This window comes from Sciurus vulgaris (assembly GCF_902686455.1).
Source record: "Sciurus vulgaris genome assembly, chromosome: 8".
In the NCBI taxonomy this organism is placed as follows: Eukaryota; Metazoa; Chordata; class Mammalia; order Rodentia; family Sciuridae; genus Sciurus; species Sciurus vulgaris.
The window spans coordinates 90,730,186-91,018,543 of record NC_136468.1 but is presented as its reverse complement, the minus strand read 5'-3'; the positions used below and the strand labels follow the sequence as shown (position 1 = coordinate 91,018,543).

The 288,358-nt window shown below is 40.5% G+C and overlaps 4 protein-coding genes and 1 pseudogene across 12 annotated transcripts; 2 read left to right on the top strand and 3 right to left on the bottom strand.

Moving 5' to 3' along the window:
* Positions 1-17,043: 17,043 nt before the first annotated feature.
* On the bottom strand, positions 17,044-85,024 carry PLEKHA8 (pleckstrin homology domain containing A8). Of its 3 annotated transcripts, none has more exons than XM_079152119.1 (15): positions 84,588-85,024; positions 68,454-68,570; positions 66,512-66,667; positions 64,835-64,959; positions 61,891-62,049; positions 60,882-60,922; positions 59,236-59,393; positions 57,054-57,204; positions 56,588-56,673; positions 52,982-53,040; positions 51,878-52,008; positions 51,155-51,225; positions 40,221-40,282; positions 28,872-29,036; positions 17,044-17,100 (listed from the first exon to the last, which is right to left on the bottom strand). In XM_079152119.1, exons 1-15 carry the CDS (start codon positions 84,625-84,627, stop codon positions 17,059-17,061), a joined length of 1,563 nt encoding a protein of 520 aa, XP_079008245.1. In that variant the 5' UTR covers positions 84,628-85,024; the 3' UTR covers positions 17,044-17,058. The 3 variants fall into 3 exon arrangements, with proteins under 3 accessions (XP_079008245.1, XP_079008247.1, XP_079008246.1); XM_079152120.1 differs by having other exon boundaries at positions 17,054-17,156; XM_079152121.1 differs by lacking the exons at positions 68,454-68,570; positions 84,588-85,024 and adding an exon at positions 65,877-65,939 and having other exon boundaries at positions 66,512-66,643.
* Positions 85,025-86,701: 1,677 nt separating this feature from the next.
* On the top strand, positions 86,702-100,158 carry FKBP14 (FKBP prolyl isomerase 14). 2 transcript variants are annotated; one of them, XM_079151831.1, is made up of 4 exons: positions 86,702-87,083; positions 91,372-91,523; positions 94,394-94,521; positions 99,828-100,158. In XM_079151831.1, the coding sequence occupies exons 1-4, from the start codon at positions 86,887-86,889 to the stop codon at positions 99,984-99,986; spliced, it is 636 nt and encodes a 211-aa protein (XP_079007957.1). In that variant the 5' UTR covers positions 86,702-86,886; the 3' UTR covers positions 99,987-100,158. The 2 variants fall into 2 exon arrangements, with proteins under 2 accessions (XP_079007957.1, XP_079007958.1); XM_079151832.1 differs by lacking the exon at positions 99,828-100,158 and adding an exon at positions 94,847-97,627.
* Positions 100,159-114,212: 14,054 nt separating this feature from the next.
* SCRN1 (secernin 1) lies at positions 114,213-179,283 on the top strand. 3 transcript variants are annotated; one of them, XM_079152125.1, is made up of 8 exons: positions 114,213-115,415; positions 135,096-135,255; positions 148,623-148,804; positions 157,835-158,037; positions 161,412-161,606; positions 165,091-165,256; positions 174,073-174,253; positions 176,171-179,283. In XM_079152125.1, the coding sequence occupies exons 2-8, from the start codon at positions 135,097-135,099 to the stop codon at positions 176,327-176,329; spliced, it is 1,245 nt and encodes a 414-aa protein (XP_079008251.1). In that variant the 5' UTR covers positions 114,213-115,415; position 135,096; the 3' UTR covers positions 176,330-179,283. The 3 variants fall into 3 exon arrangements, with proteins under 3 accessions (XP_079008251.1, XP_079008252.1, XP_079008253.1); XM_079152126.1 differs by lacking the exon at positions 114,213-115,415 and adding an exon at positions 128,261-128,282; XM_079152127.1 differs by lacking the exon at positions 114,213-115,415 and adding an exon at positions 131,909-131,929.
* Positions 165,281-273,779, bottom strand: WIPF3 (WAS/WASL interacting protein family member 3). Of its 3 annotated transcripts, none has more exons than XM_079152123.1 (9): positions 273,426-273,778; positions 245,981-246,144; positions 209,006-209,138; positions 206,846-206,977; positions 203,509-204,261; positions 200,130-200,279; positions 199,219-199,320; positions 189,768-189,844; positions 165,281-165,405 (listed from the first exon to the last, which is right to left on the bottom strand). In XM_079152123.1, exons 2-9 carry the CDS (start codon positions 246,089-246,091, stop codon positions 165,370-165,372), a joined length of 1,494 nt encoding a protein of 497 aa, XP_079008249.1. In that variant the 5' UTR covers positions 246,092-246,144; positions 273,426-273,778; the 3' UTR covers positions 165,281-165,369. The 3 variants fall into 3 exon arrangements, with proteins under 3 accessions (XP_079008249.1, XP_079008250.1, XP_079008248.1); XM_079152124.1 differs by lacking the exon at positions 165,281-165,405 and adding an exon at positions 183,082-185,512 and having other exon boundaries at positions 273,426-273,777; XM_079152122.1 differs by lacking the exon at positions 165,281-165,405 and having other exon boundaries at positions 188,021-189,844; positions 273,426-273,779.
* Positions 273,780-286,234: 12,455 nt separating this feature from the next.
* On the bottom strand, positions 286,235-288,021 carry LOC306668451 (elongation factor 1-alpha 1-like; annotated as a pseudogene). The gene has a single exon. The product of its transcript is annotated as an elongation factor 1-alpha 1-like (transcript).
* Between the last annotated feature and the right edge of the window lie 337 nt (positions 288,022-288,358).

Genomic DNA, 288,358 nt, shown 5'->3' with positions numbered 1-288,358 from the left:
GTCTTTCTAAAGATGGGCTCACAAACCTAAAAGATGACCCAGTAAGTAGCACTGGAAGCTTCCCCCAAATTTCACATTCTGGAATAATAATTTGAAAGACAATGTAAAATAATCATGTTTTAAATTATTAAAATTCTAGAAGATATAACTAAACACCAGGGAAGTACAAACCCCATGAAAGCACTCTGGAATGATAGTTATAAGCACGGTCACTGGAGCTAAAGTGCTGGGTTCAAATGTTAGCACCACCACCTACGACCTGGGTGACCTTGGGTGAGTCACTTAGTATTTCTGTGCCTCAGGTTTCTTATCTGTAAAGTGGGGCTACTAATGGAACCCACATTGGTGGGTTGTCAGGATTAAATGTACTAATATATGTAAAGTGCCTAGAAGATGGCATATGTATTTGAAATTAGCTATTGTGGTAGTTTGGATGTTGAAGACTCCCAAAGGTCCCCAGGGTGGTGCTATTGGAAGGTAGTGGAAACTTTAAGAGGTAGGGCCTAGTGAAAGGTATTTATATCACTGGGGTCAGATTCATGAAAGGGATTGTGGGTCCCTAAACCCTTATTCTTTTTTTTCCCCAAGTCAAACTGTATCCAGCTTTATTAAAGATACTTTTCCTAAATAATCCTGGTATTTCAGGCAGAACATGGGCAGATACAATCATTAACAGTATATAACAAATTTCAAACTCCCTTTTTGAATGGACTCCAAAATCAGAAAGCCACTGTAAAACCCAATGAAGCTGGTCTGGAGTTGTGGCTCAGTGGTAGAGTGTTTGCTTAGCATGTGTGAGGCACTGGGTTCAATTCTCAGCACTGTATATAAATAAATGGATAAAATAAAGGTCCATCAACAACTAAAACAAGTTTTTTTTTAAACCCAATGAAATCTTCATTCGATGATCTGAATAGGGAAAGTTTAGAGTGAGGGTTGATATTTCACTTTTAGCAGGTCAATAAACAACTTCCTATGAGCTGACCCTGACTTTCAGGAAATAAAATGCAAATGGGAGAATTATTAACCTGAAGATCCACAGTCTAGAAAAGGAGCTGCTACTCTTTTCAGGGCTCTGTATCAATGATGTTGCTGGAAAGTTCACCTTGCCCAAGCACACTGGTAAAACCAATTGTTAGGAGTCAGGTCTCAAGAGTTCTCTGGGTTTAGGGGAGTTAAGTCTATGCCCAAGGCAGAGAAGATGGTGATATAAAGATGAGTCTGAGTGCTTCCACACTACAAGGCGTTTGTGCCAAGGTGGCCTGTGTGCCAACATCAGAGAATCCCTCTTCCTAGGAGCCAAGAGGAAGTCTCTCAAAACCAGCAGGAAAAGCTGTTTCCCAGAGCAGTCCATCTTTGGAGACATTCTATCAGTGATGTCTGCTCTTCCCTCCCCAAACAATGAAGTGTTTTGTGTGCTAAAAACATAGCTTTAAAAAAAAGTAAAACAAAATTTTGCATTTTTATAAATTTGATAAAAAATAGTATTTCAAACTGTACTGTCACCAGAAGTTCATGGTTATCAACAGTGCATACACTTCACTTGGCATCTCTAGCACCTCAGTTTTCTGTACCTGGTCTGTTTTGGCATCTCCATTTTCTGCAGGGTTATTTGTCAGTGTCAGCTTTTGTAAACCTTTCCTCTTTTTCTCTAATTGTTTTTTTAATCTTTCATGGACTAGAACCTCCACAACTGTGAGCCAAAATAAACCACTTATCTTTATAAGTTAATTATCTCAGATATTTTGTTGTAGTGACAGAGGAGTAACACAGTTATTGTTATAACAACACAAAAAGAGATTTTGAAAAGAAAGAACAGAATGTCTAAATTTGACAAGTTAGAGTCATTGACATTATTTATTTACTTGTTTATTTTGTGGTGCTGGGGATTAAACCCAGCAGGTCAAACACATGCTAGCAAAGTGCTCTACCAGTGAGCTACAACCCCATCCCTAATTGGTGAAATACAAAAGTTAGTGAGTTGATGAAAAGGAAGCTGAAAGTTAGTGAGTTCTTGAAAAGGAAGAGAATTAATAAGTGAGAAATAGGAGGAAATTATGCAAAATACAGCAAAAGGAAAAAACTGGAAAAGGTGAAAGGAGGTTAAGAGACACAAAGAATGAGAGCCCAATATGTATCTAGGAATTCTAGAAATATCAATAGGGAGAATGATGGAGAGACAGTGTTCAAAGAGATAATAGTTCAGACTCTTCCAGAAGAGAAGAATCCTCCAAATAAAGGCACACACTGAGTCCTTGCATAAGAAGTGAATAAATCTTGGGCTGGGATTGTAGCTCAGTGCTAGAGTACTTGCCTAGCACAGGTGAGGCACTGGGTTCCATCCTCAGCACCACATAAAAATAAATAAATAAAATAAAGGTGTTGTGTTGATCTACAACTACAAAATCATTAAAAAAAAAAGAGAGAAATGAGTAAATCTACCCTGAACACCACATACAAAAGCACAGAACACAAAACAAAGAGGTCCTAAATATAACCAGACAAGAAAGACAAACTAGGAAACAAGATTAGGTTGACAACGAATCACTTGATAGTCACAGCAGAGGCCCAAGGACAACAGAAACATATCCTCAAAATGTAGAGGGAAAATAATTGACAACCTAGAATTTTTCTAACCTCCTTGCTAATCTATTGATATATTCTCTCTCTCTCTCTCTCTCTCTCTCTCTCTCTCTCTCTCTCTCTCTCTCTCTCTCTCTCTCTCTCTCTCTCTCTCTCTCTCTCCCCTCCCTCCCTCCCTCCCTCTGTTTTTGGTACTAAGGATTGAACCCAGGGGTGTTTAACCCCTTACCCACATTCCTAGCCCTTTTTTATATTTTATTTAGAATCAGGGTCCTGCTGAGCTGCTCAGTACCTTGCCAAGTTGCTGAGACTGGCTTTGAACTTGCAATCCTTCTGTTTCAAACTCCCAAGCTGCTGGGATTACAGGTGTGTGCCATCTGTGCCTGGCCTGTATTTCAAAAGCATGATAGAAAACAAGAATTTTTTTTAAGGCAAAGATTGAGGGAATTTACCACTCAGACCCTCACAGAGATTGTATTATGGGTGTGTTTCAGAAAGAAGGAAATCAAAACCAGAAGAAATAGAATGCAAAAATAGCAATCTCCAAAGAAACACCAAACGTGGGTAAACCTGATCAGCCACTGAATTCTACAACTGCTGTGGTTACTAGGAGTGATGATGACTAATTTGAGATGCAGAAAAGCAAGGAGGGTCACAGACACCAGAGCATAAGAACATGTAAGACAAGGCAGGGGCTAGTGCTGAGGTGCTGTGAAGTCGCGCATTCTTTTTTTTTTTTTTTTTTGCGGTACTGGGGATCGAACTCAGGGCCTTGTGCTTGCAAGGCAAGGACTCTACCAGCTGAGCTATCTCCCCATCCTGAAGTTGTTTATTCTTTTGAGAGAAAGGTAGAGATATTGGTAAACTTTAGACTTGTTAAGCATATATGCTAAAATTTTAAGGGAAATTACTACAGGAATAGAAATATGCCATATAACTTCTAAGTCAAAAAGAAAGGGAAGATTTTTGGATCTATTCACTAGAGATAGAGAAGGAAAGGGAAAAAAGAAGAAAAAGCACAAGCACGATAAACAGAAAGCTTAGAGTTGAGTTATAGCTCAGTGGTACAGTGCTTGTCCAGCATATCCATGGTCCTGGGTTCCATCCTCAGTACTATAAAAGAAAACAAAAAGCTTAAGAAGGTGGTATAGATGAATTAAACTGAATCAGTAAGTAACACATACATATATGTGTATACACACACACATGTATACACACACATATACATCTATTACATATGTATTCTAAATTCATGACTTTTTAAACAGGCTTTCAGATACTAGACACTAAATCGCAACCATATGCCACTCACAATAGACACACTTAAAAACCCAGTGATCTAGAAAGACCGGAAATAATGGAATGGCAAAATAATTGTACAAGGTAAATAATTCATAACACATGATTTAATAGCTGCAACAGAGGGCAGAAGACAGTGTAATTGTGTCGATATTAAAGAGATTTTAATTTTTTTTTTTTTTTTTGTGCTGGGGATTGTACCCAGGGCCTTGTGCATGCAAGGCAAGCACTCTACCGACTGAGCTATCCCCCCAGCCCTAATTATTTTTAGGAATTAAAGTTTGTGTCAAAAAAGGAATCTTAAGGGAAATAAGTACACACTTGGCACTTAAAAGCAATGGAAATGCCATGTCATAAAGCCCAAGGGGCACAATAAAGCAGAGCTTGTTATTTGTGGCCTTAATTGAATATATTAGAAAAGAAGAAAGTCTGGAAAATAATAAGACTAATGTAGCTCTTGTAATTATAAAACAAATATACAACCTCAAGAATCTAGAAGCTGGGAAATAATAAAAATAAAAGCAGAAATTAATGAAACATAAAACTGAGAAACAATAAATAAAAATTACAAACATAAAGTTGTTAAATAAAAGCAGTTAAATGAGATGACAAAGAATAGTCAAAACAATCTAGCAAAAGAGCAAAAGGTGGAGGACTTAAACTTTCTGATTTCTGTAACAAAATCAAGCTAGCATGGTATTATTAAATGGTTACATTAATGACCAACTCGTTTTTTACAAATGTTCTAAGACTTTCAATGTGGGAAGGAATAGCCTTTTCTTAAAAATGGTACCTGGGACAACTAGGTATCTACATGCAAAACCTTACATCATATGCAAAAATTAACTCAAAATAGATGGGAGATCTAAAACTATAGAAGAAAACATAGGAGTGAATCTTCCTGATCTTGGATATGACAATGACTTCTTAGATATAAAGCAAAAGCACAAGCAATAAAACAAAAAATTGATGAACTAGACTTCGTCCAAATTAAAAACCTTTGTCCTTCAAATGACATTATCAAAAAGTGAAAAGACCAATCACAGACTGTGAGAATATATTTGAAAATTATATATCTGGGAGGGAACTTGCACCCAGAATGTATTATGCACTCTTACAACTCAAAAATAAAACAATTCAATTAGAAGTTGGGCAAAGGATTTGAACAGACATTTCTCTAAGGAAGATACACAAGGGCTAATAAGCACATGAAGATGCCGAACACCATTAGTCATGAGGGATATGCAAATCAAAACCACTGAGATACCATTTTACAGCCACTAGAATAACTATATAATTGAAAACAAAACAAAACAAAAACCAGATAACAAGTGTCGATGAAGATGTAGAGAAAATGCAACCTTGATATATCGCTGCTGGATTGTAAAATGGTGCAACTACTTTAGTAATCGTTTGACAACTCCTCAAAATGTTTAATATGGCCAGGAATGGTGGTGCACACCTGTAATTCCAAGTGCCTTGGGAGGCTGAGGCAGGAGCATTGCAAGTTTGAGGCCAGTCTTGGCAACTTAGTGAGAACTTCAGTACCTTAGGGAGAACCTGCCTCAAACCAAAAACAAAAAAAGACCTAGGGATATATATCTCAGTGGCAAAGCATCCCTGAGTTCAATTCTCAGTAACACCCCACACTAACAAAAGTGAAATATGGAGTTACCACATGCCCATACTCTGATCCTAAGTAAATAAATATCCAACAGAAAAAGGAACATAGATCTACACAAAAACCAGTATGTAAATATTCCTGGCAGCATTATTGTCAGTAACCAAAAATTGAAAGTAATCTAACTTATCAACTGAGAATGGGATGCAAAATGTGGAATACTCATATGCTATGATTTGGATCTGGAATGTCCCTGAAATCTCGTATGTTGAAGTCCTGGTCCCCGGTGTAGCCATGTTCAGAGATGGGGCTGATGGGAGGGATTGAATCATGAGGGCACTAACTCCATCAATGGATTCATCTATGGATGGATTCATAGCTGAATGAGCCACTGGGAGGTGACAGAAACTGTACGGAGGTGGGGTCCAGTTGAAGGGTGTGGTCCTTGGGGTCATGCCCTTGTGGACTGTCTTTTCCCCTGTCCTAGTCTCCCCAGTCCTGCTTGCCAACTGCATGTGGTGAGTAGCTTTGCTTCACTGCCACACTCTGCCTCACCATAGGCCCATAGCAACAGAGCCAGCCTACAGTGAACTGAAACTGAGTCAAAATAAATCTTTTCTCCATTAAGTTCATTTTCTCAGATATTCTGTCACAGTGATAAAAAGCTAACATACCATACAATGCAATACTATGCAGCAATGAAAAGGAATAAAGTCCTGATATATACTACAATACCAATGAACCTCGAAAAATGCCAAGTCATCACACACCACGTACTGTATGATTCCATTTATATGAAAGGTCCAGAGTAGGAAAATCTATACATATAGAAAGCAGATAAGAGGTTCTAGGACTGAGAGAGGGAGTGACTGCTTAATGGGGACAGAGTTCCTTTATTGGGCAATGAAGATATTCTAAAATTATATTTTAATGAGAACTGCATGACTTTGTAAGTATAGTAAGAACCATTGAATTGTATACTTTAATTGGGAAAATTTTATGGCATATAATTTTTTCTCAATACAATTGTGTTCTGAAAGATTAAAAAAGATGGTGTTAAATGCAATGTGGTATTCTGTATTGGATCCTGGAACAGAAAAGGAACATGAGTGAAAAGTTTCTTTTATTAAGAATATATAGTTATGTGAGATTAGAAAAACCGAATGCAGGGTAGACAAGAATTTTATACTATGTGCCTTTTCTATAAATCTAAAATTATTCCAAACTAAAAGTAAAACATAACCATAACAAACCTTTAGTGCACTTGATTAAGAGGGAGAGTTGAGCGAGAAAGAGAGAGATCACACAATTAGGCATGACAACTGTGAACTGCAAAATTGTGGAGATCTGTGGAAAAATGACACTAAGAACAATTATGTTCAAGTGATGTGCAAGGTAGATTCCTTCACTGTCACCACCCGTCAGGTTTCTGGGCTTGGGGTGAATCCCAAAATGTTACCCAATGAGGATAAGACACAAGCTGTGTTGGGGGAACATATGACATCAGCGTGTGTGGGCAGACGTGGTCCTCTTCATGGAAAGCCAGGGCCAGCGCAGGAGCAGGATGACGCACAAGACCATAGTGGGCTTGCATCTCATGGAGAACCATTGCCCCTGGCTCCTCTGTCTCCTTACACTGCAAGAACAGGACTTCATCTTTTCTGTGGGAGGCAAATGGCCTGCTTGGCATGAGGGATATGGACCGAGTGCCTAGCACTGGTGGGTGTATCGGGGGAGGGTGTTGTGGGAACCTGAAGGCCCTTCTGATGGAAGGAAGCTACTGGTCCTGTGGGAAGCTGAGCTTTCGGGCAGTCTCTGACTCCAGGAGAAGGCGGGCTAATCCTAGCTGCCTTCTTGTGCAGAGTTAGTTCTCAGGGCCCTTATGCACAATTCTTCCTAACACCAATAATCAGGAAATTGAAAACATAGACCAAATGCACAATGTCTTTGAAAAACATAACCTAACAATTATTCAAGAGGAAAAACAATTTATGGTAAGATTTATAATTTGAATCAAGAGTTTCTAAATCTATCCTCTCTGCACTCAAAAAGGAAGCAACAAATAAAAAAGAAGATGAAACAAAGCAATTCATCGAGCCCAGAAACTAACTGTCAGAACCAAACTTCAAAGAACAGATTATCTTACACAAACCGTTCCAGTGTATATAAAATTGAGGAACACTGCAGACCTTATTCTATGAAGTACATTAATTCTGATGCAAATCAGATAAAGACAGTATGAGACAGGAAAATTAAAGGCTAATCTTACTTCTAATTATAAATGCAAAAATCCTAAATGAAACATTAGGCAACTGAATCTAGAAATGCCTATTAAAAATACTGCCAAATTGGATTCATCCTAGGAATGCAAGGATGGTTATAATTTAAAAATTTCCTAATGAGATTTACCACATTAATTGGTTTAAGGAGAAACATTGTGGTCATTTCAATAAACATAGAAAACCTTTCTGTATTCAACTTGGTTTCATGATCTCCCTATTAAACTAGAGAGAAAAAGCAGCTTCTTTAGCCTGGTAAGTAGTTGCCATCAAAAAACCCATAGGATGGATTATGTATAGTAGTAAAATATTGAAAGCATTCTCTTTCAGATCCGGAAGAATGAGAATATCTTCTGTCATCACTTCTATTTATCATTGTACTAGAGATTTATGTTAATGCAATAGAAAAAGAAAAAGAAATAAAAGTTATGAAGCTAAGAAAGGGAAAAACCCACAAAATACAAAGAAACTATCAACTACCAGAAATAAGAGTTTATAATGGTTGTTGAATGCAAAGCAAATATATAAAATCAATAACAAAGCTATTAATCAGCAATCAATATTAGAAAATGTGATTTTTCAAACAATATTTTCAATGGCAGCAATAAAATTAAAAAGTAAATCTAAAACAAAAGAATAAAAATTTTATTAATAAAATTAAAAAACTTTATTGGAGAATACAGTAATAGGTGGAATGACAAACCATATTCTAGCCTGAGCAACACAGCAAGACCCTGTTTCTTAATTTTAAAAAAGAAGAGTCATATTCATTGATCAGAGGTGCAATTTCTCTGTGTTAGTTAGCTTTCTATCACTACAACAAAATACCTGAGATAACTGACTTACAAAGAGAAAAAGATCATTTTGGCTCATGGTTTTAGAGTTCCAGAACACGTTTGGGCAGATCCACTGCTTTTAGGCCTTTGATAGGGGTACCAGATGGCAATGGTGGGAGCTTGTTGGGGAGCAAAGTGCTTTGGCCAGGAAGCAAAGGAACAACAGGAAAGCTCTGGGGTTCCACTAATCCCCTTCAAGGACACTCTCCAGTGACCTAAGTACCTCCTACAGACCCCATCTCTTAAAGAGTGCACCACCTTCCAATAGTGTTGGTACCCTGGAAACCAAGCCTTTAAACATGGGTCTTCAGGGGACATTTAACATCCAAACTATAGTACTGCCAAAGTCAATAGGATGGCAATAAAAATTCTAACGAGATGTTTTTTTCAGAACTTAAAGCTGTGATCCTTAAATTCATATAGAAGATTAAGGAGACAAGAATGGCCAAAGCAATTTAAAGAGGAAAAATAATATATGTTCAGGGGAGGGATCTAATCCCAGAAGGTACTGAGATCTTTTAATAGTGTGCATTGGCCCAGAGAGAGACAAACAGACAAATAAATAGAACTGAGGACCTAGACTTTAACTGATGTATATGTGAGAGTGGGTGACAAAGTACAGGAAAGGATAGTTCTGATGGTATGGACACAAGTGTCTATCCATGAAAAAGAGAATCAATCCAAATTACATTCCACACACAAGTAATTTCCAGGTGTTCTAAAAGACCTAAAGATGAGAAAGTTATACAATTATTAGGAAAAATATCACTTGATATTTTAGTGATATTTGAATGGGGCATTATTTTCTAAACCAAACCCAACAAGTATTAACCATAAAAGAATAAATGGATTGCATTTGATTATATTAAAATTAGACTTGCTTATAACAAATGACATAGCATACGAAGTAAAAAGACAAGTCACCATATATGAGAAGATGATCACTACCTATGTAACAAACATAAACCAAAAAAGACGAACAAGGGAAGAAAAAAGAGGAAAGCTATGAACTTCCTCACTTATGAATTATCTAGTCAGATCCTTTCCATGATTTTCAAAATTGTGTTTTGTGTATTTTCAAACTGATTGGTGGGAATTCTTGAAATTTTAAATTTGCTGTTTGGGTCTGGCTGTTTGGACTGGTTTGCAATGTCTACCCTGTAGCTTTAACCCTGTTATTCCTGAGAACATGTTTTTTATTTAACTTTCAAAATCAAATTCAACTTACTTACAGGGAAATGAGCAGATTGTAAGTGGGCTGTTCGATGAGTTTTGACAGAGGTCCACACCCACGTGACCCACAACACTGGCCAGACAAAGACAGTCCCCATCACCCCAGGAAAGGGTGTTGTATGAGTCCTTACCACTCAATGCCCATCTTCATAATCCAGGCACCCAGTTTTCTGATGTTTTCATCATAGATTAATCTTTCTGGAATTTCATATAAATGGAAAAGGGTAATACGCGCTGCTGTGTGTATCTGGCTGTTTTGCTCACCATGTTTCTGAGGGTCCTTCATGATGTTGGGGGATCAGCAGTTGGGGGTATTCAGTTTCCGGATGTCACTGAATAGTTTTCCATTGTTTGCATATGCCAAAATTTGCTTATCTTAACAAAATGTTAAGAAGGTGAATAGATAAATCAGCCTAGGTGAAGATGGATAATTTTGGAATATTAGGGGAAAAAGCCCTTGTCTTTACAAGAGTCATAGGGTAGGAGCATGTTTAAACGAAATTATTAGATCAACCATTTTATATTCCAATTGGCAATGTCTGAGAAACAGCAAAAACATCTATTGTTTTTGTTCTTAATGTAGCCACACTAGTGGATAGGTAGTGGAATCTCATTTTAGTTTTAATTTGCATACTCCTGGTGACAAATGATATTGAGTTCATTTCATTTTACTGGTGTGTATGTAATCATTTGTAAAATATCTGTTTACGTCATTGCGCATTTTAAATTATTTCTTTCAGTTCTTCTCCTCTTCCTCCTCCTTTCCTCCTCCTCCTCTCCTCTTCTTCCTCCTCCTTCTTCTTTTCTTCTTCTTTTTCCCTGTACTGGGGATTGAACCCAGGAACTCACGCATGCTGCCCAAGTATTTTACCACTAGCTACCTCCCTAGGTATAGTACTGTCTTTTTACTATTGAGTTGTTAGAGTCCTTTGTATATTATGAGCACAAATCTTTTCCCAGAAATATGTATTATGAATATTGTCTCCCATCTATGTCTTGCCTATTGGCGTACTTTTTATGAGCATAAATTTTTAGTTTTGATGAAATCCAACTTATCTGTTTTTTTATTGTGTGTATGTCATGGAGGTGGGGGGTGAGGATTGAACCCAGTGCACTGTACTCCTGAGCTACATGCCTAGCTCTTTTAATTACTTTTATGTTTTTATTAGAGCTTTGTGGTTTTACATAATTGTGGGGTTCATTTTGACATATTCATAAAAGCATATAACACAATTTGCTCCATTTCAATTCCCAGGATGACCTTCTCCCCCCCCCCCCGCCATGATCCTGTCCCTCTATCCTATTGGTCTTCCTTCTATTCCTTTTTATTTTTTATTTTGAGACAGAGTCTCACTAAATTGCTGAGGCTAGTCTCAAAATTGCAATCCTCCTGCCTCAGTTTCCCAAGACGTTGGGATTACTGGTGTGCACCCACCACATGCCCCCCATAGTTAGTCTTTTATGTTTCTTGAAATATCTTGCCTCCCTCAAGTTCACAAGGATGTTGCTCTGGGCTTCTTTGTGGAAGCTTTATTTTGAGTTTTCACTTTGTCATTCAGATAAATGACCTGAACATACTTGGTATGTGTGATATAAAATGGGTTTGGGTTCATTTTTTTTTTTTTTCAAGTTTTGAATCTCATGCTTGCTCCTCTGAGCAGTGTGTTGGAATCTCCTGCATCTCAATCCATCCTGCCTGGGACATGAATCACCACTTTGTCCTGTATGTCCACGCCGTGAACACTGCTCACCTGTTAGTCACTGAGGAGTCAGCTCAGGATCTGGATCTACTGTTGTGGTGTCTCAGTCCTTGTGTCCCTGTTACCCTTATTTTGCTGAATGATGACCCCAAAGTGTGAGAGGAGTGATGCTGGCCATTGGGATGTGCTAAAGGGAAGCTGTGAAGCGCTTCCTTGAAGTAGCAGGAAGAAAAAGGGTAAGTACAGCACAATAAGATATTTTAGAGAGAGAACATTCATATAACTTTTATCACAACATAGTTATAACTATTCTATTTTTATGTTATCATTATTAATCTCTTACTGTGCCTAATTTATAAATTATACTTTAATATAGATATGCAGGTACAGGAAAAAACCCATAATATACATATAGGGTTCAGTACCATCTGCAGTTTCCGGCATCCACTGGGGGTGTTGGAATGTACACATCTCATATAAAGGGGGACCACTGTATCTCATTATTAATCTTCTAAATTATAAAATATGCAAGACATAAAATTTGCCATTTGAATCATTTTTTAAGTGAACAGTGTAATGAAATTAAGTACATTCGCAGTGCTGGGGGAACATCATCAATCTCTACTTCTGGAATACTTCCATTATTCCCAACACAAACTCTGTCACTATCACACAGCACCGCCGACTCCTCTGGCTGGCCCCTGTAACCTGTCACTGACTTGCTGCACTTGCCCCCCAGATAGTCCGTGAAAGAGGAATCCTTTCATCGCAATGCCCTTTCGTGCCAGGCTTACTCATCTTCCCAAGGCTCATCCACACTGCAGTATATGTCAGAACTTCATTCTTTGTCTGTGGTCACATAATATTCCATTGTCTAAACCACATTGTAGTTATCCTTTCATTTCTTGATAGACACTTGCATGATTTACACCTTTTGGCTACTGTGAATATGGTGCCTATGGATATTGGCCTGCAAGTATTTGTGCAAGTCCCTACTCCTACACTGAGGAGTAGGATTGCTAGGTGAGACAGTATTCCCGTTTGCTGTCTTTCTTTTTTGTGTTGCTAGGGGTGGAACCCAGAGTCTCACACATGCCACGTACCTGCTCAACTGCTGGGCTCCACCCGCAGCCTTCACTTTCTGCGGAGCTGTTGAACCGCTCCACCTCAATGGCTCCATCTCACACTCCCACCTGCAATGGACAAGGGTTCCAATTTCTGCAGAGTCTCATCGATATTTGCATTTCTCCTTTAAAAATCACGAGTATGGCCATTGCAGTAGGTGTGAAGTGGAATCTGATCATTGTTTTAATTTGCATTTCCCCTAATGATGAATGATGTGGAGCATCTTTTCATGTGCCCATTGCCCATTTGTATGTTTTCTTTGGAAAAATGTCTATTCAAATCCTTTGGCATTTTAAAATGGTTGTTTGTCTTTTTGTTGTTGAGTTACAAGAGTTCTTTGCATTATGGACACAAGTCCCTTATGAAATGTTGAGTCGCAAATATTTCTCCATTCTGTGAATTGTTTTTCCATTTTCCTGACAATGTCCTTTGATGAACAAAAGTTTTTCATTTTGATGAGGTCCAACTTATTTGTTCAGTTGTTGCCTTTTTGGTGTGGTATGTACCCACTGGTGTTTCCATTGGGATTGCACTGAATCTTTAGATCGATTGGTGAAGAACAGACAGGCGTTATCAGTTTGGATCTTCTAACCCATGAGTGTGGTGTACCTTCTAAATTTTTTTTACATCTTCTCTACTTGTCTAAGAAATGTTTCATAGCTTTCGGCACAGTGGTTTTATATATAATTTATTAAATTTTCCCTGATCGTTCTATGGATTTTTGTCATAGTCTGAATGTCTGCTTTCTCCCAAATGCATATGTTGAAATGCTAACCTACAACATGATGGTATTAAGAGCTGGACCTTTGGGATCCGATTGGATCAGAGCAGTCTTGAATGGGAGTATTGCCTTACGAAAGGGACCCAAGGGAGCTTGCTGGTTCCTTCCTCTGTGTGAGGACACAGAGACGACAGCCATCCCATGAGCTGGAACCAGGCCTTCACCAGAACCCAACATGCTGCCACCCTGATCTCAGACTTCCCAGATTCCAAAACGTGAGCAATAAATTTCTGCTCTTGAAAAGCCACCCAGTCTATTCTCTTTTGTTATGAAAGCCCAAACATTTAGAAGGATTTTATGCTATTTAATATTATGTTTCCCCCAAATTTCATTTTTAATTGTTTTTTTCCCCCTAGTATATAGAAATGCAATTTTCTTTCTTTTCTCTCTCTTTCTGTATCAAGATTGAGTTCAGGGTCTCACACATGCTAGGCAAGTGCTCTATTAATGAGTTACGTCCTCAGCCCTTTTTATTTTATTTTTGCTAAATTTTGCTAAATTTCCCAGATTGATCTAAACTTGAACATGCTATCCTTCTGCCTCAGCCTCCTGAGTGCCTACAATTATAGGCATGCATGGACATGCCTGGCTCCTACAATTTATTGTCTACATTCATCTTATATCCTGCAAACATTCTATATTCAGCTATTAGCTCTAGTAGTTTTTGTATACTCTTCAGGCCTTTATTTATACATAATTTGCAAATTAAAGGTTTTATTTCTTTCTTTTCAATCTGTGTATCTTCTCTTCTCTTTTCTTTTCTTTTCTTTTCTTACTTTACTGAACTGGCTAGGACCTGAACTTCAATAATGAATAGAAATGGTGTGCTAGGGGCAGATATCTTTACCTCGTTCCTGATTTGGGGAGAAAAACTTTTATTATATTGCTGGGTTTAATGACATCTGAGTGTTGTGGATTAGGTTGTCTTTCCAAAAGATATATTTAAACCCTAATCTCTGGTACTTGTGAATGTGTCCTTATTTGGAAATATAAAAATTTCTTTTTTGATCTTAACTTCCATCAAATTAAGATGAGGTCATACTGAATTGTGGGGGTGTGGCTAAATCAAATCCTGATTTCCTATGAAGAGAGATTTGGAGACCCAGGGAGAAGATGGTCACGTAAAGATGGACACAGAGATGGGAGCGATGTTGCCACAAGCCAAGGGATGCTAAGGAGAGCCAAGGCACACTGGAAGATAAAAAGAGGTAAGGAAGGATTCTTCTCTGGGGCCTTCAGAGATGGATGGGCCTGCCCAACACCTCAATTTCAGACATCTAGCCTCCAGACTGTGAGAGGATACATTTCTTTTGTATTCAGTCACCTAGTGTGTGGCAGTTTGATATTGCCTTAGGAAATAAATATCCGATGTGTAGTAAAAGTTGTTCATGAATTTTTGGTTTTGTTATCCGGTTATTCCATCTCCTTCAGAATCACTCTGCAGCCACTGTCCTCTTTCCAGAATTCTTCTTCAGAGCAGTATTTCAAACTCTAAGGCCCAGCATATAGTTTAATTTGGTGAGTGTTCCACGTGTAGTTGAAAAGAATGTGTACAGCGGCTTGGGATGTTGAGGCAGGAGGAGCTCAAGTTCAAAGTCAGCCTCAGCAACTTAGTGAGGCCCTATCTCAAAATATAAAATAGAAAGGGCTGGGGATGGGGCTCAGTGGTTGAGCACTCCTAGGTTCAATCCCCGCTTTGAAAAAAAAAAAAAAAAAGCATATTCTGCAAATGGATGTAGTGTTGTGTTCTACCATCAACCATGAAGTTGAATCAATTAATAGTGTTGCTCAGGTGTTCTGTCACTTGCAGCTGAAAGTCTAACTGGCACACCATTCTGAATGCACAAGAAGCATTTGTTCTATGCTTCTCAACTAAAAGGTCATACTCACTGTTCTGGATTCCCAAAGCTTTTACTTCTAAGTCTGCATCATATCCTATTATAGCACAGTCATTAAAAAACATGTGTATGTCCATCATTAGCCTGCAAATTCCTGGAGTGTGAGGTGTTTCTAATGCATTCCTGTGTCTGCAAGCCACCTGACGTGGGGACTCACAGACCGGAGGTATTCATTTTTTCACAGTGTCATTTCTTGCCTGGGGTGAAGATACCTTTGTGGACAGAAGTGTCTTAAAATGCAGGGAACTGACAAGGGTCTATTTCAGAAAGAAAATTCTCTGCTTTGGTATGTGATTAAATATTTTATTCTAAAATTTGAGATAATTAAGTAATTTTTAAAAATAGAAACTTACTCTCCTACCAATCCTGAATATTTGGCAGATGAAGTCAAATGACTAAACGGAACTCAGAAAAGTCATAAGTGTAATAAAGGGATGACATCCATGACGAATCCAAAGATGTCTCTCCTGCGAGTGTCATTTCCTGTGTGTGTAGGTGCAGATGGGGTGTTCTGAGAAACATGCAGGAGCCCTCCCTCACCACCCCCCATCACAACTTAACTACTACTTCCCCTGTCCCATGCACAGAATCATGGGTTAATGACCCAGGTTGTAATGACAAGGGAAAGACCGAAATCCAGTTCTGAACATTCCACGGTCAGTGCAGTTTCTACCCTCACAACCACAAAGGGCCTGTGTACAGCTCAGCACCCACTGCATGGGGGTCCACGATGAAATCACCATGCTTTTGCCTGTCTGGGTGAGAAAGGCAACAGACCCAGGAATTCACATACATGGCCTCATTTAGGCCTTGCAAAAGTCCTTATGAGGTCAGGTGGAGAATCTTCTGCTTGGGGTGTCATGTCAGCTCTCAAAATTTTCCAGATTTTAAAGTATTTTAAATTCCAGGTTTGTAGCTTAGGGATGCTCAGCTTGTATCTCAGTTACAGTGAAGCTCAGAGAAGTTTGCTAATATACTCAAAGCCCCACAGTGAGGATGTGGCAGGGCTGGGATTTGACCCCAAGTCTGTCTGATTCCAAAGTCTCTGCACTATCCTATATCCTACAACACAGCTGTAAAGACAGTCTCTAGAGCCAACCCTCTGCCTCCCACCATGGTCTGTTCTACCTCATGAGCTGTGGCATTCACCTTGGGCAAAACAAGCACCTTGCTAAGTCCTTTTGTACTTACAAATGCAGTTAATAATAGTATTCCCTTCACACTGAGGGTTAAATGAAATAATCTTACAAAGGCGTTCACATGCTTGATAGTATCTAAGTATTCAGGAATAATATAATTGTTATTTAGAAAGAAGGCAAACACCAACAGAACCCCAAAACTTAGCCCAGTCTGCTGATACTCCAGCAGAACCAAATAGTTGTTACTTAAATCAGATCCCCAGCTGGCACTAATTTTCTTCTATTAATTCCACCATAAAAAAAATGGCCATATATTAAATGGAGGTAGAAAGATGGAGAAAGAATTTGTTAACCTGGCCGAAAGCAAATGCCTTGGATTAACAGGAAAAAATTTCAGACTTCTTCTGGTTACAACTGAAAAAACCTCATTACAATGAGATTTAATGAAGTGGGATTTGAGGACTTACGCAACTCCGAAGGAGGCATGCAGCTGGCCCCAGGCAGGATTTGCTCCACATCCACATGCTCCCTTGCTCGAGGTTGTTGTTCCTCTGGGCTGCGATCTCAGCTCTTCATGTTGTCTTTATTTCCTCCTCCTGCAGCTCTCTGTGGAGCAGAGCAGGCAGGCTATAGATGGGTTGTGCCACTCCGGTTTAGTAGCCCTAGAAGAAGGGACACCCTCTCCTGGTCTCCAGACATGCGGTCCCCGGGAACACCCAGGACAGGCCTGTTCTGGATTACATGCCCACTGCTGCTAGAGACCTGGGGACTGTGACTGGTAGGCCAATCTGAACTCAAGGAGTGGGGAAGGGACGAACTCAAAGAAAGGAGTGTGTTCCAGGATGAGAGGGGAGGAGAGGACACAAAATACATCAGATGTCCTCTGGAACGCAGAGAGCAGAGTCCTGAGGAAAGTGTCAGGCCTACTCATCCCTAGTTAGCTATTTTTCTGGACTCTTCAACTGGGATACGGCTGTCAGGCATCACAGCTGGCTCTGGGGAGGAGAAGGAGGTGTGGTGTTCACATAGGAATTAATTAGGTGAGGTTGTCCTTGGAGGTGGCATGACGTGTAGTGCAGAGTGGAGAGTCTAAGGACAGTGGTGCTCTGTAAGAGAGGGACAAGAGACCCAAATAAGAAAAGACTTATTCAGCCAGGAAAACCCCAGGCATGATGGATGATGGAGCCGTACTTCCTTTGTATATAATAGTAGAATAGTAATTATTTTTACTACCACTATGGTTTTCTGTTTTTTTTTTTTTTTTTTTTTTTTTCTTTTTGCGGTACTGGGGATTGAACCCAGGGTCTCGTGCTCGCAAGGAATGCACTCTACCAACTGAGCTATCTCCCCAGCCCACCACCATGGTTTTCTGAGGTTTTATTTTTTTATTTTTTATTTTTTTAAAGACAGGGTCTCATTATGTTGCCCAGGTTGGTCTCCAACTCTTGAGCTCAAGAGATCCTCCTGCCTCAGCCTCCACATAGCTTGGACCGCAGGCACAGGCCACTGGGGCCAGCACCATTTCCAGAGCTCTCACCCTGTGCTCAGCACTGTGCTACCATGTCACGCTCAACTCCCAGTCTGATGCGTACTGCAGCCTCATGATAGCTGTGAGTCCCGCTGTGGAGGAGGAAGTCTGCCAGTCCCACATTCTGTCTTTCCATACCCATGACAAGATGAGGATTTAGGATTTTCCAAAGTGAGAATTGGGGGTTTTCTAAAACTTTGTGGGACACAGAGAAAGAGAGGGTCTTGAGCTGCTCTTACACATGCTACAAGAGAACATAGGGCTTCCTTTGTTTTTCACAAACACAATGCCAAATGGTCTTGGAACAAATGCTCACTGAACAGAGCTCACAGCTCCATTCTCTCATCAGTCATGGCCGGCTGGCTGGGTTTGATCAGCATAAGCGGATCCTGAGCTACAGCTCTATTGCCTGGCAATTTCACTTGGGCAGGGAAAGGGCTGACATTTCATTTCCAAACTCACAGCAGCACAAAGAAAGAAACCTTTCAGCTCCTCCGATGGACTGCAGCCAATTCATGTGCAGAATTCCCATGTTGCTAAGAGTCTTTCTGGCTTCTTCTAAGAGGGCTGTCAGCCACTCCAAATGGCTCCCCCGTCCCCACTTTTCATTTGTTTCAGAGCACTCAGCAAGTCTCTAGGTATCATATGGGTGTTCAATTTTTTTCCTTAGGCCCCCAAAGAATGTTACAACACTACTGAGTTATATAAAATGGGATGTTTAGATGAGTAATATCTTTGTGTGGGTAAAGGAATGGCAGCTTATAAAAGAAATTATCAGTGAAAAAAATGTGGTGAGATAAAATTAAAAGTAACTTGACAGGAGTTTTAAAGCACGTTAGCTTTCTGTTGCTGTGACAAAGTGCCTGAGATAAACAACTTAAAAGGAGAAAGGACTTCTTTTGGCTCAGGGTTTCAGTCCATTGTTGCTTGGCTCTGTTGGACTGGGCCTGTGGCAAGGCAGCTCATCAAGGCAGGAGTGTGTGGTGGAGCAGAGGCAGGAAGCAGTCACAAACCAGGGGACAGAGAAGAGGCAGAGCCGAGGTCCCACAATCCCCTTCAAGGGCCCACCTTCAATGACCTAAAAACCTCCCACTGGGCTCTACCTCTTAAAGATTCTACCAGCTCCCAAAAGCTTTTAACATGTGGGCCTTTGGGAGACATTCAAGATCCAAACCACAGCAAAAGGCTTTTGCCATAGGGACTGGACTCTGCCATGTTCTAATACTCTCATTAAATCTTGCATCAGAGTGAATGCCGAATGGAGAGGAAGCATACCGACTACATAACGTGGGAGAGACCCTTGGATGAAGGTTTTCTCTTGATTCAGGAATGAGCTACTTCTTGCTCCTTGTTTGACCCATCTGTTCTTGGTAAAGTCTTCCCACCTACCTTGAAAACACCCTCCCCCCACCTCGAACCTGCTCCACAATAAGTCCTTTCTAGAGGAAGGAAGAGATAAGGATTCCCATCCGTCCCCAACTCATCAATCAACTTCGAGAACCTGAGATTGTAATGAAGATTCTGGATTTTACCAATTCCCCAGTGGGGGATGGGAGTAAGTTGTTCTTCCTTGCTAGAAAATTGGGTCTTTCTCTTCGGCTATTATCTGTTGAAGAGATTTAAGGCACAAGGACGAGGTTGGATTTCTTCCATTGCTTAATTGCTGGTGAATTTATTAAAATTGGCTTTTACTTTAAATTTTTATTTATTTTGGTTATTTTGTTAGGCTTCAGGGGTGGGGATTCTGTGATCTGACCTTATTTACCTGAAAAGATCCCAGGGTACAATTTTAAAGGACTAAACTAGCCCTGGGGGTCTCACTCTGGGCTGCACTTTAGAATCACTGGGGAAATTTTAACAAAATTAGGGACAGGCCACATTTCTGAGACTGATTCAACCTGGAGAGGTCCAGACATCACCGTATTTTAATTTGCTGGTTTTAAAAGTTCTAGTAATTCTAACTGTATACAGCTAAGAACTATGACGTGGACCTGATCTTCTAAGTTTTTATAGTTTGATACCTATAAGCATCACTTATACAAACACGTTATATGTGCAACAACTAAGTATTTTTGAAAACATAAATTATTAATACTCTGAGTATTCTGTCACTTTAAGCATTTCTTGACCAAGTAAGTAGGAGGGAACAGAAGAGATGTGCCTGGTTTTGTTTCAGGATATCTTTATGTAGTTGGATAACCAATATATCTGACAGAACCAGGGAACACCGACTGGGGAACCCCAACTTCTGAAACAGCCCTGGAATCCAACCATGAACAAGGAAGGCACTGCCAGATGCTGGGTTCACTGACTTGAAGGTGAAGTTCACAATTTAATGGGAGAGGTAGCTATGCCAATGACTAGAACATAACATAAAAGAATTAGTCCAATCACCTGGGAGTCTTTCCTGCCCCTAAGTTCTAATTTACAGGTATCATTTAGAATGAAGTGGTGTTTAGAGGTTAAGTTGATGGCTGAGATTTTGTGTGTCTAGGGAGTTTTTGAAGTGCTTCCAGGAATGGGAAAGGGGAAAGCTTATAGGGCCTTCCAAATTTGTAAAAGGACTTGAATCATGGCACGGAGTCACAAGGGGGCAACCTCAGAGTCAGGTTGGAAAAGCAGAGAATTCAAAGATCAAGGTTGTAGCCATCGCACTGAGAGTATGGAGGCTGAGGCCGGCTCTGAAGACAAAGTGGGTACAGAGAGAAGGAAGAAAGAAAGGATTGTGGAGCATCTGAATTTTTGCCTTAGAGTCTAGAATAATGGTGATGCCATTGGCTTGGAAGCTGGTGTTTTGGTGAAGGACATCTAAGGAAAGATGATCAGGAGGCAGGTGGCCTGCACCTCAAGTGTAACTTCAGGGTAGTCTGCAGGGAGCCTGGTATCTGAAGACATGTGGTCACAGAGTTAGCAAGTTTGCGGAGAGCCAGGTCTAAATCAAGTGCTAGGTGTAGGTCATCACATATTCCCCTGGGGAACAGATTTGGTCAGTGAAGCACGATGATCAGGAAAAAGAGAAGGCTTAGAGTTCACCAACTAAGGTGATCTCATAAAGGATTTGAGGCATTTAAAATACCTAAACATCATTTCAACAAATTAGAATCTCAAGCCTAAACAAAAGGCCCTACAACTGCCCAAGCACAAGTGCCAGCAAAGATATGACAACTCTGTTCTTAAGGAAAGAGGTATGTTCATACAGCAAACCACCTGAAATGTGATCTATCAGTGCTTTTGTCAAATCACCAATATTCATCAATTCTCCATTAACCTGAACCATGCTGCTCCAGAGGCACCAACTCCATTTTGTGCCTCTGGAGAGAACAACCTTGACAGTGCTGGGATGTGTAATGTGTGCCCAGAAAGAAAGGGTCACCGGCAGCTCTTCTGATCTGCTTATATGAATGTAAGGACATCAGCTCTAGGATAGTTCCATTTGTCTTACTCTTTGAGTTTCTCCATCACTGTCATAGAGCACAAATTTTCCTGGTGTGTCCAAGTTCTTGTAGAATGATGATAGACAGGAAATGCATCAGTATTAGCAGATTCTAGAGTAATAGAAAGTGACAAATACAGCCATAATTTTCTTAGTTGGTCCCTCATTACCCCTCCCTACTGGAAGGCAGGACAGAAATTCAACGTGTTCTTTCTGAAATCAGCTCTATCCACCCTCCTGAAAACCTGTCTTTGCATGGTTCTCAAGATGGTACCTACCTGAACACTCAACTGCACCCAGGTATGGAGAAGCAGGAGGTATGACCAGTTCTCACGCAGCTTGTGCTGACAGTATTGATAGTAACATTAACATCATTGGAAAAAAAAGATGGTGGGATTCAGTGTGTGTTGGGAGGCTGCCCATAACTTAGAATAAGCAAAATCAATATACACTGACTTCAGGTACAGCACTTCCATTTTATAGTGAGGAGGATGGTGGTGATTCCTCGATGTACCCCATCTTAATTTTTCTTTAAGTTCTGCCCATACTCCATGTGGAACAATGATAAGTTTGTTATAGTCATTGTTTCAAGGGGCAGAAGACCACTAAAATCAGAACAAGTAAAAAGGTCAGAGCAGCATATTGTAAGGTACACACTTCTCAATAAAAGAATTCTGGGGCAGGGGCCATGGCTTCCTGAAGGCTGGAACCAGGAAGGGAAATGGCTCCCTGCGACTACAGGTTCCTTCTCTTTGCTTCGTGCTTGCTGCAGCATCCTCTATTTGCTTTCTCTTTTCTTGGGCACATGGCCACCCAAGCCCCAAACTTAATATGCCCCTTTTTCTCAAGTACCTAATTCCGCCTGATTCCTCAGTTTCCCTCTCTTTAATCCCTCCCATCTCTAATTCTTAAAGAGGTGTCTAAAGAGGACCCAAGTGGACAATGGTAGGAAGATTCTCTGAGAATCTACTCAGAGAACGGGTTCCACTAACTACTTTGGCATTCAAATGATTCAGGCAGAAAAAAAAAAATTGTCTGCTATTGAATGTAAACTAAACACACAATCACTCAGACACTATGCTTAGCAATTTCATCTATTATTTGTTTTGCATTTGTGGTTTCTCTGAAAACAGAATTAAATCAGGCCAAAGGACAGAGCTACCTTGAAAGGAGCTAATCTTACCAGAATGCTTAGAATACCCAAGGCAATGTCATTACGGTGGTTGTTTGATGCTTTGAAATTATCTTTTGTTGAGGTTTTAAGCAGTTTTATGAAGATTTTGAAGCTGGGCAGCCTGGATTTGTAGCCTGGATCCAGGATGCATGGGATGTAGGTCTTAGGCAAGGAGTTTCCCAATTTGTGCCTCTTTTCTCACCTGTAACTTGAGGATAAAAACAGTACTTGCCCTACAGAGTTAGGAGGAAGAGCAACTGTGATACATTTTTCAAGGTTTTAGGATGATGCCCCCAAGGCATGTGTATTCCATGAATGATACTTATTGGCAGACTCAAGTAAGCAAAAAACCACACAAAAATATTTGAGAAACCCTTAATAAAATACTTTAAAAATAAGTTTATTATAACTAACCAATATAAAATCTGACACAGTTTCAAACATTTTTCAAAAAAGGAAAGCCCTCCCTGGTTTCCCCTCCCCATGAAATACAGAATAACTTGACAGAGAGGCAACACGAACCTAAACATGAAATTCTCATTCATCAGTTGGTCCTAAAAAGGCTCCAACACATTATAGTCTAAGTCAAGATCCATTAAATTAAAAGGTCAACAATCCATTGGACACTTTTGTAGTTTATCTTGCTTTCTACTGACAATATGATGCTCATTCAAAATGCTGAAAAGACAAGTACGGTAACATAAGACTGCATGTGACAGATATTCAAAGTGCACGGATCTATGAAACCACAAACATTCATACAAATACTAGGTGTAGAATTAAATACTGACTTAAAAATTAATCCAAGGAAATCTATGTACATTTTTAGCCTTTGGCATCTGGTCTAACCTGTTTTTTCTTTATATAGACATCATTTTGTTCAATCTATTAACCAGAATAAATTTATTTGAACACATTTCTCATCTAACACAGATTGTCCACAGCCGATTTCACATGAGGTAGTTGGGCTGTTTAATGACACAAGGGAGTTATACATTAAACATGCCATGAAACTGGCTCATCAGCCTTGTAGATCACCCTTCTTATCATAACTGACTCCATGTACACCTGTGAATAGACACACAGGTGTCTGTGTGGATGAGATTAGCTATGCAAGGGGCAGTGACCACCACAGGGTGGTCTGTTTGTAAGGTACAGGGAGAAAATACTGACCATACTTTAAAATATACAAAACATTTAAAACAAGCAGGATTTTGTTCTTATGTTCTCACACAGCTTAGATGAAAACATTTTTAAATCTGAAAGAGAAATGATTCATAATAGTATCCAAAGAAATTTGAAAAATTTTGTATTGCAGATTAGTGGTATGTTTTTCCTTTTAATTAAAAGCTATATAAAAACAGTGGAGGAAAGAGAGCAATGCATGCGTCAACTGTACCAGAGAGGCACCATCAATGACTGTTTCATCATGCCCTGGAATGCCTGAATGTAGCAATGCAACAAGAAATCATGCAAATGGTCACTGCCGTAGGACTACTGACTGAGACAGAATGGGAACTGGGAACATTTACAAGGAAGGCCTAGTGAACAGTATGTTTATAGAATTGCTGAAAGGACCCATAGTGATCTTGTACTATAAACAGTCTTAAAAATACCATTAGATAGCTAGTGAATATATTTTGTCACTACTATGAAACCCCTGAGTAAGCAACTGCAGATTACAAAGGGTCATACAGAAGAAGAATGTATTTCTAAATAAAGCATTCTATATGCAGTTCACAGGGATAGAGGTTGTGCTGTACACACCGAATAGTGTGCACAGACTGTAAAATATCACAAAGCATCTAAAGTCAGGCCCTCTAAGACCAAACACATTAGCTCACCTAACTGAACAATGGCTTAAAATTTGCTTTACTTACTTATAAATTCTACATCTAAAAACTTTAACATTTAAAAAAGGTTGGTATTTAAAAGAAATGAAATGTGAGGGTAAGGAAGCTGAACAGTTGTAAAACCTATGACTAAAATCAGAAGCAACTGATTTTAATCAATAATTCAGAAATGCACCATTATATAACCAAGTTCCAATAGGACATGGTAATCTAAGAGGGGGAAAAAATTAAAGGAAAAAAGTTCCTTCAGAAAGTTTCCAAAATGCCTCACATCAGTGTGTCATGACCCTCTGACTCTATTGCTTTATCTGACATTTCTTTATAGATGATTTTCATCAGATTGTTTCCTTTATTTAAATTTTTTTTTTTTCTTTCAGTAATAGAGATTGAACCCAAGGCCTCCCACATGCTAGGCAAGTGCTCTTCTACCAGAGCTAAATTCCCAGCCCTTTATATTTTGAGACAGGGTCTTGCTCAGTTGCCCAGGCTGGATTTGAACTTGTCAGCCTCCTGCCTCAGTCTCCTGAGTAGCTGGGATTACAGGCATACATATGCTTGGCTTATAAAAACTTCTTACTTCAGCTCTTTTCCTCAAAGTTAACGAAGTGTACTTTATTTACTGGTCCCAAGCACATATTTTCTTAATTAAAAACACTTCTAAAAATATGAAGCATTAACTTTCTGGTGATGTATTTGGAATAATCAAAAGACAAAAACTTCCCCAGTGGCACCACCCGATACCAGCTGGCCTCTCAGGTATTACACACTGCGGCATTAGCTGCCCTACAGTTATAAATGGAAAGGGGGGTTCTGCCCAAAGTTCATGCAGCCTGGCTAGATTAGTGCCAAATGCCTCCCTAGGCTAGAAACTGTTACTGGTCCAACAACTAGAAGTGGGGATAGATTTGGTATATTAATGGGAGCACTGCTGAGGATTTTCAGTATTAAAGGAGAGAGAAAAGCCACAAGGTTGAACTGTGGAATTCAGATGTCTCCATCAGGAATAATGGGGGAAGCTTTCATTTTCAGAATGGTACACAAATAATAATGAGAAGGCAACTCAAGCCACTACTTACATATCCTAATGAATGTGTGAATTCCCAAATGTGTAGTGGATGTGTAAATTCCTAAAGTCCATTCCATGGGGGGCTCAGTATTCTCAGAGTCCCCTTCTGGAACTTCCTTCAGAGCTGGATCAAGAGCTCACCAAAAAATCACCTCCTTCTTACAGATAAAGTTGGTTTAGACCCCAAAAGGTACCCCTTCAATTTACCATTTTTCACCAGTATTAGCTGTAATGAATCAGACTTGCTTTCAAAGGATAAGACTTGCCATCCTTGAAAAGCTTTTATTCAACACTACACACACACACACTGATCCCTGGTGAGGGCAAAGGTTGGCTTCCACGAGTGAGGATTGATGAAATCGAGTGTGTGAACTGTTCACAACAGGTCAGTAATGCTGCTTATTTGCTTCTGCTAATATCTAGTAAGACACCTCCTTTTTCTTTAGGTTCTCTCTAAAGGTTATACTAGAATAGTAATTCTAAAAGTGTTCTGAGCAGTAAAAGAAGGACTACTCTTTCAACAAATATACCAGAGTTTGCATCTCTCACTGTCAGGGTGAAAAAAAGCTTAGGTGTTCCAGAACTCTTGTAGTACTATGGGAAAAAGCTTTAAGTATCTTTTCTCATTGTCTCCTTCTTAGAAAATAATTGCAAATCAGTATAAATTATATCTTTAACTAAAATGAAGAAACAAATACCACAGATCCAGGAGGAAGTTCCAATTTTGCTAAGGTTCAGGCCAAGCTTCATTTGTTGTTTACTATGAGGTTTACCAAAAAATAAAATACTGTTTTATTTAAGTTTTGCACATCTTAGGCAAACTTAATGCTCCAGTGAGGAACAGGGCTGGAAAACGGGTGTTTGGAAGCTGGAACTTATTCAAGTTATACAAGCTATTCTGTCTGATCTGGGTTCCCAATGGCCCGAGATAATATTAAACTCCTCTTCCTCCAAAACCTGAGTCATAAACACCTATACAGTACCTATAAAAATGTGAAACAGCAGCTTTCCTTTGTGTGCACTCAGAGCCTTGACAACAACCTGAGGTTATTTTCAAAGAGCTCAACTCCTTTCCAAGAGACCACAAGAGTTCACCTGAGATGATGAGGAGCACTAGCAGTTGCTTAGAACAGTCGTACTTCACAACATCAACTGGCATGGTGCCTAAAGCATCTTTTCTCAGAGTACAAGCAAAGACTGCTTTTTCTTTTCCCTTTTAGGAAGTTATTTCAATCACAGGAGGTCTAAATTGTCCCCTAATCTCACCCTCTTATTCATCCCAGTCAGAGAATGAGATTCATACAAAGTACTCACAGAAGTGGAGGAAAATAATGTACACACCTTAGCAGTTGCTGACAGTGAATGTTAAAATACAATACAATCAATATCATTTTATCGCCCTTTTTATCCCTGGTCTTAAAACATATGAAGCTGCTTTTCTAAATTTAAGTATTTTCCAGAAGTTCTTATGTAGATGAAATACCTGCTTCATTTAAAAAAAAAATCTGATTTAACTTTTCTTCTGGGATGGTGGGGTCTCGCTATGTTGCTCAAGTTGGCCTTCAACTCCTGGGCTCAAGCTATCCTCCTCCTACCTCAGTCTATCAAAGAACCCTACTTGCTTCATTAATTTCAATTAATTAAATGAACACACGAAATCAGTACCCCTTCGTATATGAATCTCTCTGCTAAGGAGATGATCTTCCTGTACTAGGGGTCTATAGCAAGAACAGCATCATCCACAGCTGCTCCATTCACTTATGTCCCTCAAAGGACCTCACCATGGGAACTACCTTGTGCTGGAACTTCCCTTTCTGTTACCAGAAGGAAGTAGCCTCTGATGGAGAAGGCACTCATGGCTTCTCTCCTATGCACAATCCAAGCAGACTGGCCTACCACTGGGAGATGAGGGCCCCTGTTTGGGGATCACACTTTGTAGAACAATGCCCACCCAAGGTTGTTTTATGAAATTCTCAAGTCCCATCTGTAAATTCTGACATCATCCAAAGCTTTTAAGATTAATAAGCAGCTGCATTTAGTTTGTTCCATACTCTTGGTCATTAAGCTGAGCTCAATGAGGGAGGAGATTCTAGAGTCATAGCCACTGAATGTTAGGCCAAGATTCGGTGCTAATGCTAGCTCAGTTAAGAATGTTGTTGAGTAAACCTGCTCTCCATTTAACTTATTTACTATCACTACTTAAATGATGAGCCTTTTTCTCTTTTACAAAGGATAAATGTAGTTTGAAAAAGACTGGGAATTATGAAAACTCAAATTTAATTGAATGGTTCTTCAACTTTGTGTGCATAAGAATCACTTGGGAAGTTTATCCAAATGCAGATTCCTCAGTCCCAACCCCAGATTTGGGTTCTTCAGGTATCCTGGGAATGTTCTTGAATAAGTACTCCACATCTGACTCTAATACAGAGGCGGCGGTCCACTTTGAAATCATCTGGCTCCTCTACTTAAGAGACAACCATAAACAGATCCTTTTACCTCTAAATTTTACTTTTGAAGTGGGAAAAAAATTCCCTGATGTGTCAACTTTTTGTTGTAATGTCCAATTGAGATAACGCATAGGAAACAGGCTGGCAAAGAGGGGGGCACTAGGTAGGTGTCATTTTGAATGACCTGGCCCACCACTACCACTGTCATCCAGAGTAGGCATAGGGCACACCACTCAGCTCATGGAGCCACAGTCTTCTACCTATCAATGGGGATGGCAGTCCTTGTTTGTGTCTTCCAACAATCTCCTGGTCACAGCAATGACTGAACCTTTTCACTTGAGAAGAGAATTCATTGAAAACATCTACAGAAAGCAAATTCTACATTGTAATTGCTTCAACAAAGAGGCTTACACTCCAAGTGCTCATTCTAATTCTAAGGAATTTAAACATTTACTGACTTATCCTTGGTACAGAATTTGCTCATTTATAGCTTAGGTTTGGGTGTACCTTAAAAACTAAAACAAAACAATACAAAACAATGCCAACAAACTAATTTGTCAAATCTGCTCTTATTACTTGCTGTTCAGGTCTGTAACAGCTATGATTTGGTTTCCAGTAGGTCCGTTGAACTGAAATATATAGCACCTCGATTTTTAAACACACAAAACACATATATATTTTTTAAAAATTATATATAAAAGCACTGGGTTTTGCCTCCTCTTCTCTATTCCCCCAAGGAAAGGGGTTGGAGAGGATTGAAGCTGTTGCTGGAAATTAAGTAGGGCAACACAATTCTTTAGCAAACTTTATTCCCTGAAGTTAGGAGGCGCTGTCCTGCAGTCGTCACACCACCTCATCAGACTCCAGTCCATGTACCTCGTATAAAGTGTCCAGTATGGCCAGCTGCTTTTCCATGGCAGGGAGGTAAAGGCTGAGGTCCCTCTGCATTCCGATACTGAAAGCTTCTTTCTGGTGGTCACCTTCCTTTATGGTTAAAGCAGCTACAAAATCTTCATAGGATGGCGCTGCCCTCAGAGCTAACTGAAAAAGAATCACCTGTGAGAATCTGCATCAGGACTATCTCTCATATATTTATGCACATTCACATGCATGCATACACACATGTACAAAGAGCTGAGGAGAGAAAGGGTAAAGAAATATGAACATCCTTCAAATTCATGAGTTCTCTAAAACTATGTCTTACATTACAAATCATATAACTTTAAGGCTAGAAGAGGCAAATAGGTACTTGTGCAGTCTTAATGATGAATAATACCAAGAAAGTGAATGTCAAGAGACAAGAAGTTTGAGAAAAGTTCCCTTCTAGTTCACAGTGTGATCCAGACCATTCATCTCAAATCCTCAAAACTGACCCGCATGTATGTAGTTGTATGTTTCTGGTCCCATGTTCAGTTTTCCAGGGCCCCTCACTCTCCTGCTTGTATCTCATATCCATATGCATTTCTTTGTACATTTCCTATTTCCCCCCACATGGAAAATGTTTTCTCTGCCACCTTGAATATTTTCTAAAAAGGAGGGAGGATAAGTTTATTTATGTACTGATGCTTTAACATATTTTATTCCAGTTAATCTCTGTAAGAACTCTACATGGTTTATATCCTCATTCTACAGATGCACACCAAATGGTTAATGAGTACCTGGTCCAGGATCTGACCTTAGGATCACTTCTGTGCTCTGTGCCACACACCACCACACCATGCCACTTCCTAATGAGATATTTCCCAGGCTCCTTATTCTCCTCTCCCTCCCTTAGGAGTTCATTTCCGAAGCTTGCTAAAATTTGCTTTCTGATATCCACTAGGTTGGCTCTCCTGAGATGAATAGAGATTCACAACTATTGTTCTATAATTACTCTCCTGATCTTCCTTACACTTTGGAAGACTTTGACAATGGATCCTCCCCATGTCTGCAGGAAGAGAATGACTGGCATAATCATGAAGTGGTTAAGCACAGGCCTAGTTGAGGTAGCCTGAACCTGAATCTAAAAACTTTTACATATTTGCTTGAGGAATTAAAGAAAAATGCTTAACTCCTAGAACTTCACTTTTCTCACCTGTAGAAGAAGGTTAATATCACTTTCCTTATATTAAGGATCAGTGGGATATATAAAAAGTGTTTGGTCAATGGCTTGGAACATAATAAATACTTGAATAACGGTATGAGTACAAGAAAAAGAACAGAAAATAAAGAGAAGACAGATCTCCAAAAACACAATGTGAAAAAATCTTCCAGAACTGAAGGACAGGAGTCTTCCAATTTAAAAATCCTAAGTTTGGAGCATGATGAATGATAAAGAAAAAAAGTTTATCATGAGATTTTAAGGTGTGAGGACAAAGAAAAGATTTTGAAACCATTCTGAAGGGGACAAAGAACAGTTTCTATATAATGGAATAGGAATGACATCAAATTTTCTAAAAGTGACACTGGAAGCTGGAGGGTAATAGAATAATGCTTTCCAAGTTCTTAGAGAGAATGATTATTAACCAAGACTTCTATACCCAGACAAAACAACACTCTAGAAAGGAAAGACAGAGTTAATGCTGGAATTCACTTTTCTTGTCTGGCTGGAGAGGAAACCGAAAAGATCAAATGATGGCTGGTTAGTGAACAAGTTGGAGGCAGAGCTTGGTTTGGCATTAGTTTAGGAGACTAATTGCTTGAAAATAAAAGTTCATTATTAGGCTGGTTAATGAGTCAAATTCCTTGAATGGAAAAGAGGTTTCCCTGAACAACTGAGATGAGTTAGGATTAACTCAGTGATGCTAATTAGCATGTTATAAAGTTCAATAAGCCTTCAAAGTAGGGATGATATGGGGAATAATAGTAGGCTGAAAGGGTGGGCAATCAAGCTACAGATTTAACTCCTCTATTGATAAGGCTGTTTCCAAATGCTCCATATAATCTATTTTCTTACAAACCAACAACTTTAAAACCCTTTGAAATATTCTTACTCTATAACTGTGTGCATATTATCTCACCTCTGTGTCTCTGGATTCTCTATCTATAGCAGGGAAAATAAGAAACTTGATCTCAGACTTAGGAGATTAATAACCTTATGTCTGCTAAGTACTTAAAACAGCATTGAGTGTATGGCAAATGCTCAAAACCCTAAGTTGTGGATGCAGTTTTTGGTATTAAACAGAAACTCTTTGACAGACCTACTTTAAGGAAACAAGGGTTTTAGCCAAAATTTTATGTGAACAGATGCTTTGTTTCTAAGAAGAAACTCAGAAGAAGCTTAAGTTTCTAACATAGAGCACTGGGCAAATAAACTATTATACTTATAGTGACTTCACAGTCACTAAGAATAGTTAGTGCCTTTCTCAGACTTTTATGGCATTTAAAAATAGTCATGACAAGCTACTAAGTGGGGAGAAAGGATACAAAGTTACACAAGCTAAATGTAGAAAAAATATATATACATATACATAGTACATAAATTATTACATATATGATATATACAGGTAGATATATAAACACCTATAAATAGAAATATATTATCTAAGTAAATGCATAGATTAAATAGATTAAAAGAATACATAAATTAAAACATAAGAAAATAAAAGCTAAGTAGGTAAAAACCTAAACATCTTAAAAATGGAAAATAGGACATTTAAAATTTTCTCTTTCTATTTTTCCATGATTTCTAAAACTTTTTGAGTGTAAATTTGAAAAAAATAAGTTAAAAAGAACTTTTTTGAAAGACTCATGCTTATGATAAATTTTCTAACTACAGATATCATCTTATTGTCAACATCTCTTGAATCATCAATATTTCAGGATTAAACTTTGTCTTTTATGCTGAAACAAAACAAAACAAATAAAAACCACACCAAACACCCAAATTTGTTTCTTATAAAAATTTAATCATCTCACTAAGAGAACTCAGGAGTCAGGACTGTGCAGTTTCTCAATTATTTGATCTTCCCTGCAGAGGGCTGTGATGGGAATAAGTACTAACCTTGGAGATAGCAGACTTAGGTTTAGACATAGGCTTTCCCACAGTTCACTTTGGGACTAGAATAAATTGTTCTGAATTTACAAAATAGTGGGAGTTAATCCTCAGGATTAACAAAGATAATGAACATGAAAGAGAAAGTAATTGGCACATTGCCTGTAGACAACAGGCATCCAATAGCTATAGGATAGTTATTATTATGATTATTAAACATGCACTGAAGGTAAGTGTGGGCAGTTTGTAGCTGCAAATGGTTCAGCACCTATTTCAGTGAGGGGCAGGAAATGGAACTAGGCACCTCCATGCTTTCAAAAAAGATCTTATTTCCATTAATACTTAATTTCTTGCACTGTACATTCTTTCTACTTTCTTTGCTAAAGAAAGGGGAAGGAATAAATTATGACAAACTTCTTATCTTAGGCAAATGATGTATGCTTTAAATGTGTAAAAGAGGGGATTCAAGATGGCGGACTAGAGGGTGGCTGCGTTTCGTGTTGCTCCAGGACTCAGGACCCAAGAAGAGGAGATATACAGAGCCTTGGGACCAACTCAAAGCAGCCGGGCGAGAGTCCCCCACTGGGCAGGCGTCCTGGACGGGGCAGGAGTCCTGGACGGGGCGGTAGCCCCAAAAGCAGGGATCTTTGCAAAGTAGAACGGCCGGCGAGGCGCCCCTCCCCCCGCCGGAGCAGTGATCGCAGACAGCTGGGAGCATTGAAGAGGGGGCTGCCCAGAGGAGAAGGAGAAATACGGGCTCGGCACGTCGCTTGGAATTAGATCAGCTGCGCCAGGGCTCCGGGCGGCTATCCGGAGGAGCAGCGTGGACTCAGGACTCAAGAAAAGGAGATATTGAGAGACTTGGGACCAACTCAAAGCAGCTGGGTGAATGTTTCCCACTGGGCACGCATCCCAGACGGGGCGGTAGCCCCTGGACAGGGCGGTAGCCCCGAAAGCAGGGATCTTTGCAAAGTAGAACTGCCGGCGAGGCGCCCCTCCCCCCCGCAGGAGCAGTGATCGCAGACAGCTGGGAGCATTGGAGAGGTGGCTGTTCACCACAGCGCTTGGACTCGGCGCAACCCACCCGCGCTCTGGGAGGCTGCCCAAAGAAGGTGCTTGGTGAGCTGTTTGGACTGAACGTGACCACCCCTGAACACAGGGGGCTGCCCAGAGGAGAAGGAGAAATACGGGCTCGGCACGTCGCTTGGAATTGGAGCAGCTGCGCCAGGGCTCTGGGCGGCTATCCGGTGGAACAGCGTGGTGAGTGGTTTGGTCCCAGAGCATCCGCTCCTGAACATAGGGGGGTTGTCTGGAGAAGGAGGAGGAGCGCGGCGGGGTGCTTGGGCTCGAAGTGACTGCACCAGGGCTACGGGAGGCAGTCGGGACAAGAAGGTGCACAGTGAGTTCTTGGGACTCGTGACGCACCAGATCTCTGGGTGACTGCCTGGTGGAGAAAGTGGTGCGTGGTGGGTCACTTGGTCTTAGAGTGACCGCACAGAACAACAGGTGGCTGCCGGAGGAAAAGGCGTGTGGCGGGTCACTGGGACTCGGAGCGATTGTAAGGGCCTCCAGGTGGCTGCTCAGAGGAGGGGCCGCATAGCCAGGCGAAAAGCGCAGAGCAGGGTCCTAGACGGCTTCTTGGTGGAAGGGCCCCACAGACAAACTGAGGGGCGGAGTGAAGGCTCCAGGACTGCAGGCAGCTTCTCTGAGGAGAGGCAGCCGAAGGAGATTCGTTTGCGAAGGGTGAGGCTTCCAGGCCCAGGAGGTAGGTCCGGGTCCCTGGGAACATTGCAGAAGAAGGCTGCCCAGCCCAGGCGGTAGTTGTGAATTGAACGGAACCTCTGGGAGGAAAACCGACCAGCGAGACCTCCCCACCGGGTGACTCCTCCCTGTTGGGTGAGGTTCTCCCAAAAGGACCGTAAAATCAGAGACACAGGCCCAAACTGGTCTTGCATCAGCCCACAACCTACTTCCCTTCTGGATGACCATTCATCAGCAAGTGAAGGTACCTCTGCCCACTAGCAGGGAATATACCCCACCAGAAGGCCACCACCCCTAGGGAGTCAGCTCCCTTGTGGAGCACTGCATTATCAACTTCCTCCAAGATTTCAGGCTACTGAAGACTAAGAGGGGATATAATAGAAATCTTCAGGGATATTATAAGACAATAGAGGAAATCTGCAATATCACAGCGGTCAACTGATACCTGAACAATATGAGAAAACAAGGAAAGAAAATGCTGCAAACAAATCTAGATGTTATATCAATGAAACCCAACGACAGCATGGCAGAAGAAATGACAGAAAGGGAGTTCAGAATGTACATAATTAAAATGCTCAGGGAAGCAAATGACGAGATGCAAGAGCAAATGCAGGCACTGAATGATCGCACCAATCGACAGTTAAAAGAGCAAATACAGGAAGCAAAAGATCACTTCAATAAAGAGTTAGAGATATTGAAAAAAAACCAAACAGAAATCCTTGAAATGAAGGAAACAATAAACCAAATTAAGAACTCCATAGAAAGCATAACCAATAGAATAGAACACCTGGAAGACAGAACATCAGACATTGAAGATAAAATATTTAACCTTGAAAACAAAGTTGAACAAACAGAGAAGATGGTAAGAAATCATGAACAGAATCTCCAAGAACTATGGGATATCATGAAGAGGCCAAATTTGAGAATTATTGGAATTGAGGAAGGCTTAGAGAAACAGACCAAAGGAATGAACAATCTATTCAATGAAATACTATCAGAAAATTTCCCAAATCTGAAGAATGAAATGGAAGATCAAGTACAAGAGGCTTATAGGACTCCAAATATACAAAATTACAATAGACCCACACCAAGGCACATTATAATGAAAATGCCCAACATACAAAATAAAGACAGAATTTTAAAGGCCACAAGAGAGAGGAATCAAATTACATTCAGGGGGAAACCAATACGGATATCAGCAGATTTTTCAATCCAGACCCTAAAAGCTAGAAGGGCCTGGAACAACATTTTTCAAGCCCTGAAAGAAAATGGATGCCAACCAAGAATCTTATACCCAGCAAAACTTACCTTCAAATTTGATGATGAAATAAAATCCTTCCATGATAAACAAAAGCTAAAAGAATTTACAAAAAGAAAGCCAGCATTACAGAACATTCTCAGCAAAATATTCCATGAGGAAGAGATGAAAAACAAAGAAACAAATCAGCAATGGGAGGAACCATCCTAAAGGAATTGTCAAATAAAGGAAGAACCAAGTCGTCTCAAAATAAATAAATAAATAAATAAATAAATAAATAAATGAATGAATGAATAAATAAATAAATAAAATGAACCAAATGACCGGGAATACTAATCATATCTCAATAATAACCCTGAATATTAATGGCCTGAACTCATCAATCAAAAGACATAGACTGGCAGATTGGATCAAAAAGAAAGATCCAACAATATGTTGCCTGCAAGAGACTCACCTTGTAGAAAGAGATACACATAGACTAAAGGTGAAAGGATGGGGGAAAACATATCATGCACATGGACTCAGCAAAAAAGCTGGGGTATCCGTCCTCATTTCAGATAAGGTGGACTTCAAGTCAAAACTAGTCAAAAGGGATAAAGAAGGACATTACATACTGCTTAAGGGAACCATAAATCAGCAAGACATAACAATCATAAACATCTATGCCCCAAACAGTGGCTCATCCATGTATGTCAAACAAATCCTTCTCAATTTCAGAAACCAAATAGACCATAACACAATAATACTAGGTGATTTTAACACGCCTCTCTCACCACTGGACAGATCTTCCAAACAAAAATTGAACAAAGAAACCATAGATCTCAATAACACAATCAATAATTTAGACTTAACGGACATTTATAGAATATACCATCCAACCAAGAGCGAATACACTTTCTTCTCAGCAGCACATGGATCCTTCTCTAAAATAGACCATATATTATGCCACAAAGCTAATGTAAGCAAATACAAGAAGATAGAGACACTACCTTGTATTCTATCAGATCATAATGGTTTGAAGTTAGAAATAAATGAAAGAGTAAAAAACAGAAGCTACTCCAACACCTGGAGATTAAACAATATGCTATTACATGATGAATGGATAACAGAAGATATTAGGAAGGAAATGAAAAAATTCCTAGAGGTAAATGAGAACAAAGAAACATCATATCAAAATCTTTGGGACACTATGAAAGCAGTACTTAGAGGAAAATTTATTTCATGGAGCGCATTCAATAAAAGAAGTAAAAATCAACAAATAAACAACCTAACACTTCAGCTCAAAGCCCCAGAAAAAGAAGAACAGACCAACACCAAAAGTAGTAGAAGACAGGAAATAGTTAAACTCAGAGCTGAAATCAACGAAATTGAAACAAAAGAAACTATACAAAAAATTGACAAAATAAATAGTTGGTTCTTTGAAAAAATAAACAAAATTGATAAACCCTTAGCCACTCTAACAAAGAGAAGACGAGAGAAAACCCAAATCACCAAAATTCGGAATGAACAAGGAAATATCACAACAGACACGATTGAAATACAAAACATAATTAGAAGCTATTTTGAAAATCTATATTCTAACCAAATAGAAAATTTCGAAGACATCAACAGGTTTCTAGAGACATATGAATTGCCTAAATTGAACGAGGAGGACATACAAAATTTAAATAGATCAATTTCAAGTAATGAAGTAGAAGAGGTCATCAAAAGCCTACCAACAAAGAAAAGTCCAGGACCAGATGGGTTCTCAGCCGAGTTCTACAAAATCTTTAAAGAAGAGCTCATTCCAATACTTCTCAAAGTATTCCATGAAATAGAAGAGGAGGGTACCCTCCCAAACTCATTCTATGAAACCAATATTACCCTGATACCCAAGCCAGACAGAGATAAATGGAGGAAAGAAAATTTCAGACCGATATCATTAATGAACATTGACGCAAAAATTCTCAATAAAATTTTAGCAAATTGCATACAAAAATATATTAAAAAGATAGTGCACCACGATCAAGTGGGTTTTATCCCAGGGATGCAAGGTTGGTTCAACATCTGGAAATCAATAAATGTAATTCACCATATCAATAGACTTAAAGTCAAGAACCACATGATTATTTCAATAGATGCAGAAAAAGCATTTGATAAAATACAACACCCCTTCATGCTCAAAACACTAGAAAAAATAGGGATAGTGGGAACATTCCTTAACATTGTAAAGGCCATCTATGCTAAGCCCATGGCTAATATCATTCTAAACGGTGAAAAACTGAAAGCATTCCCCCTAAAAACTGGAACAAGACAGGGATGCCCTCTTTCACCACTCCTATTCAATATCGTTCTTGAGACTCTAGCCAGAGCAATTAGACAGACCAAGGAAATTAAAGGAATACGAATAGGAAAAGAAGAACTCAAACTATCCCTATTTGCAGATGATATGATTATATACTTAGAGGAACCAGGAAATTCCACCAGAAAACTGTTAGAACTCATAAGTGAATTCAGTAAAGTGGCAGGTTACAAGATCAATGCTCATAAATCCAATGCATTTTTATACATAAGTGAGGAATCCTCAGAAAGAGAAATTATGAAAACTACCCCATTCACCATAGCATCGAAAAAAATAAAATACTTGGGAATCAATCTCACAAAAGAGGTAAAAGACCTCTACAATGAGAACTACAGAACACTAAAGAAAGAAATAGAAGAAAATCTTAGAAGATGGAACGATCTCCCATGTTCTTGGATAGGCCGAATTAATATTGTCAAAATGGCCATACTACCAAAAGTGCTATACAGATTCAATGCAATCCCAATTAAAATCCCAATGACGTACCTTACAGAAATAGAGCAAGCAATCATGAAATTCATCTGGAAGAATAAGAAACCCAGAATAGCTAAAGCAATCCTTCGCAGGAAAAATGAAGCAGGGGGTATCGCAATACCCGAACTTCAGCTTTATTACAAAGCAATAGTAACAAAGACGGCATGGTACTGGTACCAAAATAGACAGGTAGATCAATGGTACAGAATAGAGGACACGGACACAAACCCAAATAAATACAACTTTCTAATACTAGACAAAGGCGCCAAAAATATGCAATGGAGAAAAGATAGCCTCTTCAACAAATGGTGCTGGGAGAATTGGAAATCCATATGCAACAGAATGAAACTAAACCCATATCTCTCACCCTGCACAAAACTCAACTCAAAATGGATTAAGGACCTTGGAATCAGACCAGAGACTCTGCAGATTATAGAAGAAAAAGTAGGTCCTGATCTTCAACATGTCGGCCTAGGACCAGACTTCCTCAACAGGACTCCCATAGCACAAGAAATAAAAGCAAGAATCAATAACTGGGATAGATTCAAACTAAAAAGCTTTCTCTCAGCAAAGGAAACTATCAGTAATGTGAAGAAAGAGCCTACAGAGTGGGAGAATATCTTTGCCAATCATACTTCAGATAGAGCACTAATCTCCAGAATCTATAAAGAACTCAAAAAACTCTACACCAAGAATATAAATAATCCAATCGACAAATGGGCTAAGGAAATGAACAGACACTTCACAGAAGAAGATGTACAAGCAATCAATAAACATATGAAAAAATGTTCAACATCTCTAGTAATAAGAGAAATGCAAATCAAAACCACCCTAAGATTCCATCTCACCCCAATTAGAATGGCGATTATCAAAAATACAAGCAACAGGTGTTGGAGAGGATGTGGGGAGAAAGGTACACTCATACATTGCTGGTGGGGCTGCAAATTAGTGCAGCCACTCTGGAAAGCAGTGTGGAGATTCCTTAGAAAACTTGGAATGGACCCTCCATTTGACCCAGCTATCCCACTCCTTGGCCTATACCCAAAGGATCTAAAATCAGCATACTACAGAGATACAGCCACATCAATGTTCATAGCTGCTCAATTCACAATAGCCAGACTATGGAACCAACCTAGATGCCCTTCAATTGACGAGTGGATAAAGAAACTGTGGTATATATACACAATGGAATATTACTCAGCCATAAAGAATGACAAAATTATGGCATTTGCAGGCAAATGGATGAAATTGGAGAATATCATGCTAAGTGAGATAAGCCAATCTCAAAAAGCCAAAGGACGAATGATATCGCTAATAAGTGGAGGATGACACATAATGGGGGGGAGGGAAGGGTTAGTGTTAGGGTTAGAGTTAGGGTTAGGGAGGGGGGCAAGTATGGAGGAAGAAAGTACTGTATAGAGGGTAAAGAGGGGTGAGAGGGGTGGGAGGGGTGGGGGAAGGGGAAAAAATAACAGAATGAATCAAACAACATTACTGTATGTGGATTTATGATTACACAAATGGTATGCCTTTGCGCCATGTACAAACAGAGAGGCAACATGTATCCCATTTGTTTACAATAAAATAAAAATAAAAAAAAATAAATAAATGTGTAAAAGACATCATCTGCAAGGTTATTTCATTCACCCAACATTCCACAGAATACTCACAATCTACTAAATTTCCTAATGTTCAAACACACGACTGCCTTTTCATGACTACATTTGACTAAGATCGACCCTTCTCCATGTAGGAAGAATGAGCATTATCACTGACATAAAGGGACTACCTACTCCTGCTAAGTGATTTATTTGTCCAGGGTACTATGAGTCTCAGGTTTGTGTTCTTTCTAGTTTAAAAAGCTGGGAAGGAAGACAGTGGGCAACAGGAGCCAAAACACATGAATAATAATATCTTCACAATAAATAACTATGCAAAAGATGTGTCTAGCCCAACCTGCTGCATTCACACCCAATGAAGTTAAAATTCAAAAATAAAATTTTTTGGGAAAAAAGACAACTAAGATCTGAGAATTAATAGGATTGAATACACTGAGCAGCAGAGGGAGCTATTAGCTTGAATTCGTCATCTTGAATGCGTCATTTGCTGTGTTCCTCTCTCTGCATGAACACTGGAGCTTTTTACTAGCTTACCAGAAAGCCAACCGCTTTGGAGACAAATCTCCACAAGGTCACTGGAACTGGACTGGGCAAAACATACTCTTTTATTTATATTTTTAATAGTCTTTGGTATTCTAGACACTTTTTATTGCTGACATTTCTGCAAACCAAAGGTCTATAAACATAAATAAGCAAAATTTATTATTCTCAAAAATAAAGCAAACAGAAACACCAACACACAAAACACAATATCTCACTTCTGACCACATGATCATTAGGGGGTAGAGAGACCACTTACCGCAAAAACCCCTCGAACTACCCAGCCGTGGTGCTGCCGTAATGTTTTACCATATGCGTTATCTTGAAAAGAAAAACAACTCAGTAAGGAAAGTCTGTATTGGAATTTGATGTGATATTTGTATAATGTGCTTTTTAATGCATGCTGTATCATGATCCTATTGGTATTAAGAACTGATGAAAAAAATCTAATCATACAATTTTGTATCCCAAAAGTTTTATACATAGGCTAAAACCCAGTGGATTTATTTTTTTAATTTTCCACATTATTTTATTGATGCATTATAGTTGTACATAACAGTAGGATGTTGTTACATATTCATACATGCACACAACATAACAATATAATTTGGCCAGTCGTCCCCTCCTCTCTCTTCCTGGTGGTCCCTTTCCTCTATTCTACTGATCTCCCTTTGATTATCATGAGATTCACTCCACCCTCCACATTTCTTTTCCTTTTTCCTCTTTAGATTCACATGATTTTTTTTTTTTTAAGAAAAATAGATACTCCCATTCTTATCCTGGATCAACATATCTTAACTTTTAGTTCATTATCATAGTGGGAAAGTTCAATACATACAAATAAATAAGGAGGGAAGAAAGGATATTGAAAAATTGAAACTAAATACAGTTCAATCTCTTAGCTGCCCTTTTAACCATCTGTTTCCCCTTTTACAAAATGATTTCTAAGGTTCTTTTTAATTCTAATATGCTATTTTGGGATGCCAAATGTTTGCCCCTAAAACCCTGGATATACAGGACTAAAGGTAGAAACCTTTTAAAATGTCATGGAAAAGCTAGGTGTGATAGTGTGCCCCTAGTCCGAGCTACCTAAGGTTCACTTGAGCCCAGAGGTCTGAAGACAACCTAAGCAGCACAGTGAGATCCTGTCTCACCACCACTAACAACAACAACAAAAATCAAGCAAACAAAAATGTTATGGGAAGAATGGATTGAAGTTATTAAGTTAGTTATGAAGTAACTGGTGAGACCTATTAATAAAAGTCATTAATATTTCATACTTTAAAGATAACAAAAAAAAACAAAAAAAAGATAACAACCTATTATTTTTGTCTCAAATGAGACTTAAAAACTGGTATGTAATAATTTTAATTAAAAAAAGAGAGGGAGAATCCTAGGAACAAGATGACTGCATTTTAAACAAGGGATGTGTTCCTGAAGATTTGAATAATTTGATGTGTGCAAAATTCAAAATTTATTTCCCCGCAGGAATGAATTCATTCTCAGGAGGCATCTATTTTTATTTTAATGTTCCATCTTACTTCTGAGTATCCTCTCCAACAGTTTATGGAATGCTCATTTCTAAATTATTAGTACAGTATATCATGGGGGGCTGTCTGACCCTCTTGTTCTTCATGTTTTACCCTACTACAACTAAATTCTCTATTCTAAACTTATTTATTTTCATGTGTTAGTTTTAGCATCAGCACAAGTACTACCATGAATTAATGAGTGCCCAGGTGAGACTGTAATAAGCTAAAAAGTATTTTCAATTATAACAAGAGTAGATGTTAAAATCATAGAAAAGCAAACACTATAACCACAGGTACAAGTTTCTAAGCAGTGAAAAGTAATGTAGTTCACAGGACACTGCTAAAGAAGTCAGATATTTGTGTTCTGGCTAAAATGGTACTTACTGCCTTGTGGTCACAGCTTACATACTTTTTTTTTGGGGGGGGGGTGCTGGGGATCGAACCCAGGGCCTTGTGCTTAGAACAGCTTACATACTTTACAGTTTACTCAAGCTATACAGGTTTGAAATTATGTAATTCCAATCAACTTTTACTTTAAAAATTTGGATAAGGCTTTATTAATACTTTAGGTATATCCTATTTCAATTTAACATAATTTGAATTTTCATAAAACACAATTACATTTTATGTAAAAGAATCTCTATTTAAAACATGCTGCAATGTATTTTATATGAAGAGTGTATATTTGAACTAAAACAACAGATTTCCCATGCCATCTAAGGTATTAGAAACAGGCTGAAATGCCAGCATTCACTGTGGTAAAGCTCAAGTAGAAGTGATAAAGAATTAAATTCAAGTGTGGAAAAGACTTTTAGAAACAGCTCAAAGGAGAAACAAAGATTAGATTTATTTATTTTTCTTTAGGAAAGCAGTGTGAGTAGACCAGGGCATGGTTGAAAACGTCCATCTTCAATGTAAGCTGCTCATCTAGCTGATTCTATGAGATATATGGTATCAGGACCTTAGTGAAGAAAACTTGAGAAAAGGATTTCTGAGAAAAGGATTTCTGTATTACACAAGTGTGTAATACAGATAGAGAATATCAAACACAGCCACTGAGAAACACCAGCAAGACAACCAAATTCCCAACCATTTCAAGCATCTGAGAAGCCAACTGGGCTGGCGAGAGAGCATAAAAGTCAAAAGAAAACATCCTAAGGTAAGATAGTGGGACTCCTTGCTTTCTTGTGTTCCTAACCCAGGCAGGACATTAAATGCCATTATAAATACACTAAAATCTGCTACATTATCTATGACAAACAGCTGCTTCATTTAACAAAAATTTAGTGTGAGCCTACTACCCTCTGCATACTGTACAAAGCGATAGGATCCTCAGCAGCTTTAAACCTAGTCAATCTCTTAAATTCAAGAAATTGATGGATTTATAAGGGAGCTGGCCATTAACAAATCATTATTATATAAAGTTTTAATTGCTACAGTACAGATTTGTACATATGTTGCAGGAACAGATTCTAACAGAGTCTAAAGGCATGTGGACAGAGATTCTTGAGTCTTGAAGGCTGGGTAGGGTAGAGAAGGCAGTAGATGGCTGCAGACAGAGGAAGCATCATGGAGTTGGGACAGTTCATGGCATGCTGGGCATTGGGGCTGGGGAAGTAGGCTGGGGCCAAACCGTGAGGACCTTTACCTACCATGTTAACAATTTTGAACTTTAACCTAAAGCATAGTGGTAGTTTTGAAAAATATAATTTTTAAAAAATATTTCACAAGTAATGTATGTTCATTGTAGAAAATATGCAAAGTGCAAAAATAGGAGGGAACTAAAGAAGCCTATAATCACTTCTCTCAGACTTAACCACAGTGGGCATTCTGGAGAAATATTTTTTTATAGGAAAATTTTTTCCTATAGAGAGTATTATTTTCCTCTGTTAACAAAGTCACTATCATTCTGATTTGGAACTGTAGTAAGGAAGTCAAAAGATGAGACGCACTTCTTTACAGTATGTAGCAGAAATGGCTGTCTAGTCTCTGAGACTTTAACTACAAAGCTACCTGACTAACAAACTGCCTGTGAAAAAGGGTCTTGACTCAGTGCTACTTCAACCTCAGAGACTTTACACCTTTGCTACACTTTTCCATTCAAGTCAACCATTCAAAGGCCTGGGGCCCCTTCTCCATGCCCTGCTTGAAAATGACAGGAAGATGACAAGGGTATCATGATTCAGTGTGGAAAGCCTGGCCTAAGGATGAGGGAGTGTGTGTGTGTACAGAGTACCACCTGTGCCCTTCCAACTGGCCATACCAGAGGAAGCAGCTGTTCCTTATGTCTGCATCTTGACACAGGAAAGTCCCACATGAAAGATCTGAGCGAGATGGCCTAACAGAAGACGGAGTCGTAGGATTTGGTCTGAGTCTTAATTCAGATCCAAGAAGGCCACTACTGAAATTTAAAAATCAACAAATGAACTAAAACTCATTTTTTTAAAATGCCAAAAGTACTTAGCTGGTTTCTAGGGCTGCAAATATCCCTGTCACATGAGGTTGCATTAAAATAAGATGAAGTCTAAGCCTGACCTATTTTGGTTATCTTCAGAAGATTAGATAATGAAATACATTAATCTTCACTGTAATACCCATTCATTATCATAATGCATGTTCTATAATTTGAGATTATTTTTGGCTTCTGAAAGACATAAATGATACCTTCCTTCCAATTCTTAGAGATGTCAGTTCCCCAAAGACTGAATCAAAATTTCTGAGGAGGAAGACTTGACAATCACCTTGTCCAATTCTGTTTCTTTCACAAATGAAAAAACAGAAGACCAAGAAAGGCAGTGACTTGCCAAGATCACAAAGCTAAAAGCAATGAGAACTTGGGGCATTTGTGTAAACCAAACCAGTCTCCCAAAAAACTAATGTTTATTCTCTGTGAAAAGAAATAATGAAAATTACATAGAAGGTTTTCCCTAGATATTTCCAGAAAGAACGCCTTATTCTGGTCATGGAAACAGCAGAGACTTGATTTCTTTACTATTAACTCAGAAACATCTTACAAGGTATTTATGAACTATGCCAAAACTTTTTACAGTATTCTAAGTGAGAACATTCTTTCATTACTTACTCTGAGTAGACAATTACTTTGTCTAAGAATTGTATACAGGAGAGTACTTGTCTATTGTAAACCTGTAACTGGTAAAGTTACATAGAGTTGTAGGGAGGTCAAAGGAGAAATACAAATCTAATCTTAAGGAATCTGAAAGAAGAAAACCAAAGCCAGGAAGGGTAGAGTTATTCTCTGAGCTCAGGAAATAACAATCATCTCAGCTCTGCAAATGTGCTAAACTAGACTGTCCATTGGCAAAAATCAGGAAGTAGGAGAGGTCTGAAAGCAGGCAGACAAGCATGCCAGGAGGCTTGATGGGAACAGATGGGCCCTGGGGAAATGAATCTGCCCCGAGGTCCTAAAACTACTACACAGATGAGTCCAGTTGCTCAATTAAAACAGTATGAATGGGCTGGGGACATAGCTCAGTTCATACAATGCTTGCCAGTCAAGCACAAGGACCTGGGTTCAATCTCCAGCATCGCAAAAAAAAAAAAAAAAAAAAAAAAAAAAAAAAAACATAAAAAATAGTATGAACATTTGCCCTGTGAGAATTCTTCTTACAAAATACAAGGATGAAAAATAATGGGTCAGAATACAGAGTCTAGAACAGATCTACATGTATGACAGGGCTGGTATTATATACTAATGGGGAAAGGAGGGGTGATCTAATAAAATGATGGATGCCAAGACAAGTGATATTCTGATGGGGAATTATCAAATTATAGATCTACCTTACATAATTCTCAAAACAAATTCCAGAGATGAAAAGCAAACCTGCAAAACTTCTGAGTATTGGAGAACATCTTTGGGACCTTAAGGAAGGAAGGCAATTTCTTACCCAAGATATAAAAATAAAAACCATAAATGAAATGAATTACATGTTTGGTTACATAAAATCCAAAACCTCTGTATAACAAAATACATTCTAAATGAAGAGAAAAGAAATGCCATAGATGGACATAAGACATAACTCATAGCTGAAAAAGACCAATATTGAGAAAATATAACAAATTTCCATAGGGAAAAGAAAACAACAGAAAAATGGTCAAAGTATATGAATAGACAATCCACTGAGGAGGAAATCAAATTTCCAGTGAAAATATAAAGGCTGCTCAACCTTATTAGTAATCTAAGAACAGTTTGACCCCAGACTATTTCCTAGCCCTATTTTTGGTGACATCCATAATTTTATAACCATAACCATCAGGCACAAATTAAAAAGTCTGACAATGACAAGTGTTAGCAAGAACATGGGAACCCTGACTACTCTGCTGGTAGTAATGACCGACTTTGGAGATTAATTTGACAGTATCTAGCAATGTGGTTCGCCCATTTCAATTCTATTATATACTAGAGCAGCAGCTCTCAGAGTGTGGTTCCCACACCAGCAGCCTCAGCACCACTGGGAATTTGTTAGAAATGCAGTCTTAGACCTCAATCCAAACCTATAGAGCAATTTGTACTTTTTTATTTTTAGTACTGGGAATTGAACCCCAGTCTTCACATGCTCTAGTCAAGTGCTCTACCCCTGAGCTACATCCCCAGACTTTAAAAAAATTTTTTTTGCAGACAGTCTCACTAGTTGCCCAGGCTGGCCTTGAACTTGCAATTCTCCTGCATCAGTCATTCAAGTAGCTAGGATTATAGGTGTGTGACACCATGCCTGGCAGCACTCTATGTTTTAAAGAGCCTTTCACAATGCCAATATACTGCCAAGTTTGGGAACAACTACTCTAGCAGCACAGTTTCTCTGTCAGTAAAGACCAATGAATTACGGGTCTGCAGAAAGTCAGATCTCCCCACCCCTTGCCGTTGAACACCCTTAGGAATAAGCATACTCCACTATGCTGGGCAGATATTACTTGCTATATGACCAAGAACACATATACAAGGAATATGTATACTGCAGCACTGTTTGCAATCATGAAAACTTAAATGTCATGAAAAATCATGAAAAATGAAATCATGAAAATTTAAGTGTCCATCTGCAGTATATTAGTTTTTTTAAACTGTGATGTATTCATACAATGGAAAGTCAGACAGCAGAAAAAATGAATGAGTCAGGACTATAAGCACAGAGTGGATGAATCTAAAAAACAGCACCAAGTGATAAAGGAAGAATGGGTACAACATGACACCATATATATGAGCTTAAAACACAGAGCCCAATTCTAGACACGTTTGTGAACACATAAATATATAATAAAAACATAAAAAATAAGTATTATATAATGAGAAACACCAAATATAAGATGATCTTCTCTTGAAAACAAGGAAAGTAGTGGGTTTAAAGGGTGGCACATGAATAATATATTAGGTGAAGTGGTACAGATTTGTTAAATGTCTGGAATGTTTGTAATTTAAAAAAAACCAATGTGCTAAGAAAGTACCCTATGAATTCCTTAGTGACTAAGCTTCTGGTGAAATGGGTTGTATGAAGAAACAACTCAATAATCAGTGGAGAGATGTAAAACAAGTGTCCAAAGATGTCTTTTTGCTAATTTCAGGCACTGTCAAGACCAAAACTTGTGCACTAAGTCAATCTAACCAGGTCAGGCACATACTGTGAGTGGTTCTGGACATAACTTGATTCACATTCCTCAGTATTTTTGGAATAATTAGTCAAGTTATGTTCTAATGTTAAATATCTGATTGAGTTCTTTCTCTCATTTAGCTCTCCTTGTCTGTGAAATCTTTTCACATTAAATACATGACTGAGCATCCTTTAAAATTTTTTTCCTGTTCTATGCTAGAGATCTTGGTTGGGTTAATTTTTTACTTGACATTTATGGAATCATTCTGAGGTGAGAGACATGGCAATATGCTATCCTGCTGAATGAACAGTGCAGAGCACATAACATTTAATACAATGGTGCATGAAATGCCAGAGCAACTTTTGCTCCTTCCACTTACAAGGATGCTTTTCAAAGCCTCTTTTTGATGTGGCATCTGCAGATGAAGAGGCTCAGTCATAGGGCAGACGATTAAACATATCTGTCCTGTGGACTGAATTCCTTCCTTAAAAAGACTTCCAGTGAATGGCATGGGGTGTTAAGGATACAGAGCAACTACCCAAAGGTTCTGCTCTGATCACCATAATGGGGATTCAAGTGTGGCTCAAGTGTACAAAGGAGCTGTGTAAAGCCTAAGGCGTCCTTTCGGGTGCTGGGAACTGTTCCAGGTCATAGCACTGCAGCAATACAGTAAGAACGGATGCCTTTTCCAGAAAGGTAACAGAAATTAAGGTTTCCATTGTGTCATTGAGAACTTTGACATATCATCTCCCATCTCTAAAACCACTAAGACTACAAGTTTTATGAGCATTTACCTCAAAACCTATCCTAAGCAGTCTTTTATTGGAAAGCTATCTAATTATGATGGAAAGGAGGCAAAATTGACTGATGCTGTGACTAACTTTAGCACTTTAAGTACTGCTTATTAATAATCTCTCAGATGCAGCCAAAAAAAAAATTTTTTTTTTTCCCCCAAATAATCAAGATGTAGCCAAATGGCAGTGAACTTCAATAGCCTGCCTAGATGAGTAGGTTTCTAACTTTGGCATGGATTAGAATCACCCTGGATGACTTGTTAACACATGGCTACTAGGTCCCACCTTGGGGTTTCTGACTCAGCAGGTGGGGGTGGAGACTGATGGTCTGTACTTCTAGTAAGTTTCAAAGTAATGAAAATACTACTGTTCTTGGACCAGCTTGAGAACCACTGATCTAGATTTAGAAACCGTAAGGAAGGTACTTCTCTTTTCAAAAACCTCAGTTTATTCAATATAAAGGGAGAGTTATTTGGAAGATTAAATGAAATGTTTACCAAGAACTTAGTGTAGTAGTTATAATGGTAGTCTTCAACAGTAGTATTACCACAATAATCAATTACAGAATTTAAAAAAGCAGGATAATCTGCCTATATGTGGCATAAAAATTGCACATGTACTCTCTTTTACCTATATACCAACACTCTGTCATTTTAGAAAAAATATCAGTTCCACTTGTAAAGACTTTGACTTTAAAATGAGAAAAGTCATTATCCTGGAAAAAAATATGTGCAAGGAGCCTATGGGGTGTGAACAGCTATTATATAAACAATTTTCATAAAAACCATGTATGCACAGAGCTTATGTGCCTGAATCTGGAGGGGTTGGAAGATGGTAAGTTAGGGGCCCTTTATCTCCACACACTGACTAGCTGCAAAAAATTTGGGATACTAAAATCAAAGACACAATTTTAAGAAAGAAAATCTTCTTTAATGTAAGCCTGAACATCAGGATGAAAATGTCAATTTCACAGTCCCCTTTTCCTTTCCATTGAAAACACTGCTGAAGGGGAAGAAAGGGAAGAAAGAGCAGAGATTAGCTATGATTATTTCAAGCACAAAGCAACATTTGCCCTTCAAAGTCTTCCCTCTTTTCATAGTCAACATCTCATGGAATTAGTCTCCAAATCAAGTAAAAGGTAGGAACTAGAAAAGAAAAAGGTACCAAACTGGGATAGGGGCAGGGGTAGAGCAAACAAGGTATATCCTCAATTTCCTTTCCACCTCAAGAGTCAAAGACCTTCTTTACATTACTAGCGTCCCGGGGGTAGCTGGGTCCTAGTTTACCCAAGCTCCAACATGGGCCACCTGAGATTAGCAATGCCCTCCTCCTCTCAGCCCTACCAAAGCAAGAAGCACACAGTACTGAATACCAAACCTCCTGCATTTCCTACCAGTGGAGAAGTCATCTCTCCAATGTTTCCATACTACGAAATTGTTCTGAAAAGAACTTTCTAGTGTGGTATCTGAGTTTTATAAACTCATTTGGGACAAATAAGCCCAATTTCCTGGTAGATTATCAACTTATGTGATGACAAGGATGATAAAAATGTAAACAGTAATAGAAGTTAACCATACTGAGTGCCTACTATGTGCCCAACACTGTCCTAAGTTTTTCATATGCATGAACCTATTTAATTCTTTACAACAATCTTATTAGATAATAGCATGATGGTTCCAATTTTATAATGAGGAAACTAAGGCACAGATAGATTAAGTAACTTGTCTAGGGGTGCACTACTAATAAGCAGTGGAATCCAGAGTCACTCCAAAACCAATGATCCTAGTAGTTCCACATGCCATCAAGTTCTATAGATGCTGGCTAGGTGGTATGCATAGATATGGTGAATAACTTTTATTAGTTAAAATCATGATGCACAGGGGAGAAAATAATTGAGGCTATTTTAGAAATTCAGGGATATGTGGGGAACTCAAATATGCAGGTAGTACAGGGATGGTAAAGACCCGTTGTAGGAGAAACCTTCCAGCCTTTTGAGGCAAGGATCCCAAAGTGACCTGGCAACCTGAAGCAAGAATTTTAATTATTAATAATTCTGGTTCCCTATTATGCAAAAACAGATTTATGTGAGGATTAAGTTATCTTCTACAGAGATGTCAACACTGACTGTTTTATGGTACACCAGCATTTCCAGATGGTATGGCCTGGGGAAATCAAAACAGGTCAGAATCCTGGGATTCACGGCCCAGAGGAGGATTAACAGAGGGAGGCAGAAGAAATCCATAAAACAGAAATGTCAGAGAACACTGACTCCCCTTCCCCTCCAAGCATCAGTTGATTCATTTCACTGTTTATAATCATAGCTATTTAGCACTTGGCCGTGTACATCTCTACATTATAATAATAGGGGTTTCAAAATAATATGGAATCTCATTTTCTCCCTCAAGGCCCATGCTGGAAGAATCTCCTATAAGCCAAGGTGAGAGTTCAGCATTCCATCAGGATCTTTTTTTTTTTTTAATTAATTAATTAATTTATTTATTTTTATTATTTAAACAAGTGGGATACATGTTGTTTCTCTATTTGTACATGGAGTCAAGGCATACTATTTGTGTAATCATAAATTTACATAGGGCAATGTTGTTTGATTCATTCTGTTATTTTTTTTCCCTTCCCCCCCACCCCTCCCACTCCTCTTTTCCCTCTATACAGTCCTTCCTTCCTCCATTCTTACCACCCTCCTTATCCCTAACCCTAAACCTAACCCTAACCCTAATGCTAACCCCTCCTACCCACCTCCATTAAGATCTTAATAAGGACGCTTCCAAATCTTAACCTTTTCCAAAACTGGCCTGGTAGATGTATCCATCTACCCACCCTTCTATCCAATGTTTATTAAACAACTTATTGCAGTCACTGCAACCAAGTCTCCTTCCTCTCAGTCTCAGTTCTACCATGACAAAACAGGACACATAGAATGCCTGAGGAGTACAGGAGGTAACCAGTCCTTAATCTCACACCAGAGCAAATCCGGTGATTCCCATTAAGACTACAGAATGGCTTTCCATCAATTCAGTGCTTCCTTAAAACACTGATTTTTAGTAAATCAGAACTAGATTATTAAATTACCAATATTACTAGATTACTAAGTCTCATGGGTCCTTTTTAAATAACACATATAGGAAGTAAACAATGAATAATAATGAAATAAGAAAAGAGAAGTCAAATCCTGAAAAGCAGAAATTCTCCCTGTTCCCCATCTCTTCTTCCAGGGGTCTCAATTCCAAAGCCTATTCAATATCACTTACTCAGGGCTGTCTGAATATCCTTTTCTCCATTTTTCACTTCTGTCAAAAACCCCTTTAAAAATTTGAGACCTCTAAAATAAAAAAAGAGGAAGAATTATTATTTTTGAAGTTCACTTACATTGAATGAGTATAAAGAAATGGCAGACACCAGCTTCTACTTCAGTAATATCTCGGGCATAGCAGTAATAGGTAAAATCATATGGTGACCCTTTCTGAGTTTCTCCCCTGACATTTCTCTTCAGGATGCTCTGGATCCCTTACCCCATCTGATAAAACTAAGGCAGTGGTCTTCAAAATGTGTGGTCACAGGATGGTGGCTTTAGCATCATTCGGAAATCTATTAGAAATCCAAATTCTGGGGTCCCACCTCAGACTTAGGGAATCAAAAACTCTGGTTCTGAGTCCAGTACTTTTTAACAAACCCTCCAGGAGATTCTAATGTCACTAAAGTTGGAAAGCCAACAACTGCAAGATAGATCAGCTGGCTTTCCTGTCCTGTAAGATTCCTATCTTATATATACTATTAATATTATAATACTTATTACCATCAAGAGGGATGCACACAAAAACCCCTGGTGTTCTATTCATTAGCCCTTCTAAAAAAGCCTACAAAATTTGATTTGAGTCTTTATTCTGAAGTAGTATCCTTTGTATGACAATTTTCTTGCTGGTAACATTTTAACAAAGCTGGATTTATTTGCTGCCCCACCGCAATTGCCTCACCTCTTCAGCCACAAGAGGGCTTCAGTAGCTGAGTTCCTAACCTGAGCTACATCCGCCTCTACTTCATGCAGCACTATCTTCTGGAGGGTAGTAAATTCTTCCTTGTTGGTTATATACTTCTGATTTACTTTCTGAAGGAAAAATGGAAACAACCCAAGTTAAAAATGTTAAAGTTGTCAAGCAAATCAGTATAGTTATTAAGAATTACGCATTTGTCAAGAAGGCTCTAAGAAATGAAAATAAGACCCCCTTTCCTTATGTTTTCAAAGCAATGTAGGTTTTTTGTTTGTTTTTCTGTTTGAGATTTCTATAAGGCTTATGCTGGAATTAAAACAACCCCAAGGTTTTGAAGTATTATTCCTGAAGTAATTTTTTTCCTGCCTCAGAACCTCCCTTACAGCTGTGTTTGGTTAAAATTTTCATCTTGAGTATAAAACTAAATAATCATTTGTTTGAATGAGATTTCAAGCAACTAGTCCCTCCAAATGACAGTAAGGAAATGTTTAACTACAGAAATTCCTTACACTGCTTCCTCAAAGAGCAGTATCTTAGTGAGTGATGAAAACCACAGATTTTTATTGGGTATTGTATTCTCAGAAGGTAATATTCAATCTATATTAAAAAAAAAGGATTTGAACTTTAAAAATTGGAAGTCATATATACCACTCCCTCAATTTACTGGGAAGGAGGCTCAAAAAGAATCAGTGAGTTGCTGATGCTTCCACAGTTGAACCTGGAAGTTGGGCCTATTGAGAACCAGACCATTAATAGATGTTTTCAGTAATCAACTTTTGAAAAAAATATGTAACTATCTTGTTTAAATCTAAAATGCACAGAATAAATGTTGATATAAGAGTATTTCTCCACTAATCCTTGCTACAGGTATGGAAAGGAAATCCTAGTTCCACCTGTAAAACCCTGCTTTTCATATACAATAAAGGTTTACTTTTCATTCCCTTACTAAGCATTCCAACTGGGAATAGACAGATACTTGCTCTGTTAAAGAGCTAGATTACCTTTTAAAACTTTTTGATTTATTCTTAGCAAACACAAAAGTATTTAAAATGTTTGCAAGTTTTCTCAGAGATCAGCCAGTATACTCACTTTAATATTTCCGACAAGATCCATTTTAACAGGAGCAAACACTGTCGGACCAAGTTTGTCTGGAAGAAAGAATATAAAAACATGTTTGAAAAAGTAATTTTTCAAGTGAAAAGTATCTTTTTAAATTTTTTCATAGGAAATATTTTATGGTAACCATAAATTTAGGTCTTTTCTCCAAGAACTTTAATTTTGGTTCTAAATCATTTTCTAAATATAAACTTCAAAAGCTTGACACTTATCATCTTTTTCTAGTTCACTGCTATGAGGTGAATACCTATAACAAGGTCCTAAGTGGCAGGTGAGATGAAGATAATCTTATAAATTTAGAATACATATTTGAAAGCCTTAGTGCTGCACTGCCTAATATTGTAACTACAAGATATGTGAATATTTAGCACTTACAATGCAGCTTAGTCTATATTGAAATATACTATAATATAAAACACATACCAGATTTTGAAGGCCCAGTACCGAAGAAAGTATGCAACATATCTCATTAATGATTATTTTATACTGATCATATGTTGACATGATATTTTGGATACACCATATTTAGAATTTGTTATTAAGATTAACTTTTACTTTACTATTCTAATATACCTTGTAGAAAACTTAAAATTACATATGTGGTTTGAATACTTATTTCTGTTAAATGAAAATATTTTTAATAAATTTAACTCTGCTAAGTATAATTTACTAATTTTAACTATTTAACAAATATAAATTTTTACTATAAAGGGGTATAGTTAAAAAGTCAGAAAAGAATGGAGTTCCAAAAAAAGACAGGTAGCTAAGAAAACCCATGGAGGAAATAAAATAGTATACTAAAAGAAAAAAAAAAAAAAAAAAAAAACCAAAAACGATTTGCTGGCTAAAAATTAGGAAAAGTACAAAAGGAACAAAGAGTGGATAGGAGAACAAAATAAATAGCAAGATAATAGAAACAGCAATAGAATTAAAAGAATCTAATAAGGTAATTCATCCCAGTAATAAATTACAAGAAAAATACACAATGATTACAATTAACTAGAGAAAAGTATTTGATAAAATTAGCTCATTCATGATTATAACTCTAAAGCATACAAAAATCTATTTACACGCTATCAATGAATAATCAGAAAATGAAAGAAAACATTTTTATAATAACATCAAAACCATAAAATTCTAACATTTATTCCTAATAAAAAATAGAACTTTACAAAACATTTTTAGAGAAAATAAAGATGACTTAAGTTAATGGAGATGTGAGTGTGTGTGTGTGTGTGTGTGTGCACGCGCACGCGTACAGTAACAATAAATTTAAAAGATTTTCCCCAACAACTTTAATTTTTGCTTCTAAATAATTTTATGAAAATAAACTTCATAATCTTGACATTGTATATATATAAATATATATAAATATATATAAATATATATATATATATATATATATATATATGGCATGCCCAAGGACTAGAAGACTCAGTGCTGTTCAAGGTATCAATTTTCCCTTAAATGGTTTACAAATATAATGTAATCCTAAATCAAAACCCAGAAGGGCTTTTTAATACAAGTTTAAAAGCTAAAATTTATACAGACGTGTAAAGGACCTAGAATTGCCATAACAATCTTGAAAAAAAAAAGCAAAATTGGAAGACTAACATCCTCTGATTTTAAGCCTTATGGTAATTAAGACACTGTAGAACTGGCATAACGAAATACAAAATAGATCACTGGAACAGAAAAAAAATCAAGAAAAAGATTTTTATAAGGCAAACTAGTTTTCAACAAAGGTGCCAGAGCAATGTAAAAGGGAAAATAATAGGTTTTGATGAATGATTTTTGAACAGCCAGATTATCATGAAAAAAACAAAAATGAAACTCAATTCCCTACCTCATACAAAAAGTAATTCCAAGATGGATTAGGAATATAAATGTAAAAATTAAAGAGTCCAGAAGAATACATAAGAGAATATCATTATGACCTTTGGTTGTAGTAAGTAAAGGTTTCTTAGGACACTGAAAACATTCACTAAGAAGAATAGGTTGGACTCGGTCAAAACTAAAAACTTCTGCTTTTCAAAGATATCATAAAAAAGAAAAAGGCAAGCCATAGCCTGAGGGAAAATATTCAAAAAGTATAGGTCTACAATGAAATTTTATTCAGAATATATAAGGCAACTCCATAAGAAAAGAAAAATAGCTAACTGTTTAAAATGGGTTGAAGATGCAAAAAGAAACTTCACAGAAGATACAGCAATTGCAAATAATTACATGAAAAAGTATTCAACATCATTAGCCATCAGGGAAATGCAAATTAAAGTCACAATGACATAGTATTAAACACAAGAATGGCTAAAACCAAAAATACTGACATCACCCAAAGCAATAAAGATGTACAGAAACTAGAATGTTCATATGCTGCTGTTGGAAGTGTACAATTGTGCAACTGTATAAACTGGCAGATTATAATAAAGTTAAACTTAGTAACCAGCAATTCTGGTCCAAGATATTTACTCGAAGAAATTAAAACGTATGCCCAGACACAAAAATGTTCAGAGCAACTTTACTTATAACGCAAACTACCCAAATGTCCATCAATAGGAGAAGGAATTTAAAACATTGTGTATTCATTTAAAGGAGTCCTACTTAGCAATGAAATGCAAAGAACAACTGATAAATCCAACAAAGATGAATCTCAAAAACTACACAAAAACAAGGAAAGCCAGATGCAAAAAAGTACTTTTATATAAAGTTTTAGAATAGGCAAAACTAACATGGCAATGGAAATCAATAAAACAATCACCTTGGGCTGAGTAGTGCACAGAGGACAAACTGGCACAAAGAATGTCCTGAAGTGATGAAAATGTTCTTTATTTTGATAGGGATGTGGATTTTTCATAGATTAGGTGCACTCTGAAAACTGACTGAATCATAGCTTTTATGTTCTATGGAAGATACACCGCAATTTAAAAATGTACATAGTTAAGTAGGTCATACAGCAAAGTTCAACACATTAGTGATCCCTGGTATTACCAATTTTATATTAAGCAAATTTGAGCTTAAGCAAATTTATATATGTAATATTTTTTTAATCTTTGAAAGAATGTTTTTACTGGTAAAATATTTTTTTCATAATACCAATGAATTTGAAGGCCAGTTCCTCAATTACTTTCTCTTTTAGGTGTACTTTCCAAAAAGCAGAATTCTTATTATTACACTATTCTAGGTTCACTATTTGATCATAATTACAAATGAAATTGAAATGAGAGTATGCAATAATGCTTAAGGCCATACATGTTTTATTTTACATACAGTCCAGGATATTTCTACTGCAAAATAACTGCGATTCTCATATTATAAAAAAAAAAAATCCTTATTTAGTGCCATGTTTTTTGCATGTTAAGGTATTTTTTTGTTGATTTTGCTGTTTAAAGGGCCCCCAAATACAGTGCTGTTAATGTACATAAGCATAAGAAGACTGTTATGTGGCTTATGAACAAAATATGTATTTCAGATACATTTCATTCAGGTATGACTTAATAGTACTGTTGGTTGTCAGTTCAATGTTAAGTAGAGACAAATTCTAGAAGCTAATGAATAAGGTAACTGCAACAATCTTCTTACCTAATACTGGAACCACAGCATAACATGATGCCAAGAATGCTTCTGTGGGAATGCCACTGTCTTCCAGAAGTTCAATGTCACTAAAGCTAAACAATTTGGTGATATGGAGATTGAAAATACAACATCAGTACTCTGCAGTTCAGAGACAGTTTTAGAAACAGTTGCTTTCTACAAGGCAAACCACATGGTCTGATTTCATAGAAATGCCAGTGAATTTTTGTAATTATAAAGTGGTTCATTAAAATAATTTTCCAAAGATACTCCACCAAAGCAAGCTAAAATTTGTTAAGATTAGACACAATCCAATTCCTTCTCATTCACTTTTAAGGTAAATAGTAAAGCAGATACCTAATATACCATACTCTGTTCTCTTAGAACACACCATCACCCAAAAGGACCACTATGACCGATTTTACAGAAGAGAAACTGGTGTTCAAGTGTCAGAGATTTTAGAGAGAGGTAGTACCTGGTGTTCATGGTACTAAAGAAAGTTGGGATAACTTCTTTGCCTTCTTCCCAGAGGGATTCTGGAGAGCAACTTGAGGAATCTGATCCAGACTGTGCTAAATCATTGTCATTTCCCAGGTTTTTCTCTCCATTTTCCTTCATTATTTCACCTTGGAATGCAAAGTAGAGGATACCTATTACTAACTCATTATACACTTATTATAAAAATACAAAGACATTGGTGTAAAAATTTCTGGTACATTGGAAAAATGTAGAGAAATAAAAATTAGTGAAATATTTATTACAAACAAAAAATTGGGCTTAAAGAATTGACTGGTATCCTGCTTGTTTTCAATGAAGTGTTTTATGAACATTTCATTATTTAATATTCTTCAAAAACTTGATTTTTATGACCACGTAACTCTGCATTATGACCATGTGAAGGACATTTTGGTAGTTCCTAAAATTTTACTATTATATATGTAGACAATCCTCAGATGATCCACATATTCTATTTGTGAATTTACCTACTTATAAAAACCACATGTAATCCCCAAATCAATATTTGTAGCACTTTTTCAGTCATTTGTGGTTATATGCAGAGTGGTGAAAAACTTGTCACCTAATATGCACATTCCTGGCTGAGATGGAACAAGGTGATGTTCTGCCTTGTTTCAGTTCTCATGCTATAAACAAATATCTTTATTTAGTGCCATGCTGTTTGCATGTTAGGGTATTTTTTGTTGATTCTGCTGTTTAAAAGGCCCCCCAAATACAACACAGTCTAGTGTTGTACATAAGCTGTGATGCAGTTTATGGGCAAAATATATGTTTAAATAAGCTTCATTCAGGCATGACTCAGTGCTATTGGTTATGAGTTCAATGTTAATAAATCAACAATTACATATTTAAAAAGTGTCTTTAAACAGAAATACACATAAAACATGGTTATGTATTGATGAGTTGATATAAATGTGACTAGAGGCCTGCAGAAAACTAGCTCTGTATTTCTCTTATGAAAAATAGAACTATTTGCAAACTCAGTGTTTGCCTTACTTTATAAAACAAATAAGAATTGACTGCAATGTCATAATGAACATTATACATCTTTGATAATTTCTTAAAGACAAATTCCTAGAAGTAAAATTATTGGATACAAAATATGACAATGTTCTGATAAACTGATAATTTCTTAAAGACAAATTCCTAGAAGTAAAATTATTGGATACAAAATATGACAATGTTCTGATAAACTTTTGTTCTGTCTTTATCATTTACTTAAGAGATAAGACTTCAATGTTGTATGCATTACTTTTCTTAAATTAACAACTAAGAATTTTTAGGATTTGGAGCTGGGAGTGTAGTTCAGTGGTAGAGCACTTGCCTAGCACATGTGAAGCACTGGGTTTAATCCTTAGCACCATACAAAAATAAATAAATTAATTAATTAATTAAATAAAGGTATTGTGTCCATTTACAACACCAAAAAACTTTTTTTTTTTTTTAAAAAAAGACATTCTAGGATTAACATATTTTTCTTTTCTCCCAACAACCTGAAAAAAATTGGTCTCTTATTTCAGGACAGATTTGGGAAGAAATGTTTTTTAAATTGTATTTTTGAATTATTAACAAGCACTTAAAACAGTTAAAACCTTTAATATGGTTTATCTCTGCTCTGAAGAGTGAGTTTTAGTGATTAATGCCAATGAAATTAGCTAATTTAAAAGCAATGTCAGTGCCTTGAATTGGGCCTTAAGAAGAAAGAAAGGACTGGTGCTTGGTGAATTCTGACACCTTCAGACCCACCAGAAACCAGGAGAATGAAAACCTGAACTTCCCTAATTTCATACACTTTTAAGCCTGACATTATAGTCTAAGTTCAAAAGACTTTCAGACATACTATGAAGGGTCAATGAAATACTCATACCATCTAAAACTGCTCACTGAAGCCAATGAACATCCCAGCTAAGAACACTAGGCAGGAAACTTCCTCTTTGTTTTCTCATCAACACTGCTCAAATGGGATGGCAGAATGTTGTTCAGTCAGGTGACCTGTCTTACTGAGCGAATATGTTCTTTAAGAAATACCCAGCACACTGCCTTGAGGCTAATCCCTATCAAGTGTCACATCACGGCTATAAATCAAAACCCCAAATCTTCTATTGTTCAGTGTTTGTTTCAAATTTTACTTTTGTTTTTACCTGTTATATTATCCTCTGTATTTTCTTCACTTGATATGCTGCAGTCTATCTCTGAAGATTTTGAATATAAGGAGCTCTTATTTTTCTTTAGGATATCTTCATCACCATTTATTTCCATATTTAAAGATCCATTTTCACAAGTGTTCAGTTCCATTTGCCTAAAATTTTTTTATAAAGAAAAAAACCAAAAAGTCCAGTGATTTGGTCATAGGTTGCCCAGGCCATAGGTTAATTCTGAGGGATGGGGGAAGGGTTCACAATCACCAAATCCTTTCAACATTGATTAAAAGAACTGTTAAACAAAACTTAGCCTCCCACAGACATCAAGGCAAGTATCTGTGGTAGAAATCAAAGAGTCACTAATGGTTCTTCCTGTACCCTGAAGTGTACCAATCTTTCTGTCCCTACCAGCATCAGGAAATAGTCATTGACAGCTCTCTGGTTTCCAATCAGTTTTCTCCAGGTGCCACATTTAACACTTTTCGACCTTCTTCAACTTCCTGCTGGGAGGCTTTTTCTCAACACCACTAACCACTTCCAAATGTTTGCTTAGCGGTTATTGTCTAGAAGCCACATGCTGGGGTCAGCAGAGAGTATTCCTTAACCTACATCTCAAGGAGGACCCAAACACATCTTGAGGGATCTGTCACATTTTAGGGTAACAGAATAAGTTATTCAACATTCAAATGAAATAACTATTTCTCTCTGTTAATATCTTATTATAGGGAATTATACTTAGCCAAATTAGAAATCAGAACAAAAATATAAAAATAACAGGAAAGGATTCAAGCTACAGTAACTCTAGGAAAAGCATTTGTTATTTTCTAAAAACCACTATTTCAATCTAGCAATTAAAAATATGGGAGTATGCAGAGGCAATACCTAAAAAATAAAATTAAAAAAAAATCTACAGAGAGGTTTCTAGTAGAAAAATTTAGAAAACTAGAAACAACCAAATTGGGAATAATTCTTGTAACAAAGAAGTAAAAAACAGTATATAAACATGCACTATTAAGTAATAATTTGAAAGGACAAATATCTGGATTATATCAATACATGGGAATGCTATATAACATAAATAAAGACCCGTGACTATGTAAAATGTGTACCTTTTTTTGTGGTGCTGAGGATGAACCCAAGGCCTCACACATGCTAGACAAGTTAAGTGCTCTACTGCTAAGCTACATCTCCAGCCCAGAGTGTACTTTTTTTTAAAACTTTTTTTTTTTAATTGAAAGAGAATTTGGAAGAATAGAAGTAGATTAGATTTTGATATTAAGTGAAGTTTTCAACCTATAAAATCACTTAAGGTTTTTTATTTCTAAACAAAACAGAATAACATGTTTCTGGATAAAAGCAAATATTAAGTCAATATTTAATTCCTCTAAAAAAGAAGATCTAACCTTCATTAACTCCAGAAAGATTAAAAAGTTACTGAATATTATCTATATCCTAGAGCAAATACCAACACTTTCCCATTAGTGCTAAAGGTCTGCATTGCTTCAGGCTCACCCAAAAGAAGAAAGTCTGGTACACCTCAAATCACAAGAAAAACCAACATAAGATCAAAAAATCATTCCCTTTTTTTAAACAAAGAATAACAATAACTATTTTTTTTTTTTGAAAGAAGAAAAAATGTTACATACCTTTCCAATGAATTGTGAATTGGTACAACTGGATGTTTCATCTTTAAAAGAAGCAAAGAAATAAAGTTTATTTCCAATGGAGCATCATTTAGAATTCTATAACACACAAAAGTGGTAAATATGACCATAACATAATACCACCCCACCTATCAGTAGTCATTTTAGGTCTTCCTAAAATGGAGTTGATACCAACTAGCCCATCTTATTAAATCAAACACAGGTACCCGAATTTTTAAGGAAAAGAAAGGTGGCCTTTTTCAAAGTCCTAATTATCAGAGCCAAAGTCCTGGTGAGGAGGTTTCTTTGAAATTTCAGTTATGCTAATTAAATGTTAATACACAGCAAACTATGGCAAAGTATTGTTACAACATATGAAGTAGGAAGGTAAACACCAGGCAATCCCTTCCCTTAAGGTAGCTTCAACAGAGAACAGAGCTAAAATAGGGAGATATGAGAAAGGAGGAACCCTTAAGACAACCTAGGAATTTTGGGAAGATGAATAGGAGCTGTCCTGGGAAAAAGTGAGATGGGCATTCTCAGAAATGTGAAACAACATAAAGGAGTGGGGATGATGACAGGCAATACACTCATGCCAGGAAATGTTAGGAAAAGAGGCTGATGATGTGAGAAGGGGCTAAAAAGTTTTGTCTTAAACCTAAAGGCAATGAAGGAGTCACTGAAAAGTTTAGGTAAAGCAGGCCAATTTATACTGCATTAATAGAAATATTGTCAGCTGACTGGAAGAGTCAGGTTGAAGGTAGTAAGAAGGCCACCACAATTCTAGGCAAGACTCATTTACAGGGGGGTTGGAGAGAAAGGGCTAAATTAGAGATATATGTGCACATGTGGTCAAACTGCCAAAAATAACTTACTAGATATGGGGGACTGAGGACATAAAAAAATTAGAAATAAAATAGTCCTCTAAAAAGTCTTCATCAGTCACTAAAGGATATTACTTTTCAATTTTTCGTTATACGTTGATGCAGCCAAACTGAACTAGACTTTTTACCTTGCTGGACTTGAGCATGGCCAGTTGCGGTGATCCTGGGGGAGTACGATAAAGCAGCTCAGAGGTGAAGGCTGCATTTGCAATCTGCATGCATTCTTCCAAGGTCTTCAGAAAAGTATTGCAGGTCGATTTCAGCAGAGTTCCCACATCAATTTCCTCCTACAAAATTACCAAAGTGGAAGACTCTTTTTTTTTTTAAATTAATTATTTTACAGACTGCATTTTGATTCATTGCACACAAGTGGGGTACAATTTTTCGTTTCTATGGTTGAACATGATGTAAATTCACACCATCTGTATAAATCATACATGTACATAGGACAATGATGTCTGTCTCATTCCACCATCTTTCATACCCTCGCCCCTTTCCCCCTCTTATTTCCCTCTACATAATCAAGTTCCTCCATTCTTCTCTTACCCCCCACCCCCATTATGTATCATCATCATCCACTTATCAGAGAAAACATTTAGCCTTTGGTTTTTTGGAATCGGCTTATTTCACTTAGCATGATATTCTCCAATTCCATTCATTTACCTGTAAATGCCATAATTTTATTCTTTATGGCTAATATATACTGCATTGTGTATATATACCACAGTTTACTTTATCCATTCATCTGTTGAAGGGAATCTAGGTTGGTTCCACAATCTAGCCATTGTGAATTGAGCTGCTATAAACATTGACGTGACTGTGTTACTGTAGTATGCTGATTTTAAGTCCTTTGATATAAACTGAAGAGTGGGATAACTGGGCCAAAAGGTGGGTCCATTCCAGTTTTCTGAGGACTCTCCATATTGGCTTTCCAGAGTAGCTGCACCAATTTGCAACTCCATCAGCAATGTGCAAGTGTGCCTCTTTCCCCACATCCACGCCATACCTATTATAGCTTGTGTTCTTAATAATAACCATTCTAATTGGAATAAGATGAAATCTCTAATTACTAGAGATGTTTTGTCTTGCCAAAAAAGACAAAGTCCAACTGTGTTATGCCTTTATAGATTTTTATCCACAAAATAATAATAATGTACCCACTTATTTTGCTGAACAAACATGTGTGTCAATTATTTAAAAATAATTCTGAGCTAGCCCAATTTATCTATTTACCATGCACAGGCCTCATGTTCTATTTTACCCTTCACACTCAACCACTGCTCCATATAAAGGCAAGAACTTCTTTCTGCTCAATAACATTATAAGAGCACTGTGCCAGGTGCTGGGCACAGAAGTACTGTGGAGCTTCCAGTAAAACAGATCATCTGCTTTCAGTATGGAAGAATCCACAAGGTTTCAACAATTAGAATTCCTTTAAAAACCTAATTGATTTTTTTCCTGTGAGAGTTTATTTCTTCAGTGTAAAGTTTATTTATTCAGGGTATTTTTCTTCTGGATATTGGTATTAGTAAGTTGTTCTGGAAAATGAGGCCACACACTATCTGGAGAATCAGGAGACATCTTAGTGGTCTCTCTATTTTTCTCGCCTTTGTATGTCTAATAAGCTCCCAGGTGATGATGTTGGTTGTGGACAATACTGTTCATAAACAAGTTCCCACAGCACTTCTATGAGCACTTTCTTTCTTGAATTAAAGACTGCTACATTCACATTTTCCCTTCTCTATAAACCAAGGCTTCTCTACTCAGCACCAATGATATTTTGGGCTGCCTAATTTGGGGGGCCTGTGTGTACAAGGGCAGGGCACATTTAAAGATGTTAAGCAGCATCCTGGCTTCTACCCATTAGATGCCAGTGGTACTCTTTCAATCATGTTCTAGACATTACCAAATGTTTCCTGGTGGGCACAGCTGCTCTGAGTTGACAATCACTGCTCTAAACTACAAACTTTGTAGGAATAGGACTAAAGTGGTTTTTGGTCCTCCCTTCCCACCCCCTGCCAGCAAAGCATCTATACATAATAGGCAGCTGATGAATAAACGAGAGAGCCCAAAAGGAAAGTGAATGAAAGTAAGTTAAATGGCCTTTTTTTTTTTAGAAAGACCTCAAAGCATGTATTACTAGTAGCATGGTGTTCTATTACCTAAAAAAATGAATTAAAACCACTAAATAATCTGCAGATTCTTCACATTGTAGATATCAGTTGTCAGATTACAACTTGAAAGCAGAGCAGAGATGCTCTCTGGTTTATGTAGGTCATTCAATAGCTTAACACAAGAGAGATCACTTATGTTTCAAGGTAAGTGAATGACAATTTTATTAGTAAATGTTAAAAAATGCAATTCTTGCTAATGATAGAGAGAAACCAAACTGTGTCTTCATCTCTGAAAGTACTGGTCTATTCCAAAAGACAATATTTACTATTGATATGTAAATTCCTGTCACTCTCATCAGAGATGACACACTGCTGACAGACACTATGCTGACATCTTAGTAGACACAACTACAAAATGGTTCTGCAAGACAGGTAAGATTCCATTTTTATAAAGGATGTAAAGTGGGGCAAGACATGGTGGCACATGCTGGTAATCCTAGCCACATGGGAGGTTGAGGCAGGAGAACTGCCAAGTTCAAGGCCAGTCTGGGCAACTTAGCAAGACCCTGTCTCAAAATAATAAAAAGGGCTGAGGGTGTGGTTCAGTGGTAGAGCACCCCTGAGTGCAATACCCAGTACCAAACCAAACCAAACAAAACAAAACAACAACAACAAAGTCATGTAAACTGGGGAGAAACATACTTTAGTATGTCAGTACTACAGGTAAAAGTTCCAAATGTTATCAATTAATTAATCCTGAAGAAATTCCAGTAAGAAAAACTATATGATCCCACATGCTATAATGCATACATTTCTGTGTTGAGTTGTGGTACTTTTTCTCCTAAAATAGTAAATACCAAAATAGTCAGGGATTACATGAAAATAAGCATCACCTGTAAGCAATCTGGTGCTATTTTTCATGTATACTAGCAATAATATTACTAAGATAATATTTTACCTCAGAATTAGAAACACCAGTTGTGGTCACTTCTTTTGTTTTATCTACTTGCTGAACAAGGAGGTCACAGTAGAGTCTTAGTTCCGACATTTTGGTTTTCAAGTTTTCAGTATTCTCAGCAAATTCTAAATAATGAAATGATGATAATGTAGTTACCAGAATGAATAACCAATTTCCTAGTTAGTATTCTGTATAGAAGTGGAATATATAACCTGTGCCCTAAATCAGAGGTTTAAGTATGAATTACAGATCTGATAGGCAAAGATTTAGAAGCAAGAAAATCAGAGAAGGGACATATCCAGTTTTTTAGTAACATGCATTATTTCTTCAGACACATTAAACAATCACTAGTACAAAAAGAGGGTACAACGTTTTGTCTGAGCCACTCCTATCACTACTGGGAGCATAGTTAGGGTTCAGAGTTTTAGTCTCCGTTCTGTAAAACAGTGTTCTCCCTCTGCTTAAGATGGGGTCAGAGCAATCTACCTGCTATGGCACTGCTCTGCTATTAACTGGGAAACAAAGATCTGTAATGTCCAATTACCACCAAGAACACTGCTTATTATTCTCTCTGAGGACTGGTTCACCATGCTACCTGTCAACACTAATTGTACTCAGCCATTATCAGCAAGGCCATATCTAGCCACCCTGGCACTGAGGGTTCAGATAAAATTACTACCACCTCTCTTCCCTCTCCATGAAAATGTTGCATATTACCACCTGCTCTGAGTCAAAGCTGACAGCCCCTAGAATTTAGCATTAAAATAACCAATAAAGGGGCTGGGATGGTAGCTCAGTGGTACAGTGATTGCCTCACACATGCAAGGCACTGGGTTCGGTCCTCAGCACCACATAAAAATAAATAAAAATGCTGTGTCCGTCTACCACTAAAAAATAAAAAATAAAAAAAAAAAAACAAGAGAAAATTTTACTAGGTCTACATGAAAAATGAGACATATCTGCTACAACTGTCATCAGAAACACTGCCTGATATACTTCTTTTCATCCTCTTCTCCCAGTCACTCTCTTCAGTTATGCATACACAGCTACAAGGCTGGAACAACAGCACCCAGGACTTAGGTAGTAAGCCCTGATACTCCTGCCCCTGTAGAAAAAGAAAGCTGCACCACGGTTCTCAGGAGGCCTAATCATGTCAAGTTAATGAGTATCAGTTAACAGCAATCTCATGATTAAGCATCCATCCCACCTTAGGCAGAGGTAAGAGACAGCAGGGTATTACTATTAGAAAACACCCTGAACCAACCAAAGTATCTCTGGCTCAGTAATTCTTCCCCAAGGTCAACTTTGTACGTGGTAGGACCCTACACCATTTCATATCACTAATCCTCACATATTAAGGTAGATAGGACCTCTTTTTAAACAATAAGGCAATTGAGGCTCAGAAAGGCTAAGTGATCATGCCAAGTTACACAGTCAATAAACTATGAAGACATCATTTGAATATAGTTGTGTCTAACCTGAAAGCCTGCACTCTTTCCACATGCCAAGAAAAAAGCGTTAGGTATGGACCCTGATTTAAGCTCTACTGAGAAACACAGCATTTAAGTGATACAAAAAGTTGCCCAGGTGATCAGGGCAAGATAACAAATAACAGGAACCCAGAGATGCCAGTAGGTTATTCTAAGGTTCCCAGATTAAAGTTCAATCCATACTTGCCTTTCTCCTTCTGGGTCCTGCTGTCTGTCAGGCAAGCCTTGGCTGACCCCAGGGCCACCAGCCATCGCTGTCTCTCAGCTACACTTCTGGCCTTCAAGTAGAAATACTGTTCCCCAGGGATTATCAGGTCCATGCGCGTATTATCTACAGAATGAACTGGGAGCAAGGCAGAAGGAAGTCAGAGACCAGTCTAGGTAGCCTCCACCCTATCTTTTTTTTTTTTTTTTTTTTTTTTTTTTTTTGAGTCATGTATTTTAACTTTTGGGTTAAATTGATCATTTATCAGAATTGAGAGGGAATCTTTCTTTTTAGTTGTATGTGTGTAAAGTATATTACTTTAGGGCCCAAAAGACTTGCATGTTATAGTTTAGATGTGGTTTGTCTCCAAAAGGTACATTTGTTGGAACCTGGGTCCCCAGTATGGTGATATTAAGAGACAGTAGAACCAGTGAAAAGTGGAACTTAATTTAAGTCACTGGGAGAACTACCCTCAGAAGGCATTAATGTAGTTCTCATGATACCCTGGCCAGTAATTGCAAGACGGCTGTTATAAGAGAACAAAACCAGCCCATTCCCAGTCTCTCTGGCTTCCCATTTCACCATGTGATCTCTTCCTCTTGTACAAGATCCTACCATGATGTGATGCAGTTAAGGGGGCCCTTGCCAATACCAGCATGACACTCTTTGGACTTCCAGCCCCCAAAACTATTAGCTAAATAAATCTCTTTTCTTTATATATTCCTAGTCTCAGGCATTTTGTTAAAGTCACATAAAACAAATTTAAAAACATGCCAGGCACGAGGTGCATGCCTGTAATCCCAGTGGCTAGGGAGGCTGAGGCAGGAGGATTTCAATTTCAAAGCTAGATTCAGCAAAAGCGAGGCACTAAGCAACTCAGTGAGACCCTGCCTCTAAATAAAATACAAAGTAGGACTGGATATATGGCTCAATGGTTGAGTGCCCCTGAATTCAATCCCCAGTAACCTCCCCTGCCACCAGAAAAAAAAAACAAAAAACATGCCAATGAGCAAGGGTATGTTCTTTATATTCCTGGTTTTATTGGGAAGCAATCAAGAACACAATAATTTTTTTGTCTTCTACTTCTCTTGACAAGTCAGACCAAAAGTGTAAGAATTCCCCCACAGGCAGGTTATGGTGGTATTTCATATAACTTCAGCTACTTGGGAGGCTGAGGTAGGAAGATATCAATTTCAAAGCCAGTCTGGGCAACTTAGTGAGTCCTGTCTCAAAATAAAAAATAAAAAAGGCTGGGGATGTAGCTCTATGGCAGAGCACCCCTGGGTTTAATCCTCAATACTACACATCACATACACACATACGCATGCACACACGCATGCACACATGCACGCGCGCACACACACACAATTCTCGCAGAACCTTTTAGAAGAAGAAATACAAACCACATTTTAACCACATTCTCCATCCTTCCTCCCCAATTCTCATCTGTTTTTCTTTTTAGTCACATATGATCATCATTTTTCAAGATTCCAAAACCAAGACATAAAGATGTATGCCAGTCTGTTAGACTTTTGCTTATTTTGAGTGCTAAGCACAGACCGGGCATGGGTATGAATGCATGCATATGTGTGTGTATATTCATCTTGTTAAACACAGAAATGTTTGATGCTGCAGTAAAAAGACTTAAATAAGTTCTGCAAATAGCCACTGGCCTGAAGTGGGCAGGTGACTAAAGAATGAGGGCTAGCTGATACCTTTGTTCTCATTTATTGTGACCACCTCTTAACCAATCTCCTTGCAAGAGTTGGCTGCAATTTTAAGTTGTATATGCAAGCCTTTCCTTTGGGACATAACACTACATAGCTTGGTCTCTACTGCAGGAGCACAGAGAAAAGCAGGTAGAAGTTAGTGCTTTATTTTTTTCTGGAAGACAGAGAAAACTAGCAAGCTGCTTATTTCTCACCTTGAATTTCACAGACTGCCATTTGGATGCTCCCTTTGCAACCTTTCCAGGCATCTTCAGGAGAATCATAATAGGATAATATTCCCCCACAGAGAAGGAACCATCGAGGCTGCCAACCTGAAAGCAGAAGCAAGAGCACCACAGTAATTAATGCCTGCATGTGAAGTGCCTACCTTGACACAGAAAGTAGGGCCTAACATAAAATACCAGGTCTCAGTGGAAAAGAGCCTTTTATTACAAGGGGAATTCTAAGAGATGTAGATTTTAAAAGACTTGTATGTTTGCTTTATTTTTGTAAAATTAAAAACAGAGGACTCCCCGACCCATTCCAGGCATATTTTTAGTCACATGAGGCACAGAAGTCTGGAAAGATCAGTAAAAGGTATAGTGATGATTTTCTCGGTAACAGGATTCACAGATGAGTTTTATTCTCTTTGTTTCCCTAATATAATACAAGTAATGTGACTTTTTTCCCCCAGTGCTGGGGATTGAAAGCAAGGACTTGTGCATGCTAGGCAAGTGCTCTACCAACAGAGGAACACCACTAACCCCTTAGTATATGACTTTTAACGTTTCTAAAGCAAATATTATTGTGCCCTGAACATTATTGTTATCACCTCTCTTGATTAAGAGAAAACATCCACAACTTAAAAATGAGACAACAAAGATAAGAATGCCCTCTCAACAAAGATCATACAGTATGTGGACCCGTAGCCTGCCTTGAGTCTTAACAACCCTTTGCAAAAAGTAACTTCATTGAACTTAACTATTTAGTATTTAATCCATCAAAACACACCGATCTTAAATTATTCAAGGTTTAACACCAATCATGTCAATTTTACAGAATTTAGGGACAAAGCACATACAGTAAAAACAAACATCTAATCCTCTTTCACACGTTATATCCAAACAAATAAAATTTGTGTATTCTGAAATGGTTCTTCATAAAATGTCATTTCTAACTATCTCTGCATAAGCCTTTTAGGTCTTTGTTCAGGCATAGATTTTTTTTTTCCCTCTCTCTGAAATGCCATAATAGCCCTTTAGGGATATACTTCTCTCATGGGATTGTACTGTGGCTCATGCAGCTGGAGAGAAAGTCAGTGAGGCTATAAGCAGAGCCCCAGGTCCTGCGCAGGTACAGACATCTGATGGACCCTTGGGAACAGCACCACACAACAGTGGGTAAGATACCAGCTGAGGTCCAATTGAAATCTGTTTATTATATTATATACAGGGGATTACTGTATGTTCTGGAGCATCCCTGGGCTACGATTATGATTTGGGGGACCTACAATTGTGATCAGAAGGCAGATTGGTCAGTACTAAACCAAGTGAGTCAGATGGGCAGGCAAGATGTTCCATTTACCACCTTCCTTCATCAGAATCTGCTTTTCTAGGAACCCAGAATACTGAGGCCTGCCCTCACTGTCGCTCACTTCCTTAAACAAAACTGAATAAACACTAATTTTCAACATCTACTCTCCCATAATATTTGGACTGAAATATCCTACCCCATAACCCTTTCTCACAAAAGAAAAGTAATCTTTTCTAAAGCTTATGGCCCTCTTGTCACATTTTATATCGAGGACTTTCTTCTTAGGGAATCTAGATCCTTTATTGGATGTCAAAAGCCCTACGGCCTTAAAATTTCCACACTGATCTAAGTCGGTCCTTATCTTGCAAACCTTTTGGGATGAACCTGTAAATTTTTACTTCAGAAAATGCTGCTTCTTCAACATGGCTTCAAATTCAACAGAAACTCAATCTTGAAGGCCACCATTTTTGGCACAAACATTGCAACCTAGAAAACCCAATCCATCATCAGATTATGTTCTTTTTTTTTTTTTTTATTGTAAACAAATGGGATACATGTTGTTTCTCTGTACATGGCGTAAAGGCATACCATTTGTGTAATCATAAATTTACATAGAGTAATGTTGTTTGATTCATTCTGTTATTTTTTCCCTTCCCCCCACCCCTCCCACCCCTCTTTACCCTCTATACAGTACTTCCTTCCTCCATACTTGCCCCCCTCCCTAACCCTAACTCTAACCCTAACACTAACCCTTCCCTCCCCCCCATTATGTGTCATCCTCCACTTATTAGCGATATCATCCGTCCTTTGGCTTTTTGAGATTGGCTTATCTCACTTAGCATGATATTCTCCAATTTCATCCATTTGCCTGCAAATGCCATAATTTTATCATTCTTTATGGCTGAGTAATATTCCATTGTATATATATATACCACAGTTTCTTTATCCACTCATCAATTGAAGGGCATCTAGGTTGGTTCCACAGTCTGGCTATTGTGAATTGAGCAGCTATGAACATTGATGTGGCTGTATCAGATTATGTTCTTATGTAGAGTCAGTTGCCCTGGAATCAGATATTATTGATGTTTTAGCCTTGTGCAAGAGAGTCTGATTATTTATACATTATAAGGTATAAATACACTATAAGGTATAACTACTCTGCCCTCACTGAAAAAAACAAACAAACAAACAAAAAAAAAAAAACCTGCTTTCCCTGGTAAGAACCTGGTAAGTGGAAGAGATCTTCAAAAACCCTTAGTCCAACCAGTGCATTCATAGATAAAGAAATCTAACCCAGCACACTCAGTATTTTATATTGCAGTGCTAAGAAGAAAACTGTCTACTCTGCCCCTTCTGGCACAAAAGCTCCCATACCTTGGCTCCTCGTTTCCAGAAAGCTACCCTGGTATAGAACCAAAGCATCTTTATAGTATCTTTTCCCTCACAATTCAACTCCCATGACTTTGGCTGGTGTGAATGCTCTCCAAATCTACCACACCTTTTGTAGAAGACATTCAGAGCATCCTCAATTACTGTTTTGTTTTGTTTTGAGTTCTGGGGGTTGAACCCACACCCACTTGCATGCTAGGCAAGTACTTTACCAGTGAACTATACTTTCAGCCCCTCAATTACTGTATTTTATCAAATTTTATTTGTATTAGCATTTTCCAGAGAAAAAGAACCAACAGGATGAACGTTCATATACATATAAACAGATTTATTATGAAACACTGGCTCATATACAACTTTAGGTTAAGCCCCAAAATCTAAGTCAGCAAGCTACAGACCCAAAAGAGCCAATATTTTAGTTTACAATGAAGTCTAAGGTCCCAGTTCTAGGCAGTTGGGCACGAGTTTCCTTTTATTATTTGTTCTAGTCTGCAACTGACTGGTTGAGGCCCATCAACACTTGAAGGGCAATCTATTTTACTTGGTCTATTAAATCAAACGTTCATCTCATCCAGAAACACAGATCCATTCAGCATAATGTTTAGTCAAATGTATGGGCACCTGTGGTCCAGTCAAACAGACACATAAATTTAACAATCATATCATCAATTTTAAGACATACCATTATTTTATGTAATAAGAAAGAAAAAAGCCCTGCCAATTAAACAACATGGTACTGATCACAAGATACATTAGTATTTCAATGTTGACACGTAGGGAGAAAGTGTCTTAAAAATGAAAAAAATGTATTAAACTCAGAAAACTGAAAAATGCTAAATGGCCTTCCCTCCACGACAAAACACAGCCACAGGAAGTTTTTAAAGTAGTTAGTAAACTATAATAGTAACTGAAACAATACCTTCCTTATAACAGGTTCTATATTTATCTAGGTGAAGTTATAATGGTACAAGGGGAAGTTCAATACATCACTATTTTATTCTGTAGGTTGGAACTATAGAAACTGTGATCAAGAAAACACTTTTCTGCAAAAAGTTCCTAGAGTTTCCAAAGCACATAAAGAGACCATAGAATTCTCATTCTCATTAGACAAGATTTAAATGAGAGTGATAGAGAGTCCAGATTAGTACTGAGATAGCTCTTTTGTAATGTGTTATACTGGGCAAACTGGAATACAGTCCAGCAATGAAAAAAGCAAAGAAAAAAGGGCATGGATGATAAAGAGGCCATTCATCTACTTCTTGTTTTTAATTTATCTGCAGTTACCTTGGAAATGATAAAATATTAAAGGTAACAAAAGGGCACATGAAAACTGTGAATCAGTACCAGTCCCTGCTCCCTTAGATTACCACTGGACTAAGAAAGCTTCCTATTCAATCCCCACCCTCTTTATTGCTATCCTCTATTAAAAGATGGAATGTGACTGGGCATGCATGGTAGCATACCTATAAATCCCCAGGAGGCTGAAGCAGGAGAATCTCAAATTCGAAGTCAACCTCAGCAACTTAGTGAGGCTCTAAGCAATTTAGTGAGACCCTGACTCTAAATGAAATATAAAAGAGGGCTGGGGATATGGCTCAGTGGTTAAGCACCCCTGGCTTCAGTACCAAAAAAAAAAAAAAAAAAGATGGTATGTGATATCAAACTTCCTGCTTGAAAGGATTAGACAGGAAATAATAATAAGCAGAAAGAATTTTAGATCATATCAACTACCACTGCCAGGTATGGCATAAAGGAAAACTAAAAACATATAAATGATTTCATACACTTTTTATTATCCTGGATTATTTCACTATAGAAAGTATACATGACATTTATTTATGGCAATTCACCATCCACCCAGCATACTTCTATTGCTGAAAACCCCTTCTCCACACTTCATCCATGTAGTTTGGGGTGGGGTTGAGCAGCTCCAGCCTGGCCTCAATGACACTCCCAGAATGGGCAACCAGAGAAAATGCTGAGACATTTACTTGGACTGGGGAAAGACAGAAAGAACTAGAGACAGTCTCTTTTTTTCTTTGGTCTTAAGGATGTTTGCCTGGAGCTGCTGGCAGTGATTGTGCCATCATATGAGACCTAAACATGATTTGCACATAAAAAGAAAAAGGAATTGGGGGGTTTGGGGGGCAGAGGGAGAAAAGGGCAAAACTGAATGACAGTGATTGAGTCCCTCAATCACACTGTTATGCCTGAAAGTAAGATATCCTTTGGTACTTTTCAATTAAGTAAGCCAATAAATGCCCCTCTTTATTTTAAGACTGTGTGACCTGGGTGTTTTCTTTAAGCAAAAGAATTCTAAATTATCATATAATCATCTCACTACATATACCAAAAAAAAAAAAAAAAACAAAAAAAAAACAAAAAACACTTGACAAAAGGTAACCTCTTTTCATAATAAAAAACACCCAACACTAGGGAGAGAAAGGACTCAACCTTAACATCTACAAAAAACCCACAGCTAACACATATGATGGTGAAAAGAGAGGATCTTACCTCCTAAGATTAGAAACAAGACAAGAATGTTTGCTCTCACCACTTCTATTAAACACTGACTAGAGGTTGTAGCCAGGGCAAGTAGGCAAGAAAGATGAAATAAAAGACATTAATCCAAATTGGAAAGGACAGAGCAAATCTAGTTCTATTCACAGACATTCTTCTATATATTTTAAACAAAAACAAACTCATGCCATCTACTAAAAACAAAACAATTAGAAACAAGTTCAGCAAGACATTATATATAAATATCAATTTTATTTCTACATAGTTGCAATAAACAATCTGAAAATGAAATTTAAGAAAACAAATCCAGGCGCTGGGGTTGTAATTCAGTGGTAGAGTGCTTGCCTAGCATGTGTGAGGCACTGAGTTCGATTCTCAGCACTGCAAATAAATAAATTTTGAAAATAAAGGTTCACTGACAACTAAAAAAATATTTAAAAAAAAGAAATCCAAAATAATAATAATCCAAAAATAATATACTATTCAGTAAAAAATTAACAAAAGAAGTGAAAAATATAAATACTCTGAAAGAGACAAAACATCCTCAAACATTATTAATGAAATTTAGAAATATCTGAAGATCATTATTTCAAAACTGTTACAAGCTTGTTCTTTTCTCACATAGTGCAAATATCTTTCTACAATACCATGAGCAACCACTTGCAAAATTTACTAGAGACAGAGTCATATTATGTTGCCCAGGCTGGTCTTCTACTTCTGAACTCAAGTGATCCACTTGCCTGAGCATCCCCAGCAACTGGGTAACTGTGACTACAGGCACCTGTCACTAAACCAGAAATGATTTTAAATTCAAATAGTGTTAAACAATATGTATTTTTTTCAATGAGCATAATTTTCTTCAAATTATGCACTTATATTTGGATCTAAATTGGTATTGCTCACGTTCATTTTGTACTAAAATTTCTTTGTTATTCCCAACAAAAACTACTATTTTAAAATCAAAATTTCTAAATAGAAATGTTCTTATTTCCTAAAGAAAATGTGACTTATGAGTCACACCACTTATGACTAAAAAATACTGTAGCTTTGCTTCTTTTTTTCCCTCCCAGCAGCCTTGTGACAAGTAGTTCTTCCAAACACATCACTATAAAGGGGGACATATGGACTCCATTACATAGATATGGAGAGCAGGCTGTGCCCTGTTCAGTTGCTCCGATGTGTAGAACAGCAGTTTTCAGGCTGTGCTTAACCCTGAGTTACTCTACTTTATGAAGCAGTAGTTTGCTGTGAATTATTTCATTCTGGATACATGCCAAGGTAGAATGACTGTATCCCTTGTTTATACAAGTAAACAACCATCAGCTGCACAGTATAATCTTAAGGCACAATCTGACAAATTAATTGTGCTATTAAAAAATGAGCACCTGTAAACGTTTCAAATTAAATCAGAAACACTTGAATACATGGGTATATCAAACCCATATCAGAGAAACCAGGCCTATGAGCTTATCGAACACACCAAACAACCAACTGATGCTATCCCCTCACTTGAGACCCATAAAAAGAGAAACACCCCAGGACTGGATGGATACCAGTGGCACACCAACCAATCTTCAGATCATCAAGTGAATGCTTTGGAGATTGACAAACAAGGAACTTCCAACTCTGTCCTCAGGTAGGGGTGAGGCTCAGCTCATCTCCATCTCATTGCTTGACATGGCCCACCTTGAAAATGCTTGCTGTCCAGATGCTGGTCTAAAATAAATTCCACACCCTGACAGCTCTGTGCCCTGAACAAGTTCTGATCGGTTCATAATCTTCTCTGCCCACCTGCAGTGACATTTTTTGCATTTCTCTCCTTTGCCTTTACTCATTATGTCCTCCTGAAACTCTGTGACCACTATTAACCCTTTCTTAGCATTTCTGTAACCTATATATCATTATGTAAATTGTTTTTTACAGAAACTAATAATACTGGAATAAAAGAATATGCTATTGATTCTATTGCCCAGCTCATAGCTACCAAGTGACCTATGAGTACTCAATACTTGGTAAACTACAACCAATGAGTGATATAGCTTGTGAATTTATTGTTATTCAACAAATTCTGACATTGTGGAAAGACACAAACATTTCCAGTCCATGTTAATGGCACAGCAGCTTGCTCATGACAACAGATACTTAAAATATTTTAAAATTTACATAAAATAAAATTCATTCTTTGGCAAACCATTCCAAGTTTCAATAAATGCATAGTACTCTAGTAAGTACCACAATAATCAAGACACAGAAAAATTCCATTACCTACTACTCCCCAAATTCCCTTGTGCTATTCCTTTGCTGAAATACTCCCAATGTTTTTTAAATGCTTTCATTAGTGTATTACAGTTACACATAATAGTTGGGTTCATTTGGACAATCATACACACATAGAATTTAATTTGCTCCATTTCAGTCTCCAGTGCCTCCTCTTTCCTACCCTTCCTCCCCAGGGTGTATTCTGAGACAGGATCTTACTAAATTGTTGGGGCTGGCCTCCAACTTGCAATCCTCCTGCCTCAGCCTCCCAATTAGCTGAGATTATAAGCATGTACCACTGAACCCAGCAAAACCTACCACTTCAAATTGCAGAAAAGCACAGTTATCGATCTACTGTGACCCCTGACTTCCATCACTGCACTGGTTTCCAAAGTCCAACCTTGGAGTTCAGTCACACCTCATGGCATCAGAACCTCCCTCCATCTCAGCTTCCCTAGTGGAGCTGGACAAGGCAGTGGATAGCAAAGACTTGGATTCCTTTGCCAGGTCAGTCAATAACATTTTTACTATAGCTAGGGAAGAGGGAAGAAAGAAGAAACACCCCTCATCGTAACATGTAGTAACCAAGCATTAGCTAAATTACAGACTTCTAACTTACATTAATTAATACACATAGCATTTTCTGAGCAGTTATAATTCGCTAGGCTGGGAGAATAGAGAAAAGAGGATTCTAGCCCTCAAGAATTGGCAGTCTAGTGGGAAGTCATGTTTACAGATGGTGAGGAGACTATAATTATGATTATAGGAAATTCTCTTTAGAACCTTCTGTTAGAGAGTGCTGTAAAATCACTTCTATGTACTCTGGACAACTAAACTGGGTATTTTTTTCTGGAACGTGTTTCTTGTATGTCCCACCAGCATCTTACTTAGAGTCAGGAAAACTTTGGTTCAAGTTTAGACTTATAACATCCACATGTGCCATCATGAGCAAGTCACTTAATTCCTTTGGGCATTATTTGCCAATTTATAAACAGAGAGATGAATGCTTACACTGGCCTCAGATGTTGAAGGACTTAAGTCCGTCCAAGTCAAATATACAGGCCAATATACAGGGATAAAAGCAAAAGGACATCTCCAATGTTGAGGTGGATGACTAAAGACTTTTAACATTAGAGCCTGTCAGAATGTGCCCCAAATTTGCCTTTAAAATTCCAGTAAAGGCAAGAGAAGGTCAAAGTCGACACCTAACCTCCTCTAGGGACCAGTTATATGCAATGTACTCCCTCTAAGCCATTGCCAAGTCAAAATCACAAAATTTAACTGGAAGTGCATTTCATTCTTTGGAAGAATTTCCACTAGATTACAATCTCCTTTAGCTCAAAGATCACATTCTACTCCAAGCAGAATCTCCAACATGCATCCAGGGTCTGACAAGTGGTGCTCAATATTTCTTGAATGAATGAATAAAAGAAAAGGGATACTAGTCAGTGTTGAAAGTAGATTGGTAAAACCATTTCTCTGGCATTTAAAAATCAACACAGAGCAATTTTGTCTTGGATTATACAGGAACAATTCTATCTAAAGGACATGGAGTGGATTCTCAAGCAAATATTTTGCATTCTTTGATGTGACTTAATACTGAGAAAGGTCAGTCCTCTCTCGTGAGTACTCTCTATGTATTTTCCATTATCTCTATCTTTTCTGGTGCTGCCGTACAACTCACAGGCAAACTTGAAATTGAATCCAAGAAGAGAAACACCCAAGCATCACACTATTTTTTTGGACATGCCCTCCCTGTTGTTTCATTCAACTATTTTGTGTACAACAATAGCTCCAAAGTTTGATTTTCTGACTGTCTCAAATCTATTCCTAATGGAAAGTAATGATAACAGGAAGTGGTAAGGATAAAACACTGAGGGTGCAGCCTAAGAACAAAGATCCCCAGTCTTCACCACTGCAACGAGCATAAAGGAATCTATGGATCATTCCCAGCATCTGACCATATCACACATCAGATCAGAGGGAAAACTAGTGCCACTTTTGATGGGGTGACAATGAGACCATGGTATCACATCTCTTAAGTTCCTTGAATTATTAATTTTTTCTGAAGGCAGAAGCACAAACCAGTGGAATGTGAAATTACATGATCTATAATTATGAGTCGTCCAAAGAGAATCATATGATTGTCACATAACTGTAGAGTCAATTCCAAATTTTTGATGGCTTATTTGGATCTTTTCCTTTAAAATTTATAAAGCTCTGATTTCCAAAGGGAATATTTAAGGAATTCAGGATATATATAGTCTCAGAAGTCATGAGCCACAGTTTCCACAGAGAAAGCTGAATACACAGACTGAATTTTCCAGGCATCTTTAATCAAAACAATTATTTAATTAACCTATCCTTAGTGAACTATGTACCAGGCAGGTTCACATATCGATATTCATATCGATTTCATCTTCTTAACAAACCTAGGTATGCTTATTATTATTGCTGTCATTTTAAAACTGAAATTCAGGCAGATTAAGTAACTTGGTGAGGGTGGCAGCACTAGAAAATAGTAAAGCAAAGGTCTGAACTCAGGGCTGAGTTCAACCTTTTGCACGTAAACACTTCACTATTCTGGCCTGTAACTCTGTGTTATTAGTTTGCTTCTTTAATGATCCCAAATGTTCACGTAACAAAGGCTTGGACCCCAAGGGGGCATGTGAAAACCCGCAGGCATTACATTGAAGGAGACTGCGGAACCCTGGTTCCCTCTTGTTTTGCTTACTGGTCATGAAGTAAGCAGTTTTGATCTGCCACATGGTCCTACTATGACATGCTGCCTTACCACAGGCCTAAAGCAATAGGGACAATCAATCATGGATAGGAACCGCCAATACTAAAATAAACCTTTTCTCTTTATATGTTGATTTCTCAGGCATTTCATCATAGTATTGGATAGCTAACTAACTTACTGTCACTAAAACCAGGAATTCCATGGGTAAAAGTTAACCACCAGATAGCTACACCTGAAAGAATGAACTCATGCCAGGCACAGTGGCCCATGCCTATAATTCCAGTGGCTCAGGAGGCTGAAGCAGGAGGATCTCAAGTTCAAAGCCAGGCTCAGGAACTTACAGAGGCCCTAAGCAACTCAGTGAGCCCCTGCCTCTAAATAAAATACAAAAAAGAGCAAGGATGTGGCTCAGTGGTTAAGCAACCTTGGGTTCAATCCCCAGTACCAAAAAATAAAAAATAAAATAAAAATGAACTTGTACTCCAACCTCACATCACACATCATACACAAAAATTAATTCAAAATGGATCTAAGATCTAAAGGCAAAAGCTAAAACTATAAAAGAAAGAACACAGGACTAAAACTTCATGACCTCAGATGAGGCAATGGTTCCCTAATATATGATACTGAAAGCATAAGCAATAAAAGGAAAAATTTTATAAATTGGCCTACTTCAATATTTAAAATTTCTGTGCTGTAAATGATACTATCAAGAAAATGAAAAAAAAAACCTACAGAATAAAATACCTGCAAATCATGTACTGTATCACAATCGTATATTATATAAAAAACTTATATTTAGAATAAAGAGTTCTTGCAATTCCACAATGAAAAAATAACTCAATTAACAAATTGGCAAAGGATGTGAATAAACATTTCACCAAAGAAAATACACAAATGGCTTAAAAGCAAATGAAAAGATGATCAATATCATTAGGAAAATATAAATCAAAACCACAAACCATTTCATACACACTGATAAGCTATAACAAAAAAAATCAATAATAAGTATCATCAAGGATGTGAAGAAACTGAATCTTTGCTAAAATGGTTTAACAATAAACCATTATTTGGAAAATAATTAGGCAGTTCCTCAAATTGTTAAACAAAGAGTTACCATATGACTCAAAAATTCTATTCCTAGATACATAGCCAAAGAGACATGAAAACATAAAAACTTATACATATTCACTGAAACGCTGTTCTTAATAGCCCCCCAAAGAGAATAACGTAAATGTCCATAAACTGAAGGATGGATAAGCAAATGTGGTATACATATATACAACAGAATATTATTTGGCAATAAAAAGGAATGAAGTAATGCTCCAACATAGGTAAACCAAAAAAAAAATCATGCCAAGGAAAAGAAACTAAAGACCACATGTATGTTTTATAATTACATTTATACTAAAATAGGCAAATGGATGCAAACAGATTAGAGACTGCTCAGAGAAAAGGGCAGGGTATGTGAGTGATTTCTAATGGGGTTTCTTTTTAGAATAATGAAAATGCTCTAAAACTGTGGTAATGGTTTGTACTCTGCATATATAAAATGGTCAATTTTATGGTACCTGTATTATTAAGAATGGTCAATTTTATGATACCTGTATTATTAACTCAGTAAAAATGCTAAAACTACAACAAAAAACATTGACCAGTAGTTGTATCCTGTTCTGAATCATGCATATTCTAGATGTCTTCCTGGCACTGTTTACACAGCACAAACATATAGGCCAAGTGACACCTTTCTCCAGCTGCAGGGGGGCGGGTAGCAAAATTATAGCACCTTCTCAATGACAAACACCTGGTCAGCATGATTGAAGTTTTTGTTATGTTTGAAATGCAGTGCTACAATGTACGTGTGCTCTAATCTGCTAGATACACTCAGGAAGTCTGCAATTGGCTGGAGCGCTTAACAGCAGCCCTCCTGTCTGCAGGAAAGGGACTTAAAACTGCAAAGTGAAAAACCCAACTCAAAAAATCTCCTTGTGGCAAAGCATAGGCACAATATTGGGCATTCGAAGTCTTCCTCACTCCTGAACTCCTCTCTACCTCCTATCCCCAACTAGCCTTATATTCTAGGTCAAACATACTTCAAATATAGGTACATTATGCATCAACAAGAATTATATAATGATCTAGCAGCAAGGACCATTAAAAGTATTATGTAATGGAGCACTGACTCTGGAGTCACTTATGTGTGAGCCTGGGCTCATTCTACTGCTGTCACTCAATATGTCTTCATTTGGAAAATAGGGATAATAAAGACAACTGATTCTGAAAACTGCTACAAAAATCAAATTAACTAATATATGTAAAATGTTTAGAATAGTGGCTGGCAAGTGCTAATAATTATGAACTGGTAAATTTATTATTTTTCTGTAGGAAAACACTACAGCTCAAAATGATAAAGTGAGAGCAGTCAGCAGTGATGGAGATGGTATTCAATTTCAGGTCTCTGACTCCTGGGCCAGCATTCTACAGCATTAATGTATAGCCTTGCACATATAATATTCCTTGACTAAATTTTAGGTCTTGAAATTTTAAAAAAAATAAGCATATAGTAGCTACAGTAGCATATTGTGTATGTCACAAAATATGGGTGTCTGTAAAATGTTTAATTTATTTCCTTTGCATCTTAGACTGATAGATCTAACATCTGAAAAGACATTCAAACTAAATCTAGAATGTCCACTATTCTGCCTTTCAAAAGACAGATGGCTAAGAAGTTGCTTTTTGTTTCTTCTTTTCCATTTTTCATTGAAGGAGCACAGGGTATACATAAATATGTCTGGCAACTGAGTGAAAAGGAGGCTACTTTTTATCTGTTTCTGCACTTTAAAGGTATATTCATGCAAACTATTTAGATGCCATTCTTAGGGTTTAATGTTTCTAACTTTCAGTAATCAATACCTATAAGTTTAATTCAAAAGACTCACAAAAGAACTATAATGTTTGGTAAAACATAATAAATGCAGGAGAAATACAAAGAAGGGACCACAAAACTTTGTACACTGCAAAAAGAGTAAACTTGTTTAAATTTCACCACTCTTCTCTCACACATGTACACAATATTTATACACAATCAAACCACAATGTTTTAATCAGCCAATGAGGTCCCATAATATTGGGCCTCCCACACACCCCAGCATCTGTGTAGTTTTTGTGCTCTTCTCAATTCTCCAGTCAGATGGGTCTGCTTTTCTTTCCTCAAATCTACTGATCTCTGTCCTGATTTGGGGGCTTGACACTGGCATTCCTTATGCCTGGAAGGTTCTTCGTTAAAGCCTGGGTTCGATCCCCAGCACCACAAAAAAGGGGAGGCGGGGGGCTGGGGAGAAAGCTCAGTCGGTAGAGTGCTTGCCTTGTAAGCACAAGGCTCTGGGTTCGATCTCCAGCACACCCACCCCCCCCAAAAAAAGGGGGGGCTAACATTCTCCAAGGATTTAAGGATCAAGTGATAAACTGATTTAATTTCTCTGCTCCAATTTGACACAAAGTATTCCATATTAAGCTATCCACATGACAGAAACATATAAGCTATTTTAAAAGAGGCATAGGTTATAATCTTTTGGAGGAAAAAAATCCAGAATGGACATAATCTTGGACTTGGATTATATACATTTTAAAGTTACTGTGTGCAAAATCACAAGAAAAAAATTAATTTAAAAAATAAGCTTCAGAAGAAGAAAAAGTAGTGATATTGCCATCAAAGTTTGTCACTGACAAACATGCTCTTTTTGGGAGACCCACTAGCAAAGGAGAGTGGAATAAACAAGAATTCATATGATCCTCCTAGGCTATTACCAATCTTCTCCAAAGTAAATTTATCTCCTAATGAAAGAGAATGTGCTGAACCATAATTCTAAGTACATCCAGAAAAGTATCCAATGGTGTGATGGACTTGTATGAATAGCATGCCCACAAGAAGTGGGCATGTTAAGTCAAAGGAACATGCAGCATAATGTAAAGACAGCTGCCTCTGAGCTGGGCTCAGTGGCAGATGCCTGTAATCCCACTTACTCCAGAAGATGAGCCGAAAAATCAGAGGCCAACCTAGAAAACTTAGCAAAACTCTGACTCTAAAATAAAAAGGACTAGGGATGTAGCTCAGTAATAGAGCACTTGTCTAGCACTAGATTCCTGCAATCCCCCAAAATACAGCAAACCATCAGCTACCTCTGGCAATGGCTCCAGAGCCCCTTTAAAGTTTCCACCCTGGCACCTGATAACATGAACTCTTTTCCAATAGAACAGATGATATGCGCATTGTGTGACAAAGATTCCAAAAGATTCTTTTAGAGAAATCTTGCTTTAATGAGGGCTATACAAGGACAATCTGGAAAACAATGTAAAAGGCATTTCACTGTCAGGATATAGGTATTGTACTAAGGGACATAACTTTTCATAGAGAAAGGAAGAGGGGGAAAAAAAAGGAAGAAAAGCTTTTAAAAGGAAAGGGAGGTGGAAGAAAAGTATGAAGAAAGGATGAATGCTGAGAATGAAAGAAAAAAGATAAAAAGATAAAAAAAACCTGTGTGAGAGAAAGGGGTCAAGGACCAGCAACTTGATTTGATTCAAGGACATAATATCCACACTTCTCAGAGCTTAGGGAGACTTCAAAGGGAAAACTGCGTGGCCAAGCCTCCTCCTCTTAGATTAACACAGTGCTAAACAGCTGCTGGTGTTCACCAAACTGAAGCCCAGCTTTGAGTTATCCACATCTCATCTAATCTAAATGCTGACATGAGGGGAGGTCCTTGAAGAAGAGGCCATAAACATCTTCACTCTAGTGATCTCTCTAGTAATGATACAGGAAGAATAAACACAACTCACTACTAACTACATATTATGCAAAGGGAAAAGATTCTGGGTACACCCAACAGGTGGACTTTTGTCTGTGCTGTGTGCTGTGACCTCCTCAAAGTTTACATGCCAATCGATCCCCTCAGGCACACTCATCTTTCTTAAAACACCCAGAGCATCAACACACCACAACCTTTAAACAACTGTCCTAAGAAAAGGTGGGGAAATCTCCCCTATTCTACCAGATACTGTGAACATATCTGGTTTCAAACACATTGGCATTAAAATTGCCCATTTTCCAAAACAAAACGTTTAACTGCAAAGAAGAGTCTAACAGTTTCCAGCATATTTAATTTTTAAGTTAAATACTGGTTACTCAAATAATAAAAGTGCTCATTTTCAATCATCATCCACAGCTAAACAGTAGTTCCAACCTTTTTGAGACATGAATAAAGTATTTCCAGAAACTGGAAAGAGTGTACCATTTCTTAAGCCATTCCGCTCAGCAGGGTAAGGAAACACCTGCTCATATTTGCATTCATTTTAGGGTAGTTTCTGAGTCTGTAAAAACAAAGGAAATGCTCAGTGAGAAAATAAAAAACCTCAGGAATACTGTTGAATTGCAATCGGGTAATCGCAGATGACTCCAACGGTGACGAAGTCAAAGTGCATGCACTGGAGACTTATGTGAGACCTTTCACCCCTGGAATTCCAGGTGACTGCTGGCATTTGTGTGAAATCTGGCTGGGAGCCGGGCGATTCCTGCTCCCTGGCTACAATGCGGGAGACTCCCAGAGGATCCCAGAACCGCTGTCAGCGCCTTCTTCCCGGTGGCATCGTGCCATTCAAGGCACCTCAAAGCCTGGTCTTCTGTAGCTTTCCATGAAGCTCTCACCCAACCCCGGAGAGGGTCGTACCCGAACCGCAGGGGGTCACGGTCCTATGAGAGACCTGCTCTGGGAGAGACGCCGGGTCCGTGCCACCCTCGGCGGTGTCCGGAGGGGCGGCGACTGCGACCCCACAAGGCGCGTCAGCCCGTCGCCCCCGGCCGCTCAGACAAAGGACCGGCCCCTGGCGCGCCCCCGGCCGGGCCACTCACCGCTCAGATAGTTGGTCCACTTGTACAGCACGCCCTCCATGGCGCCCGCGCCGCGACGGGGCCGCTCGCCCACGCCCGCCGGCCGCCTCACTGGCCCCGGGCCCAGGAGGCGAGGAGAACCGGCAGCAGGGCCATTGCCCGGCGAGGCCCAGACGCCCACTGCCGGCGCCCGGGCCTGGTGCGGGGACGCCCGGCCCGCCTCACATCCTCGGCCCGGGGGCGGGGTCACTGCGACGGCCTGGGTGCCAGAGGTAGCGGCCGGCCGGTGGCTCCAGGTGGTGGGGCCGGAACGCTGTCCACAAGGGGGCCAAGACGTCGGGCAGGCTCGAGCGGCGGCCAAAGCCTCCAAAGTGCGGCGAGTACGACCCCGGTCGCGGCTATAGCCGGCAGTCACCGCGCGCTACCTGAGCCCGCGACCCACCCGGCCCGATCGCGCTTGCGCATGCCCAGTGCGCCGCTCGTGCGCACGATCCCAAAATCCACTCCGGGATTTCGCCGCGGCAGTGGCGTCGGGTTGACGTTGAGAGGCTCGCAGGGAAATTGAGTGCGGGAGGGCTGGCTTGCGAGCCGGCGATGGATGAGGAGAGAGGTCTCTGAGACCAGTGTGAGACAAAGTTGACTTTAAATGCATTATACATGGGTAGGGTGCAGCTTGCCGTGTTTGAGGCTATCCCCTGACTTCTACTCCCCAAGGGTCCTATTCTTAACTTCAAGGTTGTCTGACTGATTCCGCACACACTTGAGGTGCCCAACAATAGGGCGAAGTGACCCAGTTCCTGGGCCGAGGATATGGGAACTTCAAGATAGAATGCTGTTAGGTCAGTGTAAAATAGGTGCGGAAGTGTGGTCCTTGTACTCTTGACTTGACACCACCTAGGAGCTTGTTAGAAATGCAGAATGTTGCACCTAACCCAGACCTTCGGAAACAAAATATCTGCATGTCAACAAGATCTCCCTGGGGGAATTCTTAGTACATAAAAGTGTGAAAATGCACTATTCTAAGAATATTTGACCAGGAAAAATGTTAATCATAGACCAAGTGGAACGAGAAAATGTGTACAATATTATCCATATATTGCTTTAATTATAATGTCACAGAAGCATGCACCAAAATGTTAAAATGATTAATTGTGGATGATTCTTTTCCCTTAGCCTGAGGTTGCCAGATTTAGTAAAAATACATAACAATTATTGGTTACTTATCTGAAATTCAAATATTCGTCTCCTGTATTTTATCTTAAAACCTACTTTGGTACTTTCCAGTTTCTTCTAAATTGACTACAATGAACATGCATTGCATTTGAATCAGGCGAATTATGTAGAACTAGATTATTTAAACTAAGAGGAGGGTGTGTAATTCCTAACCGTGATTACTATTTCTTCTTTAAAATGGAAGTCTGCACGTCCTTATCCATTATTTACTGTCTACACCAAGATCACTTACATGATAAATTGTTAGCAACTATAACTTTATGCGGTATTGTGGAAGGAATCAGATACAGTTTAAAGACGGAGCTCAAATGCTCTGGGATCTAGTGACTTTTAAGCATCACAGATAACCTCTCCTAGCCTAAATTTATTTCCTAGGTAGGGAAAAAAGAATTTGTCTTACTGGTTGTAGTAAGAGTCATGCACCGGGAATGCGCTTTACATAGCCTAAATTAGCACCTTGTAAGTCTTAACAATTTATACGGAAAATGAATAAGCAATAGCGGGAGACTTAGATTTTTGGAATCTTGCGGGGGCAGCTTTCCAACCGCGAGAGTAAACGAGTCTTTCCTGAAACCCCTACGGTGTCACCTGGCCCCAGACGCTTCCTACCTCGCTCAGCAGGGCTACTTTACAGAGGTAAATATTACCTCCTCTGGTTAGCTCCGCGCCGCACCCCTCTCCCAAAGTCAGGGATAATGGAATTCTTGGATTCTCCAGGTTCTAGTACCACTCGGGAAGGTTCGCCGCCTGGTGGTTGCCAGGCTCAACCAAACGGTAAATTACACAGTGGCCTCGTCATTGGCTTGAGAGGCGACTGAGCGACAGTACGGTTAGCCAATGGGAGACCGCTCTCTCCAAAAGGACACATTGTAAGAACCATTCAGGTCCCGCTAAGGGTTTAACTCTTTAAAGGTAAGCTCACAGTGCGTGGGAAAGTTGTTGGTAGTAAAGTGCCACGTCTTCGAAGAAGGGGGAGTCCTGAACTTGCCAGAGGTCCTTGGCCCTAATCCTTCAGCTGCATTTTAACTCCATGAAGTCAGGGGCCCTTTCTCTGTTTTCGTAGGGACTTCTTTCCAGCTCCAACAACATGAGGTTTTTCTTGAGGAATGCGGTCTTGACACTGTTGGTCACCTCTTTGAGTGGAGCTCTGATCCCTGAGCCAGAAGTGAAAATTGAAATTCTCCAGAAGCCGTTCATCTGCCATCGCAAAACGAAAGGAGGGGATTTGATGTTGGTCCACTATGAGGGCTACTTAGAAAAGGACGGCTCCTTATTTCACTCCACGTAAGTAATTATGCCTAGCAGGTAAAATAATAAAGAACCCACCGACCTACTCCAGCTCTCCTGTAGGAAAGGTTGGGTGTAGTTGGTTCTACCTCTCTTTTCAAAAAACTGAAATGTCTGTTTCCCTTCTTTGGAGAACGAAAATTGTCTAAAGCCAATTCTATATAATGAGGCCTTTGAAGGACTTATTGGGAACATGTGGTCTGGATAAAACTGTTTACTTTCTATTACAAAAATTATAACTAGAATCTGAAATTTTGCGAAAATGTCCAGGGGTGTATTTGAGCTTAAAAGAATTTTCATGTCTCAAAATGTGTTCCTTAGGGAAAATGGATCAATTCCATTTTTAATTTGGTTTGGGTGATAGTTGCTTAAAACTTCATTGCAGCTTCAAGAGTCAAATACACAATCATTTATTTGCCTGTTTATAAAACATACTAATGCTATTTCATTGACCTATTTAACTTTTGTTTTCGCTGATGACATTTTAGTCAAGGACCATGATTTCAGTAGTCATTTGCTTCTGAAAATCAGACTTTAGTAATGAGGCAGGTGTAATTATAAAAGTCTTACATGAAGGATTTTCAGTTGGTTATACTGTCTTGTCTGTTCCATAAACAAATTGCAACATGGAACAGGTTTCCAAGTGTAACGATTTCCAATTAGGCATTGCTTCCATTTGTTTCATTCCAGAAGTGCTAAGTGGCCATTTCCTTCATGTCAGGCCCTGTGCTACAGACTAAGAAAATTCAAAAATTTTGACCTCTAATCATCCTAACCCATTCATTCATTTATCCATCTGTCAAACTCATTGAATGGCTATAAGTAGGGTCCTGGAGATGCAGAGATTACTAGAAGCAGGTTTTTGCCCTCTACTAGTATACCATATACAAAGGAGAGGAAGACAAATGACTCAGTGAGAGAGAGTATGAAACATTCAGAGTGCTAACAAGTATAGGAGAGCCTGAAATTAGTTATGCTCTAGGAGAAGGGCGGAGAGAGAGACTTCCCAGAGACCATAATTGAGATGGGCCTTGAAAAATGGATGTTTACCAGAAGAAGGAAAAGAGAAGGACATTGCAGGCAGAAGGAATAACATGAACTACAACAGCGAAGCTAAAAGGCCCATCCTAGACCTGGTTTTGGATATGGTTTTGGATATCCTGCTTTTACTGGGCCTTCAGATGTGCTTTTGTGCAGGAAATTGAATGACACTCCTCTGTCCTCTGTGAATCCTGTAAACTCAGATAAAAAGTTCTAAAAAGATGGCTTGGCATAGAATTCTCAACTGTTCTTTCTTCTCAACAAGGCCAGTGCCACAGTGAATATTAAACAACATTGTAATATAGCATTTTAAATTTTAAGTTACTTTTTTTTTTTTAGTTTTCGTAACTTTTTATTATGAAAATGTTCCAACATATTCAAAGTACAGAAAACAGGATAATAAACCCAATATTCCAATTTCCAATTTCAAACATTATTATCATATTGCCCATTCATTCTCTCCACTCCACCAAAATTGGATTATTTAAAAAACAAACCTCAGACATCATGGTTTCATCTGAAAATGTTTCAGTGTCTTTCTCTGATAGACTCTGTATTTCTCAGAACAATGTCATTATTCAGCTTAAAATCAATTAATAGAATACTTTAGTATCAAATATCCTATCAGTATTTGAATTCCCTTATGTCTCCATCTTTTTGTTCTTGCTGTTCCATTTTGTTCTTGCAGTGCTGAGGATCAAACCCAGGGCCTAGGACATGTCAGACAAGGGCTCTATCACTGAGCTACATCTCCAGCCCTCAATTTTCTTTTTAATACTAACACATTTTGATGAGAAAAGGGAGGCTCATAGCATTAATAACCTTCTAGCCCACATCTGTGTACATCAAGATATCAACTTGATATCTTGACTCCCCATTCCAGTCAGCATGACTGCCTTTTCAAAATTTAGAAAAGTCCACATTTTTTGCTTTTATTATCTTTATAAAAGTGACTTTTCTTTTTTTGAGTAATTTCAATTCAATAACTTAAATATGCTGACTTGAAGGAGACTTTTATTATATTAATCATTCACTGCCCACCACCAAGTAAGTAGAAGTCTAAGAAACCAAGAAAACGAGCTTGTGAGGTATCTGGTATGTCATTCCTGCTGAGGCTGCCTCACAGGACTCCATGGCTTCAAATATCTTGTTCTGAGCTCAGCTGGATCTGCTCCCTTGGTTAAAGCCACTTGGTCCCAGCTTCATCTTACATCCTCTTTATCCTGGCTCTCTCATGTACTCAAGACGGATTTTGCTATGTCTTGTTGGATTTTAGTAAAAGGCGGAAGATTTATACGATCTGAAGAGAAACCAGAGTATCTCTTATTGGATTTTAAATGTATGTCTGAATGAGGTATATAAGCCATCAGAAATCCTTGGTGGCCACCATGCTTTTACCCCAGTGCGGTGCCAATGGCTGTTGGCCCTTCTCACAGACTCACTCACACTGGGACCCCTATGGCTCACTTCCCATCCCTGAGGTGGTGGAGGCAGCCTTAAGTTACATCTTATTTCTAGCCTAATTTTTTTTTAGACCTGGTCTAATTTATTTCAGGTCATAGGACCAAAAACTGGGGCTGATTTTGGTGGTAGCCATGAGACATTATTTAACAGTTTACTATTAATGTTCTAGTACCTAATGAGAGGATTGTTGTCTTACAGCCTACACATAAGTAGTCAGAAGATGCTAACTCTGTTATGAAATGATCAGCCTGTAAAGCATGTTTGCCGTTTCTAGAACCATAGTGTATACGGTAAATAGCTTAGCCTTATGAAGAAATGTGTCCAAATGAAGTTAAGAGTTGCATGGTAGATTGTTTCCTTCTTTTTTATTCTTTTCCTAGCCTTTCCAAATTTTCTAAAGTTGATATTAAGTTTCTTTGACCAGAAAAGAGGAAGAAATGGCATTTGCCAAGATTTTGTAACCATGGTACCCACAAACCTAGTAGAATGACTTATTATTCCCACCTATGGGATTATCTTTGAATAGAGCAGTTTGCTTATTGTATTAAAAGGGAGTATTTGGGACTCAGACATACTCAGCCCTTGAGGTTCTCCTGAGCTCAGAAGGTTGGTTATCTTAGGCTGACCTGTCTGGTGACTCATGTAGCAAACATCTTTACTATTTTCTTCCTCTCCAGAGCTTGAGGAGTCACCATTCCTGGTTCCTCTCAAAGCCCCATGTGGACCCTTGGGGAAATAATTAGGCTTGGGTGTGAGTGAGGTCTCAGGGTTGAAGAGCATCTTTTCCCACCTATCAGAACCATGAGAGGCTGCATATCTTCCAGATTTGAAGGCAGGAAATAAAATGCTGTGCTCCTGTCTCTCTCTGTGTCCATATGCACATGGACCCACATGTGTTGGTGGCAAATTCTCCTTAGGCTCTTATCCTCCTTCCCCATTGCAGCCATTTTCCACTGCAACCCAGTGGCCTTCCTGGAAAGTATAACTTTGTGGCTAAGACCTTAATCTTTGGAGTTAGGAATATTGAAGATCAAATATTGGCACACTTAGCCTCCATTTCCTTCTTTATACAAGGGAGTTATAATGGTACAGTTGGCCCTGTCTGCAGGTTCTGTATCCCCAGATTAAACCAATCATGGATCAAAAATATATGAAAAAGAGTAGGTCTGTATGAACATGTACAGAATTTTTTCTTGTCATTATTCCCTAAACAATACAATATAACAACTATTTACCTAGCATTATGTTTCTATTAGGTATTATGGTAATCTAGAGATGATTTAAAGTATACAGTAGGTTATATGCAAAAACTACAGACCTGAGCATCTTTTGGCATCAGGGGGAAGGTAGAGGTAGAGGGATGGGTCCTGGAAGCAATCCCCCAAAGATAACCTACCAATTATGGGATCATTGTTAGAATTAAAAGAGGCAAATTTAGAATAAAACCTTGTATACAGTAAATGTACAAACAGTTGTTCATTATTATTATTATTCCCTCTGCCCTTCTCAAGATGAGTCAACTGTATGAAATTTGCATCAAGAAAGATGGGTAGTAGATTGAATTACTATGAAGTTAGGGATGTGTGTAGGCAAATAAAGAATAGCTGTTTTTATTAATTTCTGATGCTTAGTAGGAATAAGTGAATCATACAATTTTTTTTTAAAAGGAGTTACTAACCAGTTCTAATATGTAGAGTTTTTGCCTAGTTTGCATGAGGTCCTGAGTTCAGTCCCCAGAACTGGGAGAAAAAAAAAATCTAATGTTTTCTTTCTCTCATAGTCATAAACATAACAATGGTCAACCCATTTGGTTTACCTTGGGCATCCTGGAGGCTCTCAAAGGCTGGGACCAGGGCTTGAAGGGAATGTGTGTAGGAGAGAAGAGAAAGCTCATCATTCCTCCTGCCCTAGGATATGGAAAAGAAGGAAAAGGTAATAACGTTTTGACTTTTCTTACTATAGCACTAGAGTTCTTCTCTGCATTCGGAGGCAGAAGTTAGAGTAACTACTATGTGTTTTTCTTTTCCCTAGAAATAGAGGGCTATCTATATTCCTTTAGGAAATATGATTATATCTTGAAAGTCATTTGAAATGACCAATTAAGGTCATAACATCAAAATGGACAACTGAACTAACGATGAAATGAGGTTCTGGAACCTTGAACTCTATTAATACTAATAGGAAACCACCAATATGGTAGTTTTTTAAAATTGTGGTAAAATATATACAATTTACGATTTGAAACATTTTAAATTACAAAGTTCAGTGGCATTAACATCATTGTGCAAATATCATTGCTATGTATCTCCTGAACTTTTTCATCCTCCCAAACTGAAACTCACCAATTTGTTTGACATTGAAAAAAGAAATATTAAACATAAGTGTTTTGATGAGTCCAACATTTGAAATATAGATTATGAAGGCATTGATTATAATTTTACATATGGATTGCATGTGGCTTACAACCATGAAGTCTCCACAGCATAGCAATTATTAGGGGTTCTTTTTATTCTCATTTGAAAATGTATTTATAAAAGTTTTAGTAACTTATTTAAAAATAAAGGTATAACTTGAAGTGAATCAATTCTCTCTCTGTCACAAAGCAGAAGCAAAGTCAACTGACTGGTCCAAAGAACCTTCTTACCAGTTTGTTCCAGGGCAGATACATGAACGTGGTGTTCCTAAAGGGCCACTTGGTGATTTGTACCAAGCTGCCTTTAGATGTTTGTATGTGTTAGTTCTACAATTCTTGTGTTAGGATGTGATCTGAGGGTATAATCAGGTATTAAAAGAAAGATTTGTAAAGACAGATCCATCACTGCTGTTTCTAGTGCCAAAAAATTAGAACCAAGCTAAGTATGTAATGATAAGAGTTTAACAAAATTAAATATACTCCAGTTCCTAAAAAATGGCATTTTCCAAGATTTTTTAAAAAATTATATCAACATGTATGCAATATGAAAGAAAATCTATAGTATATATACTACAATAATAATAATAATAATTATAGGAAAAACTATACACACAAAGAAAGAATTATAAGGAAATAAAAATGTTAACAATGGACTGTGATACTGGGAGTTATATTTACTTCTGGTTCTCTCTTCCTATTTCTCTACAATGAGCAAGTATTAGCTATATAATAAAGAAAATATTTAGTAGCTCTCAGAACCAAATAGGGAACCACACTGGTATGATGTAGATTTCAAAGCATCCTTAGGTCTAAGCTTAACTATTAAAGTGGGGATCAGGGTTCCTATCCTCAGTGTCATGAGAAGGAAACTAGGTGCTTGATCTGAATTATGACATGTTCTAAAATGGAAGTTATACTCATAGGATAGGATTTACTAGCCAAACTCAGTTTTTATTTTAATTATAGCCCTCTTCAGAGAAGAAAATTCAGTATCTAGAAAATGTTTCTCTAATGCTTAAAAATATTCTTTCACTATCCTGTGTCTTTATTGACTCAACTTTAATATTTATAAATGTAGAATTAGTCTATTACTCTTTCTCCATACTGTATTTAACTCAACTTTGCTTCATAACATGTAGAGATCTACATTTAAGTCATCTCCTTCAAACTGAGTGCCATGAAACTAATTCACCTAATATGTATTTAACACTAATTTTTAGTCTTTTAGTACATGCTTGCATGCCTCCTTGGAAAGATACCAGTTTTCTCACCGATCTAGTAGTGCATGTCCCTTCTCTGTCTCCAGCTGGAAAGGTAAGCTGGAATGATAACAATGTAAATGTTGTCTCTTTAAAACTTGCAAATGCTCTTTTATGGAAATATAAGAGTTGGGGGAGCAACTAAGAAACTCTTAACAAGTTGACCCAAACCTTTATTTTAAATATAGTTAAAAGTTAGTAAGTTTCAAAAATCAATTGTCCCTGCTTCCCAACAGGGTTTGATATTGCTCTTCAGTACCCTGGGACTTTAACAAAGCTCTTTTCACTTTTATCTTTTCACTGTTATCTCCCTTCTCAAAAGTTCATTTTAATTTCTTCAACATGTCTGCAACTTATGTATGATGTTCTATATCAGAGGGGGTGCTTCCTAATTTTTTAAAAATGTTGAACCTTCCTGCATTCCTTTTAAAGGCTGTTAGAAAATTATATCTCAGTAACATGCATTGAGAATTTACTATTTATCAAGCATAATGTTGAGTATTTTATTTTATTGTATGTATTTTCTCCCTTCATCCTCCCAACAGACTTCTAAGGTAGATGATATAATCATCTGTATTTTACAGATGCAGGAACTGAGACTTAGAGATGAACTAATGTAAACTTCAATTTTAGACAGTCTGACACCAGAGCTCACTCAATTATAAACTGTCTTCCTATAGTAAAAATGATAGACTATAGTAGGAACTTGTATGTCAGGACTTTCTTACCTAGAAGTTAGTAAATCACTTGTAAAATAATTAACTTGAATTATTCAAGGCCCTTTAAGTTATTCTTGACATATAATACATAATATCTTAGTTATGTTTTAAATTTAGTGTCCAGGCTATTGGGTACATGTGCATATATGTACATATATATGCTTTTTTCCTTTTAAATGTTAAGCCAAAAATAGGATGCTTTGGCTATAGTTTTGATTATTCCTTCCTTACTCTATTCTATTTGAGTGAAATCGAACTAGAGTACAAGTAATCTTCATTATATGTGACAATCTTAGGTAGGTTTTTCATTTAATTCAGTTAAAAAATATTTTGTACAGTACCATAAATTTTCTGTGATTAAAAATTTTATATATTTTAAATAAAATCTTCCTATCTCTTTCCTAATGTTAGGTAAAATTCCCCCAGAGAGTACATTAATATTCAACATCGATCTCTTAGAAATTCGAAATGGACCAAGATCGCATGAATCATTCCAAGAAATGGATCTCAATGATGACTGGAAACTCTCTAAACATGAGGTGACCCTTCCTTCTGCCTATACATCTACTTTTTGTTTATTTGTTTTGTTTTGGTGGTTCAATTTTTTGTAAATATATTTTTAAGGAAAATTTATTTTTATTTAGGTAAAATTTTATTTATAAGTCATCTAAAATACTCATGCTGTGAAAGTTGACTTTTTCATGGAAAATTGTTGTTTTAGAAGAAATATATTGAGACTTAAAAAGCACCATTCAGGACTGGGAATGTAGCTCAGGGGTAGAAGCTAGATGGCCCAGATTCTATCCCCACTCCTGCCAAAAGAAAAATAAACATTCAATCTTTTGCTTTTTTCTTTTTCCCTAGTGCTTGGAATTCAGTGTCTTGTTCTCACCTTGAGTCTTCGAAAGTTGCTAACTCAGTTCCAATCTGGAGTTACTGCATAGGAGACAGATGTTTTGAAAAGTATCTCATGTGGACCGTTTCTGTTTAAAACTGCAGACTGACTGTTAAATGCATTTTGTAGTAATTTCCTTGAGATTAGCAGCAAGCAATTTGTATGTCTAGTTTTGTTCAGCTTTGCACCTGGAGAAAGGAGCTAGGTTTTCCCACGCATAGGACTTTCCTCAGCTACCCCAAGTCCCTGTATTTGAGTGGGAGGAAGGGGATTCCCTCTGTACCTCTGTTTTTGCAGTCATCACTGCACATACCTGTCTTAACCTGGCTGCCACAGAAGAAGTAGAGGTAGATATTTGTCCCTATGTTATTTTTTGTTGTTGTTTTCTACCTACTTACACCCTCCATGCTGGCCCAGCTGGTCAGATATCAAGTCTTTTTTTATACTTTGGTCAATTTTATTCTAATGGCCAGGAAATGATTAAGTCTCAAATAAGTCAAATTTTTATGAACCCTGGAGTCATGATTGGCAGCCACTAAATTTATCACACACATAGTGTTATCATTCATATGCCCTTTTTTTTCTATCCAAGATAAATTATAATTCCTTTTCATTAAAATTTTTGAATATACGACGCATTCACATGGTTCAAAAATAAACCCAATGTAAATATTTAATCAGAGATCTCTCCCTACCCATGTCTTCCTTTTCCCTGTGATTCCCCACAGCATCTAGTTTCGTTGGTTTCTAGTGCATCTTTCCAATGTTCTTTTATGCAAATGCATATTCTTATTTTCCTCTTTTTAACATCAGAGGTAGCACATTATACATACTGTTTAACAATTTGTTTTATTCATATAATGTGCCCTGGAGATAGAGTCTACATTAATCCATCAAGTCTCATCATCCTTTTTCCTTTTTTGTAAACCGTTTTAAGTCACTTAAACATGCAACATATATTTGCATGTTGGGGGTCAGCGAGAAGGAGTTGAAACTGATGGTCTACATAGGCAGAGTATGTATTATTAAAAATAATACAGGTTGAATTGCATTATTGTGAATCTAGTGAGGCCCGGGGAGCAGTGTTTTGTTTATATTTTTAAACATCTTAATGAAAATGAAAAATTATACCCTAGGCACTGATTGAACTTTGCTCTAATTTTTGACACTGGAATATCATGATTAGGCTCAGTCAGTACTGCATGATCAGTCAGGCCCACAGTTCCTTCTATTCTCAGACACTTACTTATTCAAGTGAAAAAGAGTCACATTTAATGTGCTTTTAGGAGGAGTCTGAACTTCTGACTCTTAATAGAAAAGAAGATCTAGTTAATTCAGTGGATCGAAAGACAGCTGTCTTCCAAATGCTCAGCTTTATTTAGATTCAGATTAAGAACAGGCACTATGGATTTGTCACCAAGCCAAGCTGGTAGAGGAGAAGCGTTACTGGACAGGCTGGGTCTATGGTCACTCTGCAGGCCACTCCTTGGCAGGTGCCTTTTAGCAGAGCTCCTGTTTATGCAGTGGATTTTGGATAAACACCATCTGTTGAAGGAATACAAAAAGATCTTTAAGTTTCAGAGGAATATTGGAAATTGTAAATATATTTTACATGTGTTATGCAAGCATTAGGGGAACATCTTAAATTAAGAAAAAAAGTTATTGCCACTATACAATGTTTTATTTCAAGAGGTTTTCTGTGCCAGATATTCTCTAAAAATTGTAGATCCTGTGTTAAACGCTCCTACATGTGTGTTTTTGGCACTGAAAGTAATGTGGAGTATTCTTACACACAAGATTGATTTTTGCTGCTACTTCTGTATTCAAAATCATATTTTCATATGCCTTTCCAAAGAAATCTCTTTATAGAATGAATCATACATTAGAATGTAAATTCTGTCTTTTAGAACCAATGCATTATTCTTTTTGTTTTGTATTGGAGATTGAACTGAGGGGTACTCAACCGTGGAGCTATATTCCCAGCCTTTTTTTTTTTTTTTTTTCTCGAGACATGGTCTCACTAAATTTCTTAGGCTGGCTTTGAACTTGCAACCTTCACCTCAGCCTCCTGAGCTACTGGGATTACAGGCCCAATGGATTATTCTTGATAGTGTATCAACCTTAGAGACCTTTGCTCCAGTATGCAGAACATGGGCCAAGAAGACATATTGCCCCCTTTGCATGGAAGATAGTGAGCAATGCTTACCGAGTGAATCCTTGCCTACTGGGCCTTCTTTCATCATAGCTTTAGCTTACATACATGTAGCCAGGGTTGTACAGCAGAAGGATACCAGACCGTGGTTTGCTGAGCTTTCTGTGGATGTGGACAAGATTCTGGAAATAGTAGGCTTTTTTTTTTTTTTTTTTTTTTTTTTTTTTTTTTTGGGTGGTACTGGGAAATAAAACCCAGGGTGCTCTACCTCTGAGCTTCCTTGCAGCCCCTTTTATTTTGAAACACGTTCTTATTAAATTACCCAAACTGACCTTGAACTTGTGAACCTCCTGCCTTAGCCTCCAGAATTGCTGGGATTATGGGCATGTGCCACTACACCTGGCTAATCAGGATTATTTTAAAACCATATGAGCAGTAGAAGAATTTGATGAGAGAAAAGACCTGGCAACGAGACAACTATTCTTAGTAAGATGCTGATACCAAAACTACTTCCAAACAGTAAAGGAGAGCGGGGTCCAAACAGACATCATAACTCTAACCATAACCAATTTTAAAACATTTTGAGATCCAAAGGTGATGGTATGCATTTGTAATCTTAGCTATTCGGGAGGATGAGGCGGACGGATCTTGAATTTGAGATAGGAGGATCTCAAACTTAAGGCTAGCCTGGGAAATTTAGTAAGACCCTGTCTGAAATAAAATATTAAAAAGGACTGGGAATGTAATTCAGTGGGAGAAAACTTGTCTAGCATTGTGCAAGGTCCTGGGTTCAATCCCACACACACCAAAAAAAAAAAAAAGAAAGAAAGAAAAAAAAAAAAATCTGGAGTTCAGGCAGAGCTCAGGGGCAGAACCTATGTTTAGCATACAAAAGGCCCTGGCTTCAATTCCTAGCACCAAAACAAACAAAAAAATACACAAATAAGAATAGAAAACAAACACACCTCCCAACCATTCCAAAGAATTCCATGGTTGACCACATAGGAAAAAATAAATTGGACAAATTTCAATAGTGTCTTCAGGGGAACACAAATGAAAATGAATAGCTTGTTTTTGTCAAACATATTGGAAAGCCGTTTAATTTAATTAATTAATTTTTATTTTTATTTTTTATTTTGCAGTGCTGGGCATCAAATCCAGAGCCTCATGCATACTAGGCAAGTGCTCTACCACTGAGTTACACTCCCAGTCCTATTTTTGCAAAATAAGTTTTTCCTTATTTAATTTGATTCTTGTACATAGGTAATTAAAATCTCTTGTTCATAAAAATTTGGAAAGATTCTGAGAGGACCTACCAACAGACATATATGGATACTTCAGAATAAATAACTTGATTTCTATAATATTTCTTAGTTTGGATAATGGAAAGTGTAGCTTTTTATTAAGTCAGGAAACATGTAGCATAATTTGTTTAAAATTTTCTTTGGTTATTGAGGGACCAAAAGAAGACACAAGAAGTTATTATATGAGCACATTTTTTTCCTCTTCATAAGTTAAACTATAAAACTACAGTTTTGTGAACTAGAACTATAGTTATGGAATCAAATCTTAAAAATTCCTAGAAGAAAGTTGGGGAATTTACTCAGTGGTAGAGCACTTGCATATGTGTGTGTGCCCCTGGGTTTAATCTCCGGAACTAAAAATAAACAAATGAAAAAATCCTGGAAGATTTTGGTAGTGATGTAGAGAAATTCAGGGAAATTAATCAAGTACCTGTTGAGTTAAAAGTATATTTTATTCAACAGTTTTGGTGTTTTTCCATTAGCCAAGTCAAGCAAAAAATGAAAACTCCATAGCATACTTTGACATTTTAAAAGTTATAGTAATTTCATAATCATTTTTAAATGCTAGTCAAACTTAAAAAAATACTAACCTGTTATTCTTACCAATTAATTCAGATATTTTGAAACCTTAGTTGAATAAAATATTATAAAGCTGAAATTTAGTAAAAAATTTTTTTCATTTGTGGAGCTGGGCCTTAATTAAAAAAAGAGAATGAAGAAAAGAGAGAGGGGAACGGGAATAGGAAAGACAATAGAATGAATGAGACGTAACTTTCCTTTGCTTATATATGAATCCACAACCCCGTGAAACTCCACATTATGTACAACCACAAGAATGGTATCCTAATTGGAATGGTTTGTACTCCATGTATGTATAATATGTCAAAATGCACTCTACTGCAAGGCATATCTAAAAACAACAAATAAAAATGTTTATAAATTAGTTGCTAACTATGGATTAAGAAATTAAATGTTGGGTTGGGGATATAGCTCAGTTGGTAGAGTGCTTGCCTCACATGTTTAAGACCCTGGGTTCAATCCCCAGCACCACAAAAACAAAAAAAAAAAAAAAAAAAAAGAAAAGAAAAGAAAAGAAAAAGAAAAAAAAAACCCAAGAAATTAAATGTCAACTTTCTAGCTTAAAATTATAGGAATAAAAGTTCTCCAGCTTGATACAAGCAAACAAAAAAGCGGGTAATATGTGTTCATGGTGTATGTTTCAGATAATAAAAACCTTACATTTGATGTAAGGTTGGTATGTATAAACTTTATCTTTGCCTCTGAGCAATATTTTGTGTCTGTGCTATTGTAGTGTAACAACAGTTTTTAAAGGGGAAAAATTCTTAAAATTCTTTCACTAGTGCAATAAAGCATAAATTGTTTGTCACTTTTTATACATATTTAAATGAACTACCAGTCAATGTTTATGATATTGATTAGCACAGTGTGGTATCTTCTGAATCAAAGTTGCTTATGGGATCTGTTATTTTGTAGGTTAAAGTGTATTTAAAGAAGGAGTTTGAAAAGCATGGTGCAGTGGTGAATGAAAGTCATCATGATGTTTTGGTGGAAGATATTTTTGATAAAGAAGATGAAGACAAAGATGGATTTATATCTGCCAGAGAATTTACATATAAACATGACGAGTTGTAGAGATGTGTCTGCCAATGTTGTATAACATCCATCTTTAAAGAGAAGGCTGTTGGGACTGGGGCTGTAGCTCAGTGGTAGAGCGCTTGCCTCTCACATGTGAGGCACCAGGTTCAATCCTCAGCACCACAAAAAAATAAAATAAAGGTATTGTGTCCACCTACAACTAAAATTTTTTTTTAAAAAAAGAGAGAAGGCTATTGTCCTGAAAGGTTCATTTTTTAACAATATTCTGTTCTCTTTTTTTATTTTTATATTATTTTTCTGACTGATGTAAAGAACTCCTTAGGGTTTCTAAGTACCCATTTTTTGGGGGTCAGTTATTGGGAAGGAATAACTAATTTGTCTTCTATTTGAATAGAAGACTTCTGGGCCATTTTGCACTTTCACATAGGAAGCTGCCTTTTACTTGCTTAATTGCAATTTTAAAAATATCGCAACTGGGAATATGGCACAGCATGAGACCAGGCTATAGTACAAACCAGCACCCTTTATTTTTGCTTCCCTCTATTTTCTCAAAGTTAGACACTGACATTTTTGCAAAGCCTTTTGCAATAACCCAAGGCTTGCTATTTATAGGTTATAATGAAGTTGTTTGTCTTTAACAGCTTCTGAGTCTCTGCTTGAGGACAGAACGAAAATGGTGGACTTTTGTTAACAGCTACTGTTTTACTAAGGAGGTGTGCTATGCTGAAGTGAGTAAGAGTTAATTACTTAGGAATAGGTGCACATTGAAATATTCTGTCCAGGGCCCAGGCTTCATAAAGTCAGGCTCCTAGTGATTAATGGCCTATTAAGATAAATGGACAAATCATGTATATGTTTGTTTATTTGTAATAAAATATATCAAAATACTGTAGTTGTGGTAAAAAGTTTGTATTATATCCAAAGTTTACTTTTTAAAGCTGGCAGATTCCTCTCCTGGTTCTTTAATGAATACAGTGTACAGCTATTTTATTATACTGTAATAATATTGTATTATGAGAGAAATTAATAAGCCAACCAAATTTTTCCCATTTCTGCCTCACCAAAAAATGAGGCCGACCTATAGCAGCTACTATTGAATAGACACCTGTCCTGGGTTTAAAAAGTGATGATTTTATAATATTATCTCAAATTGGCCTTTATCCTTAATATTTAAGAAAGAAGCCCCCAGATCTCTGTTTACTAGGAATAATCCTTCATAGTTTACAGAATCATCAAGTGCATTATTATTATTAGTTTGTGTGTGTGGTGCTGGTTGTAGAACCCAGGATGTCCACATGCGAGGCAGGCTCTCTGCCACTGAGCTTTACTCCCCTTTCCTCAAGTGCATTATGTTGTCTTTGATTCTTGTTGCTCTGAAGTCTGTGAAAAAGACTGGTGGATCTTACAGTTTCTACTTTAGAAATGAGAAAATTGTCATTCGAAGACATTGCTTATTATGTCCAAGGTCAACAGTTAATCTGTAGAACCATTTTTCAGTCTCCTAGTTCAGTGTCTTTCTACTGCCCTCTACTAATGAAAAAGTGGTAAGTCTATTTGAATCCATTGCATCTAATTCTCCTAAGTTTGTCTGTTGTTTGTCTTTAGGTCCTTATCCTTTGAAACTGGTTCCCTGGTTGTTTTGGGAACATTAGAATATTCCCCACGATTCAGGAATGACTCTGACTTCACAGAATAATCATGGTGTTAACTCTGAATTGCCTCAGACACCCCAAACAATGAGAGGTTCCAGGTGTATATTGCCTTAGTTCTTTTATTCCTATTTACTTCCACTTTTTAAAAGAATTATGAACAATTACACCATATATCCACTGCTTTCACTGATTATATATTGATATTTTTCTCAATAACACATGGAATTCTTAGAAGAATATAAACTACAACACCTTTCTCTTAATAAATCACTTCTGTTTTTAGTACCTGGTATTGAACTCAGGGGCACTCGACCACTGAGCCATGTCCCCAGCCCTATTTTATATTTTATTTAGAGACAGAGTCTCACTGAGTTGCTAAGCACCTCATTTTTGCTGAGGCTGGCTTTGAACTTGCGATCCTCCTGCCTCAACCTCCCCAGCTGCTGGGATTATAGGTGTGGGCAATTGCGCCCGGCTCTGAATAAATCACTTCTATCTTGAAAATTATTAAGTCATTACTCTGTTTTTCTGCACCTGGAGAGGTTGTGAGTCAAGACACAGAAAGCATTCTGTTGTATCACAAAGGAAGGAAAGTAGCTTGTCCCATGGCACTACTTTGTATAGACATTACTAATGCCATCTATGTGAGAGCAAGAAAAGTAAGATGAATTTAGATTATTTGGGAAGCATATTTCTTGATCTTGTGTGATTCATCTCAATTCTCATCTAAACATTTGGACACAAGACTGGTTGTGTTTAAGTTGTCTGCATTTTGGGTTTAGCTATACCTTTGTACCCTTCCATTAAGTGGGAATGATCAGACATGAACTGTGACTTCACATGTATATAATTTGACTCACTGATACTGTTCTGTGTGTCATATTTAAATTTATATGACTATGTTATAGTATTTTTTCAAAATAAAGTTTATTTGGGAAATAATTGACTTGGGAAAATTCTTGGATTTTGTTTTATGTTTCTTTCTTTCTCTTTGCAGTACTGGGCCTTGTGCATGCTAGGCAAATGCTCTACCACTGAGCTACATCCATAGCTGTTTCTTTTGTAATTTTATTTTGAGACAGAGTCTCACTGAGTTGCTCAGGCTAGCTTCAAACTTATGATTTTTCCCGTTTAAGTTGCTGGGATTACAGGGATAGGCCACCATGTCGGGCATGAAAAATTCTTAAAGGACCAATCTCTTCAGCAACTTTATTAATCCTCTTTTTCCTGTATTTATTTATTTATTTATTTATTTATTTATTTATTTTGGTGGTGGGATCGAACCCAGGGCCTTGCAAAAAATGCCAAGCAGGGCTGGGGTTGTGGCTCAGTGGTAGAGCACACGCCTAGCATGCGTGAGGCCCTGAGTTTGATCCTCAGCACCTCGTACAAAAATAAGATAAAGGTATTGTGTCCACCTACAGCTAAAAAAAAAATAAAAAAAAATGCCAGGCACATTCTATATCACTGAGCTACACCTCCATTCCCTCTTAGTTGTCATTCTGCGGTTTATGTCAAGTAAGTGAGGAAAGATGGATAGGTAGTAGGAAGAAAGAGGTACAGTGACCGAGTGTGCTTTTGATTATCTACTTTGCTTAGGTATTTTGTCAGCCATGGTTTAAGTTGTTTTGAAATTAGCATTAAACCTTGGGCATTAAGGGTGTTAATTGAGTGAATTTTTAGCATGGGTTAGTTTTTGGGGAGAGGAGAAGATGGTGCTTATTTTGGCTTGAGATTTTATTGTATGTATAGCATGTGGGCATTATGATGATTTATGCCTAGTGAATAAATTAGTGCTATAAAATGTCTTATGTGATTAATTGAAATGCTGGGTTGTCATAAAACCAATAAAAAAATCTGATGTCTGGTTCAGATGAAGCAATCAGCCATGTGGATCTTTTCATGTGTAAATGAATTTGTACTTTGCTTCTTACTCATGATGCAGGATATTGCTTACATCTATAATGCTATTTAAATATCCACATGCTGTCCTCCCCTCTGAATTGAGTGTGGGTGACTTCTTAGTGCTTGGAAATTGCAAGAGGAGAAGAAATTTGATGTCTTGCTCTGGGGGAAAAAATACTCTCACCTTTATATTAAAAAAGCAAGTTAGCATTGTCATAATAACCTAGTAAAAAATAAAGAACTACTTTTTTTCTCAGAGATGCAGAGCACTTGAACATGAGTTTTTAATTATGTTTTGTTTTTCTTTCTTGCCCACTTCAATTTGAATCAAAATCTAAAATTTCAAACATGATTATAAATTCATATGCCCATTTGAAAACATTAGTATTATAGTTCTTTTGTCACTTAATTTCCGTAGTATTCTAATTTTTATATTCGTTTTAGTACTAAAATCCACATATTCTTTTTTTAAATGTTTTTATTTGTTCTTGTTAGTTATCTATGACAGTAGAATGTATTTTGACAGATTATACATACATGGAGTATAATTTCCCATTCTTGTGGCGTTACATGATAATTCACACATTCTTACCCATGAATGCAGAGTCTCATTTGAAGGGAAATTCTTTTCTCTCTGCTTTTGGGATGTAGTTTAGTGATGGAATGCTTGCCCTTTGATCCCCCACAATGCAAATAACATAAAATACTCTTTTGGTTTTTATCATCATTGCCTCTGCCCCCTCCATTTCCTTACTTCAGGGTGACTGTGGAAAGATACCTTAGCAAACATTGGTTTCATAGCTCAGTCCTCAAATTCAAGGAAACGTATGCCTTGGTTCCCAAGGTGGCAGAAATGTAGCAGTGATTCTCAGTTTAGGATATACTAGAATCATACAGGACGTGTGAAAAAATACAGATTGCTAAACCTTCTCCCCAGAGATTCTGATTAATTCTTGGATCTGGCCCATGAATTTGCATTTTAAACCACTTACTAGTTGAAGCTGATGCAGATAATCCGAAAACCTTCATTTGAAAGATAACTTTAGTAGTTTCCTGCCCTTGAATATAGTATTCTTTATTTTTCTCTTCTATGAATATTCTTTCATTCAAAAAGCTTTATGCAATGAATTATACCTAAAAATGGATATACAGTGAAAAAGATTAATTTTGTGGAGATACTATTTTCCCAGAGTAATAAATTTTCTATGACTAAATTCATAGAGCAAAAAGTTAAATGGTCGGTAAGTTTGTTTTTGTGGACATATTCCCTACCAGGAGAGAGAAAAGAACACCAAATTTTCCCCCAACTTACTCTTCAATATTTTTCAGAATTATCTGTAATGCAGTCATTTGTACAGTCAGATTTAAGAGAAAAATAAGCTGTTCTGAGAGAGAATGTGTTAACGTGATGTTCAAAAAGTTTAGGATTTTGTAGCATTTGGACCTGTGATTTTTAGATTAGTATTGCTTAACCAGTAAAATCTATACAAATATTCTACCATTTAAAAAAAAAAAAAAAAACAAAAAAAACAAAAAACAAACAAAAAAAAAAACTGTGAGATCTGAAATACTTTTGGTCCTAAGCATTTTGGATAAGGCATGTCCAACCTGCAGCATATCCTGTGTATATACTATGTATTTGTAGTTTTGTACCAAAGATAATTGAAATACTTTCTCTGTCCATGATTCCCCCTCTCTGAAAATGTATCTTTACTATGCAATTAAAATTCCTTGTGTCCATTTGGAGCCTGTTATTCTTAGCTCACATTTCTGTTTCACTCCTAAGTAGAATTCCTAGTACAGGTAATTATTCATATAAAACCAACAATACCCATGTCCCCGCCTTAGCTTGGGTTTTACTGAAGAAATTAAATGGCTCATTTTGGTATCATTAGATTATTGCTAAGGAAAGAGATAAAAACAGTTGAAGTCTGGCAGACCAGCAGCACATACACCTGGATTCATTTGTTGACCTGTGTGTGTGTGTGTGTTCCTGAACTGCTAATAAGACTCTAGAATAAAAAGGATGACTCTCATGAGTATGAGTCAGCCTGTAATCTATAAATCCAATCTAAGTGCCTGCAAGTTGGACTAACATCAATTTTGTTTTCTGAGATCTTAAAACAAGTGACATGAGATATTTGCTGAGGGTTTTCTCTAAAATTCCTGAATAAAGTGAATGGTGTCCCTTTGGTCTCTAGTAGCAGCTAAATTATATCCCACATGGGGATTTCTGGACATTTACAAGTCATTTCATTAATTAAAAATTCCACCCTGCAGTAAAATAATTTCTTCTCTAGTAAACAGTTGCAGTAAAACTAGATGCATACACAATATAAATTGAGGTACTGAGGGATAGTTTCCATTATTATAAAGAATGAAGTAAGGGTCAGGAGAACGTTTGGGGCTTAGTTCCAATTTCATGACCGCATTTTCTCATTTATTTATTGGTCTTACTGTCAGAGTGCATGTTATGTTAATTTAACTCAACCTCTCTTTTAATTCTGGTTAGGAGAGTAGGACATTACAATGTCTAACCACATATTGGTGATTCTTTCCCATTATGATTGTATCCCTTAGAATTGTTGCACCACTATTTTTCTTCTGTTTAAGACATTTCTGATTTTAAAGTGGTTCTTTAGTAGCTAAATTTAATTGACTCAGTAACCAAATGTATGTAGAGTAACCAAGAGAAACAGTAGTACAAATACAGGGAGATTTGCTTTTAAATAAGAGGCACCATTTTACTTACAGGAAAATAAAACAAAAACAAAAACAAACAAAAAAAAAAAACTTTAAAAAGATGTTGCAAAGAAATTTGCAATTGAAATTGCCAATTTTCTCCAGAGAATAATTTTCTCTCCTGCTGTCTTCATCTCAAGAATTTGAGAATATTTACTTAAGTTTTTTTTTTTTTTTTTGATTACATTTTATAAGGTATGTACTCCCTCATGGGTTGTCATGAACTTTTACCCCCCTTGTCACATAGTGGTAGCAAAGTCTAGTAGTAGCTAAGGTTTTCTGTTTTGTGTCATAATCTGTAAATAAAATTAAGCAGCCTACTCAAGTTAATTGAGACTGAGCAGAAAATCAACTCTACTCCTTGGATTTTTTTTCTAATACTTTGTTACTATAGCACTAATACCTTCAAGACTGTTAATTCTGTCACTCAACAATTTCCTCTGAGCTGGGCGTGTTCAATGGTTTTCTAATTTTTCTTTTTTGGGGGAGTGAATTTATTTCATTTTTATAAAGTTAATATGTATTACAGTGATGTTTATAGTTCAATAAATTATAATGTATCAACACAATTATAACACACTTTCATCACCCAAGGCTAGGTTTATGATTAAAGGTAGAAAGTCAATGAAAATAAAAGTAAGGAAAAATAAGAAACTTCAAAACTAAAATATTTCTATATATCTATGTTACAATACTCAGTCAGATAATTCAAACAAAATAATATCAGTTGTTTGGTGATTTATGAAAAATAAATGAGTGCTCAATATAAAATACTCTTTCTCTAGAGTCAGAAAAATTTCATAATTCTCCAAATAGGTGGGTGCATTGTTTAATCAAACACTCAAAGCATGAAAGAAGTTTTCCTTTTACTGAACCCCAAATTCCTACACCAATTTAGACAGAACTTCAGTTTAGTTCTCTGAAGAACTTGAAAATAACTAATAGTGACCACCATACAATCTAAAGTGAGCAGTGATATTAAAATAGCCTATAAAAGAGGTTCAACTTGTACAATTCTTAATAAACTTTCATTTGCTAAAAATGACAGCCAGACATTGTGACTGGCACATATCTGTAATCCCCTAGCAACTTGGGGGGCTAAGGCAGATCACAAGGTCAAGGCCAGACTTGGCAACTTAGCCAGACCTTGTCTCAAAATAAAAAATAAGAAAGACTAGGGATGTAGCTCAGTGGTAAAGTGCCCCTGTGTTCGATCCTGAGTACCAAAAATAAATACAATGAAATAAATAAAAAAACAGCAGCCTCAAATGTAACTATAATTTTTAAATTTTCAAAAATTTTAAATTAAAAAAAATTTTTTACAACTGTATATACATTAGGTAGACCTTTTTGACATGTGTACATATTTTTAAAAAAATCAGGATTGGGGATGCAGTACTGGCCCAGCAAGAGTGATGCCAAGAAGGGTTAGGTTGAAACTCCGAAGTCTGACCATTTAGTCTGCTTTTTGATGATCACAAGATCAAGTCTCCGCAATTCCCTTTAAAACCATCTGCCCAATTATTTAAAGCCATGAATGACTCCTAAAAGTGCACCAATGACTATGAAGCATAATAATAAATATACTTTTTTAAAAACTAGGTCCAGAGCATTCAAGAACTCTATCTTATTTAAAATGAATTAGGAGTCATTTATTGAAATGACATATTTTAATAATTGAACTTCTAAAACCATCATCTAATAATAATGGATAGGATTTTAAAATTCCTCTTGCCAAAATGCAATTCATGGTTGTCTAAATTATATATCCAAAAGTTTGATGGATCATTTAAATGATATGATAATTTAAAAATAGATTTTAACAACTTAATCTCTTTGTGTAGCCTATACTCAACATGGGCAGTAATTCTGTAAATTGACTTGAGAGCATTTTAAAGGTCTGTTACTATGGTAACCAAATTCAGAAAAAAAAAAAAAAAAAAAGAACCTCCTAAACATGATTGTCAAAGGATGGAGACAGGTGGCTGACTAATCTTGACGAGTGCTTTTTTTCCTCATCTTTCCCTGGCTTTACTGTCAGTTCCTTCTTTCGATTCTCATAAGATTACTCGCAAGGCAATTAGAAAGCTTTCTTACCCATACCTTAAGTGTCTCCTTCGCATAACATTGTCTAGTTCATCCCCAGGAGATTTGCTCAATGACAGATCTTTTTTTCTTCCTCCTACTATTATATGCTAAAAGAAGCAGTAAGTGGAAAAAACACCTCTGTATGCAATATGCTAAAGGCATTTCTCAATTACACGTATGTATTTCAAGCTCCTCAAAATCAATGCATTAGGGTTCTTTAGCCGATCATTAATGCTCACTAGAAGAAAAGGTAAAATTATCGTTAATAACTTTTTAAATGGTCTGGGTTTGGGCGACCTCATTTACAACCTCCTTTTAAACATGTTTACATTTCCCAATATGCTAGATCAATGTCTTTATCTTTGTATAACTCTTTGTGTTACTCTGACAGCAATATATAATAAATATATGCATACAGAGTTGGTCCTCTGCATCCTTGGATTCAATATCTTTGGATTCAACCAACTGAAGATGGAAATTATTTTTAGAACTCGGTACTGAGGATATACAGATCTTTTCTTGCCATTATTCTTTCAACAATAGAGTATAACAACTATTTACATAGCATTTATGTTGTATTAAATATTATGGTCTAGATGTAATTTAAAATATAGAGGAAAATGTGTATAGCAAACTCTATGTCATTTTATTTTTTAAACCTCTCCTACTAACAAACCATTCATAAACCCTGTCACCTTGAAGTGAGAAAAGGATCACAAGAAGAGGAAAATGACAGAAAAAGGAGACATGAAGACAAGAAGGAAAGATAATAACCTGCTTTGAACAAACACAAGAGTGAGGTGTGGTGCACCATTCCTGGAGGTACTGAAATACCAGGTCAATGCATGGAACATGCGGAGAAAGCTCCTATTCCATCTCCTTACTCCAAAAATCCATTTAATATATTGTCCTCAGGTAGAAGTTGTATCAGTTATTAAACTGATAAGAACAGACACGATATTTGATGTTAGCCAAAAAGCCAAGAAGCAATAATATGCCATTTTAAATAAGGGATTTGAGAATTTGTAGATTTTGACATCTGTGGGGTGTCCTGGAACTAATTGCCCATGGATACTGAGGGATGGTCATACTACCTCTACTCTTAATTAATTTCCTGGCTTATCTTTGACTTACTGAGAGGAAGGGTTATGGTATGCTTTTTTATTCTGGTGGTACTGGGAATTGAACCCAGGCCTTGTGCCTGTGAGGCAAGCACTCTACCAACCGAGCTATATCCCCAGCCCACTGGTATTCTTTTTTAAAATCCTTGTAGCAATAGTGCAATTCCTGGTCTAAGTGTTGGCTAAACATTTCTTATTAAGTTGAAGTGTTGAGAAGTTCCATAAGTAGACTGAATTTGTAATCTTAAAATAATGGATCTGAGTCTATATCAGAATATTTGCTTCCATTTAAGGCATTAAGATTAGTGTTCCTAAATAGTGGAATGAAACTGACCAAACTATGCTATCTATATACATATATGAATATACCACAGTGAATTTAACCTTTATGTCTATCTGTAATGCACTAATTTTTAAAAATATATGAATAAATAGAAGAAAGATCGGTAGAATACAGGAAAGGGAATAGGGAGAGGGAGGAAGGGAGGAAAAGGGAAAGTACTAGGGACTGAATTGGAGCAAATTAAATTCCATGCTTGTATAATTATGCCAAAATGAACTCCAATATTATGCATAGCTATAATGCACTAAATAAAAAAATTTTTTTTAAAAATTTATATTTCTTTACTTTCACATCTGGCTGTGAAGGAAAAGTAGTCATGGGACTAGCTATTATGAACAACTAGAGAGTCAGCCAAATATGTGAAACTACTGTTGTCAGATGCTGGACAACAGGCAAAGAGGGATTGTGATTCCAATGAGAAAAGACACATGAGTTAAAGCCAGCAATCGCCCCAGTTGGGGGCAAGGGAAACAAATCAGGTGTGGTGGTGCACAACTGTAGTCCCAGCTACTCAGGAGACTGAGGCAGAAGGATACCTTGAGCCCAAGAATCTGAGACCAGCCTGGGCAATAGTCAGACCTAGTCGCAAAACCCACAAATGCCAAAACAAAACACCTGAAATGGACAAATAAAAGGGAAACTAAACAGAGCCCTGTTGTCTGGATGAGTTGAAGAAATGGATAAGGGTTTAGGGAAGTCAGGGCAACTAGAATTTGTGGGCAGCAGCCAGGAGAGGAGAAGATTAAACAGAGAAAGAACTTGGGAAATTTTCTTAAGGGTTTTGGGGAGTCACTGACAAACTAGCAACCTGCATATAGTGAAACTCTACAGGCTGGTCAAAGAACAACTTCTGAGTAAAGAATAATTATTAGGAGCTATAAATCAAATAATTCCTTGAGCGCACACAAAACTGGGAAATGTTCAAATTTCTGCCAACCAGAATCAACTTATCATGTGGTACATTCATAAGAGACCCTAAGTGAGTTGAACTTTAGTAGGACTAAAGCTACCCTACAGCTGCCCTAAACAGTTTATAAGCAAGCTTCAAATGGATCCAGCTGATTCTTAAGTAATAGACAATTAGAAAAAGCCCAACACCTTTCAAAATAAATTTTTTTTACTTTTAAAGATTGCACTTTGATTCATTGTACATAAATGGGGTACAACTTTCTGTTTCCACGGTTGTACACAATGTAGATTCACACCATCCGTGTAATCATACATGTACATAGGGTAATGAATAGGTCTCATTCCACCATTTTTCATACCTCTGCCCTCTCCCCCTCTCATTTCCCTCTATGTTAATCCAAATTTCCTCCATTTTTCTCTTACCCCCGACCCCTTTACCCCCATTATGTACCATCCTTCACTTATCAGGGAAAAAATTCAGCCTTTTTGAGATTAGCTTATTTCATTTAGCATGATATTCTCCAATTCCATTTGTTTACCTGCAAATGCCATAATTTTATTCTTCTTTATGGCTGAATAATATTCCATGTGTACATATACTACAGTTTCTTTATCCATTCATCTGTTGAAGGGCACGTAGGTTGGTTCCACAATCTAGCTATTGTGAATTGAGCTGCGATAAACATTGATGTGGTTGCATCACTGTAGTATGTTGATTTTAAGTCCTGTGGGTATAAACCGAGGAGTGGGATAACTGGGTCAAAAGGTAGGTCCATTCCAAGTTTTCTGAGGAATCTCGTACTGCTTTCCAGAGTGACTGCACCAATTTGCAACTCCACCAGCAAAGTGCAAGTGTACCTTTTCCCCCACATCCACACCAACACCACTTTAAAAAAGTCTTATCATTTACAACACAAAATTCCCTTAGTCTGGCATCTAAATTACAAGATGAGTGAGGGAATAAAAACAGGTTAAAATTGATAGAAGTTATAAAATTAGCATATAAGGACTTTTTAAAAATTCTTTGTAGTTGTAGATGGACAGAATGCCTTTATTTTATTTTATTTATTTATTTATTTTTATGTGGTGCTAAGGATCAAAACCAGAGCCTCACACATGCTAGTCAAGTGCTTTGCCACTGAGTTTCAGCCCTGGCCTGCATATAAGGACTTTAAAACAGCTATTAAAATAGTATAACTATGATCAGGTATTTAAAGGAAAGCACATATAATGTGAGAAGAATGGGTGACATAAAAAGAACCAAATAGAACCCCAGGAGATGAAAAATAAACTACTACTATAAAAACTTCATTGGTGATATTTATAGCAGATAAGATACTATAGAAGAAAAGTAACTAAACTTGAATAAATACCAAGAGAAATTATTCAAAAGAAAGGAGAGAAAAAAAGAAACTGAAAAAAAAAAAAAAAAAAAAAAAAAGGCAGAACAGAACCTCAGTGACCTGTGAGAAAATATCAAATATATGTGTCACTGGAATCCCTGAATTTGGTAGGAGATGCTGCAATGCCAGAAATAGTTGAAGAACCAATGGCCAATTGATGAAAATTATAAGCCTGCAGATCCAAGAACCTCAATGAACCCTAAGAGTGATAAACATACGGAAAAAAATCCAAACACATCTCTCAGCAAAGTAGGAAAAGAAGTTCCTCAACATGATAAATGGCATTTATGAAAAACTTTCTTTTAGCATAGACAGTTTCCATTAGTGTCAATGCCTTTGCTTTCATTTTTCTACATTTTTTTTCTTTTTGTTTTTGGTATTGGGGATTAAACCCAGGGGTGCTTTACCACTGAGCTATATCCCCAGTCTTTATTGTTTTTAAATTTGAGACAGGGTCTCAATAAGCTGCTTAGGGTCTTACCAAGTTGCTGAGGCTGGCCTCGGACTTGCAATCCTCCAGCCTCAGGCTCCAGAGTCGCCTCACAGGTGTGCACTTGGCTATATAAGTTCTTAAGTCATCCAAAATGGGAAGAGGGAGGACATAGGAAGACATAGTTCTGATACTTTTCAAACCTGACAGGATGAAATATTTTGGGTTTTCCCAGTAATCTTATTTTCACCATACTGTTTGTAAATAATCCAAACAGTTTTCCCCAGAAGGAGATTCTATGAATATCCCTAACTGTGCTTGAAATCACCATCCTATCCCTAAAAAAGAGAGATACCTACTTGTGTGGGGGGAAAAAAAATAAAAGAAAATGTGGTGTAATTTTATTTGTTAGCACTTAAGTCTTTGAACATGGCTAGATGGAATATTAATGACTGTGTAACAACTGCATGTTCTTGAATACAATTTTTTCCTTGCAATCTAGGTCACAAAACCTTGTAATCTACCTGTAGATAAGCCCACATAATGGATAGAGGCCCTCACTAATATTTCTTGATGTTCTTTGTAGGTTTGGGATTGTTCTGTTCTCTTATCTCTCATTTGTGTGGCTTCAATGACAGTAGGGTCTGTGTCTCCTATTCTAAGACATGAGAAGCTACTGCTGCTACTTAATAAATGTTAATAATACCATGCAATAGGCTTCCCGGTGCTGAGCCTGGGGACTGCCTCTCTGTCTTCTCTTCTCCTGGCCTTAGCCTCTATAGACACATGGGGACACAGCAACAGGTGTTAGAGATTTCAGGGAAGGAGGTAGGTTAGCCAGCCTCACTGTGTGTGTCCTGAGGTCATGGCTGCCATCAAAGGACAGCATGGTGTGCAGGTGCTGTCCTTTTCATGAGAAGTAACACCCAATGAACACAGAAAGGCATAGATTGCATTTGCTTTTATAGTGATGGTGACTTATAGCATGCTTTTAAACTGGACACTTAAAACAGTGACTCTGGGACTTTAATGAGTAAGAGAAACAACTGAAGAACTCAAAAAAAAAAAAAAAAAAAAAAAAAAAGAAAAAATGCAAATTCGCTGGCTCCAGCCCTAGAGACTCTGAATTCAGGACATCTGGGCCAGATCCTAGGAACAAGCCCTTTTGTAGTTTTAATGCTGATTATTTAAAGTTAATGGGTTCAATTTTCTTGGTTGGAGTAAAGAACAACTAAGACACCTTTGTGCTCTAAGAGTGCTTTGCCTGTAGTATTTACACTCATTTCCTCAGTCCTCTCCCATTGTCTGTTTACTTGTGGGCCAGTCTCAAATAAGGCACAATATTGAAAGCACATGGGAAAAAGTCTCCCTCCTTCCTTAGCAACCTCTCACCCAACTCCCTCCTCCTCCCATCTACTCTTACAGTTTCTTATGTATCCTTCCAAAGAGATTCTACCATTTGAAAACACAGGAGTCAGTCTCTGATTTTGAATATAAAAGTACAGGGATAAGATTTTTTTCTTCTAACATATGTTAAGACACACAATGTTCAATGTTCTGCACCATTTTTGTTTTTTTAAAAAAAAGACCCTTTCGCTTAGTATAGGTTGAAAAAAAAATTTTTTTAAATCAGTACAGAGATCATCCTTAAAGGAAAAAAAAAAAAAAAAAAAAACATTGTAAAAGCAGGATAGCCTTCCATGGTATTGATGAGCAGTAATTTATTTGAACGGCCTTCTTTTCATGGGCGTGGGTTTCCAATCTTTGCTAGCAAAGTACTGTTGCAATGGATGACCTTGCACTCATTTCATACCTATGCCAGTACATCGCGAGGATAATTTCCAGAAGTGGAATAATTGGGTCAAAGACTATACATGCATTTGTTATTTTGAGAGATATTGCCAAATTGCCCTCGATGGTATAAAACTTTCATTTTTGCTAATCTGACAGGTAGAAAATCCTAGTTTTTATATTTGGTTTGCAGGTATATGAGCTCAATTATCTTCTCATGCTACTGGGTCGTATCACATTCATTTTCCTGTGAATTCTTTTCATATCCTTTGACGTGTTTTTTTCTTACTAACTTAAAAAACGTAGAGTCTTGTTTTGGCAACAGATGGATTATCATGTCTTGACCACGACCTTGACCGCACCCCCCACCCCCGTACAAATTTATTAACCCCAGCATGGAACTCTGGCTTTCCTACTTGCTATGTTACCTTGAAAGAGTTACTTTAAACTCTTTGGGCCACAGTGTCCAAGTGGCAGGCTTCATGAAGTCTGCCGTTATCAATGATTCCTTAAAACCAGGGAGTCGACTTGGTGAAGTCAAGCGGTTGCAGAACACATTCCTCCGCTGGGAACTCTTGCTTAGGTGCAGAGGCCGGGATGTTGCAACCAAACCGCGGGGTCAGGGAGAAGGGGCCGGGAGGAAGCTGTCTTCTTAAAGCTCGAGTTCTTCCTTTCGGAAGAGTCGTGATCAAGAAATAAAAATCAAGCAGAGGGAGCCACTTTCTGCGGCGTTATTTGACCCCTCAGTCGTTCCGCCCGCTCCCGGGCCCCCCACCTCCCAGGTGGAGCTCAGCGCTGCGGCCCCCGCAGCAAGACGTGGCGGGTGCGGCGGGGCCCCAGGGCCCAAAGCGCTGAGACGCGGAGGGTGGGCCCCAACGGTCACGTGATCCCGGCCAGCTGTTAGCAGGGGCGGCGGGGCTGAGAGCCGGGAGTCTAAGAAGGGGGAAGCGCCCGGCGGCCGCCTCCGACACTGCAGCTGCAGCCCCCGATGTCGCCGCAGTAATCCAGCCGCTGCGCACTCGCACCCTCCGCGGTCACAGCGTCGCACCGCAGGGCCGAGCCGGATCCCGCCGCCCCGCAGGTGAGAGCTGCGGCGGGCCACGACTGGGAGCTCAGGGCCTTTGCAGCGCCGCTTCCCCGGGCGGGTTTCACTCCCATCCGCCATCGCAGTCCCCAGCGTCGGGTCGCCTGCCGCTGCCCCTTCGAGCCTGCTGGTAGTGTACCCGGGGCCTTTTGCCCTCCAGTGTTGGCTCAGGCTAGGGAATCTCGGGGATCGGAAGAGAGGTGGCCTCGGCTAAGGGTCGAGGTGACTTCGGCCTGGGGAATGCGGGGGCGAAGGAGAGGGACACCCCACCCCGGGGTGCAGGCACAGCAGCCTGTTTGGAACCGGCCCCCCACCCCGCCCTCCGCACCCCAACCCTGTCCTTCCCTCCGCCTGCCTTTAACTCATAACATCTCTCGGCTGCTTTTCCCGTTTTCTTTCCTGGCAACCAAGTTGCAACCCCCTGCATATGTGACTGTGCCCCCCCCCCCCCCTTTCTCCACCCTTGGGGCCCCTCGCGGGATTCGGGGATTCGGGGTTCCGGGCTCGCTCCGGGCGCAGCGTGGGTGGAGGAGCGAGCCTGGCATCTTCTCCGGGCTAACGCACCTGCCGCGCCGGCAGCCTGGCTGCGAACACGACTGCGTGGCGGGGCGGCTGCCCTTGGCCCAGCTCTGCCCCCTGCGTCCACCCTGTCTGCTACAGCCGAATGGTGTCGGGGTCTGTCCTCCCTTTAAGGGCCTGCGAGCGCTGTCGCTCTTGTCTAGTCTGGCGGTGCGCAGCACTTGACTCAACTTCCCCCGAGCCGCACCCGAGCGTTCCTGGGTGGGAGAGGAGTCAGGGCAGGTTAACGTGCTGGTTCCAGGGCCTCTACGGGTAAAGGGCACTGGTGTGTTTCTGAGATGATTGTCCACCTCAGTTTATCTTTGCCTCTTTTGTGTGGGCACATCACTTTTTTTTGCTTTTCTGTCTGGGCATATCACTCACTCGCGAGGTCTGCAAAGCACGGGAGACGATTGAATTTTAGAGAATTAATGAGAACTTGTATTTAGGGATAAAAATGCCCATTACCCCCATTTGCATCTAAGGAAACTGTTATTTTCTGTGACACAAAACTGACTCGGTAGGGTTCTGTTAAATGATATGGCTTTTGTGTTTAGTATTAGTTTGCAGGTGTCTTGAATTAGGCTTGTGTCCAGTTTCGTGGTGGTGGCGGCGGTGGTGGGTGTCTACTGTGATCCAGGCCTGACTTGAAGACGCATTACTTGCAGATGAAACCTATGTTAATTCAAAATGGCAGCATGAAAAATCAGGCCAGGCGAGGAAGCAGCACAGACCACAGCCAACAGCAGCTGCCCCGTGACTTAAGCCTTGGTGAGGGAATCAACGAGAGGGAAGGCTCTCTTGGGTATCAGGTAGTAAGTGATTCATAGAACTGGTTAAGATTTTAGCATGTGGCAGGGTCCTAGGGAGAAAGGGAGAAGTTTGGGTAATTATTTCCCCTAACTTGTCAAAAACTGGTACAAAACCTAGTCATAACTAAGATTTTGGATTTGATTTTCTTCAGACTTAACTAAAGACAACTGTGTGGCTGCTGATGTCTTTTTGATGCATAACTTAAATGTCTTGTATCTACAAGATGCTCCTAAAAGAAATGGATGTGTAGTGTAAACACAATCCAAAAACAGTGCACAAAACAAATACAAATAGCAAGTTTCTTTGGAAGAGCTGATATACCATCATGAGCAAGCACCCAGGCACCAGGGAATGGCAAATTCTTGAAAGGTGACTCATTTTAGGATCTCTCTCTCTCTCTCTTTTTAAAAGTAGCTTTCCTTTCCTTTTTCATTACTGTGCTGCCAGCCATCTTGTCTTTTAGGAAGGAGATGAGGAAGCAAGTGGGAAGATGAGCCTGAAGGTCAGGAGTGGAGGAGTGGGAGGCATCCTAAGCAAGCTGGTTGTGCACCTCCTTTTTACAATAGGGAAGCAGGGCTGATGGACCACCAAGGCCATATAGTTGGCTGGCAGCTGACCAGAAGGACCCAAATCCAGGTCCTGTTACTCTCAGTTCAGAGTTCCTTATGCCACCTTTTAAAGTCTGAGGGGAAAGGGCAAATTTGTCATTATTAGGATGGCGAACACTGAGCAAACTGTAACCTGAATTTTAAAACCCATAGGTATTTAAAGGCACCATGTCTTAGTTTCTTAATTCAAGCCCATTTAAATTCTTGAGCTACTTCACATTCACTTTTTTAGTGATGGGTCTGCATCTGTAGTTAAGAATCACAACCTTATTTTTAACCAAAATCTTTAAGGTAATAAGTGCATTCTTTGATTAAAAAATTAGCTGTGTTTGTGGAGAACCATTAAGTCAATTTTTTTTCTTAAAAAAAAAAAAAAAACCTAAAATGGGTCATATATATCTAATTTTTTAAATGTATCTAATTTTAAAGTAAATAATAAGCCTATTTTAAAATAACTTTGGAGCTGTACTGAAGTCAGATGGTTTTTTTATAATTTGAATCCTTATAATTTGAATTTTCTGAGTCATAAATTAGTAACCCCAGATCTGTGAAAGAGCTAGAAATTGTGTGTGGGTTTGGGTTTGTGCAATACTGGAGAATGAATCCAGGGGCACACTACTACTGAACTACATTCTTAACCCTTTTAATTTGAGACAGGGTGTTGGTAAGTTGCTAAGGCTGGCCTGAAACTTGTGATATTTCTGCTTCAGCCTCCTGAATCCCTGGGATTACAGGTGTGCTTCACTACCTGGTAGTGTTGCTGTACTTGGCATAATTTTCCTTTGGGGTGATCTTTTTCTTATTGATTTGTAAGAACTCTTTATATATAAAGGAAAGTATTTCCTTTTGATGGATGTTACAAATGCATTTCCTAGTATTTCATTTAAAAAGTTTTATTCCTTAAGAAGTTTAAACTATTTTACAATTAAATCTTTATAATTTTCCTTTGTGAGTTTTTGGTTTTATTTATTTATTTTTTTGCTTGCTTAGGTGGGGTTTTTCCCTTCCTAATAGTATTTTTAAATTTTATCCAGATGTTTTACATTGTGTAGCTTCATTTTGTAAAAATTAAAATTTTTGAATTAGAGTAACTTAGTTTGGATGGGAGTGAGTTGTGACTGGGAAAGATTCTTTCCCCTGTTTCCATCTCCCAGCATCATCCTTTTGTTTCATACACCTTTTACCTCAAATTTGGACTTCATTGTATACTTATTTTCTATGTTTTATAGCTCTATTTTTGGGCTTTCTACTCTGTTAATGTATTTTACCCACAGTATCAAACTATCTTAATTCTGAAACTTTGCAGTGTAGTTTAATGTCATGTGGGGCTAATAATTTCTCATTTGATTTTGTTTCTGAAACTTGTTGGTTAATCCCACATATCTTTTGCAGGTGAATTTTTTTTTTTTTTTTTTTTTTTTTTTTTTGGGCAATGCTGAAGATTGAACTCAAGGTCTTGAACATGCTAAGCTTGTCCAGTACCAGTGAGTTATACCTCTAGCCCTCAAGATCATTTTTGACGTATTTTCTCCAAAAGTTCTATTTGTGTGCTGATTGCTGCCCTATTGACTCTGCTGATTACTTTAAGGAGGACTGACACTTCTGTGTAACTGGTTCTTTCCAGCAAAGAACAGGAATATTTCCCCGCCATTCAGATCCTCTCTGTCCCCATAGAGCCTTAGTCTTCTTCTTTGAGGATTTGAGCATCTCTCCAGTAAATTTATCAGCAAATGAGAAGATAATGAGAAATGCAGAACTCTAATGATGGACCCAAGAAAAACTTACATTAGGTATAAAACACTTCCTGCTCTTGGCTGGATGGAGTTTGGGTAGCCTTGTTGTTAGGGGCATTTTGGAGTCTGAATTCTCTCTGTAATCCATTCTTGTTAATATAACTGGGGCAAGTTATTTCACCATTCTTAACCTCAGTTTTCTCATCTGTAAAGTGGAAATGCCACCTGCAGAATGGAGTTATTATGAAGATTAAGAGATTATGCACATTTATTTATACATATTGTTTAGCAGTATAACATCATTAAGCATATAGTGAATACTTAACATTCTAAGGTAAAATTTTAGATTGTATGATAATGGTTATGTTAGTTTCCCCCATCAAACAAATCTATAAATTCAGTTTAATTCTGCTTACAGGTCCAGAGGATCTCTGGAAGTACTTTGCCAACTTAAAGAGAAGTTTGGGTTGGGATTCTAGCTCAGCGGTAGTGTACTTACCTAGCATGTGCTAAGGCCCTGAGTTCCATCCCCAGCCCTGCACACATAACAGAAACAGTTTGGCTTGGGAAATAAACCAGTGGTAGAGCCCGGAAGTGTAGCAAAGAGTCATTGGGGTGAGGCAGAGTATCACTTGCTTTGTGTCCTAGATAGATCCTTCACAGCCCCTAGCACTTCCACCTAGCCAGTGCTGAGTGGTGTTCAGGCCTTTTCCTCCACCCAGATCGGTCTGAGCCTTTTGTGCAGGTTTCTTCTCAGCAGCTCTTAGGCGTGGTTATGAAGTGACTTGTGTGTTAGTCACATGTGCCTGTTCTCCCTTACTCAGAAGCTCCCCATGTCATCACCCAGGGGCTGAAGTGACTGGATGGAATGTCAGGAAGCCAGGAAAGGGAGGGGGGGGGGGTTCCTAGCTCCAGCCTCACCTGAAGCTGAGAATGATTCAGGGCCCCTCCTCTATCTTACTGATTGTATAGCTAACCTCAATCTCCCAGTGCCTAAGCTCCCCTGAGTTGGGCAAGGCATCTGGAGAGCTCCCACAGACAGTTCATAACAATGTTTTAGGCCTGGTGACCCCTTCCTGTCTTGGTTGAGTAGTGAGCAGCTCCTCTTTCCAATGATCCTGAAAATCTCTTAGCCCATTTCCCCTTGCATTGAGCACAGTGCTTGTACATGGTTAGAGGTTCAAAATACATGTGGGTAATTCATCTGACCTCTTAGAAATCCTAATTAAAATTACATAGCAATCAAAACTCTCCCGAATAGCTTTGTTTTCTCTCTCAAAGTGAAGCCTTAGTGTATTTTTTATTGTATTTAGTAGGGCCCCAGTGACCTGAAAGAGTTAATGAATGTCTTAAAGTGTTCTCAGTCACTAAAATTATCAGATTAAAAAATAATTAAAAAGCCAATTAAGTAATATGACCTTGCTGTAAAAAATGTTTAATTATGTAACCAGATACAATGAAATTTGAAGTTTCTATTTTTATATCCCTACCCTCACTCCCATTCCCAACTCTCAATGAGATGTTAATACTGCCAATTCCTTGTCTATCAACCTACCTATACATTGTATATAATTGTAGTTACATAAATCACAAGTACACACGTATATGCTAATATATTCATATGGATGAATATATGGAGTCCTTTTTCATAATAAAACGGGATAAATTTGCTCATGGTAAAACACAGCAAATAGCTCGAGCATTAATGGATCTTGACAAAGTGGTTTTTAATTTCATTCTGCTAAACATAAAGTAATCCTCTGGTTTTATACCAGCAGGATTTATAATTTATTACTTTATTTCTTCTGTGGGGAATGGATGTTTAAGCTACATATATTTTTTTACAGCGACAGAGTTAAATAATCAACTTCCATTTTAAGAGGGAATGGGAAGATGGTTTTAAAATCCCATTTCACAGAGTTAACAGGTACATATCAAATCACATTAAAGGAAAGAGATCAGAATAGACAATCCGCTGTTTAGATGGGAGAGGAAAACAGATGGTGGGGAGAAGAAGGTCATAATTCAAAGCACCCTTGCCAGATTAGTGGACACAGTGGCAGCAATATCAGAAATGAGAACAGAGAGAAATGAAAGGACCCTAGATGCAGCTCCCTTAGTAGTTCCCAAAGATTTCCCACAGAGAATGCTTTTGGCAGCTAAGCACAGGCCTGCCTATTTTCAATACACATTCTTCTTTCTTTATTTCCAGGACTCTACTCTTTAAGAACAAGATCAAGGAACAAACTTTTCACTAATGTACCTTTATTTCGTATGTTCTTTACATTTTATCTCATTTAATCTCCATAAGTAGGCATGGTAGACATCATAGCCCCATTTCACAGATGAAGAACTGAGTAAATGGAGGAACAGCACCCATAATGTGCGTCTCCCTGACTTTCTCAGCCTTCATGTAGCTTCTTAGAGTGATTATCCTAACTCTGTATGACTAACCTACATCACTAATGTGGTACAAGGGTTTTCTTTCTTCCCTCTTCCTTCATTCCTGTATTCTTTAGTTCCTTCATTTCCTGTGAAAGATGGAAAACTGTCCTTCAACCTGTCATGTGCAGGAGAGCATCTTCCTTGCAGTGAACTTGATCTAACCATGTTTTTCTAAGTTGGCTGGCTTGAGTGAAAAATGAATCCTACTTAAGTTGTCTACTTCCTGAATTAAAAAAAAAATGTATTCAGGAGGAATGAATGTCATTCAGTTTATCTCTTCTCTTTCCTTCACTTCAGAGTCTCTTAAAAGAGGCTTGCATGGTGGATATTCATGCAGCTTGCCTTTTTAAAACATGGAATCATATTTTAAGTGCACCAGAGAGTGGGTAGAGGAGCATAGGAGGTGGGGGAGTTTTTGCCGGTGATCCTTGAATTCAGGTTGCCCCAACATTGGATATGCGCAGAATAATGAGACAGATATTTTTCAAGTATATAGAGATTCTGTGGTCATTGAGTACATACAAATTCATTGAAAATGTCACTACATTCATGACATATTCATTACATATTTTTCCCTAGCTGTGTGCAATGACTTTATGGGTGTGTCCATGAAAAATTATTTTTATTTATTCTTTATAATTATACATGACAGTAGAGTCTATTTTGACCATAAAAAAATTGACATTGAAAAATTGGGAAACATCATACAAAAATATTTTCGTGGACTTGAAAAATACTTCGGTAAAGTAATAGTTACCTACAAGTATATAGTAGATTTTTTTAAAAACTATTTTTATTACTGTTGATACACTTTATTTTAAAAATATTTATTTATTTATTTTTAGATGTTGATAGACCTTTTTTTTTTTTTTCATTCATTTTTTTATATGTGGTGCTGAGAATCAAACCCAGTGCCTCACACATGCTAGGCAAGTGCTCTACCAAAGAGCCACAACCCCAGCCCTGGACCTTTATTTTATTTATTTATTTACATGCAGTGCTGAGAATTGAACCCAGTGCCTCACACACTGGGCAAGGGCTCTGCTATTGAGCCACAACCCCAGCCCTAGATAATAGATTTTGAAGCACAACATTTCATTGTATTATAGAAAACTACATTTCCTTAGTTAGTAGTCTGTCACTTGAAACGAGACATTAAATTAGATATTTTGCTTAATTTAAATTTCTCATTGTGGCCATATCTTGCAAATTAGGCAGAATTGGATGTGGCTAAAAAGTAAATGTCATGCATATGCCCTAGTTGAGCTGTGGGAATTATCCTCCAGCTCTAAGTCTCTGCCCTATTGTAGGGCCATATTTGTTAGCTACAGTGAGTTGAACGATAGATTATTTTGATTGCAACTGTCCTGGGTTTTTAAAATTATTTTTATTATAGATTCTTTATTTTCATGTGGAAAATTTGAAAATGCTTGCATATATAGAGGCTAAGAAATTGTTTACAAAACTATGATCCACTGATTTTATTACTATTCCAAATATTTTTGTTTCATTTTGTTATGATTTTCTGTGGCATGTTTATAGATAACATGCTTAAATTATATTATACCATATGTACATTTGTGTGACCTCTTTTCATTTCATTAGCTTTCCCTCATGTGTTGATATATGTCCTAACTTTCCACAATATTTATAAATAGTGAATTACATATCATAAATATATTTTCTATTCTTATGATCATGTAAGTGGGTGTATTTGCAGGGTGTGGAGGAATACTAACAGAATCCATTAAATTATCAGGGTTCTGGTCAAGTTGAGTAGTCACTGATTTCCTGATATTTTGGTTTTTCAAGTTTAAAGATTTTCCTGTCTTTAATCATCTAAATTATAGGATTTTTTGTTTGTTTTTTTATGGTCCTGGGGATTGAATCCAGGACCTTGCACTTATTAGGCAAGCACTCGACCATTGAGCTATATCTCCTTTCCTCAGATTATATTTTTGGAGTTAAATAACAAATTAGTTTTGATTTTAATCATCAAAAAACCAGTATCTGAAGAATAGATCTTATTAGGTCCTAGCCATTTAGAAATTCTTGGTTACTTAAAATAGTATTAAATCTTTTTTTTTTTTTTTTATCTCAAATTCTTACTTTCTGTCCAAGGCAGGAGAGTTGTGGTAGTCACCGAAGTATTTACTTGGCATCTATGTTAAAGGGAGATGTTTTTCAAAAAGGCCGTGCTGGGGATTGAACCCAGGGCCTTGTGCTTCCAAGGCAAGCACTCTACCAACTGAGCTATCTCCCCAGTCCCCCAGTCCTTTTTATTTTCTATTTTGAGACAGGGTCTCACTAGGTTGCTTCCAGCCTGGCTAAGTGCTGGGGCTGTCTTTGAAGCCACAGTCCTCCTGCCTCAGCTTCCTGAGCCGCTGGGATTGCAATCCTGAGCCACCATGCCCTACTCAAAAAGGCCTTCTTAAAGAGCTGGATGGGGGCTTGAGGGCTGGGGTGGAGTTTGGGGTACAGCGTGCTCTTTTCCCGTGTGGAGTCCTGGGGTCCATGGGGGGGCGGGGAAGAAAAGGTCGAACAGGACATTGAGACTTTAAAGTAGTGAAGAAAGTAATGTAAGACATTCAAATAACAGTTATGCAAATCTTCCTGATTATTATGTAGTTTAATTCTCCAGTTCTCAAGCCACAGGGATGGAGAAAACACAACTGCAACTCTGTCACACCCGAGGAAGGATAAAACCCCAAACCTCTCTTTTTTAATTAACCTGGGTCAAGGTTTCAGCCACGTCCATCTCTAAGAGGGTATTGCTGCCAGGGCTATTTCCGAATTCAGATACAATTAAAAGGTTTCCTTAAAATAAGCTGGTGGCTCTTGAGGTTGCTGGATGCCTCAAGGGGATTTGTTGGATTTGTTTTGTTGTGTTGAACGTTTCTACAGTGAATAAAAGAACTAAGCAGAAAAAAATGAATAATACTTTTGAAAGACAAAGATGTTAAAAACCTCTCTCTGAGGATATTACACACCAGTTTGAATTGGTTGCCTCAGAATAACTTGGGTTTGTTGAAAATATCCTTCCTGTGATCTCAGCTCAGACCTGCTGAACAGAATCCCGAGGAGAGGTGTCTTGGAATCTGACATTTTAACAAGCTCCCCAGACCACTTGATGCTTGGCCAGATCTGAATATCGTGAACTGAACTGCAGTCTGGGAACACTTTGTCAAAACTGGATTCTGCTGATCTTTTTCTTGCACTGAAGATGAAATATAGATACTGTTCTTTCTTAATTTGCTTGACAAACATATAGTTTGATCTTGTTCTGTGCCAGTCTCTGTGTGAGGTGCCTGGGAAGTAAGGATTTACATGATCCTTGCCTCATGGCGCTTGTGGTCTGATGAGCAGAGATAAATGTCTTAAAACTCTAAGAAAAAAAGGAAATGCAACTAGAAAGGGAACTGAGGCTCGTCTCTTCTAGTGCAGGAACATTCCAAGTCCCTCCAGAACCTCACCCCATCCTTCTGAGCCCCAGCTTCCTTCCTCAAGTATCTGAGTCGACAAGTAAGCTGCCAGTGGACATTCTAAGAAAATACTCAGTACTATCTCCAACCTTAAAATAACTGTAAGCATCTTATGTGCTATTATTGAAATAGAAAATTTCAAGCATCTACAAAAGCAAAGAGAACAATAGAGTAAACCCCATGTACCTACCCACCCTCCAACTCTTTTTTTTAAACATATAATTTTTAATTGTAGGTGTACACAATACCTTTATTTTATTTTTACGTGGTGCTGAGGATTGAACCTAATGCCTCATGCGTTCCAGGTGAGGGCTCTCCCACTGAACCACAACTCCAGCCCCAACTATCATCCAACTCTAAGAGTTTTTATTTCATAACCGGTCCTGTTTGATCTGTGACCTTGCCCTGTCACCCCATCACCCCACCCTGCATTACTTCCATTGTGTTCTTCCTCATGGAACTATTTCAGTGTGTGTCTTTTCACGACATGGACTCGTTCGTGGACGTCATGTTCCTATCTAAAATATTAATCATCTAATAAATACTTACCCAGTGTTCACATTATCCTAGCTGCCTTGTAAAACGTTTGTTCGGTTTGTTCAAATCAGGGTCCAAATATGTTCCATTCGTTGCAATTGGTTGGTGCGTCTCTTAAATAACTTTGTTCTCTGACGCTTTCTTTCTTTCTTTTTTTTTTTTTTTCCCTGCAGTTTCTTTTTTTAATGGTTGCTGTTGAAGAAGAAGCCAGCTTTGTTCTGTAGTTTCCCATAGTCTTGATTTTGTTGATGGCATCTCAGGGTGTCATCTGTAGACTTTGATAGTTGATAATTAGATCGAGAGGTTGAGCCTTGTAATATATTTCAGTTGTACCTGGGAATGTGAATGGGGCCATCCAATGGTGAGAGTGGGGAAGGATGGTAGCAGGGATTGGTATAGACCTGGCAAATGCATCACCAATGAGGAGTAGGAAGGGAATGCAAATGTTCCTTGAGCGCCTGCTGTATACAGCCACAGGGCTGGGTGCTTTGCATATGCTCACATATAAACCCAAGTGCTGTATTTCTATACAGGTGCTTAGTCCCATTTCCACATGAGGAAACTCAGGCTCAGAATTAGGGGGTGGAGTCAGTTTAGGAGCTTGGGTCTGTGTCTCTAAAGCCTGACATTCTTTTGCCCCTGGGGGCCAAGAGCCAGGCAGGCTATAAATGAGTGCAATTGTGCACAGGTGATAAACTTTAGTCCTCTGGCCTCAGTGTCAGAGAGTGCAGAGGTCCTGGACAAGTACAGGCCCTGTTGAGAGGAGCCACTACCCATATGGTCTTACTGTCACACAGGATGTGCCTTGGTGTTGCCAGATCTCTGAGTTGTCAGCAGAGGACAAATACCTAATGTCTTTGGGAAATCTCTAGATTTTAAAATGGTAGCTGCCTAATTCAGGTTTCTTAAGAACACTATCTAGGGTAACACTTTGGGCCAAGCAAACCTACAGCTTGCCTCTTCCCCCTATCCTATACCAGGCTGCTGGGAGGTATGTCTGTTGAAGTCTTGCATGTAAGACCCAGAGGTAACCGTCAGGTGGCTATTGCCCTTGATGCTGGGGAATGACATTGAAGCAAACATTCAGAAGGTGAAGGGGCACTTAGATATTTCAAGGAAAAACAGTATTTTCTGAAGTCTGAACAAATAGACTTTGACACCGGAACAGGCTGTGGAATGCATCCTTCACTCACTTTCTCCATGTGGCCAGATGGTATTTGGAGCTCTTGGTACTAGCAAGTGCCGTTCAGATCTCATGGAAACCCTGGGAGGAGTGTGCAATCTCACTGTCCCTGTTTATGAAAGGCTTGGACAGGGACATGACTGAGATTTGAACCCAGGGGGGCTCCAGCATCTGCTTAATGCTATGACTTGCATATGGAATGTTCCCCAACGACCCAGGTGTTTAAAGACTAATTCCCCAGCTCAGTGCTACGGGGAGGTGGTGGAACCATTATGAGCTGGGGCCCAGAGAGAGGTCTTAGGTCACCGGGGGTGTGCCCTCGAGGGGGATAATGGGAATCCAACCCTTCTGTCTTTCCTTTTTTGATTCCCAGCCATGAAGTGAGTAGTTTTGCTGTGTCACATGCTCCTGCTGCGGGGCACTCCCTTGCCATAGGCCCAAAAGCAACAGGGCCAACAGATCTTGGACTGAAACCTCCAAAACTGTGAGCCAAATAGAACTTTTCTCTTTATAAGTTGATTATCTCAAATATTTGTTAGTGTCAGAGAACAAACAATTCTTAATATCCTATATGGTTTCTCTTGATAGTTCCTCAATCAAGGGATTGACTATTCAGAGCTGGAAATTCTTGGCTGTAGAGACATAAAACTTTAAGCTCTACTATCTTAACTTTCAAAGAAATACTTAGTAGAGCTGACTTAGGCAGTGCTTTGTGAGTCTGAGCTAATTTAGATATACAGTTTTCATCAGCTGGCATTTATATCCCAATTTTTAGTTAGATAATTTCTTTCCTAAACACTTGATTATTCCTCACGATTTCAATAGCAGCTATATGACAGCAAAATCAATTTATAAATGAGTATCATTTGTCTCATTTTCAGTTCAACAGGGATGTGAATAATTTTCAAAATGAGTTTATCAATAAATAAAATTCTTGCTTTACTCTTCCGGAAAGTGGTAATTCACAGATATTGAACTTAAACTTAGTACAGCTGGGGGGATGGAAAGTAGGGAATCCTCGCTTGGGAGTTGGTTTCATTCTTTGTGTCAGGAAAGGAAGTTTGTCACAGTTATTTGCAGGGCCGTTAACAAGACCATAGCTCACATAGACAGTCATTTTCTTCCTCTCTGGCACCTCAATGCTTTCTTATTACTGACTAAGGTGACTGATGAGGGTCACTCTAGCTTCATTGAGATAAAGAGGCAGGGCAGTTTGGCAGTCATGCAAAGAAAACCTCTGCCCAGCCCCAGAGCATTCCTGCCTTCAATAACTCCTCGCTGTACTTGAGGACAAAGACTTTTTCTCCCATGCAGCTTCCTCCCTCCTTGTCTAGACATTCTGCCAGTGGTCTCCTAGCTACAGGAGTCCAGCACTCCAGTCCCACAAGCCCAAAGGCAATCCTCTTGCCACCAGTCAGGGTGAGTGTTGGTAGCAGCAGCTCCTTTGCAGTGAACTCCAGGAGAGTACCAAGACCTTGTTCCCAGAGGAAGCCATGAATCCCCAGGTAAGTCCATGGTGGTTAGAGACTGAGCTTAGGGAGACACTACCACAGGGAAGAAGTGTGGTCCGATGCCATAACTCTTAGCCATATGTCACTGTTTAATGTTTTTAAACTTTAAATTGTGGTCAAATATGCATAACATAAAATCGATCATATTAGCCATTTCTAATTGTACAATTCAGTAGTGTTAAATATATTTACAGTGTTGTAAAGGCAATCTCCAGAACTTTTTCCTCTCGTAGAACTGAAACTCTGTACCCATTAAACAGCAAATCCCTCCTCCCTTCTTCTCCCAGACCCTGGCAACCACCTCTCTGCTTTCTGTTTCTGTTTGTTTGACCCCTCTAGGTAGCTTCTAAAGATGAACACACATAGTACAGGTTGTATGTGTTTTCTAAAAAATCTGAAATTTGAAATCTAATATTTTTTGAGTTCTGCCACAAAACCACAAGTGGAAAATTCCACACCTGACCTTAGATGATGGGTCATAGCCAAAACACAGGCACACGAAAGCACTGTGTAAAATTACTTTCAGCCTATGTAAATAAACATAAGTGAACTTTGTATTAGACTTGGGTTCCATCCCCAAGATACCTCCAATGTATAAGTGCAAATATCCCCAACTCTGAAAACATCTGAAATCTGAAACACTTCTGGTACCAGACATTTCTGATAGGAGATACTCAACCTGTACTGTGACTGGCCTGTTTAACCCAGCATGATGTCAGCTGTTGTGTTAGTCAGCTTTCCATTAGTCTCACAAGTACCTGAGATCATCAGCTTATAGAGAAAGAAAATTTATTTTGGTTCATGGTTTTGGAGGTTTCAGTACATGGTTGGTCATCCCTGTTACTTTTGGGCCTGTAGTGAGGCAACACATCATGGTGGGGAACCCATGATGGAGCAGAGCTACTCATTTCTTGGCTGGGAAGCAAAAGAGAGGGAGGAAGAGACCAAGGTCCCATGGAGCCTTTGATGGCATGCATTCAATAACCTAAAACCTTCTATTAGGTTCTACTTCTTAAGTTTTCACCATTTCCCAAGCTGTGGACTGAACCTTTAACACATGGGCCTTTGGGGGGGCCATTTAAGATCCAAATTGTAGGGGCTGGGGAGATAGCTCAGTTGGCAGAGTGCCTGCCTCACAAGCACAAGACCCTGGGTTCAATCCCCAGCACCGCAAAAAAAAAAAAAAAAAAAAAAAAAAAAAATCCAAATTGCAGCAGCTGTTTCATTTAATTTAATTATTATCATTTTGCCATGCTGGGTATTGAGTCCAGGGCCTTACACTTGCTAAGTATGCATGGTAACCCTGAGCTATCCCCTGACCCCTGTTTTAAATTAATTTAAGCTTCAGTTCTTGGGCTGGGGTTCTTACTCATGGTAGAGTGCTTGCCCAGCATGCAGAAGGCCCTGGGTTCCATCCCCAGCATGACGAAAATAATTAAAAGGAGAAGAAGAAATTCAATATTTCAGTTGCACCAGGCACATTTCAAGTTCTCAGCTGCCGTAGGTGGCTAGTGGCTACCATATTAGATGGCACAGAGGGCTGGGGAGATAGCTCAGCTGGTAGAGTGCTTGCCTTGCAAGCACAAGGCCCTGAGTTCGATCCCCAGTACCACAAAAGAAGATGGCACAGATAGGATATTTCCAACATTTCAGAAAGTGGTTAGTGCAAAAAACTGGTGGCTTACCCTGAAAACGGACTGGGGGTGGGGACTTGTAGATATTTTATTCATACCCTGCCAGCTAATGAATTATCTTACTTCTTTTGTCCACCGCAAAAATGATAGCAGCAACAAGATGTTTTCTTATTTCCAATTTACATCCTTATCCCAACCTGCCATCTTTTAATCTCCCCCCTCCTCCAAGAGCATGCAACTTTAAAAATAATTTCAGTTGCAGAACTTAGAGAACATAAATATACAGTCCAAATTACAGAGAAATGCACTTTCAAACATGCTCAGTGAGAACTTCTTAGGAAATGCCTGTCAGCTTAACCATTGCTGGAAGTTAAATTGGAGTGTCTCATTAATTAGAACTGTTAGTTTATTGCTAACCTGGCAAGAATCCTAATTGGCATTTTCCACAAAGCAGCCTTATTCAGTAGGCCTGCCCTTTAAATCTGCTGCTTTTAAGGCTTTTTCCTTGAGACCCACAGTAAGAGAGAAAAATGCTTAGCCTCTATCCATTATCATACATACATTCATGTAAACAGATGTATATAGCCTAACATAGAGTTGCTTATGTCAATACTTAGCCCTCACTCTGTGAGATACCTATACTCTTTCTTTTTTAAAATTTTTGGGTACTGGGGATTGAACCCAGGGATACTTAACCACTGAGCCACATCCCTAGCCCTTTTTATTTTTTTATTTTGAGACAGAGTCTCACTTCCTTGCTTAGGGCCTCACTAATTGCTGAGGTTGGCTTTGAACCTGTGTTTCTCCTGCTTCAGCCTCCTGAATGGTTGGGATTACAGGTGTGTGCCACTTTGCCCAGCAGATACCTATATTCTTTCTAAAAATATTGTTCTAAGAAAATATCATTCTTATGCACTCAGTGGACTTTGTAACCCACATGAGGGCTGCAATATACAGTTTGGAAGATGCTGACTTGGAGGTTAAGGTCAGGCCTACGGCATAATACTACAGCCACCTGCATATCCTCTTCCTGCAACAGTCTCCCACCCCCTCACCTATCTTTCATTTGTGGAATAGGAAGGGAGATACCTTCTTTGAGGAGATGGCTGGAGATCCTGAAGAAAAGTGAAGATATCCAAAATTCATTTAGGAACCAGAGAGAGGAATTGACTGAAGAGGTAAAAAAAAGATTTCCAGGAGGAAATGAGAACTTTCCTGGTAGATTCAGAGGTAGAATTAGGAGACTCATATCAGAAGAAATGGAATTGGCATCTAGAGTTACCACTTTTAGCTCCTGAAGGAAGGAGCTTCTGTAAACTAACTTGGCTTGGTGAACCCAGTAGCTGCTTCCTAATCCTTAGTTTTTCCAGTCTTCCAGAAGTGTGTTCCCTCCTCTTTGCTAATTCAGTTTTTGTGGATGATAGTACATTTTGTTCCTAGAGAAAGTGCGAATTTCACAAGTAAGCGCTTTGGGATCTTCTGAAGCCTGTCTATGGAAATCTTCATTTCTGAATTTCTGTGGGAAATGGTATTGCTGCCCTGCCCAGTTGGGTTCTTACAAGCCTCATGTGGTTACTTATATGTAAAATAACTAATGATCTGAATAAAATTGAAAAGTTAGTTCCTCATTCATACTAATAACGCTTCCAAAGTCACATTGGGTTAGTTGTCATCATATTGGAGAGCAGAGATTGGACATTTCCATCACCATAGAAAGTTTTCTTGAACTATGCTTATCCAGAGTCCAAAAAAAAAAAGCTCATCTCTGAGGTTAGTCATTGAGTAGACGGGGGACTCAGCCAAAGCAAATGGACTGTTAGACTCTACTAGTTTATGGCTGGTTGTGATGCACATTGCTTGTCTATCTAAGGTTGTTTTTTTTTTTTTCCCCTAACAGACTTTGAAATTCTGCTTCCTCCTGTCCCTGGGCTTCTGCTGCCTATGTCCTTGTCCTGGTCAAGTGACCTAGCTGACTTGTTGACCAAGCAGATGCCAGCTGAAGAATAGGTGCTTGTCAAAGACCCTGTGGGTTTGGTTTATTTTCTACAGATGACTCTTGTAAATGCAAGACCAGTGGATTCCTACCATTTTTCAGGATCGAATGAAATGAGGCTCTGTTCCTGGATGAGAGACACCAGCCCTTTTGAAATGGCTCGGTGATGGGAGGAAGGGAAGTTCTGTTGCTTTGCCTAAAGCAAGGCAACTGCCTTCTGCCCCCACACGCAGATTCTTGGCTTATCACTCTCAGATGAGGCAGTTTTTTGTGAACCTGGGGAAGGTTAAGAGAAGACTTTATCTTCCTGGCTTTTCTTTTTCACAGAGTGAAAAGGAGTATTTCTCTGAGCTAGGAGAGAATGGTTTTCAGAGTTGGGGAAGGGCTCTCCCATTTCTCTGCACCCTGGGGAGGAGGCTTCCATAAACAATGTGAGAGGAGGGAAACTGTCAGCCTGAAGTCACCTGGACATTGAAATTGCACTATGTTCCCACAGAGAGGTTTCCAAACAGACTGTTGCTAACTCTACGATTTCGTAACTGCTCTAGGTATGAATGAGGCAAGTCAATTTTAGATGGCCTGCTTAGCAGAAATCTTGAGATGCTGCCCCATTTTACAAGTCAAAACCCAGAGTATCTTCCACTTAAGAAGCCTCCAAAGTTTGCAAGATATTTTCTCAAATATAATTTTATTTGATATTCATAAGAACCTGTGGGCTGGGTCAAAACATTTGCAGAAGAGGAAACCCAGGCTCAGAGAGGTAAAATGACTTGCTCAAGGTCACACAGCTAGTAGGTGTTGGACCTGAGCTTTGGATCCAGTCTAGTACTGTTCTGAAAACACTGATTTACTGATCACTTCTATTTTAGACTCACAAAAAAAAAAAAAAAAAAAAAAAAAAAGGAAAGGAATAAAGGAAGAAAAATGTTTGAATTGACTAATTGATGATGGAAATAAAATATAGTTGGTTCAATAGGGAATGTTGTTGGGTGCCTATAATGTGCGGTTGGAGAAGGGACGTCTGTAGTTGGATTGCATAGGTCCTGCCTTCAGGGAGCTTTTAGAAACAAAGACATATATTTACAAGCAACAAAAAGTGCATTATTCTAGAACAAATGGAATGTGTTAGTGCTTATGGATGCTGAATAAATGACAAGAGTCTTTTATAGAAATCTTCCTGAAAAAAAAGCCATTTTGAATAAGATTCTGAATGACATAAAGACTAAGCAAAGTGCTTTCCGGCCAGGTGCAGAGGTATGGTGGGGAGGAAAGAGTTGTAGAATCATCTTCAGTTTGTGAGATATTAGGAAATCTGTTCTTTCATGAACATCTATTCTGCACAAGAGTGTGTAGAGCTGGGTTTACAGGGGTGTGCAAGAAAAGACATGGTTCCTGCTTTCATATTGCTGAGGTTTTTTTTTTTTTGGAGAGGGGAGGAAGGAGAAAGTGAATATTAATTTTTGGTAATAAGGCAATTACACAAATAATTCAGGCACAGGAAAAGAACAGTATTCTGTGAGACTGTATGGTATAGTGACGTAAATTACAGTGACATTTGAGCGGTATGTGAACCTGCAGAAGAAACTAGGCAAATTGTTTTGGTGTAAGGAAGCAGGGAAAGAAATCCTTAGGTAAAAGTGTGGAGCATGTGCAAAGGCCCTGAGGGTAATGGGGGAATTGGAAAAAGGCCTGTGCTCTGGAGTTGTGAGAGTGAGTTTGTTTATTCTAAGAGTGGTGGGCAGCCTCTGAAGTATTTTAAGCAGAAATACGTGATCAAATCCTCCTTCTGCAAAGAGCTCTTTGGCTGCAATGTGGAGGATGTTTTGGAGGGGGAATGATAGGTGTTTTATAAGCAATCCCTTAAAAGACTACTGCATGATCCAGACTAGAAATGATGGTAACTTGGTGTAAGGTGGTAGCAGTAGGGATGGAGGGAAGTATCTAGTTTCCATAGAGATTTAGGAGATTGAATCTATGACATTTGGGGACAGGTTGGAAAGGGAGAAGCAGATGGCAAAGATGATTCCTGAATTCCAGATACTCTAATGAAATAGGTGATGGAGCTGGCCTCTGAGAGGGAAGCTTGGAAAGGGCCCCTATTTGGGGAAAAGGATGAAATCAGCTTTGAATATCAGAGAAACAGTTGGGTCTGTGGATTAGGAACTCAGATTGAGAACTGAGCTGAAATTAACTGTGTAGCTTATTGGTATATAGTTGACAAGAGAAACTCTGGGCATGGAAAAATTTTTTCCTTGGGGCAGGGAAGAGAGCATTTAGGAAGGAAGGAGGAATGAAGAAGGATGCACAGTGGTCATTTAGAAGAGACCTAGCCAGCCCAGGAGCCACTGAATATTATGTCATTGAGATAGAATAATACTGTATTTTTAAAGGGGCAGGTGATATCTTTCAGTTTATCATCAGATCCATTTCCTCATCACACCCCCAAATCTGATCTAGATCTGAGGAACCCCTGTAGTGCACTGTGACAGATTACTGCCAGCCCACTGTATCTGTAGGTTCCCACATCTGTGCATTCAACCAACCGTGGATCCAAAATACAGCATTGGTGGGTTGTGCATCTGCAATAAACACATAAAGGCTCTTTTTCTTATTAATCTTTACATAATATAATATATGAAGTATTTACATAGCATCCACATCTTATTAGGTATTATAAATAATATAGAAATGATTTCAAATGTGCAGGATGATGTGGGTCAGTTATATGCAAATAATAGACATCATTTCATCTAAGGAAACTGAGTAGATTTGGTTTTGTTATCAGTGAGGGGTCCTGGAACCAACTCCCTTGAATATCAAGGGACGACTGTATACTTGTTAATTCATATATTCGTGTGACAGATTGCAGTGTGTGTGTGTGTGTGTGTGTGTGTGTGTGTTCTGCCTGGAACAATAACCCCTTTTCCTTTCTCCTACGCCACTGCACTTTTGGCTGCCACCGTGCTGTGTTGCGAGTCTGAGCAACAATATCTGGTCTCTGTGACTCTGTGGTTCGACTTCAGGCACCCCGCCTTCGTTGCCAACTGGGATCTATTCATGAGCTCACTGCGCACAGTTCCAGGGTGACTCTGTGCCCGCTGGTGAAATGCGTTTGAGGAACTTGTCCTTGGAAGGTTCCTGGTCAGGTCTGCTCCTATTCTCACGGCGCTCTCTTTTCAGGATGGCTGGAGCTCCTCCAAGTTACTGCTTTGTGGCCTTCCCGCCGCGTGCTAAGGATGGTCTGGTGGTGTTTGGGAAAAATTCAGCCCGGCCCAGAGATGAGGTGCAGGAGGTTGTATATTTCTCCGCCGCTGATCATGAACCAGAGAGCAAGGTCGAGGTAAGTCATGCACGCCATCTTGGTTTCCCCCTTGCTGACACTTTGGCTCTACCTCCAGTCATCAACTTTTTTCTTAGAAGCCTGCTCACTTGTCACATTGTCAGGTTATTTCTGCTGATTCCCTGTTCATCCATGTTTGCTCACAGTCTTAAAAACAAGGGTTAGTGGAGAATTCTGTGTTCCCTATGGTCCTTGTTTTACAATGAAGTACAATTTTACATGGTTCCAAAGTCAAATCTTTAAAAAAGGTATAGCCACAGAATAATGACTATCTTTGTCTCTTTTAGTCCATTTTCTTTTTCCTCCACAGTTAACCATGTTTTAGAAGATTTTTGGTTTATCTGTTTAATTAAAAATTTACATATATGTAAAATTCATACCTACATATGCATATTTTTTCAGGTACCTTTCCTCCTTTCTTAGATTAACAGTAGTGTGTCATATGCACTTCTATCCATTTATTTTTCCAACTAAAATCCTATCTTGGGGATTAGGGCATACAGTATATACATGTATTCTTCATTCCTTATTTATAGCTGCATAGTGTTCCATTTAATCCACCCCATATTGCTGCTGGACGTTTGGGTTGTTTTCCAGTCTTTTGCTTTTATAAAGAGTGCTGAAATGAAAAATAGCCATATGCATCTACCATAGTATCTAGTCTTGCTTTATTTATTTTTGTCATGTTAAAAATTATCCAAAAAATTCCTGTTTGGAGTGCTTTAACAAATATACTTTTTTTTTTAATCAGTCTCTCTGAGGTTAGATGCCTTGGAATGGTAATACTGGGTTTCAAGGTAAATAAGTATGTAATTTTGTCAAATAATGTCAAACTTCCTCCCTTAGATAGTTTGCCATTTTGCATTCCCACCAGTAATGTATGACCGCACCTGTTTTTGCATATTCCTAGAGTGTATTGTCAAGTTTTCATGAAGGCTATCTTAATTAATTTGTTATATTACCAAACTCTTTTATTGGTTGTATTCTCTTGTATTACAGATTCTCTTGGGGTTTCCAGGTGTATTGTTATATCATCTCCAAATAATGATACTTCAGTTCTCTTACATCTCTAATTGTTTTCTTGTCTGATTGCTTTGACTCATATCTTAAATTCCATGTTAAATAGTAGTGGAGATAGTGAATGTCTTTGCTTTTGTTCCTGAACTGAGTGGGATTGCCTCTAGCACTTCCCTATTAAGTAAGATGATGGCTTTGGGACCAAGATTTATGTTGATTTATTATGTTAAAAGATCTACATGAACTCCTATTTTGAGTGTTATAAACAACAACTCAGGAATATGTATTAAGTTTTGTTGAAGATCTTTTCATGATTAAGGAAATAATCTAATAACCTAGTGTTTTCTTTCTATTCATCTGGTAAATTGAGCCATGTTTGATTCAAGAAATAACTTTCCTGTTATGGTATGTTTATTTAGGTGTGTGTGTGTGTGTGTGTGTGTGTGTGTGTGTGTGTGTTTATGCATGAGCACACAACAAACAAGCATTTGTTGTTTTTTAAGGATGGAGAATTTGTAGAAAAATATTAGGGCTAGTAAATGAATAAATTCTTTCCTCTACTCTGTAGTGTCCTATGACTTTTAAAATAAATGGATTTTTCTGGTCATCATGTTTGGTTTTAAATGAGTGCATCATTGTGTACAGTGTTTTCTTTTCTGAATCTTAAATCACTGTTTTGATCCTTTGAAAGCATAAATCAGCACCTGAGAGCAACAGAATTCTATAAAGAGCTGCTTACTTTGGATGAATTTGACAAAGACACTGGAATGAACAGGCAGAGTTGAGGGTGACTAGGTGCAGGCTCTCTGTGGACAGAGCAGTGGCGGACTGTGTCCCACAGGGCTTTCACCAGAACTGCATGCCTCTTGTGTTAAGCTGCTAACTCAGTCCAAGCCCCTAGACTGCAGTGAGTCTTTGATGTAGGAAAAAAGAGTTCTGGGTTCTTTGGTGAGCATGTTAGGTTCAGTGGGTTTTTATCCGTGCATGAATATCCGTGTCACTTGGGTGTAGTGTTTCTCTGTGTGAGTGAAGCTTGCTGACTTGAGTTGTTACTGACTTTTCCTGTCTTCCCTGAATAATTCTATTTTTGCCCCTGAGAGAACATATAAACAAACTCTTATTTTCACACAGGCAGATTTAATTTCCCAAAGCCGACTGCACCAAATCTCATCTTACAAGCACTTCTTACAGTGTGAGGGGCACTCCTCCTAGGGAGAGGGGCAGATGGGGTCTACATCCTTCACTCCCACCACACATCCCTTAATGATTGCTCTCACCTGTGGAGCATGTGAAAGTAATGCTATGTACCTTTCAGGGTTAGGTTGAAAAGGACATAGCTTCCATCTGTCTGTCTGTCTGTCGGTATCTCTGGACGGTTGTCTTAACATGATGGGGGGAACACAAACTTTTCCACATATAGAAACCACAGGGAGGGGCCCACCTGGAGAAGAGCTGAGGTTCCCTAGTTAACAACCAGCATCAATTGCCGGACGTGTGAATGAAAGACCTTCTAGATGGTTCCAGGCTCCAGACTCTACAGAGTAGAGACACGCCATCCCTGCTGTTTCCTGTGTACATTCCTGACCCATGGCACACCTGAACTTAATAAATGATTGTTCTATACCTCTAAACTTTGGGATACTTTTTAAGTAGTCATAGTATCTACAACATTTACATAGGCCATTTATAATCATGTCTGAAATAAGTATTTCAGAAAAGTTTGCTCCTTTTTGGTGGGGGGAATAGGCTAAATAGCACCTCAGGTTCTACTCTCGTAGAACCTGCAGTCATCTTAGAGAATACACTAGATTCCTTTACCTGTTACTCAGTGGTGTATTATCATTCAGATGTGCTCTAGGCTAACCTCTTGCTCTCTTATGTGATTAGGGGCAGTTTGGTACATTCTACGATGAGTCTCTGGGGCAGCCCTGACCTCTTCTCCTGGTGTCACACCTGTCTTGAGCTGCCTCTGTACATTTCCACATATACATTCAGCAGGGAAAATAACCTCCCAAGTCAAAACCAAATTCATTTTCTCCATCTCCTTTGTCCCTGTGACTCCCTTGTCTTCCACACAGTTTGCCATGTGGGAACACTAGCCTTTATTTCCCTATGTCCTTGGATGCGCAGGAACCGCTGTCACGGATCCCTGTTGCTTCCTATCCTGTGGCCCCATCTCCTTCTGGCTAGCTTCCATCTTCGGATATCATCGTTTGTCCTCATGTCTTTCTCCTGGATCCTTCTCCCTGTTGGGTTACCAGAATTTTTTTCTAGTACACAGCTCTGCCCCGCTCTCATTGAAAAAGATTCCTGCTTGTCCTTTAGACTTTTATTTTTTTAAAGGGCACTTTTGTGTTTATAGAAATATGAAGAGAAAGCAGAGAGTTCCCATGTACTCCCTCACTCCGCCTCCCAGTCTCCCCTGTGCTCTGGTCTGGTACACTTGTTGACTGATGAGCCAACATTGATGCGTTGTTATTGACTAAAGCCTATCATTTACTCTTTGGGTCATATATTCTATGGGCTTTGACACACATGTATGGACATGTACCCCTCATTATGGTGTCATGGAGAATGCTTTTGTAGTCCTGGAAACCTTCTGTGGTCCCAATCTGTTCATACTTTCCCCCAACCCCTGGCAACCCTTTCTAATGTCTCCTTAGAAACATGTCCTTGGGATTGTATGATATGGAACCTCTTAAACTTGGCTTCTTTTGCTCAGCAGTATAAATTTAAGTTTCTTCCATGTCTTTTTCAGGATGAAAACACATATCTTTTTTATTTCTGAATAGCATGCCATCATCTGGTTAAACCACCCTTTATCCATTTGCCTATTGAAGGACATCTTGGTTTGCCTCCAAGGTTTGGTAATTGTGAATAAAACAGCCATAAGTATTTGTGTGCAGATTTTTGTGTAGATATAACTTTTCAACTCCTCTGGTTAAAGATATTCTTTAATGTAATTTTACATTTTGAATAGGTAATATCTTCATGTGTTTCAAAGATTCAATGATATTTAGGAAGTTCTCACTGAGAAGTCTTCCTCCCCTTCCCATTCCTATATACCTGGATTCCCATCTATATACACCCCCCCCTTTTTTTTTTTTTTTTTACTTTTTGCACAACTTTCCAATATGTTTTGCAAAAAAGAAAGCAAACCATGAGTATTTATCTTTATTTTTTTCCTTTTTATTCCATGAAAATAGCACATAATATACTCTATTCTGAAACTTGATTTTTTTATTTTTATTTTTTTGTACTGGGGATTGAACCCAGGGGTATGTAGCTACTGAGCTACATCCCTAGCCTGTTTTATTTTTTTATTTTGAGACAGGGTCTTGCTTAACTACTGAGCTACATTTCCAGCCCATTTTATTTTTTATTTTGAGACAGGGTCTTGCTAAGTTGCTTAGGACCTCTTTAAGTTGCTGAGGCTGGCCTCGAACTTGTGATCCTCGTGAGCTGCTGCATTTACAGGCATGCGCCACTATGACTGGCTGAAACTTGTGTTTTTAGGTTTATAATTTCAAACTTATAGAAAAGTTCTGCAATTTTCTTTTTTCTCACTTAACATTTTCTGAAGGTATTGCTCTATCTGTACACAAAGATTGTGCTTATTCTTATTTCATAGCTGCATAGTAGTCCATTGTGGAGATGTACCATAATTTATTTAATTGGCCCCTTCCTGCTGGACACTTTGACTATTTCCAGGATATTTGTAGTCCTAACATGGCAGCTGAAGAGCCTTGAACATGAATCATCTTGTACATGTGCATGCGTAGTCAGATGCAGGATTGCATACTGTAGAGCTTTTGTAATAATTGACCTCCATAAATGTTGTATAATTTCCTGCTTACTTTGCTATCTTCATTCTTAGTTGCTCTCTTCTAGCTTGTACCCAAGGCCCCAGCTATGCTTAACTGCTCGCCATTTCTAGAACAAACAGCATACTTGCATTTCTCTGCGCTTTTGCTTTTTCTATCCTTTGCTGAAAAAGTCCTTCCTCTCCTCATTTCGTCCACTTGGTAGATTCCTAGGTATCCTTCAAGGCCCCATCACCAATATACCCTCCTTCTGCTAGCCTGCCACCTCTTTGAGAACATGCAGCATGTTTTTCATGTCCTAAGCAATTGAAATTTACCAGGACCCAAAACCTGGTGCATGAGTTCTGACCCAGAGTCAGGGGTCCTGGGTTCCTGTCCTGCTTTCCTTCTTACTGTGTTTTGGACCTTTGCACTTTTCTGAAACTCACTTTCCTCATTTGCCAGATGGGAGTCCTACTAGCTCTCTTGCATCGGGTTTTTGTGAGACATGGAAGGTGACATGTGAGAGCACTTTGTAAATTTTAAGGAAAATGTTATGAAGAGAGGGATTTTTTTTCTTTTTTCTTTTGTTTTTAAATAATTGACTAGTCCTGAGAGACTCTGTGACTCCAGGTGTCAGTACCCAAACTTGTCTCTTTAGTACATGCTTCTGAGTCTCCTTTTCAAATTTAATCTTACCATTTAACTCCCTTATAGTTACATCTGTCTCCATTCTGTCCTGTCCCAAGGACAAAATGATGGATGGGTTCCTTCCCATATTTGGGTGTATGAGCCACAGTTACTATCATATAACTTTCAGAAAAGCACCATTAACATACAGATTTTTTAAAAACTTTGAGCAGTAAGAACTTTCCATAAGAACCCATATATTCCTCATCCATTTCATGATACTCTAAACACATCTCCTGAGAATTCCCTCAAAACCTCACACTGGACTGTTGAGGTCCCAGGAACTCATATCAAGAGAATAGCCCTATGCAAAGAGTCATTCTGATGGCTTATCCACCCACTCATCCTTCCCACTGGCCCATCCTTCCGGTGGCGTCCCTTCCACCTTGACCCGCCCTTCATCCTCCCATCAGTCAGTCCCCTCATGTACCATATGTCAAGTTCACTTTGCTTGAGGCTGGAAGAATAAGCAATAAGATCCTTCAGCACCGAGTTGCTCAGTTTCTAAAAATTACACCGTGTGTTTTTGTTCAGCTGCAGAGTTGGCAGATTGGAACGTCTTAATTTTATATTCTTTAGTCTTTCCCATGTGAATTCTGTTTTTTTTTTTTTTTTTTTTTTTAAACAACTTCTTTTTGGGTTTCAAGTCAGATGGATAAATGTGTATCTAACTTTGAAAGCCTGTCTTTTCTTTCTGAGGATGCTGTACCACTGTGCATCACAAAACTCACCTCAACTTAACTCCAATTACAGCTCTTCTCTCTGGATGTGGGGTGGTTGAGGAAGCAGATGAAAACTTCCTGGGTTACGATGTGCTGTGTGTGTGTGTGCCTGTGTGCATGTGTGTGCATACATGCATACACTCCCACAGATGGTATAGGTCTATTCTTATGTGGTTAAACCTTCCATTTAGAGAAAACATTGAACCAATATTAGAATATTATTCCAGAGAAGCAATGGATTTCAGCTAAAGTTTACATTTTTTACACTTGGTGCCCAAGAGGCTAATCATACCAGTTTATGGAGACAGAGAGAACCCTTGATAGCAAGGTTAGTTTTGACATATAATATTTTTTGAAGGAGTCTGTTATTATTTGTTAATAAATCTCAGTTCCATTATTTTCCTCCCTCATTGTTTTCCATTCCTTGAAAATCAATTCTAATTTATGTCTGTTTTTCACTACATGAAGTGTTCTGTGGACTTCTTATTCTCATGATTTGATGCAGGCTTTTGGTAGGTCATTTCCCTTTTCTTCACCAGTGAAAATATTTATGAGAAGAATAGAAAATTTAGAATTAGCAATGACTTGAAAGCATTGTTAGAAAAATATTGTTCTGGTGGAGGCTGTATTTGTGGGGTGTGTGTGTGTGTGGGGGGGTAGAGTCCTGAATTTTAATTCTGAGGGATTTTTTTTTTTTTTTTTTTTTTGCGGTACTGGGGATCAAATCCAGGGCCTTGTGCTTGCAAGGCAAGCACTCTACCAGCTGAGCTCTCTCCCCAGCCCAATATTTCTTACAATGGAAAAGCACAGAGGTTCTAGTATCAGAGTGAGCTAAGCAGAGCTCCATGGGCAGACTATATACTGTTCTTCCTTTCTGTCTGTTTTCTGCTCTCCGGCACCTGGATCAGGAGCTGTGTGAAACCAGAAGCATTGCCTGACTTCCTTGAGAACGTAACTTGGCAGCAAGTCTCCTTTCCCAAACCTACTCCTGACCCCAGGACTCTGCACGGCCCATCCCCAGAGATCTCTTAAAGCTTTAGGGAAATAGAAAGCAGTTCTAAAGTGTGGTCGATGGTGTTGCTCTCTGATCTCACCACCTTCTTTAGTTTTTATTTAGACTCTTATAAACTTTAAGGACACACAACCAGTCAAATAGTGGGCACACATGGGGATAAAAAAATTTAAAAACGAACAAGAAAAATTAAAAAAAAACCCTCAGTGACCATGAGCAGGCTGCTTTAGCGTTGAATTTTTCCTAACACTAGAGCCATTTCTCTGAAGCCTCCCATGCCCCTGCCTGTTCTCTCTTCACTCTAAGAAGTTTGACTGACTCATCAATGTATCCCATAATGGTTTTCGCTGGTGGTGCCAGGGTTGTGTTCACCATCTGAGTACAGTAGGAGAGGCACAATGGTTGCATTTCATTAGCTGAAGCGCCTATTGTGTGAGCGTCTACTCCGCCTTTCACTGGGCGATGTTCACAAATAGTGTGGCTGGGACGTGGGGCACTGTAGGCGCCGGCAGGAAGCTGATCCTGCTTTTCATTTTTGACCCAATCCTGAAGAACAATAAAGGGCTTGCTCTGCAGGGTCATGGCTTTTGTCTTTGTCTGTAGGGCCTTTTCAAAGCTCATCTTTTCCACCATCCAACATGGCAGGTGTCCCCTGCAGCCACAGGAAGAGGGGCAGGCTCAGGACAGGACAGTCCTTTAAAATCTCAGGGTTCATATTAGGTAGAGTTGACATTTGGAGGTATACTTTACAACACTCCCTCCCTGCTCTGGGCATTCTTACATTATTTTGAGGCTCTGGCACCCAAAAGTCACACTTGCTGGCAGATTTGTTTTATGAAAGGCAGGGAATAGCCATGGGAAAGCAAGACAAATTGCTCATCCCTTTTCACAGTTCACTTGAATGGATTAATAACCAGAGCTCTGAAGGCAGCCACCTCTAAAGATTCATCTGAGTGCTGAACACTTTCCTTTTTTTTTTTGTTATAGAAATTTATCTAGGAATTTTGATTTGGGGCACTGAACTGTTTTTTCCACTCTGAAAGAAGATTTCGGGTGCTCGATGAATGTTTTCTCTCATCGAAACCTCCTCTGCTACCTCAAATCCCACTTGTCTCTGCCTCATTAATAATGTAGCAGTTGCCAAGGTCAGTGAATTATTGAAAAAAAAAAAAAAAAAGAAAGAAAGGACTGTGGAGTTTATGTTCTAGATGGCTGGCTTTACACAGTTTAGCTGATTACCTCTGGTGTAAATTTCATCAGTTTATAAGATTTGATCCTAAAGTGGGATTTTAAGTAACCCATGCATATGAGGGTAAAATGTTCATCCCTCCCCTCCCTGCCCCCAGTCCCCAGAGGTGGCTGTGATTAGCCAGATTTAAAACACAATGGAGTGGGCGTGAATAACTGTCACAGAAGGGCCCTTGTTAGGCCCAGGCTTCTGTGGTCCATGACAAAGAGGCCGCCAGGGGCATGTGTTACAGGCTCCCTGAGGCTCCCAGCTCCTGAGGGGAATTTGGCCACTTTGGCTTTCAGTTCTAGGGCTTATGAGGGACTGATCTGGCCCATCTGGCTATTCGGGGATCCCCTTCCTTCCTCATCATTCTCAATTTGGCCTGGAAATTGTCAGGTTGGCTGCATACAGTTTGAACTCCCACAAGGGCCATCTGGTCCTTTTGATTCAATGTGCAACATTTTTATCAATCCTTGTTGAGCCATTGCAGTTCTGTGCCTCAGTGTCGTCAGAGGTGCTACCCTCAGCAGCTCAGTGGAGACCTCCTGGGACCATGAATGTACAGCAGACATTCCGCTTCTATCTTTTCTTAGGCGCTTTGCTCTGTCTGGAATATATCTGGGTTATTTTTTTTTGTACCAGGGATTGAACCTAGGTGTGTTTTACCATTGAGCCACATCCCTTGCCCTTTTTATTTTTTATTTTAAGACAGGGTCTCACTAAGTTGCTTAGGGCCTTGCTACATTGCTGAGACTGTTTTTTTTTTTTTTTTTCTTTTTTTATTTATTGTAAACAAATGGGATACATGTTGTTTGTCTGTTTGTACATGGGTTAAAGGCATACCATTTGTATAATCATAAATTTACATATGGTAATGTTGTTTGATTCATTCTATTATTTTTTCCCTTCCCCCCACCCCTCCCACCCTTCTTTTCCCTCTAAACAGTCCTTTCTTCCTCCATTCTTGTCCCCCTCCCTAACTCTAACCCTAACCCTAACCCTAACACTAACTCCCTCCACCCTCCCCCTTATGTGTCATCATCCACTTATCAGCGAGATCATTTGTCCTTTAATTTTTTGAGATTGGCTTATCTCACTTAGCATGATGCTCTCCAGTTTCATCCATTTGCCTGTAAATGCCATAATTTTATCGTTCTTTATGGCAGAGTAATATTCCATTGTATATATATACCACAGTTTCTTTATCCACTCATCAATTGAAGGACATCTAGGTTGGTTCCACAGTCTGGCTATTGTGAATTGAGCAGCTATGAACATTGATGTGGCTGTATCTCTGTAGTATGCTGATTTTAAGTCCTTTGGGTATAGGCCAAGGAGTGGGATAGCTGGGTCAAATGGTGGTTCCATTCCAAGTTTTCTAAGGAATCTCCACACTGCTTTCCAGAGTGGCTGCACTAATTTGCAGCCCCACCAGCAATGTATGAGTGTACCTTTCTCCCCACATCCTCGCCAACACCTGTTGCTTGTATTTTTGATAATCGCCATTCTAATTGGGGTGAGATGGAATCTTAGGGTGGTTTTGATTTGCATTTCTCTTATTACTAGAGATGTTGAACATTTTTTCATATGTTTGTTGATTGCTTGTACATCTTCTTCTGTGAAGTGTCTGTTCATTTCCTTAGCCCATTTGTCGATTGGATTATTTGTATTCTTGGTGTAGAGTTTTTTGAGTTCTTTATAAATTCTGGAGATTAGTGCTCTATCTGAAGTATGATTGGCAAAGATATTCTCCCACTCTGTAGGCTCTTTCTTCACATTACTGATAGTTTCCTTTGCTGAGAGAAAGCTTTTTAGTTTGAATCTATCCCAGTTATTGATTCTTGCTTTTATTTCTTGTGCTATGGGAGTCCTGTTGAGGAAGTCTGGTCCTAGGCCGACATGTTGAAGATCAGGACCTACTTTTTCTTCTATAATCTGCAGAGTCTCTGGTCTGATTCCAAGGTCCTTAATCCATTTTGAGTTGAGTTTTGTGCAGGGTGAGAGATATGGGTTTAGTTTCATTCTGTTGCATATGGATTTCCAATGCTGAGACTGGTTTTGAACTTGAGATCTTCCTGCCTCAGCCTCCAGAACTGCTGGGATTATGGACTTACGCCACCACGCCTGGCCGTCTGGAATATCTTGATGTCTGATCTGTTTTTTTTAAGATCAACTCAAATGTCACCACTTGATAAAACCTCTGGGCCCTTAGATGTGTTCCCTCTTTCCTTTGGACCTTTATCATACTCCTTTAGACCTTTACAATCCATCCATCTACCCACCCATGCATCCATTAAAAATCTTACTGGTGCCCACTGTGGACCAGCCTTAATATGTACTTGAACTAAACGACGAAGACTCTCCCTTCTTTCCTGAAGCTTACATTCTAGCTGGGGGAGATAGTATAGGTCAGCTCTGTAATATTTTACCAGTGGGTAAGTGGAATGAATGGAATGGGAAAAATAAAAACAAAACAGAATAGGGTTGATAAGAAGGAGGGGGCAAGATGCCACGAATATGAAAAGGACAGGCTTCAGTGGCACTGGAGTCGTTGTGGCAGTTACACAATTTGTGTGTGTGTTCCTTCTTCTTTCCCAACCAAAGGACAGAAACTGGCCTTCCTCATTGATTTTCTGCCAGCAACACTTGGCACAAAATACTTTGAGTGTAGTGAGTGCTCTATAAATAATTGGTAAAATGGGTATAAATGTGTACAAATGAACTTGAGGACAAATCAGTAAAACCATTTCCTATTTCTACTTTTTTTCCTGCCTTTCAAAAAATTATGATAAATCTTTTTTAAGAAGCTGTGATTTCTTTCCCTATTCTTTCTTTTTGAGACAAAATTTGTTACTTGTGCTCCGTGGGGAGACAGGGGTTTTGGAAAATCTTGGCCAATGCCTGTCTTAATCAACTTTTCATCTCGATAACAAATACTTGAGACACTTAATTTTATAGAGAAAAGGGTTATTTGAGCTCACGGTTTTGGAAGCTCCAGCCCATGATTGGTTTGCCCTGTTGCTTTAGGCCTGTGATAAGACAGCTCATCATGGCAGGAAGGTGTGACAGAGGAAAATGGCTTACTTCAAGAGCCAGAGAGCAAAAGAGAAAGAGTAAGATGATGGTGTCCCACAGTTCTCTTCAAGAGCACACCCCCAATGACCTAAAAACCACCCATCAGCCCCACCTCTTAAAGTTCCATTATCTCCCAGTAGCATCACCCTGGGGATCAAGCCTTCAACACATGGGCCTTTAGGGGGTCTTTCCACATCCAAACCATAGCAATGCCTGAATTATTACTATTTTTTTTAACACAGCGGAATGCAAATTTAAGATAGAAACTTCAGTTCCACTTACAAAATCTCAAGGAACATAGTTGTAATTCCTGATTTCGTTGGCCTTTTTCTCTAGGTGAATCATTTATTAAAATAAATAAATTTTGGGAACTGAATGGAGGAAAACATTTCAAGAATATGTTTTAGTGTCCATTTGCCACCAAAAACCTCAAGGGTTTCTTGGCAAGCCCTGGACTTGATGCATGCAGTTTACAACTATGCATCAAGTGAACTAACATCCCCCCAGTGCAGAGCAACCCGTGACATGGATTGTGTAGATACAGATGTCACCTGACCAACCAGTGTGTGTGCTCCGTGGATTTCAGCTTTTACCTGAGTAGCAGAGGTTACAGGAAATCAATGCAGAATAGCTTTCTGGGTTACAGTCAGTCGATAGAGCTGTCTTGAACTAAAAAAAAAAAAAAAAAAAAAGCCAAGGCCCTGGGAGCTCAAGAGCTCTTTGCAATTTAGTGGCCCACACTGCATCTACCATACAGAGAGGGTGTCATGTGTCATAGGCTCACAGAATGCCAGAGTCCTATGGGGCCTTGGACAGCCTAATGCCCCGTGGGCCACAGGGTGGGGAGAAGGAAGAAGAAGCAAGCAAGGATCTGAGTATGTCCCCACTTGACCTGGTCCCACACTGCTCATCATTTTGCCATAGCTCTCCTTGATCGATTTTTTTGTGTGTGTGTGTTTCTGCTTCTGTGTAAGAGTTTTTATGAAGCAAGTGTTTTGCAGTTTAAAATATTTTGGAAGAAACAGTTTGATCTAAATTAGCTCCCGTAGGTAAAGACACGGCAGCCCGGAGAAGGTTAAGATGTGCAAGTCTAAGTGGCATGTGCTGTGTCACTGATAGCAGCTAGAGACACACCTCTGTGGGCCTGCTCACTGCCGAAGTGTGAGAATCCAGCCGCACAGACTGGAAAGCAGTGTGTGAGGAGGTGGATGTTGTAATGCCATAGTTCTTTGCCAATATTATTATCATTTCTCTGTTTTCTGCCACTACTACAATCATGTAGGTTGTCAAACTGTGTTCTGGGAAATTCTAGGAATTATCGTTGGGGTCTCAGGGAATTTTCCTTCTCTAAACAAAGCATTTTCCCTTTGAGCTGCTTTCTGTGCCAGGCTTCTGGGTGAGGTTTCTTTTGAAGAAAGAGCTCCTTACTTTCAAAAAAGTTTAGAAACCCCAGATCCGTCAGGACTTTTGCAAATGAAAATTAATAGCTATGTTCATTTGAAATGCTGGTGGTCATCTGTGGCTATGGAGATGGCCAGACACAGAGTATCTGAGATTGACTGACTACCTGGTGCAGGATGATCACAGATATGGAAGCACTATGAATAGATTGGCTTGAACCAAACAGACTGAGCTCACTATGGAAACCTTTGAGCTGCATTGCAACTCCACGTGTCTTTTAAAGCTGGGTGTTTGCAAAGTCTTTTATAGTTTGGCTCTGTTTGTGACTGATGTCATGGTCCATTGTGAGGGTCAAGGTGGAAACCAAGTGTTACCCAATGGGTGATGGTGCTTTCTTTCTTGTGTTCATTTTTTAGTGCACTTACATTTCAATTGACCAAGTTCCAAGGACACATGCCATAGTGATAAGCAGACCTGCCTGGCTCTGGGGGGCAGAAATGGGAGCCAATGAACATGGTGTGTGCATAGCCAATGAAGCCGTCAACACCAGAGAACCAGCTGCTGAGACGGAAGCCTTACTGGGGATGGATCTGGTCAGGTACTGCATGGTGATTCTTTGAAACAACTGCCCAGACTGAGCAATGGGGATGGGATTTACTTCCTCCTGAATTTCATATTTGGTAACATAATCCTCCCAAAGATGACGTGTCCTTTTTGATAGAAACCTTCAGATGGTCGGAAAAAAAGAATAGGTTAAAATGGAATATTTTTCATCAATAAAAAAGAATCAAGTATCATCCTATGCTTCATGATGATATTGAAAACATGTACCAAGTGAAAGAAGCCAGACACAAAAGTCATATGTTGTATGATTCCATTTGTATGAAATATATAGAAGAGGGAAATCCGGATGCAGGAAGTAGATTAGTGGTTGCCTAGGTTGGGGTGGAGGTGAGGAGTGGAGCGTGATTCCCAAGGGGTGTGAGGTTTCTTGTGGGGACGTTTGAAAATGTTCTATACTTGAATCATGGCAATAGCTGCACAATTTTATGAATGGACTAAAACCATTGAACCATATAGTTTAAATGGATAAATTGTATTGTATTTGAAATATATAATATGTCAAAGAAAAGATATATGAAACGTATAGAATATAAAAGAAAAACCAATAACAACAGCAACAACAGAGATGCCTTCCCTCCTTCACCTTCTAACTCTCAGTTGTGGCTTTTCTTTCTTTCCCCTCTTTCCCAGCCAGCATGTACCAGAAGGAACTGGATGTGGAAGCTGGATAGGCAGGGATCTTTGTCTATTTGGTCCTCCGCCTGTCCCCCACTTTTGGCCCCGCACCACAAGCAGTGGGAACTGTGGGTCCTGCACCTAATGGGTGATCAACAATTGAATTTTGATAAGTGACTAAACGCTCCTTTTTTTTTTGACTCTAGCTTCCACATACGAGAGAAAATATTCGACCATTAATTTTCTGAGTCTGGCTTATTTCACTTAGCATGATTTTCTCCATTTCCATCCATTCACTAGCAAGTGCCATCGAGAATGCTTTTTTCTTGCAAGCTTCAGATTGATCTTTTCAAGATTATCAACCAATAAGGCAACAGGAGTTTACTGAATATCTGCTTTGTGCTAAACTCCGAGTACATAAAGAAGCTCAAAGCCTCAACGAGATTTTAATGTGGTTTCAGGGAGAAGACAAAAAATTAAGCAATGCAAATTGTATGAACAATGTTAGAGATGACAGCATGGGAGAGGTGACTCAGGAGATCTGAGATTTGATGTTACATGGGTGGCACAGAATTCCAGGGTACAAGCAGTGAAACAGGTTCTCAAAGTTTGTCTGATCAGCAAGCACTGCTGGATGTTCAGAGATTGTCACTGTCTGGGCACATTTGGCATGCTTTGAGGAGGTGTGTTTGACTTGGATCTCTCTGCAAGACTGAGGGATATAGACAGAGAAGATAAATTTGGTACATAATTGGTGTTGTGATAGCTAGCAAGGTCTGGAATAATAACATGTCAGGAGTAGATGACAGGGTAAAGCTAAACTTTAGCCATTTAATTTTAACTCTTGCCCTGGCGAGGCATGTGTAGCTTCTGCAGTAAAAAGGAGTATGAGGACCCTGTGACAGGTGGGATCTTCAGAGTGAGGCCTCTGTTATCTGCACCTCGCATGGATTTTCAAGTTCAGGGTCTGGTCTCAGCTTTAAACTGACTAGGATTGGTTCAGCCAAGCCTGGTGAGATTCTAAGGGACCATTTCAGACCAACCAAATTCTAGAAGTGACTCCTGCACCAGAAGTGCTCCTGTGTGAATTTGTAGGAAGCTCCAGGAGATATTAATGATGACCACTGACCATTTACCAACGACAGTTTGAGCGGCCAGGTTCTAGAGCACTGGTTCTCAGTGTGAACGGTGGACACATGTGGCCTGGGAACCTATTTGATATTAACAGTATCCACCAGACCTCTTCTGAATCTGGGGGTGGGGCCAGCAATCAGACCCCAGAAGGGTCTGAAGTGCAACAAAGACAGAGAAGCCCTGCTGCAGGGGGACCTTGCTGGGGGTTGGTTCCATTCTTTCAATGTCAGACTCAGTGTCCCCCTAGGTATCACTGTATGAGGTAACGCTGTATCACCCCTACTTCCTCTGTCCTTGCATGTCCTCTGTGCTTGGATGCCATTTCTTTCCTGGACAGCTCCTGTGAGAGGAGGCTGTTTCCATTTTACGCTCCAAGTATCTGCTAGACTGTGGTGGAATATTAACAAAATAAAGCAGTTCCCCCATAGGTCCCCTCAACCTCAGTTCAAAGAGACATAAATGAATGACTGTAGCATTCTAATAGACACTGCGTTTAAAGTAAAGGTACAGTTCATATGTGTTTCTTAGAGGCTCGAAGGAATGCAAGCATTAGGCAGTAGCTTCAATACTCTACTGATGCTGATGCTAAAAGCCAAGCTTTGTTTTTTATTTCTTTGTTTCATATTTTATTTTTACTATCCACAGATCTCTGTGAGACTCTGTCAACCAGTTCCCCCATTCCTATCCCCAACCCCGAGAACAGATTCATAGACACAGACATTTCTGCATGTTCATGAAGTTGGTTCTAAGTGTCAAGCAGCTGACAGGAGCTAACGTGAAGATGGAAATTTATTTTCTGGATGTCAACATGTCCCTTTCAATCCAGGGTCTGTTTGTCATGATAATGCATGTGGGCTCCTGCACCTATGAGGACTTGGAAGCTTTTAGCATCCATTAGTCTGATGTATGCTGGGAAATGTTTAATAATCAGCTGAGGGGAGGGGCAGTCCTGATTTGTGGCCTTTTTACTTCCTGTGATGTAAAGCTCCCACCAGGACAGATTTCAAGCTACCAGTTGCTTAACAATTGGTTCAAAATTCATGAAATTTAACCATCTGTTCTTTGAGCTGGTGTTACTGGACCCAGCTTTGGAGGCTGGACCCATGGAAGAATCATGTCTGAGAGTTGACTGCTGGGGAGAGAGAAGGACTTTATTCAGTGACCAAAGAATGGAAAAGAGGGGACTTTGCTCACAATTCATTTTCTCAACTCCAAGGTCAAGGGGTTACAGATATAGGAAGAATAATGAGGGAGAGGAATAGGATGAGGAAGGGGAGGAATATTCCTTTCTTTTCTGGGAATAGGCAGAGATATCTACCAGGAACTTGGGTGCTACCTCTTTTTACTCCTTTCATGATACTTCTGGTCATGGTATCTATAGGTGCCTTTAGCCTTTAAGTGGAGAGACTGAGAGCAACCAGGCAAGTCTAGGTTAGTCCAACCCTGTATTATACTTTGCACAAAACTTTTCTCCAGTGTTCTTAGCAGGGCTGAATAGAATCAGGCTCAGAAGTGAGGCAACAAAGGAGAGAGACGCAATAGGAAGACAGAGATGCCAGGCCTTTTAATCCCATCCCAGTTACCCATCCAATATCTGTAGGCTCAAGTGAAGAGTCAGTGCTTTCAGCAAAAGTGGGTCTTGGGTCCCTGAAGGGTAACCTAGACAATTGTTGCTATCATAACCCACAGGTATTATCTACAGCAAAGCCAGTGGGAGATTAATAATGTTATTGCCTAGCTGCATCTCCTCCAGAATTACTATGTTTTTCTTAAAGTCAATTAAGAGCAAGCAAAAGTAGAGGGTTTATTTAGCATTTTCCTTGGTGACACTGATATGGCTGGTTTGGGCAGGTCACCCCATTCCTTCAGTGTTCCAAGCCTCTTCCCTTTGCAATAACTGCTTTATTTTCTTTTTCTGCTGATCGACTTTTGCTTCTCCTATTCATGTTTAACATTGGCACAAAACCCCAATCTCAGTATTTCAGAACATCTTATAATTCTGGACACATCCCATCAGCCCCTCAGCATGTTGAAAAACACAAAAGTCCTTGGAAAGAAGCCAGTGTGAAAATTTGGTAAGGCTTGTAGTTTAGGTTGTTGACAAACATGGAAAGTCACAGGTGATTTGAAGGGAAGCTAGTCACTGTCTGTAGGAGGAAGAATGGCCAGTAGTTATTCCTTCCTGACCGCTCTAGGAAGACATACTTGCATATATTTCATTCTTTTCTCACAACCAGCCATTGAAGTTGGTCTGTTTACTTACATTTGGTAGGTGAGGAAACTGGAGCTTAAGGACTTGCCCCCAGCTCCAGGGCTAGAAGGTGGCTAAGCCAGAGATACCAGGACCTGCTAACCTCAGGTGGGCCACTCCTCTCCGCATTAGATCACAGTCCCGCTCTAATGAGACAGGAAGCTCGGGACATTGAGAAGTGGAGATGAGGCTAAAGATCACACACTGTTCCCTCTGCCAAATGTCAAAATTATGGCAAATTTAGTTTTAGGTCGAGTTGGCATTTATTTATGACGCAGGAATCAGGGCAGTCTTCATTCTGCAAAATGGAATAAGAGTTCCCATGAAGCAATAGCAGAACAGTGGGATTCATAAAATGGAAACAAGGAAACAGAACAGCAGGGGAAAAATAGATTGGTTATTATTAGGTTATTTCAGGTTACTTTTTTGTAAGTGTGAAAGCAGAAGGGACTTCTTGTTATGCTGATTCAGGCAGACTGGAATCTATTGTTTTAATGAAAAACTAGACTATTTTTGTGTCCTCTATGCTCCCTTAAAGCTTCAGTCCCGCCCCCCACCACCCCCTTGGTACAGGAATTGAACCTGGGGCGCTTAACCACTGAGCCACATCCCCAGCTCTTTTTGATATTTTATTTACAGACAGAGTCTTGTTGAGTTGTTAGGGCCTTGCTAAATTCCTGAGGCTAGCTTTGAACTTGTGATCCGCTTGCCTCAGCCTTTGGAGCTGGGATTACAGGCGTGCCCTATTGCGCTCAGCAAATCTTCAGTTTTGCTTTCAGTTTTTCTGGTCTGGTCTGGACTGGTGAAGCCTAGTGCACGAATGCAGTCCAAAACCATGAGTCTCCACAAGTTTTAAATTCCCAAATCAATGCACCACTTAACATCCACTTAAATGTCACCTTAGTTGATATGGGCTGCTGTGATAAATGTGCCATAGACTAGGGAGTTTAAACAACAAATGTTTATTCCTCTTCTGGAGGCTGGGAAGTTCAAGATCAGGGTGCCCACACATCCGGTGTCTGGTGAGCACCCACTTTCTGGTTTGCAGACACTGTCTGCTCTTTGTGCCCTTACATGGCAGACAGCAGAGAGAGGACAACATCTGGTGTCTCTTTGACAAGGGCCCTAATATCATCACAAAGGCTCCACCCTCATGACCTAATCACCTCCCAAAGGCACCTCTAAATACCATCACATTGGGGGTTAGCTTCAACATACAAATGGGGGTGGAAAGACATGTACATTCTGTTCACAACCTTACCTTCCTACTTCCGGCCCTCTGGCTGAAGGCTGGGAATTTTCCAGTGTCCAAAAGGCTATTGTTTTAGTCAAATTTTTAGCTGCTATCACCAAAAGATCTGACAAGAACAATTAGAGGAGGAAAAGTTTATTTGGTTCACGGTTTCAGAGTTCTTAGTCCATAAATGGCTCACTAAACAGCTCAGGACATAGCCACTAGCAGCAGAGAAAAATCTGTTTATCAAGGGCAGAATATAAACCCCCAAAGACACACCCCCATTGACCCATCTCTCCAGCCACACCCTTTCAGTCTACTGTTACCACCCAGTTAATCCACCCTGATAATCCATATCAGAGCCTTAATGCACTGATTAGGTTAAGGCTCTCATAACCTAATCACTTCATCTCTAAATTTTCTTGAATTGTCTCACATGAGCTTTGGGGGAGACACCTCACATATAAACGAGCAGCTATGACCCCAGAGGGTACCTAGACTTGTTGATTATGGGAAGAAGGAAGGTACTTGGCAGAGTCCTCTAAGAATACCAGGCTAAGAGAAGGGGTATCAACTGTTTTCATTTCTTTCCCCAGGGCAACAATTATACATCCATAGTAAATTTAGCTATAATTTAGTTTTACCCCATTTGACATATAAAGGGACAGGTTTCCTCTTATCTCTAGAAGCACAGATATTGAACAGATATGCAGAGTTCTTAAAAAAAGGGCCTTTAAGCAGAGAAAGTGCAGGTGTTTCTCTTCTTCCTCAATGAGAGGTGTAAACATTTCAGGATTGGGTGGGGCTAGATGACATATCTGTGAGAAGGCCAGGGGCCCCAAATAAAGATTTCCCCATAAAACTAGGAATTGCATTTAGAAGCCGCTAACTGTCAGACCCAGAACATCCTGGACAAAGCACACAGTTTGTAAGGATCTGAGTTGCTCTGAAAGTAGATGTCAGAATGAGACTATAACTTGGGCTTATTTAATTTTATCCTCTTCCCAATCCTGGTCTTGCCCAGGCTAAGGGGTGGCAGTGGAAGTGAAATCAGGCCCTGGGGCTAGAAAAGTGCTTTTCTTATCTGGAATCACATGAATCTACTCCATCTAGGAGGCAAGACAGTTGAAAACAGTTTTAAAATAGGCCTCTGGATGTTGGGTGATGTGTGTCCCGGGATTATCACAAGCCTGGTCTTGGCATCTCCTCTGCACTCAGTGACATGGGATTCACCTGCGTCTCTCAATCTCAGGGGGAGAGTACAGAACCCTGATGTTCTTCATGGCCTTGCACTGAGGAGCTGGTGGTCCTGTTCTCATCCCATGGCTGGGAGACCAGCTGGAGATGGTCATGTGAGTCCAAGGAGCACCCACGGTCCTGGTCAGAGGAGTAGGAGGGTGAGACCACAATTATGTCTGTAGCGGGGTGCTGAGGTCCTGCTCTGCATGTAGGGCATCCAAGGCAGGGTGAAGGCAAGTGCACATATTGGGGGTTTCTGAGGAATGTAAATGGGCCGAATATCCAGAGAGCATTAGAGAGGTCGCAGCCTCCACAGATAGGGCTACTGCACATGGCTAGATGTTCACATGTCCCTACATAGATTTGCATGAGTCATTTGGGGCCCTGCAAAGGTCCTAGGAGCAGAATCTGCTGGAGAGTGTGTAGAGAGCATTGTGACCAGGGCCCACCAGGGACCCTGGAAAGGAGGAAGGAGGCCCTCCAGGGTGCAGTTCTGGGTGATGAAGGTCTCATAGCCCACTGGTTGGCTTTGGATCCTCCAGATAAGATGAGCACTCACTCTTGCTGCTCCTCTTTGAAGGAGACAATGCTGACCAGGGAAAAGTCAGCTTAATTCTATCTTCCAGTGAGCTTGCTCTTTTTTTCTTTTTTTCACATCAGACAAGTAATGTGTCAATGTGGTAACAAGGTTTCAGGGAGACGCATCTCAGACAGCAGTGTGCAAATCCAGTCCTCATGCTTATGAACCGCAAAAGGATCAGGTTTATTTATTTCTTTTTTTTTTTATCACTCTCCTAAGGCATTAGGGTTCAGCTTTGTAGATCAGAGCTTTGTAGCCAAGTCTTCTTAAGTGAGCTTAGAATGAGAAATTTCAAATGAATTGGTATGTAATAAATCGACTATGAAAGTAAGCCTGTTACAAGAATAAGTCCATAGCTTGTGGCTACATTATCTTTTCTTCTCCGTGACAGCACAGTGGTATGCTCTTCAGAAAACACTAAATTGGGTGAATTTTAATAGCCACTACTTCTCAGATTGAAAATTCACCAAGAACGGGCTTGTACTACTATCTTAGTAGCTTTGCTCTAAGACTCTTGAGTTCTTGCCAGCAGAATTATACTTTGAATGATCAGATGAATAAATGAACTGAGTATATATGATATACCATTTTCTTTCATACCAGCCCGAGGAGGGAGGTAGGACTGTTTTTACTTTACCAATGAGAAAATAAAGGTTTGAAAAGATGATGTTACTTAAGATCATACTGCCAGTGAGTAGCTACAACAGAACTAGAAGTTGATTCTTTATCTCTGAATTGTAGATTTCTCTGTCATGATGTTCTGCCTCCTGAAATCTACTCATCACTTACTTGCTCCTAGGAACTAGTGCCATTTGTTTTTTCTTTTGCAGTGCTGGGCATCGAACCCAGGACCTCATGCATGCTAGACAAATGCTCTACCACTGAACCACATCCCCAGCCCCAGGCCATCTATTTTCATATTAGTTATCTCATGAAAGCCATCTTCATAGTAACCCAGTGACATAGGAACTGATTTTACAGATGTTATAAAGCTGAGGTTCAAATATATTATGTAGATTGCCTGTGGTCAAACAGAGGGCAGTATCTGTACCCTCTCTAAAAGTTTTATTAATTGGAAGGACCAGGATGGATGTCTCACTTCAGAAGGAGTGTGTGTTCTTTTGATAGCTGAAGTTGTAAGCCACACTAATAGAAGTAGGCTAATAAGAGGAAAATATGTAGAAAAAGGATGGTCCATGTCCTAACCAGACACCGTTTCTAATGAGATCTAATTGTCTTAGGCCATTCAGACTGTGAAAACAAAATACTATAAATAGGATCCTTATAAACAAGAGAAGTTTACTGCTCTTAGTTTGGGAGCTGGGAAGTCTAAGTTCAAGGTGCCAACATTTGGTGTCTAGTGTGAACTCATATCTGACTCATAAATAGTGCCTTCTTGCTGTATCCTCACATGGTGGATGGGGCGAGGCAGCTCTCTGAGCCTCTTTCATAGGGCGTTAATCTCAGCCCCCCACCTCAATGATTTAATCAGGTCCCTAAGGCCCCACTGCCTAGTATCATCATATTAGGTGATAGGGTTGCAGCATATGAATTTTGAAGGAACAAAAACAGGACACAGCAGTAACCAAAATTCCTGGTGTAGAATGATGGACTGGGCAGAGATTTCCTTTTGCCTAGGCAGGAGTCAGGAGGCAGCACAGGGCACAGAAAAGGGGCCTTACTAAGGTTCAGACAGATTCATGGGAGACAGAGTCAGCACAGAGAAAGAGAGGACTGACCTTCCTTTCAGAGGGAAAAGACACTGGTTCTTGATTCTGTCTGTGCAGAAGGGGGCTGTTTTGTCCATTTGTAACCAAATGTGTGGTGGAGATATTCTGAGTAGAGGCATTGGCACGCTACATGCCTGAGCCTTGTCCTGGTCTTTGGTTGCTATGACAGTAATCAAGTGGTATGAAATGACTGAGGCACGCTTCTTGTTTCCTTGCTTCAGGCTTGGTTTAGAAAGAGGGGCAACAGCTAAAGAAGCCTTAGATGTCATTGTCTCTTTGTTGGAAGAACATGGACAAGGTGGGAATTATTATGAAGATGCGAACTCCTGCCATAGCTTCCAAAGTGCGTATCTGCTTGTGGATCGGGAAGAAGCCTGGGTGCTTGAGACTGTAGGGAAGTACTGGGCTGCTGAGAAGATCACAGGTGAGTGGTTATGCATCATCAAGGTTGAGGTCAGGAAAGACTGAGATGGATGTTGCTGAACCTACAGTAGCAGACCCAGAGAAATCATGCTACCATGCAGAGCCTATCTGCTGGCTCTTCATACCTGGGCACACCTCTCACTCTAGGTATCTGTTTCTGGAGATGGACCTGCAGTCTCCTGAATCCAGAGTGAAGGGATGCTCGCACTTGGGAAGCATATCCCTAACATTTCCTATTTCCTGTTTGCTTTCTGGGCAGGGCCCCATTCTGACTACAGGCTGCTGCATGACTCAAACTGTTACTCTGTCGACCAAGGGAATGGTGGTCGTTCAGAATAGGTCAACAAATCCCTTTAACAGGGAGTTGACCTGAGTTAGAAGCAGGTACAGCCGCCTGTAGCTGTTTGTGCTTGGAATGTTCCTCTGAAAAAGGAGTTTGGATCTGTGTAAGGACCGTTGAGTGAAGACTCTGGGCCAACCAGGTCATTTCTCTCTGAGGCAGTGTTCCTAAAACAGCAGAGAACTTGGTGATCCTCACAAAAGAATTTCGTGCCCATAAATTTGCTGCTCTATGGCCCTGGCTTCTAAGACAGTACAGCGATAGAGATGGGAATGGTGACTTGAATCAGTATCTCAGCACTATTATATTCTAGATGGATGGAATCCCAGAATGGGTTAAAGCGCTCCCACGAGTTCTGAGAATTGGCTGGTGACATGCTCTTACATTCCTTAGGACAGAATGATAAATACATGGCCATGCACTGCCCTCCTATGCCCACGAAGTCATGGCTAGTCGATTCCCACACACTTCTCTTATTGAACCTACAGTTGGCTTGTGTATTTTTTCAACCTAATTTACCAGTTAATCAGAAATGATGTTGGGGTGAAACTTGTTTGCCTTAGGGGTGAATGGAGCTAAATCTGACCTGAGTTAGAAGCAGAGCTGGCACAGTAATTGGAAGTCAAGCTTGTTTGCTGTGCACAAAATCCAGTCATCAGGGCTTCTCTGGATGATGGACATGTTGAACTCCTTACAGAGTTGCCCCATAGAGACAGAGAAATCTGGACTGTGGTTTCCTGGTCAAACTGTGTGAAGGCTGTGTCTGCCTGGATAAGGGAGTGGCATTTCCTTATTCCCATAAGGAAATCGAATGGGTTAGGGGTCCCATCAGCAACCACAAGGAATTTCCCCACCCTCTGTGCCTAGCAGGGAGCCAGCAGGTCCTATGTCCACTTCGCCCAGCTCTTTCAGAATTTTTAAAACAAAGGCAACGTATGTGGCCCATCAGGTCTCCACCTCTCCCTCAATGCAGGAACTTTGAACTCCTTTCTATAAAACCCTTCTGTTTTAGTCAGTTATTTCGCTGCTGTGATTAAATGACTTGCCAGCACAACTGTAAAGGAGGAAAGGTTTATTTGAGGGCTCATGGTTTCAGAGGTCTTAGTGCATAGAAGGCTGGCTCCATTCCTCAGGGCTCAAGGTAAGGCTGAACATCGTGGCAGGAGAGGGTGGTGGAGGGAAGCAGAGAGAGACTCCACTTTCCAGGAACAAAATGTATACCTAATAGCCAAACCTCAATTCCCACCAACTCCAGCCACACCCTACCACTGATTGGGTTAAGACTCTTACAACCCAATTATATCTCCTCTGAATCTTCCTGCATTGTCTCACATGTGAGCTTTTGGGGACACCTCACATCCAAACCATGACACCTCCTAAGATGATGTTTTCCTATTGAATGATTCAAAGCAGTCATATTGCTTTTAAGTAGGATCAAAGATATTTTGATCAATAGCTGCATTTCAAAAGCTGAGCCCCTTCAAAATATAGCTTAAAAAATCCACCTCCACAAAATGAATGTTGTCTTTCAGTAAACATTTAAATTTAAAAATACACAACCATTTCTTGGACTCATCGATTTCATATCCTCTGATCCCAGCAGCAGTGTGATCGATGGCAGTAGGATTAATGCACTCTGTTCTCCAAATGGTGATTCTTAAAAGCAAATGTCTACTATAAATCAGCCTGCTAGGAAAGTAACATCTGTGGAGTTGTTTACAAGAGCGTTTTTAAAAAAATAACTTAGTATGAATGATATAAAAATCACCAGTTTAGGCTAACATGATTTTTAAAAATCCCTAAATTGTTTATAATTTGACTTTTGTGGTACCCTCTGAAAAAATAAATGGAAAAGGACCAGTGCCCATGAGCCAGGGGTGCTTATTTTGAAAGTGTCAATCAGTGAAGCAAACATTTTGGGAGTGCTCAGCCCAGCACTGATCCTGCCTAGGAACTGGGTTTCAGGAAGTTATGACCGTATAGCAGATTAGAGTTCAGACTGACTTGCTTTCTCCCACATTGTTATCCAAGAATTTGGAAGCTCAGCATGCTCCTTGGGAGCAGCAACTATGAATGGGCCTTTTACTCTAGCCCTGATAACTTAGCATTTGCACTCTGAACAGCATCTTGAAACTTGAAGGCCAAGTCGCTCTTCTAGCTTAGGCTGCAGATACAGAAATGGAGGAAACAGAGCAAGGCTGCCAGCTGGGAGGATTTCTCACCTAACCCTCATTCGTTAAGGGAGAGTATAGTCAGAGGGCAGGTCTTTCTGATTCTGAGTTCATTTAGCTATGCACATATTTATGAGAAAAAGAATTTCCATAGATTTTTCACACAGACACACACATATTTACAAGTACATTCCCTTGCCTTTTTTTTTTTTTTTTTTTTTTGTACCAAGAATTGACACCAGTACTTTATTAGATTTTTTTATTTGTTTACATTTTGAGACAGGGTCTCACTCAGTTGCTTACAGTCTCACCAGTCTTTTTAAATTGCTGAGGCTGGCTTTGAACCTGAGATCCTCCTGCCTCAGCCTCCCGAGCTGCTTGGATTATAGGCATGTGCCACTGAGTCCAGCCATTCCCTTGTTTTGAAATGATTTATTATCATTGGCACATGTTTTTCTAAATGTTGAAAAATGTTGAACAAAGAAGTATCTGACTGGGGAGGGGGAATCTGTGGATGCTACAGAGCATCTCTGTGGAGAAAATTCTAAGTCTTGTTAGCACTACCTCTTTAAAAGAACCTTCCACTTCTCTTGTAGGTAATGCACACTTGGGTTTACTTAGAAGGAAGGGCCTGTGTATTTTGTTTTGACTGTGAATTTAAGAGCAATAAAGTTGTTACTCATTTAAAATTTGATGATGCTGCTCAAGACTGGTGGAACTAGAAATAGGACCAAGGATTGTGTTTCTCACTTCAAAATTTCAATTGATTCCTTCCTGTAAAGTCAGTATTCCAGGGAAGGATTCTGTATGAATTTCTATATCATGATTAAGTCTTCCTATGGGTACTTGCTTTACACTCTGCAGAGGGAGTGAAATGCATCTGCAATCAGCTTTCCCTCACTACGAAGATGGACGCAGAACATCCTGAACTCCGGACTTATGCTCAGAGTCAAGGCTGGTGGACGGGAGAGGATGAGTTCAATTTTTCCCAGATTTTTTCTCCAGCGGATGACCATCTAGACTGCTGTGCAGGCAAAGACAGCTTAGAAAAGCAAGAAGGTGAGTTGGTCTGCCCTTTACGATCCCTCTTCTCACACTTGGCTTGTAGCTATTGAGGAGTACGGGTCTAGGTTTGGAATGGTGAGCAAAGAGGAGAGGGTGAAGGATAGACTTTAGATGTAAAGACCAACTTGTACCAAAATTCGCCTGGCAAGGAGGCAACTCGCACTTATCTTTACACAATGCTTTCTTGCCAACGGAGGTCCCTTATTTTACTGATGTTATTTCTCCTTTGAACATTGATGTTATCGTGTTGTCTTTTGTGATACTTATTGCACGTAAGTATACTCCTTATAGCTCAGTTATATATTTGGCTTATTTGCCCCTCATATTTTCCGCTTTCTCAGCCCCATTGGTCTGCTGGGCCTTGATGGCAGGGGTGTTATCTTTTACTCATCTTAGGATCCTCTTTGATGCTTGCATAGTCCTTGGTTCTATGAACCTTTGTTGAGTAGAGTTGTCTTGAATCCTCTTCATAAACCCTCTCTCTGCCACCCAGTTACTGACTTAATCAGAATCCATATTTAGGTAAGTGTGATGATTAGATAGCTTATCATTTTTGTGCCTGAGCAGAAACTTTTCCAAAACACCCACATTGGTCACCTTTTATATTTCCTAGTTGTACATATATTTTGAAAGTCAAACTTTTGATCAGTTAGAACTGATGTCAGCAAATTTATGTCCTGCAACAGCTACCTGTTTTTGTAAATGAAATTTAACTAGAATACAGTCACACTACGTTAATCATCTTTTTGTCACTGTGACAAAATACCTGAGATAAACAACTTATAAGGAGGAAAGATTTATTTTGGCTTGTAGTTTCAGAAGTTTCAGTCCATGGTCAGTTGGCTCCTGTATTAGTCAGGGTTCTCTAGAGGAACAGAATCAACAGGAAGTATGATTATAAAAAGGGGATTTATTAGATTGGCTTACAGAACCAGAAGCTGGATAGTCCAAAATGGCCGTCTGCAGCTGGATTGCTGGAAGAACCAGCAGCGGTGCAGTCCAAGACATGGAAGCCCCAGAACAAGAAAGATCAACAGTGCTACACTAGTCTGAGACCAAGGCTTCTGGAAACTCCATGGAGAATCCCTGGTAGCCTCCACTTTGGAAGAGTGACAAAGGGAGAGTATGATATCCTCAGACAATCAAAGCAGCGCTCAAGAACCCATTCAAGAAGAGCTGCGCTTGCATCTGCATCTGCTTCCTTGTTCTTCCAGCTTTTATTCCATCCTATTGGGCGATGCTGCCCACGCTTAGGGAAAGTCTCCACTTCAGTTCACTTTCCCATGTTCTAGTCATTACTAGACACGCCCTCATGGACATACTCAGAGGCCTCTTAATCATTGGCATCTCTTAATCCAATCAAGTTGACAATTCAGATTAACCATTATAGCTCTGTTGCTTTGGGGCCTGTGGTGTGAGAGCACATCGATGTGAGAGCACATGGCAAGGACCTTGCTCACCTCATGGCAGCTAGGAAATGCTTGTGTGTTGCATGTGTTAGTGGGGCAGTCATGACAGGGGAGGGGTCAGGGTCTCAATATCCTTTTCAGGGCATGCCTCAGTGATCTAATTTCTTTCCATGAGGCCCCACTTCCTAAAGGTTCCACCACCTCCCGATAACACTGCAGGCTGGAAACCAAGCCCTCAACACAAGGGCCTTTGGGGACATTCAAGATCCAAGCTATAGCGCACACCAGTTTTTTATGTACTGTTTATAGACATAAATGATACATGATTTCATGCTGTAATGGTGAATATGAGCCATTGCAATAGGGAAGTTAAAATGAGATCATATGGTCCATAAGCCTAAAATAATATCTGCTTGGTCCTTCAAGAAAGTTTCTTCTTCTCTAATCTTGAAAAATACTATAGGGCTTTTGCTGTGAAACTTAAGTAATATATTCTGAATAGGAAGGTAAGAAAGTATTCATTTTAAAATGGGAATCTGAAAAAGAAATTCTAAAGATTTTTAATTAAATCAAAACTAGCTTGATGAAAGTTATTAAGTAGTTCTTACCAAAACAGCATCCTTCAATCTGATGAAACTTCTGGTTATAGGAAACCTCCAGGTTATAGGTATAGGAAATGCAAAGGAGAGAGGAACATCTTCAGTAACACCCGGGGGGTACCATCCGCACGTCTGGCCTGTGTGAAACTCTCCAGGAAGAATGACCTGATTTCTATGAAAAATAAGGTGCAAGAAGAGAAATCAAGAGGCAGGGATTAAAATATTCAATGAGATATTGCCAACCTGTCGGATTCCGATTTAAATCCTACACCAGGATGGAGATGTAGCGGAGTGGTAGAGCCCATGCTTAGCTTTTGTTCTCATGACCCTGGGGTCCATCTCTAGCCATGCAACCCCCACAACGAACTAATGAAAAACTCCAAATTAATACCTTCTTTTTGAGTAAGAAAGTTTGAACACTGGATAGTTAAAAAATTAAAAATCAAAGACATTTAAAATATTTTTAGTTGTGACATGTCGTAAATAGAGATTTATAAAGAGGATAGGCATTGTGCTTGCAAATTCTCTTCCTGTTTGATGTTTTGATTCCATCTTCGAGAACTCAGACTGAAGTAGTATTTTAATGAATTATAACCAGAGGGGAATGTGTAGATGTGGGATCTCATATATGCAAGCATTTTTTTTTTGAGGGGGGTACCAGGTATTGAACCCAGGGGTACTTAACCACTGAACCACATCCCCAGCCCTTTTCTTATATTTTATTTAGAGACAGGGCTTTGCTAAGTTGCTTAGGGCCTTGCTAAGTTGCTGAGCCTGGCTTTGAACTCTCAATCCTCCTGCCTCAGCCTCTCAAGCCACTGGGATTATAGGCATGTGTCACCGCGCCCACCTCAAGGACTTATTTATTCATTCATCTGAATTCAGAGACAATAATCTTAAAGCCTCCAAATATTCCAAATCCTCTGTGTGTATATTTCTGACTGCAGAGAGGTTTTTCTCCAAATTTAGTATTGACCCAAACAGCACTAGCTTGGGGGTCTGTGTCCAGACTGCATACACTTCCTTATGGATAATATTGAGTTATTGTACTAGATAAGGCATAGCTAAATGCTGTAAGAGAGATACTCCTAATTAATGTGGCATGAAGAAAATGGAAGTTCTTCCTTTCCCATGTTATAGTCCAGATATATATGGACAGTTTAGGACTGGACTTCCATTTGTGTTCTGATTTGGCATCTCCCAGCTAGCAAGAAGGGAGAAAAATGAAAGAAAAGGATGTGGATGTGACCAGAAAGTTGCACACCCCATTTCTACTGACCTCCCATTGGTCAGAATTGACCACATAAGCAGACCTAGTCACAAAGAAAGCTGGGAAATATATTCTGTCATTGGGTAGTTATGTTCCCAGCTTTAATTTGAGGAACTTATTAATTAAAAAAAGGAGTGAATGAGTTTTGGTTAGCAACCTGCCACAGTTACATTCCTGCTTTCCATATCTCTTTTTTCCAGAAAGCATCACTGTACAGACAATGATTGACATCTTACGGGACAAAGCCAGTGGAGTCTGCATAGACTCTGAATCTTTCCTCACCACAGCCAGTATAGTATCTGTCCTGCCTCAGAACAGAAGCTCACCGTGCATTCACTACTTCACTGGGACCCCAGATCCTTCCAGGTTTGTTCAGGACACAGCTACGGAGTCAGAAAGCATGTACATCCCTTGGAAGCTCATTCATCAGTGTGTTCATGCTGGCCGTGTCTTCCTCAGGGGTCGCTCAGTCACAGTTTTCAGTCTGTTTCCATGTGGGCAGGGTAGCACAGGAGCTGTAAGTGAAGTGCTTAGTCACATAGTATTTATTACAATCACAGAATTATGTTTAAATTCATCAAATAGTTACTGAGTATGTGTAATGGGCCAAACATTGTGCTGTAGATGAGGGATACAGAAATGAGCAAAAGACGGTGAGAGGGACAGAGAGAAAGAGGAATAGCCAAGACTTATCAAAAGAACAGTTCCTATGAGTTATTGGACAGAATGGTCCAGAGGTGATACAGATTGAAGCAACTTTAATTAAAACATTGTGTTTTAGGAGGTTGCTTTCTTCCCACTTCAGCAAAAAGACAATATTGTATAATGGTTATAAGAACACAGCCTCTAGAATGATCAGTCAGGATTTCGAATCCCACTTCTGTCACCTAGTAGCTGGATAAGCTACTTAGCCTCCCTAAGCTCCCGTTCCTATACCTGTGCAGTGGGAATAATACTAGCCCCTACCTTTACATGCTTGTTAGGAGGACCACATGAGGTGATCCCAGTAAGGACATGGTAGGCTTAACTATTGTTAATGAAGATTATCTCTGATCTACCAAGGAGACAGCAGTCCTGCCCCCTTTAATGTTCAGCCTTGTATACCACCAGTCACATCATCAGTAGCTTAGAAGTGACCATTCAGTGCCTTCCAACTCCATTCACTATTACAGTAGCTTGGGGGGGAGTTTCTGGAAAACACAGATGCCTTGACCCAAACCTCTTGTATCAGAATCTTCAAGGTGGACCTTGAATCTGTCAGGTAAGTCTGATTCTCAGCATGAAAAACCCCAGAAGACTGACTGCTTCACTCAGTTCTCTGATGTTTTCAGGTGTTTTGTTGGCTAAGAACCATTATCATTTTTTTGAATGTCAGTTATTAAACCTTTGAATTCACTTCCACAAAGAATCTGCTGCTGTTAAATTTCATTCTTTTTGCAGCTGAAAATATTTATTCTCCTCTTGTTTCAGGAATGTAAGACAAGGATTGTGTCTAGCAAAGGACTCTTTCTTTTTTCTTTCTCTCTCTCTTTTTCCTTCTTTTTCTCTTTCTCTCCTTCCTTCCTTCTTTCTTTCTCTTAGATGACTCAGGGGAAGAGGCAAGCACATCTTCTGACCCTTTAGCCTCATTTTTTAAACTATTGCCAATATCAGTAGAACCTTCTAACAAGATAGACGATTGAATTTAGTGTAAACTGAATTTAAATTTTTCATTTGCTCAACACAAACTTGTTAAGTACTATTGCATACCAAATATTTTGCTTGTTCAGTACTAGGAATGAGATGTGTAGCAGGAAAGAGGTGCACAGATGTGGTGGTGCAGGGAAGAACTTCACAGAGGAGTGGTGAACCCTGTGGGACAAGTGAGAGTTTATTAGGTACAAAAAGCAGGAATAGCATTCTGGGTAGAAGAACTGCATGTGCAAAGGCACAGAGGCATGAAGGTTCATAACGCAGGCTGATGGACGTGCTTCTTCTTGTAGATGAGACCTGAGATCAGGTTACTCTCTCTTCCTCCTCCATAAACAAGTCCAGCCGCCCTCATGTGGTCCCTACACTGGCCTCTAACAGCGAGCCTCAACCATTCTGCAGTGTTCTGGCAACCTCTCTGGGTGCTCTTCCTCTTTGATCCCAACTGCTTTCTCTTGGGTTGATCTCTCAGTTCTGAACCCCTTGGTTCCATGGGCCCACCTTCTACCCACAACTTGGTTCCAGATTTGGGACTTCTGCCTCCCTCCCTGCTGACAGACTGTGACCTGTTTTCTCCCTTAGTACCAACGTCTCAGAGGTGTCTTGTGAGGGCTCTGCTGGTCTACGGGGTACATGAGGGCATTTGGGTTCTATTTCGAAGCATCTGGAATGTTCTGCTAAGGTATTTGGACATTATTCTTTCGGAAACATGAGTTGATTGGACTGAACCAACCCTCTTGTCTCTGATGTCTCAGATACTTGCTTTAACTCTACTTAGGATCCAGGGCTTTGTGTTGTCAGGACACGAATATACAGGAATTCTATTTCCCAGGCTGAAGTACAGGGCTTAATCTAATTACAGAAATGGGCTATTTCTCAAATAGCCTTCTGATATTTAACATGGAAAATTTCAAGTAATTCAAAAAGAAAATTATTCATGGTTAAATTAATTGAAAAGACCTTATAGAAGATTAAGGCCCTTCTGGAAGACATTCATTTTTATCTTCCCTGGTTAAATGGGCTGTGTCTCCTACCATGACTGTAGAACTGTCATAGGTTATTTTTTTCCCTATTCAACATTTCGATGTTTCTGTGTAATTGGGCATGTTCAACATTGTGCATTTTGTCGGCAGAAGCATAATTACCTACTCTTAGGTTTTTAGGTAGTAACATTTTGAGGAGGTCTTAGCTGATTCCTGCCAGTGCTAAAAATGTAAGAGAGACGTTTCAGGGAGATAGTTTCAAAGTAGTGGACTTGCAGAAGATTAGATCAAGAGCAAGACTGTATTGTTTATCCTTCCTAGTTAATATCAGAACCACGATCTTCTGTTATTCTGTCTCCTTGGACACGACTCTGTCCTTTGCTCACAGTATAGATCTTTTTCTTGAAATGACTTACTCCCATGTCTACTTTTCCCCTCCTCCTTTTCTGTTTCCTTTTTATTTTGGGGGGGAGGGGAAGGTTACTGGGGATTGAACTCAGGAGCACTCAACCACTGAGTCCCATCCCCATTCCAATTTTGTATTTTATTTAGAGACAGGGTCTCACTGAGTTGCTTAGGGCCTTGCTAAATTGCTGAGGCTGGCTTTGAACTCTCGATCCTCCTGCTTCAGCTTCCTGAGCCACTGGGATTACAGGTGTGTGTCACCACACCTGGCTCTGCTTCCTTCTTATTATGTACCAGATACCTTGTAAGTTTGAGAGTTGGAAAGAGATACAAAACATGGAGTTTGAATGATTGAGGGACAGGAAAAGTCATTTAATCAGCTTTATAGAGAAGGCACATCCCATCATTCCCCATCATATTCATATTCTCTTGGGTTGGTTGGTGCCTTCATCACTAATACAGTGACACTGAGAGAATTTAGTACACTGGTTCTGACCTTTGGAAGCCATTTTATAGGAAGCCAGTACTCGTGGGAGTTTTGTTGATGTGAAGAACTGGGAGAGAGAATACTCAGAGAGGTGACTTGCCATTTTGAGACAGTGTAAGAGGTAGCCTCTTAGAGTGTGCTCCAGGCAAGGAGAGCTGAGCGTGCGTCTCTCCGCCCAACTGCGCGTTCCATGATGCCACCGTTAGCTTGAAATGGGCCACAGAGGGAGTATTTATACCAAAGAATTCAACAAAAAACACCATAAATCTTATTTTTTTTCAGAGATGCAGTTGTCAGACCAGCACAGCACTGAGAGGTCCTCACTTATTAATAATCAAAAGATATAGGATTGGTAAATCGAAAGGGTTAGAGAAGGTAACTTAACCTACTTGTAACTGGTGGCAGAGCGCTGTGTGGTGGCGGGCGTCTCCCCTCCCTCCCTCTCTTTCCCTCTGACTTTTCTTTGTTTCATTGTCTTCTCTGGGTGCACTCACCTTGAGAGGCTAAATCAGATGGGCTAAGACTGTTTCATCTGGATCTTTCAAATGTTAGCTACAGGGAGTGCCTTTTTGTTATGGAAGAAAACACTGGAGGCTGGGGCAGCCTACTTCAGCCTTGGCAGCCACACGGGGCATGGCCTGCAGATAGACAGAGGGTACCTGAGAGCCCAGTGCAGATGACACCCTCCCCTCCTTTGATTCTGAATTTTTCCCATGCTGCTTCTCTTGGCTCCACCCTCCACTTTTGACTTTCCAAACCTCTCAAGCTTCTGGACGCAACTCACCATTGCCAAGGTTATCTTATGCTCCAAAAAATTCTCTAAAATTCTCTTCACTGACAGGTTTTGCTCTCAGCCAGGTATGACTCTGACAATATGATTCAAATGATGTATTGTCACACTAGAGCTGGAATGGCCCAGAGATGAACCACTCAGAGGGACACCTGCATGTTATGGGAAACCAGTTATTACAAACTCCTTTCATAGGGTATAGCAGATTCATCTGAGTGGGAGCCTATATTTTTCCTTCAGTGACTATTGACCTTCAGTGGATTTGCAGGGATTCTGGTTTACACGACCAGCCTAGTTTTGTTGCTTGGGAGTGTCCACATCTTCAGCAAGAACAGAGCCACATTTGCAGCTACAAGAGTTGACTGACTGCAGATAATAAAATCCCAAGTCCCAGAACACAAAAAGTCCTTCTTTTTTGCAGTAGCACAATGTGTATGAAAAACACCAATAGTAATATATAAGGGTGGGAGGTGGTGGGGAAAACAGACTTTGGATTTAGAAGGTCTGAGTTTAGTTATAGATCTGCTACTTTTTAGAAATGTGATTTTGGACAAAGTGCTAAGTTTCTGTGGGCCTCTTGTGAGTTGCAAGTTCACTTATAAAATGGGACAGAAGTTTTTATCCCATTTGTTCACTGCTGCATCCCTAGTGCCAGTGACTACTGGTTGGGTTCAGTCAGAACCCAACCCACATTTACTGAATGAAGGAAGGATGAATATGTGAAGAGCAGAGCTGTTGAACACAAATGCAGACACTTTGAAAATTGTGCTATGCTGTAAAATATTAGGGATTTTCATCATAATTTTGGTGTTCTTCCAAATGAGAAAAATTATGGGAAAACAGATTTTTTTTTTTTTTTTTAACACTGGTTTGGTGCATCCTTTGGAAGGTTCTAGAAGGAAAAATAGGCAGATAAGGCAAAGGTGCCATCAGTGGAGATGTTTCTTGACTGGGTTCAAAGTGTCACACAAAGCTAAACTTCGCACATCTCTGAGTCAGATCTTGGAAAACCGTGCTGTGCTGTGTGTCATGAGACTGTGTGCCTCAGACCTCAGACCTGTCTCATTGAGAGCTGAAGGTGACATGGACATGGTCCCTTTAATGTTGCTTATGATCTCATTGGCTTGAGTGTCCCTCGCTAGAATCTCTTTAAAGTAGCTCCCCTGGTTCAAACCTTCTCATAAACCAGTCCTGTGACGTCCTTGGCCATTGGAAGCACTTTCTCCCTTTGGACTTAACATCTTATATTCATGTCAAACTCTACTGTGGAGGGACTGAGTGACAAGATGAGCTCCTGAATAGGTGACCTTTCTGAAGATCATTCTCAGAGTCAGCCCTGTGGACAGAAGCACAGTGAGCTTTCTGGAGCCCTCTCTGCTGTGTCCCACCTTAGGGCCAACCACAGGACCCTCTGGGTCACTCCACATATATGATGAAGTGGGCCTCTTCCTGGAAAGGTGGCCAGGAGGAGTGGCCACCACCTGGTTTTAGCTTTGACACTAGTTGGATGTGTGATCTTGGTCAAGTCATTTTCTGGGTTGTCAGTTGCCATACATCTACGTGGAATCAAAGAGGCTGTCATCTGAGGTTCAAGTGTGGGAACATCCCAGAGTAGCTCCTTATTGATGTGGATTTTTTAAAAAAAATTGTTAATGATGTCTTTTTAAAAATAACTTTGTTTTATTTATTTATTTTTTATATGGTGCTAAGGATTGAACCCAGTGGCTCACACGTGCTAGGTAAGCGCTCTACCACTGAGCCACAACCCCAGCTGATGTATTTGGATTTTTAATGTGATTTTCAATAAGGATTAGCAAGAAATCACAATGTTTGGAGCCACAGAGTTAGCCATGTTCCCCTTTTGGGGATACAGTACATAGACACGAATGATCAAACCTGAATTACAGATAATCTCCAAGTTCTCATTGAAATTCATATTAATATTATTGCAGTTTATTATCAACAATTATTTTATTACTTATTTATTAATAATTTTATTTAAAATTTTTATTATTTGTATAATTTACTGAATCTCAAAAATTCTTTCTTCAAACACCTTGATAAATTTATGCCTTGTATTTTTAGCAGTTGAGGATGCAGACTTCCTTACAGATTTTGAAAAAAGTTTTTGGAAAGTTTTGGCTGCTTAAAATATTATGGGCACCTGCTTATATTTTTATTTTTAAGATAAAACCGAAAGATGGGAGGGCTGAACATACAGTAAGTACCTCTTATTTTAGAAAAGCTGCTAGACATTGTCGTTAATTAAACTAATCTCCATATTCCAGTGAGCATGGACTGGGCTTGAAATTCTATCAAACAGAGCATTCTGATTCTTTACTACCAGTATCCTATATATTGGGTGCAGAAGACCATGACTGTGGGGGACATGAACTTGAAGTTGGAGCCCCACGTTCATAGGTCTCATGACATAGAAGCTGGAAGGGACCACTGGGATCACTTTAGTCTGGGTGAGTGCTAGAAAAGGTAAACATCAGCCCCCAGCTGGTCAGAGGCAGTGAGAGTACTCATGTCCCCATTCCTGTCCCAGTTGCGTTCTTTGCCCCACCTGTTATAAGGCAGCTCAGCCCAGCAGGTGCTGCCAAGATGTCTCCTTCCAGCCCCTGTGGCAGCAGGGTTCTCCTTTGAGGTCAGTGTGTCAGAAGAGACCTCAAGGCGCCCCCCTGTAGCCCAGGCTTAGTGGGCTCTGCTGGAGCCTGCAACTCCCTTGGCTGCTGGTGCTGGGGCCTGCACCACTGCAGAGCACCATGCCCCGGGGAGCCACGCTGTCACTAACTCTGCCCAGTGCAGAGCCCTGGGCCCGAGTAGATGCGGACTGAATGGGCTTGGGACTAGGCCACCAGGCCCCTGTCGGCAGAAGAGTCTCTCTGCCAGCCAAGGAGGCCACTCACCATTGTGTGCCAACTCCTGTGTGGTGTACACTGGCTTTTCAGAACACCCCTAGTGCTGTCTTGTCCCGCATGATTGGATAGGACTCTTGCTTGTGATGTTGCTGTGTTGTTCTAGACCAGAGGTACCCAGAGACAGCTCTGGATGCCCTTTTAAACTGGGCACACTCTTTTTCTCCCCCTTTCCAGGTAATTAGAATTGGTTTAGATAGTTTGAAGTTTTGCATTAATTCATTTTTCATATCTCACAGTCAGTAAAAGGGAAAAGGAACAGTCTGTTTCCAAGAGGCTGTAGGAGGTGGAAGTGTGTCTTCCCTCTGTGTAAGTAGCTTCTCTATGCCTTGGGTGACTTCTTTGATGGTGGCTAGGGAGGGATGTGCCTTGATCCTGACATACCTTGTGTTCACCAGCATTAGGACTGAAGAGGGGACCATTCTCCCATATGTATGATATGTATGCATATCACGTGCAGAGGATGACAGAGTCCTTGACAGGCATCCTTAACTAGTACCACTTACTCCATCACCTTGGGGTGCAAGTTCTCATTGCCTTTGACATTCAGGTTCAATTAGATGTTGTGACCAGAGTCTGTGCTCTCTCAAGTCCTTTCCCATGGTCACCTCAGGGAACTTACATGGAGGTTACTTCCTACTACCTTCTCTGCTGTGCTTCTCAGACTTGGATGTTCTGAATCCCCAGGGATCTTCTTAAAATGCAGATTCTGCTTCAGCAGAACAGGATAGGGCAGGGCTGAGGTTCCGCAATGATACTGAGGCTGTAAGTCCAAGGACTTACATTTGGGGAGCAAAAGTAACCAATCCCCCGTCCTTTTTAGATCATGGTGCACATGAAAGTATTTGCAGGACCCAATGGCACGGTTGCTCGAGCTACCTCGCATCCCATACACCTCCAGGCTGAGGGAGTCAACATCCAAGCTCACTTCCAATCCAGTGGAAATTCCTTGGACTGGGACAAGGTGTATCCATGGAGGGGAGAAGAAAAGTCCAACTGATAAATGGATCACATGTGGGATGTGCGTGTGGTTCATTCTCTCCTATTGTTACTGCAGGTGCTGCCTCAGTAACAATATCAGGGTGCCCTCGGGTCCTGCAGTGCCCATACCTACCAGCAGTGCCCCTCTGCCCAGCAGTGTCTTCTCCGAGTGTGGAGAGGGGAGAATAAGTCTCCTTCCCAGTGTTAATCAGCTGTGACGCTGGCCTGGAATACCAGGCCACACTCAGCTCTTGACATGCCTGGCTCTCTTGGTGGGGGTGTGTGTGACATGGGAGAGCCACACACAAGCCACACATGCATGCCTGCATGCAGCAATGTACCCCGAGACACATCCATCCTGCCAGAAGAGCTAGATCAAAGAGTAAAGAGGTTTCAGCCCCCGACTACGTCCAGCACCCGCTTCCCCACAACTGGACTTCTGCTTCTCTGCAGATGTCCCCTCAGGGTCTCTGGGAACTTCTGCTTCATCTCTCTTAATCTGCCCCCTCCTTGTCACTATGAGAGATATTACAAAGATTTTTCAGTGAGAATCTCAAAGCCAAAAGATCCTTCCTTTCCAGGAGAGAAAGGGACAGACCTTTTGTCTCAAATGGATGGCCCATTCCACCCTTTTACCAGAACACCATACATCTCTTTTTGCCTTACTTTATACAACTGAAAGAGTCCTCGCAAATGCTCTTTCCAGGACAGAAAAGTCTGTTTTGGTGTCTCCTCTCTGTAAATAGAAAAATTTGCAACTTGTAAATGGCTGTTAGTTTTATTAAAATAGCTACTAAAACCTGCAGTGTGTTTCTCTCGGCACGCACCCACACCACGAGTTGGCTCTGAAAATGATTGCTGAATAAAAAGACAGTCTCTGGATATCCTCACGCCCCGAGCTCAGGCTGGCTCTCCTTTCTCTCCAGGTCCATATTCAAGCCTTTCATCTTTGTTGATGATGTAAAACTCGTTCCCAAAGCACAGTCTCCCTGTTTTGGGGACGATGACCCTGCTAAAAAGGAACCTCGGTTCCAGGAGAAGCCTGACCGCCGGCATGAGCTGTACAAGGCCCACGAGTGGGCACGTGCTGTCATCGAGAGTGACCAGGTGAGCCTGGGTGAGGGTCTGGGGTGGGGGTGGCGAGGTCATCAAGGAAGGAGGCAGAGAGGCCGTTAGCCTCCTCTCCTGCTTGGCAGGTCTCCAGAGGGCCAGCTTCCCCAGGCCTTCCTAGAACGCTGGTGTTCATTTTCCTACCCAGTCTCCTGAAGCCAAGTGAAACAAAGCCTCTACTTTTGATGTTCTGGAACTCAATGGGCAAAGAATCTCTCTTTCTCATTTACTGTTGACTTAGAAGGAATAGAGTGCAGTTCTAGAAGGGAGAGCTGCTTCTGTGCTTTCTAAAAATCAGTTGCACACTTTTAGGGCTGAAAGCCATGCTTTATTTAAAGATGCAATCATATGTCATTTCCAAAATGTAATTCTCCAAAAACATTCTGGAGATGGCTGGTAGTGGTGGTTGCACGACAGTGTAAACGTACTAACTTTTATGTTGGGCCTATTTTTCCATACTACCAATATTGTTTAGAAAAAGATTCTCAAATTCCCAGTTTTTCTTTTCTTTTTTTTTCTTTTCTTTTCTTTTCTTCCTCCCCTCCCTCCCTCCCTCCCTCCCTCCCTCCCTCTCTCCCTCCCTCCCTCCCTCCCTCCCTTCCTTCCTTCCTTCCTTCCTTCCTTCCTTCCTTCCTTCCTTCCTTCCTTCCTTCCTTCCTTCCTTCCTCTCTTTCTTTCTTTTTTTTTTGGTACCAGAGATTAAACCAGTGGCTCTTAACCACTGAGCTCTGAGCCACATTCCCCCGACCCGCAACCCCGCCACCGCCTTGTTAAATTGCTGAGCTGTCTTTGAACCTGTGATCCTCCTGCCTCAGCCTCCCAAGCCACTGGGATTACAGGCATGTGGGACCATGCCTGGCTAAGTTCCCAGGTTTTTTTTTTTAAAGTACTTTTTTAAAGTGAAACTTTTTCTATCATCAAAGCTTAGTCAATAAAGTTTCTGACAGGGCTTATTTTCTAAGTGGATGACAGTGAGCCCCAGGTAGACTCAAAATGTCACTGACTGGTATCTGATTTTGTGGGTATCGAGCAATGAGAATGTAGGGGCAGATAGGACTGTGTGTTCACATGAACCCATGAGATTAGTGAGTTTTGAAATTTAGAAATGACTTGGGTTGAGTCAGGAAGTAGTGGATGAGTGAGGAGAATGGTTCTCTTCTCACTTCTAGGATTAATTGGGCAAATGAAAGCTTTCACTGTCACCCGCTGTGAATGAGTGAGTCCTACTTGGAGAAAGAGCTCTTACCATCTCAGAAAAAGAGTGGCCAGGGATAGACATTCATTGAGCATTAACATCTTTGCAGCATACCTACTCTCTCCCAGCCATTGGATGGCACCAGTAAGCCCAATTCCTGCTCCTTAGGAGGTCATAATCTAATGGAGGACACAGCCATGTGGGAAGCCATTACAAGACAGAAGATGGCGACCATGGCAGGAGCAGAGGCATTGTCCAGTGGGGTCCAGAGGGAAGGCCTCCCAGGGAGGTCTGAAGATGAGCACAAGTTGCCCAAGTGTTGACCTAGGGAAGGACCTACTAGAAGGCAGAGACACTTGTACCATGGGAAGAAGTATTATGGGATAGAGGAGTGCAGTTGATTCAGTCTGACTGAAGAAGAGGAAGAGGTTAGGCAAGAGGGCAGGCCACAAGACCTCCAGTTTCACCAGGGCCTTCCCTGAATGCCAGTCAGGAGTCTGGATTTTATTGTGAAGGCATTGAGGAGCTATGTAAGTGTTCTGAGCAGGCTAGTGACAGAGCCACATTCTAGAACAGTCCTTGTGGCAGTGGTTTGGGAATGGATCAGAGTGGGCAAATGGGACTGTGAGCAGGAAGTCAGCTGAGCCCCTAGGGCTCCATGTCCACGGCCATGATCCCCACTGTTTTGCTGACTGTGACGTGGCCATGTCCTTCCTCAGGAGCAGGGTCGAGTGCTGAGGAAGACCATGCTGGAGCTGGAGAAGCAAGGCCTGGAAGCCATGGAAGAAATCCTGAGCAGCCCCGAGCCCCCAGACCCCGCCGAGGTGGGGGACCTTTTCTATGACTGTGTTGACACAGAGATTAAGTTCTTTAAGTGAAGTAAGCATTCCCTTTCCCCTTCTTATTTAAAACTTCCCACCTGACTAAATTACCAGCAAAACAAACCACTCTCCTGTTTGAGTAAAATGAGAAAGTTATCAGGTGGTCTCCTTTTCTGAAGCCAGATCCAACTGTTACCTTGTTTCTCTAAATGTCCCCTTCTCAGTCATTGTAGGTCCCCTTCCTTTGCTATGTAACATGTATCCCCCTTGCCTCTCGTTCAGTTGTGTGACAAATTGTGGATCTGAAGCTGCTATTCTTGTATTTCAGCGACAATGGACACATTAGCCTTTTGCAGGACTAGAGTTCATGGAACCTTGAAAGACAGGCTCCGCAGTGCTGAGTTGGTGGGAAAAGCAAGCTCTTTTGAAGTCTTAGTCTTTCAGTACCCATTTCTTCTAGGTTGACAAAAGGTGTTTGTCTGCCCACACAGGCTCCTGTGTGTGGACTGGAGGGAGGACTGCCCTGGCTGCCCTTCACCTGGGCACATGCCTGTGTACATTACAGTTTCCACAGGTGTTCCCTGGGGAACAAAGCCGATGGGAGGGAATAAAGGGGCCTCTAAGCAGCCCCAGCTCTGTCACAGTGCCCATGATCCCCAAGGGGCAGATTGCATGTGTTGTACTCATGTATGGTGACCCCAGCCCTGCGTCATGTGCAGGAGGCTGGGCAGCCCTGTTAGCCAGAGCCTACACCTTAGAGATGCAAGAAGCCATGCCAGTGACCTCGAAGGATCGCCAAGTGAGTCTCCCCAAAGGCTTGCTGCTCTCCCTGCAGAGTGGTGCACCCACCATGTGCGCGTGGCCTTGTGTAGGGATGACTCCTGGTCTAGTTACCAACATCTAATCCAGGATTCATTCAGTGGCCCTGCGGCATAGTCCCACCCCATACAACTGTGACTCTCTCAGCTAATGAGGGAAAGAAAAGGAAAAAACTTGACTGTTTAGATTGCAGTTAAAGTCGCTGGAATTTGAGCAGTTGCTACTTTATCTCAGCAGAGCTACTCTAATTAAGCTGATCTGCTTCCAACGTCATATCCACATAAAGGATTTGACCCACTGTAGAGCATAGAAAAGCATGCGAGGAAGACCAGGTGGGCTCTGAACTGGGCATTCAGAGGGCAAGAAGGTGACAGACAGATACAAGAGCACTTTTCTGCAGGGTCACAGTCCAACCCTAAGCCTCCTGCACAGCCTGTCGGAATCCCACACGTGTCTGAAGCAAGTGACCTGGATCTTTCCCCTTAGTCCTCATGCCCTGCAGCTTCTTCCAGATGGTAGTGGAAGTGGGTGGGAGGTGGTGGAGCTTACCTACATTTATTGAAACTCTTCTGCAACTCCTGAAATGGCAAGGGGACAGAGATGACTGATAGGAGTGTATGTGAATAGGGCAGCCAGTAGGAGAGTGCCATTTGGGCCCAATAATGCTTCATCATCCTTGATATGATTCTAGCAAATGGGAATATTGAATCAGTAGCCTTGGAAATGACTCGATTAGTCATTCCTCAGCAGCTATGTCTATGAGGGATGGAAGTGATACAGCCTCTCATTATGTGGTTGGGAATGCCAAGGATCAGAGATTTTTAATATTTTTCTTTTCCTTTTTTTTTTTTTTTTTTTTTTTTTTTGCTGGGGATGGAACCTGCAGCCTTGAGCTTGCAAGGCAAACACTCTCAAGCACTTTCTACCACTGAGCCTTGTCCTCAACCTCAGAAGTTTTATGGGAACAAATCATTTCTTTCTACCAACTCTCCTTTAAGAGTGTGGTTATAGATTTGACCTGAATTTTCTGTAAATTCTGTATGTAAAATCACTAACTACAGATGGGAAAACTGTTTCAGCTGACAAAAAATTATGGCAGCTAGTAGTGGTGGCTTATAGTGTAGGTTTGACTTGGGCTTTCACTGTTGATGAATTGAAGGTCTCCTCTTAGATGGAGTGGCCATTGTAGAAGCGTCTATAGCTGCTAAGTGCGAAAAGGATGAAGTTCGAGAATGATGTAGGCACCTATCCCTTCCAAAGTCTACCTGGTGAGTGGTTATTTAAAACAAGGTGTTGCAGAAAGGCTCTCTTTCAATGCGTGGTCTCACCTGCACATGTTAGGAAACGTTTTATCAGACCTGACCTGTCTGAGATAGTCGAGGTGATACAGGATTTGATCAAAGTCTAGTGCAAATACACCAAGGCCTTCTTTCATTACTATGACCCAGGTCACAGATGACCCTATCAACTTGATGTCATTACCCAGCCGGTCATGCAGTGGGGGAACAGTGGCTACTTCTGTTTTGGACATAGCAGGGAAGGGCCAACTGTACATCAGTCACAGCTGTAATGTTGCTATCTTATCACTAGAGGGCGTGCACGTCCTCTGTGTGGGCCTGGTGCCTCCCATCAGGCAATGGAGGTGGTATGTGAACAGTCAAACCTGATCAGCAAGGCTCAGGTTCTTTGTGCATTTGGGAAGGGTGGGAAAAGACAATGAGAGCAAGGAATCTGCTGATGTGGCTGTACTCACGATTAGTGACACCAGTCAGAAATACGTTGTTGAATTTTGAGTAGGTTGTTGTAGGGGGAATGTTTGCTTTTAAATGCTCCTAGAAGATTTTGCTGTGGAAGAATGCTTAGTACATGGATAATTTCTTTTCCAGGGATTGCTTTTCTGAAGGCTATATAAGGAAAATGAATATTCAAGATGAAGTGTGAAACTAATGTTTAAAGGTCACCGTGTGTAAATAGCTTCCTAAATACCATTTCTATATCTTTAAGATGGGTGGGGGCACCAGTGCATGCTTTGTGCAGAAAGAAGTCATGGCCATAAAGGACAGAATCTCTCCCCCACCTCCCCTGTAACCTATCATAAGCTAGTTAGTCTTGTCTATTAGGTGGGATTTACCATAGGTGAGGACAGCCCTCAGATCAAGGGCAGACACTCCAGTGAAAGTAAATTAAAAAAAAAAAAAAATAGAAAAAAAAAAAGCAGAAATAATAGTGCTTTCATTTTTGGAGGTGACTTGAACCTTAGGTAGAATAAGGACATAATCAAAATCATGGAGATTCATTAGTGCCCTGTAATGTAAGACCCGGTGTTATTATTAGGAGCTACCCTACAAGCTAACAGCAGGTGTATACCTCTTAGATCTTAGCAGCGAAGTTCCTTTACTATTGGGTGAGTCATTAGGTATAAAATGTAATTGTCGACCAGGCAAATGACTGTGTGTCCTAACATCCCACCTCTGTACAGGTGACACATAGCTTTGACTGACAGCAGGGAAGTCAGGTGGGACCCAGTGTCTGTCATGAGGTTTGTATTTCTGATTGGAGACCCATCCGTCCTTTATTGGAGAGGTCTTCAGCTGAGCTCTTAGCTTTAGGAAGCACAGGGAGAAGAAAGTGAGGGGACCCACTTCACTGGCACACTCTTGTGGGAGGGGGACAAGTAGCAGGGCACATGCCCACTGTCCCAGTTCTACTGTATGCTACCTGTAGCTGTGACATTTCATTCCACACAGTCCTAAGTCCCCACTCCCCTCCTAAGGTTTGTGTCAAAACGTGCTTTATCTGATTGACGCCAAACATCTTGAGATGTCACATGCAGAATTCTTGTGGGAATCAATACATATATGTTTGCAATCATGTTGTGAGAGTTTAAATGTGTTAGCTGGAAAATGCTACTGGCAGGGAAAATAAAAAGGAAGTCTTTGTTTCTTGCGGTGGGAACTGACCATGTAGTCTTAACAGTCTTTTGTACAAATATCTACAAACCAGGTAATGTTCCCTTATCCAGTGCTTGCCCTTGGGATTGTCTCTAAATGCATCAAGCATACAATAAAAAAATACTAAAGTTAATGTCTAGTGGCCTCTTCTGTCTTGTGTTTCATGAACAAACGCTGGCATTGGTCACAACACAGAAAATATATGGAAGGGGATGTGTTTTCTGCAGGAAATCTTCAGAAAAACCAATCAGTTCAGCAGTTTCCTGTAATTAGGTACCATTCTTTGGATAAATTCACTTTTTAAAAATAAACAAAATTACAGTGAGAAATCAAGTCACACCCATCAGGATTGCAACTTAAAAAAAAAGGAACGGGTATTGATGAGGTTGTGAAGCAACAGGAGCCTTTGTACGCTATTAACAGGAATGCAGGATGGTGCATCCATTGTACAGAATGGTACAGAGGTGGCTAAAAGTTTTTTTTAAAAAATGACTGCCAAGTGACCCAGCAATTCTAAGTATCTTTACAAAAGGTGTAGGGTCCAAAAGAGAGATTTGTACCTTTCGGTTCATAGTGGCATTATTCACAATAGCTGAAAGGTGTAGTCACATATCCATAGATGTTTGGATGGATAATCAAAATGCGGTATAACCACACAATAGAATATTCTTCAGCTTTTAAAAAGGGAAGGAAATTCTGACACATGCTACCACACATAGGAACATTCAGGACATTATGCTGAGTAAAATAAGCGAGTTACAGGAGGAAATATATGATTCTATTTACACGAAGTACCTAGAGTTGTCAGATCTAGGTCCAGAAAGTGGAAGGGTGGTTGTTTCTAGCCCAGAGGAGGAAGAAAGAGGGGATTGTTGTGTAATGGGTACAGAGCTAAAGCTCTACAAGATGAGTTCTGGAGCTGGGAGGTGGCAGTGGCTGCATAACACTGTAGGTGCACTTCAGTTATACTGAACACTAAAAACAAGATGGCAAATTTTATGTGTATTTTACCACAGTTTTCTTTAAAAAGAAAAAAAAAGCTGGTGCTAACTATTCCAACACTTCTTATTCTAAAGGTTAGTAGCTCCATGACACAAGGATGCCTCTCAAGAAGAAAGTCATCTCTGCTCTTACAGCAGACAAAACACAACTGACTGTCTCGTTCAGGAAAATGGAACTAAGACACTTGCAACAAGTGACCTGGGACAAGGTTGGATTACATGACTGTTCCATTGACATAAGGAACTGCTACTTTAAATTTTATCCCCACCTATTTTTTTCATTAACATAACAAACTCCTGAAAAGTTCCAAGAGTATGTATGAGTTTGCTAGGATTGCTGTAACAAAAGTACCACAGACTGGGTGGTGTAAGCAGGAGAAATTTATTGTTCCATGGCTTTGGGGCCTAGATGTGATGTGTGAGATCCTAGTGTCTGCAGGGTTGGTGTCATCTGAAGGCTATGAGAGGGAATCTGTTCCATGTCGCTTGACCAGCTTCTCTTGCTTTGATGGAAATCTTTGGCATTACCACAAGTGCTGCTTTCCCTTTGTTCCTCATTATCCTATGTGTATGGCTATGTCCCACTTTCCCTTTTTATAAGGAAACCAGCCATATTGAATTTAGGGCCGACTCCAGTATGACCTCATTTAAACTAATTACATCTGCAGTGACCCTATTTCCAAATAAGAAACCATCCTAAGATATACTAGAGGTCAGGATTTGTGGGGACACAATTCACCCCTTGACAGAATGGGTTCATGAAGGATGCCAAGCCTTCTGAGGCACTGTCTGAGAATCTGGAACTCACTCCTGAAATGTACAGCTCTCTCATGAAGTTGCTCCTCTCACCTTTCTGAGGCCTACCTCTCCCATTCTTAATCTCCTAAGAGGTGCCTCAGTGGAGAGCTCCTTTACCACCTGCCTGGACTTTGGAGTTCATCGTCTACTTTGTAGATTCTCCTGGGCCCTTGCTTTTCTTCCCCATGCAGACTGGCCTTTTCTGTCACTAAAGAGCTTCTTGGGGCCTCCACCAACATGGCAGCAGACAAAAAAGTCAGCTCCTTAACTCATTAGGATGCAAAGTGTGTAGTAACTAGCTTTCAAATTAGTTTCTAGATGAGATTTATTTTTGGAACATCTATGAATTTTAATTACCTCTCCTGCTTTGTTATCCAACAGCAGAGTTAGCGAAGTGTGGTCCCAGCAGCTCAGCCAATGACTAAAGGGAGCAGCTGGGATACAGCTCTGTTTGTGACTGAGCATGAAATGCGCAAACTGGTGGCTCCTCAGAGGGTGGGGTGTGCCCTTCCCTGACTGCTGTGACCCCAAAGGTCAGGGCCTGCTCACCTCTATGTGACTTCACCTCTATAGGCCCAGGTATGCATTCATGTCTTCATATGATACAACAAAAGCACAAAGTAATTTACTTCCCCAAATTCATAAGAGATGAAAGAGACCCAGCTCTGTGTTTGTTTACTAAGCTCTTGTTCTGAGCCAGCTCACCTAGCAGGTAAACGGCATCTCTCCTGTAGCAGGATCCAGACCTAAACCACTATAATGGAAATTGAGATGATTCTGCTTCGCACAGGAGGCTCTTTGGAGGGGTTTGCTGAATTAGGGGAGGGGGGGTGCTGAAAGCTTTTCCCATTTTAATACACATTAGCAGAATTTAAAAGCAATAATATTCTGCCCATTCTATATAAGTAAAACTGAATAAATACAGTGTTATCTACTTTTTAAAATTATTTATTTATTTATTGGTTCTGGGGATTGAACCCTGGAGCACTTTTACCACTTAGCTACATCCTCAGCCCTTTTTATTTTTTAATTTCGAGACAGGATCTTGCTGAGTTACTTAGAGCCTCACTAAGTTGCTGAAGCTGGCCTTAAGCTTGAGATCCTTCTGCCTCAGCCTCCCCAGTTGCTGGGATTACAGGTGCGTACCACCACACTTGGCTAGTGTTATTTACTTTTAAAATCCACTCTGAGGGGTCGTGGCTCAGTGGCAGAGCAACTGCCTGGCATGTGTGAGACACTGGGTTCGATCCTTAGGACCACATAAAAATAAATAAGTAAAAACAAAGGCATTCCGTCCATCTACAACTACAAAAAATTTTAAAAATAAAACACATCTGAAAGCCCCCCACCCCCAGCTTGGTTTAACCAAACATTCAGAAAATTAGCTCAACCAAGAAAGGATCTGTTTCCAACACAGTGTGTTAGAGCAAGTACTGGGCCCAAGTAAACATCCATTTTGCTTTGTGTTCTGAGAAGCCCTTCTAATCTTTAAAAACGTTTGGCTTGGTACTCAAATGTGATCATTACACTTAAATACATACCATTAAAAACTTGGCTTAGATCAGTTCTGGTGACCATAGATAGGTTTTCACTAGGAAATGACCTCAGAAACATTTCCACTTATTAAATTCAGTTTATTAGGTACAAAGAAATGAATCTGCAGAGGAAGGCATCAATAAATATAAAATACAGGTGAAACACAGGGAGAGTCACAGACATCAGGGTCAGTGAGGATATGGGAGGTGGCAGGGACGCCTCTGATGAGTCCACGGTCAAGGGGCTCAGCCTGTACACTGCCCGAGCTCGGAGGGCATGCGTTCAGTGACAGGTCTTGAGGACACACATGATGCCAGATTCCTGAGGTTGCTCCTTATTTGCCATTTTTGGTTTCTGCTCCTTCCTTCCCTCTGTCCTTGAATGGTTTTATTTTAAATTTCTATCCCAGTAGTGCAGAAGAACTTATGAACGCCTCACCGGGGCCAGCAGTCCACGCCAAAGGGGAACTGTCTAGGGCCTTCTCCATCAGGAAAATTAAAGCTCTTAAAAGTATTTTATGCAACTGGAAGGAAGGCAGAGTGGATACTGTCCCCAAAATGATATCCTGACCTTTTGGTAAACTTCCAGAACTAATACAACAAGTCAATAATGCAAAAAGCCCAAGAAAGCTTCTTTATCACAGATTTTAGCTGATACTATTTGGCCTGAGTCATCCCCTAGAGATGTGAACTTGACGCTGACTCTGTTTCTCCTGTCGGGAATAGGAAAGCACACACTGATGTAGGACACCAGCTTGACTGACTCCAGACCACAGCAAGGTGTCTGCAGTCATGTTGGCCAAATCCTGCTCACCTGCATCCTGAAGCCATGAGGAACTGAGTGGATTATTCCAAAGCAAACTTGTTTTCCACTACCTTCCTCTTCTCCCTCCCGTTTCCTCCTACTTTCTCCTTCATCTGTCTCAGCGTTCGCTGCCTCAAGGATGGGGAGCATTCGGGGTCAGCAAAAACCCACCTGGGTGCCCTTGCTGCTCAAGGAAAAGGTGAGGAGTAGCTCTAGCCCAGTTGGACCCTGCATATTCAAGGAGCTGAATGTGCACTCATCTCGGGGAAGCTATGGGCCAGTAACATCCTCCCTCTGCTGGGAAGGGAGCTGGATGTGGCCCCTGCTGGTTCCCAGATTCTCGGGCCGTGGACAGGTATTTGAGGCATATAATTCACCAGACATTTTGTTCTACCCTTGTCATATTTTCCAAGGAAATCTTTGCTTGGCTGGGGGCCTGGACACCTCTGGGATAGAATTGGCAGTTCATGATAATCATGACTAGTGTATGTTTTTTCCTAAAGGAAAAAAAAATACCCAAATCTCCTAAAGCTGACCTTCCCTGGGCTGCCAGGATGGGGCTGGGAACTTGTAGGAACAGGAGGGAAGTGGCAGAGACATGGGCACAAGGAGCACTGTAAACAGTAAGAGCATTGGCTACTTGTAGGATAATTCAGTTACAAAAGGGCCCTGTGGAAGGCAGTGGAGGGGCCGAGCCCTCTCCTGCCTTTACAGTGTGGTATATTTACATTAGGCAGCAAAAAGACATCCCTGTACTGCAGATTGGAAGTGAGACATGACATCTCACTCACCGGAGGCTGCGCGGCACCGTCGGGTGTGGGCACACACTACTTCCTCTGAGCTGCATCGTTTATAAGGCATTATTTGGTTTGATTTTGCAGTTGGTGCAATGAGGATATAAAGTCATGCCAATAAGAAGCTGTTGTGAATATTTTGGACTTTGGGATCACCTACAAACTAAGGACGCTCTAAAATGGTTCGGAATCTAGGAAGGGCCAGCCTGCAAGCATATATACAGTCACAGGATAGACACAATGGAGTGGGGCAGGGCTCTGTCTGTACAGACAAATGCCAAGATACATTTTAAATAATGGGGAAATGGTGGTTGTTTTTAAAAATATTACTCAAATAACTCAAAGTCAACTGCTTTAAAGCCCGTGCAAACCACATATTTACAATAAATAAGTGCTCCATTCAGAGCCTGTTTGTCAGCTGAATACAGCATGAGTATGGTGGGGCCTGACACATTCTCCGGGGGTGGCCATCCTGTGACATGGAACCCCTGGACCTTGGCTTCATCCGTCTTCTCACCGGAGTGTTTTTAGAGATAACTGCGGAAACATGACAGAAGATTACAGGTAGGCTAGAAGACTCACTGCACCCTTGGGTGGACAAAACAGCTTTTCCTCATCCACCCAAGGCCACCAAAGCTGGGAAGAAGGTCCCATTATGTGTAAGGAGCAGTTTTTTACCCAAGGTGTCGTGGTGGCAAATAGGATATGAAGCTGATGCTGCGTGGCAACCTAATGCTGACTTACAAACATTTATAGGACCAAGAACCAGCAATTGACTGCAGAAAGTTCAGAGAAGGGACAAACATGCTGGAGGTACCAGGTCAAGGCACTGGAAAAGGGGGATAGGAATTCAGGCCCTCCAAATTGCAGCCCAGCATTCATAAAGGAGAGAGCACTCCCTGGGGCACTATTTGCTGGCTAAAGCCCACTGGTTTCTTTGGGCACTGCTTTGTGTCTCACTGGAGTGAAAATGAATGAGGATGATCTCCAGGGAGCCATGAGAGATCTCAGTGGGATACCCAAAGGAGACTTTTAATCCACCCTTGAATGGACTGTCATGGCAGAGACAAAAAGCGTCAGTCTGGGGTGATTTAGGTGTGTGGGGACCAAATTCTGCATAATGTTCCACCTAGCCTTGCACCTTGACAGTGTGAAAGGTTCTTCTACGGTGCCAGGAAGAGCAGTGATGTATAGTGTTAAGACCACCAGAGGGAGGTCAGAAGGTCTGGGCATGTGACCTGGGGCAAGCCCCTCAGCCTGCTAGAGCACAGTTTTCTGTTTTGTAAAAATGACATTGGGGCTGGGAGTGTAGCTCAGTGGTAAAGCACTTGCCTAGCATATGTGAGGCCTTGGGTTCAATCTCCAGAACTGAAAAGAAAAAATAGCATTAAAAGTGTCTCTCCAGCCGGGCGTGGTGGTGCACACCTGTAATCCCAGCCGCTCGGCCCAGGAGGATGAGTCAGGAGGATGGAGAATTCAAAGCCAACCTCAGCATCAGCAAGGTGCTAAGCAACTCAGTGAGACCCTGTCTCTAAATAAAATACAAAATAGGGCTGGGGATGTGGCTCAGTGGTCAAGTGCCCCTGAGTTCAGTCCCTGGTACCTCCCCCCCCACCAACCCAAAAAAGTGTCTCTGCAGCTTGATCACCAGGTAATTAAAAGGATCAAATGAGATAACATATATAAACCAACTAAAAACTGTGAAGGTCACATAAATATATGGGACTATGATTATGATGATGATTCTATTTTTCTGATCACAAATTCCTTGTGGAAAATGTGGAAATTGCAGAGGTACACTAGGAAGAAAGTAAAAGGTAGTGATCATCTTTTACAGGCAGTGTCTACACTGGAGCATTCTGCATGGCTGTGTGGAATGTGCAGGAAAGTGATCTGAGAAGGAAGGGATATGGCTCCTGAAAGCTAGGTAGCAGGACAGGCAAGGGAGAGCAAACTCCCTCAGCTTTCCTTATCTGTGAATATCTTAATTCGTCCTCATTTCTAAAGGACAGTTTTTTTAAAAAACTTTAAAAAATAAAGGACAGTTTTGCCAAATATAGGATTCTTACTTGACTAGTTGACAGCTTTTTTCTTTTTTGAATACTTTCAATATACCAGCTTACCATCTTCTCTCCTCCAAAGTTCTGATGAGAAATCTGCCGATAACCTTATTGAGGATGCCTTGTAGGTGACAAGTCAATTCTCTTGTTGCTTTTGAGATTCCCTTTTCCTCAAAAGTTTTATTATGGTGTGTCTTGATGTGAGACTCTTTGAGTTCATCTTAGAGTTTATTGAGCTGCTTGGATGTTTATATTCATGCATCTAATCAAATTTGTGAAGTTTCAGCTTTTATTTCTTCAAATATTCTTTCTATGCCCCTCTCCTCTTCCTGGGAACATAGCTCTGATGGGCTCTGATCACTTTTAGTGTTTTTTCCTTTTGTTCTTCAGACTTTATAATTTTGACTGTCCTTTCTTCAAGTTCACTGATTCTTTTTTTTTTGCTGGCTCAAGTTTGCCTTTCATTTCCTCTAGTGAATTTTTTTCATTTCAGTTGTATTTTTCAGCTTCAGAATTTGTTTTCTTTCTCTTTATTGATATTTCCATTTTGTTCATATATGATTTGCTTGAATTTCTCTACATCTTCCTTTACTGTTTGGAGCAACTTTAAGAGTTGCCTTTTTTTTTTTTTTTTTTTTGTAGTGGGGATTGAATCCAGGGGCATTTTACCACTGAGCTGTATCCCCAACCCTTTTTAAAATTTTTTGAGACAGGTTCTCACTAAGCTGCTTAGGGCATCACTAAGTTGCTGAGGCTGGCCTTGGATTTCCTATCCTCCTATCTTAGCCTCCCACATCACTGGGATTACAGGCATGTGTCAGCATGCCCAGTATGAACATTTTTAAAACCGGTGTTTTAAACTCTTTGTCTAATAGATCTACCATCAACCTGTTTTCAAAGATGCTTTTTGTTGATTTTTTGTTGTTGTTGTTGTTGAATGGGCCTCCCTTTTCTATTTCTTTGTGTAATTTGTGGTTTTTTTGTTGTTGTTGTTGTTGTTGTTGGAAACTATACATTGAATCAAACAGTGCTGTAACACTGGGAAGCAGATCCTTCTCCTTCCCCAGAGCTTGCTAGGGTTATTTATTAATTTTATTTTTATCTTATTATTTTGTAAGTTATCCTACCCAAAATCAGCTCAAGGCGTCAATTTAAGGTCTTCGCAGGACTTTTTAGAGCCTGTGCCTTTTTCCCTTGAGCATACATTGTTATTCCTAATTTCCCCCACATATGAAGTTGCTTTCAAAGGTCATGGTCTTTAAGGTTTCGCCTCCAAAAGTGGAAACAGAGAAAAATGAAGGGAAGAAGATTCTCCTGGAAGCTGCTTCAGCCAGGAGGAGAGGGACCTGAGGCAGTGGGAGGAGGTGCAGTGGTGGATGCCACCTCTTTATCTGCACCCTTGTTCTCCGAAGCAGCAGTGGGCCATCAAGCCCAGATCCACAACATGTGGAGGATGGGGGTATTTTTTCTTTTTCTTTCTTTGCCTTTCTTGGCTCCCCCAAACTGTGTGCAAGGTACTCCAAGAACATGTGCACTGCCTGCTGTGAGGCTGGGTGGGGGTGGGCAGCTGCTACTGTTACAAGTTGACCAAAATCAACTCTGATTTATTCGCCAAACATCCCCTGGACCTTGCAAGCCTTCAGTAGACCCTGAATTCCACACAGTTCCTTCCGATGGATTCTGCCAATACAGTTGTTGTCCAGGTGGGGAGACAGATTCCAGTGTTTCTTATCCTATCATTCCCCAGAATCCTCTCCACCTATTAACAATTCTGTGCATTCTCTTCCTCTCCTCTTTCTTTCTTATGTACACATGCTTCTTTAACTACAATTGTACACCTGTTTGAACCTGGGATCATCTGAGAACAGGCATTGCTATTCTTGGGATAGCTACCGTTAGAAAAGGGGAATGCTTGTTTGCTAGAGGAAGTACCACCTGTTCCAGGGACTACCTTGGCTTTTGGGAATCTAGGCCCTTCCTTTTTAGGTCATTTTCCTTCAAGTTCCATACAGCTGCAGAATGACCCAGGATAACAGCAAGCCAGCCTGTGGTCTGTTACACAGAACTCTGAAAGAGGAGGTGGCTACAGGAGGAGTGTACAAGGTTTCAAAGAAACAAAGGACTTTTAAATGTGAAACTCCATTCTGTACAGTGAGAAATGTTACTTCTGCCCAGGTTAGGAGACACTTTTGTCTCAGTCACATAGGGTGAGAGCAAGGGCATTTCTTCTAAGACTGCCTTAGCACACAAGCACTGGTGTGGTCTCCCTCCTGGCTGTGTCAATTTCCTTTAGTCACCAGGACTTGGCTTGTGAGTAAATCTGGCCAAGATCAATTATAATATTGATGGAGGGAAAAGCTCTAAGGGCACTAAAAGAAACCATGTGTTCTACAGGTGAGAGGGGACACTGAGTTCGATTTTATAAATGCTATAGGGCTTTTCTCACAGGCTTCTCAAACCATTCTATTCAGGGAAGAATGGGCAGTGACAGGGGTGATGACAACAGAATGAGTCCAAAGGGGTTCTCAGTGGCTCAGCTTGCTTCTGCATGTAGTGGTGATCTTGGGGGGCCCCTTCCAGACTGCACAGCTTGAATTCTGAGTATTTCATTCTGGCTTGAAACAAAGGCATGCCAAAACGATTTTTCCCGAAGAAAACTAGTCTGAGGTAATCTTCCCAGCATTTCTGTGCTCCCCAGGAGAATTCCTGGCTTTCCTTGAAGGCTGTGTTACCTGAGCATTTCTGCCTTTGATGTCATCTGGGCTCTGTCCAGCTGCCTCAGCCTGGAGCCAGGGACCAGGTGTGCGGCCTGCGAGAAACAAGAAAGATCTCACCATCAAATGGCCCAGGGAGGGCTATGCGCATTTCACCAAGAAACCCGCTGAGCACCAGGACAACATGAGCCCCCAAACCTGAGACCACTGGGCTTCTGGTCCTAAAGTGTGCTTCCGCCCCGTGTGCTAGGCCACAGGCCACAGACACAGGGTTGTTATTATCCTATGCGCTGTGCGGAGTACCACGTGAGGCCCATCACCTTTAAACCTGTTAGTACTTCCTGACTCATGGTACTCCATGACCTCCAGCTACACCCATCTGCAGTGTGCCAGGCACCATGCCAGGGTCAGTTATACCCATGTCCCAAAACCCCTAGGACAGTCCAAGTTCCCGTGCTACTTGAAAAGCAGCAAGAAATGAAGAAACAATTACCACAAATTATTTATGATACTGAAAAGCTGATAATAACCTGTGTTCAACAAACGGTTCTAGGTAATCTAGGGTTCAATATCATACAAGGGAGTACAAGGCAGCTATCTTTTTACAAAGTCTTAATTTGGTGGGACAAAACTCTATAAATAGAACAGTCTAGGGCTGGGGTTGTGGCTCAGTGTTAGAGTATTTGCCTAGCAAGTGTGAGGCACTGGGTTCGATCCTCAGCACCACATGTAAATAAATTAATAAAATAAAGGTCTATCAATATCTAAATATATTTTTTTTAAAAATAGAAGCCTTCAATTATTTTTAAAATTCACTAAAAACAGAACTAACAAATGAAAATGTTTCCTCTTGGGTAGAATTATTATTTTTTTAAAATTCCCCTTAAGAAATATTTCCGAAGTTTTCTGTGATGAGCATACATAAGCCATTGTGACAACTTTGTAAGGTACGGTTTTAAAAATGAGCTATCACTTAGAGGGGTCTCTGAAACTTAACAAAACATTAATAAAATGGGAACTGTAACTTTCATTAAAACATTTTTTAAATTAATGAGTGCACTGGTTCTAGAATACAGGTATTTTGGAGCAAACAATGTAGGAATCTCAGATTTTTAGATAGTTTGAGTAAAAAGGCACTGACAAGATCTAATTCACTGAGTGAGGACAACCTTGGAAATGACTGTTCTTTGATTTAGGAAACTCCTGTCCACCCCTGCCCCAAGCCCATGCCCAACTGTAAACCCAAACCTGACTCTAGACATGGCTGACTGGCCCCTGGGGGCCAACATCTCCCCGTTTGAAAATCACTGGGCAGTGAAACAGGCTTCTCCAGGTAAGCAGTTCTCCCTTGTTTTCATAAAGATGCTTGGAAACGAGAGCAGAGAGGTTAAAAGAGAACCAGTTTCTCCATAAAACAGAAAGGACAACTCGGGTCTTAATGCAAGAGGAATTTCACTGGGGCTAGAAGTCAGTGGCGGGGATATGGTCAGGTTAGACAGAGCACTTTGGATTCAAAGATGGTTTTGAAGGGATTTCCCCTTATGAAATGCCACTAGAACCTTCTGGAATTCAAGTGGGGCCATTCTGCTGAAATAGTGTATCACACGAGTTATTCTGCATGGAAAGGCATTTCATATTCACCCAAACTACAGTTTTCAAACTTTTGGTACTAGAGCTCACAATAAGAAATCTTTTTAGGGCTGGAGGGATAGCTCAGTTGGTAGAGTGCTTGCCTAGCAAGCAGGGCCCTGGGTTCAATCCCCAGCGCTAAAAAAAAAAAAAAAAAAAAAAAAAGAAAAGAAATCTTTTTACATTTCTTCCCCATGTCCAGTCCCCTGCACTGGCAGAGCCCACAGTGAACGCTGCTGCCTTTGCCGACATCTCCTGCAAACAGAAGGCTCTGCTTCCCTGCTAATGTACTGGGGATGCTAGAGTGCTGGGAGGAGCATGGGAGCAGCAGCCCTAGTGGGAGAGGCTGCTCTGTGCTGCGCTGCAGGGTTGAAAAGGGAAGGTCTATGCTGGGGCTGAAGGAACAGGACCCAGGGCCAAGACGGCATCCAGACTTGTTCTTTCTCATGTGCAAACCAAGCATGCCTTGTACCTTTCTCCAAAATCCATTCTGTAGCCAAGTGATATGAGGATGATACGTAGGCCTTGGAGAGTGTCCAGAAAGGATTTACAAACTTGGCTGGCCATTAAGGCAGGGCCTCCTGGAGATTCTTCTACTGGCCTTTGGAGTGCAATTCCTGGGAACTGGGAAGGTGGACTTGAGAAAGGCAGACTCCTGTGAGGAGCAGACCAAATGATGGGCGCAGGGCCAATGGTCTGTCCACGCCGGGGTCCACCATGGCAGTAAAGTGGGGAGACAGTGTGCTAAGATGCAAAGAGCACTGGACGTGGAGCGGAGACCTGAACTAGCCTGACCACAGGCAGCAGAGGCAGGCCGCTGTACTTCTGCCTCGGTTTCTCCAGCTGTACGTGAAGGCAGTGGCCCCAAAGGGCCTTCCGGTAATCTCTAAGCAAAGGGTATGATGGGTTCCACTGGATCTAGACCTTCCATCTGGCCTTTTTCCTCCCTTCCCATTGTCACTGTTGCCATAGAACTGACTGGCCCAGGAGACCTACTGTCCCTTCCTTGAGCACATCCCTCTGGACTCCGCCCACCCTGAGGGAGGTCACCCTACATGCCACAAGCCTCCAGTCCTCCACAGGTGCTTGGACCTGTGGGTGGGCTAATCCTCTTCTTTCCAATAATTTTCAATTTAAAAGTTCTAATGATTACTGAAAGCAATATTCACTTATCAAAAGAATTCAGAACCACAGACAACCACTGAGTGACAAGCACTGTTCATATTTCTGGGCTCTCTATTTAATCAAATTCTCTTTCTCTCCATAGACACACAGTTAATTTATTTTTTAAAAAATTGAGACCATAAACTGGATGTGGAGACACACGTCAGTAATCCCAGCGGCTCAGGAGGCTGAGGCAGGAGGATCACGAGTTCAAAACCACAGCAGTTTAGTCAGGCCCTAAGCAACTCAATGAGACCCTGTTTCAAAATAAAAAATGTAAACTGGGCACAGTAGCACATGCCTGTAATCCCAGCAGCTTGGGAGGCTGAGGCAGGAGGATCTCGAGTTCAAAGCCAGCCTCAGCAAAAGTGAGGTGCTAAGCAACTCAGTGAGACCCTGACTCTAAATAAAATACAAAAATAGGACTGGGAATGTGGCTCAGTGGTCCAGTGCCCTGGTTTCAATCCCTGGTGCTCCCCTACCAAATAAATAAATAAATAAATAAGTAAAATAAGTGCCTGCCTCGCAAGCACAAGGCCCTGGGTTTGATCCCCAGCACCACAAAATAAAATAAAATAAGTAAAATAAAATAAAATAAACATTTTTTAAAGGCTGGGGATGTAGCTCAGTGGTTAATTGCCCCTGGGTTCAATCCCTGGTATCAAAAACAAACAAACAAACAAATTATATTTATTTTTGGTATACTTTTTGGTATTATTTTATTCAACAAGGTGGTGTTAACATTTTCCCAGTGTCACTGAATATTTGACAACACTTCTTTAATGGTTTCTTGGTTTTCCATCTTGTGGCTCTGCTTTAATTTTTTTTAAACTCCATTGATGGAGATTTGTAATATATCCAAATGTTTTATTCTGTAAATGGTTGAGCAATGTATATATGAGTGAGCCTTTTTATTTCACTGAAAAAGTATTTACTGAGTGCATGCATGACTCCATTCTGAGATGGGCCAGGGCATACGGCATAAAATTGTTGCCATCTCTGCCATTCAGGTCTGTACTGGGAAGACGGACAAGGGGCAGGTAAACACAGCACATGTCAGGAGGTGATAAATACCTTGAAGACTATTTAAAAACAGTGTGAAGAGAATGAAAAGAGATGGGCCAGAGAGAGCTACTATTTTACATCAGGCAAAGATTGTCTGATAAGGTACTGACTGCTATGAACTGAACTGTGTTCCCCCCAAATTCACAGGCGGAAATCTTAACGCCCAGTGTGATGGAATTGGCAGATGTGCCTCTGGGAGGTGATGAGGGTTAGATGAGGTCATGAGGGTGGGTCCCATGATGGGATTAGTGCCCTCCCAAGACAAGATGCTAGAAAGTGTGTTCTTCCTCTACCATGTGAGTACAGTGAGAAGGTGGTTCTCTGCAAAGCAGGAAAAGAGGTCTCACCAGAAACTGAATCAGCCAGCACCCTAATCTTTCCAGCTTCTAGACAGTGAGAAAATACATGTCTGTTAAGCCAGCCAGTCTATGCTATTTTGTTTTGGCAGCCTGAGCTGATAAAGACAGGTACCATTTGATCAAAGATCCAGAGGAAGTAGAGAATGAGTCTGTGGCAATCTGAGGAAAATGTCTCATACATAAGGAAAAACAGATGCAAAGAACCCAGAGGTAGAATTGTGCTTGGAATGTTCTAGAAATTGAGGTGGTGTTAGAACAAAGTAAGGTGGGAGGATAATGGTGAAAGAAGAGAGGGACAGTTTGAGCCATGATAAAAATTTCTCATTGATTTAGAGCAAGATGGGAATTTACTGGAGGATCTGGGGCAGAGGGCAGCTTGGCTGGGCTTGGGCCTTAGACATACCACTCGTGCTACAGTGGAGAGCAGAGAAGCCTGTTAGCAGTTTCCTGTGGTAATTTGGGAAGGAAATGTCAGTGGCTTTGGCCAGGAGGGAGTGGAAGAAGAGGCAAGAGCTCAGATACCACTTTGCACTCACTACAATGTCCACTATGAAATAAAATTAAAATTTAGGAGTGAAAACAAGTGTTGATGAGGATATGGAAAAATTGGAACCCTTATGTGCTTTTGGTGAAAATGTAAAATGGTGGAGCTGCTATGGGAACTGGTAGGGTGGTTCTTCAACCAATTAAAAATAGAATTACCATATGACCCAGCAATTCTACTTTGAGATATATACTCAAAAGAATTTGAAATCAGGGTCTTAAGGAGATATTTGTACAGCTCTGTTCACAGCAATAGTATTTTCAATAGCTAAAATGTAGAAGAACACAATTGCCCAGCAATAGATGGATGGATAAACGAAACGTGGTATGTATGCGTATGTATATGAGTGTGTCTGTGTATGTGTACATATATATATGTGTATGTATATGTATACATATATTCATCATATATAATGGAATATTGTTCTGCCTTAAAAAGGAAGGACATTCTAACAAATTACAACATAGAGGAACTTTGAGGACATCATGCTAAGTGAAAAAGCCTGTAACAAAAAAGCAAATAGTGTGATTCTGCTTATGGGAAGTACTTAGAGTACTCAAAAGCTTAGAGACAGAGAGTAGAGTGGTGGTTGCCAGGGGCTGGGGAAGAGGGAAACATGGGGTCATTATTCCATGGGTGTAGAGTTTTGGTTTTATAAGATGAAAAGTTTGGAACATTTTCACCACCCCAAAAGGAAACTCCATGCCCATTAGCAGTCACTCCCCATTTTCCATCCCCAGTCCCTGGAATGCCTAATCTAACTTTCTGACTCTATGGATTTGCCTATTTTGGACATTTCGCATAAATGGAATCCTACAATTGTGGTGGCCGTGTTTGGTTTCTTTCACTGAGCATAATGTTTTCGAGTGCCATCTATGTTGTAGCGTGTCTCAGTCTTTCATTCCTTCTTATTGCTGAACCATCTCTAGTTACAGGACAATCATGCATTGTTTATCAATTCATCGGCTGTTTCCACTTTTTGGCTATTGTGAATTATGTTGCTATGAATGTTTCTGTACAGCAATCATAGCATAGTAGTTTTTTTTTTTTTTTTTTTTAAAACACTAGCTTGAAATTCTTTGGGGTCTATAGCCAGGAGAGGAATTAATGGGTCCTTCTATAGGTTGGATATGGAAAGTTCCACTTAGGCCCATGTCTTCAAGGTCTGGTCCTCAGCCTGTGGTGTTCTTGGGGTTTGGCAGAAACCTTTAAGAGATGAAATGTAGTGGGAAGTCTTAGGTCATAAGGGTGTGCCCTTAAAGGGGACTATAGACCCTGGTCTCTTTCTCTCTTTCAATCCCTGGCTGTCATGAGAGAAGCAGCTTTGTTCCACCACCAGCTTCCTGTGATAATGTGCTGCCTTACCATGAACCCAAAAGCACTGGACCAATCAATCATGGACTGAAACCTCTCAAATTGTAAGCCAAATAATTTATTTCTCTCTTTAATTGATTATTTTGGTTACTGTATTACAGTAAAGGAAAACTGACTAACACAGGTCATATAGTTATTTTATATTTAAATCACTGGAGAACACTAATGCATTACTAAAATATTTAAATAACTAGACAAAATCATCTTACCAGTAGGGGGAAAAACAGCCATTAACTGCAGAGCAGAGACAGTGAATATGTCTACTGGAACAGCTAAGTATTAGGGTATTTGTGTACTCTGGTGTGTGTGTGTGTGTGTGTGTGTGTGTGTGTGTGTGTGTGTGTGTGCGTGTGCGCGCGCGCACTCTGGAAGGACAGGGAGAAAACAAGCAGGATGAGACAGAGTGAGCACCACTTCTGAGCATGAGAACCTATGCATCTCACAGAAACAACACTGACTCCCAGACCTTAAAAATTCTAATATCTGGGGGAATCAGTTCAATAGCAAGCAGGAGGAAGACTTGTGAGAAATGGAGAAATGTGATCAGATGGGCGTAACCCACAGCTGCCTCACACTAACACCATTAACAAGGCTCTTCCCTGTGGCTCACAGGGACAGCAGGAATATGCTCATTTAATTTTGAGGGAGTCTACTGAATTATTTCATATCTACTGATACCATATCAATCTAAAACAGTTACCTTATTATTTTTTTTTTGGTCATGGTGGTACTGCTTTATTTTTACTTATAAACAAATTAGGGTTTAAACAATTTAGTAAGAAATTGTTTAATTATCAGGTAAAGATCTAATGAAAAAGAACCTTCACTAATACAACTATGAATAACAGCATCTTCAAGGAAACTAACTTGTATTTCTGTATCTTTTGTCTTTATAACAAAATAGTTCATTCAATGTCTTACATCAACATTTTATGTCACTAGTTCAATGATTATTAGCCTTTCAAATTTTCTCTGCTAAATATGCTTATGTCTGCTGGTTTTTTAACTTCAATCAATGATTAATAAAAATTCAAGGTATTAAACATGAATTCCACAATATGTCTTCAATCTATACTCACATTTGGAACTAGGAATGTGACAAAAGGGATAATATCCTTAGTTACCTTATTTTTGAAATTGCAGTTTACCTTTCTAGTCTGTAGGATGTCAGTTTATTTAGCAGGCTTTTTTTTTTTTTTTTTTTTACTGTTCCTTTCTGAACAACAGGGGATTACTTTCGGGGTGGGCACTATGCAAACATTTCTCAAGACAGGGCATAGAGCCTAGACTGCCAACTGTGCCCTGCTGGGCAGGCTGAAGGGGGCCATGGAGTACAGCTGTCCTATTCTCAGGCACCATGGGCAGGGTGATATCTGCCATTGCTGACTTCCTAAGTCATGCCCAGTGAGAACAGAGACCCCAAAGTCTTCCTCGGATACCTCATTTCACAAGATTATTGCGCTTATTTCACAAGATGAGGAAAGGGGTGTTACTTAAGGACACTCCCCAACTTGTCACCTCTGGGAGCCTGTGTGGCCTTACCCAGTGGGGCACCTTATGCTTAGTGTATCCTGGGGGACTTAATGGTTCCTAAATGCACCAGTGCCATCATGCTCTCTCCTGGGCACATGCAAACAGTGCCCTCTCTCTAGGCTATGTGACCCGCCTTCTACTCCCTCCCCCAGTGCCCTCAGCTCCCGCTGTCAGGAAGGCGCTCTCATGTGTTGTGGCTACTTCTCACTCATCTCTCAGGAATGTGCACGGTGGAGGCATGCTGTGGGAACCTTGCTTCTGACTGAAGCCTCTGGTGCCTGCAGGGTGCCTGCTGCGCAAGGGCAGTGTGGACACATTTGCTGAACTGAGCAGGAACAGGAGACCCATGTAGCACCTGCCTCCTCCCACTGCTGGCTCTTCAGTCCTTTTGAACCCTAAAAGGACAGGATTTCTCACCCATGTGCCTTTATATTCATCCTCTCCCTTTCTCTCAAGTCAGAAAAGTGGTATTTATATGTGATTAAAAGAGGACACAAGGGGCTGGAGTTGTGGCTCAATGGTAGAGCACTTGCCTGGCATATGTGAGGCCCTGGGTTTGATACCTAGCACCACATATAAATAAATAAATAAAATAAAAAAGATCCATTGACAACTAAAAAAATATTTTAAAACAGTAAAAAATAAATAAATAAATAAAAGAGGACACAAGGCCCCCCTCTCTGACATGCGGTCCCATAGCCAGGACAGGAAACTCTGCTTAGGCTGGTGCTGTGAGCCCACCTGCCCTGAAGAGAGCAGGCCGGAGCATCTCTGCTTCTCAGGAAGCTGCAGAAGGGACCTCACCAAGGCCCTTCTGAGAGGTCAAGGTCACTGAGCCTGGGTCCCAAATTCCTGGTTTCAAGTTAGTCCTGGATTCTAATGTTGTTTCATTAGGGTGCTCAGGCGAGTGGGATGGGGTCCTTCCTTAGGTGGCAGGGTAGGAACACATCCAACTCTCACCCCATATTGTTGAATCTGCCCCCTCCTACTACTGCTTGCCCAACCCGACTGGCTCAGCACTACATGAGAACTGGCTCGATTTAAGTAGCGGGCAGCAACACTGTGGTCAATACCCCACCCTTGCTTTTCTCTTGCTTCCCCGCTGTTCTGACCTCAGTCTCCTCCTCTCTTCCCAAGGCTGAACAGGTAAGCTGAGGAAAAGCCTCTCTTGGAGCCTGATCACACTATGAAGTCAGCAGGAAGCCTTCTCCTGGCTGAGTCTTGACTGTACACCAGAATCACCTGGTAGTTTTCAAAAATAGTGACATCTGGGTCCTACCCTGGATATTTTGATTAGAGGCAGCCTGGAGTTCAGGACTTTTGAAAAAGCTCCTAGGTCATTCTAATAGGTAGCCATGGTTGAGAACCATTGACCTAAGGATATTTTTCATTTCATGGTTTGTCAGAATTCTGAATTGGAGGGATTCTATTTCTTTCCCAGCTTTTCATGTAAAGTCCCTGTATCCCATTTCAGTGTTGTTTGGGGGTTTTTAGTTCCCTAGTCAAAAGTCCCAGGGAGGAGAGGGATGTATGGTAAATTTAGGCATTCAAATCTGATGACAGTTAACCCTGGTGTTATGTAAAAAACAAAAACAAAAACAAAACCTCCAAATGAACTCTTAGGTGCAAGGACAAATAAATATTCTGAAACTTCCAGAAGTATACACACACTGCATCCTTGCAGCAGGACAGTAAAATCATGATGTCATCCTTCAGGCAGTATCTGGTCAATCAATACACACAGAGCACCTACTTTTGGAGTGTCAGGCAAAGCTGGGAGTCTTGTCAAGGTGGTACTTACTTCGGGGGACTTTGCTGGGGTAAATCTTCTGGCATGGTTTATATTCGTCTGGAGGGGGGAAGTCTTCCACAGAATGGAACGTGAATTTAGATTCAAAGTCATCTGCACACACGGGAAATGGTAAAGTTTACTTGGGTTACTGGCGGGCCCCAAGTTGGATCATTCCAGGAGAACACATGTCACTCTGAGCGAATGCACTGTGCTCTGTTTGCCTGCTTGGTGTGAAGATGTTGATGGCAGGGCCATTCTGCCCAAAGACACCTATCCACCTTGCACATTTACTGCTTGGCTGGGAGGAGGGCAAGCAGGAGAAGTGAGATCAACAGTCATTTCCCAACACGCACCAATCTTACTCCAACCCACAGCTTAAGGAAGCTCGTAAGTAGGCAGAAGTGAGCTTCTGGTGCAGAGAGGAGTGGTCATGTTGCTCTTCCATGGGCTGACTCCTGCCTCGTGACCTGGGTCTTATGTCTGACCATAGCCCAGCACACAGGGTGGGGCAGAGGTTGCGGTCACATCTGACTCCAGGTGGCTTTAACTTCCTGCCTCCATAGTTTTGCTCCAATTGTCCCGCTACCTCGTGGGTCTTCCACGCACTCTTTGCCCTTATCCCAATCACTCCGGCTTCTCAGGTTCATGTATACTTCCTGCATACACACGCACACACACATGCACACACGGATGCGCGTGGCTTAAATGCTCGTTTTCTTTCTGTTCTCTAATCTGAATCAGAAGTCTGGAGAGTGGGCCCTGGAACCATCCAGAAAGTGGTGGAAGAAACCCTATTCCATAGGCCCTGTATGCTGTCCTGTGTTTGTGTGAGCCCACAGTTCACTGGAAAGCACATGAGCTCTCTCTGGGAAAATCAAGTGCTCACTGGCACCGACCCCACAGGTGTGCACCCCACTTACCAGTGATGTGTAGGCTTCCATTCCTCAGCTGACCTCCCGGCTGCTGGGTGGGCGTCCAGGCAGAGTTCTGCTGGCTCTTGCTTGAAAGCTCTGTGGTAGGTGATCTTGCAGGGGGTGCTGGAGGTGGATTTAGCTTTCCCCCACTGGTCCCTTATATGGAAGATGACAGGGCATTCAGAGTTAGGAATGAGGACAGTGATGTTATAACTTTATGTGAGAGATTAGACGTTTAGATCTCTGGAGATATTACAATATTATGAATGAAAGGGCAAATGCTTGAATCAAACTGGGACTGGATCATGGTTTTCCCACTGGGATAAATAACGGCTTCTTTGTACTTCGATTTTCTTATCTGTAATATGGGAAAACTAGAATACCTATCTCCTAGGGTCAAGAGGACTAAATAAGTAGATTTGAGTCAAGTGATATACAGTAAGTGCTCAATAGTTGTTGTGATAATATTAATGATGGTATGACCTTCATTAAAAGATGGTATAGCTGAAGGAAGGGACCCACTGCAGAGTGACAGGAACACAAAGGTAGTTGCTAGGTAGGGCCCAGAGGGAGGCCAGAAGAATGAGTGGTAGGGGCATGTTCTACCCTCGATTCTGCCCCCACCGGCTCGTCTGCACTGCAAACTGCTGGTTCTCCTGCAGGTTCAATCTAAATCCTTTCTGATCACCAGGGCCCAACTCAAATCCAACCTACATCCTCAAGCCTTCCCTGGTCACTTGGTCAGAGGCTCCTGTCCTCCTCTGCCAATGCTTTTCCGTGTGACCCGTGGCAGTCAACAGCCCACTGTCCAGCTCCTCACTACAGGTATTCCACGGCTGCTTGTTTCCTCAGTGACATTGCCACCATCGCTCAGCTGCCTGAAATGATGCCAGTACACCACCATTCCCGGTGCTAGAAGCTCACACTTACAACCTCTTTCCCTTCCCCCGAGTTGGGCTGAAGTAGACGTTATCCTCATTTTATACGTGAAATCAAGTTTCACTTCCAGAAGACATGGAGGGAGAGGCCCGACAAGCCTCTGGAGCAGAGGGGGTGCCGGCAGTAGCCGTGGTGCTCTCCGAGCTTCCGCTCTCTCCGCAGGGCCTGCCCATCCACCCTCTCCTGCCCAGACTCCTTTCCCTCCCTCTTCTCTTCCTAGGCACCTAGGAGTTATTTATCCCACAAGGAGACTAAAGGGCTAAAGGAACTGCTAACCCTCCTTTGGATGGGAACTTGCCCCTCCTTGTGGGAAGGGAGAAGAAAGGAAGAAAATAACAGGCTGCCACCGGCGACATGCAGGCCCTCACTGCGTAGTCACAGCAATGCCCTGTGAAAGGTGCTATCATCATTATTCCTATTTGTCAGTGTTAAAAAATAAAATCAAGAGGTCTAGGGTTGTGGTTCCATCGTAGGGCACTTGACTGGCATGTGTGAGGGGCATTGGGTTCGATCCTCAGCACCACATAAAAATAAATGAAGGCACTGTGTCCATCTACAACTAATTTTTTTTTTAAATCAAGATTACCCAGCACCAAAAAAATAAAATATAAAATAAAATAAAATAAAATCAAGATTAAAAATAACAAAAACACCAAGTAACCAGCATCAGATCACATAGGAGTGTGTTGGGAAGCCAGGATTTGAACTCAAATCTCTCCAAATCCAAAACATGCTTTTCTTCCCACTCCACATGAACATTTAAAATCACAGATATCAGAAGGGCTCACCACTCTCAATGAAGGGCTTCCTGGTGACCAGTCAGTTAAAAGAATGATTAAAACCTTATCTTAGTCAGCGCTTGCCTGTAATCCCAGTGGCTTAAGAGGTTGAGGCAGGAGGATCACAAGTTCAAAGCCAGCCTCAGCAACAGCAAGGCGCTAAGCAACTCAGTGAGAGGGCTGGGGATGTGGCTCAGAGGTCAAGTGCCCCTGAGTTCAATCCCCAGTACCAAATCAAACCAAACAAAACACCTCAAAACAAAAAAACAAAAACAAAAACCTTATATCTTCTGATCAATAGTCTTAAAAATATCCTTGGCCCTTTGTGTTAGGAAATCTCTTTTAGGAACCTATCCTTTACAAATTATCCAAAATATAGATTAAAATCTCTATAAAAGTATTTCCTACAATATTATTCATAATAACAAAAATGGAAATCAACTTAAATATCCAAAACTAAGAGCATTAGTACGTACCCATTATCATTTTAATTTACTTACAAATTTTAATAATTTGACAAAACTTAATCAGTTTTAATTAAAATATAGTATTAAATAAAAAAACAAAATTGTATGTACAAAGTGGTATTAAGTATGTAAATGTATCTGTAGTCAGAAAAAATGACAATGACATCCAGATGACAGTTTTCATCTCTAGGTGATGTTATTTCTATTTGCTTCACAATAAGCTGGTATTGTTTTTAATTCAGGAAAATACATTTTGAAACTTTCTGCATCAAAAGATTTACTGACAACAAAAAATATGTGCATGGATATGTGGGGGGGAGTTGTATATGTGTTAAGTATGTATGTATATAGGTGTATGTAGTGTGCATTTATTAGGGTATTTGTGTGTAAGGTTGAGAGAGTGTGTGTGGTTGTGTTTATGAGCTGTCTATGTGGATGTACGTGCATGTGAGGATGTGTGGTGGCGCTTTCCTGTGGTGCATGAAGTCTACCACCACAGGGACCAGTGAAGTCAGTCATGAGCCATCAACACTCAATTCACAATCCTCCCTGCTCTGTATGTGAAGAATTATTTTTACTCTTTGGCTGAAGATACAGGCTCTGTTTTCTCCAGTCAGCTAGGAACCTGCCAAAAGGCAGAATGTGAATCCAATCTGCTGAGGGCCGGTGAAGATTCAGGCTGGGAGTCACACTGGAATAGCTCAAGAGAAGAGTACACCAGAGACCTGGGCTGGGAAATAAGCTGCCCCATCCCAAGGAGTAGATCTGGAGACAGAAGATCTATGGTAAGAACAAACAACCCTTCTCTAGAGGTCACTGTTCCTTTCCCTGTTCCAAGCACAATGCATACAAGGCCTCAATCTTTACAACCCCAGGAGGTAGAAAGAATGCTGTCCCCATCTTAGAGAGAAGGAGGCACAGACGGTCTAAGTGGTTGCCCAGGGTCCCAGCCAGTGATGGCAAGAGGATCACAGCCAGAATCCCTGGCTTACCATCTGCATGATCTGGGGCAAGTCTCCCAGTCCCCCTTGCCCTTGCTTTGCATCTCTATAACGAAAACCTCCAACAATGAAGTTCCATAGAAGGACAAGGTTTTCTTGTGTCCTACCAGAGACACTGAGTAGCTCTGCACTAAACAAGATTCTAAGACTGGAGCCATGCCAAGGTTCCCATGTGGCTCCACGGACAGGGCTGCTTTACCTGGGCCTCGGCAAATCCTCCTCTTCTGCAGGAGCGGCTGAGATCCCAGAGGGCCGGGCGGTGCCGGCAAGCCCTGCACGCTGGCCTTCTGCTGTTGGGCCTGGAAGCTGGGGGACTTGGGGGGCAGCGGGGGAGGGGTTTCGCTGCTGTTATTAGCGCCGGGCAAGGGGGGCGCTGGTACAGAAGCCCTGGGCGAACAGGAAGCATACAGGGGGAGCGGGGGCGGCGGGGGTGGCGGTGGCGGTGGGGCGGGAGGCTCCGGCACCTCTTGCGCGGGGCTGGCAGGCTCCGCATTGAGTCCTGGATACCCACAGGGTGGGAGGAGAGGGAGCGGGGGCGGGATGGGCGGGAGGTGCAAGGGGGCCAGGGGAGGTCTCACTGCCTTGTCACTCAGCGCCGAGGCCGGGGGCAGAGGGGGTGGGGTCGGGGGAAGTGGCGGAGGCGGCGGTGGCGGCGGCGGACACGGGACTGAGGGTGCAGCTGCAGGAGAGCTCCCTTTGGTCGGTGGGCCGGGTGGGGACACCAGCGAGGCTTTGGTGGGGGAAGACGGTGGTAGCGGTGGGGGTAGGGGCGGAGGAGGCGGAGGTGGGGCGGGCACATTGGGGCGCGGAGGGACTATCCTGGTAGCGCCGTGGGCCTCAGAGGCGTTGCCTAGCCTGGGAGATGCAGGGGGGTTAAGCGGGCCACTGATGGTTTTTGTGGGAAGCCGGGGAGAAGGTGCTCTTGAGCCAGGGGCCTGCCCTGTCTTGCCACCTAGAAGTGAAACATATTCAGGGTTAGCTCAGCAGCAGAGGAAGGAAGAAGTCTCAAGAGTGTGGGCGGCACCCAGGACACCTCATCCAGGATGTCAGAGAGCTGCACGGTTGTTTTTCTGCAAGTTCTTTGGAAAACCTCAGGTGCAGCACCTGTCATAAATAAAGGCCGGCTGGATGAGCACCAAGGTCCTTCTGAGCATCAAGGAGCTGTCCTTCCAGACAAGCCCAGGTCTAACTCTAGTCTTCCTCTTCTGTCCTTACCTGCCAATAGCCTGCCCAGCTTCCAGCCCAGGGCACAAGACTGATTTGACCTGTACCCTTCCTCATCTCAAGACTCCACACATCCATTCACCTTTACCTGCCAGGTGCAGTTGCCCTTGTGCTCTAGTTTGGATCCTTAGGTTCACCAAGTCCAGACTCCTGGCTAGGGAGGTTTTCCTCACTAGCATTTTATGAAGGACATCCTTTGTTTCTATATTGTAAATCTAAGAGTCATGATTCCCTGAATACGTAAGGGAAATCAGCAGGGAAACACTTGCCCTCCACATTAAATATAGTCTTAAGGGAGGCTGCTATCAGAGGGAGTGTCACTGTCCTCTCAGGAGGCGTATTAAAATATTAAAATATTTTTTCCAAATATAGTACTCCCTAAAAGGAGTTCTGGGGAACTCATTTCCCTCTATTTCAGTACCCCTATATTTTATATGACAATAGGTGGAAAACACTTGGAAAAAATGCTTGCTTCTCACACATACAACTTCCTGGGTGCTGCAGCACAGGAGCTTTTGTTTCGGATTATAAACCCCAGTGTCTATTGAGGGGTCCTGGAGCTTTTCATTCCATATTAATCTCCAGTGTTTCCTCCAAGCAGGTACAAATCATTCCTAAAGTACTTGATGTCAAAAGCCAGGCCAATAGGCATGGAAGAAGTGCCTCTGGGGGCAGAAGCTAAGTGGGCAGGAGTGCAGAATCTAGGTTTTCACACTAGTGGCCCTCTGGCTTTGATGTGACAGTCACCTGGACAATACTACTACAGCACAATTGTTCTTAAGGCAGGTGATGATGTCATACCTCTACTGAAGATTTTCTTTGAGATGATTCTGGAAGACATATCATTGTAGTGATGCATGAACTAATTCCAGAGGCCAGCAGGCACTACCAGAATAGCTGGCTAACCATGCCCAGGAGTAGAAAGCTCCTACCTGGTCTTTCCAGGGACAGGATCTACGTTTTATGTGCTGTCTAGGGCAGGGATCAGCTCAGAGAATGCTGCCTAAAAGTTCTGAAACCTGTTCCCATAGTACACAGATATGATGGTGGAGAACCCAGGCAGCTCCCTAAATGAGTCAGGGTCTACCTATATGCCCAGTTGCTGAAAGAGATTTAAAATCATACATTTAAAACACAGAACAGAGCTTATTCCTGAATAACCAATCCAAACTTTTTAACTGATTGAGGACATCATTATCCAAGATTCAAAAATCCTGAAAGTGAGTCTGTTAGGAGTACAAAATCCTCTGCTTCCTGCTCACATGGTGGAAGATCAGGTACCAGGAGCGTCTGGGGCCTGACACTCCCTTGGTTAATGATATCCCTGGAGTTTATTCAGCTTGTTGGCTAAAGAGCACAATAATAGGAAAATGCAAACGTTATAAACATCCCGTGCCCACTTAAGCACACATAACTGCCGTGGACTGACTGCAATAATGGCCTCAATTACCCTCTCATGCCTAATTCTGCAATCTTTGAATATGATTGACTATTAACATAATCTTTTAATATGATCGAATACGATATCAAGAGATGAAGTCTATTTCCCCATCTTTGTCACTTGCTTTGGATGTGATAGGAATTAACACTTCCTAGACTTCCAAGTTACTTCTCAGTAGCTTCCAAGACTAAGCCTCAAGGGACTTTATACACATCTTCCTTTTCATTTGGAATCCTGCCACCACCATGATAAGTCCCTGAGCAGCCTGCTGGAGACTAGGAGACCACGTGGATCTGAGGCGAGTCAAGCCAGTTGTTACAGCTGAAGTTTCAGAGACAGGAAAAACAGGAGAAATCTAAGATAAAGCAAAGCCACCTACCTAACCTGCAGGTTTGTAGGTGCTGAGGGAGTCTAGCTGAGATCATTCCAGATTGCTAACCCACCAAATTAGAGGCTAAATAATAAATGGTCATTTAAGACTCTTAAGTTTCAGTGTTTTGTTACATAGCTATGCCTAACTGATAAAATGACTGAAAACCATTACAACTCACACGTTGTTACTGAGTCCACAGTGATGTCATTATGATCTAGTATGATTTGCACCTTTTGTCTGTACAGTCTGGGCCATCATCACATCATTGCTAAATAATACAAGTTGCTTTTCAATTATTGCAATAATTTAAATAGGGTGATAATTTGAAAGATTCCTCAGGAACAATTCTGTGCTTTGGAAACTTCCAGTTTTTAAGTTTCCAAATATATAATATGACTGTTATAAAACATATGTCACTTACTGGCACATGTGGATTGCCCAGTTCCACAAGTTAAGGAGATTTAGACTATAAGGTAGCTAGTTCAAATTCTTCCTTACCTGCTACATCCCTCTGGCCTGTTGGTCGCAACACAGGAAAGCCACCAGCAAAGAGATCTCCCAGGGCTGGGGGTGTGTTTCCTCCTCGGGAATTGGCAGAGCCTCCTCCTTCTTTGTTGGTTCCTTTGGAACCTTCAGAGAGAAGAGGCAAGTAGAGAGGACTTCTGAGCAGGGCTGAGCAGCTTGTTCTCACTCTGGTCCATGTTTTCACACTGTTTCAGCAGCTTCCCATTGTCCCCTCCCTAGTGTCACCCTTGCACTCAGCATATTCCCCAAGGGCCTGGATACTCGGCAAACTTATGTGCCTAGGTATGTCTGCTGCCCTCTCCAGCCCTGCCAAAGAACTGACCATTTGTGGTCGACCACCCTGAAGAGTAACAAATAAAGGGACTTGGACACTACCATTTGGTGGATGCCCACGGGAGCAGCAGCAATACACTGCAAATTAGAAAACCTGTACAGGGCAGGTGCTGAGTTGGTTCTGTTTTCAGCTTGGCATTGGGAGGACTAGACAGAAATTTGATTTGATTCAGTCAACCATCTTAACTTCAACACAGGGTGTTGACCAGAAGTACAAGCAGGAAGTAAAGGTCTGCAATGATTTCTGCTTCAGAATTTTCCTTTCCCCCAGTTCTCAGGAGCTGGGCCCACCCTATGCCTGCCTAAACTTTTTCTTCTGTGGATCAGGAAGCCCGAAAGCCTGGGCATCATTAACTCCAGCCTTCTAGATGTGTGTGATTGCCAACTGCAGAACCTGAGAAGGTATTCAGCTGAGGCAAGAATCACTGGCAGAAAGTGAAGCTAATATGCAGGGAGAAGTTAGGACACAGTGCCCACTGGTGGATCAAAGTGGACACATTATTCTGAGTATTAAATAAATCTACATTACTTACTGGAGTCATTAGAAAGTGGGTGTTCCAATACAATGGATTAATCTGTTAATTGAGCTTAGCTAAGTAGACAGTGGGTCTAAATGGAAACTAATTTTTATTATAATCAATGTTGAAAATGCTTCTTTAAAACCGTGTCTATCTTTGTGCATTATCATACGATATACAATTAGGTTTTTAGGTCTAGCTTTGAGAATTACCTTCATGTACATCATTGCAAAATATATGAAGACATAATACCTTACATTACTAAATAATTCTGCATATATTAATTCAACCTTCCATAATTTTGACCCTCCCTCCAAAAAAGAGCAGGTGTTATTATCTCCTTCATTTTGTAGATGAACTAACTGAGACTCAAAGTAGTTCCCTGGGGCTGGGGGTGCTTGGGGGTGCTCTAGTGGTGGAGCCTAGGTACTATTCCCAGCATCAAAAACAAACAAACAAACAAAAAACCCAACAACAGAAGCAGAATTCAACATGAGTTATCTGACTTGTGCACAGTCTCCTTTTTTTCCTATTATGTTCTGGAATGGAAGGCTACAGTCATATGAGCTCGTGAGACAGAATTTTGAACACATCTTTTTCCTTATGATAAACAAAAACTCCACTTTTTTTATGTTGAGATCTTTATCTTCTATCATTAAGTTTGAGGACTATGTTGGGACAGGGTAAGTGATCTTTATGTCACCCCTGATGGATACACAAAATGTGGTATATACATACGAAGAACTTGTGAAAGGACTGAAGTAGTGATATGGATGGAGCTTGAAAATGCTGTGCTGAGAAGCCATTCACAAAAGGCCACACAGGACATGATTCCATTCCTATGAAATGACCAGAAGCAGCACATCCATAGAAGCAGAAGGCAGGTTAGTGGCTGCCAGGGGCTGGGCTGGGCGTGACTGATGGTGAGTATGGGTTTTCCTTTTTGGGGTAATAAAAATGTTCTGGAACTAGATGTAGGGAATGGTTCCAACAGCATTGTGGATATAGTAAATGCCACTCACCATTTTAAAATGGTAGAACTGGTAAGTTGTGTTATTTGTATTTTAAACAATGAAAAAAAGTTAACCTACCATGGAGTTTTTGTTGTGCTTTGTTTTTTAACTTTTAGCCTTTGAAAAGTGATGGAAGGTGCTCTCTAAACCATCTCTGACTCTCCTGCCCATTCTGCCTGTCCACTGAGCAGGTCTGAGATGGCCTGGTGTGTCCTGCCCTGCAGCCCTGCTCTGGGCTCGTGGTAGGTCTGATTGAACTGCCTGCTTACTCTCAATTTGTGGGGCACTGCGATCATTGATCTGTGTGACCTTTCGCAGGCGAGTTCCTTGCTGGATATCAGCCAACAGGGCACTCCGACCTTTCAGATCTGGCTTTCTCAAGCCCGAAGTGTCGGTGCTGACCTGTAAAGGAAGAAGAGGTTTGACTATAATGGCATATAATATTTACAGAGGAGCAGAACACACTGTCTGCTGGGAGTTCTCCGACTTCCATCCCTTCTCCCCAAAGCTGACCTTATTGAGGTGGTTACCTGCAGCTATCACTGGAGACTGCCTCGGCCCTGCCCACACCTCTGTTCCTGGAGCCTAGCATGGCCTCTTTCTTTCAGTGGGCTCAAGTCATGTGCCCATCCTGTGCATGAGGTCCTGGAGGCCTCAGGGAGCCCTCACTCGTAGCCCCCTTTCCCCCTTCCTAGTAAGCCCCACCCACACACTTGGACTTCCATCTGTGTGCTCTACTCCCTGCTCCCAGGTTCTGAATGATCTCTCAGCCTGCTGTCCCCAGATCCCCACTGGACCAAATTCTTGACTTTCCCTCCCTTGTTGATGAGAGATGCTCCCGTGTCATTTGGCCCTGGACTACCCTGAGCAGTACTGAGGGCCTGCTCAGCACTTTGGTGCTCACATTCTTCCACTGTTGGGTCCCAGGTGGCCCATCATGGGCCTGTTACGTCCCTTAACTGAAGCAGATTTGGACTCTGGGAACTGGTTTTGAGGAGGGTGATGGTGATCTTCATGTGATTTTGGAGCAGAGAGATCTGGGGAGTTCCACAGAAACTGGGGCCCTGAGGGGTCAGAGAAAGCGGGGGCAGGGGGCAGGGCTACAGTGACTAAGTGACTGTTTTCTCTGTGCCTGGATGTGTCACATCAGTCCTTACAAATCCTTGTGCTTTTCAAGAGACCTTGTCCTCCTTTCACAGAGGAAGAAACCCAGTCTATGAAATCATCTGTTTGAGGTCCTGGGATTAGGGTTCAACCCTAAATGGGCTGAATCCTGAAGGCCATGTACTTTTCACTTTGAAACATTAGCGATCAAGGTCACCAGTCATCTTGAGGATACGTGTCCTAGAGACTGCTCAGATGCTTCATAAGTATCTTAGCAAGAACAACTTTGTCCTAATTCTGCAAGTACTCCTGAGATCCAGCAGTTTCCCTTCCAGTCACCGCCTGAGCTGACACAAGGCAGGAGTGTCCATGGATTGTCAGAAACAGTAAGTGCCAGATAAAAGGTGTGGGAGGTTGGCAAAGGGGAGGGCTGGAGTCTGCACTGAGAGGCACAGCCAGGAGGATTTGCTACTCTTGGGACATTTATACCATGAGAACCTAGAGGCCTTTAAACACTTTTCAAGGCAAGAAATACTTTTTAGACTCGACTGAAGGGAATACCATGTTTCTTTGGGTTTCAGTTTAAATATTACCATTTTGGAAGTCTTTTTGGCTCCCCAACTTAAATAGGATCATGAACTGATCTGTCTTAGGGTGCTATGTTTCATTTTCCTCTGTCACATTTATCAGGGCATATATGTTTATAGTTATCTCTCCATTGTGAAAAATTTTCAGTTCTGGTTATGAGTTTAATGTTCATTAGTCCTAAGCTCTCTCTATTAGTATATCCTCAAAGAGTAGAACAAGACCTTGCCTGAGATAGGCTCAATAACTGTTTTCTGTTCATGTGAATGAATGAAGGAGTGAACTATACCCAGGAGGTGTAAGACACTGTCCTTGTCTCAGTGACACAGGTCACAGGCACAGACGGAGTTTAACCATCCTATAATGCAGCATACGACAGAGCACCCATTGAGTCCCACAGAGAGGAAGTCCACAGAGAGTTCAATATGGCCACATGTATCAGGTCTAGCAGTCTTCAGGGAAGATGTGAACCTAGGATGGCCCCTGACATGTAACTGGGATTTATAAATCCTTGCTATAGCTATTTTCTGTTCAGCAAAGGGCAAAACAGTCTTGCTGACTAGAAACTCAGGGACCCTGTAGTGTTTCAGACTAAAAGTAAAGGCCACTGTGGTTTGGGTTTAAACGTGCTGAGTCCACATTTTCACTGGCTGACCAAGTTCAGGTTATGAATCTTATGCTGGCTTTGAAAGGCAGGAGCTTCACCGTCTGGATCTTGTCGCCTGCAAACATGATTTTTGAGATGGGCTTATGGATGATGGTCATTAAGACACCTGTGAGCAAATGGTCCAACCCTAATCTGTTGGGCAGATTTAGATATGGACATAGATATGTATAGAATGAATATCTAACTGCATACAGATAGCAGGGTATTTTCCATACAACATGTTTTAAAAATATCCTCTAAAACCATTGATATCAGAAGTCATTTTTGCACTACAAAGTTTAAGATTTTAAAACTCTTCTTTCATTTTACTTATAAGTAAGGGATCAACAGAAATACCATAACCCTCACCAAGAGGGTATTAAATTTTTTGTTTTGTATAAATTTGGTATTACAATCTCCTGTGTATGATGGTCAGGGACACAGTAGAGGCAGTGGTTCATCAGATTCTTCCTGGGCATAAGACAGACGGCAGTGAATTATAATGATATTCATGGTCCAACTCAGGCCACAGTTCACAAGGCACATTTTCTATTTAAAGAAGCACCTGGAATGCAGAGAAAACCCCACCTGTCACTACCCCTGGGAGAGGGGTTCCCTCGTCCAACTCACCCTCAATTTCCTGTTTCTTACCACAGTGTGCCCCAATCCCTGACCTTGCCCCTCCCCGGTTGCAGGTGAGGGCTGTGAAGAATGCTGCACGGAAATAGTGGTTTTTATCTTAGTACCACTGAGTACATGCCTCAGCAAGTTCCTGGTGGTTCTACATGACCAATTTGTTATTGAACATGTTCCGCACTGTAGAGGGCAATGAGGGTCAGGACTCAGAGATCTGGAATCAACACTATTTGTGGTGCCACTGCCCAGAGGGATAATTCCCAAAGTCTGAGCCCTGAGCACAGCAGGGCTTTTACTTTAATACATAAGCAAATTTTGGGTAAATTTAGGCAAGGGAATGCAGCTCTATTACAGGGTGCATTCTACATTCCTTATATGGATGCAAGCTTGTCAACAGCCTAGGGATTCTTGGCTCACACAGCTTAGGGAATTGAACTGCACTAAGCCTAAAGGAGTATTGTTCTGTCCCTGTTGCTTTGTTTCCTGCTTCTGCTATTGCCTTATCTGTTACAGGTACCCGTTAGCCACTGCAAGCCTCTATGGTTAAAATGTCAGCATGCAGAGCTGCTGTGTGTCAGTGAGCAAAACCACAGCCTGGCAGCTCTTGAACTGCTGTAGTCGCCATTTTGCTGTACCACAACATCAGCAGAAATACATGGAAGTCACATCACCTTTACGCCACCAGTTCAGCTCTGCCCTAAATTTAACATTCCTTCTCCTTTGACTTCTAGTTTTTTCCTGCTCCAGAGTCTGCCTTGGTGATTTTCCGCTAGGGGGCTCCCCCTCACCTGGTATCCTTCAACCCTCTCCTCCCCTGTGAGGCATGGAAAACTTAAGAACTCTGTGGCTAAGGTGTCCATGTATATTTAGACTTCATGGGTTTTCTACAAGAGGACGTACTCATTCTCACATCAAAGATCATAATACCCAATGAGAATCGTTCTTACTACACCTGTAATATTTATCAACAATTCAACCATAATTTTCTTTTCAAAAAAATCTTCTACAACCCTAAGAATTCTTGTTACTGTAGTTACAGGATGCAGAAACATAAGAGAAGATTCCTAAATATTCCCTGGATGCTTTATTCTATGCAAATTCTGATCACTGGCAAATTTACTAAACATATAATCAAGGGAAAGAAAGCCACTCTGGGATATTTTTCCCACTGAACTATGTACACCAAAAAACAAAAACATATAAAAAAAAAAAGACATTAGTTCAAAGGTTACTCTTGTTAACAACATTATTGAATATGAAGATCTGCTGGGTTCCACACGAAGCTTTGGTTCACTCAGTTTCCCTACAACAAGCTTCAAAAGAAACAGCCCAGGATCTGAAAAGATGCAGAAAATGCACATTAGCTCATCCCCTTTGGTGTAAAGGTGGAAAAACTGAAGTGAGTCTAGTAAGAAGATTAGAAACATCGAAATCAAATGACATCACTAACAGAGCCAAGGGCAGTACTAACTGGCGAGGTGCCTTTCCTCTTATCTTGACAAGTTATAAGGCTTTTGCATTTATAAGGGCTTGCCATTCCAACAAATGAATCAGCCACCATACTGCTTGAAATGCATGTCCCCTGCTATTTGCCACCTTGCCACCATATGCCATTCCTGCATCTGATACTGGTTTCTGTGAAAATTGCTAATAAAAATGGAGTCAGTTGATACAAAATCAAGCAGGTTATTGCTCTCAAATATGATCCAAACCCAGTCTGTCTAACACGGTTTCAGCCTTGCAGACTCCAAGGTGGCTGTTAAACCTAACGTGAGTGCCTGGGTTTCTAGGCATGTGGCTTGCTCATCACCTACCCTCAGTCGACCCCTTCTCACACTTGACACAGACTGGTGTCAGCAGCCAGGGTACTTGCAGTTCATTCCTGAGTCTGAATCACAAGGACATGCCAGAATGGCAGAGTCTCCTGCCTGCTGCTACTGTCTTTACATAGAACACAGGGAACCTAGGATCCATAAGAGAGACTGAAATATTTTCAGAAAAAAAAAATGAACTCTCTCCTGTTGGGCCTGACAGAATGTTCCCAGTGTCCCAAATGTGCAGGAGTCAAGCTGTTCAAGAATGAGGCATATTGAGATCTGAAAGTTCTGTGACTCATTTTTAGAACTTCAAGTTGCAATTCAAATCCACGAGCAAAATGAATGGACCCTCTAACCTCCTTTTCTAAAGCCTGATGTTTTAAAGCAATATGTCTACAGACCTGTGAGCAGAGCTTTCTCGTGTTGGTCTGCTTCTCTTATCTGGAGGTAAAGCAGAATTAGGGGCTCTTCACTGAGGCTGCAGGCTATAGGTAAGTCTGGTTCTGTTCTTTACACCCATAAAAGAAAAAAAGAAAAAAAAATCCATCCAGTTTATCTCAGCCACTGGTACGACTTGGATTGTTACACGTGACACTACCTCTTGCTGTCTCGTTCCCAGCAGCCAGCCCATCTCAAACTCGGGTTCCTTTTTCCTGAGTGATTTCTCCAGATTCTGGTCCTTCTCCTCCATCCCTATGATGCTGTTTTAATGATGCAGTCCATCACCAGCTCTTCCTACCTCTTGTTTTGCTCTCGTCCACACAGCAGCCTGATTCTTTTAAGGGACATCTCATTTACCATGTCATTCTCCTCTACAAAACTCTTTGCTGGCTCCGCACTGCTCTGAGGAACTCACTGGAATTCCCTCAAGCTGCATAAGGCCTTTAGGAACCAGTTCAGACTTTCCATTCCACACTGGTGTTCATCTCTGGAATTTGGCTTGAGGGAATCTCTTTGCTCTTTTCACACTTGTCTCTTGGCAATCTTCTAAGGAGTCTGTGGCTCCAGGAAGGCCAGGTGAAGAGCCCTGTCTGTTCCTGGAGCAACACTCACCTTCAGCAGAGCATCTACCATCCAGGTCATGTCACTCCACTTGTGCCCTGCAGTGGCTTTCCATCTCACTCAGAATGACACATGCAAAGTCCTCATTCATATCACTGGCTGGCCTTGACCCCCATTTTCTCTTGCTACCCTGTGTTTATCTATGAATGATGGTGTTTTTCTAACTCATGTTATAAACTAGTGTTATGGAGCGTATGCAGTCCCTCTCTAAATACAAACTACACTCTGGGGATAAATTTCAGCACTTAATTTTAGAAACCATGAGAATTTCAATTCCAATACGAGTTCAAAGTCCCTTCAATGGGGGAATAATTAGAAAAGTAGGAGAATAAATGTCAGGGATGGAAAGAGTAGAATGAAGACGTATGGAGAGAGAGGGATTTGAGACGTACAAACAAGGCCAGTAGAGACAGGGTAAGAGACAGGGATTAGAGATCCAACTACCTCAGAGCCACAAATTCAGAAAGGCAATAAACATATAGGTGGTGGGTAGGATACCAGACAAAAGCACGTCTTTAAATTCATGTGATGGTTATTAGTTTTAAGTGATAAAATGAATTCATAAGTAGTTCATGGAAACTTCTGGAGAGAGGGGACTTGAATGATGGTTAATAGAAATCAGTAGAGAAAACTACTTAGTTACTGATGTAACCCAATAATAGTTAAGATTTGAGTGCTGACTGCCAGGGGTGTGTAGGGGTAAGACTGCCAGGATCTTGTTCTCAGAGGGTGTATGTATACATGTGTGCATGAGTGTGTATGTGTGGTATTCCATTTGTGTGTTTATATAGTATATATACATATACACATTTATATATATATTTGTGGATATATATAGGTTTATACGTGTGTGTGTGTGTGTGTGTGTTTCTCATACTCAGTTTTTAGATCCAAGCTGGTCTCCCAAACTAGAATCTCAATCCACCTTTGAGATTGCCTTCAGAGGATCATCTTTGAAGCACCAATCATCTGGTTTCCCTTCCCAAAATGCCCTTGTGGCTCTCCACTGTTATCCAAAATGAGGAGCCAATCCTATTGCCCCAGGTAGCCTTCCCAGGCTGTGACAGGCCTCCCTTCTAGATTCTTCCAGTGTTTCTTGTATCCTGCTTCGCAGCCCTTGCTCAGGCTCCTGTCTCTTCTGGGGATGCCCTCACCCTAGTCCTGCCATATTTCCCAAACCTTTTAACTTCCCTCTTAATCTCCATAGCAAGACCAGTTTACAAAGTCTATTTTTTAAAACTTCCTCAATTAAATTTTTCCTACTACCAAAGCACATCATTTGTGACTATTTATGACAGTACTCATCTTGTCCAATATTACAACTTTTACATATTGGTCTTGTCCCTTGTTTTTAAGAGTAGAAACTAAGCCACTTGCCTTTTTTACTGCCAGGGAATGCAGCCCCCGTGCCTTTAACTACATGCGGAATCTATCGGTATTGGTTGAAATGAATTCCATGTAGCCCTTAGCCCCTGATCTTTGACTCTGACACCCTTCCGCTCCCACAAAACATGCAGGTGTGGGAAGGGAAGCTGCTGTCCTGTGAGGGCATCTCAGCCCTGGTTCTTCCAGATGGTCCTCTCACTTTCCCTCCCTTGGCCACTCTACCCCTGCAAGTGTGAATTCAATTTGTCATCACTCTCATTTTCAGTGATGGCAATATTCCCAGGTTTTTAAGTCTAAATTTTAAATTATGAGTAAAATTTGAATAAAAAAACCCATGTTGGGCCTGCAAAGAACCACCTCATTAACTCAAAAAATAAAAAAATAAAAAATAAATTTCAAAAAGTGCTGAAGCTAAGAGGCGAGGTACAGCATGAGGAAGAGATAATAAAGTCACAGTTTGAACAGTATCTCAAAAACTGGTGAGGTTCCATAGCTTCTTCTTTGCTTCAGGCAAAAAGTGCTACCAAAAAGAAACGCGCCCCACTCCTGGCTGATTAATTTGCAAACTAATGAAATAATACCGCCGTCTTAATTCCCGCTCATGGCTCCAGCATTCCCACTTCTAAACGTCTCTCTCATTCATCCAAGCTTGAACCCTCGAGGATACCTGCGGCTCCTTCATCTCTCTCATTGGAAGTAGCCAAGCTTTTGGGAGGACCCAGCTCCTCCTCTACTCTAGTGTGCACACAGGTGGTTTTGGAGTCTGCGGAAGGGCATTAACAAGGGGGCTGTGTTATGGTTTAGATGTGGTGTCCCCCAAAAGTGCATGTGTGAGACAATGCAAGAAGGTTTAGAGGAAGAATGATTGGGTTATAGCCTTAGCCTAATCAGTGAATTAATCCCCGGTGGGGTTAACTGAGCGGAAATTGAAGGCAGGTGGGGTGTTGCTGGAGGAGGCGTGTCATTGGGGGTGTGGCCTTTGGGTATGTATTTTGTACCTGGTGAGTGAAATCTCTTTCTCTCTCTGCTTCCTGATCATCATGTGAGGTGCTTCCCTCCTCCACACTCTTCCACCATGATGTCCTGCCTCACCTAGAGCCCCATGGAATGGAGCCTATTATCTAGGGACTGAGACCGCTGAAACCCTGAGCCTCCAAATAAACGTTTCCTCCTCTATAGTTGTTCTGGTCAGGTCCTTTGGCACAGCAACAAAAAAGCTGACTAAAACAGGCGGCGACATGCAAGGGGTGACAATGACAACATCACAATAACAAAAAGTAATGGGAAGGCATTTGAATGTGTCAGGCCTTGTCCCAAGTTCCTTGAGAGAATTAACTCATTATGAAAGCCCTTTATCAACCCTCCGATGGAGGTCCTGGTGATGAGGATTCTGTCCACTTGACAAATGAGGCACAGAGGTGAAGCAGACTACCTACTGGGAGGAAGCGTAGAGCTGAGAGGTAAGCCAGGGTCAGGCTGGCTCTCTTAACCACTAACTCTGCAATGTCACCACCCAGGAAATGCAGGGCTGGCCTGCAGCTGGGTGTGTGGAAAAGAACAACTGCCTTCTGGCCTGGAACTAGGGAAGATGCTGCTTCACAAGGAGCCAGAGTAGGAAGGAGCAGGCAGGGAGGAGGCATCAGAGAAGAAAAAGGAAGGGTTGTGGTTGTGTGTGTGTGTGTGTGTGTGAGAGAGAGAGAGAGAGAGAGAGAGAAAGAGAGAGAGAGAGAAGCAGCTGGGACCACAGGAGCTAAGTGCTAGCCTCTGCCAGGGTCAGAATGGATGGCCAAGGGGAAGGAAAAGAGTTAGTGGTTAGTGCATTAAATGTGAGTCAGCAGCTACCTTGGCCAGGGAGGACTGGGGGCACTTCAAATGGAAACTGCACAGAGTAACCCTATACTGTGTGGCTGATACCCTCGACTGTAAACCATCTGTACCTGAAACTCCCTTGTCAGGTAACACAGAACCTCTTATGCACCAACCTTACTGGTCCACCTCTTTCTTTCCAGAGTTGGATCCCAATTCTCCTTTCAACCCTCCCTGCTGGCTGGAGGGTAAAATGTAGGGCTTTCAGCAAAAGCTTCCTCATGTTGATTCTGAAATAATGGGGATCATGAACATTGCTCATACATAAAAGGAGACAAAGGCAACAAAAATAACTAAGTGGGGGGAAATCTCAGAACTTCTGGCAAGTTTGAGATGTTTTCAAAGTATTGTGTCAGTTAGAGATGCTAATGTAAGTGGATTTAGACTTCTTTTTCTCATAGTCACTTTTCTAGGTCTTTGGCATGAAGAATTCAATAGAAGTCTCTGAATCTGGACTTGGATTGGATCCTAGCAAAACAATGATCTGTAGCTCTGCCAAGAAGGGCACCCGTGGGATTCTCATCCGTTTCAAAGCCTGATTCCAGACCTCTCTGGGCTAGCCCCCTAGAGCCACAGATCTGGACTGCCCAGCATACATGCTTCGAAATTCTGCCATCACCCTCAGCTCTCACTCCAGTTCTGGGCACTGTTGATGAAGAATGGAGACTTTTCCAACCTACAGAGTCAGTTCAATCCCCATCAAAATACCAATGACATTCTTCACAGAAGTAGAAAAAAACAGTTCTAAAATTCATTTGGAAGAATAAAGGACTCAGAATAGTCAAAGCAATTCTCAGTTAAAAAAGCAATGCTGGAGGCCTCATAATGCCTGACTTCCAATTATACTACAGAACTATAGTAACAAAAACCGCACGGTACTGGAGTAAAAACAGACACATGGTCTAGTGGTTCAGAATAGAAGACACAGAGACAAACCCATATCTCTACAGTCCTACGATCCTTGACAAAGGTGTTCAAAACACACTACTGGAGAAAAACAGCCTCTTTAACAAATGGTGCTGGGGGAACTGGTTATCCATATGTGAAGAATGCAATTAGACCCTTATCTTTCATTCTGCACAAGTATCAACTCAAAATGGATCAAAGACCTAGGAATTAGACCAGAAACTATGCAACTCCTGGAATAAAATGTAGGGCCAACACTCCAGCATATAGGCACAGGCAACGACTTTCTCAGTAGGACCTCCAAGGCTCAGGAAATAATGACAAGAATTAATAAATGGGATGGTATCTAATTAAAAAACTTCTGTTCAGTAAAGGAAACAACCAGGAATGTGAAGAGAGAACCTACAGAATGGGAGAAAATCTCTGCTATCTACTCTTCTGACAGAGGATTAATAACCACAATATATAAAGAATTTAAAAACTTAACACCAAAAAACCCTCACCTCAATTAATAAATGGGCAAGTGAACTAAACAGACACTTCTCAAGAGAAGAAATACAGATAGTCAACAAATATGTGAAAAAATGTTCAGCATCATTAGCAATTAGGGAAATGCAAATCAAAACTATACTGAGACTTCACCTCACACCTGTAAGAATGGCAGTCACTGAAAATACAAATAATAATAAATACTGGAGAGGATGTGGAGAAAAGGGAACTTTTGCACTGTTAGTGGATTTGCAAATTAGTACAACCACTATGGAAATCAGTATGGAGGTTCTTCAAAAGACTAGGCACAGAACTATCATATGACCCAGCTATACTTCTTGGTATTTATCCTAAAGAATTAAAGTCATCATAATATAGTGATACATGTAACCGTGTTTATAGCAGTGCGATTCACAATAGCCAAATTATGGAACTTGACTAGGTGTCCATCAATGAATAAATGGATAAAGAAATACAGTATATATATATATATATATGTATATATATATATATATATATGATGGAATTTTATTCAGCCATAAAGAAGAATGAAATTATGTTTTTTGCAGGAAAATGGATGGAACTTGAAAACATTATGCTAAAGGTTAAGGGTCGTATGTTTTATATGTGGAAGCTAGAGAGGAAAAAGAGAAAAGAAAGGTGGGGTGACAAGAATATTATGAAAAATCAAAGGGGGTTGAGCAGAAGAAAGGGACCAGGGGTGGGAGAAGGAGAGAGAAGGGGAAGTGCTGGGGAGTGATACTGGACAAATTCTATTGTTTTATTGTGTGTATGTATGAATATGTAACCACAAATCCCACCTTATGTACAACTACAATGCACCAATAAAAATACAAAGAAAGAGAAGGGGAAAAGGAAAAAAGAAAAAAGAGAATGGAGGCCTTCCTTTCCTATCTGGCCCCACACCGTCCTTTTGTTTTTAGGTGATCCTCCAGGCCCCTTCTTGTCGCCTGATCTGCGCCTTGACTTCCTCTGGTCTTCCTGAGCCACTGCCCTGGGTGCTATCTGGGCTGCTGACAACATATTTGCCAGCCAGCAGTTAAGCAGGCAGTGTGGTAAGGGGGAAGAGCAGAGCTTAGGTCCTTTATTTACTCTTCTCACTGAGTTTTCACTTAAGGAAGCAACTGGGTTCAGTTTGCCAGCAGTCAAGTGTTCTTGGTGGGTTAAGAACCCTTCCCCTGGCTGGCGCAGTGGTGCTTGCCTGTAATCCAGTGACTCAGGAGGCTGAGGGAGAGTGTTGCAAGTTCAAAGGCAGCCTTGGCAACTCAGTAGTTAAGCCCTGCTGAGTTTAATTCCCCAGTACCCAAAGAAAACAAAACAAACAACCCCTTCCATCAGTTTTCCATCAAAAGACACAGTCCTTCTTTGCACTGAAAATGTGGACTCTGTAGTCCCACCATCTTTTTTTGGGTAGCAGGGATTGAACCCAGGAGTGCTTAACCACTGAGCCACATCCCCAGCCCTTTTTAATATTTTAATTAGAGACAGGGTCTTGCTGAGTTGCTTGAGTCTGGCTAAGTTGCTGAGGCTGGCTTTGAACTCACCATCCTCCTGCCTCAGCCTCCCTAGCCATCGGGATTACAGGCATGCACCACGGAGCCCAGCTTGGAGTTCCACCATCCTGAATCAGATCCTGGATCTACTATTTATTAGTGGCATAAATTAAGGTAAGTTACCTGACCTCTGCAGGCCTCCATTTTCTCATCTGTAAAACTGGAAAGAGAATAACAACTGCCACATAAATTGTGGTGAGGATTAAATGAGCTAATCCGTATAATGACTGTAAAACAGTGCTTGACACCTAGTAATTAATAAATGTTAGCTATTAATATCAGCTCTAATAGTTCCGACACACTCCTACCTTTTCCTGTTTTAAAGCTCACATTCTCTGGAATAAAGACAGGGATTTAAAAAAAGAAAAACGAAATCACTGGATGACAGCTGTGTAGCAGGCCTAGGAAACAACCAATTTAGATGGGAAAAGAATGGAATAGATTCCAAGCAAGAGAACATGTAAAAAACTGGCTAATGCTAGGTATCAAAGGAAGAAAGACTGTCTCCTCTCTTCCCCAAGTTAAAACAAAGAGAATTTGTAATTCCAGGAAAAAGGGGATATTGTCCAGGAAAGACACTGACTTTGAGCAACTTAATAGGACAAGAAAGGAGTTACCATATGATTATAACGTTAAGAGTACTTAGGTCACACAGAGGGAAACGAAGTATACAATCCTACTGGGTTCCATATGCATAATATTTGTATTTTATAATCCTGAAAATGCTGTTTTTCAGGAATTTTCAACTTTTGGAGACAAAGCAGGAAATACTAAACTATGATAGAAGACACATGTTATTATCCTTAACTATAAGGAAGTTGATATAATCCAGCAATATTTAGATCAATAGACTACACTAAGTGGGGTTTATTCTAGGAATGCAATATAGGAATATCTTGTTCCACGAAGGACAATAAAAAATAACATGATTGCATCAACCAATGCAGAAAAAGCACCTGACAAAATCCAACATCCATTCATGATAAAAACTCACCAAACAAAGAATGGAGGGAACTTCAACATCCTGATAGAAGGCATCAATGAAAACACTAAAACATCATACTTGAAGGAGGAGTATATCCTCTTAAGACCCGAAGCAAAGCAAGGATGTTCCCTCTCATCAATCTTACTTGACATCATAATGCAAATTCTAGTAAGTGCAATAAGATAAGACAAAGAAATAAACAGCATACAGATTGGAAAGGAGGGTATAAAAACTGAAGCTGTTCTCAGGCAGCACGATTTTCTATTTAGGAAACTTCTAGTGAGTTAGTAAGGTTAGAGTAGATACGAGGTCAACATAAAATCCATCATATTTCTATATCCTAGAAATAAACAACTAGAAATCAATTTTTTTTAAAAAAACTTAAAATTATTAATCAAAAAATGTACAGGACATGGATTTTTTAAAACCACAGAATGTTGATGAAAGGAAGGATTCTTAAATAAATGAAGAAACTTGTGGTGTTCATGAACTGGAGGAGTCAACATAGTAAAGATGCTCATTTTCCCTAGGTTGATCTATAAATTCGATGCAATTCTAATCAAAATCCCACTCAGATTTTAAAATATATGTAGGTATGCTGACTCTAAAATGTGTATGAAAAGGCAAAGGAACTGGAATAGACAAAATGGCTTGCAAAAGAAAAGTGAAGTTGGAGGACTCGTAGTACCTGATTTTAGGACTAACTATAAACTGCAGTAGTCAAGGTGCTCCTGTGCTGTCAAAGGGATAGACACACAGATCGATGGAATAGATGAGAGAGTTCAGAAATAGGGCCACCCAAATATGGTCAATGGATTTTTGACAAAGACATAAAGTAGTTTCATGAAGAAAGGATAGACTTCAGAACAAAGGTTGGAACAACCAGACACTCATATGCAAAAAAACAAAACTCAGCCTAAGCCTCAGACCTTGTAGAAATTACCCTAAAATTGATCACAGATCTAAATATAAAATAAAATTGTAGTATATTTTAGAAGAAAATGAAGGAGAATTCTTTGTGATTTGGAGTTAGGCAAAGAGTTCTTAGACAAGACATAAAAGCCACAACCCATTAAAGAAAAAAAATTACAAAGTTGGACTCTATAAAACATTTAAACTTGTTTTGGGAAAGACTGTTAACAGGATGAAAAGACAAACTACAGACTGGAAGAAAAAATCTTGTATGCAATAAAGGACTTGTATCTAGAATATATAAAGAACTCTCAAAACTCAACAATAAGAAAACAAAAACCCCAGTTAACATAAATGACAAAAGACTTAAACAGATATTTCACCGAAAAGGATATACAGAAGATGTTTGCTCTCATTAGTCATCAGGGATGCAGATTAAACCATGATGGGAGACTACTGCATACCTATTAGAATGGCTAAACAGTAAAAACCAAACCAACTAACCAAAACAACAAAGAAACAGAAAAGCGCCTGACACTATTAGGTACAGAAAACAACGCAGCACAACTGGAACCCTCAAACATCAATGGTGGGACTGTGGAGCATCACAGCCCCTCTGGCAAACAGGTTGGCATTTTCTTATAAAGTTAGACATACACTTAACATATAACCCAGTAATCTCATTGCTAGGTGTTTACCCTGGAAAAATAAAGACTTAGGTCCACACAAAAACCTATACACAAATATTTTTATTAACTTTATTCATAATCACCAAAATCTGGAAATCACCTGAATGACTTAAGCAGGTAAATAGATTAACAAACTGTGGACAATGTCCATCAGTGTAATACTAATGAGAAAATAAAAAGGAAGACAAGTGGCCGCCAGGGAGTACCGATGGAAGAAGGGTGTGACTTCAAAGGGGTGGCACCAGAGAGCTTTGGGGGCCATGAAAATGTACTGTATCCTTACAGTGCACCAATCCATGCAGACATTATAATTCGTAGACCTGTTACCCTCCCTGAGAAAGTCAATCTTACCATATGCAAATTTGAAAAATAAAAAGAATATATAGCTGAGAAAATTTGGTCAATGGAAAATGGAAAAGAGATGGAGCAAAGGGTAGGGGCACATAAGAAAGGGTCAGAGCACACAGTCAAATGCTGACTACAAACAATGGAGGTTTAAGTGCATTATTTAAAGATCAAAGGCAACCAGGAGAGGAAGTCAAGAATAGTGCTGTAAGAACCAAAATAAGGAAGAAGATGGGGAGGAGCAGGTGAGGGGTGATAGAAGGGAGTTAAATCCTCATCTCTCATAGCAGCAAGTCAATAGATGGAGTCTCAGTGTAATAAAAAACAGTGTTGCTGTATTATTTAGAGATTACAATTTTAACTCTACACACCTTAACAAGTTTATCATCCCTTATACTCCAAAAGTCAAAAAAAGCACACACCTAACTCACTCAAAATAGTTTCAACTACACACTTTTGTTCCCCGTCATTACCACTTTCTATGCTACTACATTTTTTAAAACCATGGATATGCATTGATTTGCCATGCCCACTGGGCCACTCACTAAGTTCTGATCTCTGTGCATTTGCAGAACAGTGAAAATAATATAATATAATATAATATAATATAATATAATATAATATAATATTAATCTCAGGTCAATGAATGGTCAGGTTCTTCCCAGCCCAAGTGACCACCCTTACCAGTGTCCCAGGGTCAGGGTGAACCATTAACATTTCAACATCCAAAACAACCATGTCATACATTTTCCAGCCTCATCTTGAACTTAAGATCAGTTGCCTAAAGGTCTCATCTACATGCATGTGGGGCCTTTGTGGAACAGTTTAATGGGCCAGAAGTTACCACTGGCCAAGGAGTTAGTATGAACATGCTCTGGGAAGAACACATCTCCTGGGATTATGTCCTTCAGGGACACCAAGGGGTACTAGAATGACATCTTGCTCCCATCCGGCAACCCCCAGATCCTTCAAGCACTACGTGGCTGAATTACTGCAAAACAACCAGATAAATCTTCCATGAATGCCATCCTCTGGTTAAGGATGTACAATGGCTCTGTCTGACTCAAATATACCTTTTCCATGAAGTGCTTTCTGAAAACTCTAGGGGTCTTTCACCTGCCAATTCTTTCCAAACAACAGTGACACAGCCCTATAACTGCAAACATTTGCAGCTTCCAAGTCTTTCTATATGTATATGACATATGGGTCTCACAGCAGCCCAGAGGGGTAAATGTCAGTTCCTTTGTTTTCCACCACAGAAGCCTAGGGACTGCTGCACACCAGGAATACAGTCTATATTTATTTGACTTTCTGGATTTATTAAGCACAATGTTTTGTTCTAAAGTTCTCTCCACAAACAGCCTTAGATTGTTGTTTTTTTTAGGAGAGAAATATCTATAAAAATATACAACATATGACAAATGGAAGGTAGCACAAATTTATGCTTATAGGCCAAAACAAAGAGAAAAAAAGGAAACCTGCGGGAAGGCAGGCTTAAGATCGCAATACCCCCCATCCTTTTTCCTTATGTATTTTTTCAAACTTATTTTGCAGAGTTGTATTTCTTTTCTTAGAAGAATATTTGGTACATCCATATGCATATGTCCATATGGAAGGTCAAATGCAAGTAAATATAGTAAGTTAGATAGTTCCATGCAGACTTTGCAAGAAAAGTACAAACTCTCCTGTTCCTCCTAGCATTGCCAAACTGAGGTTATCGTTCTCCCTTACTCGCAAAAGTATTTGCTGAGCATCTCCTGTGGGCAGAGACAAGAACAAGGGCAGCCAAACACCTCTGCGCACTACTTTCTGGGTAGGGACTAGAAATATGTCAGCAGAATAGAGACACCTGAAGTCTATTTCCGCCGTCTTTGGGCCTCAATGGCATTTATGCAACCCAGACAGTTCATTTCAGAAGGAGCTGAGTTTGCAGCTTCTGGGTTTATGTTTCCAACTGGCTGCTGAACGTCTCCAAATAAACGTCCCACTAGCACTGTAAATTCAACACATCTGTTTTAGTCAGCTTTTATGCTTCTGCAACTGAAAGACCTGACCAGGACAACTATAGAGGAGTAAAGGTTTATTTAGGGGCTCATGGTTTCAGAGGTCTCAAACCATAGACAGGAGGCTCCATTTCTTGGGGCTCGAGATGGACATCATGGTGGAACAATGTGGCAGAGGGAAGCAGCTCACATGGTGATCAGGAAGCAGAGAGAGACTCCACTGGCCAGATACAAATATATACCCCAAAGCCCTACCCCCAATTCCCACCTCCTCCATCCAGCCACACCCTATCACTTCAGTTAACCCCTATCAGGGGATAATTCACTGATTAGTTTAAGGCACTCATGATCTAATCATTTCCCCTCCGAACCCTCTTGCATTGTATCACATATGAGCTTTTGGGCGACACCTCACATACAAACCATAAGAACATCCAAAATAAACACATCGTCTCCACCACACGACCTACCAAACACATGTGCATGCATACACATACATACACACATGCACACATTCCTGACACCTGTTATTCCTCTTGTAATATGGATCTCAGCAATATCCCTTCAGTTGACCACACTTGAAACCAACAACACTTGAAACCAACAACTGCCTGTATCAATAATTCGTCAGTTTTACCTCCTATCAACTCTCTCTAAAACACATCTCCAATTCCTACCACCCTCTCTAGTCCCACCACTGCTTCTTGTGTTCACTCTCTCCAATTCTCACCCACACCACTTAAACCTCAGCTCAGATCTCAGTCGTGGCAAGTAGGCCGTCCTTCAGGAGCGTAGTTGGAAGTGAGAAGGCCGGGAGTCATGGAGCTGAATGTTCTCCTATCCCTGCAATTAAACTTTCATGTTGTTTCTTCAATTTTCTTCTCTAGATTTAGATCAGTCATCCACAGAATTAGGTAGAACTCACTTGGCATAGTGTTGAAGGGCTTCTGGATCTGATCATAGCCCAGCCACCCCCCTACACTACATCCCAGTCACACGCTCATTCCCTGTGCTGTTCACACACTTGGTGTCTCAAGGCCAATTCTCATGCACTTCCTCAGTCTGATACAGCCTCCTCCTCCAACTCTGTCTCTTGAAATCACCTTTACCTTCCTAGGCCCAGCTACAGAGGCCCTTTGACAGAACTTAACCCTGATCCAAGAGTTAGAATGAATTATTTTCTTCTTCTCATTTCCACTCTTACTCTCTTGTTATAAGTCTCATATTTCACACGTTAATCCAGTAAAGCAGATAGAGTTGGAGTTTCTGAACTGAGAGGTAGAGGAGGCTTGCTCAGATGCCCTACTGGATGTCCTCAGGAAGCCCAAAGTCTCCAAAGATTTCTGCAAGTTCAGGGGACTTATGTTCCAGGGGTACGTTTGCTTCCAGGTTCCTACCTTCAAACACCAGTCTCTGCTCTTTTACTTATGGTCTCAGAAACATAGCTTGAAGCCTTCAGTGATACTCCTCCCACCAAATTAATCAAAATGAAGCCCCCCCACAAAAAAAATCCACATAAAGCATAGGAGATTTACTGCCAGATGGGTGGAGAAGAGAAAAGCTTTCCACCTCAGGCATCAACAACAATCTCCCACTAAGCAAGGGGCATCCCTGACCTTCAAGTGACCTTTGATCACCATCCCAACACAGGAGAATTTCATCTGGCCCAGGATCCTCTCAGTCACCAGCCTCAAATCAGTGCCAGACTCCTCTCTCTTCCCCTCTCTTCACTGTCTTCACCTTCATGCAAGGAGCAAATTCCCCCCTTGCCTCGGGAGGTGCAGATAAGCTGTCCTTATTGTTGCCTGCTGCAGCCCTCAGGTCCCACTTGTTCCCTCCTGCAGTTTATTAAGATGTTTCTCCAAAGGCAGACCCCCGAGCAATTCTGCTGCAGCTGCAGAGAGCATCTATTTCCCATCTTGACATGCATCTGGCTCCCCCAAGTAGGCTCTATGAAGTAGAAATTATGTCTCAATCCATCCTTCCAGTACTCAGCACAATGTCTTATACATATTTAACCCTTAAAAATTGACTAAAATAAAACTCATTCTCCAATGTGAAAAATACAGTGTAAATTAAAAATAAAAACAAATATTTTTCCCTCAAGAATGGAAGGAGGGGCTCATGGTTACACCCAAAATGTGCCTCATACAACATACTCTCATTAATGACACTCCTTGTATATTTTTAATAAACTAGGGCCAGTGCAAACCCTCCCTGAAAAATACAGAAGCAGCTGTTCAATTGGATTCAGCAATTCTGGAGGAGGGCAGAAGAAAACTGGAGGTCGAGACACCTGCAGTGACTCAGGTCGAAGCTTGAAGCTTTCATTGTTCTCCATAATCATGGAATGCCTGTAGCAGGGAAAGAACTTGGCTTCCTGGGAACACTCCAACCCTCTGAGGAAGTGGATGGTAGCAGGGTAAGGGGGGGGCGCTATTTTTAGTTCAATCCTCTCCACTGTATTTTTGTCTTGCACCTCCTAAAATTAGACCTGCTGACTGAGGCCGTATGTAACCAGGGTGGCATGCTGATGAAATCGTCACTTCCCCAAAAGAGACATGTCCTCTTTGGTGGTCCTTCCAATGGTTCTCTGCCTTCCTGGCATGTTGGTGAGGTTAACCCCACCCTGGAAGGAAGAGAGTATAGTCTTTCGTGGGAAGAACATCACTTAAGCCTCTGAAGTCCCAAGACTCTTAAGGTATTAGAATATCAGAATAAACATCAACTACTTTTGATGTGCCAGCTACTATTCTGATCTCTAGTATATTTAATTTCAAGAACCAAAACTATTTGTACTGACTATGTTATAGAAATATAAGACACCAATTATAGAAAAGTAACACACACATTTTTAAAGAAACCACATTTAAAAAAAATCCTAGTAATCTTTTGTACTTATGCTATCCATATGAGTAAAAACACCATCAAAAGAATGGTTTTAAAGTTGATGAATCTTTAACAAAACACAGAATTTACATTTCCTTTTGATAAAAATTCTGATGTTCATGGTGGGCGAGGTTGTGCGTGGGAGACAGGGAGTATGTGAGAATTCTGTACTTTCTGCTCAATTTTTCTGTGAATTAAAACTGTTCTAAAAATAAAGTCTACTAAAACTAAATCACATACACACAGGTACATTCCAATGTTTATTTAGAAACATATTAGAGAAAAGTGTAATATGAAAACACCCTGTCACTGAAGTCACTGGGTTGGGGGGATGGTGGAAATCCCAGGTAATACCAATGGCCAGAAGCTGGTCCACGAGAATTGGAAATCTGGAAGGTGTGTATTGTTGCTGAACTGATGGACTCCTGATTAATTTCATTAAAAAGTGAATCAGAAAACTCATAAGCCAGAAAAAAAAAAAAAATCTGTAGGAGCACATACTATGGAAAGAATTTAGAAGAACTTTTGGAAGGAGAATTTTAAAAAATGGTGGTCTCAGCTTTTTGTGGAATGAGGTGGAACATAAATCAAAATCAAGAAAAGTAAATCTTCCAAAATGTTGCCATGGTTTTCCTTTCCCCTTCCTTCCTTTCCTCCTTCCTTCCTTCCTTCTATCCTCCTTTCTTCCTCTTTCTTTCTTCTTTCTTTTTCCTTTCTTCCTTTCTTCCTTTCTTCCTTTCTTCCTTCCTTCCTTCCTTCCTTCCTTTCTTTCTTTCTTTCTTTTTTTCTTTCTTTCTTTCTTTCTCTCTTTCTTTCTTTCTTTCTTTCTCTCTCTTTCTTTCTCTCTCTCTCTCTCTCTCTCTCTCTCTCTCTCTCTCTCTCTTTCTTTCTTTCTTTCTTTCAAGACAGCTTCATTCAGCTTGTGAAATGCCAGGTTATGGGAAACAAAGTTCAATTGTACTATGTCACAGGCTGGATCAAAGGTTAGGTGAGGGAGGTGCTTAGGGAGCAAAGTTAAGGAAGTGAGTACCCAGAGTGAGTGCCCTCACCTCCCTGCCCTGCTCTCCACTATGGTGAGGAAGACAGTCATTTAAACCAGGTCCAAAAATGATTGAAGTCCCTTATGATCCAGTTCCCCCTCTCCCTCCACTTCATTCTTGATTGTAACTAATATATATTATTTTGTATTCTTGCCTTTTAATATGTCTAATCTGAGGGTAGAAACTGCAGCCTATCATCGTGATCTGCAACAAACCCCAGATATTAGAATAAATTATGCCCATAAATTGGTAGATTTTTCAGATTTATTAAGGGAATATGAAGAGAGTGAAAAAAACATTTATTTCTCAAACTTCTTTAAATTATAGTTTAAAAGATTGATTAAGGAGATATTCAATAGGGGAAGGAATACAAATAATTGAACAAAGGAGATGGGAGAAACGTTTGAAGTCTCCCCAGGATAAGAATGAAGGTGGGAGCCAGGCATGGTGGTGCACACCTGTAATCCCAGTGACTCAGAAGGCTGAGGCAGGAGGATTGCAAGTTCAAAGCCAGCCTCAGCCACTTAGTGAGGCCCTGTTTCTAAATCAAATACAAAAAAAGGTGGGGGATGTAGCTCAGTGGTTAAGTGCCCCTGGGTTCAATCCCCAGTACCAATAAATAAATAAATAAATAAATAAATAAATAAATAAATAAATAAATAAATAAATAAATAGAAAGGAAAGAAGGAAGGAAGGAAAGAAGGAAGGAAGGGAGGAAGACTGAAAGTGGGGAATGTGTTATAGGTTCCTAGGGAAAGAAACAGGTCTGTGAAGAAGATATCTTTCCCTCTGTCTCTATAGCTACCTCTACAGACATTCACATAAGAGAAACACACAAGTGGTATACTGAGAAACAGATCAGGTTGCCAGGTAAAATATAAGATATCCAGCTAAATTAGAATTTCAGATGAACAATAAAAAATTTTAGTATAACTATGACACATTTGCTCCATATTTACACTCAAATAATTTTTCTCTGAAATTCTAATTTAACTGAATGTCCTACATTTTTAATTTGCTATCTCTGGCAACAGAGATAAGGCAATAAAGCAACTCTAGGTAGAGTGAGGAAAGGTGAAGGAGACAAAAATACAAATATAAATGGAAGAAGTGAGATCACTTATAAAAAGCAGATAGGTTACCCTCATGTCTCAAGTTTTCTGCAGTACATGTTGTACTTTTGCAACTCCAGGTCTGCAGAAAGACCTGCTGAGGCTTCCCCGGGCTCTGCCCTTCCCATTCAGCCACAGCCCAGCCCCATCACTCCAGCCAGCATCCATCACGAACAGGGAGCCCCAAGAAGGGAGGCAGCAGCTGCGGTGTGGCAGGTAAACCAGGCAAATTGCTTTGTGCTTGCTGAAAGACCATCCTGTAATGGATGTTAAAGTGATACGGGGTTGCAAGGAATTGACATGACTCTCCATATAAGCTTCTAGAAATAGCAGTTATCTGTCCATTAATTCTGAAATGCATTACTGCTGCAATACACTCAGCATTTATGTAATCAGAAACAAAGGCCTGAACCTGGTCTTGGAGTCAGCGATTCTGCATTTTTCTAAACATTAGGCAAAATAAGAAAACACAACAAAACAGCACAGAAACTTGGGGTTTTGAACACAAAGCAGCACAGGAGAGTACACACAAGCTGCACCTTCTGTTTGAGATGGCCACATCTGGAAATACAGGTGCCCCAGGGGGCCTTTCCTCAGGTGTCGGGAGCAGTCGATGGAATCAGGAGCGGTCATGCACATGTCTGCCATTCCGGGTGCTCTGCTTGGGCTGCCGTGACAAAGCACCACAGACGGGGTGGCTCAAACAGCAGGATTTTTGTTTTCTTATAGTTCTGGAGACTAGAAGTCCAAGATCAAGGTGTCAGCCAGGTTAATTCCTTCAGAGGTCACACTCCAGTGTTTGTGGATGGCCATCTTCTCTAGGGTCTCATGGGATCTTTCCTGTGTATGTGTATATATGTTCCAATCTCCTCTGGAGAAAACCAGTTTTGGTGAACTAGGGCCTCCCCCACCAACCTTATTTTACCTTAATTACTTCTTCAAAGACCTCATCTCCAAATACAGTCCTATTTGGAGGGACTGGGATAAGGACTTCAACATGTCAATGTGTTGGTGGAAGAAGGCATAATTTCAGCCCATAACATGTGGGGTCTGCGACATGGTGGTGAGGCTGCCACTACTGGTGCCTCTGACACAGATCGAAAAGAACTTGGTAATTGTGAATAAGCGGCTCAGCCAGATCAATTCTACTGTGGTGTCGTTTGCACACCTCAGTGGGTCTGAGTTCCTCATCTGTAAAACAGGATCCTTCAATTTGTAACTGACCCATCATCAACAGTGTATCAAGGTTCAAAGAAATGTTAAAATCAGTCCCCCTCTTACCACACAGTGCTACCCATAATAAAACATTAGTACTGAGAGTTAGTGGTAGAAGTCAACACTGCACATATGGATGCCTCCCTCCTTAGTGTAGCTTCCAATTTCATCTCATTTGAGATTGAAATTGAGCCACAGTTAAAAATTCTGTTGAGAGCTTTAGGAGAGTGTTCTACACATACAGAGAAAATTGTAGGAGAAGTGCATTTTTGGTGTAACCCCTTAAATTCTCTTTTACATTGGTGGCACCAGTAGCAGTGGTGTGGCTATGCCACATGACCGCTGGGGTCCCCAGCAACCGGAATGGAAGTGCTCTCACTCATCCATCACTCATCTCCTGAGCAGCTCCCCAGACTGGGCCCCCGACTCACTCACACTGCTGATGCTAGGAAGGGCAAGGCAAGCTCCTTCCTCAGGGAGTTTACCAACAGCAGCGAAGACAGGCGATCAACAAGTCATCTCAAGTGTAACAGTGTTTGGTCTTGGCCAGATGCCTGTCAGACATGCCTGCTGCAGTGACGTGTGCACTTTTACACATATTCACATTAATTCCAAAGCCAAGAAAATATTAGCAAAATGGAAAAGAGCACCCACATGTAAAATATTCTCAACAATGAACACTTTTATGTTCCTTACTTCCTGATAAGCACTATACATGCATTGATTTGTCCTCATAGTGACCATAACGTAATAGAAAGTATGCTAAGCACTGAAAACTTAAGTTATTTGGCTTTCCAAGGCCACACAACTTGGATGGAAACATCCAAGTTCCAGAAATCTTCTCAGAAATCTTAGCCACTATGCTGAAAGAAGGGAGTACATCAGCCATACAAAGGTCCCATTGGAGTTGCACTATCAGAGAAGGCCATCGTGGCCAGGCTTACTCCCAGTTTTAGGGGGTGTGCCAGCCATCTCTGCCACAACTGAAGTCCAGGAGACAATGAGGTAGAAGGGACAGAATACAGGGGAAGGATCCTAAAGATTCTAGCAGCTGGGTGACAGCCAGTACTTAACCTTGCTGTGCCTTGGTTTCTCCACCTCTGAATCTGCCTTGGTGGTAAGTGTGACTGGCAGATGCTGTGGGTGTCCCATGCAGAGCTGCTCAGCCCAGCCCCAAGCCTGGTTTGGACAATGGCCCTCTGAGCTAACTGCTCTGGTCTCTGCCAGAGGAACTCCTAGATGGACAGATGGATTGCCGGAAGTGCTGTGGAGGGACAAAGTTGGTGGGCACTCAAGGAAGGCTCAGCAAAGTCTCCCAGGGATTCCCAGCAGGATGTAATCCCCAAATAAATGATATGTATTCAAATTCTTATCTCAGAATTATCAGTGGGTTTGTGTCAGAAACCCTGAGCAGGGTAACTATATTTGGCAGCAAAGAGAACAAGAGGCTTGGTAAGATGCCCTGCCTTCAGGTAAGATGGCTACATTCCAGAAATTACAGTGGGCCAGAAGCCCCTGTGGGTTAGTGCTCTGGGCATCAATCAAAGCAGCATATCAGGGTACCCATGCTGAGTTGATTCTTGCTGGTTTGGGTTCTCCTGGCATCTGGGCCATAAAGCAACATGTTCCAGAATAATGTGTCCTGATATCACTGCCATATTTTAGTTAATTTCCCCAGAGAACAAGAGCATGTGTGAATTTGCATGAGTTTTAAAGAGTTTTCACACGGTTCCTCACACAAGCCCTAGGAGCTAGTGTAGTGTGTTCACGTCTCCTCCCCTCATCCAGCCTCCCCTGATTTTTACAATTTAGAATCCAGACTATGAAGAACACATTTAAAGCTTTAGAATAGCTTTTCTCTTCAAGCATTACCTAGCAACAAGTAGAATGAAATGGAATCCAAGCAGAATGAAGCAAAAAGAAAATCAACAGTGCCTCTCATCTGTCCTACAGCGAGGGCCCGAGAGGCGAAGGTCAGAGAATCCCAAGGTTACACAGAGGGTGCTGGTGAGGCCCATGTGAGGAAGCTCAGCTCCTGGGACACCTGACCAGAGTTGGCCCAGCTTTCATGCACATATAGCCACATGGCTGGTCCTGCTAAAGTACAGCCAGAAGAAATAACATTGAACTTCACAAAGTTGACAGTGCCTTCCAGGTCCATTGCTTGACTACTGTTTATCCAAGACAAACAGGGAAGACTGGCACTGTCGCCAATGGAAATTTTATGCCTTGAACACAAAACTCTATCATTCATTTGGACACAAGCCAGTGGTGGGCAGGGAATGGTGTTGAATGGTCCTGGTGAGGAGGAGCAGTCATGGTTTTTCCCATGAGGGTCAGGAATGGATGATTCAACTGAAAACCTGATTAGGAAAGGAAGAGGAGATTGAGCTAAAGTGACAACCCCAGAAGGTAAAGAGGAACTAGTATGTGAGTTTGCACATAGCTGAAAAATGAGCAAGATGGAAAACGGGGGTAGGGGAAACAACTCAGAAGAAAATACAAAATATTTTTCTGATATCTCTTAGCTCTTAAGTAAATTTTAAGCACTGCCTTAGATTTATTTCCTAGAAACCTCTCCTAATATGTCTCTGTTCTGGAATACACATCCATCCACGCTAAGATCCTTCACCAGCACAATCAGGAACCTCTTTTCCCTTTGATGATTGCCTCAGGTTCTTCATTAACATTATATATTTAAAATATATATAATTATACTGTATGCATTCACACACACACACACACACACACACACACACACACACACCTCCATAACACACACTTATGCCAGCTATCTCTACCCTCAGAGGTTTTATCTCACAGTTTGCTTTCCCACTAACCAGTCACAAGAGACATTTTGTCAGAAATGAGAAAATGCTGAAGGTGAAAATTCTTCCATATTCGGCGACCTTGGGCTTAAGGAGAGTTGCTGATGGGAGAACTGCTTTAATGATTATCCCCCATGTCCTCTATGCTGTGTCTAAGGAGAGAACACCAGTTAGTGCTGGACGTCCTCGGACCAGCCAGAGAACAGGAAATGCAACAGTTTCATAAGACATTGTTATCTGGGCTTCGCCTGGTCTCAAGGTTGATTTGAATAAAAACTAGCAAGGGGAGACTGTGATGGGGAGCCCAGAGCTTCTGGAATTCCTGCTCAAAGTTGCCTGGGAGGGAAACCCAAACCCCTGCATTTCTCCACCCAGTGGAGCCAACCCTTCAGCTGTAGGTAGAGCTAAAACCCAGCTTAGGAATCCCCAGCAAAATGGGAATCAGATGGTGCAGGGGAGTACAAGGAACAAATCTCAGTGTCCTACAGAATTTCCAGCAGAAAACCCTTGCTAATGTGGATGTCATTTGTAAAACTGAAAAGCCTGTAATATTCGATCTCAAATGTCCTCTGAATTAGTGAAAGGTTGCCACAGAACTCCCTGGTTCTGTCCAATCACCTATATTTTGAACTACATGAGAGTTTGTTAATGTTTATTAAAGTTTTTTTCTTAGTTACAGAAAATTGTTAATATACAGAAATGGTGTGAAGCATGATTGCCCCCTGGGTACCAACATCCAGTGTCAATGGTTATCAGCTTGCAACCAATCCCTTCCCTCCACCAAAACCCAGCTTATTCAAAACATCCATCCAACATTGGATCTTCCACAAATAGTTAAATGTTTATTATAAAAGAAAATAACTCTTAAACAATAACAATATTATTAAATAAAATAAAATTAGCCATAAAATTAGCTTTAATTTCCTTATATCAACCAATATAAAGAAAATATCCTGTGTTCAAATTTTCCTGATTAGTTTTTACAAACTTTTCAAACATTTTTTATTTGTACTTTTCAGATATACAAGATAGCAGAGTGTATTTTGACATATTATACATACATGGAGTATAACTTATTCTAAATAGGGTCCCATTCTAGTGGTTGAACATGATGTGGAGTTACGCTAGCTGTGTATTCATATATAAACATAGCAAAGTTCTGTCCGATCCATTCTACTGTCTTCCCTGATTAGTTTTAAATGAATGTTTTGCTCAGGCAGAGCAGGCCAAGCCATAGCATTTGAATTTCAGCTTCCTGGAGCTGCCATGAGACCCGAACAACTGCGTCCTCTGCTTTAGAGAGGGACTGGGAGCCAGACGATTTAGAATTCTCCACAGGCATCACCATTAAACCTTCCAAGGAAATGTGTGTCCCTCCCTTCAGCCTCTTGGTCTGCTGCTGCCAAAGCTGCTCATCAAATGACAAATCTAATGGCAGCTGGGAAAGCAAAGCCTCCTCAAATGTTTTAAATATTTGAACCATGCAATTATTTCTCTGAAATGGATGCTAAAGGTCACCCCCAGATATCGATGCACACGTTGTGGATCACCCCAGCTGAGGCCAGGTGTTCCGACCTGTGACTGATTCCACGTAGCTCCTGCAATTCTTGTGGACTTAGGTCCCCTCAGCTTAGTCCACAGAATAAAAGAGAAGGGAAACCATTAACTCCCCAGACTCTGCGTGTGGGAGCGGGTACTGGCAGAATGGGTTTGGAAGCCCAGAAAACTTGCAAGGGGTAACTTCTGCTCCCCTGTTTTGGGGCTAGTTTCAGAACACTGAACTGACTCTCCCACTGTAGATAACTCAAGCTCCCCATCTTGATCTTCACTTCTGGTGTCTGACCTCTGCCTTGCACTGACCTTTTTATTTGAGTGTCAGTCCAAGATTTGTCCAGTTGTTTTCTGGTCTCTGAAATAATAGTAGCTACCATTTATTAAGCAGGCACTTGGTAAACAACAGCTGCTCTTGTTAACTTATTGAATCCTCTCAAAATTGCCATGATTCCTTTATTCCACACCTATTTTCAAAGGTCACCATGAGACAGGTGCTACCCAAGTGTTGAGGACGCATTGTGAGCAAAACAGACAAAAGTGCCTCCCTTCATGAGACTTCTATGCTAGGGGCAATCTGCCCTAGTAAGTGGCCATTATGATTCCCACTAACAGATGAGGAAACTGAAGCCCAGAGTTATTAAATAATTCACTTGATATTATATAGGTAGGAAATAACAGCATATCTAGGATTCAATTTCTAATCAGCATAACTGTAAACTCCATGTTTTTTTGTTTTAAACATACTATGCTGCTTCATTGCATGATCCTGACTGACACAGGAAGCGCTGAACCGTGGGATGTAGGACACAAACATGCTTTTATTCCTTTGAGTTTTAGATCCTATATACTGCACAGGTAGACTCCTGCTTCCACCAGCCTGAAAACACATTACAACTCCTCTATTGTGAGCAGTTCTTATTAAAATGGAAATCTATTGCTACCAGATGGAAATCTATTACTACCATCTACAAATCAGGTACACTGTGTACTTTCTGTGAGTTTTTAACTGTCTATTGAAAAGCAAAGGTACAGGATCTTCTCTTTTAGAGAACAATAGCAGATTGGAATGGGGAAGTTGTGCCAAAGGATACTTTAGAGCTTTTAAAATAAAATAAAAGCTCTAAATGCTAATTGTTGCTGCCCCTAAATTGAACTTCTTCATAAAATGTTCTTACTGCAATTTGAATGTATTAATGGTGTCCTTATGTAACATAGCACAGAACCTGCACTGGCTCTCGAGCCTTAGTCAAGGGGAAGACATAAAGTAGTGGCTCCTTGGTCATAGCAGGTTTGCCTAGAGACTTACAGGGTCTTCAGCAAACTTAGCAGCTCAGGAAGTCAGCTCCTACTATGCCCCCGCACTGACCTAGGCACAGACCCTCTCTCTGGGTCACTCTCTAGTTACTTGTGACCACTGGCCCCAAGACCCTCTTTCATTACTCACCTAATTTGTTTGTTCAGGAGAGAGCTCAAATGATCAAAGAAGCAAGTATATATAGGAAGATGTGAGATTGCTAATTCAGAGGTCAAGAGGGCTCTTTAACGATGACACTACAAGAAACTCTCAGGAGGGAATCCTGAGAGATGTGAGATTGCTAATTCAGAGGTCAAGAGGGCTCTTTAACGATGACACTACAAGAAACTCTCAGGAGGGAATCAATGAAGAGGCAATAGAACCTTCAAATCCCTGGTCTGAGAATCCAATTCTTTACTCAACATTTCCATTACTGAGCAGTAATTCATGACAAGCCCAGGGTTATCTGGATTCAGGTTCTAAACTCTTCTACTGCAGAGACCCAGGAATTCTGTGCAACCAAAGCTCAGTAAGCTTGCATGATGGTCGGTCAAGGTTAAGAACATGGTCTTCTGAACTGAGCTTAAGTGGCATTTACTGTCCCCACTGTGTGCCCAGCATTACTAGCTTCAGAGACCCTATCTTTCTGAGCTCATCTCCAGGCAGCTGTAAGCTGAAGACAAGATAAAACTGAGTTCCTCTGCATTGTGGTCACTCCTGGATGTTGATTCTTTGCTGTAAACCATGGGTTTAATTCAAATGGAAACTTGCGATTCTTTTTCTGTTTAAAGGGGGAAACCAATAGAGCAAGTGGGGGAAAACAATGGATTCACAAAGAAAAAGAAAAGAACAGTCATAGGAGCAGCTTAGGTATAGAGGAAGGAAATCTGGAAGATGTGTCCAGGGTTTGGAGAATGGGATCCACTGATTTTCTGGTTTTTAGATTCGAATAGGTAGAAGCAATGCCTGAGAATCCCAGTAGACTCAATGCCCTTTGAATTTATATCAAAGAGCAGCTGGCCTACCAGTTCAGAGCTGGTGTCCTGCTGGAGTTCAAACCACACTCTGCCCAGTTACTAGCTGTGTGCCTCTGTGAGTCACCTCCCTCTCTGTGCCTCAGTTCCCTCATCTGTAAAATGGCACTATCAGTGCTGACCTCACTGGTGTATAAATACAAATTTAGAATTTAGAATTTTAGCATAGTACCTGATGCACAATAGTTATTTAGGTCATGTTTATGATTATTGCTGTACACTACTATAATTCAGTCCAACTCAGTCAACTGGCAAGAGATCATTCTTTAAAAAAAAAATTTAAAATTATAAAATTAAAAAGATTCCATGTAGATATTTGAAAAAATGCAGAATCACACAAAAAAGAAAATAAAAATCACCCAATGCTCCTCTCCCACCTGGGAAACCCAGTGAGGACATCAAAGTTCTATGTCCTCATAGTCCATCTGAGCTCACCTGAGCAGGTATGTTTTCTTGTATATAGTTGGGGCCACATTGCTCTAATGTACCCTGTTTTTCTCACTTCACATACCTGTCCTTTTATTCAACATTCTAGGAGATAGGACCCACAGACTGCTGGCAGCAGAGATGTCCTGTCCACACAGATGAGCCTGGTGGGCCAGTGCCCCTGTCTCACTGCAGTCTCTTCTACCTGGTTGAGGCTGCCTGGCTCTTTGCTTGCTGCAACCTGTGCTTCGTGGGATTTTTTTGTTTTGCTTTGTTTTTCCTTTCATGACAAGAAAGGTGAAGGAGGCAAGAGCAGTTGGGGGACAGGACATGTGGCCCCAAAGACTTGGGCTCCAAACCATGGTGTCCCTCCTAATCGCAACCAGGCACAGTTGAAAAATCACACCTGAGGAGGGAGGAAAGGCTCCCGGCAGTTGTCCAAGAATCCTTAGTTGTGCTGGAATTTTAAAGGCATTTCAAAGGCAAAGAGCCAGAAGGTTCAGGTGTAAAAGCTGCTGCCAGGAATCATCACTTCAGAACCAGGCCACTTCCAAGGGTCACCCTCTGGCATTGTACCCCATGTCACCTTCTTGCCACAGCCCTGGGTTGCTCACATGCGTGAGAGCAGCTCCTGCTCCACAGCTCTGTGACACTTGAGAAAGGCCTTTCACAAGGGCACCCAGGCTTTCTGGCAGAGTCCTAGATGTTATTAGTGCTTAATCACCGCCTTCTGCACCCACTGGAAGCTTTTTCCTTTTTTGTCCCTGCCACCCCGCCCACCTCACAGCTGTGACAGGAAAAATACATTTCAATACCATCCTGAATGGCCCTTTGGAAGTATGAGTGACAGGTCCTGACACACCTCTCTCTCTTACAGACAGGCGATCTGTTGCCAAGACAGGCTCTGTTTTCACTAAGGCAGGGTTGCTGCTCCCGGAGCAAGCCGACAGAGGGAGAATCAGGTTTTAAAATGACTTGAAGACAAAGGGGTAGTTTTGCAAACTGGTAAGCAGAGACCAAATGTCAACTTAATATGATCCTAATAGCATAGCATCATGCAAAAACCTCATTCCAATGGCCACTGTCGATCCCTGGTAAGCATCTCCAATCTCTCATTAGCAACACTAACCAAAGCACCCGAGCATCAGGAGAACCTATGTGAGTGACAGTATTTAAGAATTTTTAAGCCGTTCATTATTCCACATGCACCAGTAAACATGCAAATTACAGAACTTAGTATAATATGCAATTCCGCTAAGCGCCCTTCTACTGAGCGCACTTCACCTCCACTTCTTTTTTTAACAAGAGTGAACACAAGCCTCCAAGTCTCCCACGGGACTTCAGAGAACACTGCATTTTCCACAATGCCTTTCACAGACTGGCATGTTGTCCTATATCATGAGCCTCTGCACGCTAGAGGTGGTGGGAAAACCTCCCTATGCAAGTCACAGCTGGTATTTCCAGCACTGCAAAATCTACTTTTCCCATAAATCATGCAATTCTTAGACTCCACGGAGAAAAGCTATGCCACCGAGTTTCCTGAATGCAAACAAAGACTGGCAAACACCTTGAGGGAGCAGAATAGTGAGGGGCCAGGATAGACCTCTCATTGTAATTTCTCCTCAGCATCTGTATTAACAATTATCCCCCAAAACAGCAGGCAGAAATATACAGCACCATGGTGTCTTGCTCATTAGAGTGCTGCTTTTCATGGTAAAGCAGTGATTACAAGCCAGTTAACAATAAGTATGGCCAACCCTAGGACAACTGCTTCCTTCTGAGGATATTTAAGCCTGAACAGCAACATTAAAAAATAATACCACACAAATCCTCAAATCTATTTTATAAATAAACACACATGCTGTGGCCATGAACCTGTCAGGTTCTGCCTGGGCAAACCAACTCCAAAATTTATCAGCTGGTGTGTGACTACATTTGCTTCCTCTTGGACAGAGTGTACCAATGGGATTTGACGCATGTCAAATGGGGTTTTGGCAAGAAAACAACTCAGGCCCTCAAGGAGCTGATTCACCCAGCGTGCATACTAGGTCCAAGGACACTTGAACACGAGAGGTCAAAGAACATTTGAAAGCAAAAGTTCAGTAAAATTCTGCTGCATTTTAAAAATCAAACCCATTATATTTTCTTTAGATATGTTAAAAACTAAAATTTGGTAAACAAAGCAACAATAATTTAAGTATAAGAGGACCAACCACCATGAGGGCAATTTTGATGTTGTTACTAGATTTTAAAAGGCTGAGACAAAGGAGTAGTGCTGGAAAGACAGGGAAATCAGCTGCAGAAAAAGGTGTGAAACAGGATGGCAGAGCTGTCTGCTCTAGAGAACTCACCCCAGAGCTCCAGCAGGCCCCCTGGCCCTTCTCCCTCCTCTGCTGCCACATTCTTGGGAAAAGGGAAGATGTGCATCAGAGGTGGGAGGATGGAGACAGGAAGGTGGGGAGCAAAGAGGTGGGGGAGGATTTTCTGCTTGCTCCAACTGTGGTCAGGCTTCCCTGCAAAATCCAGTTTGGGCTAAGAACTTGGCTAAGTTAGTTTAGACAATGCTCCTCCTGTTTCTACCTTGCCCTAGCTGGGGTCAGATCAACCTGGCCTGTCTTCAGAAAGAATCCTATTAGGTTGGTTAAGCCTGAAATTCTCTCAATCCTGATGTTTCCTTGTTCACAAATTCCCACTTGCTCTCGCTGTATTCAGTTGAGCCCAATCTCTCTCTCTGATGGGAAACACCCATTGCTCATTGCAATGGTGCCTGTCACTATGTTCTGAATACAGTCTTCATTTCTTTTCGGCAGTGCTGGGGATTGAACCCAGGGCCTTGTGCTTGTGAGACAAGCACTTATCAACTGAGCTATCTCCCCAGCCCTGCACCTCTTTACTGTGCTTTAACAAGTACCACTGAGTAATCATTTCTTCAACAGCATCAATGTTTGAAGTCCTAAACACTGATTATGAAAAACTTCAACTCCATTTCCAAACCCTATTCACACAGAGACTCATTCATTCTTGCTTATTTCAAGCCAGGTATAAGGGACACAAAAGATGACAAAACATCAAATGCAAACAGCAGTCAAATAAAACCAGAGTTAAAGAGGGGCCACTGCCTTGAAGGACAGTTTAAAAAATACGTTTAAAGCCATTGTGGACTAGGAGGAAGTGACCTCTGAGCTGAGTGCAGCAGAAAGGGCCTTGCAGGTAGAAAGGACAGCCATGCCAAAGATCTGAGGTGGGAGACCCCACGAGAGGGGCTCAGTCGGAGAGGCAGGCAGGGGCCAGCCCAGGCAGGGTGAGGTAGGCCACAGTTGAGAGGGAATGGAAAGCCCCTGAAACAAGAAGCACAGGAGCCACAAGATTTGATGCAAGTATACCAAGACCGCTGGTTGCTGATGATGTGTGGAAGGCTGAGCCAGGCCATCTGGCTGTGGGACAGGTGTTGGCAAACCTTTTCTGGAGTGGGCCAGACAGTAAATATTTTAGGCACTGTCAGCCAAGAGGCAAAATCAAGGATAATGTGTATATACTTATACAACAAAAGAGCAAACAAATTTCCACAAAATATTTATCAACAAAATTCAAAATATGGTAATAATAATTGAGTCAGTTTTTAAAAATAAATGTCTATTAGTTAGAAGAATGGAATTGTTTGGGGGGAAAACATGTTTTCCTTAATTGGTATTTCTGCCTCTGTAGCATAAAAAGAGCCATAGACAATATGTAAATGAGGCGTATGGCTGGGCTCCAATTAACTCTATTTAAGGGCTGAAATTCCATATAATTTTCATGCGCCATGAAATTTTACTTTTCTTTTGATTTTTTTCCCCAGATATTTGGAAATGTAAAAGCCATTCTTAGCTCAAGGGCTGTAAGAAAATGGGTGATGTGAATGGATTTGGGCCATGGGCTCCAGCTTGCCAGACTCTAGTGTAGAATGTCCCATATTCTGGATGTGTCTAAATGTTTGCTCTTGAATACATTCATTTTTGGCAGATTACTACAGGGAGATGCTGTGTAGTTCTCAATGTATCATAGCAAATGGTTTGTGCTATCAGTCATTCCACTACAGCTGACACTAAGTTTGATCTATTTTAAAGCGACATTTTCCCCTTTGCCATTAGAAGTAATCTGTAACCCCTCCCCCCAAAGAAGGGGCTGGGGCATAGCTCAACTGTAGAGTACTGGGCTCCCATACACACAAGACCACTGGGTTGGATCTCCAACACAGAAAAAAAAAAAAGCCATCTGTGGTTGACAGTTGGGGTCCTAAGAACATCCTGAAAACCCAAACAACCTTTCAAGAAGTGATTTCAGCTTTCATGGATGGTCCTTGCTGAATAAATTATACAGTGGAAGTTGCAAAACAATTTGAATATGACTTTAATGGCTGCCTGATACAGACCATTTTTGTGGATTATATAATAATTTATTTATTTAATTGGAAATTAGAATTTTAGGTTCTTTTCTTTCTTTTATGTTCCTATTATAAGTAATGATTTCATTAATATCCTGTATTTCTATTTATCTATGATGAGTACTTAAAGAAAAACTGCTTGAGGTGAAACCAGGTCGTAGAGTATATTCATTTTCTGAAGGGTTTGGTCATTATTGATACACTGTGTCTTATGGAATTATAACATTTTTTTGCCCCCACTAGAAGTTATAAGAGCCTGGTTCCTAACACTCCACTGAACATTTAAGATGTACCATTATCAAACTGATAGAGGCAAATGGTTTCTCATTACAAGCTGAACATCCCTTACCTGAAATGCTGGGACCAGAGGGTTTCAGATTTCTGATGCTTTCAGATTTTGAAATATTTGCATAGACTATACTGGTTGAGCATTACTAATAAAAAATTCCCAAATCTGAAATGCTGCAAAACCCAAAACGTTGTGAGCATCATGTTAATGCTTAAAAATGACATAAATTTCCATGTGGAGCATTTTGGATACCAGGCTTTTGTATTAGGCAAGCTCAACCTGCAGGTTTAATTTGCATTGATTCAACCATAATAAGGTCAAAATATTTGTTTCTCCTCTGCTCCATCATATTCTGCACCCATTTCTCTATTCACCCTTTTTGCATTGATCTGTAAGAGCTCTTCATATACTAAGGACATTAATTTTTGTCTTTAATGTGTATTGTAAATATTTTTCCAAGCTTGCAGAAAAATGTTTCAAAGAATATTTAAATGTATGTGGTTAGTTTTCTCCTAAGTTGACCTGTTCCTCTATAAGATAGATGGCCCAAAATGGGGGAGGGTTGAAAAAAAAAATAAGGGAGGGAATGCAAAATGCTAACCAAATAGAGTTATGTTTATTTATTTTGAATGTTAGCATCTTTAAAGAAAACAGAGTCCCTAACGAAATATTAAAATTTATTATCAGCATTATTGAATATCTTTGATCTTTGGTATTTATAGCTGATTTCATTATATGCAAAAGTATGTTGTTAATTCATCATTTTATCTTACCTTTTCATAATCAGCATAGATGTAATTTTTAATTAACATCATCACATAATGAAATTTTTAATTAATAGTATAACAACACATTTAGTTCTCATAAACCACTTAAGATCTATTTTTTTTTCCCACTATAATAAAGAGCATTGTTGTCCATATCCTTGTATAAATTCCTTTTAGCTTTTTTAGGGTTAAATTCTTAAATTAGTTTTAAAAAATAAAATCAAGGGAAATTCATTCAGGTTTATTTTATCTACTAGAGAACACTCCAGAAAGACTTGTTCAACATTTATTGAGTCCCAGATATTTGTGGGTCACCATCGAGGTTTAAAATAGATCATTTCCCCAAATCGCCAATAACGTGTTTTGGTAAGTTCATTTATTCTGGTGATTCACTCTGTATCATCATATTTTAAATTATTATGGGCCGTTCCTCAGTGGTAGCAAGTCTGCTTAGGATCCATATGATAATTTATGTATGTTTCCTTCACTAATAAACTGTTTATGACCTTATGTAAGGTAACTGAATTCCACTGTGTGGGGTTGAATTCAGCAGTGAAACTTTAATATTTATTCCTGTTCTTTCTATATATTTTGTCCCCCACCAGGGGACATTTGGCACTATCTGGGGACATTTTTTATTGCCACATTTGAGGGGTTCTACTGGCATCTGGTAGGCAGAGGCTAGGGATGTGGTTAAGTATCCTAAAATGCACAGGACAGCCCATTCCTCCAACAAGAATTATCTGGTCCCAAATATCAGTAGTGCCAAGATTGAGAATCCTTGATCTAAAACAAAAGGATCACCCTCTGTGGCCCTTCCTAATCTAAACCAAACTGTGAAACCAAGAGAGTGTCCAGCAGCACAAACTGAAACAGAAGGAATTCAGTCTTGTGAAGACAGGGAAGTTTTACTTAGAGATTTATATTTCATTGTGGTATTTCACAAGACACTTGACTTGTCTGAACCTAGAACCAGGGGACTGAAGGCCAACGTATCATTATCACCTTCCCAATTATCACCGGAACGTGATTTTGCAATGCGTTCTCAGCTGTGTGCTTTGGCAAGGCCTCGCACGTGAGGCTCCCAGTGATGTGGAAAGGCTTTTAGGGAGACTTGAGAAGCCTGTACCAAGCAGCAGGAATTAGAGGGAAATGATGGGAACATGAGCCAACAGTACAGTGGAGGTGGGTGTTGCTGAGGAATTGGGGAGACAGGTACCTGGCCCAGGTTGGTTTGGAATCAGATCCTGAAGCTGCCACAGTGGAGCTAGACAGTGGCTGCTTCTGAACATTGAGAACCTTCCCCTCTTGTGTATCCAAGCAGCCGATGCTCCACAGCAAACCTGACAGAAAATAAATTGGTCTTACCGGAGGTGCTGATGGTGGGGGAGGGGGAGGAGCTCCAAGAGGCGGGGGAGGAGCTCCCAGAGGCGGGGGAGGTGGAGGCAGAGGAGGTGGGGGTGGCGGCGGCACGGGCATGGCAGTGTGGGTGTCTCTTGCTTATGAATGGTCCCAAGAGAGAGGTTTCTGCTCTGAAAAAGAAAAAAGACAAAAAGGGGGGGGGGGGGGAGTTAGTTTTAAATATGGATGCCTTTCCTTACATGCAAATACATGCATATTTTAGACGGTTTTGTTTTTTCGCTCGTTCATTAGTTCAATTCATTCATTCATTTATTCATTCACAGGGCCCCCTACAAGGTTGGCCTCTTGCTAAATGCTGGAAACTGACAAAACTGACCAGATTCTAGAGATAATTAGGTGATAAAGCGGATAGAATTTAGTTATTTGTGTCTCAATTAACATTGAATATATAAACAGCCACACTTCATTCTATAATGATTTTTCTGGAAAACTGAAATCTACATCATTAGCATTGAACCTGCAGTTTTATCCTTTTTGATGCATTCTGCATAGGTTCCTATCTTCCTAAGCAGAGCAAACAGAATGAAATTTAACCTTTTCTGAATGTCACAGGCTTAACATTACTCATGACTCCAGCCTGAATTAAGGCTTAGGAGAGGTGTTAGTCATTCTCCTGCCTTTTTCTCTCCTGTCAGATCTGACTTCCCTTGCTGTCCTTGTGTCATAGTTTCTGCACAACCATCTTGATATAGGCATGCACCTCTCCTTTGCATAGACTTTAATCTGGCATTTGCCAGACCAAAGGCTTCTGGAGTGATTCTGCAAATAAGGTTCTGATTCAAATAGTAGATACGGTTGGATATCTAACCTCCAGATAAATGAACTTGTCTGCAGAGCACATGTGTGTCTGAATGCATATCTTGGAACCCATGTCAAGACACACTGTAAGGACTAAAAACCTATATTAAAGAACCCCCACAATTATGACACTGTAACCTTAACACAATCTACTGGATTTTGCTTGCTTAATATGTTAGTTCTCTTTATCTTTTTACACAGTACCTATTATGTGACAGGCCAATCACATTAATTTCCACAACAATCCTCTAAGTCAATAGTAACATTTCCACTTTTATAGGTAAGCAACATGCCACTTTGAGACTTGAAGTTCTTTGCCCAAAGTCATATCCACTGGCTGACCTGGGACTGGAACCCAGGCTTAAAGGCTCAAAGTCCAGTCTCTTTCCAATGTATTATTTACTGTGGCAAAATATAAACAATATAAAATGTATTATTTTAACTATTTTTAAGTATACCATTCAGTGGCATTAAATACATTTGCAAGGCTTTGCAACCATGACCACTACCCTTTCCCAAATATTTTCCACCATCCCAAAAAAATACTCTACCCATTAAACAATAACTTCCCATTGGCTTCCCCATGCCCTCTGTTCTACTTTCCATACCATGAATTTGCCTATTCTAAGTACTTCACTTATGTGGGACCATACAATATTTGTCCGAGTCTGAATTATTTCACTTAGCATAATGTTTTCTATGTTCATTCATGTTGTAGCATGTATCAGAAACTCATTCTGATTATTCCATTATATGTCTATACCACATTTTGTTTAACCAATCATCTGCTGGTGGATACCTGGATTGCTTGGATTTTTTGGCATTGTGAAAAATGCTGCTACGGTCATTGGTATACAAATATCTTCTTAGGACCTTGTTTTTGATTCTTTTAGGTGTATACCCAGGCATGGAACTGCTGATCGTATGATATTGGCCTCTTTTCAGCAGAGTTAAAAATCCTCTAAAATTATATAAAAGTTATAAATGAAATAAAATATACAGGTAAGTGCAACTTTGGGGAAAAATTCATGATAATTTTCCTAAGAAGTCTACGAAGGTGCATGGAATTTCCTAAGAATTCCAAGTAGGTGATCATTTATGAATACACTTTTCTCATATAATATTCACTCTAAAGAGGGGGCGGGTGCCTGATAAACATTGTTACTGCCTCTTTCGTCAATATTAAAATGAAAATAGAAAGACTGAAAAAAATTATCATAGTCCACAGCATAAAGCCATAGTAAAACAGAGTAGGGAGATCAGAGGTAGTGCACGCTTTTTCTAAGGAGTGTCAATGTTATTTTATTCACAACCTGATAAATATAATAATATAGGGTCAGACGAAGCTACCATTTTGCAGCAACTAAAGCAACTTGGATGTAGGCTCGAAATTTAATTGAAACAAGTATACATTATCAGCTATTTGCATTTGACATTTTCTTTCACAGAGACATTGGGCATATTCTTTATATAATCTTTTGTTCGGTGGCAAAAATATTTTCAGTCAGGGATTAAAGGTTTGACTGAAGTATTAATAGAATAAAGGACTATAGAGAGGTCTCATTATGTAAGGACTTCATCTTTTAACTAAGACACATGAGAGGGCCAGACCTGCTTTCCCTAGTGAAGAAAAACCTAAAAAAAACTTAAAGGCTGTTTACCTAAGGGTTTTGACTTTTACCTAAGGAAAAATGACCATAGGAAATAACTTCTAAGAAAAACTAAGGCAGGGCTATTCATAAACTCCCTCAGCACACAGCTCAGTTTCATTTCCCAGCCTCCCTTGCAGGTAGGTGTAACCATGTGATTGAGCTCTGGCCAATAGAATGCAAGCACAGGTGAGGTGCTCTACTTCTGGGCTGGCTCATAAGGCCTTCTACCCAAGACTCCTTTCTCTATCCATGGCTGAAAGCAAAGGTCCTATGAGTTGGTAGAGACACAAGATGAAAGGAGTATGGGCTCCTGTCTCACCTTTTGTAAGATCTCCTTTCAAACACCTGATGAGACTTTATAGATGTGAAAAAATAAACTTCTATTGTTTTAAGCCATTGAGATGTTGGAGTTAATTTGTTAGTCACTAATATTTAACTTATCTAACATAGAACTATATAGAATACAGTCAATTCTTATTGGTCACCCTCGTTACACTCTCTCCATAGTCATAAAGAACACTGAGTGTGATGGTTAATTTCATGTGTCCACTTGACTGGGCTGAGGGAGTCCCAGATAGCTGGCAGAACATTATTTCTGAGTATGTCTGTGAAGTTCTTTCTGAAAGAGGTTATTATTTGAATCTGCAGACTGAACAAAGATATCCCTCAACAATGTGGGTGGGCATCATCTGAATTGGGGACCTGAGCAGAACAACAGGACTCATGGCCAACAGCACAATGTCTCAAGTCTGAATGCTTTTCTCCCTAGGGCACATACAGCTTTCTTGGGCTTACAACACTAGGCAGCACATCAGCACTATGCTTTGCTAAACAGAAAAGGCACAAACATTTTTAAAATGAGGCATGAAATAGCCTGAGAGCTTGTTTATGGTATAAGAGCTAAAGCAAGAAGACAGAGTGTCACCTTGTCCCACTTCAGCTGGGAATATGCATGTTGGGTGACTTATATTTTTACCACTTTCCCCATGTCTGTGAATGACCACAAAAGCACCATAAGCACTGATTTTAGAGTCACAAAGACATTTTAGCAAGTAGGTGCATTTGCAAAAATGAAATCTGCAAATGAGGATCAGCTATGTAACAGTTGGAACCTCTAGTAAGTGCTCAGCACAGCATTAGGGACTTTGAATACATCGTTTCATTGAATTCTCTCATCAATCATAGTAGATGCTGACATTTCCATGTAACAGATAAGGACATTTTATCTCCCCTAATACATTTCAGAAAGAGCAGCAGCAAAGCTGAGTTGAAAGTACAGTCTTTTGAATTCATTTCTATGGCACCACATTATTTTATTAAATTGGCATTATTCAGACTTCATTCCTTCTCTGCTTCCATTTTGCAAAAACTTAAAATATTTGGGGGCGGGGGAGGCCCATGCAATGGAAAGGACACAAAGGTGAGAACAATCCTTCCCCTCATTTCTCCCCATGGGCCTTTGTTCTCCATCTAGTTTTGTCCTTAGGAATCTCAGAATGATTAGGAACCACTGGGATTCTGTCTCACTGAAATCACAGGGAATGGTTTTTCCAAGTCTGGGATTAAAGGGTATTTTTATATGCAGTACTTGATGGCTGTGAAGGCTTTTTTCTTGACAGATATAATAATTAAGCAATTATCTAGAGAAGTATTTGTTAAGATCTGACAAGAATACAGAGCTCCAGGAAGTTACAGGCCGTACCCATGAGCTCTTTGATGCTTTGTGCTCTACCGACCCATTTAAAAATATTATTTTGTTCTGAAATATTTAAAATGTTTAGGATTTTTTAAAAAGCCAGATTCTCAAAGGCTTTTGTACTTTCTCTAAACTCATGAAATAACTGAAAAACAGCATCAAAATGCACATCAGATATTTAAGCACTATTAGAGGATGATAAGGGAACAAACAACACACACTCCCAGGTGAGGGCCTGAACACAGGGACAGTGATGGTCTTAGAGCCAGAAAGAACTGGGTTTCCCCTCTACTCTTGCTTAGTCTCAGCAGCATGACCTTGGACGAGTTACTTAAGTTTAGTGGCCTTCACTTTTTTAATTTGTAAAACAGGAGCTAGAATGTTTAATTAATAGTTTGCTGTCAGGTTTCAATAAAGACCATAGTACAAATCCTCTCTGCAGAGAAGGTAGTGCAGGTCCTGACAGAAGGCACTTCACTGGATGCCATATCAATCCCCATCACCACCATGAATAACCAGAATAAAAGTAGGAGTAGGATAAACACCCACAAGAGAGGTAGGGGTTGCTGAGGAATGGCATCATCATTTCAAACGGGAGAAGGGGTTTAATAAACAATTGGTAGAAGCCACTGCATTTTTCAACAGGCACACAGGTGTCTATGGGTCCTGCTCTAGTTAGCAGGAGTGGTTTACAAGCAGAGACAGAAGTGTGAGTGCACAGGCCAGCTACAGGGCTCTGCATGTAGGGGAAAAGGAGAAGGCTGGGAACACAGGGGCTCAGATGGTGCTCAACTATTCTGCAAGTGTCTCCTTCCTTGGGTAGGGGTGGACATTTGTCTTGTGGCCACCCACCATGTTTAGCTGCTTTTCCTACACCTGAGGAATTTCTCACATTGTGAGCCAGCCAGAAGGGAGGAGTTCCTTTTCCCAGCATCCCCTGAAGTGGAGGAGCACTGTCCCAGGGGTATGGTAGATTACAAATGAACAGGGTACAGAGGGGACGAGGCTAATGGGCAAGGCTTGGGTCTGGAGCAGACTGACATGATGTTCCATGGGAATGCAAGCCCAGTATTGGCCAACTCTCTTTTATTTTCCCCAAGGAAAAGTTCCATATCTAGATTTTTATGTAAAATTCAATTTTTAAATGTGGGTAAGTACAGTGGTCCCTTGGTACCTCTGGGCGACTGGTCCTCGGAGCCCTCACAGATAACAAAATCCTCAGATGCTCAAATTCTTTCTCTATAATGGCACAGTATTTACATATAACTTATGCACATTCAACCATATACTCTGAATCATTTCTAGATTACTTATAATACCTAATACAATGTAAATGCCACATAAATAGTTGTTGCCCTGTATTGTTTAAGAACTAAAGATAAGGGGAAAAGTCTGCATTATGTTCAGTATGGATGCAATGTTTTCTCCAAGTATTTTCAATTCATGGTTGGTTTAATCAGCAGGTGTAAAACTCAAGGATATGAAGGGCATCTCCATGTAACTCCAGAAGCATTTATTTAGCTTTATTTATTTATTTATTTATTTTTGGTGGTCCTGGGGATTGAACCCAGGGTCTTATATATGCTAGGCAATCACTCAGTCACTGAGCTACATTGCCAGCTCTGAAGCATTTTTAAGCCCCAGAGTGCTAACGGAACATGTTGACAGGTCACACACAGCTCACACACTGCCATAGTGTGACCTCTTTATTGGGAGCTTTTTTGGCATGGGGGGTGTGGACCCTCTCTCTTGATGCAGGTGATGAATGATTCTTCCTCTTACTCTCCTGGTTTCCTTCTTTCCCTACCTGATCAGCCCATCCATGCCCATTCAGAAATAAATGTGGGCTGGGCTTGCCAAGCTTGTTAATATAGAAAGTTATAAATATCTCTATTCCAACTGTGCTTTGAGTTATCTCAGAAGGAAATAACCCACAGTACACAATTTTATACACTGGTTGCTCTCATCAAAATGTTGAAGAATTTTTCTCCCCAAGAGTAGTCTGTCAGATTACAGCTGCTCACAAATGGAACATGTGCTTTTTTTTTTTTTTTAAAGCAATAAAAATTATGGCTACCATTTCACAAAAGCATCTTTTGTTGGTTCTAAAAATATATCTCAACAGGGATCTGAAGATAAGGTCCTCAGTACGTTTCTAATTTCTTATAGCTCCATAGGGTCCTGCCCAGTTCTTGGTATTTTTGGCTGTGAAATTAGAGAAAAGAACAGAGGTTTTCTCGCCCTTAAACTAACCAAGGTGAATGAACCCCAGGCATCCCCAGCTCACGTGATGTCTCCCAGAGTCCCACCACATTAAGGATCAGTCGTTCCAATGTATTTATCCAAGGTGCCCTGCAGCCAGGAAAGCACAGCCCACAAGTCCAGGTGCAAAGCACGTGGCCTCTCAGAATACATGTAGCAGTTTCAAAATTACAAGTTATAAAGGAGTTTTATCTTTTAAACCTTCTCTCCAGGCGATGGTGAAAGTGACATGAGTGGTCACTTCCTCAGCATTCAGTGAGCAGACTTGGAGGCAGCAGGCTCCCCAACTCCCACCCAGGAGACCTCAGCCACCTGCCACTGCTCCCAGATGGGACAGTCCTTCCCTGGCCATGTGGAAGCTGCTGTTCTTGCCCTCTGTGGTAGAAAAATCCTGAACTTGTTTTCAGGAAGTGGGGCAAATTGGCCTGAGTATAGGTAACAGAGCAGAGGGAAATAAGTGCAGGATAAAAAAAATCCCAGAGCATTCTTGTTCTCAACAATAGTAAAAGGAATTAGCCCTGATACACCATTACTATGGGATGGGCACCATGCTTACCGCTTTTTACACAAGTAACTCATTTAAACACTGTAGAGCTCAATGAGATAGATGTGAGGATTATCTGCATTCTTCAGATGAGGGAATTGAGGAACAGAGAGGTTAAGAATCTTGGCCTCAGTCACACAGTGAATTAGTGGAGGAGCTGATACTCAAACTCAGGGTGTCTGGCTCCAGAAACCAGGCTCCTAAGCACCATGCTAACTTAAGTCACTTGTAACATAAGACTTATAGTTTATGTGACATTCACACACCACCTGAACTTATGTTTATTTAACACTTACTGCAAGTAAACTCATGCTTTTAGGTAAATAAGTTTATTTTTAAAAAGAAACTTTAAATTTCAACCATAAATGGTAAAATAACACCATTTGTCATAAATGGAAGGTAATAATAAGAATAAACACAATAGCTGGGCACAGTGGTATATGCCTATAATCCCAGCTACTCAGAAGACAGAGGCAGGAGAATTGCAAATCTGAAGACACCAGTGGCAACTTAGTGAGAACCTGTCTCAAAATAAAACTTCTTTATAAAAGGGCTGGGCATAAAGAATGATGTTATGATAGTTGTGGGTAAATCATGTTAAGTGAAATAAGGGCGGCCCAAAAAAATCAAAGGTCGAATGTTCTCTCCGAAACATGGAAGCTAACGCACAATAAGGGAGGTGGAAAGAATAGAAGTTCAGTGGAGTAGACAAAAGGGAATGAAGGGAAGGAAGGGGGATGGGAATAGGAGAGACAGCAGAATGAATCTGACGTCTCTTCCTATGTACAGTAAGAATACACCACAGTGAATCCCACCATCGTGTACATTCACAAGAAATTAATTTAAAAATAATAACAACTATGGGTAAATGTCAGAAAGAGCAATAAAAGGAAGGGAGCAGTGGGTGGGGAGAGGTACAGGCAAGGAGAGGTACAGGGTCTGAATGAGAATAAGATATATCCCATTCTTGCATACTTACGTCAAAATGGATTCTACTGTTGTGTATAACTAAAAAGAAACGATAAAAATAAAATAAAAAAGGGCTGGGGATATAACTCAGTGGCAGAGCACTTGCCCAGTGTCTGTAAAGCCCTGGGTTCCATCCCCAATATAGCAAAATAAATAAATACATAAGATAAATACGTAAACAATAATTATTAAAATAAAAATGTTTACCCACTTTCCCTGTCAAGTTTCCCCATGGAGCTAAGCAGAGCTCTGGAGAAGGATCCAGAGCAGTGTTTACCAATCTTTAATGGAGGAAGAACACCCCAGGGGGCTTGTTAAAAGCAGGTTCCAACTCAGTTGGACCAGCAGGTCTGTGGTGGGCCTGGAGTTCTGCATTTCCAACAGGCTCCCCCAGGTGAGGCCAACACAGCTGCTCTGGGAACCACCCCTGGAGAAGCTCTGGAAGGTGAAAGCTTGTCAGAAAGGCACAGGCTCCTCCACCCCAGCCCACACAGTCAGAATCTTTGGGAATATCTTACCAGCAAGGAATTTGAATGCCAACTAAGGGTTCCTGCTCTGGAATATCTAGGATGATGAAGCCTCTGTCCCATAAGTCAGCAGTTGTGTCCTCTACAGAAAAGATTCATTTACTTTCAGCATGCTGGGTCCATGAGAACATCAGACCGCACTTTGAATTGGAAATGACCTAGGACAGGGAAAGGGAAACCAGCTGAGTGCCCATGCCCACCCTCCTCTCATGCAGAGGGCAGGAGCGACTCCTGAAAAAACACTGGCCCAGACACAGGGTCCTGAAGTGGAATCGGCTCAGCGCTATCCGGATGCTGTAGTCATTCATCAGCCGCCGTGCCAGGGACGGATGCGACTGTCCGTGTGAATTCCAAAACGAAGACACAAGGCAGCCAGGATCTGATGTGAACCCTGTGTCACACCCATAAGGAGCTTACAAATTTGTTCCCTTTTATAAGACTTCCTGAAATGCAAATCTGTTCCCAGTTCATTACTGAATTCATTATAATATTTGAACAGCATTTGATGAAGGGAGTAAAGGAGATATTGATAATATTTTTCACTGACTCAAGCATTTGAATCAAGGTAGAAAGCCATAAAAATCATTGTGTGTGCAGTTCCCAAGGGTAAAAGGAGAAAATATTGGTTTCCTGTCTGATTTTTCCCTTACCCTTAAATTAACTAAAAGAAGAACTGGGTTTATTAAAAATACATGCTATTAATCACATATTTATAAATAAGCTTTGTCTTATGTAACAACTATGCCTCCGAAAAATGGCAATTCTAGTTTTGGAAAGTAGAGGCGTACCTTGATAGAAAGAGGTGGTTATGTTTCAATGGAAATCTACAATCAATATTTCAATATAATGAGTCACTTTACAAAATGAATGGTCGCCTCTTTATTTTACCATGTTAGATTTATAAGGAGGGTGTTTTCTATTCCCTTCAGACTAAGTGGCACCCTTCGGTTAGGATTGTGAGTACTCCTGAAATGCCCTTTAGAGAACCACGGAGGAAATGCTGTGGCACAGGGTACAGAAAGACAAAACCTGCAGCGGCTCGGGAGGCTGAGGCAGGAGGACTGAGAGTTCAAAGCCAACCGCAGCAATTTAGCAAGGCGCTAAGCAACTCAGTGAGACCGACCCTGTCTCTAAATAAAATACAAAATAGGGCTGGGGATGTGGCTTAGTGGTCAGTACCCCTGAGTTCAATCCCCACTACCCAGGCGGGAAAAAAAATAAAAAGACAAAATCTTTCTTTTCAAGTGTTACACATGGGATATTAGATGAGCTTGCATGCTTTCTCATTATCCCTGATTATCCTGCTTTGGGCCAAAGAAGGACTAAGGAGAATCTGGCACCACCGGTCCTTTATCCAGTTTGAAGTTATGCTAGGATCTCAGGTTGCCATGGGGAGCCACCTTTGTCTCAGTCACTAGGCAGATTCCTTCCTGTGGCAGCCAGCAAAGTTCATCCACAGCAAAGCCTGAATGGCAGCTGTCACCTCTCAGACTCCAAGACATCACACCCAGGTGGGAAATGTTCTCTTCTCCAGGCTCTTTGCCTTGGAGTAAAACTCAGCATCTCGTTCTCGACTCCATTTGGAGCTTCTACACTTCACCCACAATACAATGTTGATATTTTCATAGGTACTGATATGAATTGGATATGGTCTGCCCCAAAGGGTCCGTGTGTTGGAAGCCTGGTCCCCAGTGTAATGGTATTGGGACATGGCAGGACCCTTCAGAATGGGGCCTAGTAGAAGATGAGTAAGCCAAGGGAGCACTGCCGTCTGAAGGCATTAACGCACGTCTCACAGAGGTGCATCAGATACAGTGGGATTGGATTAGTTACTGTGACACCAAGGTTATAAAGCAGGTCAGCCTCCTTTGTCCACTTGCTTTTTCACCATGTGATGTTATCTGCCATATAATAACACAGACTGAAGCCCTTGTCAGATACAGCTGCCTGATCATCAACTTCCCTGCCTCCAGAACTCTTCTCTTTATAACTTATCCAGCCTCAGGTACTGTGTTAGAGCAACGGAAAATGGACTAAGACTCACACCTTTTCTCTATGAATTTGTCCATGCTATTTAGCCTGCATGTCATGGCTTTCACCACCCAGAAAATTCCTAATCACCCTTTAAAACCCTGCTCCAGTGCCAGCTTCTTTATGCAAATTGTTTTCTCTCTTTGGCAGAGATAAATGAACCTACAGTATTCTTTGGACACTTCTATTATGGTGCAAAGCAGATATAGTCTTTTTCTAATTCTGTGTATCTCCCTTCAGTGAACCATGGGTTCCTCAACAGCTCAAAGACGGGGACTATATCTTAAGTATTTTGGTATTGCCAAGGCCAAAGGTAATGCCCAAATGCCAAATCTAATTGCCTTGATATTGAGATATTTATAAATCTAGGCAATGAAACATCTGTGATATATGTGTGTGCATATATATATATAGATAGATAGATAGATATAGATATATACTTTTTTTTTGCTCAAGCAAAAGATGGAGCTATACTTGGCAGCATCTCATTATGAAAGCTCTACCTGTGAGTCTACTGATAAAATAATCTTAGTGATTATTAGAGACGTTATGGTATACTACAGTAAGAAGGCAAGAGACATGCAGAAGTTCCTGGCCAATGGTGGCCTGATTATCAGTGTGGGAAATGTATTTTGAATATTGGGTTCTCTCACTACAAAGGACTCATCTGGCACACTGGAAAACAATGTAATCAAAGAGAAGGGTGAGGGACAGGAGAACAGGCCCTAGTTCTGGCCTTCATGCCCACCTACTTCTCCATCTTAAAAGGCAAAGAGTTTTCTTCTTTCCTAATTTGCAGAGGTGTGAGAAGCAAATGAGTACAGGCCTGCATAAATAGTAAGGAAATTAAAAATAGCATAGCATCTTGATTAAAAACTAAGTTCTTTCAAACATAATTTTCCTAAGAAATGATGTGGTAGCTTTGTGGAAATGAAACTGGTCGATTAAAAAGGCAGCAGAGAGGAGGCAGCTTGCTTTATTTCGCCTTTTAAATGAAAGAAGCCCGTTTTTCAAAATAAAGCTAAATTCAAGAAGGTCTTCCTATTTTACGATGCTGGAGTAAAAATATCCCTGTCCCCTTCCCTTTCTTAAAAGTCATTTCAAAATAATAAGGGAAGGAATAATCAGAACTATAAACTCACTTTCTTTGGTAATCTAGATTTCTATTAAGAGTGAACTTCAGTAAATGAGCCAGGCCTGTTGTTGCCTGGGATGATAAAACATGGGGATGAGGCAGAGGGTACACCTGTGGCTTCAGGCTTCAGCCAAAGCCTGCACAGCACTATTCTCCTAGAATAAAGGAGCAGAGTGTGTGGGATGCAGCAGGAGAGAATCAGACCCTTGACCCACCCCCCCCCCCGCCCGAGGGAGCACGCCAGTGACAAAGGCAAGCGATTTCAGTAGGTGCACCCTAGAAATGAGGCAGGCTAAGGACAGCATGGATCATGAGCATCCTCAAAGCTGCCCACATCTGTCTGCTGGCTGGGCACCAGAAGGTTCAAAATTAATTGCATGCACACACACAAATTTGCATTTCTTCTCCTGCCTCCCCCGAGTAGAGGGGTAAACACTAAGCCACATCCTCAGCCCCTTTTTACCTTTTGTTTTGAGATAGGTCTTGCTAAGTTGCTTGGGTAGCCTTGAACTTGCCATCCTCCTGTCTCAGTCTCCCAAGTAGCTGTGATTACAGGCACGTTTGCAGCACCACACCAGCATAAATACACATTTCAATAAGAGTCCTGTAATAAACGCCTCTCTCTCCCTCTCTTCTCTCCTTTCCGCTCTCCTTCCCTCTTTACCTCCTCCTGCCCCTTCCCTTCTCCTGGCTCCCACTTTGTTTCAAAGAGCACCTTCCTGAGCCAAAGAGAATTCTTGCTGATCTAGAACCTGCCCTAGTCTTTTCCTCAAGTAAATCTGTAAACAGTTGGTCCAAGAAGAATTCATCTCCCAAGATGAATAATGAAAAAGGGAACAAGTATGAGATCTAGGCAGAGAATCTAAGAAAAAACAATGAGGAACAGACAGGACAAAGAACAGGTGAGGAACTCTTATCAGGAAAAATACTACAGTGAAGCAGATAAAAGTTGTGACATCTAATTATTAATCCAAAGAATTTAATAAAACAATTAACCCTTGAAAATTAGGACTCAAAGAAAAGAGATAAGGGCTCTGGTAAGATAAACAAGGTAACAGAAGATAAAACATAAAGTGGCCTGAGTGAGGGAGAAAAATGAAGACCACACTAGAAGAAGCCCAAAGACAACAGTGGGTGAAGACATACTGCGTACCACTGAGGAAAACCAAGAGGACGGAATGGAAATGGACAGGGAATTCAAAAAGATTAGAGAGAAACTGAGAGATATGGAAGACAAACAACAATGATCCTTGATTTTCCTGAATAAAACACAAAAATCATTGGAAGAGAAAAGATATATAATACCAAATACAAAATTTAAGAACCTTTTCAAAACTAAGACATAATTTTATACATTAAAAAAGTACATGATACCTGAGGAAAAAGTGATACAGTGATATTAGTAATAATCCAAGGAAATAAGACCAAAAGTTTATACCTAGTCAAACTGTCATTATAGTAAAAAGGTAAGTGATAAATGCTTTTAAACATGCAGAATTTATGCTTCTGAATCCTTTTGATTGCATTGGTTCTTTTTAGATATTACATGACAGTAGAGTCCATTTTGATATAATTATACAAGCGTGGAAATATATCTTAATCTAATTAGGACCCAAGTCTTGTGGAGGTGCACAATGGTGAGATTTAGTGTGGTGTATTCACATATGTACATAGGAAAGTTATGTCAGATACATTCCACTGTCTTTCCTTTTCCAATCCTCCTTCATGTTCCTGAATTTTTATTGATGATATTCCTATAGGAAAAACCTTACCCAAGTGAGAGTTGAAAGGGGAAAAAAGCCAAAGACAGGGCCCTGAGTATTGAATTAACCATAGGACCAAGACTAAAACACCTGTTAAGTTATGGTAATAGAAAGAATGTAATCATTAATAAGGCAAAGTAAAAAGGTATAAACAGCAAGAATTAGCAGTAAAAAGGAAGATAAAATAGAGGACAAATGTATATTTATTTCCTAGCTATTAAGTGAGTAGTGAAAATATCTAACCAATCATGCATATTTGCGAGTCTAAGTCAAGTAAACTGAAAGATCAAGATGTAAATACTAGAAAAATAACATTCACATCAAAATGCTGAGATAAATTATTTGAAAGTTAGAAAAAAAGATGATAGTATATCCTGAAAATAGATTTGTATTATTTTACAGTGTTCCTAAAGCAGTCCCCCAAATACTATACATTAGCTGTAAACAGCACTAAGAAAATCTATTTGACAACTAAAAACTAGAAACAACTGATAACATTGTGTTCAGAAACCTAATAGGTGAAGAAAATGCAAGGAAAACTTTAAAACACTATCACCTGGAAACTTTGAAATGATAAAATGACTCCTAGTTGCATAGAAGATGTAAAAGCAAAAATTAAAAAAACACTGAGAAAATTAATAAAAACGTTTCGTATTTTGGAACACAGCTCAGGTAACATTCAGAGCAAGTCCTAGCTATAAGTAATGCCACCTATAAAACAAAGACTGAAAATATCCCAGGAAGTGTGAATAACAATAATATAACCTAAAGGAAGCATAAGAAAGGAAGGAATTAACTTCTACTTATGAATGTGAAAATAAGATATTTAGGCATTAGAAAAAAAGATAAATGTTAGAGCTAGTAAGTCCAAAAGCTAATTCCCTGAAAAACAGAAAACAATAAAATAAGTAATCATCTAACTAAAAAATGGAAAGAAAAAGAAGGCGCAAACATATAGAATAAGACAAGACAATGGGGAAGTAATGACAACTATAAAAGATATTAAGATTTGGTTTAAATCAGAAAACCTGGATTGAGATGGACCACTTTCTAGTGAAATGTGAATTACTAAAGTGACCAAGACAAGAGAGAAAATCTTGACAGAAGAAACAGCGAAAATGGTCCAAGATCCATCACCAAGAAGCATGAGGGCTCCCAGGAGCAGGATTCCACCCAGCCTATACCGAGAAGTTCCTTTACAGTCAGTCAGCAATCAGACCCCAACCTGGCAAAAACAGAACCAAGACAAAACAGAAAAAGAAAAGGAAAAAAAAAGAAAAAAGAAAAAGAAAGAAAAAAGATAAAAGACCCTATTGACCAATCTCACTTATTAATATAAAGGACGAAAATATTAAGCATTAATAATCAGAATTCTGTCGGGCATGGTGGTGCACACCTGTAATCCCAGTGGCTTGGAGGCTGAGGCAGGAGGATTGAGAGTTCAAAGCAACCCTCAGCAAAAGTGAGGCACTAAGCAACTCAGTGAGACTCCGTCTCTAAAGAAAACACAAAATAGAGCTGGCAATGTGGCTCAGTGGCCAAGTGCCCTGAGTTCAATCCCCAGCACCACCACCCTGCCCAAAAAAATGCCCAAACCCAGAATTCTGCAACACACTGAAAATAACACACATCAGCTAACTACAGTTCAAAGGCAAGGGTATTTTCATGCCAGAAAATCTACTGATACTGTTATGGTTTGAATGTGAGGTATCCCCTAAAAGCTGACATGTGAGACAGTGCAAGAAGGTTCAGAGGAGAAATGATTGGGTTGTGAGAGTCTTAACCCAATCAGTGATTTAATCCTGATAGGGATTAACTGAGTGGTAACTGAAGTGGTAGGGTGTGGCTGGAGGAGGCGAGAATTGGGGCGTGGCTTTGGGTATATATTTATATCTGGCGAGTAGAGCCTCTGCTTCCAGATCACCATGTGAGCTGTATCCCTCTGCCACACTGTTCCACCGTGATGTTGTCCCTCACCTGGAGCCCCGAGGAATGGAGCCTGCTGTCTACAAATTGAGACCTCTGAAACCATGAGACCTCTAATAAACCCTTCCTCCATTACAGTTGTTTTGGTTGGGTTCTTTAGTTGCAGCAGCAAAATAGCTGACTAAAACAGATATGATTCACCATGCTGGGGATAGTAAAAGAAAATCGGAAGATCATCTCCAGAGCTGCCCCCAAATATGTATAACATATTTCAAAATACATCATGGTAAATGGGGAAAGACTGAATAAGTGTCAACTAAAGTTAGGAACAAGACAAGAATGTAGACTGTTATCACAATTATATATCATCATCTTAGACACAGTGGCCAATTCAATTAGATAAAAGAAAGAAAATACATACTAATTGGAAAGAAGGAGGCTCAATTATCATTTTTCCCAAAATGATATGACAATGCACATGAAAATCTGAGAGACTCAATAGAAAAATTATTTCAAATCATAATAGAATTTTAAAAGTGGCTCTTCAAAAACAATAAACAAAATCCAAAATTTATCTCTGTCTATAAACAATAACTGCTAGATAATATTATGAAGAAATAATTGTGTTCATAATAGTAACTTTAAAAAAGGATACCTAAGTATAAATTTAATGAAATATGTGAAATAAAAATTTGAAACATTGCTGAGAAACAAAGAAAACATGGAAAAAAACATATTTTACTCTTGATTAGAAAGAATAAATCATACAAATGTTAATTTTCTCTATATCTATAAATTTAAGGCGAACATAATAACTATACCAACTTGCTTGCTTTTTAAAAGTAGGCTAATGGATTCCAAAGTTCACATGGAAAACTAAAATCACTGGATAACAAACAAATAATAAAGTCACACTTATTAAAACAATATAGGGCTGGGGATATAGCTCAGTTGGTAGAGTGCTTGCCTTGCAAGCACAAAACCCCAGGTTCAATCCCCAGCACCACAAAAAAAAAAAAAAATTGTATCGGTATATTGAGAATTGGTGAGGTAATGAAACCAAAAGCCCAAAAATAGATCTAAGTATTTTAGGAAGTTGGCTATGATAAAAAATAGTATGTGGGGGTGAGAGGAAGTTATTCAATATAAATTATTGAGAAAACTGGATAGCTATCTGGAAAAATTAAAGTTAGATATCAATGAAAAGATCTTATGCCTTATACCAAAATAAATTCCAAAGTATCAAAATTTTAATTTCTATAAAAGGAAATTATAATTCTACTAAAACAAAATATGGGTGAATTAAAAAAAAAACAATGTCAAAATGACTTTTCTAAAAGCTATAAAAATTTTCTGCAAACTAATATATACATACACAAAACAACAAACAAAGCTAAAAGTCACACTACAAATTGGAGGAAAATCATACGACAAGTGGGAAGTCAATTACAGTAAATTTTAAAAATTATAGTAAAATGGATGTTTTATTTCCTATATAAGGTGTTCCTATAAACCCTATAATACAGATCAATAGTTCAATAAAAATGTACAAGGGGCCTAAACAGTTCATAGCTGAGGACATATAAATGGCATTAACACACATTGAAGATGTTCTACCTTATTATGCAAGTCAAAACCACAATAAAATACCCTTTTTATCAATCAGAATGGCAAAGCTCAAAAGTCTGATAAATATGTGTTGGAGAGAGTGTAGGGAATCACTCTCATAATTATTAATGGAAATATAAATTAGTAAAGCTGTATAAAGGGTAATGGACAAATGTATCAAAATTTTAACATGCACTTTTAAAGTTTAGGAATTAATCTTTCTGATATACTTAGACCTGTGAGAAACGCACTGATGTTCACTTCAGTATTTTTAACAGTGTAAGAGGATAAATAATCTATATTCCTATCAACTGGGAACCAAAATATTAAATTACAATTCATACCCTAGGATGGCATATTAGATAGTGTTCAGAAGAATGCAGTAACGCTATGCGTACCAGTATGAAATGGTCTCCAGGTTATATTAAGTGAAAAAAGCAGGCAGCAGAAAATGTATACAAACTGAGTGTGCCTTTATTTGTGTGTGTGTGTATTTGTATACTTATAAATGTAGAAATTATCTGGAAAAACCCTTAACAACTAGGTGGCCTGAAAATGGAGTGTAAGACTTCACAGCGTACCTTCTTTTCACACTTTTTGAAGTATGCGTCATGTGCACTATGATATATTCCAAAAATTAATTAGGAACCTAAAAATTCAGTATTGATAATTCAGAGAACTACTTCTTTGGAAGAGTTGTCAACAATTGCTTAAAATGCTTTGTGCTACTTGACTTAGGAGACCTCTGCATGCCTAAAAAGTAAACACAAATGAATAAAGAAAGAAGTGAAATCTGTCTGGAGGATTTGGTCTGCTAGAGCTGTCAAGAGCAGTAGCACGAGCTGAGGGTGGGCTTCATGGTGCTGTCCCTGCACAGACTTCTGCACCATCTGAAACCACCACCACAGCCCCCTGCAAGTGTCAAAGGCAGCTGACCAAGTGCACTAGAAAACAGGCAAGAGTGAAATAAAATAATTCTTCCCAAACCAACCCCTAAGATTTAACTCTTCTGTTAACACATGGCTAAGACACAGTTAGAATGGCTTTAAAATATGCTTCTTGATTGGGCATGAATCATTTGTGAATTGGTTCCAGCTGTAACTGATCCTTGCCATTCATTAAATGCAAGAACGGACGATGGCCAAGAGGCGTGCAGGACTGAAATAACAACTGGTGGCTTTGTTTCCCCAGCTACAAGAATACTGGAGGTCTTACAGGCAGGTATTCTGGCTTGTCATTCTTTGGCATATGTAATTAAGGTAAATAATATCAAACACCATCATTTAAAACTCATTGCTCATCCATGAACACCAGGAAGGCACAACATTGTGCCTGAACCCAGGATACTTAGTCTTCCTTCTAGAAGTCTGCCGGTGAAATTCTGAAACGGTAGGGCATGTACATTCCAGTAAAAACCAGAACAACAATGCATGCAAAAGCTGTTAAAGTGTGAGGAAGGTGAATTAAACTCAGGAAAAATGTTTGCTCATTTGTCATGTTTTAGGTAATCGTCTTACGTATTTCTTTGTGTGTGTGTGTGTGTGTTTTGTACTTTTCCTCTCTTTATCTTACCTATTTCTGAAGCTATTTATCTTTCCTCTGAATTGCTGTAAAGCAACATAATTGAAGCAAAAATATTTCATTCAGTTTTTGAAAGAATGTTAGAATAGATAACAGCTCCAAGGAACACACTGGAGACTTAACATTTTTGCAACATTAAGAAGAAACAGGAAGCGCACCTTTGGTTTTTTCCCTGACTTTTCCCACGCAAGGGAGGAAATGTCCCCTCCTCTCATATGGCAGTTGTAATTTATATTAAACATATAGTAAAGGGGTCAGTTTCATTTTTCTCTATGACTTTATTCCCGGGAAGACCCTGGTTGGTGTCTTAATACTGATAGACACTGGGGCTGGGAGGATAGCTCAAGGGTAAAGGATTTGCAAGTGTGAGAAAAGCCTTGGGTTTGATCCCCAGTACTGCAAAAGAAAAACCTGATGGGCAGTTTAACAAAAACAATAGCTCACATGGTCTAGACTACGCTCCCTACACAAATTGATCATCATTCTCATAATCACCTTCATCCCTCTAAACACCTTCAGTTGACAGATACTATCATTTCCATTTCACAGATGAGGAAATGAGGACTCAAAGATGTACCCACCCTGCTCAGATAACCAGGCTGTGACAAAACCAGATGGAACTGAGTGAGTCTGATCCCAGGTCTGCTCTTTCCATTATTCCCCCAGCCAAGCCCATCTGTCTCTGGGTAGTTCACACAAAACAGTAAATATTTATTATTTTTATTGATATACAATAATTGTACATATTTAGGGAGGATAGTGTGGTAATTTGATATATGTATACAACATATATTTACAGAACTCTGTATGTTAGGCACTGTGCCAGTCACCAAGTGAACCTACACACTTGATTAGCAGATAATCGATAAATATGAATAAATTAATAGATACATGTTTCTGTCCACAAATGACAGCTTGTAACAGTTGACACTTATTTATTGAGAATTACTATGTGCTGGGCACTTTCCCAGGAAAAGGAAAAAAATAAAAATAAATAAAAAAGAGGAGGAGGAGGAGGACTAGGGTTGTGGCTCAGTGGTAGAGTGCTTGCTGAGCATGTGTGAAGCACAGGGTTCAATCCTCCAGTACCACATGAAACTAAATAAATAAAATAAAGGTATTGTATCCATATACAACTAAAAATATTTTTAAAAGAGGAGGAAAGAAAGAGGTAACAATAAAGCAAATAGTAGGCAAAACCAAAATAAATCCCACTGTATCAGCAGTTGCAATAACTGCAGACAATTAGATTCCTTTACTAAAATGAGCTATTTAAATTGTTTTTCTTAAATCAGTCATATCTTCTTTACAAGAAACACTGCTAAAACAAAATAATGTTTAAAAGTTGAAAATAATACTCAAACACTAAAAACTGGTGCAGAATCCTCATACACTGCTGATAAATGGTGCAGTCAATTTGGAAAAGATTGGCAGTTCTTCAACATGAAACAGAGTCACCATGAGACTCAGGCAATTCTGCTCCTGGGTATCTACTGAAGAGAGTGCAAACATGACCACACAAAAACCTGTATTTGAACACTCACAAGAGCATTCTACAAAATAAACCAAATATGCACACAATGCAGCTGTCCCTCAATTTGCAACTGGAAAAGCAAAATGCTGTAGGTCATACGATGGCATTTTTTTCCGGCAAGGAAAGAAATGAAGAACTGATACCTGCTACAGTATGGCTGGAGCTTAAAAACTTTATGCTAAGGGAAAGAAGTCCATCACAAACGGCCACATCTGTATGATTCTACTTATATGAAATATCTGGAATAGTCCATAGAAATCAAAAGTAGACTCTTGGTAGTCATGGGTTTCTCTTTGGGATGGAAATTACTGGAAATCACTGTGATGGCTGCAAGACTGAATATTCTAAAAACCACTGAGACTGTACACTTGAAAAAGATGAACTGGATGGTATCTGAATTCTATCTTAATAAAGTTGTTATTTAAAACAACAAACAAATGGGCACAGCATTATTAATGGCAGGCAAAAGAGAATCCAGAGCAAAAAAATATCAATAGAAATATAGAGTGCTTCGGACACATGAATGAAAAGGTAAGTAATTGCTTCCATGGGTCACAGGTAAAAAGCACAAGAAAGGACCCTCTGGGCCAGGACCTCCATGACAGCAGGGGTTGCAGAGGGCCACTAGAAGTGCTGTGCTGGGTGCCAGTGGAAGGGCCTATAGTGCGGGGACCATATCATGGAGCTGGGGTCTGGGATTTATTTTGTAGGGTTTTAGGTCAGTGGACAATGCATATGTGCATAGACATATTTCAGGGAATCCCACTAATTTGCACAATCAATATGTGTTAATAATTTTCTTTCAAAAAAGACAGACATTTTTAGACATCTATGATTTCAAATCAGCATCCTGGGGGCTACCGTGGAAAATGAATTGTAGGGAGAAAAACAGCAAACAGACCCATTGGTCTAAGCGAAATGTTAATTTGAATTAGATTAACAGTAATGGGCCAGAATCAAGGAGGAAATCAGATTGGACATCTGGGATGGGGGAGAAGGAAGAGCCCAGGATAAGTCCAGGGTTCCTTGCAAAACAATTCTGTGTTAACCAAGGAAAAGCAGGAGAAAATGGGGGTTGGTGATGAACCGGCAGGGAGCAGTGAGTTTAATTAGAAACACAGTGAATTTGAGGTGCTTTTGGTAAATGGAAATGTAGATTTGACATTCAGAAAAGGAACAGGACCCACACGGTGATTCAGGAATGTTCACATATGCAGAGGGGTCTATTTCCTTCTCTAGTGCTAATTCCATGAAGATCTATAAAAGTATAACATTTAAAATTACTGAGTCACCTTCTTTAATTTCTAATTAAGTCAGGAACATGGCTAATAATGGCAGTCAGGTGGCTGATACTGCTAGTTGCCTTCTCAATAACCATTTCCTCTTCCTCCTCATAACAGAGTCCCTAATTTGGGGGTGTTGCAGTTTACCCAGCTAAAAATATTCGATTTCTCAGACTGTCTTATATTTGGAGCAACCCTGTGACAATGCTTTGGCCAATGAAATACAAGTGGAAGTCTGGAGAGGATATTATTTTCTTAATAAAAGGAAAAATTCCCTACTAGAATGGCCTTTGCTCTTTAGCTATTTGCATTTTCTGTTTCTTCTTGCCTAGACTATAGAAATAAGCCCAGAGATACAGAAGTCATCTTGTGACCATGAAGCAACCAGATTTAGGATTAAGTCCTACAGGGTAAAGGATAGAGAAATAGGAAGATGGAAAGGGGCTGATCTCTGATAGCACCATGTGAGCTCCTGCACCAGCCAGACTTCCACTCTTGAGAGTCTAGTTCCACATGACAAATAAACTCTTATCTGTTGAAGGTAAATTCACATGTGTACACTGTTTTTGCTTTCTTTGGCAGTTGAATGCAATCACAAGGGATATGAATCATATAGTGATACACACACACATATATAGATAGGAATCTAAATATCTCTAAATGTATTTACATATACATCTATATAGATAGAAAGATACACAGAGAGAGGGAGAAGAAGGCTAAAACAACAGGATCATTATTATTTCTGTTATAAAAAATGTTTAAAAATTCAATATCATTTCTTTTTACTAGCATTGTATTCTTTTTTCCAAATAGGGTGATAAGAATTTGCATCTAAAGGGAAACTATGAATTACCAGTATCAAGAAAATTCATGAATACATGACCATCTATCTCTGAGTATATATGATAATGACACCCTCAGGCTTTTTGTAGATGATATAAGCAAATCTGGCTTATTTAAATGGTTTCGGTCAGACAAAGGTTCTTGAAGATGGTATTGTCCACCTTTCTGGTGGACAATCTGCAAGACTTATCCTATTCTTTCAGGCACCTAGTAAGCATAGCTAAGAAAATAGCAAGCCTCTGGCCCATAGTGTTTCAGCCCCTCATAGAAGAGCTTTATGGGTCAGTGCTGTGGGATTATGTGAAAAAAATTTTAGGAAACACTGTCTTCTGCCACAAAACTTTCATTGTCATTAGACAGGGATGATGTGGAAGACTTGGATCTCTATGGCAACAGTGACTGCTTTGAAGACCTGCCAGGAGAACGCTATCCCAGGTTTCAGGACCAGAAAAAGCCTGTGTAAACGATCTGCTGCTTTTATCTCATGGTCATTGTGGATCGGGTAACTTTTTGTGTTTCCCTTTTTGTTTTGGCTGCTGGGAAGCTCTGGCAAAATTTTAATCCCATCTCTGGAAACTATTTTTACCTCATATATTCTTGTTCTCTAAATTATCTCTGATTCTGTCTCACTTTCTACTCAGGTATTCTCTTTAGTCCAGTTTATTATCTATTAATTTTAGGTTGTTTAATATCTAATTTTATAAACTCTTTAAAGGCTTTATAGAATAAAGACTATTTAGGCAAATAACTTTTTTTTTTTTTTTTTTTTTTTTTTTTTTTTTTTTTTTTGCGGTGCTGGGGATGGAACCCAGGGCCTTGTACTTACAAGGCAAGCACTCTACCAACTGAGCTATCTCCCCAGCCCCGGCAAATAACTTTTTAAAGCACCAGCTTATCATCATAACAAAAATATTACTAATTTATTGAACATTGCTATGAATGAGGCACTGTTCTAAGACTTGAGCTTATCTTATTTACCTTAAATTGAGTACTTTTATTATTTTATTTTATAGATGAGAAAACTGAAGCACACAGAGGCTAAATAATCTAAGATCATACAGCAAAAAAATGATAAATGCAAGACTCAAACTCAGATTATCTGAATTATGTAACTTATACAAAAGAAAAATAATGTTGAATTTCTTAAAGAAGTAGAGGCCTTCTGACTTTACAGGCTGAGCTCAGCATTTTCAGCCTTAAAGGAGAAGCATATTATGCATCTCATCCATAGAATCATGCCAGAGGATCCAAATCAACAGAGAGGATGAGACGGTGAAAGTCAAAACAATAGACAGTCCAAAAAATAACTGGCTTTGATCTTGGAAAACTGTTAAAGATACATTCGCTCACTCATCCATTCATTCAATAGCTTTTAGGTCATCTGCCAGGCATGGTGCAAGAGATGGAAACAGAAAAAGTAGACATAGCATCTTCCCTCCAGGAACTCAAGTTCTACAAGGGAGAGCCAGGGAGGTTAAGGGCATCATGGGATTAGGATGAGAAGACTGACAGGAGAACAGAACAGGGCATGACAGGATCAGTCTGAAAGTAGTTTAGCCCTTGGCCTCTTGGTTCCCTTTAATAACAGGAATAAGAAGACTTAGCTCCCTTGTGATGATTTTCTACATAAGAAGCTCTTAGCCTAGCCCAAATATCAGTTAGCCATTAGCTCTAAAGGATCAGTGGATGGCAGCCAGGGTCCTTGCTCTGATATACACATGCACTCACATGGATGCCTGTTCCCAGGAACTCAAACTTCTGAGGCTGGCTGCTGCCTCCTCTCAGCTAACCCTGGAGCTGACTCTAACTTACAGTCCACAGGCAGGCCTCTCCTCTGGATCCACCATCCTAGATTCACAGACTTACTGGAATATCTCGCCCACACAGGATGAATACTCCTTCAAGATGCACTGGAACATCCTCCCCCACACTGCCTGGATCACATAATGCCTGCTCAGTATTTTTGCCCCATTTGCTCTGTTTCACCTTATCTCTTTGGCACTTGAATGCTGCAATTCATCGCACAATGCCTGGCTGCCTAACAGAGGGGGATTCACCCTTGAACAGTTGGAGAGTCTCCTCAAATTGCAAAAGGGGAGTTCCCAGTGCCTTAGTGGCTGAAGCCACAGAGAACATTTATGAGCTCCACCTGCCTGGCATCCGCTGGGGAGTTATGCGTCTCTCTGGTTTTGTGCAGTGGCAAAATTAGAAGTAATTAATCATTTTCTCACCAACCTGAACTCTTATTTAATAGTTCCCTCTTCAAGTTTGTTTTGTCAGGCCATCAGCAAAGTCAGTCAAATATTACGATTCCTTTCTAAATATTCCAGCAGCCAGATAGCAGGAACACTACAGTGACAAGGCAAAACTTTCCTAAAGATAACTTTGTGATGCATGATCACACTTGATGGCACTCAGCTGAGGGGACTCACCCAGAGATACCACTATAGTTGCCCCACTTAACCTAGGGTCTTTACACCAAACTTTTAATTCCAGGATTAAGCCAAGCATTCAACTCTGCAATTTGAAACTGGCTGGTAAAACTAACATGTTTCTACTTCTCTAAGTTCCATATTTTAGGCAGAAGAATAAAATTATTAGAATACACATTAGGACAAATTTCTCAGGATTTCTCCCTAGATGTAATGTTGTGTACCCTAAAGTTTCAAATATTTCTGCATTCCAGTTAATGTATATTTATAACATAATTGTTAGAAAACAAATTTCCTTCCTTCTGTTCAGTTATTTTTGTCAATTTTTAAAACTTTAGCATTAATAAACATATATTTATGAATTTCTAAAATGCAGGAAAAGTTGACTGTTGCTCCCTGGTGAAAATTCCATATTTTCCTCAATTGTTAATCCCTTTTGGATTTCTCAGATCTTTTCTAAGTTTCTAGGTCTTTGTTCTGTGTGTGTGTGTGTGTGTGTGTTGGAGTGACTGCAAAATCACAACTTGTACTATATGATTTCTGAACAATAAATCTCCAAAAAAGAGCGTTGCCAGGCTGGACCAGCTGGCTTTCTCCTGTTCCTAAAACTGTATGTTCTTAGACACACACACTTCCTCCATCCCTTCTGCTGCTGGCTAACTTCGTGTAACACAATGCTACACTCACAATTGCCCGAAAACAGAAACTCCTGGAAGGAACTCAAAGAGGGGGCATGGCAGTCCTACAGCCCTTAGAAGTTGGCCTACAAGTCGCTGTCACCCTTACCACTCTGCCCTGATGAGGGTGCCCCCAAATTGCCTGTTTATGGTGCATGCCTAGATTTTTAAGTCCACATCCCCAGATTCTTACCCTCGGCTTCCCTGAACAAGTCATTTAACCGCTGTCACTTTTTATTTTGTCTTCTGTACAAAAGGAGAAGAATTGCTGTGAATCATATGAGGTAATGTGTGCAGGCATTTGTAAAGCACTCTACATTATATGTGCCATTTCCCGTTATTTCTTAACTTTCTTTTGCTTCCTTGTTATCTCCCCCCCTTTTTTTTCTGAGTTGATTTTGTAGTTTTTAAATGTATCTCTAAAATACATTAGTTAGAAAACTTAAAGCAATCTTTGTGCTACCATAGTAAGTGGATTTTAGCATTAAATCTTTATCTACTTTGTTTTTGAGGTAAACTTACAAAAGTCAAATGCACAGGTCTCAAGGGCATAAGGCATAACTTCATAAACTTTTACATGCACTCATGTGTGACCACTACTTAGGTCAAGGTAGGGAGCCTCCCTTATGCCCTGCCCAGGTCAATAACAAAGTCCAAAGGCAGCCCCTCTTCTGACCTCTACTTGCTATGTGTTAGATTTGTCTAGCGTTTACCCCCCACTCAACACCTCACTCCCCCGCCCCTCTCCCACCGCAAATTCAGGGCTGGGGATCAAACCCAGGACCTCAAACATGCCAGGAAAGTGCTCTACCACTGAGCCACTTCCCCAGCGGCACTTCCCACCCTAAATGTTTTTGAGAAGCTGGGAGTCTCTGTGATAACTATTAAACGCTGACTTAAAGATATACGCTTCTAATTCTCTCTATAAAGTGACAAAAAATTCTGACAGGAGAAGACTGAGAAGCACAAACTTTCCAAACATACAGGTCGTGTCAAACAAAGGCCCTCATTTACAGCCAAGGACCCGAGGCTCAGAGAAGCGAATGTCAACCCAACTTCCTGCTACATAGTAACTTTCCTTCTGAATGTGGTGGATCACAAAGCGCCCTGAATGTCAGGGATGTTGCTGATCTGTCCCAGAGCTCCTAGAATAGCTCTCCTGGAACAGCTCTCCTGGCCTCTTCCAGCAGTACTAATTTCCAGGGAGCAGCGCACATTCGGTCCCCACGCTGCCCCGATGGTCCCCACGCTGCTCCGATGCACCCCGCGGGCGCACCCACGCACCCGGCAAGCCACCCTTACAAGGCGCTGTTTCTGAGAGCCAGTGCCTACCAGCCCACAGGGTCTGGGCCCGGGTGCCCTGCTCCAACTCTGTTCCCTCGAGGCTCCCGGTGGGATATAGTGGGAGATTTTTTTTTCTGCCACCTTCTCCCTGACCCCTCCAGAGGACTTTAAAGCAACACTGTGGCCAGATGTAAACCGCTGGACTAGACGGACTATTGGCCCCAAGCTTGGAAATAAGCTTCCGGAGAGGAGTCCGGACACCTGAGCGTTATTCCCCGCTGTCACCACGAGCTGTGTGACCTTGGGCAAGTCACTTCACGTGTCCGGAGTTGGTTTTCTTTTTGGAGGCTACTTCTGTATTCTCAAAGCCACCTACGGCTCTGCAATTTACTAGCTCTTCTTTATTCAGCCCAGCCTTCCGCGACAGCCCCCACCCCAGCGAGTCCCGTCTTTTGTTCTGGGGGTGAAGCGAGGAACCGAGAGCTTCTCGAAGGACCAGGCCGAGGAGGCCTTAATACCAGGGGCTGTTCACTGGGGACTCGGGTCCCGGGAGGTCAGCAGGCAACCCCCACCGTGACCTTGTTCTCTCCGCGGTCCCCTTCTGGGCTGGTTTGAGTGGCGCGGCGGGGAGACGGTGGCGGGCACTAGGGCAGCGCAGAGCAGCACCCGGATGGCGGCCCGGACCGGGGGCTGCAGCCTGGCAAGGTCCCCTCGGCACTGGCGTACGCGCGCACCCTTGCCTCCGCCCGAGGCCACTCCGCCTCGGGATTGGCCTGAGCGGCCGCCGAGGACTCACCCTTTCCCCCTCGGGCACCGACCCGGACACGCGCGCGGAGCCGCTACCTGTCGATGGCTGTGCCCGGGACCAGTCTGGACTCCAGCTGGGGCCGCCTTCCCCGCCGCCTTTCCGCTCCGGGCTCCGTCCCGCAGCGCCCGTGCTCCAGGCGACGTCGCTGAGGCCGCGCGGCGCTCGGTGCTGCGCTCGGTGCGCCCAGCTCGCTCCCCGGCCGCCAGCTCTGGTGCTGCCGGGACGCGGAGGCGGGGCCGCCGCCCCCACCTGCTCGCGGGCTCCTGCCCGGGAGCCGCGGCCGCCTAGGGCAGAGACTCGGCCCGGGAAGGCGGGGTCGCTGTGGCACCCAGGAGGCGGGTCCCAGCCGCGCGGCGCGCCTCCCAGGTAGAGTCCCAAGTCTGAGCCCGGAGGAGAGTGGGGGCCTAGGACTGGACTTCCCCAGATAGGGGCCGTTGGTGCCAAAGATCCAGGGCCCAGCCCCGCCACTCTAGGGACACGACACTCCTTCGATTTATTCCAAAAAAATTCCGAGCCCTTACTGAGCTCCAGAATGGGGACAAAAGAGGGAACAAGGTAGCTTCTTGCCTTCGCGGAGTTCGAGGTCTAGAAAGGGGAATCAACAAATAGGCAGTTAGAAGACAGAATCAAACGGGGTTGGTCCAGGGGTCTCTTGAGCGCACATAGAAGGGACAGGTCAGAGAAGACTTCTTCAGGAGTTGATGTCCCCAAGAACTAAGGGTGAGCGGAATTAACTGAGTGAATTGAGGAGGTAGTTTTCTTCGGACTCGGGTAAAAGGAGAGAGAAAGCACTTTGAAAACTCGAGTAAGCCTGAGGAGCCAGAGAAACTTGGGTGTGTCCAGCAAATCCCTGTCACACTTCATGTTCACCCAGATCCTTGCAGGATGCAGGTCTGTGTCTGAAGCTGTGTGTACTCTATTACTCCAGGTGCAGGAAAGGTTTGGTCAGCATTCCCTGTCTTCTATCTCCTGGGCATTCCTGCCAGCTAAGGGTGTACTTCTGGACTCTTGACTCTTTCTTGAGTGTTTGAATATTTATGAGCCAGATGTCCTACAGGGCCATCAGGGTGTGCTGGTGTGGGAGGGAAGTTCACTCTTAACTGAGAAGGTCTGGAGTGGAGGAGAGACCTGAGCTCCATGCTCCTTGGAGGCTTGTAGAAGTTCCTGGGAACACATGTAAGAGAGCAGTCAATGCCAACAACAGGGCTCTCACACAAGAATTGCAACCTGTCTTCATGTTCAGATGTGTAGCAGCTGCTGTCACTGTATGCTCCCCAAGCAGCCCTCAGCTACTTTCTTAATTACTCATGTTTATAGCCTGACAGTGTGTAGGCTTATGTTTATAGCAAAGATTAATATTACACTCAGGATGTCTTTCACTCCTGTCTTGCCAAGAACGTGCTTTTCTCTCTTGATTTAGGTGAAGAGGGCATATGCAGTAGTGAGTGGGCACCTGTTTCCCCCCTTTTGTCCTGTGCCCATCCTGTCCCTTCCTCCTATACAGCCATACTACATGATCACAGACATGAAACATGAAGAACATGCTCCAATCTAAAAGTCACAAGCCATTTTGGGTGGGAAAAAAAATCCAAAGCATTTATCCAGGAACTCTCCTCTGGGCTCTTAATGTTCATTCTCATTGAAGACTTAACTACTAGTGTTCTGATTCAACAAGGAAGAAAAGGTGAATTTGCAGAGAAGTTATTTCTGTGGGCCTGGAGAGTTCCCATCAGGTCTTCTGCTGAGCAGCCCAACCATGAGCTAGTTGAATGGGAAGGCTGCTATTTATGAAATGAATAGGTGCTGGCATGTATTGATTTATTTTTTTAAATACCTGGTTCAAAGGGATGGAAAGGGGGTAAGTGAGGGATCCAGAAAATGGGGTCATTTGGGGTTGAGAACTTCACAAGACCTTTTATTCAAGTGCCTGGTGTCTCATATCCATATGCAGCTGATAGCCTCTTGGACATTACAGGAGGATTAATTCCCACCTAGCTCCACCAGCATGTATGTAACTTTGAGAAGACCCTACCTATTCCTGGTAGATATTTGTTCAGTGGCAGACCCTGGAGTCACCTTCCCAATAACTAAACCATTCTCCGCTTCTTCTCTATGGCCAGAACCCTGGATCATGACTGGTCAAAGACAACCATGACAATCCCATTCCTGATTGCCAAACCTTTCTTAAAACTAAGGAAGTCATTGACCCAGTTTGGGCCAATGAGTTGAAAGAGGGGCTAGGCTGGGGTTTCTGGCTCCATCCTTCCATTTCCCAATCACTTTATGCCTCAAACCCAAATTGCAACCACAAGGCAATGAACATGAGGCTAAAAGGTCAATATAATCAGGACAACAGTGAGGAAAATAGAGTCAGTGTGGTTGTTAGGTACTTGAACCAAAGCCAGCAACTCTCCACCTCTGGACTGTTCCTTATGTGAGAAAATATAGCTCCTGTTTATTTATGCTATGGAAATTGGGGTCTCTAACCTTGCAACAAAATGTAGTGACCTGGTAAAGGGCAAAATCAGGTGGGTAAAGTACATTTCCTCCGTGTTGCAGAATAAAGCTCTGCTTCCTGAAAAAAAAAAAAAAAATCTTCCTATACTCCTCCACCAGATACCTGTGATAGCTCACCTTCCACACCTTCTGCTCACTTATGTCTGTTCTGTAACTTTTTGAGCTTTTCAAGAGCACACACTATAGAAGTCTTAAATGTTGGCATGTATCACATCCATTCCTCATGTATTTATAGATCAGCTATTTCATGGTGATAGGGCACTGGTGCCAAGGGTATAAAGATGGAGTCACAGCCCTGCCTCCAGGGAGCCCTCAGCTTAGTAGATGACACAAGCTTGCAAATAGAGAATTGCAAGTCTATGTAGAGGAATCTGCTCTGGATGAATGGAGAGGTAAGGTAGAAGGGAGACAGTGATACCTGAGCTGAACTTGCATGGATAAACAGGCATTTCTCCTACTGGAAAACTGGGGAAGGAAGAGCATTTCAGGGAACAGAGTTTGAAAGAGCTTGATGGTCAAGGAGCCTCAAACTGCCCATGTCTAAATCCAAACTTACGGTCTTCCTCCCAAGCCTAACCTACCTTCAGTGTTGCCCATCTCCCCACCCATTTCAACTTTAGATGTCAGACCTTATCTGTTGGATCTGTCTGTCTGCACTGCCAGAACCAGAGCACAGTGCCTCCCTTTAGGACATCCACAGAAACCTCTTAGCAGGAATATTAGTCTGGTTTTCTTCACTATAATGAAAAACCCAAGGACTGTGTACCTGTCAAGAAAAGAAGATTGATTAGCTCATGGTTTTAGAAGCTGAAAGTCCAAACAGCATAGTGCTGGGAGATATATTTAAGATTCCCAGTGAGTGTCTGGAACTGCAATAGTACCAAACCCTATATTTAGTATGTTTTTTCCTAAACATAAAAATCTATGATAAAGTTTAATTTACAAATTAGATACAATAAGAGATTATCAATAATAACTTACAGATCAGTTATAACAACATACTATACTAAAATTGTCAACATGATTAATCTTGTGTTTTGGAGCCATTACTAAGTAAAATAAGGATTATTCGAACACTTACGCATTGTTTATTTCTCGAGTTTTCTGTTTAGTATTTTCAGACTGCAGTTGACTAAGGTGACTGAAACCTCAGAAAGGGAAACTGTAGATAATGGGAACTATTCTATGTGAATATTCATAGCAACATTAGCCATAATAGCCAAAAGGTGAATACAACTCACATTTCCATCAGGAGATGAGTGGCTACACAAAATATAATATGTCCATGCAATCAAATATTATTCAGCAATAAAAAGGAAACATGTTGATATGTGCTCCAACATGGATAAACCTTGTAAACATTATGCTAGGTGAGAAAAGTCAATCAAAAAAGGCACACATTGTATGAATCCATTTATATGAAGTGCCCTGGTGTGCAGAAGAGGCAATTCACTACAGACAGTGACTGCTAGGAACAGGGGTGGGGGCTTCAGAGAGTGACTATTCAAAGGAACAGGGTCTCCAATGAGGGGAATAAAAGTGTTCTGGAAACAGGTGGTGTTGCAGACTAATTTTGAAAGTACTTAGTGCCACTTATGTGTATGCTTTTACATGGTTTAAGGGGCGAATTTTATGTTATGTGCATTTTGCACAACGATAACAATGATAATAAACCTTTGAGGAATGTGTCTATGGACGTGGCTCTCCAGGCAGCACAACCCAGGTACAGGGAACCTGCTAGGCAGAATGCAGAATGGAGCCTTCTGTTAAGTGCCTGCACAGAGAGGAGGCTCCATCTTGGACTGGTGAGTCAAGGGCCACGGAGGCCATCACTGAGCATCAGGCTGAGGTTGCACAGGTTCCTGGGCTGAGATACTTAATTTCAGAGTGCAGGAGACAAAGGAGAGCAGGGATTCTACTCAATCAGCAGCTCCATGCCAAAAGGAGACCAAGTGGGTAATTCGCTAATTTTGGATGCAATTTTCATCTCACCATGCTGCTTCCAAAAATTCTATTTTTCCAGAATGTGCTAAACACAAAAGTTGAGGTCTGCCTTGCTCACTTATGGAGTGAGACGATAGGAAGGTAGAAAACTGTGGAGAACACAGAGATTTACTGAAAAGGCAGGGAGAGAGGAATCAATCTTCAAAGAAGATGGGAGATCCAGGTATGGTGGGGCACATCTGTAATCCTAGCAACTCCAGAGACTGAGGCAAGAGGATCACGAATTCAAAGCCAACTTCAGCAATTTGGCAAGGCCCTAAACAACTCAGCAAGACCCTGTCTCTAAATAAAATATAAAAAAGGGCTGGAGTTGTGGTTCAGTGGTTAAGCACCCCTAGATTCAATCCCTGATACTAAAAGAAAAAAAAAAGAAAAGAAAAGAAAGGAAAGAAAGAAACAGCAGATGGGAGAGAGAAAGAAAGAGAAGGTTCCAGAGAGAATGAGGTTGCAGAAACCAAGGAGGAGAGAAGACATGACCTATGCATAGTATCATGCTGCATGAAGGTGCCACATTCAATGGTCAAATACTGTGATAACAGGAAAAGGTCACTGGTAGTTATAGTATTTATAAGTTCAGTATTGCACAGTAAGCAGAAACCTGACCTTAGGGGTCTGTGATGTGAAGAGGAACGGGGGAAGCTGGGAACACACTGGGTGTGGTGTGCACTGATTTTACAAAAACCTTGACCAAGAAGAGAAAGGCAGGCAGGGTCATATTCACAAGGGGAGGAAGACTCAAAAGGAAGTGTTGCTCCTAACATGTGGTTAAGAGAAAATAGCCAGTGGAGAAAGGGTTTTCGAAATTTAGGAAACCAAGAGAGGTGCACATGGAACAAGGAATTCTCTGAAATTCCTTCTCAGAGAAACTGAGAAAGGATTTGCTGAGCAATATTTTATAAAGTTTTCAAGAACTTTGATCCTTCTAAACAAATAACATAAAATAGCATAAAAGTGTGGACCTTAAAAGATATGGATTAATCTGTTGCCAACTACCTGCATGAATTTCGTTCTATCAGTAGCTTGTTAGATCCTCAAAATCTCAGTTCTCTCTTCTGAATTGGGTGCGATAATTTCTGCTGTGCCTGAGTGTCAATGGCTGAATACCAAGAGGTAGATTCTATGAAATTCCTAAAATTGAATGCACTTCGTTTTACTATTAGGGGTCACAGAAACGTAAGGAGCTCTAACTGTTTTAATTAATCTGCACTCAGTATAAACACCTACTAAAAGATAATTATTATTTAAAATGAGAAACATTCTTGATAACTATTTCCACATTACAACCTGTGCTATTTCAGAGCATTTTTCTTTCTCTACAAAAAGATTATCTCATTTTACAGCATGGTAAAGGGATAGTCAGTGTGGTGGAGGAATAAGGGGTGATGGATTTCTGTGTCCTCTCCTCACTTCTTTACAGGTCTGTCACCCTCTAAGATTCGTTTTCTTCACCTGTCATTTCGGGGCTCTGCTGTAGTGTCCTGGTCCATTGCCCACAAAGTAAACTCTCCTCTCCTCTTCTTGGTTGAAATGGTTGTTTGGGTAGTAGTGACCTGCAGTTGTTAAGGGCTTTTCTCGGGTTATCGCAGTGGTCATCCACCACCAGTGGAGGGTTTGGTCGCCATATGCAATCAGGAAAAGGAAGCTCAGGCATTAATAGGCTTGCAAAAATCCTAGGGCTGGTGAGAAAGACTGTGAATGGAAACCAATCCTCTTATTTTGCCACCATGCTGCCAGCCTGTCCTCTCCTGCACAGCCTGGGGCCAGTCACTGGATGTGCGAGTGAATGCTTGCCTTATGACATCTCAGCTTTGTTGTGCCCACTGTGACCTCCATCCTGGTAGGAGCTATCATGTCATGATGGAAGCCCTTTTAAGAGGATTCCAGCCTTCTTCTGGATTCCTCATATCTCCTAGTGACACTAACACTGATTCTGTCAAGTCCCAAGCCAGGTGGGACTGATATTGACGACTGCCTTCTGATTCATCACAAAACCTTTCTCATTCTGCCTCCCAGATGCCTCTGTTCCATGCTATCTCCTGCAGCCACTGCTTTAATTCAGGGCTGGTCTCTTGCCATCATCTCCACACTGGGCTTACTGGCTCCAGTGTTCTATCCCATCCTCCCAACCATTCGCTCTACCAGCAGCTGTAATCATCTTTCTAAAGTGAAATTTTAGTCATCTAACTCATCTGCTTAAAACCCTTCCATCGCTTTCTTTTGTTCTCAGGATAAAGCCCAAGTACTTAATGTTATTTATAAAGACCCCAAAGACAGATCCCTGTCTCATCCTGGGTTCCTTCTCTCTTCCCAGCATCACACTGGGTTCCACTGTCCCCAAGGACAGGAACCTCTGGATTCACCTGTGCTCTCCTGACTCTGCTTTTACCCAAGCCATCCCCATGTCTGTAAAACCTCCTCTTCCTTCAATATCAAGCCTCCCTACTCCAAGAAAGCTTTAACCTCATGGTCCTCTGAGCTCTTAACACTCTCTCCCTATTCTACTTCAGCACTCATAGCGTGACTCATGACTGTTGATTTGTATCCTGAGGGCAGAAATGGTGTCAAGGTCCAAGTGTCACAAGCACTCGGCACATATTAGGTATCACTCAATAAGTCAACAATCCATAAATCTTGAATTGAGTATCTAGCCCCCTTTTTCTCACACATTCAAGAAAAATCCTGCACCAGAAAGACCACAGCTTAGAGGTGACAAGTCAGCTGAAGTGGATGCTTTATTTCCATTGGTCAGAAGGGACTCCAACTGGCCTTGCATGGTGTGAAGTAATGCGGGCCCCTAGGAACAGAGTAATAGAATATGAAAGCAAATCCTTTCTGAGCAATCCTGAACCAGATCTCTACTTTGTAACTTTGTAGCTTTTTTTTTTTTTAATAGTGGGGCAAAGTTCAGAACAACAGCCCCACACATTCCAAATGTTAAAAAAAAAAAAAAAAAAAAAAAAAAAAAAACTAGACCAAGGTTAAACAGACACGCTGGAGATTGTTCTGCTATTTGGGGCTGTCTGTGCTTCAACTCCCTAAACAGAGATGCTGTTTGTAGGGATGGTCAGGAATCAACTGTTCTTGAAAGTCTTGGCATTTTGCACATTAAGATGATAACAAGGGCGGCAGGTCACATGGTGCTTAATTATTACTTAACAACAACAGAGAATGTTAGAAAGGTGGGTCTTCCGGGTGACAGAGCCAGGACTTGGTCTGTCAGTTCTCAAAAAGACAAATTTTAACATTTTGGTAGCAAGTTCAAATATAAATTTAGCTGTGTGTTTCTCTGTCACAGCCTCACCCCCACCTCAATGCTGGTATGTGTTGAACAGAGATCATGTAAGGTTGAAGGAAGATATTGTGTCACAGAGAATAAAAGAATAGCATGCTTGTCCAATGGCATTGTCCACTTGTTTCTACAGCTTAGTAAGAATCGAGACTGTGTTTTGAAAATGCTTAAAAGGAGATGATCATAAATCAAAGTACATGCTAATCAGCTGAAAATATTTATCCTTCTTCTTGGCTGTTCAAGCAGAATAGTCAGGAAGCACTTAGAGAAGAAGGGGGAAGGAATGACCCTGGAAAAGCTTGGTGAGGAATGAAATATCAGCAGCCAAGCCAGATTATTATAGCAAAGACCATGTGGTCCTGCAGAAAAAATGATTTCAGTGTGTAACTTCCAGTACATCTCCACACATCCAAGAGCTGCATTATAACATAGATGTGAACAGGTTAAAAATGTACCTGGAAGTTCCTTTAGGGCAAAAAAAACAATTGCTTATGGTCTTGGAGAGGAAAAGAACTGAAGGGGTGGGGGAAGGCCATTTAGAGTAATGAAAATAATAACTAAATCGATCAGACACATGTGCCTACCTAGGTGTCAATCACTGTTCTAAGCACCTTTCTTGTGTCGACTGATTTCATTCTCACAGTAGCCAAGTCCCAGCCCCTGGCTTCTGCTCTTAGCCACTCCCCAACGCTGTCTCTGAGAACAGAACTCAGTGGGGTCTCCCCTATGTGGGCGAATGAAGACATTGCTGTAGTCTGAATGTGTTTTTTCCACACATGCTGGAAGTTTGGTCCCCACTGTAATGAGTGGTACTGAAAGGTAGTGGGACCTTTAAAAGTTTGGCCCAGCAGAAAGTGATTAGGGCAAGACCATCCTTGTGAAGGGATTAATGCTGGTCTTGCAGAAGGATTTAAGGCTCATTGGAGTGGATTAGTTCTCAAGAGGGAAGATTGTTATAAAAGATCAATCCTGGACCCCACTTGCTTTCTTGAGTCCTCTCTTACCATGTGATCATTCTTGTGTGTGCTACTGCATATGATGCCGTTTGGCATGTTGTGATGCAAATATGCTGTTTGGTTTTTCTAGCCATTAGAATCATAAGCCAAATAAACCTATTTTCTTTATACATTTCCCTTCATCAGATATTCTGTTACAGTAACACAAAATGGACTAATATAACTGTATGATTGCAACTGCATTAACAAGCTCCCATTCCTGCTCCTCCTACTCCCCAGGCAGGCAGGGACTGTATCTGCTTTTGCTTTAAATAGAAAAAAAAAAGTTTCATTCAAGGTATGTTTTTCATGATATAATTTTGTTTTTCATGATAAAGTGACATATGTTTCTTGTCTCCTTGCAGAGACAATTCAGAAAGTTCAGAAATTACAAAGAAGCAAATTTACGTATAACACATAATTATCCCACAATACACAGGTAAACACAGACATTGGTTTTCTGTTGTTTTAGTGCTTTTGTTTTCATTTGTGGGGCTGAGATTGAACCTGGGACCTCACACCTGCTATGTAGGTATTCTATCACTGAACTACATCTTCAGTTCCATCGACGGTTTTTGAATGCATTTCTCTGAAACACATACCATCTATATAATATATCCAAACACACCTGTTCTGGTTTCTTCGCTTCATATTACAGCATGAGCAGACTCCAATGGTGAGAATGGGAGACCCAAGAATCCAACGCTTTGTGAAAGTTCATTCCTCATTTGATGGTTCAACCTGGGAGTGATTGTTATTCTTGAGGGCACCTTGATTTTAAAACTCCAGTGTTTATTTGAACTGAGACTGAGGGCTAGCTCCTAGTAGCAAAAGAAAAGTCTGCATCTATAAAATAAAACGACGTTTCACTAGGGGTCAGGTCACAAGCCAGAAGGAAAGGAAGGGCATGGAGCTCCGTTATGGTAGAATGGAACCCTCCCGGCTCTTTCTCCTGATTGGGATCAGCATGGAACCCCAACTTAGAAACAGGGTGTTGCTCACCTCCTCAAAGGTCCACTGAGAGTCTTTGGTTCCTTGCGAAACGGGAGGAAATCTCCCTGGACTCTTCAATCAGCTGCGCTTTCAGAGAGAGCAGGAAGGAAAGGGAACACCTGGGCACCTGGGCGCGCGTAAAACAACCCAGTACACACGTGTGGGCCTGTCTTTGTCAGATCAGCAAAATGCTTCTCTGACTAGCTGAATTTCTTAGTGACAAACTTAACACCATGAGTTTTCAAATAATACCTATCTTGGGAGAGATGTTTTGTTAGCTGTCTCCTTCCCTGTTTCAATTTGACAGACTCTTTCTCTCTACGATTTATCTCATTAATGCATTTTGGCTTCTCCCCACCCCATCAGCAGTTAAACTGGGTTTCTAAGGACTCAGGAATTTAACAGTCTGGTGCTTAGTAAACCATTCCAGTGTATCTTTTGTTCTAAAACCTTCAAATTGAATAAGTGAAAATGGATAGAAATGCCATCTGTTTATGCGTGTGTGCTGCTGGTGCCTGCCTTTCTGAGATAAAATGGCATTTCTTGTGGGTGCTGAGATTGAGATAAATAAAACTTGAGAAAAATCTTGATTTCTAGAATCTATAGGATTAGTGGATAGAGCATTGAAGCCCTTATACAGATAAGCTTAATGGTGCTGCATCTATTAATGTATTTTATTAATCTCATTCCAATGGAGAATGGCATTGAAGTAGTTCGGATAATTTAGTAGAAGAACAACAACATGGTTATTTTCATTGTTAAAAAAATTGTTCTGGGGGCTGGGGTTGTGGCTCAGTGGTAGAGCGATAGCCCAGCATGTGTGATGCACTGAGTTTGATTCTCAGCATAGCATATGGATAAATGAATGGAGTGTAGGTCCATCAACAAGTAAAAAAAGTATTTTTAAAAATTTATTTTTAAAACAACAAAGATAATGCACATTGTTTAAAGAGTGCTGATGTGCTTATATAAAAAACCAGAATTTCCTTGTTCCGGTTGCCCTCTTCCTCTTCTGCAGAGGCAACTATTCTCAACTCTTTTAGTCTTTTATCTTCTTGACTGTGTCCACATTTTAAAAAATATGCATAAACTTCCATCTCTCAGTTAATCTTTCAGACATTATGCTGACTTCCATCATGGTAGATGAGGATTTAACTTTTGTAATCGCTTCATTTTTTTAAATGTTTGCTTAGTTTTCTTTGTGTCTATGGCTAAAATTTTCTTATGCCCTCCTACAGTTTCTCAGTGCAAATTTTCAATTCCCTGTCCGTTTTTTTTTTTTTCTCCTACTGCATCTGGATGGTTGCTCTGTGGGTCTGCTGAACAGTTCCTCCTGGAACTTCCTTGCCCCGCCTCCCATGCTGGCTCTCCTGTTTCCTGGATCCCATATCCTCCCCTTTCTTTATTTTTTCTCCAGCACGTTCTTCAATAATTGAAACTATCTACATGTTTGATCACTAGTTTTTCCAGATATGGAACTCTAGGATGAAGTCAGTTTTCTCAGAATTTGACAGTGCTTCCCCCATTGCCTTCTGGTTCCCAGTGGTATGGTGGAGAAGTCTGTTGCCATTCTTAGCCCTGATTCTCTGTTTGTGAACTTACATTGGATCTTCTAAGTCCAACAATCTGACATATTGCCAACATGGGCCTGGGTGGGCTCCTTTCTCATTCACTATGCTTGCTACATGGTAATCTATCCGGAAACAATTTCCTGATTGTAATTCTGAGTATTTGCGAGTGATTTCTTCCCATCCATTTTCTCAGTTCACCCTTTGTAGACTTCCTATTAATCAAAAATTGGAACTTGTTAGAGACTGCTAATTGCCTAAGTATTTAAATCATCCCCTTCTTCCTTTGTCGGAAAATATTTATTAGTGTTTATGCCAAAGTTTCCAGATAAAAGAATACATTCTTAGATTCCTTTGCAATTAAATGAGATGAAGTAACTAAGTTCTGGACAAAAGATACAGGGCATTGATACAGGGTTTCTTGGAAAACTGCCTTTGGAACTGGCTTACTTAAGATTAGTGTCCTTCCAGACTTCTTCCTTTTTGATGATGGAAAGTAGACATGATGGCCAGAGCTCCAGCAGCTATCTTAAACTATTAAGTGAATTTGATTATAGAAGTCACAAAAAAGGCAGGACGAAATACTTGCCTAGAAGTTTCTGTGGAGCTGCCATATTAACCTCTGCCTACCTGTCTTCATTTAAGAGAGAATAAACTCTTGTGCCTTTGATAAGTAATAATACACACACACACACACTCACACATATACATATATGGACAAACCTAGTTTTATTTGGTACAGATACCTAGACGGATACTGTAATTTTAACATTTAACATTGTTTTCTCTGCTTTTTGGTGCATTTTTCTGGGGCTTTCCTTAAAACTTTTTCATTTCTCAGAGTTTTTTTTTCTTGTTACATGATTGCTCTTATTTCCTGGATGTGATATCTTCTTTTATCTCCGATTTTTTTGTTTTGTTTTTTGGTGTGCATGGGAATGGCAGGACAAATTTTCTTCTGTTTTCAGCATTGCTTCTATGTTCCCAAGATCCTTTTTGCTGTTTCTCGTGTGTCTCCTTTTTTCATTTTAGAGGCCTTCCTGGAATACTAGGCTACCTTTGTTGTCAAGTCATATTGAAGAAGTCTGTTTGACAGCTGGCAGCTCTGCTTCTGCCTGTAAGCCTTGATAATGAGTGAGTCTTTCTCTGCAGGGGACCAGGAAGAACGCAGCCCTTAGGTGGATGATCCCCTGATGTCAGCATTTGAAGATATTTTTCTCTAAGTCTGTTGCATTTTTCTAGAAAAGGTCTTCCAACCTCCCATGGGAATAAGTCAACCTGGCTGGTAATTCTGGGATCTGAGGAGGAAAGGGACACCTTACTGTTCTATATGCAGATTTACCAACCTCCCACTATGTTGAAACTCTCACCCTCTCTTTCACCCTCCATGGAGTCTGTTGTCCCAATGCTGGGATGTCCCTGATTTTCTTGATCATTAAAAAACAGAAAATAATGAAATTAAATTTCATTACTATACCTTTTTTTTTTTTTTCTCATTAAACTTTTGTTTTAATGGGTCTCAAAATTCTGTGACAGATTTTTGGTCAAGTTGTTTCCATTAAAAAGTACTGATTTTAAAAACTAATAACTTAAAACTGCCACACACACACACACACACACACACAAAAAAAAAAAAAAAACCAAAAAACAAAAAAACAAATGGTCCACAAAACATTCTCCTTTCTTTCTGAAGGTTTTACGATGCATTGTTATCATTAACCAGTCTTTTACTATTAAACTTAAATGGCCATTTGAGACAAACAGTTCTCAGACCATTCTTCCACCACTGATTAAGACTAGGGTGGCAGGTGTTAGAGGTAATATTCATTTACCCTCTGAGCTTTCTGGGCAGACTTGGTGACCTTGACAGCTCCAGCAGCCTTCTTGTCCACTGCTTTGATGACACCCACAGTAACTGTCTGCCTCATATCACGAACAGCAAAATGACCCAGAGGAGGATAGTCAGAGAAGCTCTCAACATACATGGGCTTTCCTGGAACCATATCAACGATGGCAGCATCACCAGACTTCAAGAATTTAGGACCATCTTCCAGCTTCTTACCAGAACGGCGATCAATCTTTTCTTTCAGCTCAGCAAACTTGCAAGCAATGTGAGCTGTGTGACAACCAGTACAGGGGCATAGCCAGCACTGATTTGGCCTGGATGGTTCAGGATAATCACCTGAGCAGTGAAACCAGCTGCTTCCATTGGTGGGTCGTTTTTGCTGTCACCAACAACATTGCCACGACGAACATCTTTGATAGACACGTTCTTGACATTGAAGCCCACATTATCTCCAGGAAGAGCTTCACTCCGAGCTTCATGGTGCATTTCAACAGACTTTACTTCAGTTGTGACATTGACTGGAGCAAAGGTGACCACCATGCCAGGCTTGAGAACTCCAGTCTCCACTCGGCCCACAGGAACAGTACCAATACCACCAATTTTGTAGACATCCTGGAGGGGCAGACGCAAAGGCTTGTCAGTTGGACGAGTTGGTGGCAGGATGCAATCCAAACCTTCGAGCAGTGTTGTTCCACTGGCACTGCCATCTTTACGGGTGACTTTCCATCCCTCGAACCAAGGCATATTAACACTTGGCTCCAACATGTTGTCACCATTCCAACCAGAAATTGGCACAAATGCTACTGTGTCAGGGTTGTTGCCAATTTTCAGTAGGTACTGACTTCCTTAACGATTTCCTCGTATCTCTTCTGACTGTAGGGTGGCTCAGTGGAATCCATTTTGTTAACACCAACAATTAGTTGTTTCACACCCAGTGTGTAATCCAGAGGGCATGCTCACAGGTCTGCCCATTCTTGGAGATACCAGCTTCAAATTCACCAACACCAGCAGTGACAATCAGGACAGCACCCCCAGCCTGAGATGTGCCTGTAATCATGTTTTTTATAAAGTCTCTGTGTCCTGGGGCATCAATGATAGTCACATAATACTTGCTGGTCTCAAATTTCCACAGGGAGATGTCAATGGTGATACCACGCTCACGCTCAGCTTTCAGTTTATCCAAGACCCAGGCATACTTGAATGAGCCCTTTCCCATCTCAGCAGCTTCCTTCTCAAATTTTTCAATGGTTCTTTTGTTGATCCCACCACATTTGTAGATCAGATGACCAGTAGTGGTAGACTTGCCCGAATCTACGTGTCGGATGACAACGATGTTGATATGAGTCTTTTCCTTTCCCATTTTGGCTTTGATTTAGCGGTGGTTTTCACGACACCTGTGTTCTGGTGGCAAACCCGTTGTGAAAAAGCTACTATACTTTTTTGATTTACTTCTAGATGTTAGTGAAAAATAATTTAACCTTTTAATCTTTATTTATTTATTTTTTTATTTTTTACAGACTGCATTTTGATTCATTGTACTCAAATGGGGTACATCATTTTGTTCCTATAGTTGTACACGAGTAGATTCATACCATTCGTATAATCATACATGTACATAGGGTAATGATGTCTGTCTCATTCCACCATTTTTCATTCCTCTCATTTCCTTCTACATAATCTAAAGTTCCTCCATTCTTCTCTCACTCTCTCCACCCTCTACCCCCATTATATATATCATTCTCCACTTATCATGGAA

Excerpts from the sequence above, each read along its gene's own strand:
- PLEKHA8 (XM_079152119.1), bottom strand. The coding sequence starts at position 84,627 with ATGGAGGGCGTGCTGTACAAGTGGACCAACTATCTGAGCG. Across the intron at positions 53,041-56,587 it reads TGCTGTGGTTCCAGTATTAG|ACAAACTTGGTCCGACAGTG; the intron begins GTAAGAAGATTG and ends TCTTTCTTCCAG. Across the intron at positions 51,226-51,877 it reads GCCCTCTTGTGGCTGAAGAG|AGGTCTCAAATTTTTAAAGG; the intron begins GTGAGGCAATTG and ends TTTTTATTTTAG.
- FKBP14 (XM_079151831.1), top strand. The coding sequence starts at position 86,887 with ATGAGGTTTTTCTTGAGGAATGCGGTCTTGACACTGTTGGTCACCTCT. Across the intron at positions 91,524-94,393 it reads ATATGGAAAAGAAGGAAAAG|GTAAAATTCCCCCAGAGAGT; the intron begins GTAATAACGTTT and ends TCCTAATGTTAG. Across the intron at positions 94,522-99,827 it reads GGAAACTCTCTAAACATGAG|GTTAAAGTGTATTTAAAGAA; the intron begins GTGACCCTTCCT and ends GTTATTTTGTAG.
- SCRN1 (XM_079152125.1), top strand. The coding sequence starts at position 135,097 with ATGGCTGGAGCTCCTCCAAGTTACTGCTTTGTGGCCTTCCCGCCGCGT. Across the intron at positions 135,256-148,622 it reads AACCAGAGAGCAAGGTCGAG|TGCACTTACATTTCAATTGA; the intron begins GTAAGTCATGCA and ends TTCATTTTTTAG. Across the intron at positions 165,257-174,072 it reads GGGACCCCAGATCCTTCCAG|GTCCATATTCAAGCCTTTCA; the intron begins GTTTGTTCAGGA and ends CTTTCTCTCCAG.
- WIPF3 (XM_079152122.1), bottom strand. The coding sequence starts at position 246,091 with ATGCCCGTGCCGCCGCCACCCCCACCTCCTCTGCCTCCACCTCCCCCG. Across the intron at positions 209,139-245,980 it reads CCCCACCATCAGCACCTCCG|GTCAGCACCGACACTTCGGG; the intron begins GTAAGACCAATT and ends CTTCCTTTACAG. Across the intron at positions 206,978-209,005 it reads CAGTGCCCCACAAATTGAGA|GTTCCAAAGGAACCAACAAA; the intron begins GTAAGCAGGCAG and ends TTCTCTCTGAAG.